Source organism: Ranitomeya variabilis, chromosome 3 (genome assembly GCF_051348905.1).
Source record: "Ranitomeya variabilis isolate aRanVar5 chromosome 3, aRanVar5.hap1, whole genome shotgun sequence".
NCBI classification, from domain to species: domain Eukaryota; kingdom Metazoa; phylum Chordata; class Amphibia; order Anura; family Dendrobatidae; genus Ranitomeya; species Ranitomeya variabilis.
Genome location: NC_135234.1, coordinates 616,016,869 through 616,305,226, shown reverse-complemented (window position 1 = coordinate 616,305,226; position 288,358 = coordinate 616,016,869). Strand labels below are relative to the sequence as shown.

Sequence of the window (288,358 nt, the reverse complement as noted above, 5' to 3'; positions counted from 1 at the left end):
CTACCGTGATACCGTCCGGTAGGTGGAACTTTCCTTTGTGATATGACGCAGCACAGCCGTCATTCTTACCCCCTTGGCGCCGTGCGCCGCCTCCTCAGCGTTGTTTGAATCAGTCCCGGAGCCTGCGCTGTTAGGTTAGCCCTTGGCCATGCACACATTTTGCGCTGCCCGTCTTCTGACATCATTTGGTGTCAGGCTGGCTGCGCCTGTGCGGCCGCGCTGGCCGAGAGCCCGCCTCGTACTGTCTTCTGATTTAATCCCACTGGGGGCCTGAGATCCATGGACATGCGCAGTGCATATCTGAACCTCCACCTCTCACTCATCTCCCTACGGCTTCTTCTGACTGTGCGGTGTCACGGCTGTGGCATGCTATTAGGGACCAGCTGACACCGCACAGTTTGAATAAGCCGTAGGGAGATGAGTGAGAGGTGGAGGTTCAGATATGCACTGCGCATGTCCATGGATCTCTGGCCCCCAGTGGAATTAAATCAGAAGACAGTACGAGGCGGGCTCTCGGCCAGCGCGGCCGCACAGGCGCAGCCAGCCTGACACCAAATGATGCCAGAAGACGGGCAGCGCTAAGTGTGCCTGGCCACGGGATAACATAACAGCGCAGGCTCCGGGACGGAATCAAACAACGCTGAGGAGCCGGGGCGCGGCGCCGGGGGGGTAGGAATGACGGCTGTGCTGCGTCATATTACGAAGGAAAGTCCCACCTCCGGGATGGTTTTACGGTATCAGTGGACACATTTTATAAGTGTTAAGTTCTGCGTGTTCAAGGAGCTAAACCAAAATAGCTACCTTTTCCTTGTGCAGCATTACTGCTGCACAAGGTGGCTCTTTCAGTAACAAACGCCTTGGGGGGGGGGGACAGATTCCCTTACATTTCAGTTGTTGTGTCAGCGTGGCGGTCGCATGACACATTGCCGGCTACACAGCTGGGGATCAGCTGACGTTACTGAAACCCAATAACACTGGGTCGTATGTTTTGACTGTGCAGACGGCACTTCTGAGCCTCAACTGGCGGTGTTGGAGCCCAGGAATTTAAGTTCAGGTGGTAGAAAGATGAACACAACAGGAGACCTGGATAACGTATACAGTGACCTAATTATTTAATCAGGAGGAGGAGTGGCAAATTCCTGCGAGATCCAGGCCTTGTTCATTTTCAGGAAAGTAAGCCGGTCAACGTTATCGGAGGATAGTCGCATGCGACGGTCAGTTAGTACACCACCTGCAGCACTAAAGACACGTTCCGATAATACACTGGCCGCAGGGCAAGACAGCACCTCCAATGCATACTGGCTTAGCTCTGGCCATGTATCCAGCTTTGAGACCCAAAACTTGAAAGGGGGAAGAGCCGTCTGGGAGTACAGCAAGAGGGCAAGACATGTAGTCTGTCACCATCTGACGGAACCGTTGCCTCCTGCTGACTGGAGCCATCTGTGATGGTGTAGACTTTTGTGGGGGGCACAGAAAACTGTGCCACAGTTGGGCCATACTGGTCTTGCCTTGGGCAGAGGCACTGCTTCTGCTCCCTCTTTGTGCAGAGCCTCCACCACTGCCTGGACGCACTGAGCTGCTTTGGAATGCACTAGCAGCACTTCTCTCAGTTGGAATGGAGAAGATGATGGAATTGACCAGTGTGTCTTGGTACTCCCGCATTTTTCGCTCCCGGTTCAACGGTGTGATGAGGCTTTCTACGTTGTCCCGGTAGCGAGGATCGAGGAGGGTGAACACCCAATAATCAGACATGTTGAGAATGTGGGCGATGCGGCGGTCGTTTCTCAGGCACTGCAGCATGTAATCCACCATGTGCTGCAGACTGCCAACTGCCCAAGAAACGCTGTCCCCTGCTGGAGGCGTGATCTCTGCCTGCTCGTCATCACCCCACCCTCGCTGTACACACTGAGTACTGGACAATTCGGTAACTCCCTCCTCTGGTCGGATGTCTTCCTCCTCCATTGACTCCTCCTCATCCTCCTCACAAACTGTCCCCTGCCTACGCGTTTGTGAGGAACCACGTGGCGCTGACTGTCCAGAAGATGATGGAAATGGTGAATCCTCATCCTCCACCTCTTCCACAACATCATCCCTTAGCGCTTGCAGTGATTTTTCAAGCAGGCAGATAAGGGGACAGTCATGCTGACTAGTGCATCATCTGCACTCGCTATCCGCGTGGAATAATCAAAGGGACGCAAAACCTGGCAGACGTCATTCATAGTGGCCCACTCTGTGGTTGTGAAGTCTGTACGGCGCTGACTGCGACTTCTTTGCGCCTGAAGCAGCTGGTACTCCATTACAGCTTGCTGCTGCTCACACAACCGCTCCAACATATGTAACGTGGAATTCCACCTGGTAGGTAGGTCACATATGATGCGATGTTCCGGCAGGCGGTGTCGGCGCTGCAGAGCCGCAATGCGCGCTTTTGCCGTGCTGGAACGCCGCAAGTGAGCACACTCTAGGCGGACCTTGTGCAGCAGTGCATCAAGATCCGGATAGTCCCTAAAAAAAAAAGCTCTGCACGACCAAATTGAGCACATGTGCCAGACATGGGATGTGAGTGAGGTTGCCGAGGCCCAGAGCTGCCACCAGATTTCGGCCATTATCACACACTACCATGCCTGGCTGGAGATTCGCTGGCACAAACCACACATCGCTCTCCTGCTTGATGGCATTCCAGAGCTCCTGCGCTGTGTGGCTACGATTCCCCAAAAAAATTAATTTCAAGACGGCCTGTTGACGTTTGGCCACGGCTGTGCTCATGTCGGTCGTAACAGGTACACGTTCATCACGGGTCCATGTGGAGGTGGACTGTGACGGCTCCTGCAGCGATGATTCTGAGGAACTGGTGTAAGAGGAGGAGTCAATGCGTACAGAATGGATTCCTGCAATCCTTGGAGTGGGCAGGACACGTCCTGCGCCACTCGCACGGTCTGTACCCGGCTCAACGACATTAACCCAATGGGCAGTGAGGGAAAGGTATTGCCCCTGTCCATGTTGACTGGTCCACGCATCGGTGGTGAGGTGGACCTTGCTACTGACGGCGTTCAGTAGCGCGTGTTTTATGTGTCCCTCCACATGCTTGTGCAGGGCAGGGACGGCTTGCCTGCTGAAGTAAAAGCGGCTGGGCACATTGTACTGTGGGACTGCCAATGACATCAAGTCACGGAAGCTGTCAGTCTCCACCAGCCTGAATGACAGCATTTCCAGTGAAAGAAGTTTGGCAATGCCTGCAGTCAGAGCCTGTGCTCGTGGGTGGTTTGACGAGAAAGGCCGCCTTTTCTCCCATGCCTGTACTACCGATGGCTGTAGACTGGGCTGGGAGTGTGTGGATGACTGGGAAAGTGGTGCTGCGGGTGGAATTACAGCGGGTCTCTTGACAACAGGGCCAGAGGTTCTTCCACGGCGATCCTGGGAGGAAGCCGAACCAGCTACGTGTGAGCTAGAGGAAGAGGCAACACGAGCTGAAGAGGTGGTAGCTGCCGCTGTTGGTTGGCCTAGCTCTTCAGTGTGTTTTTCTAACTCCGCCGGGTGCCTGTTGCGCACATGTTTCCACATGTTGGAGGTATTGAGGTTGCTGACATTTCGACCTCTTTTGACTTTTTGATGACACACCTTGCATCTGACATAGCAAATGTCATCTGCAACTGTGTCAAAAAAGGACCAGGCACTGCAAGTCTTGGGAGCGCCCTTTTTGGCTTTTGGAAGAGACATGCTCCTAACGGGTGCCAAAGCGGAGGCTGCAGGATCCGCAGTCTTCCCCCTCCCTCTCCCTCTTTGGGCCGTACGGGGAATCTCTTCCTCAGAGCTGCTCCCACCACCTTCCTGTCCCTCACGCCAAGATGGGTCAAGGACCTCATCATCTACACTACCCTCTGCCCCCAACTGCTCCTCCTGGGTAGTCTCAGCAGCAGAGCACGCACCAGTAAGTGGCACCTGAGTGTCATCATCAGCTGATGCGGCCTGCGATGTGGTGACCGGAGCCACTGGCCCACCCACCTCTTCAGAGGAAGAGAGAAAAAGCTGTTGGGCATCACTGCACCCTGCCTCTTCTTCCATTTCTCCAATGCTGCTTGGCTGGCCCCCTGTTTCCAAGCCAAGAGATTCAGAGAACAGAAGTAGAGATGGCTCCTGTCCTGGGCTCTCTGTCTGCCTGGGCAATTTGGCAGGTGGTGAAGAGACAGATGGCTGCTCTCCAGTGCTCTGTGTCTGAGAGGATGTGGCACTAATTGAAGTTGATGCATTAGCTGCCATCCATCCGACAACGGCTTCAATTTGTTCTTCACGCAGCAGCGGTGTACGGCGCTCTGACACAAAGCTGCGCATGAACGACTGTTGCCTGGTGAATGTGGGTGCTGATGAGTCACCGGTGCCCGCAGCAGGCACAGAATCCCCACGTCCCCTCCCTGCTCCGCGCCCACGCCCACGCCCACGTGCCTTACTCACTGCCTTCTTCATCTTGGTTGACTGATAAAGATAAGCAGAAAAGTACTAACGGCTTTGTGTGCTTATTCCTGAGCAACTCCTCCTAACAGGTATAAGAAACACTAATTTTCTAAAGTGTGGACTAGACTTTAATATGAGCTAATGTGGCCTACACAAATGTAAAGTGGTGTAACTGGTGTGTTTGGTGAACTTTATTATTTATTTATTTTTGGGGGGCTGAACTGACAACGGATAGAGCTGCAGTCACATGGAGACCGTGCAGACAGACGTAAACGGCGCTGCAAGGCCCAAAAACCCTCCTCTACGTTATCCTATGTAGTGTTTTTCCACAAGTTAGCTGGAGACGGGTGGAAAGACACTAATAGGAATTTTTTGAAAAAATGTGCAGCAGCCTGCACTACTTAAAACAAAATGAAAATTGATTTGGCGGTATGACGCAGTGAACAACCCTGAGCTGGAGACAACCAGGCTATGGCTGCTCACAGACTACAGGGCGAGCTGCAGTCACACGGAGACCGTGCAGACAGCCGTAAACGGCGCTGCAAGGCCCAAAAACACTCCTCTACGTTATCCTATGTAGTGTTTTTCCACAAATTAGCTGGAGACGGGTGGAAAGACACTAATAGGAATTTTTTGAAAAAATGTGCAGCAGCCTGCACTACTTAAAACAAAATGAAAATTGATTTGGCGGTATGACGCAGTGAACAACCCTGAGCTGGAGACAACCAGGCTACGGCTGCTCACAGACTACAGGGCGAGCTGCAGTCACACGGAGACCGTGCAGACAGCCGTAAACGGCGCTGCAAGGCCCAAAAACCCTCCTCTACGTTATCCTATGTAGTGTTTTTCCACAAATTAGCTGGAGACGGGTGGAAAGACACTAATAGGATTTTTTTGAATAAATTAGCAGCAGACTACACTACTTGAAAAAAAAAAAAAAAAGAACAGTATGAGGCAATGAACCACCCTCCCTGAACTGAATACAACCAGCTATGGATGGCCTATGGCTGCACTCAGACTAGAGAGTGGGCTGCACTCACACACACACACACACAGACCTTGCAGATCGCTGTGAAAACAGCGCTACAAGGCAAAAGCAAGGTGAATAGTAGGTGAACACAGCAGTTGCTAAATTAGCCTTTGGAAAGCACAAAGAAGCAAATCGCTATCTCTAAACTGTCCCTCAGTCAGCAAACAGCGTCCTGTCACTAACTGAATTCACAGCAGAGTGATCGCAAAATGGCGCCAGCGACTTTTAAACTGCATCATGACATCATTTCAGCAGCCAATCACAGCCTTGCCAGTAGTTTCATGCCCTCCATGCTAAACAGGATGTGCCCACACTTGGAATCATTCTCATTGGCTGAATTTCTGCATTTTGAATCTTGGAACTTCCGATTCCGGTATCCGATACGCGGCAAGTATCGGAATCCCGGTATCGGAATTCCGATACCGCAAGTATCGGCCGATACCCGATACTTGCGGTATCGGAATGCTCAACACTACTTACAACCTGTAATGACCACACGGCCACCTCAACACCATCGGAGCTACTGCAACCCCCAATTTACTGTCTCCTTCCCCATAATCCTGTAGAATGTAAGCCCGCAAGGGCAGGGTCCTCTTCCCTCTGTACCAGTCTGTCACTGTTAGTTTGTTTACTGTTAGTGATATTTGTATTTTGATGTAACCTCTTCTCATGTACAGCACCATGGAATTAATGGTGCTATATAAATAAATAACAATAATAAAGATTATAGACTATGAGCTCACGTGGGCAGGGTCCCCTCTCCTCCTGTACCAGTCAGTGATTTGTATTGTTCATGATTATTGTACTTGTTTTTACTATGTGTGCTACTTTTCACATGCAAAGCACCATGGAATAAATGATGCTATAATAATAAATAATGATAATAATATATACACATCACAACAAATAGTGTGTTATATATATACGTAGAGAGAGAGATATGTATTATATGTACATTGTTGTGAGCACTTTCATACAAACCAACAGCTGAAATTATTGTATGAATTTAGCAGGTAATATAACTGCAAGCTGATGTCTGTAATGCACTGAGAATTAATGGCGCTATGTAAGAGTAAAATAAAAGAGAAATAGTGGTAGCTAGAGACCGAGTACCGAGGGACCAAATTTGTGCACCTGTAGCAGGCCAGTTTTGTTTTTTATTTCAAGCCAACAAAATTGCACACAAACCAAGTTCTACAGTATATATGACAATAGTCAATTTTTTGAACAATATATTTTGTGAACTGTACCAGGCCAAGTGGGTTTTAAAAATTTGAACCCACCATAATTTTACACAAAGCTCATTAAAATGTGTGGATAATTAATTGAATCCATTTTAGTTTTACATACCACTATAATGTAACAAGAACTGTGTTAAACTGCATGGATGAATAACTGAATCATAAAAAATAGTGGAACTTTTTTTGGAGTTTTATATACCACCAAAATTTAACACAAAGCACATAATACTGTATGGATGAGTAATTGAATCCCAACAACATTTTCAATGCTTTTTTGGAGTGTTATGTACAACCCTAATGTAAGAGAACGCACCTAAAACTCTATGTATGACTATTTGAATAGAGACAATTTTTTCAATGCTTTTTTGGAGTCTTATGTGCCACCAAAATGTAACAGAGAGCACTTAATATTCAATGGATGACTAATTGAATATGGACAAACTTTTCAAAGCTTTTTTGGAGTCTTATATACCACTGAAATGTCACAGAAAGCAACTCATACTCTATGGATGAGTAATTGAATACAGACAAATTTGTCAACACTTTTTTGAAGTCTTATATACCACCGAAATGTAACAGAAAGCACCTACTACTCTATGGATGACTAATTGAATCCATGTCAATTTTTCAATGCTTTTTTTAGTGTTTTAAATACAACCCTAATGTCATAGAAAGCACCTACAACTCTATGAATGACTAATTAAATAAACACACATTTTTCAACACTTTTTTGGAGCATTATTTATATAACAGAGAACATTAACATCTAATACTCTATGAATTACTAATTGAATACAAAAAAAAATTTCAACGCTGTTTTGAAGCCTTATATACAACTGATATTTAACAGAAATCAATTGTGGAACTTTTTGTTAGTTTGATATACCATCAAAATTTAACACAAAGCATGTAGTACTGTATGGATGAGTAATTGAATCCAGACAAATTTTTCAATGCATTTTTGTAGTGTTATATACTACCCTAATGTCAGAGAATGTACACATTTTTCAACACTTGTGTTTAGTCTTATATACCACCAAAATTTAACAGAAAGCACATAATACCGTATGGATGACTATTTGAATCCAGACAAATGTTTCACTTCTTATTTGGAGTGGTATATATCATCGAAAATTTAACACACAGCACGTAATACTGTATGGATTAGTAGTTGAATCCAGACAAATTTTTATATGCTTTTTTGGAGTGTTAAATACCACCTAAATGTCACAGAAAGCACCTAATACTCTATGAATGACTAATTGAATAGAGACACATTTTTCACCACTTTTTTGGAGTGTTATACAGTATACCACCAAAATTTAGCATAAAGCATGTAATACTGTATGTTATATACCACCGAAATGTCTCAGAAAGCAGCAAATACTCTAAGGATGGCTAACTGAAGGCAGACTAATTTTTCAATGCTTTTTTGAGTCTTATATACCACCAAAATGTCACAGAAAACATCAAACACTCTATGGATGAGAAATTGAATACAGACAAAGTTTTAAATGCTTTTTTGGAGTCTTATATAGCACTAAAATGTAACAGAAAGTACCTAATGCTCTATGGATGACTAAGCGAATCCAAACAAGTATTTCAACACTTTTCTGTAGTGTTGTATACCCCCAAAACATCACAGAAAGCACTTAAATGATGGATGACTAATTGAATCCAGACCTTTTTTTAAGCTTTTTTGGAGTCTTATATACTATATAACTCTGTGCGGTTTTATCTCCTAGACCAGTGTTCCCCCAACTCCAGTCCTCAAGAACCACCAACAGGTCGTGTTTTCAGGATTTCCTTAGTATGGCCCAGGTGATGGAATTGTTGCCTGTCTAGATGATGAAATTCTCACCTTTGCAATAATATGGAAATCCTGAAAACATGAACCATTGGTAGCTCTTGAGGACCAAACTTGGGGAACACTGTCCTAGACAAATTAGCTTCAGCAGAGCCTGTTGCAGCTTTGCTAAGGCAGTGGTGCAAAGCTTCCAGCTCCATCTGATGAAGATAATGTGCTCGGAGATAACATATCAGAGATGGAGAATGAGGAGGAGCAGGAGGGGTGCAGGAACTGATGTATGAGGAGGAAACCTTGATAGAAGTAGGACCAGCAATCTTTAGCATCAGGAGCACATGTGCCGTGCCAGAATGGGACTCAACTCCAGCATCCACAATTTTCACCCTGTGTGCCTTTAGGGAAATGTAGCGTCCCCAGACACAAACGCGTGTCAGTTGTTAAGTGGACAATCCCAGTAACCGCATTTGTGAGGGCACAGGTGATGTTCCTAGACATGTGTTGGTACAAGACAGGGACACCACACTGGGAGTATAAGTGGCAACTGGGGATCGAGTACCGTGGGAAAGACTTTTAGTGCTGCTCTTAACATGGCATAGGTTGCAAATTACCATTTTTTTTGTTTTAGAACTCTCTTTAAAAAACTCCAAGACTGGGGAACACCTAACTCTTTGATGGATAAATACAGGAATGTCTTTACTCTGCGGAATAGTTGCCCGCCTTCTCCCTCTGGTCACCCCACTGCCTCTTCCTGCCTGTTTTGGTGCTGCTGATCCCTCCCCCTCAGTGCTGCTGGCCTTGCTCTGCATGCCAGATTCCCAGGTTGGGTCAGTGACTTTGATATCCCCCACCTTGTCTTCCACTACCGCACCCTGGTCCTCCTGACTTTGTGACTTAACAACAACTTGACTTATTGACAACTGTGTTTCATCATTATATTTCTCCTTAGACAAAATTTGCCGTTCCTCACCATCATTTTCTTGTGGCCGTGGCTTCTCTAAGTTTTGTACATCAGTAAACAGTATGTAAAATGGGTGGTACTGCCAAGCATGCTGGAAGCAATATATGCTATCCAACCGACCACCTGTTTGCACTGCTCTGGCTTCAAAAGCGGTGTACCGTGCCTCCCTGCAAAATGAGACAGGAACCTATGTGTTGTAGATGGGCATGTTTCTTGTACTCCAGCAACAGGCATAGTCACACCTGCCACACGTCCTCGGCGTCTGCTTGCACCATCATCAGAACTTCCACTTCCCTGTCCCTTACCGCATGCCTTATGCATTTTCTAATTTCTAGGTCTCTTGAAACCAAAGTCAAAGCATTTTTTTGATCGGTTAATACCACCGTTATGTACCAAAAATCACGTAATATTCTTTGGATGAGTATCTGAATCCAGAAAAATTTTTCAACGCTTTTTTGGACTGTTATATAACACCAAAATGTACCACAGAGAACGTAACAGTTTATGGAGGCGTAATTGAATACAGAAACATTTTTCAATGTTTTTTGGACTGTTATATAAAACTGAAATGTACCACACAACACATAATAGTATATGGATGAGTAATTGAATCAAGAAAAATGTTTCAATGCTTTTTTGTGTGTTATATGGCACTGAAATGTGCAACATAACAAGTAATAGTATATGGATGAGTAACTGAATATAGAAAAATGTTTCAACTCTTTTTTGTACTGTTATATAAATCCAAAACACTTAATATTATATGGATGAGCAATTGAATACAGAAAAATGTTTCAAAGCTTTTTTGGAATTTTGTATAACACTGAAATGTAGCACAGAGCACGTAATCGTGTATGGATGAGTAATTGAATACAGAAAAATGTTTCAACGCTATTTTGGAATGTTATATGCCACTGTAATGTACCACAGAGAAAGTAATAGTATATGGATCAGTAATTGAATACAGAAAAATGTTTCAATGCTTTTTGGGAATGTTCTATAACACCGATATGTACCACAGACCATGTAATAACATACAGATGAGTAATTGAATCCTTAAAACTGTTTCAAAGCTTTTTTGGGAGTGTAACAAACACACCAAAATGTATCACAAAGTACCTGATACTCTATGAATAACAATATAGAAAAATTTTTAACCCCCCAAAAATGTAATCAACTGAGTTATTCCTTCCAAACACCATACTGAGGACTAGGGGGCACTCATTAAGAACGGAAGAAAGGCAATTCCTGCAGCTAAATAGGAAAGGATTCTTTACAGTTAAAGCAGTCAGACTGTGGATTCACTACCACAAGAGGTAGTAATGGCAGACACAATAACAGCTTTTAAAAAAGGGCTGGACAATTTCCTTGATACACATAACATTGCGGGTTAGAGTTAAATTAGTGACAAAATGTACAATTGGTGGAGAAAGGTTGAACTTGATGGACCTATGTCTTTTTTCAATCTATGTAACTATGTAACTGCCACAGCTATATATTTAGCAATGGACTGCAGAGCCTTAATATATGCCTAGAGACTGCATTCAGCTACTCTCCCTGTTCCTGCAACTCTCTCTCCCTTCCTAGATTTAATGCAGATTTGCATTTATTTGCATGATACAAACAAATTAGCCCTTACAAAGACTGTTAGTATGATGGTTCAGCATCAGTATCAACACTACAGGACTCTGATTCGTTAAACTCTGCAAACACATGTCTGGACAAGCACTCTCTCCATCCAATAACAACTGTCACGGAGCTGTTCAGAGTGCTGATCCTGGCGGTGCCTGTCCTTTTATATCCCCTGATGATGTCACAGCCAGCCAATCACAGTAATGCCACTACCAAGATGGCTCTGGCATTACAGTGACTCACAGTCAATCGTTGCATGCTTATTGGTTGGGTAACAGGTGCCAAACATGCGGGGCGGGGATTCTAGTTTGAAATTGAGCATCGGCAATTGCTGGTCAAATGCCAAGCACATCTGAGCACCCAGATACTTGAGTGATAACCGAGTATCACCGAGCACGTTCGCTCTTCTGAACTTTGCATATAATTCAGGTACATAGGAAAAATCATGTGTAGCATAAAAAAGTAAAGCATACATGAAAACTGACCTAGTTTGCCCTAGATTGTCCTCTACTCGGAATTAATCAAATTGCTCTGGTTAAATGGCCATGCTCCATTTTTGTAATTGGCTTTTCTGAAATAAAAGTAATAGTAATGGAGGAATTGGAACACAGCACTCTGCAAATTACAGATTGCACATTTGTCAGGAAAGTGCCAATTCTGACATATCATCAGAATCCTTGGCAGGTTAAGTAAAAGGCATGCAGTCACTTAAAGTAATCCTATTAATAAAATAAGAGGTTATATAATTCAATGTTATAGCCAACACGGTGTATGAACAGTGTTTGTTGTAAAAGTGTATCTGTTTTAAAGTATAAAATAACAGAGTATAGCAGAAAATCACAGCACTGCTAATTCATCCAACACATCACAACTTGCGATCGTACAAGTTTTATCCTATTGCACAAAAATGATAGATATGGGAGGGAACCTTTTCTGCATTGAACACTACATACCGTATATGCTCGAATATAAGCCCACCCGAGTAAAAGGCGAGGTACCTGATTTTGCCACGAAAAACTGGGTAAACTTATTGTCTCGAGTATAAGCCAGGTATGCATTGTCCCCTCATCTCTATCCAGGTGTGCATGGTTCCTCAACCCCATCCTTGTATGCATGGCTCTCTGGTCCCTGTATTTGTATGCATGGCTCCCCGGTCCCTGTTCTTGTAAGCATGGCTCCCCGGTCCCTGTCCTTGTATGCATGGCTCCCCATCACTGTCCTTCTATGCATGACTCCTTATTCCCAACCTTGTATGCATGGCTCACCGGTCCCCGTCCTTGTATGCATGGCTCCCTGTCACTGTCCTTGTATGCATGGCTCCTTATACCCTATCCTTTTATGCTTGGTTTCCATAAAAAACACTTACCTACATACCTTCCTGCATGCCCTCGCAGCATCTTGTTCGTTCTGGTGCCAGCAGCACTCCTGCAGAGCGATTATGTGACCCCACTCTTTAAGGTAATGAATATTCATTCCACGCCTTTGGGAGAGGAGAGGCGTGCATATTCATTACCTTAATGAGTGGGGCCACGTGATCGCTCTGCAGGAAGTGCTACTGTTGCCGGGACAAAGGAGATGTAGCAAGGGCGTGCAGGAAGGTATGTAGGGTGTGTGCCACTGTGCTGGAAGCCGGAGGCTGCGGCTCTCCCTCTGCATGCTATAAGAGAAATGAATATTAATTTCTCTTTAGCAGCAGGACAGGCTTTAGCCACAGCCACCAGCTCCTGCCGCTGTGACCTGCCGCACCTCTGCTCCCCGCTGCTTTCTGGGACAATTGACTCGTGTATAAGTTGAGGGGGGCGTTTTCAGCACAAAAAAGTATATACGGTAGGTTAAACCAGATACAGGCATTTAATTTAGACCTTCTTTTCTTACAATGGATATGAAAAGGCTGCAGTGCACACCCATTAAAATGGTAGGGTTTTTTGCTATAAAAAATCACACCAAGAAGAATAATTTCAGAACTTTTTCTACCTTTAACCCCTTCATGAAATCTCCCGTATATGTACAGTGCAAGCCGGAAGCTGGTGTATGGAGCAATGTGTATGTAAACCTGGCAGGAGATGGCTGTGTATTATAGCCAGGACCTGCCATTAACCTCCCTGTGGCCTGTCTTTGAAGACGACTGTGATTTTTACTATATGCAGCAATGCTGTAGTCGCTGTATATAGCACAAGCAATTAGAAAATTATATCAAGTCATCTAAGGGGTCTAACAATAACAGTGAAAAGTAAAAGTCCAAATCCCCCCTTTTCCACCAATGAAAGTAAAGATATTAATAGGTAAAGAAAAAAACATATGTTGTATCGCCGTGTTCAGAAAAGTCTAAGGCCGCCGTCACACTAGCGAGTTTTACGGATGTAAGAGCGCATAAAATACGTCTGTAAAACACGCCTAACAAACGGCCCAATTATTCCCAATGGGTCAGGTCCTATCAGCTGTATATAACGCATTCGTAATATACGCCTTTCTATGGCCTACAAAATCGCAGCATGCTGCGTTTGTCAGCGTATTGCGCAAAAAATACGCCAATGAAAGTCTATGGGGGCGAGAAAAATACGGATTCCACACGGACCAGCAGTGTGACTTGCGAGAAATACGCAGCGGTGTTAGTGAAAAGCCGGTAATTCAATTGCCGGCTTTTCATTTCTCCTTCCCCAACCCGACAGGATATGAGACATGGTTTACATACAGTAAACCATCTCATATCCCCCTTTTTTTTGCATATTCCACACTACTAATGTTAGTAGAGTGTATGTGAAAAATTTGGGTGCTGTAGCTTGTAAAATAAAGGGTTAAATCGCGGAAAAAATTGGCGTGGGCTCCCGCGCAATTTTCTCCGCCAGAGTGGTAAAGCCAGTGACTGAGGGCAGATATTAATAGCCAGGAGAGGGTCCATGATTATTGGCCCCCCCTGGCTACAAACATCTGCCACCAGCCACCCCAGAAAAGGCACATCTGGAAGATGCGCCTATTCTGGCACTTGGCCAATCTCTTCCCACTCCCGTGTAGCGGTGGGATATGGGGTAATGAAGGGTTAATGTCACCTTGCTATTGTAAGGTGACATTAAGCCAGATTAATAATGGAGAGGCGTCAATTATGTCACCTATCCATTATTAATCCAATTGTCTGAAAGGGTTAAAAAACACACACACACACGTTATTAAAAAGTATTTTAATGAAATAAACAAACAGGTTGTTTTAGTATTTTATTGCTCTCTCAATCCATCCGGAAGACCCTCGCTTGGCAAAATAATAAACCAACAATATACATACCGTCTGATGAACTGTCAGGTCCCACGAAGTAAATCCATCTGAAGGGGTTAAATAATTTTACAGCCAGGAGCTGCGCTAAAGCACTGCTCGTGGCTGTAAAAACCCCGGGTGCTGAAAGGAAAGCTGGGTGATCTGTACTTACATTGAGTTGCGGTGAGGCGCCCTCTGGTGGATGTTCTCATGAACTGCAGCCTTGGAAAAGTTCCCACGCTCGAGTTCATATGAGTTCATCCATACTGTATATATGTATATATACTGTATATATGTTTTTCTGAACATTTGAGCACATAAATCCATTAGATGTCGGTTTTGCAAGCCTGCGAGAAAATATCGCAGTACGGATGCCATACGGATTACATATGGAGGATGCCATGCGCAAAATACGCTGACACACCCTGCCTACGGATGACATACGGACCACTATTTTGGGAACATTTCTCCGTATTTCGGCCGTAAAAAACGGACCGTATTGTCTTACGCTGAGTGTGACGCCGGCCTAATTTATAAAAAAAACCGATTAACACCGGAATTCCACAAAAAACGCTGTAACAAGCTATCAAAAAGTAACATCTATTCCAAAATGTTATTAATAGAAAAGTTGTCTCGCCCCACAAAAAATAAGCTGTAACACAGCTCCATTGGTTGAAAAATGTATGTTTATTTTTTATTACTGGGTTTGTAATGGGGGTGTAATAGACACCTCTCCAATACTAACCCCAGGGCTTGATGCCAGCTATAATTTTTGACCATTTACAGCTGATATCCTCCTCTACTACCATTACCCCGATTGCCATTGCACCAGGACAATCGGGATGAGCGAGGCAAAGCACAAGAATTTACACATGCAGTGTGATGTGATGCGCCTCTTCTGGGATGGCTGAGAGCTGGCATTTTTAGGCTGGGAAAGGCCAAATAACCATGGACTTTTCCCAGCTTGATAATATCAGCTCAGAACTGTCTGTTTTATCTTTGCTGGCTATAAAAAATAGGAGGGACTTCACATCATTGTTATCATTTATTTACTTATGTATTAATTCTGTAAACACATAAACCACTAATTATATATTTCACGGATATCTATCTCTCTACTCCATACCTATTGTGACAAAGTCACTGACAAAGTACTGCAGGGGAGATATGTTTCAATGAGGCTGTTAGCTTCAGTCATTTGAAACCTGGAAGTTTGCTTCAGCAAAGTGCTGAGAGGGGTTAATCAGCCATTTTAATTGCTAGGCTTTTAAGTGAACAGCTGAAGAGCAGGTGGAAGGTTGTTCACTATATCTCCTCCCCAGGGTGTGGTTCAGAAAGTAAATAGTCAGTCTTCTGAGTCATTTGGTGTTCAGTGAGCCTGGAGATGGCAGGTGAGTGAGGCTAAGCAAGGCTCTTGACCGGAGCAGAGGCGGCATTAAAGTGCAGAGGAGGCAGATAAGTGCATAGTTAAATACAAAATCATAGTTTAACACAAGAGCATAGTTTGGTGTTTTCCTTACTAGCTTTCCATTTTGTATTGTTTATCCCCATTTAGTATGTGCTCCATGGACAATGCTACCAGGTGTGATTCTTGTGAGATGTATGCATGCCTTGATGCTGTTTGAGGGTGAATATATCTGCACTTGATGTCAGCATGTTACATGTTTGGAAGCCCAGATAATGGATCTAAATGTGCAGCTTGCAACTCTCAGGAGCATTGCAGTCCTGGATAGAAGTTTAGAGATAACAGCATGCACTATCTGGTGTTAGGTGCCAGGATTCTCCTGCTGCGCCAGATGAATCTCAGGCTTTGTCTACCTCTGTGGTCTCCCATGCAGGCTCAGCCACTGCAGGTGCTGCTCAGCAAAGACATCGGTCCCAGCATCTAGCTCAGGCTAGATGGTTGGTCACTGCAGACTCTCCAGCCAAGTCCTTTGTAACCCATCATATACAGGAGCAGCCTGGTACTCTGGAGTCTAAGTCCAGAAATTACCTTACTGAGCATGTCCGTGATGTGGCAGATCCAGATTGGTCCACAGGCGATGTCTCGGCCGAATGGGCATGAGTGTTTGGGGTGGAGCCTTTTGTATATCAGATCCCCAATGATGCCCGGGGCACGCTAGTGTCATTTTATGAATGGCTATGTGAGTGGAGTCTCTACCACTCTGTCCGCAAGTGTTGTGTGTCTGTCTAGCTTGGGACTGTACACGTAGGCAGGCAGCTAGCATCAGTGGGTGCAATTAGCCATTGGCTTAGCATCTGGTTCCTACATGTGTGCGGTTAGCACAGGAAAGTTCCAGAGCCAGCACAACCCTAGTCAGGGTATTAATCTATGTGCATCTGTTCTGTTTCTGTGTGGGAGTGACAGCTCAGTTGCAGAGCATCTCTTTAGTTTCTGTGTGCGAGTGACACAGCTCAGTTGCAGAGCATCTCTTTTGTTTCGGTGTGAGAGAGACATAGTTCAGTTGTAGAGCAGCTCTTTCGTTTCTGTGTGCGAGTGACAGCTCAGTTACAGAGCAGCTCTTTCGTTTCTGTGTGCAAGTGAAAAGGTTCAGTTGCAGTGCGAGTCCAGTCCATGTGCTTGTCCTGTGATGTTTAACTGGACATAGCACTCCGTACTCATTAGTACTGTTCCTCTCTGTGGAGTAACAGAGCTTGGAACTCAACCTCCTGTTCACACTGAATGGCGGCAACTCTGTATGTACAAGTAATCATTTGCCGTGTGTTCCGTCATTGCTCACTAGCAGCAGTTCAACATCTCTGCACAGTGGACCCCGGGTTGCAATTGCACTTTATCATTTATTTTATTTAGTGCAGTCTGTCAACCCTAACAGTACACTAGCACCAGGGTCTGGCTAGCAATGGTGGACGAGCAGCGTTTACAGCAATACATCCAGCAGCTGGAGGGTAGATTGTCCACACTCGAGCGGGCGACCTCAGCTGTAGATCTATCCGCAGTAGCGGCACAGGCAGCCAGCGAAGCCATTACTAGGTTTTCTGCTGAGACTCCTGCTCCGTCTCTTTCACGTCTTCCACTCCCTGATAAGTTCTCGGGGAACAGTAAGGCTTGCATCATGCATCAGTGCTTGATTCAGCTGGGGCTACTGGCCTCACGTTTCCCCTCAGAGTGAGCTAAGGTGGGATTTGCGGTATCCCTGTTGATGGATAGAGCATTAGAGTGGGCTACACCGCTGTGGGAACATTGTGACCCAGTGGTTCAGAGCGCCTTTTGCTTTTGGAGCACCCTGAAGCAGGTCTTTCTGGGACCTCAAGTTACCCATGATGCTGCACTCCAACTCTTGGCGTTGACCCAGGGCTCTTCCATGGCCAGCCAGTTTGCTGTCCGATTCCATACTTTAGCCTCCGAGTTGGAGTGGTCAGATAAAGTCTTGATACCCATATTTTGGAGGAGCCTTGCTGATCATGGAAAGGATGCTCTGGCCACTAGGGAGATTCCAGCTACTCTGGAGGACTTAATATCAGTCTTGGCTCGCATTGACCTTCGGTACGCTGAATGAAGGTTGGAGCGAGCCCAGAGTAGACCAAGGATTCGGTTAGCTCCAAACTTTACCAATCCTTTGCAATCTCTGACCCAAACTAGCCAGCTGGTGGAGCCCATGGAGGTCTCTCGGGCGGAGTCAAAACCCCGTTTTGCATGATCTCAATTGACATGCTATGTTTGTAGGCAGGTCATTATGCCAATAAATGCTCCAGACATCAGAGAAACGACCGCGTCTAGTGGCTATCGGAGGAGGTTCACTAGACACGGTATATCTATCCTCCAAATTAACATTTAAGGTGTCCCTGTCATACGGGTCGACTATTCTCTCCACTGAGCATAGTCATCTGTATGGATGAGTAATTGAATCCAGACAAATTTTTCAATGCATTTTTGTAGTGTTATATACTACCCTAATGTCAGAGAATGTACACATTTTTCAACACTTGTGTTTAGTCTTATATACCACCAAAATTTAACAGAAAGCACATAATACCGTATGGATGACTATTTGAATCCAGACAAATGTTTCACTTCTTATTTGGAGTGGTATATATCATTGAAAATTTAACACACAGCACGTAATACTGTATGGATTAGTAGTTGAATCCAGACAAATTTTTATATGCTTTTTTGGAGTGTTAAATACCACCTAAATGTCACAGAAAGCACCTAATACTCTATGAATGACTAATTGAATAGAGACACATTTTTCACCACTTTTTTGGAGTGTTATACAGTATACCACCAAAATTTAGCATAAAGCATGTAATACTGTATGTTATATACCACCGAAATGTCTCAGAAAGCAGCAAATACTCTAAGGATGGCTAACTGAAGGCAGACTAATTTTTCAATGCTTTTTTGAGTCTTATATACCACCAAAATGTCACAGAAAACATCAAACATTCTATGGATGAGAAATTGAATACAGACAAAGTTTTAAATGCTTTTTTGGAGTCTTATATAGCACTAAAATGTAACAGAAAGTACCTAATGCTCTATGGATGACTAAGCGAATCCAAACAAGTATTTCAACACTTTTCTGTAGTGTTGTATACCCCCAAAACATCACAGAAAGCACTTAAATGATGGATGACTAATTGAATCCAGACCTTTTTTTAAGCTTTTTTGGAGTCTTATATACTATATAACTCTGTGCGGTTTTATCTCCTAGACCAGTGTTCCCCCAACTCCAGTCCTCAAGAACCACCAACAGGTCGTGTTTTCAGGATTTCCTTAGTATGGCCCAGGTGATGGAATTGTTGCCTGTCTAGATGATGAAATTCTCACCTTTGCAATAATATGGAAATCCTGAAAACATGAACCATTGGTAGCTCTTGAGGACCAAACTTGGGGAACACTGTCCTAGACAAATTAGCTTCAGCAGAGCCTGTTGCAGCTTTGCTAAGGCAGTGGTGCAAAGCTTCCAGCTCCATCTGATGTGGATAATGTGCTCGGAGATAACATATCAGAGATGGAGAATGAGGAGGAGCAGGAGGGGTGCAGGAACTGATGTATGAGGAGGAAACCTTGATAGAAGTAGGACCAGCAATCTTTAGCATCAGGAGCACATGTGCCGTGCCAGAATGGGACTCAACTCCAGCATCCACAATTTTCACCCTGTGTGCCTTTAGGGAAATGTAGCGTCCCCAGACACAAACGCGTGTCAGTTGTTAAGTGGACAATCCCAGTAACCGCATTTGTGAGGGCACAGGTGATGTTCCTAGACATGTGTTGGTACAAGACAGGGACACCACACTGGGAGTATAAGTGGCAACTGGGGATCGAGTACCGTGGGAAAGACTTTTAGTGCTGCTCTTAACATGGCATAGGTTGCAAATTACCATTTTTTTTGTTTTAGAACTCTCTTTAAAAAACTCCAAGACTGGGGAACACCTAACTCTTTGATGGATAAATACAGGAATGTCTTTACTCTGCGGAATAGTTGCCCGCCTTCTCCCTCTGGTCACCCCACTGCCTCTTCCTGCCTGTTTTGGTGCTGCTGATCCCTCCCCCTCAGTGCTGCTGGCCTTGCCCAGGTTGGGTCAGTGACTTTGATATCCCCCACCTTGTCTTCCACTACCGCACCCTGGTCCTCCTGACTTTGTGACTTAACAACAACTTGACTTATTGACAACTGTGTTTCATCATTATATTTCTCCTTAGACAAAATTTGCCGTTCCTCACCATCATTTTCTTGTGGCTGTGGCTTCTCTAAGTTTTGTACATCAGTAAACAGTATGTAAAATGGGTGGTACTGCCAAGCATGCTGGAAGCAATATATGCTATCCAACCGACCACCTGTTTGCACTGCTCTGGCTTCAAAAGCGGTGTACCGTGCCTCCCTGCAAAATGAGACAGGAACCTATGTGTTGTAGATGGGCATGTTTCTTGTACTCCAGCAACAGGCATAGTCACACCTGCCACACGTCCTCGGCGTCTGCTTGCACCATCATCAGAACTTCCACTTCCCTGTCCCTTACCGCATGCCTTATGCATTTTCTAATTTCTAGGTCTCTTGAAACCAAAGTCAAAGCATTTTTTTGATCGGTTAATACCACCGTTATGTACCAAAAATCACGTAATATTCTTTGGATGAGTATCTGAATCCAGAAAAATTTTTCAACGCTTTTTTGGACTGTTATATAACACCAAAATGTACCACAGAGAACGTAACAGTTTATGGAGGCGTAATTGAATACAGAAACATTTTTCAATGTTTTTTGGACTGTTATATAAAACTGAAATGTACCACACAACACATAATAGTATATGGATGAGTAATTGAATCAAGAAAAATGTTTCAATGCTTTTTTGTGTGTTATATGGCACTGAAATGTGCAACATAACAAGTAATAGTATATGGATGAGTAACTGAATATAGAAAAATGTTTCAACTCTTTTTTGTACTGTTATATAAATCCAAAACACTTAATATTATATGGATGAGCAATTGAATACAGAAAAATGTTTCAAAGCTTTTTTGGAATTTTGTATAACACTGAAATGTAGCACAGAGCACGTAATCGTGTATGGATGAGTAATTGAATACAGAAAAATGTTTCAACGCTATTTTGGAATGTTATATGCCACTGTAATGTACCACAGAGAAAGTAATAGTATATGGATCAGTAATTGAATACAGAAAAATGTTTCAATGCTTTTTGGGAATGTTCTATAACACCGATATGTACCACAGACCATGTAATAACATACAGATGAGTAATTGAATCCTTAAAACTGTTTCAAAGCTTTTTTGGGAGTGTAACAAACACACCAAAATGTATCACAAAGTACCTGATACTCTATGAATAACAATATAGAAAAATTTTTAACCCCCCAAAAATGTAATCAACTGAGTTATTCCTTCCAAACACCATACTGAGGACTAGGGGGCACTCATTAAGAACGGAAGAAAGGCAATTCCTGCAGCTAAATAGGAAAGGATTCTTTACAGTTAAAGCAGTCAGACTGTGGATTCACTACCACAAGAGGTAGTAATGGCAGACACAATAACAGCTTTTAAAAAAGGGCTGGACAATTTCCTTGATACACATAACATTGCGGGTTAGAGTTAAATTAGTGACAAAATGTACAATTGGTGGAGAAAGGTTGAACTTGATGGACCTATGTCTTTTTTCAATCTATGTAACTATGTAACTATGGTTAAATGGCCATGCTCCATTTTTGTAATTGGCTTTTCTGAAATAAAAGTAATAGTAATGGAGGAATTGGAACACAGCACTCTGCAAATTACAGATTGCACATTTGTCAGGAAAGTGCCAATTCTGACATATCATCAGAATCCTTGGCAGGTTAAGTAAAAGGCATGCAGTCACTTAAAGTAATCCTATTAATAAAATAAGAGGTTATATAATTCAATGTTATAGCCAACACGGTGTATGAACAGTGTTTGTTGTAAAAGTGTATCTGTTTTAAAGTATAAAATAACAGAGTATAGCAGAAAATCACAGCACTGCTAATTCATCCAACACATCACAACTTGCGATCGTACAAGTTTTATCCTATTGCACAAAAATGATAGATATGGGAGGGAACCTTTTCTGCATTGAACACTACATACCGTATATGCTCGAATATAAGCCCACCCGAGTAAAAGGCGAGGTACCTGATTTTGCCACGAAAAACTGGGTAAACTTATTGTCTCGAGTATAAGCCAGGTATGCATTGTCCCCTCATCTCTATCCAGGTGTGCATGGTTCCTCAACCCCATCCTTGTATGCATGGCTCTCTGGTCCCTGTATTTGTATGCATGGCTCCCCGGTCCCTGTTCTTGTAAGCATGGCTCCCCGGTCCCTGTCCTTGTATGCATGGCTCCCCATCACTGTCCTTCTATGCATGACTCCTTATTCCCAACCTTGTATGCATGGCTCACCGGTCCCCGTCCTTGTATGCATGGCTCCCTGTCACTGTCCTTGTATGCATGGCTCCTTATCCCCTATCCTTTTATGCTTGGTTTCCATAAAAAACACTTACCTACATACCTTCCTGCATGCCCTCGCAGCATCTTGTTCGTTCTGGCGCCAGCAGCACTCCTGCAGAGCGATTATGTGACCCCACTCTTTAAGGTAATGAATATTCATTCCACGCCTTTGGGAGAGGAGAGGCGTGCATATTCATTACCTTAATGAGTGGGGCCACGTGATCGCTCTGCAGGAAGTGCTACTGTTGCCGGGACAAAGGAGATGTAGCAAGGGCGTGCAGGAAGGTATGTAGGGTGTGTGCCACTGTGCTGGAAGCCGGAGGCTGCGGCTCTCCCTCTGCATGCTATAAGAGAAATGAATATTAATTTCTCTTTAGCAGCAGGACAGGCTTTAGCCACAGCCACCAGCTCCTGCCGCTGTGACCTGCCGCACCTCTGCTCCCCGCTGCTTTCTGGGACAATTGACTCGTGTATAAGTTGAGGGGGGCGTTTTCAGCACAAAAAAGTATATACGGTAGGTTAAACCAGATACAGGCATTTAATTTAGACCTTCTTTTCTTACAATGGATATGAAAAGGCTGCAGTGCACACCCATTAAAATGGTAGGGTTTTTTGCTATAAAAAATCACACCAAGAAGAATAATTTCAGAACTTTTTCTACCTTTAACCCCTTCATGAAATCTCCCGTATATGTACAGTGCAAGCCGGAAGCTGGTGTATGGAGCAATGTGTATGTAAACCTGGCAGGAGATGGCTGTGTATTATAGCCAGGACCTGCCATTAACCTCCCTGTGGCCTGTCTTTGAAGACGACTGTGATTTTTACTATATGCAGCAATGCTGTAGTCGCTGTATATAGCACAAGCAATTAGAAAATTATATCAAGTCATCTAAGGGGTCTAACAATAACAGTGAAAAGTAAAAGTCCAAATCCCCCCTTTTCCACCAATGAAAGTAAAGATATTAATAGGTAAAGAAAAAAACATATGTTGTATCGCCGTGTTCAGAAAAGTCTAAGGCCGCCGTCACACTAGCGAGTTTTACGGACGTAAGAGCGCATAAAATACGTCTGTAAAACACGCCTAACAAACGGCCCAATTATTCCCAATGGGTCAGGTCCTATCAGCCGTATATAACGCATTCGTAATATACGCCTTTCTATGGCCTACAAAATCGCAGCATGCTGCGTTTGTCAGCGTATTGCGCAAAAAATACGCCAATGAAAGTCTATGGGGGCGAGAAAAATACGGATTCCACACGGACCAGCAGTGTGACTTGCGAGAAATACGCAGCGGTGTTAGTGAAAAGCCGGTAATTCAATTGCCGGCTTTTCATTTCTCCTTCCCCAACCCGACAGGATATGAGACATGGTTTACATACAGTAAACCATCTCATATCCCCCTTTTTTTTGCATATTCCACACTACTAATGTTAGTAGAGTGTATGTGAAAAATTTGGGTGCTGTAGCTTGTAAAATAAAGGGTTAAATCGCGGAAAAAATTGGCGTGGGCTCCCGTGCAATTTTCTCCGCCAGAGTGGTAAAGCCAGTGACTGAGGGCAGATATTAATAGCCAGGAGAGGGTCCATGATTATTGGCCCCCCCTGGCTACAAACATCTGCCACCAGCCACCCCAGAAAAGGCACATCTGGAAGATGCGCCTATTCTGGCACTTGGCCAATCTCTTCCCACTCCCGTGTAGCGGTGGGATATGGGGTAATGAAGGGTTAATGTCACCTTGCTATTGTAAGGTGACATTAAGCCAGATTAATAATGGAGAGGCGTCAATTATGTCACCTATCCATTATTAATCCAATTGTCTGAAAGGGTTAAAAAACACACACACACACGTTATTAAAAAGTATTTTAATGAAATAAACAAACAGGTTGTTTTAGTATTTTATTGCTCTCTCAATCCATCCGGAAGACCCTCGCTTGGCAAAATAATAAACCAACAATATACATACCGTCTGATGAACTGTCAGGTCCCACGAAGTAAATCCATCTGAAGGGGTTAAATAATTTTACAGCCAGGAGCTGCGCTAAAGCACTGCTCGTGGCTGTAAAAACCCCGGGTGCTGAAAGGAAAGCTGGGTGATCTGTACTTACATTGAGTTGCGGTGAGGCACCCTCTGGTGGATGTTCTCATGAACTGCAGCCTTGGAAAAGTTCCCACGCTCGAGTTCATATGAGTTCATCCATACTGTATATATGTATATATACTGTATATATGTTTTTCTGAACATTTGAGCACATAAATCCATTAGATGTCGGTTTTGCAAGCCTGCGAGAAAATATCGCAGTACGGATGCCATACGGATTACATATGGAGGATGCCATGCGCAAAATACGCTGACACACCCTGCCTACGGATGACATACGGACCACTATTTTGGGAACATTTCTCCGTATTTCGGCCGTAAAAAACGGACCGTATTGTCTTACGCTGAGTGTGACGCCGGCCTAATTTATAAAAAAAACCGATTAACACCGGAATTCCACAAAAAACGCTGTAACAAGCTATCAAAAAGTAACATCTATTCCAAAATGTTATTAATAGAAAAGTTGTCTCGCCCCACAAAAAATAAGCTGTAACACAGCTCCATTGGTTGAAAAATGTATGTTTATTTTTTATTACTGGGTTTGTAATGGGGGTGTAATAGACACCTCTCCAATACTAACCCCAGGGCTTGATGCCAGCTATAATTTTTGACCATTTACAGCTGATATCCTCCTCTACTACCATTACCCCGATTGCCATTGCACCAGGACAATCGGGATGAGCGAGGCAAAGCACAAGAATTTACACATGCAGTGTGATGTGATGCGCCTCTTCTGGGATGGCTGAGAGCTGGCATTTTTAGGCTGGGAAAGGCCAAATAACCATGGACTTTTCCCAGCTTGATAATATCAGCTCAGAACTGTCTGTTTTATCTTTGCTGGCTATAAAAAATAGGAGGGACTTCACATCATTGTTATCATTTATTTACTTATGTATTAATTCTGTAAACACATAAACCACTAATTATATATTTCACGGATATCTATCTCTCTACTCCATACCTATTGTGACAAAGTCACTGACAAAGTACTGCAGGGGAGATATGTTTCAATAAGGCTGTTAGCTTCAGTCATTTGAAACCTGGAAGTTTGCTTCAGCAAAGTGCTGAGAGGGGTTAATCAGCCATTTTAATTGCTAGGCTTTTAAGTGAACAGCTGAAGAGCAGGTGGAAGGTTGTTCACTATATCTCCTCCCCAGGGTGTGGTTCAGAAAGTAAATAGTCAGTCTTCTGAGTCATTTGGTGTTCAGTGAGCCTGGAGATGGCAGGTGAGTGAGGCTAAGCAAGGCTCTTGACCGGAGCAGAGGCGGCATTAAAGTGCAGAGGAGGCAGATAAGTGCATAGTTAAATACAAAATCATAGTTTAACACAAGAGCATAGTTTGGTGTTTTCCTTACTAGCTTTCCATTTTGTATTGTTTATCCCCATTTAGTATGTGCTCCATGGACAATGCTACCAGGTGTGATTCTTGTGAGATGTATGCATGCCTTGATGCTGTTTGAGGGTGAATATATCTGCACTTGATGTCAGCATGTTACATGTTTGGAAGCCCAGATAATGGATCTAAATGTGCAGCTTGCAACTCTCAGGAGCATTGCAGTCCTGGATAGAAGTTTAGAGATAACAGCATGCACTAGCTGGTGTTAGGTGCCAGGATTCTCCTGCTGCGCCAGATGAATCTCAGGCTTTGTCTACCTCTGTGGTCTCCCATGCAGGCTCAGCCACTGCAGGTGCTGCTCAGCAAAGACATCGGTCCCAGCATCTAGCTCAGGCTAGATGGTTGGTCACTGCAGACTCTCCAGCCAAGTCCTTTGTAACCCATCATATACAGGAGCAGCCTGGTACTCTGGAGTCTAAGTCCAGAAATTACCTTACTGAGCATGTCCGTGATGTGGCAGATCCAGATTGGTCCACAGGCGATGTCTCGGCCGAATGGGCATGAGTGTTTGGGGTGGAGCCTTTTGTATATCAGATCCCCAATGATGCCCGGGGCACGCTAGTGTCATTTTATGAATGGCTATGTGAGTGGAGTCTCTACCACTCTGTCCGCAAGTGTTGTGTGTCTGTCTAGCTTGGGACTGTACACGTAGGCAGGCAGCTAGCATCAGTGGGTGCAATTAGCCTTTGGCTTAGCATCTGGTTCCTACATGTGTGCGGTTAGCACAGGAAAGTTCCAGAGCCAGCACAACCCTAGTCAGGGTATTAATCTATGTGCATCTGTTCCGTTTCTGTGTGGGAGTGACAGCTCAGTTGCAGAGCATCTCTTTAGTTTCTGTGTGCGAGTGACACAGCTCAGTTGCAGAGCATCTCTTTTGTTTCGGTGTGAGAGAGACACAGTTCAGTTGTAGAGCAGCTCTTTCGTTTCTGTGTGCGAGTGACAGCTCAGTTACAGAGCAGCTCTTTCGTTTCTGTGTGCAAGTGAAAAGGTTCAGTTGCAGTGCGAGTCCAGTCCATGTGCTTGTCCTGTGATGTTTAACTGGACATAGCACTCCTTACTCATTAGTACTGTTCCTCTCTGTGGAGTAACAGAGCTTTGAACTCAACCTCCTGTTCACACTGAATGGCGGCAACTCTGTATGTACAAGTAATCATTTGCCGTGTGTTCCGTCATTGCTCACTAGCAGCAGTTCAACATCTCTGCACAGTGGACCCCGGGTTGCAATTGCACTTTATCATTTATTTTATTTAGTGCAGTCTGTCAACCCTAACAGTACACTAGCACCAGGGTCTGGCTAGCAATGGTGGACGAGCAGCGTTTACAGCAATACATCCAGCAGCTGGAGGGTAGATTGTCCACACTCGAGCGGGCGACCTCAGCTGTAGATCTATCCGCAGTAGCGGCACAGGCAGCCAGCGAAGCCATTACTAGGTTTTCTGCTGAGACTCCTGCTCCGTCTCTTTCACGTCTTCCACTCCCTGATAAGTTCTCGGGGAACAGTAAGGCTTGCATCATGCATCAGTGCTTGATTCAGCTGGGGCTACTGGCCTCACGTTTCCCCTCAGAGTGAGCTAAGGTGGGATTTGCGGTATCCCTGTTGATGGATAGAGCATTAGAGTGGGCTACACCGCTGTGGGAACATTGTGACCCAGTGGTTCAGAGCGCCTTTTGCTTTTGGGGCACCCTGAAGCAGGTCTTTCTGGGACCTCAAGTTACCCATGATGCTGCACTCCAACTCTTGGCGTTGACCCAGGGCTCTTCCATGGCCAGCTAACATAGAAAAAAACTCAGAAAAAATACATACCAAGTGATAAAGCCTTCCTAATACCCTGTCTGATGACAAATGCACACTTAGCAGGATGCAGCAGGCCTCCACTGATAAAGGCTAGGTGCGGCACGAGTGCAAACTACTTGATAAAAACAACCACCCCTATCCTCCAAACATTGCAGGGGTTGGCTGCCTAGTAGAAAAAATGCACATTGATATGACTCACATAGGACGCCAGTCACACTGATAGGTGTGGTGCACAGTGTCTGGTATGCAACCTATTAATGACGCCCCTTGTATTAACAGGCGGGCTGCCCAGCACTATAATATGCAGCACACGGTGACAGACGCCCCCCCAAAAAAACCTAACCAACATAAAAAGGCCTGGCCACATCCTGCAAAAAAGGATATGATATAGTGCAAAAAAATGTATGCATATGATAAACACATACACTATATGAGGTATTGGTTTATTATTTTGGCCAAAACAAAGTAAGCCCGCACCCCAACGTCAAGGGTCCCCATAATAATGCGGGTCCTACCACTAATATCATAAAACAGCTAACATAGAAAAAAACTCAGAAAAAATACATACCAAGTGATAAAGCCTTCCTAATACCCTGTCTGATGACAAATGCACACTTAGCAGGATGCAGCAGGCCTCCACTGATAAAGGCTAGGTGCGGCACGAGTGCAAACTACTTGATAAAAACAACCACCCCTATCCTCCAAACATTGCAGGGGTTGGCTGCCTAGTAGAAAAAAAATGCACATTGATATGACTCACATAGGACGCCAGTCACACTGATAGGTGTGGTGCACAGTGTCTGGTATGCAACCTATTAATGACGCCCCTTGTATTAACAGGCGGGCTGCCCAGCACTATAATATGCAGCACACGGTGACAGACGCCCCCCCAAAAAAACCTAACCAACATAAAAAGGCCTGGCCACATCCTGCAAAAAAGGATTAATAGGTTGCATACCAGACACTGTGCACCACACCTATCAGTGTGACTGGCGTCCTATGTGAGTCATATCAATGTGCATTTTTTCTACTAGGCAGCCAACCCCTGCAATGTTTGGAGGATAGGGGTGGTTGTTTTTGTCAAGTAGTTTGCACTCGTGCCGCACCTAGCCTTTATCAGTGGAGGCCTGCTGCATCCTGCTAAGTGTGCATTTGTCATCAGACAGGGTATTAGGAAGGCTTTATCACTTGGTATGTATATTTTCTCTTCCATGGCCAGCCAGTTTGCTGTCCGATTCCATACTTTAGCCTCCGAGTTGGAGTGGTCAGATAAAGTCTTGATACCCATATTTTGGAGGAGCCTTGCTGATCATGGAAAGGATGCTCTGGCCACTAGGGAGATTCCAGCTACTCTGGAGGACTTAATATCAGTCTTGGCTCGCATTGACCTTCGGTACGCTGAATGAAGGTTGGAGCGAGCCCAGAGTAGACCAAGGATTCGGTTAGCTCCAAACTTTACCAATCCTTTGCAATCTCTGACCCAAACTAGCCAGCTGGTGGAGCCCATGGAGGTCTCTCGGGCGGAGTCAAAACCCCGTTTTGCATGATCTCAATTGACATGCTATGTTTGTAGGCAGGTCATTATGCCAATAAATGCTCCAGACATCAGAGAAACGACCGCGTCTAGTGGCTATCGGAGGAGGTTCACTAGACACGGTATATCTATCCTCCAAATTAACATTTAAGGTGTCCCTGTCATACGGGTCGACTATTCTCTCCACTGAGGCTTGTGTGGATTCCAGGGTGGAGGGTAATTTTTTTGCCATCCACCTTGCACAATGGCATGCAATTCCTTTAGTTATGCTCCCAAAGCCAGTCACCATCCGGGTGGTTAATGGCTCAGTCCTTCCAACCCAAATCACCCATCAGACAATACCTCTTACCCTAATGATGGCTCCCAATCATCAGGAGATCATCTCCCTGTTAGTCATCCCAAAGGGCATTGATGAGGTACTTTTGGGCATATTACGGTTGCACCACCATTCACCTCATATCAATTGGGCAACTGAGAGAATAATGAGATGGAGTAGCTCGTACGAGGGACAATGTTTGAGGGATCAGGTTCAGATTGGGTCATCTGAGGTCATGGCTGATCTAACTCCTCTACCTAGGCACTATTGGCAATATGCAGACGTGATCTCTAATAAAGCCGCAGAGACTTTACCCCCTCATCACCCCTATGATTGACCTACTGACCTCATTCCTCTGGCAGAGCCCCCTCCTGGGCGTGTGTACCCTTTGTCACTCCCAGAGACTGCAGAGACTGAGGCAATGTCTGTATACATCAGAGAGAAATTGGTAAGGGGGTTTATTAGGAAGTCTGTGTCCTCTGCTGGGGACGGTTTCTTCTTTTTGTGCAGAAGAAGAAAAGAGAGTTACATCCCTGCATAGATTATAGGGGTCTGAATGCCATTACCATTAAAAACAAAATATCCTTTGCCTCTACGCTGTGTTCCAAATTATTATGCAAATAATATTTCCTCATATTTTCTCTAAATTACCTATCTGAATGGCAGTCATTGTTATTTTCCAGTCATCTACTATTCTAGTATAATTGCAATGTTTTGAAACAAACTGCCTATGAAAACAGTATCTTTTAAAAAAAAATAAACACTCAAAATGCATGTTCCAAATTATTATGCACAGCAGAGTTTTCAACCTTTTTTTTATTATTTTGAACAAAAAAATGGTCAATTGTGAAGTTATAAGCATTATCAGCTTATTACAAAATGCAATCAAACAGTTTTCAAGTGAAAACTTTATTCTAGGTGATGTTACATTTGCACATAGGACCCCTTGTTCGAAAGAAGCTTCTGAACTCTCTCGTCCATTGAATTTGTCAGTTTTTGGATGGTTTCTGCTTCAATTGTGTTGCATGTGGACAGAATACCCTCCCAGACCTGTTGCTTAGATCTGAACTGCCTCCCGCCATCATAGACACTCCTTTTGATGATGCTCCAGAGGTTCTCAATGGGGTTGAGGTCAGGGGAAGATGGTGGCCACACCATAAGTTTGTCCTCTTTTATGCCCATAGCAGCCAGAGATGCAGATGTGTTTTTTGCAGCATGAGACGGTGCATTATCATGCATGAAAATGATCTTGCTGCGGAAAGCACAGTTCTTCCTCTTGAACCATGGCAGGAAGTGATTATGGAGTTCATCTTTACCCCTTCAGGGATCATAAAGGGGCCGACAATCTCTCTCCCCATGATTCCAGCCCAAAACATTACTCCACCAACTCCTTGTTGGCGCTTTAGCCGTGTTTTCATGGGGTGTCCATCAACCAGCCATCCTCCACTCCATCCATCTGGACCATCGAGCATTGCACGGCACTTATCGGTGAACAAAACAGTTTGGAAGTCAGTCTTCATGTATCGTTTGGCCCACTGGATCCGTTTCTGCTTGTGTGCAGTGGATAGAGGTGGTCGACAGGATGGCTTACGCACAACTGCAAACCTCTGAAGGACCCTGCATCTTGTTGTTCTGGGGACGTTGGAGGCACCAGCAGCTTCAAAAACTTGTCTGCTGCTATGACAAGGCATTTTTGCAGCTGCTCTTTAAACCTTATGCAATTGCCTGTTGGAAAGAGTCCTCAATTTTTCCTTATCAGCACGCACACGTGTGTGCTGGGGATCAGCTACATACTTCTTGATTGTGCAATGATCACGATGAAGTGTCTTGGCAATGTTGATTGTAGTCATGCCTTGACCTAAATACTCCACAATTTGTTGCTTCTCAGCAGCCGACACATCCTTTTTCTTTCCCATTTTGGCAAAAAATGTAGGCTGCTTAATAATGTGGAACAGCCTTCTTAAGTAGTCTTGCCTTTATTTGGACACACCTGCCAAACTAATTTGCACAGGTATCTGCAATTGCTTTCAGTGATATAAAGAGCCCTGACACACATCACCATAAATGAGTTTAAATCACAAACAAAAAATTTCTAACTTTATCACTCCTAAACTCTTTGTGCATAATAATTTGGAACACAGTGTAATCTCTGAGCTCTTTGATATGTTGCGGGTGGCCAGGATATTTATGAAGTTAGACTTGAGTGGGGGCTTGCAACCCTATTCATATACATGAAGGAGATAAATGGAAAACCACCTTTAATAACCGGGATGGCCATTATGAGTACTTAGTTATGCCATTCGGCCTGTATAATGGTCCCATAATCTTCCAGGACTTAGTAAACAACATTTTTCAGGAGATGTTGCTTTCGTCTGTGATGGTATATCTGGATGACATCCTCATCTGTTCCCCACATGTTGACACTCACGGTAAGGATGTTTTTAAGGTTTTTGAGCTCCTTCACGCTAATTTCCTTTTTGCCAAGTTAGAGAAATGCGTGTTTGAGCAAGAGTCCTTGCCATTTCTGGGATACATCATTTTGGACAAGGGGTTACCTATGGACCCTGCTAAACTGGAGGCGGCGCTAAACTGGCAGAAACCGCTTTCCCTTAAAGCGGTGCAGCGCTTTTTGGGATTCATTAATTATTACTGACAGTTTATCCCTCACTTCTCCACTCTACCAGCTCCTTTGGTAGTCCTCACCAAGAAGGGAGCTAACCTAAAGCAGTGGTCCAAGGAGATCACCAGTGCCTTTGTCTCCCTAAAGTCTCACTTTGCTAGGGCAATGGTTCTGCATTGAACAGATGTGGATAAGCCCTTCATTTTAGAGGTGGATGCCTCTTCCGTTGGTGCTGGAGCTGTTCTTTACTAAAAGGACGCTCAAGATCGAAAGCATCCTTGCTTCTTCTTTTCCAAGACCTTCTTACCAGCAGAGAGGAATTATTCCATAGGAGACAGGGAGTTGTTGGCAATGAAATTGGCCTTGTCAGAGTGAAGATATCTCTTGGAGGGAGCTGGGCATTGGTTTAAGGTATTTACGGACCATAAAAACCTTAAATAATCTTCAAACTGCACAACGTCTGAATTCTCTTCAGGCCAGGTGGTCCTTATTTTTCTCCCAATACAATTTTTCCATCCATTTTTTGTTCGGGGAGAAGAATTTACACTCTGATGTCCTTTCCTGTTCTGTAGTCTCATCCGAGGATGGGGACGAACCATGTCTGATAGTCGAACCACGTCTGATAGTCCCTTTGGAGAGACTATGAATGGTGGCACTGGTGTCTCTAGAGCAGGTACCTCTGGGCAGAACTTATGTGCCACCTAATCTGTAGCCAGAGGTTCACTCGTGGGCACACACCTCTAAGTTGGGTGGTCATTTTGGCATAAAAAGGACCACCGAACGTCTATGCTATGCAGGATGGATCCCAGGCTTTATCTGCCTCTGTGGTCTCCCATTCGGGCTTGGCCATTGCGGTTGCTGCTCAGCAAAGACATCGGTCCCAGCATCTAGCTCAGGCTCATGGTATACAGTTGGTTATTGCAAGATCTCCAGCCAAGTCCTTTGTAACCAGTGATATACAGGAGCAGCCTGGTACTCTGGATCCTAAGTCCAGAAATCACCTTACTGAGCATGTCCTTGATGTGGCAGCACCTGATTGACCCGTGGCCGATATTTCGGCCGACTGGGTGTAAGTGTTTGGGGTGGAGCCTTTTGTATAAAAGAGTATAAAAGATCTCCAATAGTGCCCACGGGCACGCTAGTGTCATTTTATGAATGGCTATGTGAGTGGAGTCTCTACCACTCTGTCCGCAAGTGCTGTGTGTCTGTCTAGCTTGGGACTGTACACATAGGCAGGCAGCTAGTGTCAGTGGGGGCAATTAGCTGTTGGCTTAGCATCTGGATCCTACATGTGTGCGGTTAGCACAGTAGAGTTCTTGTTCTAGAGCAAGCACAACCCTAGTAAGGTTATTAATCTCTGTGTATCTGTTCCGTTTCTGTGCGCGAGTGACACAGCTCAGTTGCAGAAGATCTCTTTCATTTCTGTGTGTGTGTGACACAGCTCACTTGTAGAGCAGCTCTTTTGTTTCTGTGTGCGAGTGACAACGCTCAGCTGCAGAGCAGCTCTTTCATTTCTGTGTGTGAGTGACACGGTTCAGTTGCAGTGCGAGTTCAGTCCATGTGCTTGTCCTGTGATGTTTAACTGAACATAACACTCCATACTTGTTAGTACTGTTCTTCTCTGTGGAGTAACAGAGCCTGGAACGCAACCTCCTGTTCACACTGAGTGGTGGCAACTAGGGTTGAGCGACCTTTACATTTATAGGATCGGGTCGGGTTTCACGAAACGCGACTTTTTCAAAAGTCAGGTCCAGTGAAATCGGCCGATCCTATAAAAAAGTCGGGGTCGGGGTCGGCCGAAACTCGAAACCCAATGCAGTGCATTGGGTTTCCAATGGTTCCCAGGGTCTGAAGGAGCGGAAAATCTCCTTCAGGCCCTGGGATCCATATTTAAGTGTAAAATAAAGAATTAAAATAAAAAATATCGCCATACTTACCATCTGATGCGCCCTGGTACTAAGCGGGAACCTTCCTTCCTTAGAATCAGCCTTCCAGGACCTTGCGGTGACGTCGCGGTGACGTCGCGGCTTGTGATTGGTCGCGCGGCCGCCCATGTGACCGCTCACGCGACCAATCAAAAGCCGCGACGTCACCGTGACGTCACCGAAGGTCCTGGAAGGGCTGATTCTTAGGAAGGAAGGCTGCCGGAAAGAAGCCGAGGGTGAGTATATTCCTATTAGGTATATACTCACCCTCGGACGTGCCCTGCTTCTTTCCGGCAGCCTTCCTTCCTAAGAATCAGCCCTTCCAGGACCTTCGGTGACGTCACGGTGACGTCGCGGCTTTTGATTGGTCGCGCGAGCGGTCACATGGGCGGCCGCGCGACCAATCACAAGCCGCGACGTCACCGCGACATCACCGCAAGGTCCTGGAAGGCTGATTCTAAGGAAGGAAGGTTCCCGCTTAGTACCAGGGTGCATCAGATGGTAAGTATGGCGATATTTTTTTATTTTAATTCTTTATTTTACACTTAAATCTGAATTCCGGTACCAATTCCCGATATCTTAAACATATCGGGAATCGGTATCGCAATTCCGATTCCAGATTCAGAAGATCGCCGACTTCATGGCCGACCCCACACAGGGGTCGGGTCGGGTTTCATGAAACCCGACTTTGCCAAAAGTCGGCGACTTCTGAAAATTGCCGACCCGTTTCGCTCAACCCTAGTGGCAACTCCTTGTGTACAAGTAATCGTTTACCATGTGTTCCATCATTGCTCACTAGCAGCAACTCAACATCTCTGCACAGTGGACCCCATGTTGCGATTGCACGTTATCATTTATTTTATTTAGTGCAATCCACCAACCCTAACAGCTGGGGCCAGTGATATGGAGGAGGGTGGTGGTGGGGAAGATCAGGACTGAGAAGTAGGTAGCTAGATACCAGTTAGAAGAAGGGGTAGGGGGAAAAAGTGCCAGGGAGCCCTGTCCTGATCTTTCACAATCTAGAAAATTTGTCTGTTTGGCTGATATTGGGACTACAGCAGGAAGCTGCTCCTTGCAACCAGGTAAATGAATGCTGTAGGAAGGAGGAAAATAGGATTGCAGCAAAGGCAAGACAAATCTTGGTGTTAGGGGACTCTACAATTAGGAGTACAGACAGGGTCATCTGACGCCAAGACCATAAACGCGAACAGTGTGTTGTCTGCTCAGGTTCGACATATTGTGGATTGGATAGACAGATTGCTGGATGGGGCTGGGAAAAACCCAGCCATCATGATACGCATTGGTACCATTGACAAAATTAGGCGGGAGATGGAAGGTCCTTAACTCCTTCCCAATGTTGGGCAAAATAATATGCCCACGTCGGACTCCCTCCCTTTGATGTGTGCTCCAACAATGAGCCAACATCTTTCCCGACACATGTCAGTTGTTTTGGACAGCTGACATGGGCCTCTAACAGCCGCAGGTGCAATGGCGATCCACCCACGGCTGTTAACCTGTTAAATGCCCTGTCAATCTCTGACAGCGGCATTTAACTCATGCTCCCGGGAAATGAGAAGGAAATCCCGCCCATCGGTGACCCCATCACGTGATTGCGGGTCACCAATGGGTTGGCATGACAACCAGAGGTCTCTAGCAGACCTCTATGGTTGTCATAGCCGGATTGCTATGAGCGCTGCCTGGTGGTCGGTACTCATAACAAGTGAGCAATTCTGCCACACACAGGCGATCTGTATGTAACAGAGCTGATCTGAATCTTCTAGTCTCACATGGATTAAATACATTAATATTACATATTTTTAACTTGGAATTAGTGAGCACATTAAATCCCTTTCCCTTTCACTTCAATGTCTGGTCTAACATATTATATGTGTATTTATTTTGTACTTACATACTGTATTTTTCTATTTAGTTTCTGTACATTGACTCTTTTACAACCCTGGAGTCCTTCCTTGTTGAGCACGCCTTGTAACCTGTGTTACGGCGGCTTTTTCTTAGCCCCGACCATGTATTCCATAGCCAGTGTGGATATCTGGCCGAAGAATTCCTACTTTCGGATAAAAAGAGAAAGAGACAAAGAACTATGAATTAATATTATTATTATTATTATTATTTTTTTTTTTCTATTATTATTTTATTTTATTGTTTTTCTTATGGATAATTATTTATTATATTTGTATGAATTTTCTTATGTATATTTATATATACACATGTTTTCGAGTACTATATTTACATTTATTTCACATATATCTATATTTTTCACACCAGTTGTATATACTTATTGTCATAATCACATTTTTACATATTATGTGATCAATATTCACTGCCACATTTCCTTTCATTATTATTCTTTCATAATTTAGCAATTTTCTTATTTTCTCTATTGTACAGTCATATCATTCACTATTGCCCCCCTTTTCTTTTTATCCCTTATTATACTTACACACATCCACACATATACATACACACATCCACATCAACATCCACTTCACTATTTATTTCATTCACCTAATTCAAGCTATTTCTTTGTCCTCTCTGTATGACGCCATATACTGCAACACTGACCAAGTTTTTATCATAAACACAAGGACCTTTGTCTTTTCTTCTTTTTCACTTTCATCTTCCAGGACCTTTCATCACATGTCTCCCCTCCACCAAAGACAGCAGGCCAGGTGGAGCGCACAATGACATTGTGTTCCGGGAGTCTCTGCCTGCCGGCTTCACGTCCCTTGGTGCCGCATCAACTGATGCTGGCAGGCTGGCGGCGAGAGACTCCATGGTAACCTCCAATGGCGGTGTGCGTCGCTCCACACTCGCTCCCGTTCTCATTGGCCGCTCCTTCCATAAATACCTCCCCACCTCTGGATTACGCCACCCCCCTGACGAAGGCAGATGCTGAAACGCGCGTCGGGGCAGGGCGCATCCAGGGGACATTTCGCACATCAGTAACAGGTAACTATTATGCGGTCTTATTTGGAACTTATTATAAGACTTTAGCATACAATTGTGTTCATCTTTGATTATGTAATGGCAGCTTTGGCCATTAACAGATCAGCACTAGCACTTTACTGATCTATCTACTCATACATATGAATATATCTGTTACTATTTGGGCTGTGGTATTAACATATATGCATAATTATTTGGCAATATGAATTTGCCATTTGATCAAATATTTCATACAATTATTATGCATTACCACATCATTTTGTAATTAATTTTGATGTCTCCTGGCACTGTGCCCCTTTTTTTTTGGGGGGGGGATTTTTTTGTTTTCTTTTTTTTGGGGGGTATTTAGTTCCCCCTCTACCCCATGTCGTTGCATATCCTTAACCCCTTTACCCCCAAGGGTGGTTTGCACGTTAATGACCGGGCCAATTTTTACAATTCTGACCACTGTCCCTTTATGAGGTTATAACTCTGGATCACTTCAATGGATCCTGATGATTCTGACACTGTTTTCTCAGGAGATATTGTACTTCATGACAGTGGTAAAAATTCTTTGATATTACCTGCATTTATTTGTGAAAAAAATGGAAATTTGGCGAAAATTTAGCAATTTTCCAAATTTGAATTTTTATGCCCTTAAATCACAGAGATATATCACACAAAATACTTAATAAGTAACATTTCCCACATGTCTACTTTACATCAGCACAATTTTGGAAACAATTTTTTTTTTGTTAGAGAGTTATAAGGGTTAAAACTTGACCAGCGATTTCTCATTATTACAACACCATTTTTTTTAGGGACCACATCACATTTGAAGTCACTTTGAGGGGTCTATATGATAGAAAATACCCAAGTATGACACCATTCTAAAAACTGCACCCCTCAAGGTGCTCAAAACCACATTCAAGAAGTTTATTAACCCTTCAGGTGTTTCACAGGAATTTTTGGAATGTTTAACAAAAAATGAACATTTAACTTTTCTTCACAAAAAATTTATTCAGCTCCAATGTGTTTTATTTTACCAAGGGTTACAGGAGAAATTGGACCCCAAAAGTTGTTGTGCAATTCGTCCTCAGTTCGCCGATACCCCATATGTGGGGGTAAACCACTGTTTGGGCGCATGGCAGATCTCGGAAGGGAAGGAGCGTCATTTGACTTTTCAATGCAAAATTGACTGGAATTGAGATAGGACGCCTTGTCGCATTTGGAGAGCCCCTGATGTGCCTAAACATTGAAACCCCCAAAATTGACACCATTTTGGAAAGTAGACCCCCTAAGGAACTTATCTAGATGTGTGGTGAGCACTTTGACCCACCAAGTGCTTCACAGAAGTTTATAATGTAGAGCCGTAAAAATAAAAAATCATATTTTTTAACAAAAATTATTTTTTCGCCCCAAATTTTTTATTTTCCCAAGGGTAACAGAAGAAATTGGACCACAACAGTTGTTGTGCAATTTGTCCTGAGTACGCCGATACCCCATATGTGGGGGTAAACCACTGTTTGGGTGCATGGCAGAGCTCGGAAGGGAAGGAGCACCGTTTGACTTTTAAATGCAAAATTGGCTGGAATTGAGATTGGACGCCATGTCGTGTTTGGAAAGCCCCTGATGTGCCTAAACAGTGGAAACCCCCCAATTCTACCTGAAACCCTAACCCAAACACACCCCTAACCCTAATCCCAACCCTAACCATAAACCTAACAACACCCCTAACCCAAACATGCCCCTAACCCTAATCCCAACCAAACCCTTAACCCCAATACACCCATAACCCTAATCCCAACCCTAACCACACCCCTAACTCCAACACACCCCTAACCCTAATCCCAATCATAACCCTAACCACACCCCTAACCCTGACACACCCCTAACCCTAATCCCAACCGTAAATGTAATCCAAACCCTATCCCTAATTTAAGCCCCATCCCTAACTTTAGCCCCAACCCTAACCCTAACTTTAGCCCCAACCCTAACTCTAACTTTAACCCTAACCCTAACTTTAGCCCCAACCCTAACCCTAACTTTAGCCCCAACCCTAACCGTAACTTTAACCCCAAACAAAACCCTAACTTTAGCCCTAACCCCAACCCTAACCCTAATGGGAAAATCAAAATAAATACTTTTTTTATTTTATTATTTTTCCCTAACTAAGAGGGTGATGAAGGGGGGTTTGATTTACTATTTATAGTGGGTTTTTTAGCGGATTTTTATGACTGGCAGCTGTCACACACTAAAAGATGCTTTTTATTGCAAAAAATAGTTTTTGCGTCTCCACATTTTGAGAGCTATATTTTTTCCATATTTTGGTCCACAGAATCATGTGAAGTTTTGTTTTTCGCAGGACGAGTTGATGTTTTTATGGTACCATTTTCGGGCACGTGACATTTTTTGATCGCTTTTATTCTGATTTTTGTGAGGCAGAATGACCAAAAACCAGCAATTCATGAATTTCTTTTTTTTTGGGGGGGGGCGTTTATAGCTTTCCACGTTTGGTAAAATTGATAAAGCAGTTTTATTTTTCGGGTCAGTACAATTACAGCGATACCTCATTGATATCATTTTTTTATGCTTTGGCGCTTTTATACGATAAAAATTATTTTACATAAAAAATAATTAATTTTGCATCTCTTTATTCTGTGAACTATAACTTTTTATTTTTTCTCTGATGATGTTGTCTGGTGGCTCGTTTTTTGCTCGTGTTATTCCACATTTTGTTCGGTGGTATGATAATAAAGCGTTGTTTTTTGCCTCGTTTTTTTTTTACGGTGTTCACTGAAGTGGTTAACTAGTGGGAGAGTTTTATAGGTCAGGTCATTACGGATGCGGTGATACTAAATATGTGTACTTTTATTAGTTTTTTTATTATTTAGATAAAGAAATGTATTTATTTTAACAATAGATATATTTTTTCTTTGTTTAGGATTTTTTTTACACATGTAAATATTTTTTTTTTTACTCTAGAACATTGCCCTAGGGGGTGCATGACTGTATAGTGTCTGATCACTGATCTGACACTTTGCAGTGCACTGTGTCAGATCAGCGATCTGACAGGCACTGCAGGGAGGCTTGCCGGCAAGTCACCTCCCTGCAGGACCTGGAAGGCCCCCTGTGACCATTTTGGACCGGGGCCTGCAGGGAGGAGGAGGTAAGAGACCCTCGGAGCAATGCGATCACATCACGTTGCTCTGAGGGTCTCAGGGAAGCACTCAGGGAGCCCCCTCCCTGTGCGATGCTTTTCTATGCCACCGAAACACTGCGATCATGATCCGGGGGTTAATGTGCCAGGAGCGGTCCATGACATATTTACACCAAAACGGTATCAATAAAAACATCAGCTTGGTACACAAAAAATAAGCCCTCACCCAGCCCCAAATTATGAAAAATGGAGATGCTAGAGATCTCGGAAAATGGCGCCTATTTTTTTTTTATCAAAGTTTGAAATTTTTTTTTAACACTTAAACAGGAATGAACCTAGACATGTTTGATGTCAATGAACTCTTAAAAAAAACCTGTGGAATTGCACTTGTTTTGCAATTTCATTGCACATTTTCCAGTACACGATATGTTAAAACCAATGATGTCGTCCAAAAGTACAACTTGTTCCCCAAAAAAACAAGCCCTCACCATATTTTTTCCATATTTTGGTCCACAGAATCATGTGAAGTTTTGTTTTTCGCAGGACGAGTTGATGTTTTTATGGTACCATTTTCGGGCACGTGACATTTTTTGATCGCTTTTTATTCTGATTTTTGTGAGGCAGAATGACCAAAAACCAGCAATTCATGAATTTCTTTTTTTTTTGGGGGGGGCGTTTATAGCTTTCCACGTTTGGTAAAATTGATAAAGCAGTTTTATTTTTCGGGTCAGTACAATTACAGCGATACCTCATTGATATCATTTTTTTATGCTTTGGCGCTTTTATACGATAAAAATTATTTTACATAAAAAATAATTAATTTTGCATCTCTTTATTCTGTGAACTATAACTTTTTATTTTTTCTCTGATGATGTTGTCTGGTGGCTCGTTTTTTGCTCTCGTGTTATTCCACATTTTGTTCGGTGGTATGATAATAAAGCGTTGTTTTTTGCCTCGTTTTTTTTACGGTGTTCACTGAAGTGGTTAACTAGTGGGAGAGTTTTATAGGTCAGGTCATTACGGATGCGGTGATACTAAATATGTGTACTTTTATTAGTTTTTTTATTATTTAGATAAAGAAATGTATTTATTTTAACAATAGATATATTTTTTCTTTGTTTAGGATTTTTTTTACACATGTAAATATTTTTTTTTTTACTCTAGAACATTGCCCTAGGGGGTGCATGACTGTATAGTGTCTGATCACTGATCTGACACTTTGCAGTGCACTGTGTCAGATCAGCGATCTGACAGGCACTGCAGGGAGGCTTGCCGGCAAGTCACCTCCCTGCAGGACCTGGAAGGCCCCCTGTGACCATTTTGGACTGGGGCCTGCAGGGAGGAGGAGGTAAGAGACCCTCGGAGCAACGCGATCACATCACGTTGCTCTGAGGGTCTCAGGGAAGCACTCAGGGAGCCCCCTCCCTGTGCGATGCTTTTCTATGCCACCGAAACACTGCGATCATGATCCGGGGGTTAATGTGCCAGGAGCGGTCCATGACATATTTACACCAAAACGGTATCAATAAAAACATCAGCTTGGTACACAAAAAATAAGCCCTCACCCAGCCCCAAATTATGAAAAATGGAGATGCTAGAGATCTCATAAAATGGCGCCTATTTTTTTTTTATCAAAGTTTGAAATTTTTTTTTAACACTTAAACAGGAATGAACCTAGACATGTTTGATGTCAATGAACTCTTAAAAAAAACCTGTGGAATTGCACTTGTTTTGCAATTTCATTGCACATTTTCCAGTACACGATATGTTAAAACCAATGATGTCGTCCAAAAGTACAACTTGTTCCCCAAAAAAACAAGCCCTCACCATTTTGACCAAAAAAAAAAAAGTTAAGGCTCTGGGAAGAAGGGAAGCAAAAAAAGAAAACGCAAAAGCAGAAAATGGCCCAGGGGTTAAGCGGTTAAAAATGATTACAGGGAACTAGAAGAGAAGCTGAAGGCCAGGACCTCCAAGGTGGTGTTTTCCGAATTACTGCTGGTGCCATGAGTGCCACTAGAAAGACAGTGGGAGCTTAGGGAGATAAATAAGTGTTTTAAAAATTGATGCAGGAAGGAAGGGTTTGGGTTCATGGAGAACTGTACCGACTTCTTTGTCGACTACACGCTCTATGGTAGAGATGGGCTGCACCTCAATGGGGAGGAGCTTTTAAATTAGGATCTGGGTGGCGGGAGAGTGGCTGTACCAAAAAGGGATAGATTAGAAACACACAGAACACCCAAAACTATCCCCAAAAATATATGATGTGTATATATATATATATATATATATATATATATATATATATATATATGTTTTTTTGTAAAAATTATATCACTTTATATGGTTAAATCAAACAAGGGGATGTCAAGGTGTGCTGTGAGGGATTAGTGGGATCCACTATAGAATTATGGGTTAAACTAAAGCAAATATAGAACATGAATGCCACCAAAAAGCGTACAGGCTAAAATAGGGTTTAAAAATATGCCTTTAGTCTATAGAACTATGCAAAATAGCAAAAAATATTAAAGTGAAAAATGTGCATACAATATTACAACAGCATACGATAGACAGTTGTCAAATAAAGTGCAACACAGTGTTCAGTGTAAAGGAATCATTATCCCAGGCCATCCAATGACCAAAACATATATAAAAATATAAATTCACATATATAAACATCAAGTGCAAATATTTCTCATAGTGGTATAGTATACCAGAGGGGCATGTTGAATAAAATATATAAAGATAAAAATTACCAGAAGACAAAAAAGTTGTGCAATGATAATAAGGTTTTTACCTCAGCGATGTATATATATATATATATATATATATATATATATATATATATATATATAGGATATATTAAAAGGGTATGTCTAATAAGGTGTTTTCACCAGATATGGTGTAGTGATAGTGCCGCGATATATATATATATACACTCACCGGCCACTTTATTAGGTACACCATGCTAGTAACGGGTTGGACCCCCTTTTGCCTTCAGAACTGCCTCAATTCTTCGTGGCATAGATTCAACAAGGTGCTGGAAGCATTCCTCAGAGATTTTGGTCCATATTGACATGATGGCATCACACAGTTGCCGCAGATTTGTCGGCTGCACATCCCAAAGATGCTCCATACAAGGCAGGATGGATCCATGCTTTCATGTTGTTTACGCCAAATTCTGACCCTACCATCCGAATGTCGCAGCAGAAATCGAGACTCATCAGACCAAGCAACGTTTTTCCAATCTTCTACTGTCCAATTTCGATGAGCTTGTACAAATTGTAGCCTCAGTTTCCTGTTCTTAGCTGAAAGGAGTGGTACCCGGTGTGGTCTTCTGCTGCTGTAGCCCATCTGCCTCAAAGTTCGACGCACTGTGCGTTCAGAGATGCTCTTAGGCCTACCTTGGTTGTAACGGGTGGCGATTTGAGTCACTGTTGCCTTTCTATCAGCTCGAACCAGTCTGCCCATTCTCCTCTGACCTCTGGCATCAACAAGGCATTTCCGCCCACAGAACTGCCGCTCACTGGATTTTTTTTCTTTTTCGGACCATTCTCTGTAAACCCTAGAGATGGTTGTGCGTGAAAATCCCAGTAGATCAGCAGTTTCTGAAATACTCAGACCAGCCCTTCTGGCACCAACAACCATGCCACGTTCAAAGGCACTCAAATCACCTTTCTTCCCCATACTGATGCTCGGTTTGAACTGCAGGAGATTGTCTTGACCATGTCTACATGCCTAAATGCACTGAGTTGCCGCCATGTGATTGGCTGATTAGAAATTAAGTGTTAACAAGAAGTTGGACAGGTGTACCTAATAAAGTGGCCAGTGAGTGTATATATATATATATATATATATATATATATATATATATATATATATATATATACATATGTGGAATTTGTACCTGAGATATATGCTGGGTCCCGTGTCTGTGCACCCCGACGTACGTTTCGGAGAGTTTTAATTCTATTACTATATTTGTTATGCCTACTCAGCTCCATACTTCCCTTGCATATTCCAGACCAGCCAAATCCTCATTGACCACTACTGTCTCACTCTCTTTATCTACTCTATCTCTTTTTAGGGGTTAAACTAAAGCAAATACAGAACATGAAACCACCAAAAAGCGTACAGGCTAAAATAGGGTTTAAAAATATGCCTTTATTCTATAGAAGTGGCAAATGGTTACACAATGTTAAAAATACAAAAGTGCGCAAGACTGGACTAAAAAAACCATAAATTATACAATTATGGTCATTAGCAACAACTTCAGAGAAAACGATATAGAAATAAATATATATTTTATATTATCCAGCCATGCCAACTGTGCAAAATAGCAAAAAATAATACAGTGAAAAATGTGCATACAATATTACAACAGCATACGATAGACAGTTGTCAAATAAAGTGCAACACAGTGTTCAGTGTAAAGGAATCATTATCCCAGGCCATCCAATGACCAAAACATATATAAAAATATAAATTCACATATATAAACGTCAAGTGCAAAAATTTCTCATAGTGGTATAGTATACCAGAGGGGCATGTTGAATAAAATATATAGATAAAAATCACCAGAAGATAAAAAAAGTTGTGCAATGATAATAAGGTTTTTATCTCAGAGGTATGTATATATATATATATATATATATATATATATATATACCGTATATATATATATGTATATAGGATATACTAAAACGGTATGTCTACTAAGGTGTTATCACCAGATACGGTTTAGTGATAGTGCCGTGATATATATATATATATATATATATATATATATATATATATAAATATGTGGAAGTTGTACCTGAGATATATGCTGGGTCCCGTGCCTGTGCACCCCGATGTACGTTTCGGAGAGTTTTCCTTCCTCAGGAAAGCTGAATTCATGAAGAAAAAGTTACTTTATTCACATACTTTAACATGGAGGGTACAAACTTCAGCATATACCATATGGGTGTGAATCTTAACGCATTTCTGAAGACTAAGCTCCCTTAATCATGACATGGTTAAGGGAGCTTAGTCTCCAGAAACGCGCTGGGATTCACACCCATATGGTATGTGCTGGAGTTTGTACCCTCCATGTTAAAGTTTGTGAAAAAAGAAAGTTTTTCTTCATGGATTCGGTGGTGCTGGGATCTTTCTTCTTTTGAATAATTCACTGCACACTACTTTGAATGATGCAAACAATTTATTTATTCTTATCACGTGCTGTACAGTATATGTATATGCACAGAAATAAAAGGTGCGCGAAGATAGGCGGCATAGATTGCTTTAATTAATGTTTCGACCTTTCCTGTATTTTTTCATAATGTTGATGTCAAAGAATGAAAATCCATTGTGAGTGTCAATATACCTACAAACATATATACTGTACATTATTTACAATTTACCATAGAGCAAGGTTGAAGCGGTAATTAAGCGGCATTATTCATAGACAATGCTCTCATGTACCCCCAGTAGTCTCAGATACGGTTACCGTGGCCGGCTATTTAAACATTGTGACAAATCCCATGCCAGACGCACAAGACGAAGGAGCAGGAGATCGCTCACTGGACTGAGGTAATAAACCTACTAAGGCTCACATGATGACTTGACTAGCCCATGGTCCGCATACCATAGAGGACTCATAGCCCTTCCACTATTCTACAATGGACACAACTGTACTTTTACTACTGTACCTTTTCTTGTAGTCATTTTCCTCCTGGTTATTTTCCTTTTACTTCCTTTGGCTGTCATGACCATATTCAGATGTGTATCTATTTCTGGCACCCAGGGCAAGAATTCAGTTTGGCGCCCCCCCCTCTTCCCCCCCTCCGAGGACATATGCGATTTGCACACTCAGTCATGTGCCTACGAGCTCCTCTCCCTAATGCTCTCAATGTTCAGTGAAAAACTAAGAGAAGCAGAAGAGAAGCTCGTTATCACAGGACCATAAGTATGAAAGTCGCATAAGAGTGAAGTGTCCATGTGACGACGATTGGAACCTGCAGAGCTGAATCCTGACATCGCAGCTTCTGAATTCTCACAACTAATGCACTGCACACTTTTAGGATTCTCCCTTTGCTGATGGACAGTCATGTCAGCCCAAGTATGTAATTTATATACTTCTGACCACATTCCAACTAGACGTGCCCATCCTCACTCAGTTCATTTTCATTGACTGAGACCACACATGTCTAGTCAGCGGGACACTGTCGCGAACACGCCACCGCCGGGATCAGCCGAATGATTCACTGACCACCACCATCTTTGTACAGGAGGATGCATGCGCAGTTTTAATGTGACCGCCGCTATCTGTCTGCACAAAAATAGCGGCAGTCTGATTTACTGCACCTGCGCAAATTCCACGCAGGCGCAGTGAATCATTCGGCTGATCCTGGTGGCAGATGCTTGACATGTCTACAGGCAGAGGAAGCCAGTCACATTAAAAGGGTTTTCCCATGATCAAAAGTTCATTTTAAAAATTGTCTGTGTCTGACTGTGTAGCAGCATACCGCATCTCCTGGGCAGGGGAGGAAGCAAAAGGCAATACTGACTTTACAGCAGGGGATCACAGAGGATTTCTTTTGTCAAGTAAAATATTTCACTGACTGTTTTTAAACAATATTTTACCTCACAAAATTTATCCTCTGCGATCTCCTGCTGTAATGTCAGTATTGTCTTTTGCTTTCTCCCCTGCCCAGGAGCCGTGGTATGTTCTGTACATGGTCAGAAACAGACAATTTTTAAAATGAACTTTCGTTTGTAGGAAAACCCCTTTAAAAAGCAAATATCAACGCCAACATGGCTCCTCCTAAAAAGTACACCAATGACAATGAAAGGAAAGCAGCAAAGGCACAACCTCAAAGACAACAATGGACTAATGAGCCTCTTGAAGAGCCACAGCATCGCTTGGACAAAAACAATACATATAAGCGTAGGCGTCAAGCACATGAGTCCCCTGATGCAATCGTAATTAGATTATCACAGGATGCTATTATGCAACAACAGCACCGCAAACAGAAATCTGTAGTCTTAACAGCAATACCATGCTCACAAGATGATCCATTGGAAACAGCACACCACACCGCCGAGTCTACACCTTCAAAGTGTATGAGATTAACTAAGAAGGCATTTTCCCAATGCAAGCTACTTCAGGAACAAAGTCCATTGGCCACAGCAAGAACACTGTCACATGATGCAGAGGCCCAGTGATATTGGCGTGGGATTTAAACACCGCTTCACTGATTGGTCGCGCCCAGCCGGCCGCAACCAATCAGTGACAGACACAGTCCGGCTGTGAATTGGCGTGGGATTTTTAACCACGCTTCGCTGATTGGTCGCGCCCGGCCATCCTCGACCAATCAACGATATTGGTGCGGGATTTAAACATCGCTTCGCTGATTGGTTACGCCCGGCCGGCCGCGACCATTCAGCGATATTGGCGCGGTATTTAAACACCGCTTCGCTGGTTGGTTGCGCCCGGCCGGCCACGACCAATCAACGATATTGGCATGGGATTTAAACATCGCTTCGCTGATTGGTCGCGCCCGGCCATGACCAATCAGCGATATTGGCGCGGGATTTAAACATCGCTTCACTGATTGCTGACGCCTGGCCGTGGCCAATCAGCAACAGGCGCAGTCCGGCCACGAATTGGCACGGGATTTGAACCACGCTTCGCTAATTGGTCACGCCCTTATTGTTTATTGAAATACTACAGTCATGTGATGAACGCCACTAAAACAGGCAAGTAGAGCCACTTACTGACAGTGAGTATTATCATGGTTCCACCCCTCAGGGTGTCTGGGATGCAGTTACTGACAGCTCGGCTGTCCAATCTGGTATAGGGCATGCTGAGCTGTCAGTGTGTTCATTATTCCACTTAATGGCCATGCTTCTTAACTAAGCTGAGTTTCCCAGAACACTGACGAAGCTGCATCCTGCAGCGATACGCGTGGGGCTCTCCCCACACTACTTGGGTCCCGGGACCATTCCCTTTCTGACTCTATGACGGCTGACGCCACGCACTGGACTGCCTGATATGGTGATGTTCTTTTTTCACATTCAGCCTTTTGGCCCACTTTCCTGACATAGGTCTGCCCTTTTTCCTTCCATTTTGATGGCATATGTCGGCAGGTGAACCCTAAACGCTCCCTACACTACTCCAACAGGCGTATCTCTCTGCCGCAGTGGTAGCTTTGCCTTTCCATAGGAGCTGTTTCTGGTATAAAACTCCACTTTTTTTTTCTTTTTGAGGGATTTATGCTTATTCCCTTGCTGCAATTTAGCTAGCATTAGCCCCTTTACTTATATAGGGGCACTCCCGCACTATATGGTACTCTGGGGACGCCCAGAGTTTATCTGCTGCCTTGCTCTGTGTACATAAGCTATTATGTACACAAGCCATTGTTCGTGCATATGTGTGGTGCTATTTGTGATACATCATTGTACCCTAGGTTGTCCTTCTATATATTTCATGATAGTACCAATAGTGGGTTGGTGGTGTGATTTACGATATTCTATTGTACCTTAAGCTGTCTCTATATATTGACTTATTATAGGACCAGTGGTGTGTTGGTTGTATTTTAATATATGTTTTTACTTGTGTTTTCTGTCTTCCCTAATAAAAATTTTGTATTTTTGGTATTTAATTGTATTTTGGGAGTGCGCCCTATATGCATAATCTCTTTTCTTGTTTGTCTGATATATGCTGCAGCTATGCATTGAGTTGCACCCCTCACTATACTTACCCTATAGGTTGTGATTGGCTCCTTGCCCATTGGTAGTGCTCCCTAGCTTTCCCCCTTTTTTCCCAGAACACTGCCAGACGTACTTTCATCTTGTGAGGTTTATGCTTTGTGCTCTCTGTGCCTTGAGTTCTATATGTTTGATCTGTTGCCTGACCTTAGACTTTGTTCTAACTACCAGCCTGTTTAACCACTTCAATTCTGATTCGTTACCCTCCCAATACTTTGACCTCGGAACGTTACCTGACTACGCTTTTGTCTCTTCCTTCTGTTTATGACGTACCCTCCTGGCTTCTGACCTTGGACTCATTGATCACTCTGACTCACAGCTTGGCCGTGAGAAGTGACTAGCGCCGCATTACGTCTGGCCCCCACATTTTTCTTTTTCGCCAGTATGGATCCTGTTCACACGCTTTGTGACTAGGTGGAGAATTTGATGCAGATGACTCAGGATCTGGCAAAGGATTGCCAGAATCTGGAGTCATTGCAATATCAGTTGCAGGGTCAGATAAATAATTTGATGAAGACCTCCCATAGTACTTCACTGCTGGCAGTGGCTGTGACGTCAGTACCCTCTGATGTGCAGTTGGTCTCCCGAACCTGTCATATCCCTCCCTGATAAATTTTCAGGAGAGAAAGACCAGTTTAGGGTATTCAGGGAGAGCTGTAAGCTATTTTTGCCCTGCGCACCTGGTCGTCAGGGGAGGAGTTCAAGCGGGTGGGAATAATCATATCCCTACTGTGAGGGGGTCCTCCGACCTCTTCATTTTCTTTATCCTCACAAGCTCCAGAACGGTTTTTCATTGATGCCTTTTTTGACAGTTTAGGTCTGATCTATGATGAACCCTACAGAATCCAAGTTGTGGAGGCTAAGATAACGATCCTGGCAAAGGGGGGTCGCACAGCTGAGGACTAATGTACTGAGTTCCGGCAGTGGTCCACCATAGTTCTATGGAACGATGCTGCTCTCAGGTGCCAGTTCCAAAGAGGCTTTTCCAAGACATTCAAGGATGCTCTGGTTCTCCATGATGTCCCTTGTTCTCTGATTGAGGCCATGACTCAGGCCATATGAATGGACCACAGAATCTGTGAGAGATGTGCTGAACTGCAGGCTGCCTGTTATACTTCCCCGGAGCATGTCCATTTACCCGAGGTTAGAGTTGCCAGTCTTCGTGTTGCGGAGAAAAGACAGAGACAAGATCTCGGACTCTATACTGTGGTTTCTCTGGACATTTTGTTAAGAATTGCCCAACTCGTCCTCAAGCCACCAAACCATCGGGAGAATGTCTGAGTCTGGGTGATGACTGAGGAGGTCACCCAGACTCTCAGATAACTTTTTATGCCTCTGATAAAGTACTGATTAATACAATGATTTCCTTCGAAACACCTTCAGGTGTTATAAATTTTGGCATTCATTGACTGTGGGTCTGCTTCAATCTTCATTGATTCAGGACTGGTTCTGAAGTTAGGGTTAGGGGCAGTTAGTTTAGAATGACCCAGTCAAATCATTGCCCTCGACAAGACACCGTTAGCCCACAATTTGGTCAAGAGAGCAACAGTGGATTTCACTCTCCAAGTGGGAGTACTGCACTCTGAATCCATCTCCTGTTTTGTGTTGGATAATTTACCTACTGGATTGGTACTGGGGTTTCCAAAGTTGCAGACTCACAATCCAGTTTTTGATTGGGGTCTGAAGGAGACGGAAATGGAGTCCCAACTGTTCCAAGAAATGTATAAAAATGTACAAATATGTTCAGCTAGTCTGGAGGGTCTTCCGGGGTGCCTGAAGGACTTCGAAGATGTGTTCTCGGAAAAAGAGGCAGATATACTACCTCCCCATTGTCCCTATGATTGTGCTATTGACTTTATTCCTTGCGCCAAATTGCCAAAAACTCACCTAACGAGAGCTAACAGAAGGGTCATATCCGACCTTCCTCCTCCCCTGTAGCTGCTGGATTTTGTTTTATTAAAAAGAAAGAAGGGGGTCTCCATCCTTGCCTTGATTTCAGAGAACTAAACAAGATCATGGTTAAAAATACCTACCCACCTCCACTCATCCCCGACCTATATAATCAGCTTCCGGGAGCCAGGGTGTTTTCTAAACTTGATCATGGAAGGGCTTACAATTTGATACGCATCCGGAAGGGTGATGAGTGAAAAACAGCATTTTTAATGTATGAGGGTCTATTTGAAAACCTTGTAATCGCTTTTGGATTATTTAATGCACCTGCTGTGTTTCAAAATTTTTATGAATGATATTTTCTCTGATTGCATTGGAAGATTTGTTGTAATATACCTCGATGACATCCTAATTTTCTCTCCAGACTTGGAAACTCACCAGAAACATGTCCATGTGGAAAACTGAAGGAAAACTCTCTGTTTGCTAAATTAGAGAAATGTGTTTTTTCTGTTCAGGAAATCTTTCTTGGGGTTTATCTTGTCAGTAGAAGTGTTTAGGATGGACCCTGGGAAGGTGCATGACATAATTGATTGGGCTCAACCTCGTGATCTTAAGGCTTTGCAGCTTTTTCTGGGATTTGCTAACTATTATAGAAAATTTATCAAGGGGTTTTCACAAATTGCTAAATCACTTACTGACCTTACACGTAAGGGGTGCAAATCTCAAGGTTTGGTCGCCAGGTGCTATCAGGGCTTTTGAAAGATTAAAAGAGTGTTTTATGTCCGCACCCATTCTGATCCAACCTGATCTCCATGAACCGTTCATTGTGGAGGTGGATGCTTTGGAGATCGGAGTGGGGGCAGTCTTATTGTAGAGGCCCAAAACTCTGACTAACCTGCACCCATGTGCTTTTCTTTCTATCAAATTTTCACCGGCAGAGAGAAATTATGATGTTTGGATTCTGGAGTTACTTGCTGTCAAGGCCATGAGAAGTCACTAGCGTCACAAGTATATTATTAAGATTGGGCAAGCTACAGTGCTTTATTTTATAATTAAAGGGGTTGTCCAGGTTTGTGATGAAAATCTAAAGTTTTTATGAACCACCACGAGTACAGAAATATATCACTAGAACCACCAGTAGTGCAGAAATACCATACAAACTCGTGTATAAGCCGAGTTTTTCAGCAGATGTTTTTGTGCAGAAAATGCCCCCCTTGGCTCATACATGAGTCATTGTCCCAGAAGATGGTGGGGGAGGGAGAGCGAAGGAGCAGCAGGTGACAGGAGGCAGAAGCCTGCTGCTGCGGCTAAAGCCTGTGCCCGCATCTAAAAAGAAATGAATATTCACTGTACTTGCAGTGAACATTCATTTCTCTTATAGGGCACGCACAGTGTCAGCAGCAGTCACTGGCTTCCAAGCAGCTGCTGGGCTATTCAGGGTGCCCGCTCATTAAGGTAATGAATATTCACCTCTCTCTCTTCTATAGGCATGGTGAGAGGTGAATATTCATTACCTTAATGAGCGGGGACACATGATCGCTCGGCAGTAGGAGCTGCTGGCACCAGAACGAGATGCTGCGAGGGCACACAGGGAAGGTAAATATGATTTTTAAATGCTTTTCTCATGGGGGCCATACATACGAAGTTGAGGATGAAGAACTATGCAGACAAGGATGGGAATAAGGAGCCACGCAGACAAGGATGGGAATAAGGAGCCATGCATACAAGGATGGGATTACGGAGCCATGCACACAAGGATGGGAATATGGAGCCAATCAGACAAGGATGGGAATAAGTAGTCATGCAGACAAGAATGGGGATAAGGAGTCATGCAGACAAGGATAGGGATGAGGAGCCATGTAGACAAGGATGGGAATAAGGAGTCATGCAGACAGGGATGGGAATACGGAGCCATGCAGAGAAGGATGGGAATATGGAGCCATGCATACAAGGATGGGACTAAGGAGCCATGCAGACAAGGATGGGAATACAGAGCCATGCATACAAGGATGGGGATAAGAAGCCATGCAGACAAGGATGGGAATAAGGAGCCATGCATACAAGGATGGGTATAAGGAGCCATGCAGACAACGATGGAAATACAGAGCCATGCATACAAGGATGGGGATAAGGAGCCATGCATACAATGATGGGGATGAGGAACCATGCATACCAGGATGGGGAGGGGATGAGGAACCATGTTTACCAGAATAAGGATTAGGGGACAATGCAAACACAGCTTATACTCGAGTCAATAAGTTTTCCTAGTTTTTTTAGGCAAAATTATGTGCCTTGGCTTATACTCGGGTCGGCTTATACACAAGTATATACGGTACATAACCAGAACCACCATCAGTACAGAAACATATAAATAAAACCACCATCTGTACAGGAATACAGCACCAGATTCTCAGTCAGTATATAAATATATCACCAGAAAAACATCAATACATGAATACATCAATAGAACCATCATCAGTAAATAAATGCAGCACCAGAACCACCATCAGTACATGAATACATCATGAACCTTAGTACATAGATCAATTGTAAGGTCAGATCAGCCCCACATATACTAGCTTGGATTGCCACATCAGGTGACCCGATGACAGCTCCCTGCTGGCAGCGAAAATGCCCCGCCTGTCCTCTAGATATGTCCCTTCTTTAACTTGTCCATTGCCATTGCCTCTTTTTCTTTTACCATACATTTTTACAACACTGTAAATCTGTCAATCTTTTCAACTGTAATTATCCCCCATCCCTTGCCAAAAAGGACATAACAATAAATGCTAGGTAGGTAAAAATCCAGAAAGCCAAATGCGAAAGCAGAACATAAAACTGCAAATTCAGTGTCACAAGACAAATGTCACCATGTAGCCGATGCCTTAACAATATCGACATCACAGCTCCCCCTGCTCCACCTATCTTTACAATGAACTTTGCACATGCTGATTAGATGCTTTAATACAAAAGGTATGGTCTGAATCAGTCTTCTACTGCTAATGTGTATGTGGATTTTCGCAAAGACCAAGAATGATGATTCGATAATTGTGCCAATGTCCAGAGTGAACATTGCAAAATTTCTATTTTCTTTTAATAGAGATCATATTAAAAATATTTTTAAAAAAATACCAAATTTTGAAAAAAACACATTAATTTTCAACCCTTTTATTAGTAGTAAGCAGCATTACATTTAGATGACAGAAAAAGCAAACAAGGTGAACTAACAAGATGACAAAGATACTTTGGAAATTGTATTAGAATATTGTAGTTTTCATTTTTTTCTCATCTTTAAGCTTTAGTGGATATTTATTGATTAACTGTAATATGGATCATTCCTGTAAATGTCACAATTGATATTTACTATTCAGCATTTATTGTTCTGAAAAGAGCTAATTACCTATTAGTGTCTGCATTGCTTGCAAATATATACAGCCATTCTCTTTTAATACTTTACTTTTAATATGTGTTTGCCAATTGTCGTTAGTGTGTCTCCTCATACTATACAATGGTAATAAAGAACTTAGATTAACAAGCCCACAGCAGAAAAATGATCCCCCCACTTCTAGCTGATTACATTGCAATGTCCAAATTTCTACATTATGTAAATGGCTCCCTTCCATTCTGCTCAGAACACTATCAAATAAAATACTACAGTATTGATTTTCAGTGCAGGGGTGTAAAACTCGGCTGGGTATATTAGCCGCATATAGAAAAAAAAATTATTTGGGGGGCAGCATTCTTTGAAAGACAAAGTGACATGATACTAATTTATTTCTATACACCTTTTGAACATTTTTGCCGTGTTTATTTTTTTTAGAGCTTGGGTATTTATGGAGGTGATAACTAGTGTTGAGCATTCCGATGCTGCAAGTATCGGGTATCGGCCGATACTTGCTGTATCGGAATTCCGATACCGGGATTCCGATACTCTTGTGGTATCGGGTATCGGGTATCGGAACAACATTTTATTTTAATTCTCTCTTTTACACATTTTAACATTGTTAAAATGTGTAAAAGAGAGAATTAAAATAAAAAATATCGCTATACTCACCTGTCCGACGCAGCCGGGACCTCAGCGCAGGAACCGGCAGCGTTGTTTGTTTAAAATTCCCGCTTTTACATGGTTACGCGAACTCCCGGCTTGTGATTGGTCAGGGCGCCCATGTTGCCGGGCCGCGGACCAATCACAGCAAGCCGTGACGAAAATACGTCACGGCTTGCTGTGATTGGTCCGCGTCCCGGCAACATGGCCGCCATTAACCAATCACAAGCCGTGACGTCACGGGAGGCTGGACTTGCGCGCTTTTGAAAAAGCGCGCGTGTCCAGCCTCCAGTGACGTCCCGGCTTATGATTGGTTGCGCCGCGATCAACCAATCACAAGCCGGGAGGCTGGACACGCGCGCAATTTTAAAATGCGCGCTTGTCCTGCCTCCCGTGACGTCACGGCTTGTGATTGGTTAATGGCGGCCATGTTGCCGGGCCGCGGACCAATCACAGCAAGCCGTGACGTATTTTCGTCACGGCTTGCTGTGATTGGTCCGCGTCCCGGCAACATGGCGCCGTGACCAATCATAAGCCGGGACGTCACTGGAGGCTGGACACGCGCGCTTTTTCAAAAGCGCGCAAGTCCAGCCTCCCGTGACGTCACGGCTTGTGATTGGTTAATGGCGGCCATGTTGCCGGGACGCGGACCAATCACAGCAAGCCGTGACGTATTTTCGTCACGGCTTGCTGTGATTGGTCCGCGGCCCGGCAACATGGGCGCCCTGACCAATCACAAGCCGGGAGTTCGCGTAACCATGTAAAAGCGGGAATTTTAAACAAACAACGCTGCCGGTTCCTGCGCTGAGGTCCCGGCTGCGTCGGAGAGGTAAAGTATAGCGATATTTTTTATTTTAATTCTTTCTTTTACACATTTATATGGTTCCCAGGGCCTGAAGGAGAGTTTCCTCTCCTTCAGACCCTGGGAACCATCAGGAATACCGTCCGATACTTGAGTCCCATTGACTTGTATTGGTATCGGGTATCGGTATCGGATTGGATCCGATACTTTGCCGGTATCGGCCGATACTTTCCGATACCGATACTTTCAAGTATCGGACGGTATCGCTCAACACTAGTGATAACAAATGTGCACTCATATTGTAGTTATGTCCCTAAAATGTAGTTAAGTCCCTATATCCAGGTCCCCATATTGTAGTTATGTCCCCATATTGTTGTTATGTCCCCATATCCAGCTCCCCATATTGTGGTTATGTCCCCATCCATGTCCTCATATTGTAGTTATGTCTCCATATTGTAGTTATGTTCCCAATTAGGTCACCATATTATAGATATGTCTCCATCCAGATCCCCATATTATAGTTATATCCCCATCCAGGTACTCATATTGTAGTCATGTCCTCATATCCAGGTCCCCATATTGTAGTTCTGTCCACATATTGTAGTTATGTCCCCATCCAGGTCCCCATATTATAATCATGTCCCCATCCAGGTCCTCATATGGTAGCTATGTCCCTAGGTTGTAGTGGAGGAAAATAGAAAAAAAGTGAAGCAAAAAATGTGGTCAATTCTGTACTAATATCCCCTATCTTGGTAAATATATGTCCCCAATCTAGGTATACATTGCCCCCTCATCCCTATACTGGTATTCATTGCCCCCTCAGCCCTATCCTGGTATGCATGGCGCCCATCCCCATCCTGGTATGCATTGCCCTCTCATCCCTATCCTGGTGTGCATGACCCCCTTCCCATCCTGGTATGCATGGCCCTCTCATCCCCATCCTGGAGTGCATGGTCCCTCTTACCTATCCTGGTAAACATGGCCCCCTCATGCCCATCCTGGTATGCATGGTCCTCTCATCCCTATCCTGGTATGCATGACCCCCTCCTGATCCTGGTATGCATGGCCCTCTCATCCCCATCCTGGTATGCATGGTCTCCTCATCCCCATCCTGGTATACATTTTCCCCTCATCCCCATTCTGATACGCATGGTCCCCTCATCCTTATCCTACTATGCATGACCCCCTCATCCCTATTCTGGCATGCATGGCCCCCTCACCCCTATCGTGGTATGCTTAGCCTCCTCATCCCTATCGTGGTATGCATGGCCCCCTCATCCTTATTCTGGTATGCATGGTCCCTTCATCTTTATCCTGGTATGCATGGCACCCATCCCCATCCTGGTATGCATGGCTCCATCATCCCTATCCTGGTATGCATGGCCCCCTTATCCCTATCCTGGTATTCATGGCCTCCTCATCTCTATGCTGGTATGCATGGCCCCCTCATCCCTATCCTGGTATGCATGGCCCCCATTCCCATCCTGGTATGCATGGCTCCATCATCCCCATCCTGGTATGCATGGTCCCTTCATCTCTATCCTGGTATGCATGGCCCCCATCCCCATCCTGGTATGCATGGCTCCATCATCCCTATCCTGGTATTCATGGCTTCCTCATCTCTATGCTGGTATGCATGGCCCCCTCATCCCTATCCTGGTATGCATGGCCCCCTCATCTCCATCCTGGTATGCATGGCCTCATCAGAAAAATATTAAAAAAAAACATAAACCATTCTACTTATCTTCCCTGTGCTCCCTCGCAGCATATTGTTCTGATGCCAGCAGCTGATTTATGCTTGTAAGCAGTGCATGGCAGTGATGTCATGCGCTGCTTACAAACAGGGAACAGCTGCTGGAATACTCACTGCTCCCCACGCTGGGACTATAGGAGTGGAGAGCAGTGAATATTCATTGATCTTTAATAGCGGGCACAGTAGCCGGCTTCCTGTGGCTGGGTGATCACATGTGCTTGCTACTTAAGGGAATGAATATTCACAGCGCTCCACTCCCATGGGCATGGAGAGCAGTGAATATTCGTTCTCTTTAGAAGCAGACACACGTGATTGCCCGACAGCTGCAGGAAGCCGGCAGCTGCGCTTATTATGCCCGCTATTAAAGATAAATGAATATTCACTGCTTTCCACTCCCATCAGCATGGAGAGTGGTGAATATTCATTTCTCTTTAGCAGAGGGCACACAGGATAGCCGCAGCAGCTGCTTCCTGTGTCCCGCAGCTGTGCCGGTGCTGCTCCCCTACCTCCCCACCACAGCAGGTACATTATTTAAATTGAATGTGCGTCTAAGGACTCAGATTCAGCTGACATGAAAAGCTGCCGTGGGATCACCAAGGGGTCTACAATGCCTGCGGGTGGCATGAAGCAGCCTCAGAGGCCGCATGTAGCCCGCACGCCACGTGTTTGAGATTCTGCTTTAGTGTACACTCACCGGCCACTTTATTAGGTACACCATGCTAGTAACGGGTTGGACCCCCTTTTGCCTTCAGAACTGCCTCAATTCTTCGTGGCATAGATTCAACAAGGTGCTGGAAGCATTCCTCAGAGATTTTGGTCCATATTGACATGATGGCATCACACAGTTGCCGCAGATTTGTCGGCTGCACATCCCAAAGATGCTCCATACAAGGCAGGATGGATCCATGCTTTCATGTTGTTTACGCCAAATTCTGACCCTACCATCCGAATGTCGCAGCAGAAATCGAGACTCATCAGACCAAGCAACGTTTTTCCAATCTTCTACTGTCCAATTTCGATGAGCTTGTACAAATTGTAGCCTCAGTTTCCTGTTCTTAGCTGAAAGGAGTGGTACCCGGTGTGGTCTTCTGCTGCTGTAGCCCATCTGCCTCAAAGTTCGACGCACTGTGCGTTCAGAGATGCTCTTAGGCCTACCTTGGTTGTAACGGGTGGCGATTTGAGTCACTGTTGCCTTTCTATCAGCTCGAACCAGTCTGCCCATTCTCCTCTGACCTCTGGCATCAACAAGGCATTTCCGCCCACAGAACTGCCGCTCACTGGATTTTTTTTCTTTTTCGGACCATTCTCTGTAAACCCTAGAGATGGTTGTGCGTGAAAATCCCAGTAGATCAGCAGTTTCTGAAATACTCAGACCAGCCCTTCTGGCACCAACAACCATGCCACGTTCAAAGGCACTCAAATCACCTTTCTTCCCCATACTGATGCTCGGTTTGAACTGCAGGAGATTGTCTTGACCATGTCTACATGCCTAAATGCACTGAGTTGCCGCCATGTGATTGGCTGATTAGAAATTAAGTGTTAACAAGAAGTTGGACAGGTGTACCTAATAAAGTGGCCGGTGAGTGTATATTACACTTGATCAGGCTTCCAGGGAATCTGTCAACAGGTTTATGCTATGTAATCTGAGAGAAGCATAATATAGGAAAAAAGAGTCTGATTCAAACTATGTATCACTTACTCAACTTCTTGGTATAGTTTTGATAGAATTCCTGTTTTATCTGCTATAGATGTATCAGTGGTCAGAACTCTGAGCTGTGTATAACTCCACCCACACCCCTGATTGACATTGTCAGCAAGCTGCCAGTCAGTAGTAGGACCAGGGTGACACAGATTAGCCTGAGGGCTGTGCATGTGGGAACTTGTCAGACAGTAATAATCTCCTGCTGAAAAAACACTGTGTTGAAAGTACAGCACACAGCCTAATAAGTGACACATCCCTGGAATCAGAATCGCATGCCCTATGTTATGCTGCTCTCAGATTAAATACCACAATCCTGCTGACAGATTCCATTTAAGTCTCCTAGGGCTTTAAAAAAAATAAGTGTCAAAAACTGTTAAAAAATGAAAATAGACAAAACAATACCAAAATATCTGATCAGTCCCTAGAAAGAAAAAATGATAAAAAAACACTACATTGGGTATCTTTGCACCAGTGAAAGTCCAAACTTACAGCACCACTCCAGCATTTCTTTTTTTCAGCTCATGCTTCCAAATTATTATGCAAATGAAATTTTTCTCGGATTTTCCTAAATATTCGGTGCAAATGACAGTCAGTCTAATAAAAGTCATCACCCGTTACAGTATGCATCGAATTTTATTGAAGAAACCTCCCAATGATCTACTATATAATTGTCTAAGGGTCACTTCCGTCTGTCCTTCTGTCTGTCTTTCTGTCACGGGTATTCATTGATTGCGGCCTCTGTCTGTCACGGAATCCAAGTCGCTGATTGGTCTCGTCAGCTGCCTGTCATGGCTGCTGCGACCAATCAGCGATGGCCACAGTCCGATTAGTCCCTCCCTACTCCCCTGCAGTCAGTGCCCATACTCCCCGCAGTCACCGCTCACACAGGGTTAATGCCAGCGGTAACGGACCGCGTTATGCCGCGGGTAACTCACTCCGTTACCGCCGCTATTAACCCTGTGTGACCAAGTTTTTACTATTGATGCTGCCTATGCAGCGTCAATAGTAAAAACATCTAATGTTAAAAATAATTAAAAAATAAAAAATCATTATATACTCACCTTCCGCCGCCTTTCCTGCTCCTCGCGACGCTCCGGTGACCGCTCCATGCAAGCGGCAGGTTCCGGTGGCAAGGATGGTCTGTGAGAAGGACTTGCCATGATGTCACGGTCATGTGACCGCGACATCATCACAGGTCCTGCGCGCCTGTGCGAGAAGGACCTGCCATGACGTCATGGTCATGTGACCGCGACACGGTAATGTGACCGCGACGTCATCACAGGTCCTGCGCGCCTGCGCCAGAAGGAGGCGACAGGACTACAAGGGGCCCTCGGAAGGTGAGTATATGTTTATTTTTTATTTTTTAACCTGTGACATACGTGGCTGGGCAATATACTACGTAGCTGGGCAATATACTACGTAGCTGGGCAATATACTACGTGACTGGCCAATATACTACATGGCTGGGCAATATACTCTGTGGCTCTGTGCTGTATACTACGTCGCTGTGCAATATACTACGTGGCTCTGTGCTGTATACTACGTCACTGGGCAATATACTACGTGGCTGGGAAATATACTACGCCACTGGGCAATATACTACGTAACTTGGCAATATACTACGTGGGCTGGGCAATATACTACGTGGGCTGGGCAATATACTACGTGGGCTGGGCAATATACTACGTGGGCTGTGCAATATACTACATGGACATGCATAGTCTAGAATACCCAATACGTTAGAATCGGGCCACCATCTAGTAACAGTATAATCTCCAAAATGAATAAAAACTCAAAATGCACTGTTCCAAATTATTAGGCACAGTAAAAGTTCTAAATATTTGATATGTTTTAAAGAACTGAAAGTGCTCATTTGTGGAATTTGCAGCATTAGGAGGTCACATTCACTGAACAAAAAAAGCTATTTAATTCCAAAACATCCTAACAGGCCAAGTTACATGTTAACATAGGAACCCTTCATTGATATCATCTTCACAATTCTTACATCCATTGAATTTGTGAGTTTTTGGAGAGTTTCTGCTTGTATTTCTTTGCATGAAGTCAGAATAGCCTCCCAGAGCTGCTGTTTTGATGTGAACTGCCTCCCACCCTCATAGATCTTTTGCTTGATAATACTCCAAAGGTTCTCTATAGGGTTGAGGACAGGGGAAGATGGCGGCCACACTATGAGTTTATCTCCTTTCATGCCCATAAAAGCCAATGACTCAGAGGTATTCTTTGCAGCATGAGATGGTGCATTGTCATGCATGAAGATGATTTTTCTCCTGAAGGCACGTTTCTGCTTTTTAGACCATGGAAGAAAGTAGTCAGTCAGAAATTCTATATACTTTGCAGAGGTCATTTTCACACCTTCAGGAACCTTAAAGGGCCCTACCAGCTGTTTCCCCATGATTCTGGCCCAAAACATGACTCCTCCACCTCCTTGCTGACGTCGCAGCCTTGTTGGGACGTGTTGGCAATACACCAACCATTAAAGGATCCTACACCTTGAGGTTCGAGGAACTCCAGAGGCACCAGCAGTTTCAAAGCTTCAAATATCTGTTTGCTGGTTTGTAATGGCTTTTTAGCAGCTGCTCTCTTAATCCAATGAACTTGCCTGGCAGAAACCTTCCTCATTCTGCCTTTATCAGCACGAACACGTCTGTGCTCAGAATTCGCCACAAATCTCTTAACAGTACGATGGTCACGCTTACGTTTTCGGGAAATATCTATTGTTTTCATCCCTTGACCAAGGCATTGCACTATTTTATGCTTTTCGGCAGCAGAGAGATCCTTTTTCTTTCCCATGTTACTTGAAACCTGTGGCCTGCTTAATAATGTGGAACATCATTTTTAATCCTAGAACGCATACCTGGGGCCTCGCAGGCCTGCCAGGTTACTTGTTTTCTATTTTCTGTAAAAGTACTTTAGTTTGAGTTTTGAAAATCTAGGTAATCCTCAGGTATATAGTTGTTAGTAATTTCCAGTTATTCATATATTTTTATGTTACAGACATTTCGGTATAACAACCTTTTTTTGGGACTACCCCATATTAACGCACCAGGGGCCTTTTAGGCCTGTACTAGGTTTACATGTGATACACAGATTTGCTTATCAAGGCAAATTACGGAGGCAATGATCCGATGTGGAATACGCTTTCTGGAACATCCAGAGCAAAGAGAAAAAAAAAGAAAGCACTGCTATATTTGTCCAGCAAAGAAGGAAAGAAAATCGGAGCGTTTCTGTTCTACTTGTGGACAAAATGTATGCAAGGAACATTCAGCCGAAAAAATAATATGCGAGAATTGTCGGGGGAATATGTAAAGTTACAAATAAATATTCCTGCACCAAGTTTGCTACAACCAAAAAAATGTTTTCATAAAAAAAATTGCATATAGAATGCCTATATTTGGCGTGCCCGTTTACTTACTTTTTTGTTGTTTTATGCACATAATTATGTTTTGAAATATACACATCTTAGGCTGTGTTCCCAGTAGCGCTGGGGTTCGCCAAAAGGGGATCCATAATGGATCTGACCTCCTGGTAACTTTAGGATTCCGCCAGCCTTAGCTGGGGTCAGCGCTAGTTGGAATGCATCCTTACCTTGCAATTGTAAAATAAATTTTGAAAAGTATTTTTATTTGAGTTATTCCATGATAATTGTAAACAGGCCTAAAAGGCCCCAGGTGCGTGAATGTGTGGATTTCTATGGGTATGCGTTCTAGGGTTTTAAGTAGGTTTCCTTTAATTAGAATAACCTGGAAAACTAATTATCACGTGTTTAAGATTGATTTCAGTGACCATTGAGCCCTGAAACACAATACCATCCATGAGTTTATTTGAAAAACAAAACAATTAAATCTTTATGACACTTAAATCCAATTTGCATAATAATTTGAAACACGGTGTAAGTTCCCTTCCCCCAGTCATATACTCACCCTTCGGTGTCTTCACTATTTTTCATCAACGCTCCAGTCATGCGGTGCCATCTTGTCACAGTAGCTCTCAATACAAGTCTATGAGAGCCAGAACAAGGCTTTCATAGACGTGTATTGAAAAGTGACATCCGCGCTTCTCCATGAAACACTAGAGCTGCAAGCAGGTCACTTTGCGCAGGAGACCGATGGGAGCTGCGTCTAAAACAGATGAAAAGACCGGAAGGTGTGTATCAGACGGGACAGGGGACTAAGATTTGAAGCACCATTTCAGTGGTGCAATAAAAAAAATGCTGGAGTGTTGCTTTAAATATGATAGCATTATTTGGTGGGCACAATGAACACCGTACAAAAAATAGAAAGAAAAATGCCAAAATTGCTGTTTTTCAGTAATCTTAACTTCCATACAGCTAAATAAAATAAAGTCTTGTAAACTTCATATGTACCCCAAAATGGTACAACTAAAAAAACTAGATCAGGCCTATGCCTTACGAAACAGACCCCCCCAAGTAAGGAAGTAATTCTTAGAGCACATTCTGCAACAGACTCCTCCACTGACTTTGGTTGCGTAGCCACGAACAAAAACATCCAGATTATCAACCTCTCTGACAGAGAGATTGACATCGAGGAGGTGGCTGTTTTGAAAAAAGGCCTTTCGTTTGTCCCTAATAGTGACTTTGATCTTTTCAGAACCGTAAAAGATCTTAATCTCTTTTTACGGAAAGTGAGGTGGAAAAAATACTTCCACAAGCAGGAATCCCGTACCTGCTCTGAACTTGGCATTCCGGTAGACATGCTAGCTGATGTGAGACTACTACATAGTATTGGAGAGAGTGACCCTAATTCACAAGGTGTGGGTCCCTTTACTCAGTTAAAAGAAAAAAGTCATAAGATGCCTCCTCCAACTGGTGACCTCTCAGCTATTGATGTGTTTTCCAATCTTGTTACATCAGATTTGATAAGTTTGTCTCAATCACGCATTCAGTGCAAGTTTAACTGCACTAAGAAAGAGATGGAAGCAATTAATCGTCTGGAAAGTGATGAATCCGTTGTCATAAAGCCCTCGGATAAGGGCGGCAACGTGGTCATCCTAGACTCAACTCACTACCAGCAGATGTGTGAACTTATCCTCTCTGATAGGACCTCCTATGAGATCCTTCCACGCGATCCAAGTATTGAATATCGAGAGGAACTTCGCCTCTTATTGCAGGAAGGACTAGAAAATGGTGTCATAAGTAAGACCGAATTCAGCTTTATTCTCCCTGATCATCCTGTCATGGCCACTTTTTACTGTCTCCCTAAGGTACATAAGGGCCTACTTCCTTTAAAAGGTAGGCCCATTGTATCGGGGGTTGGCAGTTTGTGTCAAAATGCTGGCATCTACTTGGATCGCGTACTGAGCCCCTTTGTGTTGGCTTTGCAATCCTTTGTAAAGGATACTCCCGATTTGCTTCGTCGCCTGGAGGGCATAACTATTGAACCGGATGCGTATTTGGCAAGCATAGACGTGGAGGCCCTTTACTCCTCCATTCCTCATGACAAAGGCTTGGAGGCAGTGAATTTCTTTCTACAAACGAGAGGATGCCAATTTCGCGAACACAATCAGTTCATCTTGAAACTCCTGAGGTTTTGTCTAACACACAACGTCTTTACCTTTAACCGCAGGATCCACCACCAGCTGAGGGGGACGGCCATGGGCAGCCCCTGCGCCCCGGCCTACGCCAACCTCTTCCTCGGCTGGTGGGAGGAGACCGTAGTTTGGAGTGATGATTCTGATTTCTCTATGTACCGTGTCCCGGAAATCTGGACACGGTACATAGATGATGTGTTTCTAGTTTGGACCGGTTCCATTAAGGACTTTGGTAGTTTTGTGGATAGACTCAACCACAACAATATTGGTCTTTTTTTTACATCCGTTATTGAATCTTCATCCTTACCTTTTTTGGATATCTGTATCACTAAGGGGGAGGATGGGAATCTGGCCACTAGTAACTACAAAAAGCCTACAGCTACAAATGCTTTACTACATTGGAACAGCCATCACCCGGAACATCTAAAGAGGGGGATCCCTAAGGGACAGTACCTTAGAGTCCGTAGAAACTGCTCAGACGATGCTACTTTTGAGGCCCACGCAAGGGAACTGAGGAATAATTTCCAGGATAGGGGCTATCCATCCACAACTCTGAAAAAAGCATATTATGAGGCCAAGAGTAGAGATAGAACCACACTTTTGAACCCCACTAAGAAAACACAAGAGAATGACGTGGTACGGTTTATTACCACTTTTGATAATGGTGCCACATATGTTAGAGAGATTATCAAAAAGCATTGGCCCATCTTACAAATGGACTCTGAGATCTCTAACTACCTGAGTGACACCCCGGCCATTACCTACAGAAAAGCCCGCTCACTAAATGATAGACTGGTTCACAGTCACTTTGTCAGCCCCACTAATGAGACCTGGCTTAGAAGCAATGTTACGGGCTGTCATAAATGTGGCCATTGTGTCGCCTGCCAATTTATCGGGACTGGCACCAATTTTGTGAGTAATGTCACGGGCAAAAGTTATAAGATCAACCAGTTTATGAACTGTAGCACAAAGGGTGTGATCTATAAGGTATCTTGTGTATGTGGCATTGAATATGTAGGGAAGACCATTAGGGAGTTTAAGAAAAGAGTTTTGGAACATGTCGGTGATGTGGAACATGGGAGAGACACCCCCATCTCCCGGCATGTAAATGCCATGCATAATGGCCAGGTCAAATCTCTGAAGTTTATGGCCATTGATAAGGTTACTAAACCAATACGGGGAGGTAACTGGGACCAATTTCTATTACAAAGGGAGGCCAAGTGGATCTTCTACTTGAATACAGTGAGTCCACATGGCCTGAATGACCAAATTAATTACAGCTGCTTCATTTGAAGTTCCCCCCATTGTTTTTGTTTTCAGCCTGTCTCTCGGTATTTCATAGTCAGTAAGAAACTATCTTTTTATGCCTAAGTCCTTGTTGTCCACCCAATTTTGTCATGGATTATTGTCATGATTAACAATCTTTTTTTATATTTTACACCACTTAACTCTATGCGGCATTATAAAAAGTTGTTATAACCATTGCAAAAACGGGGTTTTTATGCCTATGTTAGCTTTTTGGTTCTTATTGCTCCTTAATGGGCACATCTCAATTCATGTCTGCCAACAGCGCCATATACAAATAACTACAGCATTATTGGCCGCTTAGTAACGCTCACGTTCAGGTGTGAGCGCTCTGGATAGGAAGTAGGAGCGTTGTCATTGTTTTCACCGTTATGGTGGGTTCGCTATTAGGGGACATTGTCCGGTCTGTTGGAGGCATGTAGGGCAGTAAGTGCCCGATACCCTCCGTCCACATGTCCTCTATTATTATGTGTATCCAACCGCTTAAGTGTTATCGCTCCTCTTTGTTGCTGATCAGCAGCGCTGCAGGTAAACAGCCTAGCGTCTGCGGTCTCTTAGCAACATCTACTTCCGGTGCTAGTGCACCTTACAGGAAATGCCGTCGGCGCCATTTTCCTTTTAGTGCGGCGGCCCCGGGCTTTGGGAACGCCGTATACTACCGGAAATATGTGGGACAGCATTTCCCAGTGCACTCTCGGCGGTCGACGTATGACGGCACTGGCGTGGTGCAGATACGAACCACGTGTACGGACCATTTGATGAAAAGTTTGGCAGCATGGATTATAACAGGAGGTTTGTCCCTGATGTTGCTATGGTTTCTCACAGCTGCTTATTGTTTAAGTGGGGGGAAGTGATCATGATTGTTCCACCCCCTTTTTTTGGTATTTAAGTACCAGCCCTAGGTCTTTGCCACTCTCTGCAAGTTAGCATAGAGGGTGGCAGGACTGCGTGTCCCTCCTTTCTAGTGTACAGGCACTTTTCTCCATGCACAAGCAAGTCCCCTGAAGAAACAGCTTGAAGGAAACGCGTCGGGACGTATCATTTATAGGGAGAGTGCAGGGCATTTTATGCAGGGGTAGCTGTGGACTGCCCTTGTAAGGGCGGGAGCTCTGGGGTTAGTGTACTGATAGCCCCATAGGGATTGATATAGGGATTGTCGTCCCTTCCTCCGGACTATTCCTGGACTAGAGTCGGTCCGGTGCTCCCTAGCCTGCACCTAGGAACGGGTGAGATTGTTCCTTTTACTATATGCATTTAGCCACCAGTGGCACTGGTTATGTTGTATGTGCCTGCTACTGGCAATGTATTGTTTTTACATGCAACTAGGTATATCATGATGCCGCAAGTTATTTACTTATTCTCTTGCAGCTCTTTTACAGGATATATCTTAGTGTTATCTTGATTTGTCTTAAAGTATTTATACAGATTTATCAATTAATCCTGTTATGGGATAACTGGTCTTTGTGGTTATCATACCAATTGCTAAAGACCCCTGTCCCATTTTTATCCACTTGGGTGTTTGGTTTTGGTTGTTTTGTGGTTCCAGTTAATAAAAGTTACGTTTTATTTCTTCCACAATTATTTCTCCACTTTTTGCTTTGTTATACAACTAAAAAAACATGGCTTCTGACACATTTTTTGACAGAAAAATATGAGCTAATAAAGTAGTTATGGGCCCCAAATTTGAAAAACTTAAACAAAATGTTAGTAATGTAGGCAAAGTTTTTTATTCATTGCAAGCTTTAAAACATAAAAAACTATATGAATTTGGTATTTTTGTAAGGAGGAAGACCAAGCTGCGGGTACCTGTGCAATGTTGGGTCCGGAACTGTCGAGGCTGCGTCTAGTGTTGCTGGGGGGAAAGAATGGGGAACCGGAGAGGCCCCATGACCTGGTGTGAAGGGGCATGGCGAGACCGGGGGGAACAGGAGGAAATGCGGGAAAAGTCAGAAAGTTCCTGTCAGCAGAGAGGAAAGGCAGAGGTACGTGTGCAGCTAAGCACCAGCAGGGATTACGTGAGGGCCCCCAAGAGTCAGTGAGCGCGCCGAGTGTCGGGCGCTCAGCTAAAAGGTGTGCGGAGTCTGCATTGAGAAGCGAGTGCCAGGTGCAGGACCATTAGTTGTGTTCCCCCTTTGACAGGCGTGCAGCGGAGCACGCACCGGACAGAGACTTCTACGGCACATCTCACCTCAGCTTCACAGATTAATGGACAAGGGGCTCAACGGGCAAAACCGGTGACCGACCGTTGCCACCAGAAGCTAGATCAGGTGTTGGCGGGTTACGCCTGAAGACACAACGCCAGCCATTGCCGGTATTTCTGCTTTCATCGGACTATGTACAATTGACGAACAGAGAATTCATGATAAGTGAAGTTTAATAATAAGACTTGTGTTATACCATAATTCCACTGTTAATTATCTGTTACCTCCCTGCGAGGAGTTCATTATTGTTACAAATTAAATCGCATTGTTGTTAATCCTTGTTCTGCATTCCCTGCGTTACTGCATCCCTGTATCTGCTTACATTTTCATAATCAGGCTGACACACAAAATATAGTTTACTGGCTAAATTAAATAGCAGGCATATGAGTCTGACAGCAGCTGTTAACCATTTAAATTCCGCTGTCTGTTAGTGACATTTAAGTCTAGGGTCACATGGCCACAGAGGTGTATTCTAGCACCCGGGACAAGAATTCAATTTGGCACCACCTCCTCCCCACGCCCATATGCCATTTACATGCAGCGCCCCAGAGACCTGGTCGTTGCAGTAACATCGCTCCGCTGCTAAGGGGAGGGATGGTACGTCTGATGGCACTGAAGGAGTTCACCTGACCAGGTATCACAGACAGCAATACACTTCACAGTCTGGCCTCCAGGGGGAGCTAAGGGTGCTATGTATTAGGCCACTCCTCACAGTCTGGTAAAACTGGGGGTTAGATAGGAAGTTAGACAGAAAGCTGACTGGGTTGGAACCAGGCAACATCATGCGGCAGAGGGTGTTGCAGGGGAAGATTCAGGGGGGTCCCTGTCAGGGGTGGGATCCTGACAGAGGCCTAGCGAACAGAAAGAACGTTACGGGACCGCGCCTGCACTTCATTGCAGCGGTACCCCAAGAAAGGACAAGAAGCGAGGTTTATTGTGAAGAGTGAGAAACGAGATCAACGCAGCAAGGAGAAAACACCAATAGGAGTCGTGCTGTAAGATCGAGGCAACATCCTACTGAGGCGCGTAGCCGGTGGCCGGAAACGCCGGGGAAGTACTGGCTCCAAGCCTTACTTCAAACCAACGGCAGGACAGTCAGTTATAGGTGGGCTGTCTCACCTAAATCACCTAAGCAGACATAGGGGGCAACAGTGGGAGAGGGGCGACTCTAGGGTCCCGGAAGAACTCCAGGCCTACCCGTCATACGGGTGCGTCCTAGCCATATCATCTGGGGGACGGAGAAGAACATCAGAATCAGTTGTGAGGGAACATCAGAAACAGACACAACAGTTGTGAGGACTATCCCGTGGTGCTCAGCAGGGAAGGACTACAACACACAAGCGCTAGAAGGAAGGCACAGATTTCCACCTGCAAAGGGAACTCTGGAGGTGCCATCGGACCGGCCGGTCTCAGACAGCCATGTTAACCATACTCTGGACTGAGGATCCTGAAGCCTTCAGTAAAGAGGTAAAGAGACTGCAACCGTGTCCTCGTTATTCATCGCACCCTGCACCACACATCATCACTCTCAACTTTTACTGGACGCCCCTTAACAGGGTCACGGACCGGGTCTAGCCACCGTGACAATCCCAGAACCGAGACAAAGAGGCCTGGTACCGGGTACCCCTCGGCCCTGCGACAGAGGGGGCGCTCCAACTTGGCGTCACGAACAGGATCTACTTAACCCTGAAGAATCAGGTCATGTGTGCCTTGGAACTGTGATTTATTGTGCTTGGACTGTGACTTATTACAAAGACTGTGGATTGCCACTTGCCACCAGAAGTCCCCGCCAAAACCGCCGCCATTACAGCGCTGAGGAGAGCGCAGGAGAAGAAGAAGGGCGTGGAGTGGGCGTAGACAAGCTGGGGAGCGTGAAAGACAATGGCCGCCGAGTCTAAGTATTTCTGTATCCTGAGAATGTGTCCGTCAGCAGCTGAGGTCCGCCTCCTTATTCTCTTCGGAGGGCGGAGACCATGGAGACGGGGCCGCCCACGAAAGAGAGAGCGGGAAAAGGACGAGGAAGAAGCGAACCACGTGGAGGACGCCATGGCGAGCTGCCCGGAACCGGAGCGTGGGGTCGGAGCAGAGGACTCCCCCAGCTACCCGGAGGGACACCGTGACCGGGCCTCCACCGCTGATACTGACTTCCTGCAGGCCGGAGTGGATGAGCTCAGCGACCAACTCCGGCGGACGCAGCTGAGCACTGAGGCCGGGTGGAAGAAGACCTTCATCGGGAGCCTCACCAGACGTCTGTCGGCAGCCTCGTCTGGTCCGGAGCAAGAAAGAAATCCCAGCGCTCCGAAGCCAGAAAGCAAGGCCCTGTCGGAAAGCGAGATGCTGCAAACGGAGATGACAACGCTGCAGCGCAAGGCCCTGCAACCAGCGTTCCAGATCCCAGCGGAGACGGAGCATATCGGCACCGGAGGGACCGCATCTGAAGCAGGTATGAAGAACGACCCTGCCTCGCCAGCAGAGGACCTGCTGATAGGCCCCGTCACGGTGCCCCCTCTCCCTGGGACCTATAGACTCCGGCGCCTTACATCCTGGGATCGGGCCACGGGTATGGAGCACTTTTTAAAGGCCCCGATCTCGCCGATCACCTTGCCGAGCAAGGTCTATGCGGAGCTACGGCCGCCAGAGCAAGAGTAAACCTCGATGCCATGGATATGTAAATAGTTAACTGTTTGTTTCCCTGCTTTTTGCTGCTTTAAACCCGACTAGGGTTACTCTTAAAGGGATCCCTTCGTTTACCCGGGATCCCTATTGCTTTTATTTTTGCTTTCATTTTCCTTTTTGCTCCCTGTTCACCCATGTTATAAAGACTACCGAATCATGGACGGTGAATGATTCACAAACTGTTTTGTAAATAGTTCGCACCTTATTAAAGGTGCCCCCTACTGGTTTTACAAGAACAAGAACTCTTTGCAAAGAAATTGTTCCTGGAGACAGTACAGGAGTTTCTGCTGCAAACGAACTCGCAATTTGAGAAATTGCACTACCTCAAAGAAACTTGAGCCCCTCTTAAAGGGAATGTTCACATGTTGCACTTAAGAATAGTGTTGCTTTAAGATAGTTAAATAGTAATGATGTCTACATAAAAGAGTATGTAGTTATTTAAATGTTTGATAATGTTGTTAGAGATTGAGGACAAGGAAGTGAACCCGTACGGGGTTAGATGGTGAGTCCTCCTAGGAGCCATACAGAGATGGCTCAGTGATCTGAAAGAAGGTTGATAAGTTCTATACTGTGTATAGCAGAAGAAAGGCAGTAGGTCCAGACGAGGAACTAGGCGGTCCTGCAAAGGAGTGAGAGGCAGTAGGCCTGGGCAAATAGACAGGCGGTCCTGTGAATGTAAAGTTGGAAAATGAAGGAAAGTTGATTAGCATTATAGTGTTTTATAAGTAATTCTTTAGTGGGTTCAGCTTATACGCCCTTAAAGAAAAAGTTAGTCTTATAGTAAGCCTTTAGTGGATTCAGCTCATACGTCCTTGGAGGCAAAGTTAAATTATTGTTCAGAATTTGCACTTAGTAGAATACCCGGTTGGGTAATAGAGGTTATTTATAGACTGTTATTTAAAATATTTGACCATGTTTTGTTTGTAACGTTTAAGTGTCCTCACCTCCCATAAAGGGAAGCTTTGTTCAAGTTTACTTGTTTCTGCATTTCAAAATTGTATGTCTTTTTGCTAACATGCATTGTTGTTTTCTTCCCAGTCCGGGAGTACTGGGTTTAACCGGGGGGGAGTGCAGCGCCCCAGAGACCTGGTCATTGCAGTAACATCGCTCCGCCGCTAAGGGGAGGGATGGTACGTCTGATGGCACTGAAGGATTTCACCTGACCAGGTATCACAGACACCAATACACTTCACAGTTTGGCCTCCAGGGGGAGCTAAGGGTGCTATGTATTAGGCCACTCCTCACAGTCTGGTAAAACTGGGGGTTAGATAGGAAGTTAGACAGAAAGCTGACTGGGTTGGAACCAGGCAACATCCTGTGGCAGAGGGTGTTGCAGGGGAAGATTCAGGGGGGTCCCTGTCAGGGGTGGGATCCTGACAGAGGCCTAGCGAACAGAAAGAACGTTACGGGACCGCGCCTGCACTTCATAGCGGCGGTACCCCAAGAAAGGACAAGAAGCGAGGTTTATTGTGAAGAGTGAGAAACGAGATCAACGCAACAAGGAGAAAACACCAGTAGGAGTCGAGCTGTAAGATCGAGGCAACATCCTACTGAGGCGCGTAGCCGGTGGCCGGAAACGCCGGGGAAGTACTGGCTCCAAGCCTTACTTCAAACCAACGGCAGGACAGTCAGTTATAGGCGGGCTGTCTCACCTAAATCACCTAAGCAGACATAGGGGGCAACAGTGGGAGAGGGGCGACTCTAGGGTCCCGGAAGAACTCCAGGCCTACCCGTCATACGGGTCCGTCCTAGCCATATCATCTGGGGGACGGAGAAGAACATTAGAATCAGTTGTGAGGGAACATCAGAAACAGACACAACAGTTGTGAGGACTATCCCGTGGTGCTCAGCAGGGAAGGACTACAACACACAAGCGCTAGAAGGAAGGCACAGATTTCCACCTGCAAAGGGAACTCTGGAGGTGCCATCGGACCGGCCAGTCTCAGACAGCCATGTTAACGGTACTCTGGACTGAGGATCCTGAAGCCTTCAGGAAAGAGGTAAAGAGACTGCAACCCTGTGTCCTCGTTATTCATGGCACCCAGCACCACACATCATCACTTTCAACTTTTACTGGACGCCCCTTAGCAGGGTCACGGACCGGGTCTAGCCACCGTTAGTGTTGAGCGATACCTTCCGATATCGGAAAGTATCGGTATCAGAAAGTATCGGCCGATACCGGCAAAATATCGGATCTTGCCGATACCGATACCCGATACCAATGCAAGTCAATGGGACGAAAATATCGGAATTAAAATAAACCCTTTCTTTCCTTGTAGGTTCATTCTACATGAAGGAAAACAGCTAAGAATAATGTAGGATGTATTGGGGGAGGTGGCGGAGACAGAAAAGGCATAGAGGATTAGCCCAATCACATAGAATACCAGGAATTTTAATTTTTTTTTTAATACGTTCGGAGTTACAAAGATATTGACTATGTTAAGTTTTTTTTTATTTTGTCAGATATTGATGTTTCACTACTTCCACGCTCTTCACCCTCTTTTTTACTTCTCCCACACTTTCTTCTTCATCATCATCAGCATCTTTGACATCAACTTCTACTTCACCTTATTCATCTTCTTCTTCATCTTCTACCTATTATTTTTTTTGTTACATTGTTCATATTCTTTTTATTTAACTATTATTCTTCTTCATATTCAACTTCATCATCATATTCTTATTTGTGATAGGCATTCCCGTAGTTGTTATCTATAAAAGTTGGAAGATTACACCTTCCGTTCTGCCTGTCACAAAAGAGTTACATTTGTCCGCGTTCAGTTTGGCCTGCAGCATCAGGCTTTATCCAGGGGCACCACGAGGAGGAACGGACTCACCCCCATACACTGCTTAGTCTTCTTCTGCTTATAATTTAGATAATATCTTTTGCTCTGATATTTAGTGTTATGCTTAATGTTCTTCTGCTCTTTGTTCTGCAGCCTCTTGTTCTTCTGCTTCTCGGTCTTCCATGTCGTCGTCTCCAGGGTCGTCGTCTCCGGGGTCGTCGACGTCGTCATCGGGGTGGTCTTCAGGGTCATCGTCTCCAGGGTCGTCGTCATCTCAGTGGTTGTCGTCTCTGGTGTCGTCGTCATCTTAGGGGTGGTCTTCCGGGTCGTCATCTTTAGGGTCTTGAACTTGGAAATGTAGCAGAAGGTACAAGAAGGCTGAGAAAATGCCGAGAACCAGCTGATGGAACTGGAACTCGGATGGCTACCCGAAGGTCCAAGAGCCAATGGAACTACCGAGGACCAGCTGACGTTACTGGAACCCGGTAACGAAGCAGGAGGTACCCGTGCCAGAAGGCATTACCAAGGACCACCTGACGTTGGTGGAACTTGGATACCCAGAAGGAGGCACCTAAGCCAAAGGCTCTGTCTGGAACCAGCTGACGGTACTGGAACCAGGATGGGGAGCAGAAGGTACAAGAGCAAAAGACACTGCCGAGAACCAGCTGATGGTACTGGAACCCGGATGGGTAGCCGAAGGTCCAAGAGCCAATGGATCTACCGAGGACCAGCTGACATTACCTGGAACCCGGTTACTAAGCAGGAGGTACCCGTGCCAGAAAGCACTACCAAGGACCACCTGACGTTGGTGGAACTCGGATACCCAGAAGGAGGCACATAAGCCAAAGGCTCTGCCTGGAACCAGCTGACGGTACTGGAACAAGGATGGGGAGCAGAAGGTACAAGAGCAAAAGACACTGCCGAGAACCAGCTGACGGTACTGGAACCCAGATGGGTAGCCGAAGGTCCAAGAGCCAATGGAACTACCGAGGACCAGCTGACGTTACTGGAACCCGGTTACTAAGCAGGAGGTACCCATGCCTGAAAGCACTACCAAGGACCACCTGACGTTGGTGGAACTCGGATACCCAGAAGGAGGCACCTAAGCCAAAGGCTCTGCCCGGAACCAGCTGACGGTACTGGAACCAAGATGGGGACCTATTCAAGCTTGTTTTCTTAGAGCCCCAACTAGTGGTGTTGGAGGAAAGGGTCAGCAGGGGGAGCAGAGTGTAGGCCGAAGCCTGCACTGGAGGCATTTGGAAGTCTTTTGTGTCTGCGTGGCATTTGCAGGACACGATGCCGGCTACACAGCAGGGGAACAGCTGGCGTTGCTGAACCCCACTGATACATTGGCTGGTGTTTTTCTCTGTGCAGCCAGCACTTCCGGGCACCAACTGGCGGTGTTAGAGCCCAGGGTCTGCATGAGGAGCAGAGTGTAGGCCGAAGCCTAATTTAACCAATTTTAAAGGTAACCTTTAACCCCCCCTCAGGTGTTACAAACTAGAAGAGCCACAGCTTGGGCAGCAGTAATGCTGCACAAGTCAAAGGTTGCTCTTTTAATTTTGCTACTTGCACACGCTGAAAGAAACACGTATAACATTTAGCCCCTTATACAGTCAAACTGTCTTGGAGGCGGGAGTTTCCTTCTTAATGAGATGCAGCACAGCTGTCAAAAATCCCACCTTGGTGCTGGGCGCAGCCTCCTGAGCGGCGTTATTTGCTGTACAGGAGTCTGTGCTGTCGTGTTTTCCCTTGGCCTTGCGCTGTTAGCGCTGCCCGTCTTCGGACATCATTTCATGTTGGCCGCTGCGTTTCACGATGACCATGAATCCCAGCCCCGCAGTGTCTTTTCATTAATTCATACTGCGGGGCTGGGATTCATGGCCTTGCGCAGTACATATGTTCGCCTCTCACACTCGTGTCCTTACACCTGCTTCAGACTGTGCTGCGTCAGCTGATCCCTTATTGCATGCCACGGCCATGAAGCCGTACAGTCTGAGGAAGGCGGAAGGAGATGAGTGACAGCCAGGCGAACATATGCACTGCTCATGCCCATCAATCACACCCTCGCAGTCAAAATAAATAAGACACCAAGGGGCGTTGTGTCGGGCAGGGCGGCCGCAGAGGCGCAGCCAGCCAACCAATGATGTCAGAAGACAGGCAGCACTACCAAGGGGGTTGCTGCGTGTCATTACAAAGGAAAGTCAGACCTCAGGGACGGTTTCATGGTCTCAGGAGACACATTTTATACGTGTTGAGTTCGACGTGTGCAAGGACAATAACTGAATGAGCCACCTTGTACAAATGCAGCATTACTGTTGTACAAGGTGGCTGTTATACATACAAACGCCTGGGGGGGGACAGGTTCCCTTCAATTTCAGTTCTTGTGTCTGCGTGGCTTTTGCAGGACACATTGCCGGCTACACAGCAGGGGAAAAGCTGGCGTTGCTGAACCCCAGTGAAACATTGGTGGTGTTTTTCTCTGTGCAGCTAGCACTTCCAGGCACCAACTGGCAGTGTTAGAGCCCAGGGTCAGCAGGAGGAGCAGAGGGAGCAGAGTGTAGGCCGAAGCCTGCACTGGCGGCAGCTTTGTGTCTGCGTGGCTTTTGCAGGACACTTTGCCGGCTACACAGCAGGGGAAAAGCTGGCGTTGCTGAACCCCAGTGAAACATTGGCGGGTGTTTTTCTATGTGCAGCTAGCACTTCCGGGCACCAACTGGCAGTGTTAGAGCCCAGGGTCAGCAGGAGGAGCAGAGTGTAGGCCGAAGCCTGCACTGGCGGCAGCTTTGTGTCTGCGTGGCTTTTGCAGGACTCGTTGCTGGCTACACAGCAGGGGAAAAGCTGACGTTGCTGAACCCCAGTGAAACATTGGCGGGTGTTTTTCTCTGTGCAGCCAGCACTTCCGGGCGCCAACTGGCGGTGTTAGAGCCCAGGGTCTGCATGAGGAGCAGAGTGTAGGCCGAAGCCTAATTGAACCAATTTTAAAGGTAACCTTTAACCCCCCCTCAGGTGTTACAAACTAGAAGAGCCACAGCTTGGGCAGCAGTAATGCTGCACAAGTCAAAGGTTGCTCTTTAAATTTAGCTCCATGCACACGCTGAAAGAAACACGTATAACATTTAGCCCCTTATACAGTCAAAGTCTCTTGGAGGCGGGAGTTTCCTTCTTAATGAGACGCAGCACAGCTGTCAAAAATCCCACCTTGGTGCTGGGCGCAGCCTCCTGAGCGGCGTTATTTGCTGAACAGGAGTCTGCGCTGTGGTGTTATCCCTTGGACTTGCGCTGTTAGTGCTGCCCGTCTTCGGACATCATTTCATGTTGGCCGCTGCTTTTCGCGATGACCATGAATCCCAGCCCCGCAGTGTCTTTTCATTAATTCACACTGCGGGGCTGGGATTCATGGCCTTGCGCAGTACATATGTTCGCCTCTCACACTCGTGTCCTTACACCTGTTTCAGACTGTGCGGCGTCAGCTGATCCCTTATCGCATGCCACGGCCATGAAGCCGCACAGTATGAAGAAGGCGGAAGGAGATGAGGGACAGGCGAAGATATGCACTGCTCATGCCCGTCAATCACACCCTCGCAGTCAAAATAAATAAGACACCGAGGGGCATTGTGTCGGGCAGGGAGGCCGCAGAGGCGCAGCCAGCCAACCAATGATGTCAGAAGACAGGCAGCGCTACCAAGGGGGCTGCTGCGTGTCATTACAAAGGAAAGTCACACCTCAGGGACGGTTTAATGGTCTCAGAGGACACATTTTAGACGTGTTGAGTTCGACGTGTGCAAGGAGAGTAACTGAATGAGCCACCTTGTACAAATGCAGCATGACAGCTGTACAAGGTGGCTGTTATACATACAAACACCTGGGGGGGGGACAGGTTCCCTTCAATTTCAGTTCTTGTGTCTGCGTGGCGATTGCAGGACATGATGCCGGCTACACAGCAGGGGAACAGCTGGCGTTGCTGAACCCCACTGACACATTGGCTGGTGTTTTTCTCTGTGCAGCTAGCACTTCAGGGAGCCAAATAGCGGTGTTAGAGCCCAGGGTCAGCAGAAGGAGCAGATAGGAGGTATTGCAGCACACACAGCAGGGGAGCAGCTGACGTTACTGAACCCAAATAACACGGCATCAAGTGTTAACTGTGCATCCAGCACTTCCGGGCACCAACTGGCGGTGTTAGAGCCCAGGGACAGCAGGAGGAGAGGGAGCAGGGTGTAGGCAGAAGCCTGCACTGGAGGCAGTTTTAGGTCTCTTGTGTCTGCGTGGCGTTTGCAGGACACGATGCCGGCCACAGAGCAGGGGAACAGCTGGCATTGCTGAACCCCACTGACACATTGGCTGGTGTTTTTCTCTGTGCAGCTAGCACTTCCGGGCGCCAACTGGCGGTGTTAGAGCCTGGGGTCAGCAGGAGGAGCAGAATGTAGGCCGAAGCCTGCACTGGAGCAAGTTGAAAGGGAACCTTTAACCCCCACCCCAGGCGTTTGTTGCTGAAAGAGCCATCTTGTACAGCACTAATGATGCCAAAGGAAAAGGTGGCTCTTTTAATTATGCTCCTTTCAAAGGCTGAACTAGACACTTATGAAATGTGTCCCCTCACACCGTTAAACCGTCCCGGAGATGGGACTTTCCTTTGTAATGTGATGCAGCCCAGCCGTCATTCCTACCCCCTTGGCGCCGTTTGCCGCCTCCTCAGCGTTGTTTGATTCTGTCACGGAGCCTGCGCTGTTATGTTATCCCTTGGCCAGGCACACTTAGCACTGCCCATCTTCTGACATCATTTGGAGTCAGGCTGGCTGCGCCTGTGCGGCCGCGCTGGCCGAGATCACGCCTCGCAGTTTTGTCTAATGTAATCCCACCGCGGGCCTGGGATCCGTGGCCATGCGCAATGCATATCCTCGCCTCTCACTCCCCTCCCTCCGGCTTCTTCAGACTGTGCGGTGTCACGGCCCTGGCATGCTATTAGGGATCAGCTGACGGCGCACAGTCTGAAGAAGGTGGAGGGAGATGAGTGAGAGGTGGAGGTGAAGATATGCACTGCGCATGCCCATGGATCCCAGGCCCGCAGTGTGATTAAATCAGAAGACACTGCGAGGCGGGATCTCGTCCAGCGCGGCTGCACAGGCGCAGCCAGCCTGACACCAAATGATGTCAGAAGATGTCCAAGGGATAACATAACAGCGCAGGCTCCGGGACAGAATCAAACAATGCTGAGGAGGCGGCAAACGGCGCCAAGGGGGTAGGAATGATGTCTGGGCTGCATCACATTACAAAGGAAAGTCCCACCTCTGGGATGGTTAAACGGTGTGAGGAGACACATTTCATAAGTGTGTAGTTCAGCCTTTGAAAGGAGCATAAATTAAAAGAGCCACCTTTTACTTCTGCAGCATTACTGCTGCACAAGGTGGCTCTTTCAGTAACAAACGCCTGGGGGGGTGGGGGTGGGCAGGTTCCCTTAAATTTCAGTTGTGCCAGCGTGGCGGTCGCATGACACGTTGCCGGATACACAGCAGGGGAGCAGCTGACGTTACTGAACCCCAATAACAGAGGAGTGACTGTTGACTGTGCGGACAGCACTTCCAGGCACCAACTAGCGGTGTTAGAGCCCAGGGACAGCAGGAGGAGCAGATAGGAGGTATTGCAGCACACACAGAAGGGGAGCAGCTGACGTTACTGAACCCCAATAACAGGAGCGACTGTTGACTGTGCAGACAGCACTTCCAGGCACCAACTAGCCATGTTGGAGCCCAGGGACAGCAGGAGGAGCAGATAGGAGGTATTGCAGCACACACAGCAGGGGAGCAGCTGACGTTACTAAACCCCAATAACAGAGGAGCGACTGTTGACTGTGCGGACAGCACTTCCAGGCACCAACTAGCGGTGTTAGAATACCCGGTTGGGTAATAGAGGTTATTTATAGACTGTTATTTAAAATATTTGACCATGTTTTGTTTGTAACGTTTAAGTGTCCTCACCTCCCATAAAGGGAAGCTTTGTTCAAGTTTACTTGTTTCTGCATTTCAAAATTGTATGTCTTTTTGCTAACATGCATTGTTGTTTTCTTCCCAGTCCGGGAGTACTGGGTTTAACCGGGGGGGAGTGCAGCGCCCCAGAGACCTGGTCATTGCAGTAACATCGCTCCGCCGCTAAGGGGAGGGATGGTACGTCTGATGGCACTGAAGGATTTCACCTGACCAGGTATCACAGACACCAATACACTTCACAGTTTGGCCTCCAGGGGGAGCTAAGGGTGCTATGTATTAGGCCACTCCTCACAGTCTGGTAAAACTGAGGGTTAGATAGGAAGTTAGACAGAAAGCTGACTGGGTTGGAACCAGGCAACATCCTGTGGCAGAGGGTGTTGCAGGGGAAGATTCAGGGGGGTCCCTGTCAGGGGTGGGATCCTGACAGAGGCCTAGCGAACAGAAAGAACGTTACGGGACCGCGCCTGCACTTCATAGCGGCGGTACCCCAAGAAAGGACAAGAAGCGAGGTTTATTATGAAGAGTGAGAAACGAGATCAACGCAACAAGGAGAAAACACCAGTAGGAGTCGAGCTGTAAGATCGAGGCAACATCCTACTGAGGCGCGTAGCCGGTGGCCGGAAACGCCGGGGAAGTACTGGCTCCAAGCCTTACTTCAAACCAACGGCAGGACAGTCAGTTATAGGCGGGCTGTCTCACCTAAATCACCTAAGCAGACATAGGGGGCAACAGTGGGAGAGGGGCGACTCTAGGGTCCCGGAAGAACTCCAGGCCTACCCATCATACGGGTCCATCCTAGCCATATCATCTGGGGGACAGAGAAGAACATTAGAATCAGTTGTGAGGGAACATCAGAAACAGACACAACAGTTGTGAGGACTATCCCGTGGTGCTCAGCAGGGAAGGACTACAACACACAAGCGCTAGAAGGAAGGCACAGATTTCCACCTGCAAAGGGAACTCTGGAGGTGCCATCGGACCGGCCAGTCTCAGACAGCCATGTTAACCGTACTCTGGACTGAGGATCCTGAAGCCTTCAGGAAAGAGGTAAAGAGACTGCAACCCTGTGTCCTCGTTATTCATGGCACCCAGCACCACACATCATCACTTTCAACTTTTACTGGACGCCCCTTAGCAGGGTCACGGACCGGGTCTAGCCACCGTTAGTGTTGAGCGATACCTTCCGATATCGGAAAGTATCGGTATCAGAAAGTATCGGCCGATACCGGCAAAATATCGGATCTTACCGATACCCGATACCAATGCAAGTCAATGGGACGAAAATATCGGAATTAAAATAAACCCTTTCTTTCCTTATAGGTTCATTCTACATAAAGGAAAACAGCTAAGAATAATGTAGGATGTATTGGGGGAGGTGGCGGAGACAGAAAAGGCATAGAGGATTAGCCCAATCACATAGAATACCAGGAATTTTAATTTTTTTTTTTAATACGTTCGGAGTTACAAAGATATTGACTATGTTAAGTTTTTTTTTATTTTGTCAGATATTGATGTTTCACTACTTCCACGCTCTTCACCCTCTTTTTTACTTCTCCCACACTTTCTTCTTCATCATCATCAGCATCTTTGACATCAACTTCTTCTTCACCTTATTCATCTTCTTCATCTTCTATCTATTATTTTTTTTGTTACATTGTTCATATTCTTTTTATTTAAAGGGAACCTGTCACCACGTTTTTGGAAGATGGGATAAAAATAGCGTTAAATAGGGGCAGAGGTGGGCGTTACATTAGTGTGTTTGTTATGCGTTTATTACCCACCTAAGTTGCCGAAATACCTTTGCAAAGTCTCCGTTTTCGCCTGTCAATCAGGCTGGTCTGGTCAAAAGGGCGTTGTCTTCCCCCAGATTTTGCGTAGTTTTCCGTTGGTGGCGTAGTGGTGTGCACATGCCCAAGGTCCCGAATCCTCTGCCAGGGGATTTAAAAGAGCGCGCTGTTCGTTTTCATTGGTGATCGGTGGGCGCGGCCATCTTCCTTTGGCCGCGCGTGCGCAGAAGCGGCGCTCTGCTGGCCGCGGCTTCAGGAAAATGGCCGCCGCGATATCCATCTGCGCACGCGCGGCATCCCGCGGCCATTTTCCTGAAGCCGCGGCCAGCAGAGCGCCGCTTCTGCGCACGCGCGGCCAAAGGAAGATGGCTGCGCCCACCGATCACCAATGAAAACGAACAGCGCGCTCTTTTAAATCCCATGGCAGAGGATTCAGGACTTTGGGCATGCGCACACCACTACGCCACCAACGGAAAACTACGCAAAATCTGGGGGAAGACAAGACGCCCTTTTGACCAGACCAGCCTGATTGACAGGCGAAAACGGAGACTTTGCAAAGGTATTTCGGCAACTTAGGTGGGTAATAAACGCATAACAAACACACTAATGTAATGCCCACCTCTGCCCCTATTTAACGCTATTTTTATCCCATCTTCCAAAAACGTGGTGACAGGTTCCCTTTAACTATTAGGCCATGTGCACACGTTAAGTATTTTTCGCGTTTTTTTTCGTGTTTTTTCGCTATAAAAACGTGATAAAAACGCGAAAAAAACGCTAACATATGCCTCCTATTATTTTAAGTGTATTCCGCATTTTTTGTGCAAATGTAGCCTTTTTTTCCGCGAAAAAATCGCATCGCGGAAAAAAAAGCAACATGTTCATTAAAATGCGGAATTGCAGGGGATTCCGCACACCTAGGGGTCCATTGATCTGCTTACTTCCCGCACGGGGCTGTGCACACCATGCGGGAAGTAAGCAGATAATGTGCGGTTGGTACCCAGGGTGGAGGAGAGGAGACTCTCCTCCATGGACTGGGCACCATATAAGTGGTCAAAAAATAAGAATTAAAATAAAAAACAGTCCTATACTCACCCTCGATGTCTTCCCGCCTCCACTGCACGCTGTCGCTTCGGTTCCTGTAGCTGATGTGCGGTGAAGGACCTTGCCGATGACGTCACTGTCCTGTGATTGGTCGTGAGCTGTCATGTGACCGCTCACGTGACCGTGACGTCACGGAAGGTCCTGTGCGCACAGACCAGCTATAGAAAGAGGAACGGACGCCGCTGAGGAGATGTCTGGGTGAGTATAAGCATTTTTTTATTTTTTTTATTATTTTTAAACATTCTATCTTTTACTATTGATGCTGCATAGGCTGCATCTATAGTAAAAAGTTGGTCACACTTGTCAAACGCTATATGATGCTACAGATCGCTTGGAAAACTTTAGCATTCTGCAAGCTAATTACGCTTGCAGAATGCTAAAAAAACGCGAAAAAAACGGAAAAAAAACGCAAAAAAAAAATGCGGATTTCTTGCAGAAAATTTCCGGTTTTCTTCAGGAAATTTCTGCAAGAAATCCGCAACGTGTGCACATACCCTTATTCTTCTTCATATTCAACTTCATCATCATATTCTTATTTGAGACAGGCATTCCCGTAGTTGTTATCTATAAAAGTTGGAAGATTACACCTTCCGTTCTGCCTGTCACAAAAGAGTTACATTTGTCCGCGTTCAGTTTGGCCTGCAGCATCAGGCTTTATCCAGGGGCACCACGAGGAGGAACGGACTCACCCCCATACACTGCTTAGTCTTCTTCTGCTTATAATTTAGATAATATCTTTTGCTCTGATATTTAGTGTTATGCTTAATGTTCTTCTGCTCTTTGTTCTGCAGCCTCTTGTTCTTCTGCTTCTCGGTCTTCCATGTCGTCGTCTCCAGGGTCGTCGTCTCCGGGGTCGTCGACGTCGTCATCGGGGTGGTCTTCAGGGTCATTGTTTCCAGGGTCATCGTCATCTCAGTGGTTGTCGTCTCTGGTGTCGTCGTCATCTTAGGGGTGGTCTTCCGGGTCGTCATCTTTAGGGTCTTGAACTTGGAAATGTAGCAGAAGGTACAAGAAGGCTGAGAAAATGCCGAGAACCAGCTGATGGAACTGGAACTCGGATGGCTACCCGAAGGTCCAAGAGCCAATGGAACTACCGAGGACCAGCTGACGTTACTGGAACCCGGTAACGAAGCAGGAGGTACCCGTGCCAGAAGGCATTACCAAGGACCACCTGACGTTGGTGGAACTTGGATACCCAGAAGGAGGCACCTAAGCCAAAGGCTCTGCCTGGAACCAGCTGACGGTACTGGAACCAGGATGGGGAGCAGAAGGTACAAGAGCAAAAGACACTGCCGAGAACCAGCTGATGGTACTGGAACCCGGATGGGTAGCCGAAGGTCCAAGAGCCAATGGAACTACCGAGGACCAGCTGACATTACCTGGAACCCGGTTACTAAGCAGGAGGTACCCGTGCCAGAAAGCACTACCAAGGACCACCTGACGTTGGTGGAACTCAGATACCCAGAAGGAGGCACCTAAGCCAAAGGCTCTGCCTGGAACCAGCTGACGGTACTGGAACCAGGATGGGGAGCAGAAGGTACAAGAGCAAAAGACACTGCCGAGAACCAGCTGACGGTACTGGAACCCAGATGGGTAGCCGAAGGTCCAAGAGCCAATGGAACTACCGAGGACCAGCTGACGTTACTGGAACCCGGTTACTAAGCAGGAGGTACCCGTGCCTGAAAGCACTACCAAGGACCACCTGACGTTGGTGGAACTCGGATACCCAGAAGGAGGCACCTAAGCCAAAGGCTCTGCCCGGAACCAGCTGACGGTACTGGAACCAGGATGGGGACCTATTCAAGCTTGTTTTCTTAGAGCCCCAACTAGTGGTGTTGGAGGAAAGGGTCAGCAGGGGGAGCAGAGTGTAGGCCGAAGCCTGCACTGGAGGCATTTGGAAGTCTTTTGTGTCTGCGTGGCATTTGCAGGACACGATGCCGGCTACACAGCAGGGGAACAGCTGGCGTTGCTGAACCCCACTGATACATTGGCTGGTGTTTTTCTCTGTGCAGCCAGCACTTCCGGGCACCAACTGGCGGTGTTAGAGCCCAGGGTCTGCATGAGGAGCAGAGTGTAGGCCGAAGCCTAATTTAACCAATTTTAAAGGTAACCTTTAACCCCCCTCAGGTGTTACAAACTAGAAGAGCCACAGCTTGGGCAGCAGTAATGCTGCACAAGTCAAAGGTTGCTCTTTTAATTTTGCTACTTGCACACGCTGAAAGAAACACGTATAACATTTAGCCCCTTATACAGTCAAACTGTCTTGGAGGCGGGAGTTTCCTTCTTAATGAGATGCAGCACAGCTGTCAAAAATCCCACCTTGGTGCTGGGCGCAGCCTCCTGAGCGGCGTTATTTGCTGTACAGGAGTCTGCGCTGTCGTGTTTTCCCTTGGCCTTGCGCTGTTAGCACTGCCCGTCTTCGGACATCATTTCATGTTGGCCGCTGCGTTTCGCGATGACCATGAATCCCAGCCCCGCAGTGTCTTTTCATTAATTCACACTGCGGGGCTGGGATTCATGGCCTTGCGCAGTACATATGTTCGCCTCTCACACTTGTGTCCTTACACCTGCTTCAGACTGTGCTGCGTCAGCTGATCCCTTATTGCATGCCACGGCCATGAAGCCGTACAGTCTGAGGAAGGCGGAAGGAGATGAGTGACAGCCAGGCGAACATATGCACTGCTCATGCCCATCAATCACACCCTCGCAGTCAAAATAAATAAGACACCGAGGGGCGTTGTGTCGGGCAGTGTGGCCGCAGAGGCGCAGCCAGCCAACCAATGATGTCAGAAGACAGGCAGCACTACCAAGGGGGTTTCTGCGTGTCATTACAAAGGAAAGTCAGACCTCAGGGACGGTTTCATGGTCTCAGGAGACGCATTTTATACGTGTTGAGTTCGACGTGTGCAAGGACAATAACTGAATGAGCCACCTTGTACAAATGCAGCATTACTGTTGTACAAGGTGGCTGTTATACAGACAAACGCCTGGGGGGGGGACAGGTTCCCTTCAATTTCAGTTCTTGTGTCTGCGTGGCTTTTGCAGGACACATTGCCGGCTACACAGCAGGGGAAAAGCTGGCGTTGCTGAACCCCAGTGAAACATTGGTGGTGTTTTTCTCTGTGCAGCTAGCACTTCCGGGCACCAACTGGCAGTGTTAGAGCCCAGGGTCAGCAGGAGGAGCAGAGGGAGCAGAGTGTAGGCCGAAGCCTGCACTGGCGGCAGCTTTGTGTCTGCGTGGCTTTTGCAGGACACTTTGCCGGCTACACAGCTGGGGAAAAGCTGGCGTTGCTGAACCTGTTATGACCCCAATGGCAGAGGGTCTCAAAAGTAAATACCAAGTCTGCAAACACAAAAAACCAGCTCATAGGGCAGTGGTAACTGGGCTGACCATATATCTAATCCTAGCACCACAAATAGCAGCAGCCGGGGAACGTGCCTACGTTGGTTCTAGACGTCTCGCGCCAGCCGGAGAACTAACTAACCCTAGAAGGGAAAAGATAGACCTTTCTTGCCTCCAGAGAAAAGACCCCAAAAGTTGGATACAAGCCCCCAACAAATAATAACGGGGAGGTAAGGAGAAAAGACAAACGTAAGAATGAACTAGATATTTAGCAAAGAGAGGCCCACTGACTAATAGCAGAATATAGTAAGATGACTTATATGGTCAGCAAAAACCCTATCAAAATTTCCACGCTGGATATTCAAGAACCCCCGAACCGTCTAATGGCCCGGGGGGAGAACACCAGCCCCCTAGAGGTTCCAGCAAAATCAGGAATCACATTTAGTACAAGCTGGGCAAAAAATAAGAGCAAGCAAATAACCAAAAAACAAGGAAGCAGGACTTAGCTTAATTTTGCAAGATCCAAGACCAGCAGACAGGAGCAAACAGAAAGGAACTGATTACAACGATGCCAGGCACTGGACTGAGAAACCAGGAAGTTTATATAGCAACACCCCTGGACTAACGACCCAGGTGGGTGCCAAACTGAGGAAAGACAATCGCAGAGTCATATCACTAGTGACCACAAGAGGGAGCCAAAAAAGTCTAATTCACAACATGAACCCCAGTGAAACATTGGCGGGTGTTTTTCTCTGTGCAGCTAGCACTTCCAGGCACCAACTGGCAGTGTTAGAGCCCAGGGTCAGCAGGAGGAGCAGAGGGAGCAGAGTGTAGGCCGAAGCCTGCACTGGCGGCAGCTTTGTGTCTGCGTGGCTTTTGCAGGACACGTTGCTGGCTACACAGCAGGGGAAAAGCTGGCGTTGCTGAACCCCAGTGAAACATTGGCGGGTGTTTTTCTCTGTGCAGCCAGCACTTCCGGGCGCCAACTGGCGGTGTTAGAGCCCAGGGTCTGCATGAGGAGCAGAGTGTAGGCCGAAGCCTAATTGAACCAATTTTAAAGGTAACCTTTAACCCCCCCCCCCTCAGGTGTTACAAACTAGAAGAACCACCTTGTGCAGCAGTAATGCTGCACAAGTCAAAGGTTGCTCTTTTAATTTTGCTCCTTGCACACGCTGAAACACGTATAACATTTAGCCCCTTATACAGTCAAACTGTCTTGGAGTCGGGAGTTCCCTTCGTAATGAGACGCAGCACAGCTGTCAAAAATCCCACCTTGGTGCTGGGCGCAGCCTCCTGAGCGGCGTTATTTGCTGTACAGGAGTCTGCGCTGTCGTGTTATCCCTTGGACATGCGCTGTTAGCTCTGCCCGGCTTCTGACATCATTTCATGTCGGCCGGTGCGGTTCGCGATGCCCATGAATCCCAGCCCCGCAGTGTCTTTTAGTAAATCACACTGCGGGGCTGGGATTCATGGCCTTGCGCAGTCAATATGTTTGCCTCTCACACTCGTGTCCTTACACCTGCTTCAGACTGTGCGGCACCAGCTGATCCCTTATCGCATGCCACGGCCATGAAGCCGCACAGTATGAAGAAGGCGGAAGGAGATGAGGGACAGGCGAAGATATGCACTGCTCATGCCCGTCAATCACACCCTCGCAGTCAAAATAAATAAGACACCGAGGGGCATTGTGTCGGGCAGGGAGGCCGCAGAGGCGCAGCCAGCCAACCAATGATGTCAGAAGACGGGCAGCACTACCAAGGGGGCTGCTGCGTGTCATTACAAAGGAAAGTCACACCTCAGGGACGGTTTAATGGTCTCAGAGGACACATTTTAGACGTGTTGAGTTCGACGTGTGCAAGGAGAGTAACTGAATGAGCCACCTTGTACAAATGCAGCATGACAGCTGTACAAGGTGGCTGTTATACATACAAACACCTGGGGGGGGGCAGGTTCCCTTCAATTTCAGTTCTTGTGTCTGCGTGGCGATTGCAGGACACGATGCCGGCTACACAGCAGGGGAACAGCTGGCGTTGCTGAACCCCACTGACACATTGGCTGGTGTTTTTCTCTGTGCAGCTAGCACTTCAGGGCGCCAAATAGCGGTGTTAGAGCCCAGGGTCAGCAGAAGGAGCAGATAGGAGGTATTGCAGGACACACAGCAGGGGAGCAGCTGACGTTACTGAACCCCAATAACACGGCAGCAAGTGTTAACTGTGCATCCAGCACTTCCAGGCACCAACTGGCGGTGTTAGAGCCCAGGGACAGCAGGAGGAGAGGGAGCAGGGTGTAGGCAGAAGACTGCACTGGAGGCAGTTTTAGGTCTGTTGTGTCTGCATGGCGTTTGCAGGACACGATGCCGGCCACACAGCAGGGGAACAGCTGGCATTGCTGAACCCCACTGACACATTGGCTGGTGTTTTTCTCTGTGCAGCTAGCACTTCCGGGCGCCAACTGGCGGTGTTAGAGCCTGGGGTCAGCAGGAGGAGCAGAGTGTAGGCCGAAGCCTGCACTGGAGCAAGTTGAAAGGGAACCTTTAACCCCCACCCCAGGCGTTTGTTGCTGAAAGAGCCATCTTGTACAGCACTAATGATGCCAAAGGAAAAGGTGGCTCTTTTAATTATGCTCCTTTCAAAGGCTGAACTATACACTTATGAAATGTGTCCCCTCACACCGTTAAACCGTCCCGGAGATGGGACTTTCCTTTGTAATGTGATGCAGCCCAGCCGTCATTCCTACCCCCTTGGCGCCGTTTGCCGCCTCCTCAGCGTTGTTTGATTCTGTCCCGGAGCCTGCGCTGTTATGTTATCCCTTGGCCAGGCACACTTAGCGCTGCCCATCTTCTGACATCATTTGGAGTCAGGCTGGCTGCGCCTGTGCGGCCACGCTGGCCGAGATCACGCCTCGCAGTTTTGTCTAATGTAATCCCACCGCGGGCCTGGGATCCGTGGCCATGCGCAATGCATATCCTCGCCTCTCACTCCCCTCCCTCTGGCTTCTTCAGACTTGCGGTGTCACGGCCCTGGCATGCTATTAGGGCTCAGCCGACGGCGCACAGTCTGAAGAAGGTGGAGGGAGATGAGTGAGAGGTGGAGGTGAAGATATGCACTGCGCATGCCCATGGATCCCAGGCCCGCAGTGTGATTAAATCAGAAGACACTGCGAGGCGGGATCTCGTCCAGCACGGCTGCACAGGCGCAGCCAGCCTGACACCAAATGATGTCAGAAGATGTCCAAGGAATAACATAACAGCGCAGGCTCCGGGACAGAATCAAACAACGCTGAGGAGGCGGCAAACGGCGCCAAGGGGGTAGGAATGATGTCTGGGCTGCATCACATGTGGATAGCACAGCAGCCTTGCAGCGCTGGAGTCCTGGGTTCAAGCCCCACTAAGGACAACATCTGCAAAGAGTTTGTATGTTCTCTCCGTGTTTGCGTGGGTTTCCTCCGGGTACTCCGGTTTCCTCCCACATTCCAAAGACATACTGATAGGGAATTTAGATTGTGAGCCCCAACGGAGACAGCGATGATAATGTGTGCAAACTGTAAAGCGCTGCGGAATATGTTAGCGCTATATAAAAATAAAGATTATTATTATTATTATTACATTACAAAGGAAAGTCCCACCTCTGGGATGGTTAAACGGTGTGAGGAGACACATTTCATAAGTGTGTAGTTCAGCCTTTGAAAGGAGCATAAATTAAAAGAGCCACCTTTTACTTCTGCAGCATTACTGCTGCACAAGGTGGCTCTTTCAGTAACAAACGCCTGGGGGGGTGGGGGTGGGCAGGTTCCATTAAATTTCAGTTGTGCCAGCGTGGCGGTCGCATGACACGTTGCCGGATACACAGCAGGGGAGCAGCTGACGTTACTGAACCCCAATAACAGAGGAGCGACTGTTGACTGTGCGGACAGCACTTCCAGGCACCAACTAGCGGTGTTAGAGCCCAGGGACAGCAGGAGGAGCAGATAGGAGGTATTGCAGCACACACAGCAGGGGAGCAGCTAACGTTACTGAACCCCAATAACAGAGGAGCGACTGTTGACTGTGCGGACAGCACTTCCAGGCACCAACTAGCGGTGTTAGAGCCCAGGGACAGCAGGAGGAGCAGATAGGAGGTATTGCAGCACACACAGCAGGGGAGCAGCTGACGTTACTGAACCCCAATAACAGAGGAGCGACTGTTGACTGTGCGGACAGCACTTCCAGGCACCAACTAGCGGTGTTAGAGCCCAGGGACAGCAGGAGGAGCAGATAGGAGGTATTGCAGCACACACAGCAGGGGAGCAGCTGACGTTACTGAACCCCAATAACAGAGGAGCGACTGTTGACTGTGCGGACAGCACTTCCAGGCACCAACTAGTGGTGTTAGAGCCCAGGGACAGCAGGAGGAGCAGATAAGAGGCATTGCAGCACACACAGCAGGGGAGCAGCTAACGTTACTGAACCCCAATAACAGAGGAGCGACTGTTGACTGTGCGGACAGCACTTCCAGGCACCAACTAGCGGTGTTAGAGCCCAGGGACAGCAGGAGGAGCAGATAGGAGGTATTGCAGCACACACAGCAGGGGAGCAGCTGACGTTACTGAACCCCAATAACAGAGGAGCGACTGTTGACTGTGCGGACAGCACTTTCAGGCACCAACTAGCGGTGTTAGAGCCCAGGGACAGCAGGAGGAGCAGATAGGAGGTATTGCAGCACACACAGCAGGGGAGCAGCTGACGTTACTGAACCCCAATAACAGAGGAGCGACTGTTGACTGTGCAGACAGCACTTCCAGGCACCAACTAGCGGTGTTAGAGCCCAGGGACAGTAGGAGGAGCAGATAGGAGGTATTGCAGCACACACAGCAGGGGAGCAGCTGACGTTACTGAACCCCAATAACAGAGGAGCGACTGTTGACTGTGCAGACAGCACTTCCAGGCACCAACTAGCGGTGTTAGAGCCCAGGGACAGTAGGAGGAGCAGATAGGAGGTATTGCAGCACACACAGCAGGGGAGCAGCTGACGTTACTGAACCCCAATAACAGAGGAGCGACTATTGACTGTGCGGACAGCACTTCCAGGCACCAACTAGCGGTGTTAGAGCCCAGGGACAGCAGGAGGAGCAGATAGGAGGCATTGCAGCACACACAGCAGGGGAGCAGCTGACGTTACTGAACCCCAATAACAGAGGAGCGACTGTTGACTGTGCGGACAGCACTTCCAGGCACCAACTAGCCGTGTTAGAGCCCAGGGACAGCAGGAGGAGCAGATAGGAGGTATTGCAGCACACACAGCAGGGGAGCAGCTGACGTTACTGAACCCCAATAACAGAGGAGCGACTGTTGACTGTGCGGACAGCACTTCCAGGCACCAACTAGCCGTGTTAAAGCCCAGGGACAGCAGGAGGAGCATATAGGAGGTATTGCAGCACACACAGCACACACAGCTGACGTTACTGAACCCCAATAACAGAGGAGCGACTGTTGACTGTGTGGACAGCACTTCCAGGCACCAACTAGCGGTGTTGGAGCCCAGGGACAGCAGAAGGTGCAGAGGAACACCGTTTAGGCCGAAGCCTGATTGGAGCAAGTCAAAAGGGAACCTTTAACCCCCCCAAAAGGCGTTTGTAGCTGAAAGAGCCAGCTTTTGCATCACAAAGGATGCCAAAGGAAAAGGTGGCTCTTTTCATTATGCTCCTTGCAAACACAGAACTAAACACTTTTAAAGTGTGTCCACTGACACCGTAAAACCATCCCGGAGGTGGGACTTTCCTTTGTAATGTGACGCAGCCCAGCCTTCATTCCTACCCCCTTGGTGCCATGCGCCGCCTCCTCAGCGTTGTTTGATTCCGTCCCAGAGCCTGTGCTGTTATGTTATCCCTTGGCCAGGCGCACTTTGCGGTGCCCTTCTTCTGACATCATTTGGTGTCAGGCTGGCTGCGCCTGTGCGGCCGCGCTGGCCGAGATCACGCCTCGCAGTGTCATCTAATGTAATCCCACCGCGGGCCTACTATCCATGGCCATGCGCAGTGCATATCCTCGCCTCTCACTCCCCTCCCTCCGGCTTCTTCAGACTGTGCGGTGTCATGGCCGTGGCATGCTATTAGGGATCAGCTGACGGCGCACAGTCTGAAGAAGGTGGAGGGAGATGAGTGAGAGGCGGAGGTGAAGATATGCACTGTGCATGCCCATGGATCCCAGGCCCGCAGTGTGATTAAATCAGAAGACACTGCGAGGCGGGATCTCATCCAGCGCGGCTGCACAGGCGCAGCCAGCCTGACACCAAATGATGTCAGAAGATGGGCACCACAAAGTGTGCCTGGCCAAGGGATAACATAACAGCGCTGGCTCCGGGACAGAATTAAACAATGCAGAGGAGGCGGCGCACGTCGCCAAGGGGGTAGGAATGACGGGTGTGCTGTGTCACATTACAAAGGAAAGTCCCACCTCTGGGATGGTTTTACGGTATCAGTGGACACACTTTAAAAGTGTTAAGTTCTGCGTGTGCAAGGAGCTAAACAAAAATAGTAACCTTTTCCTTGTGCAGCATAACTGCGGCACAAGGTGGCTATTTCAGTAACAAACGCCTGGGGGGGACAGGTTCCCTTACATTTCAGTTGTTGTGTCAGCGTGGCGGTCGCAGGACACATTGCCAGCTACACAGCTGGGGATCAGCTGACGTTACTGACACCCAATAACACTGGGTCGTATGTTTTGACTGTGCAGACGGCACTTCTGAGCCTCAACTGGCGGTGTTGGAGCCCAGGAATTACAGTTCAGGTGGTAGAAAGATGAACACAACAGGAGACCTGAATACTGTAGACAGTCACCCAATTATTTAATCAGGAAGAGGAGTGGCAAATTCCTGTGAGATCCAGGCCTGGTTCATTTTCAGGAAAGTAAGCCGGTCAACGTTATCGGAGGATAGTCGCATGCGACGGTCAGTTAATACACCACCTGCAGCACTAAAGACGCGTTCCGATAATACACTAGCCGCAGGGCAAGCCAGCACCTCCAATGCATACTGGCTTAGCTCTGGCCATGTATCCAGCTTAGAGACCCAAAACTTGAAAGGGGAAGAGCCGTCTGGGAGTACAGCAAGAGGGCAAGACATGTAGTCTGTCACCATCTGACGGAACCATTGCCTCCTGCTGACTGGAGCCGTCTGTGATGGTGTAGATATTTGTGGCGGGCACACAAATCTGTGCCACAGTTGGGCCATACTGGTCTTGCCTTGGGCAGAGGCACTGCTTCTGCTCCCTCTTTGTGCAGAGCCTCCTCCACTGCCTGGATGCAATGAGCTGCTTTGTAAAGCACTAGCAGCACTTCTCTCAGTTGGACTGGAGAAGATGATGGAATTCACCAGTGTGTCTTGGTACTCCCGCATTTTACGCTCCCGGTTCAACGGTGTGATGAGGCTTTGTACGTTGTCCCGGTAGCGAGGATCGAGGAGGGTGAACACCCAATAATCAGACATGTTGAGAATGTGGGCGATGTGGCGGTCGTTTCTCAGGCACTGCAGCATGTAATCAACCATGTGCTACAGACTGCCAACTGGCCAAGAAACGCTGTCCCGTGCTTGAGGCGTGATCTCTGCCCGCTCGTCATCACCCCACCCTCGCTGTACACACTGACTACTGGACTATTGTGTAACTCCCTCCTCTGGACGGATGTCTTCCTCCTCCATTGACTCCTCCTCATCCTCCTCACAAAGTGTCCCCTGCCTACGCATTTGTGAGGAACCACGTGGCGATGACTGTCCAGAAGATTATGGAAATGGTGAATCCTCATCTTCCACCTCTTCCACAACATCATCCCTTAGCGCTTGCAGTGATTTTTCAAGCAGGCAGATAAGGGGGACAGTCATGCTGACTAGTGCATCATCTGCACTCGCCATCTGCGTGGAATAATCGAAGGGACGCAAAACCTGGCAGACGTCCTTCATAGTGGCCCACTCTGTGGTTGTGAAGTCTGAACGGCGTGGAGTGCGACTTCTTTGCGCCTGATGCAGCTGGTACTCCATTACTGCTTGCTGCTGCTCACACAACCGCTCCAACATATGTAATGTGGAATTCCACCTGGTAGGTCACATATGATGCAATGTTCCGGAAGGCGGAATCGGCGCTGCAGAGCCGCAATGCGCGATTTTGCCGTGCTGGAACGCCGCAAGTGAGCACACTCTAGGTGGACCTTGTGCAGCAGTGCATCAAGATCCGGATAGTCCCTCAAAAAACTCTGCACGACCAAGTTGAGCACATGCGCCAGACATGGGATGTGAGTGAGGTTGCCGAGGCCCAGAGCTGCCACCAGATTTCGGCCATTATCACACACTACTAGTGTTGAGCGATACCGTCCGATACTTGAAAGTATCGGTATCGGAAAGTATCGGCCGATACCGGCAAAGTATCGGATCTAATCCGATACCGATACCCGATACCAATACAAGTCAATGGGACTCAAGTATCGGACGGTATCCCTGATGGTTCCCAGGGTCTGAAGGAGAGGAAACTCTCCTTCAGGCCCTGGGAACCATATTAATGTGTAAAATAAAGAATTAAAATAAAAAATATTGCTATACTCACCTCTCCGACGCAGCCTGGACCTCACCGAGGGAACCGGCAGCGTTCTTTGCTTAAAATGCGCGCTTTTCCTTCCTTCCGTGATGTCATGGCTTCTGATTGGTCGCGTGCCGCCCATGTGGCTGCGACGCGACCAATCACAGCAAGCCGTGACGTAATTTTCAGGTCCTTCTAGGCATTCAGTATTTTAAAATTACGTTCCGGCTTTGTGATTGGTCGCATCGCGGTCACATGGGCGACGCGACCAATCACAAGCCGTGACGTCACAGGAGGCAGGAGACGCGCGCATTTTTAAAATTACGTCACGGCTTGTGATTGGTTGCGTGCCGCCCATGTGACCGCGACGCGACCAATCACAGCAAGCCGTGACGTAATTTCAGGTCCTGATGCCTATTTCTGCATTCAGGACCTGAAATTACGTCACGGCTTGCTGTGATTGGTCGCGTCGCGGTCACATGGGCGGCACGCAACCAATCACAAGCCGCAACGTAATTTTAAAAATGCGCGCGTTTCCTGCCTCCCGTGACGTCACGGCTTGTGATTGGTCGCGTCGCCCATGTGACCGCGACGCGACCAATCACAAAGCCGGAACGTAATTTTAAAATACTGAATGCCTAGAAGGACCTGAAAATTACGTCACGGCTTGCTGTGATTGGTCGCGTCGCGGCCACATGGGCGGCACGCGACCAATCAGAAGCCGTGACGTCACGGAAGGAAGGAAAAGCGCGCATTTTAAGCAAAGAACGCTGCCGGTTCCCTCGGTGAGGTCCAAGCTGCGTCGGGGAGGTGAGTATAGCAATATTTTTTATTTTAATTCTTTATTTTACACATTAATGTTGTATTTTACACATTAATGTTGTTTCGATACCGATACCCGATACCACAAAAGTATCGGATCTCGGTATCCGAATTCCGATACAGCAAATATCGGCCGATACCCGATACTTGCGGTATCGGAATGCTCAACACTACACACTACCAAGCCTGGCTGGAGATTCGCTGCCACAAACCACACATCGCTCTCCTGCTTGATGGCATTCCAGAGCTCCTGTGCTGTGTGGCTTCGATTCCCCAAAGAAATTAATTTCAAGACGGCCTGTTGACGTTTGGCCACGGCTGTGCTCATGTCGGTCGTAACAGGTAAACTTTCACAGGTCCATGTGGAGGTGGACTGTGACGGCTCCTGCAGCGATGATTCTGAGGAACTTGTGTAAGTGGAGGAGTCAATGCGAACAGACTGGATTCCTGCAATCCTTGGAGTGGGCAGGACACGTCCTGCGCCACTCGCACGATCTGTACCCGGCTCAACAACATTAACCCAATGGGCAGTGAGGGAAAGGTATCGCCCCTGTCCATGGTGACTGGTCCACGCATCGGTGGTGAGGTGGACCTTGCTACTGACGGCGTTCAGTAGCGCGTGTTTTATGTGTCCCTCCACATGCTTGTGCAGGGCAGGGACGGCTTGCCTGCTGAAATAAAAGCGTCTGGGCACATTGTACTGTGGGACTGCCAATGACATCAAGTCACGGAAGCTGTCAGTCTCCACCAGCCTGAATGACAGCATTTCCAGTGACAGAAGTTTGGCAATGCCTGCAGTCAGAGCCTGTGCTCGTGGGTGGTTTGCCGAGAAAGGCCGCCTTTTCTAACATGCCTGTACTACCGATGGCTGTAGACTGGGCTGGGAGTGTGAGGATGACTGGGAACGTGGTGCTGCGGGTGGAATTACAGTGGGTCTCTGGACAACAGTGCCAGAGGTTCTTCCATGGCGATCCTGGGAGGAAGCCGAACCAGCTGTGTGTGAGCTGGAGGAAGAGGCAACACGAGATGAAGAGGTGGTAGCTGCCGCTGTTGGTTGGCCTAGCTCTTCAGTGTGTTTTTGTAACTCCGCCGCGTGCCTGGTCCGCACATGTTTCCACATGTTGGAAGCATTGAGGTTGCTGACATTTCTCCCTCTTTTGACTTTGTGATGACACACCTTGCATTTGACATAGCAAATGTCATCTGCAACTGTGTCAAAAAAGGACAAGGCACTGCAAGTCTTGGGAGCGCCCTTTTCGGCTTTTGGAAGAGACATGCTCCTAACTGGTGCCAAAGTGGAGGCTACAGGATCCGCAGTCTTCCCCCTCCCTCTCCCTCTTTGGCCCATTCGGGGAATCTCTTCCTCAGAGCTGCTCCCACCACCTTCCTGTCCCTCACGCCACGATGGGTCAAGGACCTCATCATCTACACTACCCTCTGCTACCAACTGCTCCTCCTGGGTAGTCTCAGCAGCAGAGCACGCACCAGAAAGTGGCACCTGAGTGTCATCAGCGGATGTGTTCTGCTGTGTGGTGACCGGAGGCACTGGCCCACCTGCCTCTTCAGACTCAGAGAGAAAAAGCTGTTGGGCATCACTGCACACTGCCTCTTCTTCCATTTCTCCAATGCTGCTTGGCTGGCCCCCTGTTTCCAAGCCAAGAGATTCAGAGAACAGAAGTAGAGACGGCTCCTGTCCTGGGCTCTCTGTCTGCCTGGGCAATTTGGCAGGTGGTGAAGAGACAGATGGGTGCTCTCCAGTGCTCTGTGTCTGAGAGGATATGGCACTAATTGAAGTCGATGCGTTAGCTGCCATCCATCCGACAACGGCTTCAGTTTGGTCTTCACGCAGCAGCGGTGTACGGCGCTCTCCGACAAAGCTGCGCATGAAGGACTGTTCCCTGCTGAAGCTGGGTGATGGTGAGTCACCGGTGCCCGCAGCAGGCACAGAATCCCCACGTCCTCTCCCTGCTCCACGCCCATGCCCACGTGCCTTACTCCCTGCCTTCTTCATCTTGGTTGACTGATAAAGATAAGCAGAAAAGTACTAACGGCTTAGTGTGCTTATTCCTGAACAGCTCCTAACAGGTATAAGAAACACTAATTTTCTAAAGTGTGGACTAGACTTTAATATGAGCTAATGTGGCCTACCCAACTGTAAAGTGGTGTGTTTGGTGAACTTTATTATTTTTTTATATTTTGGGGGCTGAACTGACAACAGGGAGAGCTGCACTCACACGGAGACCGTGCAGACAGCCGTAAACGACGCTGCAAGGCCCCAAAAACCTCCTCTACGTTATCCTATGTAGTGTTTTTCCACAATTTAGCTGGATACGGGTGGAAAGCCACTAATAGGAATTATTTGAAAAAATGTGCAGCGGGCTGCACTATTTGCAAAAAGGGACAATGGAATGGATAGAACTGTACGAGTCAGTGAACCACCCTGAGCTGGATACAACCGGCTGTGGCTGCACACAGACTACAGGGCGAGCTGCACTCACGCGGAGACCGTGCAGACAGCCGTAAACGGCGCTGCAAGGCCCCAAAAACCTCCTCTACGTTATCCTATGTAGTGTTTTTCCACAATTTAGCTGGATACGGGTGGAAAGCCACTAATAGGAATTATTTGAAAAAATGTGCAGTGGGCTGCACTATTTGCAAAAAAGGACAATGGAATGGATAGAACTGTATGAGTCAGTGAACCACCCTGAGCTGGATACAACCGGCTGTGGCTGCACACAGACTACAGGGCGAGCTGCACTCACACGGAGACCGTGCAGACAGCCGTAAACGGCGCTGCAAGGCCCAAAAAAACTACTCTAGGTTATCCTATGTAGTCTTTTTCCACAATTTAGCTGGATACAGGTGGAAAGTCACTAATAGGAATTATTTGAAAAAAATGTGCAGCAGTCTGCACTACTTGCAAAAAAGGACAATGGAATGGATAGAACACTATGAGGCAGTGAGCCACCCTGACCTGAATACAACCAGCTATGGCTGCACACAGACTAGAGAGTGGGCTGCACTCACACACACACAAAGAGACCTTGCAGATCGCTGTGAAAACAGTGCTGCAAGGCAAAAGCAAAGTGAACACACAGCGGTTGCTAAATTAGCCTGGGAAAAGCACAAAGAAGCAAATCGCTATCTCAACTGGCCCTCAGTCAGAACACAGCGTCCTGTCACTAACTGAATTCACAGCAGAGTGAGCGCAAAATGGCGCCAGCGACTTTTAAACTGCAGCATGACATCATTCCAGCAGCCAATCACAGCCTTGCCAGTAGTTTCATGCCCACCATGCTGAACAGGATGTGCCCACACTTGTAGTCAGTCCTCATTGGCTGAATTCGTGCATTTTGAATTGAGAACTTCAGATTCCGGTATCCGATATGCGGCAAGTATCGGATCTCGGTATCGGAATTCCGATACCGCAAATATCGGCCGATACCCGATACTTGCGGTATCGGAATGCTCAACACTACACACAGTGCGTTCGCTGGGACTGTTCAGAAGTCTGCAGGCACATAGACCTGACAACCCCTTTAACATGTATAGTACTGAGCAAACAGCGTCATACTTGCATATTATTTCCACAACACACATGTGAAATAGGAGGACATTTATTAGGACTTATGTAGCAATCAAGCACTGTGCCAGTCCTCATATTAAAGCTGGAGCACATTTAGGATATTTATTGATTACTTTCTGCTGTCTGTCCTTTCTTGTCTGGATCCTGCCCAGTTATGATGAGCAATGTATTGCTGCCGACATGCAGATCAGCAGTGCGCCTGCTGCGGTTACAAGACCCCTCTCCCCTCCTGGTGACTCTCACTTCTGTGTTCATGCATTAATCACTTTTCATGCCAGGACTATTTTTAGCTGCACAACTGTACATTAGATGTTGCTATGCTCCCTGCATATTATTCCAGTGCCCTTGCCTGAGCTTGGGCGGCATCTTCCCCAGCACCAGAGGCTGGCAGGTCATCATGAAGATCACCCCAGGGGCACTCTATGCAAATCTTACTTGCCAGCTACTATAGAAATCCCATCCTGCACATTAATAGCAGCACAACAGCTGCCTGGAAGGAGCTGGAAACCACAGCTGATCTGCTCTTTAACTTTCAATGACTTCTTTATGGGTGATTTCTTTTTCTCCTACTGATGCTAAAGAGAGCTGAGAGAGTGAAGTGAGTCAATTAATAAATTAAGACATTAAGCAATCAATGTTTGCAGGCGTGTGTGTTACGCTGGGCAGGCGAGTCTGTAATGGGAAGATTAATGCGATGCGCTGATGTATGGTAATGTGCTCTAGTACATTCCCCAGCACTACCTCTATTCATCGGGGGCTTCAGTGGGGGGAGGCAGCTGTCATTGGCTGCCTCCACTCCTCAAGGATACATTCTGCTCTCCCCATTGGTCGGCACAGTGCTGCAAGATTCTAAGCATCTTATTTTGATGATAAATATGAAGGCATGCTAGGCAGCGCAGGAGTGTGGGGCTGACACAAGGCGACCTCCTCTCCAGGACTGACAGGCTCCTCTGCAGCCAGAGCCCTGAGCGAGGCAGGGGCAAGAGGCAGAAAGTTGTTGTGATGCTTTTCTTCACTCAGTGCTTTGGGGCAGTGTTAGATCTCATTCACCTAAGGTTTCAGCATTATCAGGCAAAGAGAGTCTTCTCCTCCGCTGGACAACTGGTCTGTGTGGTCCCCCCGAGCCAGCACTCAAAGGTGAGCGTCCCCCGGAGCCCGGCCACTGCACGTGCATGTTCCCCCTGCTCCATCCTTCCCCCTGCTCGGCTGCTCTCCTGTGCAGTATGGAAGAAGTGGCTTATCACAGCAGTCATCATAGGAGTCATCATCTGCATGTAAACTACAACTGCGGGTAATGGGCTGGAATCTGGGACAGAGAAGGGTCCATTGCCGGTACAGAAGCCCCTCTGCTGACCGCTGCTGACCGGGCACACGTTACACGGGGGGCAGGGGGTCTGACACACCACAGGGGGGGATACAGCAGGTTGTTCCCGAGTCTCAAAAGAAGTTTACAGCTCCTGGTCCTAGTGATACACGGTGTGTAGATACAGTGCTGGTATTACCTGTGCAGGCAGCCACAGTGTCAGCCATCGCCACACTCCCAGGCTCCACTGGTAGGAAAGGCACTATTGGACTGGTACCATGTTATTATACTGGTACTCTATTATTATACTTTCACTATGTTGTTATACTGTTACTATACTATTGTACTGGTAACATATTATTGTACTGGTGCCATATTATTATACTGTTACTATTTTTTTATACTGTCACCATATTATTGTACTGTTACTATACTATTGTACTGATACCATAAAATTGTACTGGTACCATATTATTGTACTGTTACTATACTATTCTACTGGTACCATATTATTCTACTGTTGCCATACTATTACAATTACAATATTATTGTACTGTCACCATATTATTATACTGTCACCATATTATTGTACTGTTACTATACAATGTACCATAGCTGTGAACCCAGGCAGAAAGTAGAAGGGAGAGTCGTTACCAGCGCTGTCCATGGCTGGTGGTGCTGAAGCAGAACAGATCAGTGTGAAGTATAGTAGCTGGAGAAATAACCCAACTTCCTCTGGTCTAACATCTGTCTATTGATCTATCTATTGGTTTATATGTCCGTTTGTTTATCTATCAGTCCACTATCTATCTATCTATCTATCTATCTATCTATCTATCTATCTCCTATCTATCCATCTATATGTCTATCTATCTATATGTCTGTTTGTTTATCTATCTGTATCTCTATCTATCTATATTTCTATCTATCTATCTATCTATCTATCTATCTATCTATCTATCTGTCTGTCTGTCTGTCTATCTGTCTGTCTGTCTATCTATCTATATATCTATTGGTCTGTCTATGTACGTGTCGGTCTGATATGTATCTGACATCTATCCATGTATTTATCTGTCTATTTGTGTCTATCTTATGTATTTAGCTATCTATCTTGAACTTGGACTTTCAGTCATTAGAGAGGTTCTAAGAGTCAAACTGTGTCTCCCTGTGTAATTCAGGTCCATGTGAGTGGGGATGAGGGACACATTAGAGTAATGTAACTATGGGCCAGGTATGACTATTACTATGTATGTATGCCGTGCAGTGTAATATAGTGCAGCACATATTCTGTATTAAACATTTGCCATGGACTGACTTTGTATTAGTCTGTATAATGTTTGTATTAACCCTTTTTGCCAAGTTGCTTATTAACGTTAAAGTGTCAGGTAATGGTATCTGACTGCGCTACATTATACAGATATAAACAAGTCATGTCATGCTTCTCACTGTTCACTGGTAGGGATGGAATCAGCAACTGTTTTGATTCTCTATATGGGTATTATCAGTGGTGAAGCCGTGGCAGAAATCTGTATCAGCAACTTAGCTGCTATATATATCTGATTGTGTAGCTTAGTAAGCACGCCAGTGTGTGGGAAGCAGGTAGCGATGTAAACAAAGAGATGTGGGATGAAGAAATGGGCTACAATCCGTCAATAACAAAGCTGCGCTGACAGGTCCTTTTTGTTCGGGGCCTTGACACAGTCTATTAGATGGGATTTTCTAGAATTAAAAGCTTTCAATTGCTTGATGTTCTCATGCACCATATCTTAATTATGTAATTGTGCCCATTGCTAAATCTCTTTCCGCTAAATGAATCTGCATGAGCTTAAAACACTACCATAGCCATTTAATCATCCAACTCTCAATCTTATGTTCATTCCATAGAACGGACTTGTATAGTGATTCTTCTACATTTCTAACTATGTGATTGTAAGAGCATCCATGGCAACTGATGAGATGTTATCTTTGCTCATTCTGGTCTAATAGGTTAAAATAAAGGAAATTTTCTGAGACACTTTCGTCCTTAAGGTATTTCCATACATACCAGGAACTTTGGTCAATGAAAACTTGACCTATGGACAGTGCACGTCGTCAAGCGAGGCAGCTCTGTCAACAATTGCTCTACAAAGGCTTGTGTGCATTCAGTCACTTGTTATTTCTGCTAAAGGTTGTTCATGCTTCACGTTCCTTGATCCCAACATAAGATCTAAGCTGTTACAGGCAGATCATTTATATAATGTATTTTGTATCTAAGCTAACGGAATGAGCTAAGCTTGAGCTAAAAAGTTAAAAGCTCTGAGATTTGTCAGGTATGTGTAGTGCTAATTCATGCTTTATCCATGAACAGAACACATAGATAAATGTTGTTGAGGGCTCTCGGTCTCTCAGACTGCGAATCTCTAAGCTATTTCCATAGACATATGATTTGCTTACTAACTACACACACAACATCTTTTCAACTATTTTGCTATTGCTCCATTGCATCTAAAATATAAAATAAAGCAATTTAAAGGGGTATTGCTGTCTCTAACATCCTATCCCAATATTTAAGAAGTGTAATAATAATAATAATATTAGCAAATACCTCCAATTAGAAATGTATAGTTCTTCTGATTTGCTATGTCACTTACCCCATGTACAGGGCATCGCAGAAGCTTAGATTTCCATGGTAATGACCACTAACAGCTAACTAACTGTAACTATTTCAGTGATATCTAAGATAGTGCAATGCCCTGCACATAGGGTAAATGACATAGCGAATCAGAAGAACTATACCCATTTCTAATTGGAGGTATTTGCTAATATTATCATTGCACATATGACATGTTGGTATAGGATCTTGTAGACGGGAATACCCCTTTAACTAACAGTCTTCATTGTTTCCCATAGATTCATAGTCACAAGCTGCAATGTTTCCTTACAATTGTTGAAAGAAAAGAAAATGTTGCAGGTATTCAATAGGTTTAGAAACCTTTTCTTTCAGATGCTATAGGAAACTTATCCCACATGTATCTCCAGTTTAATGAAAAGTTAGATTCAAAAGTCGAGCTCCTGGTATTTTAACTATGCATTATGTATCATGAACTTTTCGAGAGTAAACATATATTAGATTATGAAAAAATAAAACAAAAAGTTATAAATGAAAAGGCTACAGGGGTTAAAGACGTTTATCCATTATTATAATATACTGGTTACACGATTAGCACTTGTTTCCCTCCCAAACTGTACAGCGCTCCTATTTTCAAAATGTCTGCTGATGGAGGAGCGTATGACCAGACCTGCCCATCTCTCTCCTCCTATAGAAACATACTGAACACGGGAGGAGGCTGATGGACTCTAGTCACTTGCTCCTCTAGTAGCAGCCAAAGTGAGAACAAGCGGGGAGAACCTGTAATACTTAGGTATTGTCACAAAGCAGTAAAGCCAACATATTTATTAACATAAAGAAAATGTGGACATACCTCTTACACCTCAACAGTCTTTACATATTTACTTTTTATTGCATTTTTTTAATAATATACATTAGATATTTTTTACTCATGCAGGAAACATAGATTGCCTATTATTCACTATACACCGCTTTTGTAGACATAAGAGCATTAAAAGGAGTAATTCACAACTCGGACAGCCCCATCTTAAATACTACACTTCCCAATGTAAAATAAAGACGCCTTATACTCACCTCCCGCCCTGGCGCCATTTCAGTGATGTTGGAGGTGGGTCTCCCAGGGCTTGTGTGACATTGCTATGCCACACAAGCCCTGCAGCCAATCAGCCGCCACGGTTGAGGTGCTGCGCTCACACTTTCTTCAGAAGTCTTTGAGATGAACCTTAGATATCTAAAGAAGTGAGAGTGCAGTGGCCCATTAGCAACTGCTGATTGGCTGCAGCGCTTATGTGGCATACCTGTGTCATGGGAGCCCCAGGAAACCCGCCGCTGATACTACTGGAACAGCGCCGGTGCGGGAGGTGAGTATAATGTGGGTTTTTTACATTGTAGATGTAGAATTTATGAAGGGTTTATAAGCGTGTAGAACCCCTTTAAAGCAACCCTCCAGGTCACAGTAAAAACTTCATAGTTATTAAATATCTGGTGCTTGGTTAGTGCCTTCTCTTGTTATTTAGTAAAAATGGCTTCCAGCTTTTAAAACTGCTCTATACACATCACGGTTTGATGGTCTGAGAGCTGCCCCCCATCGCTTAAAAAAACGCGCCAAGAGCAGGAAGGAGCGAGATGTAAGGAATGTTCATGTTTTGAACATTTTTTTGTGAAAACTTTCCACATCAAACTATTCACAGAAAAGTCAATACCAAGTTGTGTGGATTTTGCCATTGATCTCCTTTTGGACTTCAGCAGGTTCTTTAAAAAAATAAAGCTGACACTCACCTTTGCTGCTGATTTCTGTTACAATATGTCAACCCAGATGGAGGTTATTCACTAGGACTGGCATGTAAACCCTGCAGGCTAGTACATAAGAAATTGGCATCTGAAGTGTTTTTCATCTTTTCTTATAGTTTAACTTTTTAGAAGTCTGGTGTTGTGGATTTTGCTGTGGATTGTCATGTGTTCTGTAAAATTGGCTTCCTCATTAATATCATTGTGGGTGTTCCTAAAATAAATCAAGAGTGCCTAGGAAATAAGCTTCCACTATGTCTAGCCGTAATATTCACCAGATTTATTACTGGTGAGTATCAGTTTTTATGTGCAAGATTCTGGAGTAAAATATGCCCCTCAAGAGATACAATAGTCAGCCGAGTCTCACATGTGCCAAAGAGGCGTTAAATCTAGCAAACCGCGCACCACTATGATAAATGTTGTTCATCTAATGACTGTTTCCTTTAAGTTTAATCAACCTGGATGCTAAACAACAATTATATATGTGCCACAATGTGCATAGAGTAACGTCAGAACTTGAAGCCAACAGTTATTTCACAGAAATGAAAAAGGAACTAGGTAGCATAGGAACAAGCACCAATAAACATTAAAAAGAGGGATTTGATACATTATAACTACGGATTTACTGTGAAGTGTGAGCTGGAGAACACTTCACCCCAAGGCGATTTTCCGTTTTTGCGTGAGGGCTTGTTTTTTGCGGGACAAGTTGTACTTTTATACGACACCATTGGTTTTACCATGTCGTGTACTAGAAAACAATAAAAAAAATTCCAAGTGCGGTGAAATTGCAAAAAAAGTGCAATCCCACACTTGTTTTTGCTTTGGCTTTTTTGCTAGGTTCACTAAATGCTAAAACTGACCTGCCATTATGATTCTCCAGGTCATTACGAGTTCATAGACACTAAAAATGTCTAGGTTCTTCTTTATTTAAGTGGTTAAAAAATATTCCAAACTTTGTTAAAAAAATAATAAAACAATTTCACCACTTTCAAATTCCCGTAGCGTCTCCATTTTTCGTGATCTGGGGTCGGGTGTGGGCTTATTTTTGCATGACAAGCTGACATTTTTAATGATCCCATTTTGGTACAGCTATGTTCTTTTGATCGCCCATTATTGCATTTTAATGCAATGTTGCAGTGACCAAAAAAAAACGTAATTCTGGCGTTTTGACTTTTTTTCTCACTACGCCGTTTAGTGATCAGGTTAATCCTTTTTTTATTGATAGATCGGGCGATTCTGAATGCAGTGATATCAAATATGTGTAGGTTTTGAATTTATGTTTATTGTTTTATTTTGAATGGGGCGAAAGGGGGGTGATTTGAACTTTTATATATTTTTTATTTTTTTTTATATTTTGAAAAACTTTTTTTTAACTTTTGGAATGCTTCAATATTCTCCATAGGAGACTAGAAGCTGCCATAGCCCAATCGGGTCTGCTACATAGAGGCAGTGATCAGATCACCTCTCTCTCTCTCTATATATATATATATATATATATATAGCAGATTTACTCACTTGCTATAAGCGCCGACCTCTGGGTAGCGCTCACAGCAAGCCGGCACTGACAGCCATAGAGGTCTCCAGGAGACCTCCAGTTGTCATTCCAACACACCAGTGACCCGCGATCACATGACAGGGGTCACCGGTGTGCGTATTTCTGGCTCGATTGCCGAAAGTGCATGTTAAATGCCACTGTCAGAATTTGACAGCGGTATTTAACTGGTTAATAGCCGGGGGTGGATCGCGATTCCACCCATGTCTAATGCAGGCAGATGCGTCTTTTGCAGGCACATATCAGCTGTTCAAAACAGCTGACATGTCCCCGGAATGATGTGGGCTCACCGCCAGAGCCCACATCAAAGGGAGGGAGTCCGACATCGGCGTAAATGTGCGCCCGATGTCAGAAAGGGGTTAAGTGGTGAAAAAAAAATCCAAATTATTTTTCGAGATCCATAGCGACTCTATTTTTGGGGATCTGGGACTGGGTGAAGGCTTATTTTTTGGGAGCCAAGTTGACATTTGTATTGATACTATTTTAGGGTAGATAGGATGTTTAGGTTGCCAGTTATTGCATTTTAATGCAATGTTGCAGCGGCCAAAAAAAGGTAATTTTAGAGTTTAGATTTTTTTTTCTTGCTACAGATCGGATTGATTTACTTTATATTTTGATAGATCAGACAGTTCTGAATGCAGAATATGTCTATTTTTTTTATTTAATTGTTTTGTTTTAAAAGGGGTGATTTGAACTTTTGTGTCTTTTTATTTTTTAAAAAAACATTTTTTTTTACTTGCTTCAATAGTATTCTTAGAGACCTGAAGTGGTGATCTTCCAATTGCCTGTGCTATACATGGCAGAAAAAGAAGCACATTTTTCTGCTGAGATATATAAGTTGCCTATGTTCATGTGTACTATTGATTTATGAAAAACAAAAATTAAAGCAACAGTTACACTTTAAATTGAAATGTCCTTATCATTCCTTCACTTTGCTATCTGCCTCCTTTTTTTTCTCTTTTTACCTTCATGTTTAATGATGCTTTGAGAACCCCCATTGCATGCTGGTATACTCAAATGATCTGTCATCAGAAGTTGCTCGCTGCCACAGTCTCTGCCCCCTCCCTGAAGAGAAGCATTTTTTAGTGATGCTCATTGCTACAGCTGGGCTATTACCTGCTCTATTGAGCATGCGTTAGTTGTCAGTTCCGAAGTATGTTCAGTAGGATCTTGCTGCTATAAAATATGCATAGTGACAGTGTGCTCCCTCGCTAGCTCTCATGAAAAGTGATGTCAGTTACAGCACTGGTCTCTGCTTTTCCTGCACACTGGGTTTTCACTTTACAAGGCGCACTGACAGTGCACTCACTTGCTGGTTCGACATTTCTCATCAAAGAAGGCGAGCGAGTGCACTGTCACTGTGCATATTGCATAGTGATAAGATCCTACTGAGCATACGTATTGACAGCCGACACATTATCAATAAGGTAGGGACTAGCCCAGCCCCTGAAACGGATGTGGGGCCAGAGGCTTCTGCAGTGACTGCAGCCTCTGCCCACTGATGACAATTTGATCAACCCTGCATGTACTGAGGATTCTCAAATGAAGCATCATCAGCAGGAAGAAGGTAAAAAATAATAAAACAGATAGTGTCGTGAGGAAACGATATAGACTTTTTAATTGAAGTATTTTAAAAAAGAGATTATATGACATTAAATAGACAGATATTTAAGATTAAAGTAAATGTTAGTTTCGGACCACTCAATGAAGTGCTCTTCGTCCACTGGATAGATCTGTATCACACATACTTCCTGCTTTTCCCACCCCTTGTCTAACCATCAAACATAATAAAGTAATGTATTAACACTTCTTAGATACTTATGAGACAGTTTTCCCTATATCCGTAGTTAATAATGTAAATTCCTCTTAATAATAAAATGGATTGCCTAAAAACTGTCAACTGTTGGACCTAACGGCAAGGCTGCATTGTGGGCAGATCATGATAAAATAACCTCATTGATTTCTTTGACTGTGAAAAAAGTGCCTTGAATATCATCGATCTAGAGTTCAATAGTTTCACATAAAGAGCATTTTAGATAAGTCATTGAATATTTAATATAATTCCTGGATAGTCCTGTGGATTGTCTATTGGCTTTAGGTTAGATATCAGAGTGTCATTATTAATGGGGTGTATTGTGAAGAGAGACTAGTTACAGGCGATGCACCACAAGCCGCTGGTCTGCATACATAGTAGATCATTTAGTAAGGTATATTGGAGTGTGGCCATGTAGTATAGAAAGTACAATGCTCGCACTAGATAAAGGTAAAGGCTGCAGAAAGAGGGAGATTTTGATAACACATTTAGAATACTGCATTTAATATTGGAGAAGGGTGGTGGCATAGGCATAAAACATTAGAAAACTTTGGAAATATTTTGTATAGGCTGCAGGAAAAAAAGGAAAGGTAAAAGGGGACACAACAGAGCAAGAACAAGGGAGTACAATTTGACGTTGTGGGTCAGAATTCACATTTAGGAGGGAATATCAAAAGCAACATAAGAAAATGTTATTTTACTACTTAAAGTGAATCTGTCAGCAGGCCTTTGGTATGTTATCTGAGATTAGCATGATGTAGGGGTTGAGACACCGAATCCAGCAATGTGTCACTTAATAGGCTGTGTATTGCTGTTTCAGTAAAATTAGTGTGTTTATCAGTAAGAGATTATCAATACAAGACTAGGTGTCTAGTGCCTCCTAGTCAACTGCTCTGTGTAGCTACACCCCCACCACTGACTAGCAGCTTCCTGTCATTGTAAAGTGTATGCAGGAAGCTGCCAATCAGTGGTGTGGGCGGGGTTATACAGGGCTCAGCATTCTAAGCTCTGCGAGAGCTGCAGCAGATAAAACAAGACTAGTAAGTGACACATCACTGGAATCAGAAACTCAGCTCCTACATCATAATGCTCTCAAATTATTTGACAAAAATCTGGTGACAGATTTTCTTTAAAAGTAAGTGAAGTGCAATATCTTGTGATAAGCATATCTTTTGTAGCATAAAAATAAAATAATGCAGGCAATAAATACAACAATAATAATAAGAAGAAAGGCAGTCTAGATGGGCCAGGTGGTCTTTTTCTGCTGTCTATGTTTCTATGCAGCAACTATTTGGAAGCAGAGAACTACTTCATCAGTCTTTCCAGATATTAGTTGTTATAAAAGTTAATTACACTTTATTAGCATGCTGCACAAATTTATTATAGGCACACCAAACATTTTTTAAATCACCTATAATTTAGTTAAGTAAAATGCGCAGCAGGAATACAATCACAAGATATTCCAAGGCGGAAGACATTATTGTATGCATTACTTTAAAACATAGCTTAATTCTACAGAGCAGACCCTAATGCATTTCTGTCAGGGGGACGTATGTGAGTGAGCTAATGGCATGCAGTGAATGGTATAAAATGTCAAGGTTCTGTCACAGAGTGCTCGCATTAATCGAATGCTGATGCTTTTATCTTGTATGGTCCTTACCATTCATTATATTGTATGATAAAATAATGTACATTAGTTGGAGATATTCCATATAGTTAACAACTTTCTGGCCTTGAAAGATAAGAGGCTGAGGCACTGAAGGTGTTAAGAAGACATTATCAGTCTATAGAGAGCGACTAGATATGAATTGTATGGCTTAGGGTACTTTCACACTAAACGATTTACCAACGATCACGACCAGCGATACGACCTGGCCGTGATCGTTGGTAAGTGATTGTGTGGTCGCTGGGGAGCTGTCACACAGTCAGCTCTCCAGCGACCAACGATGCCGAAGTCCCCGGGTAACCAGGGTAAACATCGGGTTACTAAGCGCAGGGCCGGTGTAAAATGTAAAAAAAACAAACAGTACATACTCACATTCTGGTGTCTGTCCCCCGGCGTTCTGCTTCTCTGCACTGTCTGCGCCAGCCGGAAAGCACAGCGGTGACGTCACCGCGTCACCGCTGTGCTCGCTTTCCGGCCGGCCGGCGCTCACAGTGCAGAGAAGCAGAACGCCGGGGGACAGACACCGGAATGTGAGTATGTACTGTTTGGTTTTTTTTACGTTTACGCTGGTAACCACGGTAAACATCGGGTTACTAAGCGCGGCCCTGCGCTTAGTAACTCGATGTTTACCCTGGTTACAAGCGAACACATCGCTGGATCGCTGTCACACACAACGATCCAGCGATGACAGCGGGAGATCCAGCGACGAAAGAAAGTTCCAAACGATCTTCTACGACGTACGATTCTCAGCAGGATCCCTGATCGCTGCTGCGTGTCAGACACTGCGATATCGTATGGATAACGCTGGAACATCACGGATCGTACCGTCGTAGCGATCAAAGTGCCAATGTGTGACAGTACCTTAAGTCTAAACCCGTCCAATAGTACAAGCGTAAAACTGGCACTTCATATCAAGAAATCACATAAAGTTGGACTAACACTGCCAAGCTGCCAAAGGAAGAGATCCAGAGAATAAAATCTAAATATTTTAATAATACTTTTAAAATAACAAAGAATTTGTATAGATAAAATTGAAAAGTAGAAAACAAGAATGTCCTAACTAGGAGGGACACTGGGCTGCAAAACAAAACGCCACTAAATAGTATAAAGCTGCTGCAGTAGCAGAAAGTCTGTACACCCAGTAAAATGGCAAACCTGAAAACATATTTATAGTGCATATAGTGCTCAAAATGTAAAGGCTTTACTAGTACAAATAAGGTATAAGGGTATATGGCAGAGACCAAAAGTCTTTATATCCTGTCTAGTGACATTTTATAAATGCAAATATACCTCCACAGTACCTGTAATACATATGATACAAAGGCTACAATAGCGCACTATTCCAAAGAATGAAAATAACGCATATTACCGGAGCAGTGAAATGAGCTGCAGACCCAGGGAAATTACGAACGTCCCTCCTCACCCCGACGCACGTTTCACATTGGCCTCTTTCGGGGGCGTTAAATTTATATGATGAATTGTATGGCGTAGGCCATAAGCTTCTAAACAGGTATATGCATTCTAAATATGATTACTTGTAAATTTCTCCAAAAATTATTTTTGTTTTCTGTATGAAATGCAATTCTTAGATGTGCTGACCCTGAACTTTTAACAGCCTGCTTAGACAACATGACCACATTCTATGTTCACAGAGCGATTGTTAATGATTGTTCTGTGCGCATAGGATATGATGTTATCAGCAGCACCTCACCTGATTACACAGGACAACGAGCAAGCTTAAAAATCATTGGGTCCAATGAACAAGCCTTTGCACTTGCAACAGGTGTATGTTGGCACGTTTAGAAGGATCAATAGCATGGAATGAGCAATGCTATGATCTCTCTTTCACTGATTATTGGCCTCTCTAAATTTGCCTAAAACGTGGCAACATATATGACCAAGAACAATGGCTAGAAATAAAACATATAGGCCCCGATTCATGAGGACAGGTGTGAACAACGCCGTGTTGGAGTCAAATTTTTCTGATTCCTTAGGAGGCGCCCATGTCTCAATGAATTCAGTGCATCTGAGAAGTTGTATACGACTCCGTGAGCCTTGCCATAAATATTACTCAAGTTGGCATAGGATGCACCATAAGAAAGTCATATATGAGCTTGCGTCTGTATTTTTGCACGTCCCTATCCGTGAGTGCCACTCCTGTTGTGGACTTCCAACTTTGGTACATTTTTTAAGGATTGAAGGAAAACGGCACATCCACAAATCTCACTAAAAAGGGTTGCTTTTTACTGATTATCCATAACAAATAGAAAAAAGATTAAAAGCCAAATGGCATGGACTGAAAATTCACTGACGCATTTTTGCCGTCTAAGCACTTCTTATTCGTAGTCCATGAATGAAGGCGCCGAGGTGCCAGAAATGCATCACTGAATGTTTCAGACCAGGCCATGTAGATTTTTATCTATTTTCTATTTCTTATGAATAAGCAATTAAGAAATAACCTTTTTAATGAGATTTAATGAGATTAAAAAAAAGCATCATGTAAGGTACACCAAAGAACATTATAGATCAAATGAGCTGATGCGTTACGCCCCAGTTACACTCCAGTCGCATCCTTTTTGGCAGAGCCGGGCGAAACTGTTCAGTCTCAACTGTATAGCGGCCGTGCAAAGTTTTGTGAAATGTCATTAAAAACACGTTTGTATACATTCATATGTGACAATTGGGGGTTAGATTAGCTTTCAGCAATGGCATCTTCTTCCATAGATGGCTGGAATCATAAGCATTTTTAACTACAACAGAGGATTGTCATAATACACAGAAAAACAGTTTACATCATAGCATAAAAAAAATATCTTCAAACCTCTGGTTGATAACTCCTTCCTCGCCATTCTCAAAGGTCTGAGACTACTGCCTCAAAGCACAACAAAGGACAGAATTAGGCTGCCATCACACTATCAGTATTTGGTCAGTATTTTACCTCAGTATTTGTAAGCCAAAACCAGGAGTGGAACAATTAGAAGAAAAGTATAACAGAAACATATGCACCACTTCTGCATTTATCACCCACTCCTGGTTTTGGCTTACAAATACTGATGTAAAACACTGACGAAATACTGATAGTGTGACGCCGGCCTAAACAATACCGTTTAACTTTTTGTAAATGTAAACTTAGATTTGACATTCTTAAAATGCACCAGATTTACCTTAGTGGATCATATTGATTGATACATTTGTGTAGTCATTCTCCTCGACAATGTCCATACCATTCTTCAAGGTAGAAATTCTCAAAGCCAACAGTCTGAACAGTCGGCATTTCCCCAGACTGAGAGAATTTAGATGAAAATGATACAATTTTTTTTTGTTTTCTTCAAGGTTTAGGTTTAACCCCTTTACCCCAAGGGTGGTTTGCACGTTAAAGGGACTCTGTCACCTGAATTTGGAGGGAACAATTTTCAGCCATAGGGGCGGGGTTTTCGGGTGTTTGATTCAGGCTGGGGTCACACATGCGAGTTTTACGGACGTAAGAGCGCAGAAACTACGTCCGTAAAACTCGCATTACATACGGCACAATTATTCTCAATGGGGCTGCTCCTATTAGCCGTATATTACGGTTCAGTATTATACGGCTTTCTACGGCCGTACAAAATCGCAGCATGCTGCGTTTGTCAGCGTACTGCGCAAATAACACGCCAATGAAAGTCTATGGGGGCGCGAAAAATACGGATTCCACACGGACCTGCAGTGTGACTTGCGAGAAATACGCAGCGCTGTTAGTGAAAAGTCGGTAATTCAATTGCCGGCTTTTCATTTCTCCTGCACAAACCCGACATGATATGAGACATGGTTTTCATACAGTAAACCATCTCATATCCCCTTTTTTGTTGCATATTCCACACTACTAATGTTAGTAGTGTGTATGTGCAAAATTTCAGCGCTGTAGCTGCTGAAATAAAGGGTTAAATGGCGGAAAAAATTGGCGTGGGCTCCCGCGCAATTTTCTCCGCCAGAATGGTAAAGCCAGTGACTGAGGGCAGATATTAATAGCCAGGAGAGGGTCCATGGTTATTGGCCCCCCCGTGGCTAAAAACATCTGCCCCCAGCCACCCCAGAAAAGGCACATCTGGAAGATGCGCCAATTCTGGCACTTGGCCACTCTCTTCCCACTCCCTGTAGCGGTGGGATATGGGGTAATGAAGGGTTAATGCCACCTTGCTATTGTATGGTGACATTAAGCCAGATTAATAATGGAGAGGCGTCAATTATGACACCTATCCATTATTAATCCAATTGTAGGAAAGGGTTAAAAAACACACACACACATGATTACAAAGTAGTTTAATGAAATAAACACAGCGGTTGTTGTAATAATTTATTGTTCTCCCATTCCATTTCCAGGACCTCGCTTGGCAACATAATAAACGCACAAGATACATACCTTCTGCTGTCAGATCTCGTCCCACGAAGTAATCCATCTGAAGGGGTTAACTAATATTACAGGCAGGAGCCCTGCAAATGCAGCTGTGCTCCCTGCCTGTAATCCCCAGCGAATGAATGAAATGTAGGTCATTGACCTACATTTCCTTCAGTCGCGGTGATGCGCCCCTGCTGGATGTTCTCATGAACTGCAGCCTGGGAACTTTTTCCCACGCTCCAGGTCATATGAGGACATCCACCAGGGGGCGCATCACCGCGACTGAAGGAAATGTAGGTCAATGACCTACATTTCATTCATTCCCCGGGGATTACAAGCACGGAGCACAGCTGCATTTGCAGGGCTCCTGCCTGTAATATTAGTTAACCCCTTCAGATGGATTACTTCGTGGGACGAGATCTGACAGCAGAAGGTATGTATCTTGTGCGTTTATTATGTTGCCAAGCGAGGTCCTGGAAATGGAATGGGAGAACAATAAATTATTACAACAACCGCTGTGTTTATTTCATTAAACTACTTTGTAATCATGTGTGTGTGTGTTTTTTAACCCTTTCCTACAATTGGATTAATAATGGATAGGTGTCATAATTGACGCCTCTCCATTATTAATCTGGCTTAATGTCACCTTACAATAGCAAGGTGGCATTAACCCTTCATTACCCCATATCCCACCGCTACAGGGAGTGGGAAGAGAGTGGCCAAGTGCCAGAATTGGCGCATCTTCCAGATGTGCCTTTTCTGGGGTGGCTGGGGGCAGATGTTTTTAGCCACGGGGGGGCCAATAACCATGGACCCTCTCCTGGCTATTAGTATCTGCCCTCAGTCACTGGCTTTACCACTCTGGCGGAGAAAAGTGCGCGGGAGCCCACGCCAATTTTTTCCGCCATTTAACCCTTTATTTCAGCAGCTACAGCGCTGAAATTTTGCACATACACACTACTAACATTAGTAGTGTGGAATATGCAACAAAAAAGGGGATATGAGATGGTTTACTGTATGAAAACCATGTCTCATATCCTGTCGGGTTTGTGCAGGAGAAATGAAAAGCCGGCAATTGAATTACCGGCTGTTCACAGATATCGCGCTGAATGAAATCTAAATACAGAATATATATATATGTGTCTCAATGACATATATATATATATATACTGTATATATGTTTTCCCTAACATTTGAGCACATAAATCCATTAGATGTCGGTTTTGCAAGCCTGCGCGAAAATCTCGCAGTACGGATGCCATACGGATTACATACGGAGGATGCCATGCGCAAAATACGCTGAAACACCCTGACTACGGATCAATATTTTGGGGACATTTCTCCGTATTACGGCCGTAGTACGGACGTATAATACGTGGCGTATTGTCTTACGCCATGTGTGACCCCAGCCTCACACTTTCCTTACCCGCTGGCTGCATGCTGGCTGCAATATTGGATTGAAGATTGCCTTGTGCAGGCATGTACTACGGAGGACAGAGAATAAACTTCAATCCAATATTGCAGCCAGCATTCAGCCAGTGGGTAAGGAAAGGGTGAATCAAACACCCGAAAACCCCGCCCCTATGGCTGAAAATTGTTCCCTCCAAATTCAGGTGACAGAGTCCCTTTAATGACCAGGCCAATTTTTACAATTCTGACCACTGTCCTTTTATGAGGTTATAACTCTGGAATGCTTTTATGGATCCCGGTGATTCTGACACTGTTTTCTCGTGACATATTGTACTTCATGATAGTGGTAAAATTTCTTTGATATTACCTGCGTTTATTTGTGAAAAAAAAGGAAATTTGGCGAAAAACTTGAAAATTTTGCAATTTTCCAAATTTGGAATTTTTATGCCCTTAAATCACAGAGATATGTCACACAAAATACTTAATAAGTAACATTTCCCACATGTCTACTTTACATCAGCACAATTTTGGAGCCAAAATGTTTTTTTGTTAGGGAGTTATAAGGGTTAAAAGTCGACCAGCAATTTCTCATTTTTACAACACCATTTTTTTTAGGGACCACATGACATTTGAAGTCATTTTGAGGGGTCTATATGATAGAAAATACCCAAGTGTGACACCATTCTAAAAACTGCACCACTCAAGGTGCTCAAAACCACATTCAAGAAGTTTATTAACCCTTCAGGTGTTTCACAGGAATTTTTGGAATGTTTAAAAAAAAAATGAACATTTAACTTTTTTTTCACAAAAAATTTACTTCAGCTCCAATTTGTTTTATTTTACCAAGGGTAACAGGAGAAATTGGACCCCAAAAGTTGCTGTACAGTTTGTCCTGAGTACGTCGATACCCCATATGTGGGGTTAAACCACTGTTTGGGCGCATGGCAGAGCTCGGAAGGGAAGGAGCACCATTTGACTTTTTCAATGCAAACTTGACTGGAATTGAGATGGGATGCATGTTGCATTTGGAAAGCCCCTGATGTGCTAAAACATTGAAACCCCCCACAAGTGACACCATTTTGGAAACTAGACCCCCAAGGAACTTATCTAGATGTGTGGGGAGCATTTTGACCCACCAAGTGCTTCACAGAAGTTTATAATGCAGAGCCGCAAAAATAAAAAATCATATTTTTTCACAAAAATGATCTTTTCGCCCCCAATTTGTTATTGCCACAGTGGCCTCCCCGTAATGCCCTGCAGTTATGACATCTAGCGGGTTTTCATATCTTCTGCAGTGGGGGTCATTACCTGGGCCCCCAGAAATCAGAGGTTCCCAGTGGAGCACAGTTTGTACAGCAGCTGCTTTCATTCTCCAGAGTCACTGGGTAAGGCCACGTTCATGTGATCAGTATTTGTAAGTCAAAACCAAAAGTGGGTGATAAATACAGATGTGGTGACATGTTTCTGTTAGACTGGGTTCACACTGCGATATGGGCATCCGTTAGATGGACTACGTTACACCGCGGCATAAACGCAGTGTAGCGTAGTCCGTTAAGGCAGCCATTAATTCCTATGTCGGACGCATCGCTAGCACACGCCCACAATGGGCGTGCGCTAGGGATGTGCCGTCATTGAGTGACGGACCCTGAGGCGCGGGCTGCATCATTTCCGGGTCCGTCACTGCTAGCGCAGATAGAGCTAGCAGATGCTATATCTGCGCTAGCGTGCTGCCATACTGGCACTTGCATTTACGTTACCGTATGTGTTGAATGGGCTGCTGTAAATGCAATGTGAACCCAGCCTTATACTTTTCCTCTGATTGTTCCTCTCCTGACTTTGGCTACAAATACTGATGTAAAATACTGACCATATATTGATTGCTTTAACGTGGCCTAAGCCTTTCTCTCTCTACTGTAGAATATAAGTTCTTATGGAAAGCAGAATTCTCTGTCTACACTCTCCCCCACATGTATTTTCCAATCAAGCTTTCCAGTATTGAGATTTGTGTAAATGTATTTGTCGTAAATCACATTTTTTGGCAAAATTTGGCAAAGTGATCGAATTCAAGTTTCAAAAATTCACTCATCTGTACTCTATTATTTGTTGAAATGGACAACAAGGTCATATATTTTTTCAAACATTTCCCCTTAAGTTTACATGAAAAAATTGTTATGTATACCAAATATACAGAATATTGTTTAAAAGGACTGCCAGTAAAAGAGCAAATGACACTACAAATGCAAAAATTAGCAGCAATGATATTAGGCTGTTGGTTACCTTGTAGCCATTAGGAATACATTGAGAAAATGTTAGATTATAATGTGTTTAACTTTAAATGATTCTTTTATACATTTGAAAACACAACATTCTCCTCTAATATTATTTAGCAGATTCTTCTGATATTGATCCAGTCTTTACTGGGACACCACGTCAGATAATTTAGTTTCCATTTCTCACTATCCCCAATCATTATAGTGCTGGTATTATGGGTTTTCTTCTCACTTCCTATAACATGCAGAATGTCAGTCTCACTGATGTCATCATTTCACTTATTGATGTTCTATTCTAGTTGGGACTTCTTATATCATAACATAAGAAATGGAGGAAACCTACAGGACATTCCAGTATGATGTACTGTTTAGTGCAATGCAGTAATTGCTAAGCAATATCTCATCAGGGTTTGCCGATATACAGCTAGTCCTTTTTTTATTAGAAGACAGCAATCTATATTATTTATACCAATTATAATAATATCTAATATTATCAGTAAAGGTGTTATCTATTAAAAAGGCCAAGGTAGGTAATGCTTGAAAATACAAAAATAATCATTGTTTAAAGAGGACCTGTCACCAGTTCTTGCTCCTACTTTATTCTTGCTACTCCCCTAAGTATTTAGCTTATTGGTTTTAGTTTTTTATTCTAATCTGCCATATGGTTCCAGGGATATGGACCTTATTATTTAGATTAAAATTTTATCGTTTTTACAAGGGGGAGTTGCTACAGGATTCTCTGGGGACATGACTTTCGGCTGCTCTTTAAAATTACCCTGTGAGCCACACTCCCTTGATAATTACCATATAACTTTAAAACAAATAAAAAAGGCCCATATTTCTGGAGCTGTAAGACAGATTTAGTAAAATAAAAGGAATGCTTAGGGGAGAATTAGGAATAAATTAAGAGTAAAAACTGGTCACTTTTGAAGTCCATACAGAACATCCTTTGCCTTTCCTCGGCTCCTCTGAGGTCTCTCTTGACAGGGTTGAGGTGCTCACATTGCATCCACAACACATGACTTCAACAGCAAACTAGTTGCTTGAAAGGGGTTATCTGGGACTTAATTTATTTCTTATTTGGGACTAAGCACTTATCCGCAGGTGGTTTTAAACTACCTGCCTGTTCTGCCCTGCGATGATCTCTCCTGGCTCAGAGTGATCACGGACCGCTCATGGTGGCAATTCCTGTGATTTCATGTCAACAGTCCTGTGATGTCATGTCAACAGAGTAGTTCCTTCCCTTCTGCTCTGCTCTGTTGACAGGGCATCACTGCTGGTGTCGTGATAGAAATGCCAAGGTAAATAGGACATCACTGCTGCATTCCTGATGCAGGAGATGCAAAGGGAAAGTAATGCATTTTTGGTATTTCCAAACATTACCTATTGGACATGTGACCCATTTTCATTAAAATATGAACTGACACAAAAATAGTCCATCTATATTAGAAAACTGAGTATAACTGGAAAGTTGCAAAAAAAAGTGACTTTTGGCATTTTTACAGCAGTCATGGCCAGCTTCGGCAACACTTTGAAAACCACTCCTGAAAAATTCATCATCAAGCATTGTAAATGGGGACATAAATGTACGCCAGCACCTGCCTAATATACATTTGTGTCAGTGCTGCATGACAGTTGAAAGATGTGACAAAGATATTAAAGAGGCACACATTTCTTATAGGGAATCTGTCACCAGGTTTTTGCTACCTCATCTGAGAGCTGCATAAGGTAGGCAAAGAGAACCTGAATCCAATGATGTGTCACTTAGTTTACTGGGTGCTGCAGTTCTGACACAATCCAAGCAATGCTGCAGAGCTGAGAAAGCTGACCCCGCCCACACCAAGCTCTCAGTGTACATAGTTATAGACAGTAAGCAGCTTATCACAGGAGGAGGTGGACTAGCATGCCCGCGCTTCTGCGTTCCAGCAATGATAATCTCCTGCTGCTAAACCAATCATTGCAAGTAAATAAAACCACAAAGCTTGATAACAGGTATCTCTGAAACCCCTACAGCATGCTGTCTTCAGCTTACAAAGAAAAAACCTGCTGACAGATTCCCTTTAATGAATTTTACTCTAGTTCTCCCTTCATTAAGACTCATGTACAAAATACCAGTCTTAATAAATTATATAAGTATATATTAAGTTTTTCCATATACTGGGTTTTATATATTTACAAAGTTCAAATTGGATGTCCATGTGCTAATCACTATGAACCTACAGAAGTGCTGTACTGCTGTTTGCTCTTCTTTGGTACCATATTACAGAAATCTGCTTGACAAAATCTCTAAATGTATGCTTCAATGTATAAATAAATTATAGATTTTGCAAACAGTAATTATAAAACAAATTATAAGAATATTCTAAGCAAGATGAAATGTTATACAGTCTGAAGACTGTATACATGCTGTCATCTGATATATGCTGCCCAAACCGTGGGCAGCATGTACCAGCCACTGACTGTAGAATCCCAACAAAGTATGTTTGTGTCTGAAACGCTGCATTGTTTCAGAGAACAACACACTTTTAATAGCCACCAAGGACAGCCAGGCACGTATAGGCAGAGACATGTCAGAGTAATTATAATCAACAGATAAGATAAACACAAGTGTGTTGATACATGACCTGTAATGCAGTCCAAAGCCCCAACGCGCGTTTCATGTTTGCTTCTTCCTGGGGGATGTGTCTGTGACTTATAAGTACTCTGCATGTGGTTTGCATTCTAAGGCCACATTCACACTATCAGTATTCGGTCAGTATTTCACATCAGTATTTGTAAGCCAAAATCAGGAGTGGAACAATCAGAGGAAAAGTATAATAAACACACGTCACCACTTCTGCATTTATCATCCACTCCTGGTTTTGGCTTACAAATACTGAGGTAAAATACTGACCAAATACTGATAGTGTGAATGTGGCCTTACTCATATCCCAATACATCTTGCTGCTACAATTACTCATGCACTTTATTAGCAGTCTGTAGTAACAGGCACTGCAGCACACATTGGTGTACTTTAAAATCTAATATGCACTATGCTATATATATTTAATTATGCACTAAGCACTTTTTAGGAATACTAACTAATGTATTCACCTTTTTATGTGTATTTATATAGGGTTGGTCATTTATATGGATACAGCTGGGTGGGCCATTTATAAAGTTGCATTCAAAAATGGCCGCCATGGTCACCACCCACCTTGAAAAGTTTCCCCCCTCCCATATACTAATGTGCCACAAACAGGAAGTTGATATCACCAACCATTCCCATTTTATTTAGGTGTATCCATATAAATGGCCCACCCTGTATATATGAAAGAATCCACTGTATAAAAAACCTGTCATGTGGAGAGACATATTTGCTACTAGCCTGTCTGAGTATCATAGTGTTTACAGCATTTACCATGTATATTTAATGTGTGATAAATCTCTTCTATATATGTATATTAAAACACTATGATACTTTGATTTAATGATACAAGGACTTCATGCAATAGGGTAACATTGACCTATAATAAGCAGCATATTTTGCACATGTACCTCCGTTAATCATTATTTTATGTGATTATTTAATAAAGATGTATATTTTCTTTTCAATACTTGGTATATACTTCCCATTATTTGTAGGATTATATCACATTAAAAGGAACCTGTGGCCAGGTTTGGCTGATACGAGTTACGGCCACTGTCCTTCAGGGCTTATCTACAGCATTCTATATTGCTGTATATATGTCATGTCGGACGCTATTCACACTAGGGCGTCCGACAGACAGCGGTAATTCCACATTCGTCCACTATACGCTCAGTGGCGCCGGCTAGATTTTTATCCAGGTTGCCCAGGGTTAATCTAGCTGGTACTCGGGTTGGAGGCTGGGTCATGCCCACGGCCTTTAAATAGTATTGCTGGACTTTGGGCGTCACCGATTATAGCTTGTGCCTCGTGCCTAGTGATTCCGGTCTGGAGTGGTGGTCTTGGAGAAGAAATATCGTATCTGGTGGTGTATTATCCTTTGTTATATTTCTCCTTCCTATATTTGTATTTGTTTTGCCCTGGGCACATTATTGTGTTTTCCTGTGTGTCTGCGGCGTGGTGCGTTTTTTTAGTTTTCCCTGTCTGTGCTTTCTGTGGGGGTTGGTGTGTGGTCTATTCACTGGGTGGCGGGTGGTGGTTTCAGCATAGGGCTGAAACAGGAGTCAGGGCCAGGCCTGGTGGCCCAGACAAGCACACCATCAGTGTAAATTCTGGGAGAGGGACAGACAGGGTTTTCCCTATTCTGAGGGATATTGCAGGGGCCCAGATAACCAGCCTTAGCCTACCTAGTCTCCCCGTGACAATATAAGCCCCAACCTGATCTGGAAGAGAAGAAAAATAACTTTTATTGCGGGGCGGTCAGTCCTTGGGGTGTTGCTCTTCTTGGCCCGGCGCCTCCCATCTTGTGATGCCGCCCTCCTACTTGGTTCATGTGGGTGATGCGTCCCTGCATCATTCACACAGTCTGCTCAGCATTGCGCTCCTGCGCAAGCATATGTATCTGCCTTGTTGAGGGCAGAGGAAAATCCTGCAGTGTGGAGGCGCTGGGCCTCTGACCTTTCCCGGAGCCGGCACACTGCAGTTCTTTTCTCTGCCCTCAACAGGGCAGATAAGTACGGCTGCACAGGAGCGCAATGCCAGGCAGACTGTGTGGATGATGCAGGGACGCGTCAACCACACGAACCAAGAAGGAGAACGGCATCACAAGAAGATGGGAGGCGCTGGACCAAGAAGAGCAACACCCATCTGACCAGACCATTCTGCAGGTGAGTATAATAAAAGTTATTTTTCTTCTCTTCCAGGTCTGGTTGGGGTCTTATATACAGCAATATAGAATGCTGTGTATCAGCCCTGAAAGGCAGTGGCCGTAACTCGTATCGGCCAAACCTGCTGACAGGTTCCCTTTAAAATACATTCTCTCTGTGTATACTTTCGTCTACATGGCACCTTCAGGTACTTGGGGGCTATAACAATTGTACTAGGGGTCATGTCTGGAGCGTTGTCACATCATGGGATGCCTCTATGGTACGTTTGCCCTTAGTAACAACAATAGATCGCTCGTAGGGACAATCAGAGAGCGAGCAGTGATCATTTGCTTGATTACGGCTAATTGCATCTTTTATGCTGAACTAAAAATGATTGTTGGTCAGTAGTACATTTCCCTGTGCAAAACAAAGATGTGCTGCTGAAAATCATGTAAAGTAGTAAACCCTTATGATAATTGCAACATGTTAATGTTATAAAATGAGCCCCAATGTGCTGCAGCTGTTATAGTGGCAATTGGTGCTTACTGTGGGCAAATTATCTATTTTTGAAGAACCCACACCAAGCTTTAATGCCTGACAATTCTCCTTCTTCAATGCAGTTCAAGGCTCATGCACATGGCTGCCTTATGGCTCTTTTCCATATGGAGGTATTACATCATCTGGAGAAATATCTGCGGCATGCTTTATTGGGCTTTCTTTGTATGAAGACATTCCCCTTAGAAGTAATGCATCAATCTATATGGCATCCAGCAGAGCCTGTACAGCACAAAATAGACAACACGTAGCTTGGTATTACAGAGCTGTGCAGCTTCAATGTGCTGCCTCATAGGCTTTGTGCGAGAGGCCAACCTTGTGCATGAGCTCTTATAAGTGATCATGCAATACTATTTTAAAGGGTTATTCCACTTTCATAGATGAGTGATGTTAGTGCTTGGAAAAAAAGGCACTTTTGCAATTTTTCTGTACAGGGTGGGCCATTTATATGGATACACCTAAATAAAATGGGAATGGTTGGTGATATCAACTTCCTGTTTGTGGCACATTAGTATATGGGAGGGGGAAAACTTTTCAAGATGGGTGGTGACCATGGTGGCCATTTAGTAGTCGGCCATTTTGGATCCTAATGGCCCCCTGTATATTAAATTTTGCATCTGTTCTTAAAATAATAACACTTTTCTTTTGTTTATCATTTACTGCCTAGGAGACTGACCACCGCTGCTATCTAACTTGTAAGCAATGCACTGAACTGGCTAGGATTAGAAGATTACAATGTGCGAGCCCAGCCAGCTTCAAATTTGAGTTTACAAGTTCAATAGAAAAGAGCTTGTAAGCACTGTGCAAGTTCAGCTACTGCTGCTAGACATCAGTGGTAGTCGTCACTTAGGCGATGAGCTGTCACTAAGTGGTAATATCTCAGTAATATCTCAATAAAGGCTAGAAATGTGATTAATAAATTGCATAGGTGCTTGGTTTAACAAGCAATATTAGACAATACCCAACTATGAAGGCGGGAATAACCCTTTAAGACACAAATACATTACAAAGTACACGAGTGTTAAAAAGAAACCACATCCTAATACATCATGGTGTCACCTACATGAAGACCTAGGGAGTATCTATCTTGAGGCATCTTATTAAAGGGTTTGTCCATCTAAAACTAATGCTGTCATTCATACTAGTGGTCACATGACTGCCCGGCCCCACCACAAAGAATCCTCACAATGTGCACTTGTGTAGTTTTGGACCAGATGATCACTTTAAGGCCGGGGTCACACATGCGTGTTTTACGTACGTAAGAGCGCAAAAACTACGTCCGTAAAACTCGCATTACATACGGCAAAATTATTCTCAATGGGGCTGCTCCTATTAGCCGTATATTACGGTTCAGTATTATACGGCTTTCTACGGCCGTACAAAATCGCAGCATGCTGCGTTTGTCAGCGTATTGCGCAAATAATACGCCAATGAAAGTCTATGGTGGCGAGAAAAATACGGATTCCACATGGACCAGCAGTGTGACTTGCGAGAAATACGCAGCGGTGTTAGTGAAAAGTCGGTAATTCAATTGCCGGCTTTGCATTTCTCCTTCACAAACCCGACATGATATGAGACATGGTTTACATACAGTAAACCATCTCATATCCCCTTTTTTTTGCATATTCCACACTACTAATGTTAGTAGTGTGTATGTGCAAAATTTCAGCGCTGTAGCTGCTGAAATAAAGGGTTAAATGGCGGAAAAAATTGGCGTGGGCTCCCGCGCAATTTTCTCCACCAGAGTGGTAAAGCCAGTGTCTGAGGGCAGATATTAATAGCCAGGAGAGGGTCCATGGTTATTGGCCCCCCCTGGCTAAAAACATCTGCCCCCAGCCACCCCAGAAAAGGCACATCTGGAAGATGCGCCTATTCTGGCACTTGGCCACTCTCTTCCCACTCCCTGTAGAGGTGGGCTATGGGGTAATGAAGGGTTAATGCCACCTTGCTATTGGAAGGTGACATTAAGCCAGATTAATAATGGAGAGGCGTCAATTATGACACCTATCCATTATTAATCCAATTGTTGGAAAGGGTTAAAAAACACACACACACACACACATGATTTAAAAGTAGTTTAATGAAATAAACACAGCGGTTGTTGTAATAATTTATTGTTCTCTCAATCCATCAGGAACACCCTCGCTTGGAAAAATAATAAACGCACAAGATACATACCTTCTGGTGAACCGTCTCATCCCACGAAGTAATCCATCTGAAGGGGTTAACTAATATTACAGGCACGAGCTGCGATAAACCACTCGCTCGTGCCTGTAATCCCCCGGGTGCTGAAAGGAAAGCAGGATCTGTACTTACATTGAGTCGCGGTGAGGCGCCCTCTGGTGGATGTTCTCATGAACTGCAGCCTGGGAACTTTTTCCCACGCTCCAGGTCATATGAGGACATCCACCAGGGGGCGCATCACCGCGACTGAAGGAAATGTAGGTCAATGACCTACATTTCATTCATTCGCCGGGGAATTACAAGCACGAGCAATGCTGCATTTAGCAGGGCTCGTGCCTGTAATATTAGTTAACCCCTTCAGATGGATTACTTCGTGGGACGAGACGGTTCACCAGAAGGTATGTATCTTGTGCGTTTATTATTTTTCCAAGCGAGGGTGTTCCTGATGGATTGAGAGAACAATAAATTATTACAACAACCGCTGTGTTTATTTCATTAAACTACTTTTAAATCGTGTGTGTGTGTTTTTTAACCCTTTCCAACAATTGGATTAATAATGGATAGGTGTCATAATTGACGCCTCTCCATTATTAATCTGGCTTAATGTCACCTTCCAATAGCAAGGTGGCATTAACCCTTCATTACCCCATAGCCCACCGCTACAGGGAGTGGGAAGAGAGTGGCTAAGTGCCAGAATAGGCGCATCTTCCAGATGTGCCTTTTCTGGGGTGGCTGGGGGCAGATGTTTTTAGCCACGGGGGGCCAATAACCATGGACCCTCTCCTGGCTATTAATATCTGCCCTCAGTCACTGGCTTTACCATTCTGGCGGAGAAAATTGCGCGGGAGCCCACGCCAATTTTTTCCGCCATTTAACCCTTTATTTCAGCAGCTACAGCGCTGAAATTTTGCACATACACACTACTAACATTAGTAGTGTGGAATATGCAAAAAAAAAGGGGATATGAGATGGTTTACTGTATGTAAACCATGTCTCATATCCTGTCGGGTTTGTGCAGGAGAAATGAAAAGCCGGCAATTGAATTACCGGCTGTTCACAGATATCGCGCTGAATGAAATCTAAATACAGAATATATATATATGTGTCTCAATGACATATATATATATATATATATATATATATATATATATATATATATATATATACCGTATATATGTTTTCCCGAACATTTGAGCACATAAATCCATTAGATGTCGGTTTTGCAAGCCTGCGCGAAAATCTCGCAGTACGGATGCCATACGGATTACAAACGGAGGATGCCATGCGCAAAATACGCTGACACACCCTGACTACGGATCAATATTTTGGGAACATTTCTCCATATTACGGCCGTAGTACGGACGTATAATACGTGGCGTATTGTTTTACGCCATGTGTGACTCCAGCCTAATGTTGCAGGAGCACATAATTGGCCTTTATGGAAAAACCCTGTGGCCCTTTCTCTAAAGTTCGGCTTCATAAGTTACATGAGCTGCAGTGCATGGATGATCTGACCTCACAAATCAAAGTTTTGGCATTATTAGTTCATATTCCAAGACCAAGACTCTACTGAGTATAAAACAATATTAGCACAATGACATCCACTTGTTAGATGGGCCTTCTTTCCTTCCTTCCTTCCTTCCCCTTGTTTTCCTCTCTTCCTTCCTCCTTACCTTATATAACTGATATTTTTCACCTATACTCATGTTCGAAATTCTTAAAGAATTAAGAAAAGGAAATCTCAGTAAGGGTGTGACAACATACCACGTGTGTTAATGGGAATTATATGCAAAGTGCTACATGAAGGAAGCACCGTGCGGCTGCCCTATGTATTCCCAGCATTGTCCTACTACTTATTAGAGCGTGTTGTATAGTGAGTATATAAAGGAAATCAGCTCATTAAATTGAAATATGTTCTTCTCTCCATTAGTGGGCAGCTACCTCTGTATTAGTAATATATTATTTATTAGGCGCTGTACACTAGAGAACTGCTCCATGAGAGATGTTTGTGTCACTCTTTGCCTTGGTAATAAGGAAGGTGTGCGTGTAGTGCCTCAGGTGCTGCTTGATATACTGCCTCCTATGACTGCAGAGATTGTGATTAAATTGCTTTTTTATGTTTGTCATGTTTACTCATATGTGATATTCATTAGGAAGCGTTATTACATCTCATCCTGTGCTGCATTGTGCTACTGTCACAGTACATGGAGAAAAGAAAGAGAACCTTGTAAATCCGTCTCTTCACATCCAGCATCCTCAAACGACTGTTTCTCTCTGATACATTACAATCTATAATGGAGCTCCAGGCCTAGACTGATTGAATATATTAAGTCTTACTGTACCGTTCTGGCCTAAAGACACAGAACACTGCATGGGGTAAGGCGAGTAATAGGCTAATAATGAGCTAAAGCGAACAAGTTTTCAGGGCAACAAAGTAAAAAACAACTCAAGTTCCTCCTTTCTATAGCGTTTACGCATGGAATTTACCTATATGAAGAGCTAAATAAAATAAAATGTCATGACATTACAGAACACAATGTACGCATATTCTAAAAAAATTGAAGAATTCCTAAATAAGCAACTCAAAATATATATATATATATATATATATATATATATATATATATATATATATATATATATATGATCTTATTTATTTTTTCTATTTTTTCTTAAAATGGTAAATATGTATTGTGATGAGTGATCAAGCCTTAACTAATTTCCTAAAATATACATACGCCTGGCCATTGAGCAAGGCCACGCACAAGTAATCAGAATGTGTCAGGAAGTATATCTAATATATAAAGCTGAATCTGTGTGTATGTCCAGGATTAGAAGTAAAGGTATCAGGTGCACTACTATCACGACATGATATAATTGCACATGTATCTAATGAACACTAAAGCAGGGTGCTACCACATGCATGGAATTTATAATATCAGACAAAAAAAGAGGAAGCCAATGCATAAATATGTGCACACCTGCTGCCAAAATATGAAAAATACAATATTTATTTGTTTATATGGACACCCAAAAACACACAAGAATAGAACCAATTAAAAACAGCAAAAATACACCCTTCCCCACATGGAAATATAAAGTGCAATGCCCTCTGTATACATCCACATAAGAACTATAATGAACAAGAGGATAACCCAATTAGTGCTGTAATACACGAATACATAGGCATATATCCCCTAAATAGTGAGACCAATATACTTTGAAATATAAATGACCAATTTCCTGATCCTGAATCCAAAGACCAAATAAGAGCGTCCCCAAATTTGTCTGAGGAAATGGCCACAGTACATGTAAATGTGGGGAATGTTCCAATAAACTAAAGCCCTCCTCGAATCAGGCAAAGAGTGCAAAATTGCCCCCAGAGAATGCCAAGCATATGGGGTCTATCAATAATGAAAACCAACAGTTCATGAAAGAGTGAAATAAGTACCAAAGTACAAATAAATCTGCCCCAGGTAAAGGCAATTTATGAACCACAGCAACTCATGATGGAGTAAACCTGCTAGTATGCGGGATAAAGCTGCAAAAGTTCCGGCTCCAGAGTCAGAGCTAAGGAGAAATAAGAGTAGAGAAAGTAAAGAGTAGTACTGTGGCCATTTCCTCAGACAAATTTGGGGACGCCCTTATTTGGTCTTTGGATTCAGGATCAGGAAATTGGTCATTTATATTTCAAAGTATATTGGTCTCACTATTTAGGGGATATATGCCTATGTATTCGTGTATTACAGCACTAATTGGGTTATCCTCTTGTTCATTATAGTTCTTATGTGGATCTATACAGAGGGCATTGCACTTTATATTTCCATGTGGGGAAGGGTGTATTTTTGCTGTTTTTAATTGGTTTTATTCTTGTGTGTTTTTGGGTGTCCATATAAACAAATAAAAATTGTATTTTTCATATTTTGGCAGCAGGTGTGCACATATTTATGCATTGGCTTCCTCTTTTTTTGCCTGTATGTCCAGGATTGGCATCTGCACCGTCGCAGCTACAGTCACACGTCTGGACCCTGAGAGTGTCATAGGCTATGTTGTGAGGCGAAATTTTAACCCCGCGCGTTCCAATTCACCAAACAATTTTGCCCCTATCTACATAATGGGGAAAAAGTGAAAGGAAAAGTGTTGGAAGCAAATTGACAGCTGCCAGATGTGAACAAGGGGGACTTAAAGAATGACAGCGATGGTGCCAAAGAGTATATACTGTACAGTTGCTAAGGTGGGGCCCCGACATGGGATACTCACCACATACAGGGATATGAACACACACACAAAATGCGCCACACACTACCACGTGCTTGAACACGTATATCACCCTCAGCACACATTTCACCACACATACACCAACCTTGCCACATAAAAGTCGAAACACAAAAGTCGCCGCTCAAAACTCGCCACGCGCAAAACTTGCCATATGCAAAACTATGCACAAAAGTTGCAATACATGCAAAAGTTGCCTCACACAAAACTTGCACATACTCAAAACGCACCACACAAAACTCGCCACGTGCAAAACTCACCATGCGCAAAACTTGCTGCACACAACTTGCTACACTAACCTGTCACATGCAACGCGACACACAAAAAGTTGAAACACGCATGTCGCCAAACAAAACTCATCTCACAAAAGTCGCTACATGCATGTCGCCACATGCAACTCAACACACACAACTTGACACATGAAACTCGCCCTAAAACACATACAAGTCTGGTATTATCCTTCAAAAATAAAAATCTGATTAATAAGCAGACAAACTACAAGAGCAACAACTGTACCATATAGGAAATACGGCAGCTGTCAGTCACATGACCTGTCTATTATGTGTATGTGTGAGCTAATATATACTGCCAGGGGGGAGGGCTTCCTGTTGGTTGGGGATTTATCAGGTTGCCAATTTAGCTTATAAATACTGAGGTAAAAATACTGAACAAATAATGTGTGAACGAGGTCTAATACAGGAGGAGATGACACACAGATATATACTATATACAGGAGGAGATGACACACAGGTATATACTATATACGGGGTAGATGACACACACATATATACTATATACAGGGTAGATGACACAGGTATATACTATATACAGGAGGAGATGACATACAGGTATATGCTATATACAGGAGGAGATGACACACACATATATACTATATACAGGGGAGATGACACACAGGTATATACTATATACAGGAGGAGATGACACACTGGTATATACTATATAAAGGGGAGATGACATACAGGTACATACTATATACAGGGGAGATGACACACAGGTATATACTTTATACAGGGGAGATGACACACAGGTATATACTATATACAGGGGAGATGACACATAGGTATATTCTATATACAGGGGAGATGACACACAGGTATATACTATATACAGGGGAGATGACACACAGGTATATTCTATATACAGGAGGAAATGACACACAGGTATATACTATACTAGCTATTGAACCCGTTCTACGCCCGGGTGGTGAGCATTTATATTGGTATATGGTCACCATCCTGTCATGTGCTGCTCCATCCTGCGTCCCCATCCTGTCATGTGCTGCTCCATCCTGCGTCCCCATCCTGTCATGTGCTCCTCCATCCTGCGCCCCCATCCTGTCATGTGCTGCTCAATCCTTCGTCCCCATCCTGTCATGTGCTCCCATCCTGCGCCCCCATCCTGTCATATGCTGCTCCATCCTACACCCCCATCCTGTCATGTGTGTGCCCCCATCCTGTCATGTGCTGCTCCCATCCTGCGCCCCATCCTGTCATGTGCTCCCATCCTGCACCCCCATCCTGTCATGTGCTGCTCCCATCGTGCGCAATCATTCTGTCATGTGCTGCTCCCATCCCGCGCCCCCATTCTGCCTGTTCCTGTTTCCATTCTGCCATATGTTGCTCCCATCTTTCTCTCTCCGGCTCTACTGCCCGAGTGCGGCTGTGCTGAGTGCGGGCGGCTGTGCTGAGTGCGGGCGGCTGTGCTGAGTGCGGGCGGCTGTGCTGAGTGCGGGCGGCTGTGCTGAGTGCGGGCGGCTGTGCGTGGCTCTGCTGAGTGCGGGCGGCTGTGCGTGGCTCTGCTGACTGCGGGCGGCTGTGCGTGGCTCTGCTGACTGCGGGCGGCTGTGCGTGGCTCTGCTGACTGCGGGCGGCTGTGCGTGGCTCTGCTGAGTGCGGGCGGCTGTGCGTGGCTCTGCTGAGTGCGGGCGGCTGTGCGTGGCTCTGCTGAGTGCGGGCGGCTGTGCGTGGCTCTGCTGAGTGCGGGCGGCTGTGCGTGGCTCTGCTGAGTGCGGGCGGCTGTGCGTGGCTCTGCTGAGTGCGGGCGGCTGTGCGTGGCTCTGCTGAGTGCGGGCGGCTGTGCGTGGCTCTGCTGAGTGCGGGCGGCTGTGCGTGGCTCTGCTGAGTGCGGGCGGCTGTGCGTGGCTCTGCTGAGTGCGGGCGGCTGTGCGTGGCTCTGCTGAGTGCGGGCGGCTGTGCGTGGCTCTGCTGAGTGCGGGCGGCTGTGCGTGGCTCTGCTGAGTGCGGGCGGCTGTGCGTGGCTCTGCTGAGTGCGGGCGGCTGTGCGTGGCTCTGCTGAGTGCGGGCGGCTGTGCGTGGCTCTGCTGAGTGCGGGCGGCTGTGCGTGGCTCTGCTGAGTGCGGGCGGCTGTGCGTGGCTCTGCTGAGTGCGGGCGGCTGTGCGTGGCTCTGCTGAGTGCGGGCGGCTGTGCGTGGCTCTGCTGAGTGCGGGCGGCTGTGCGTGGCTCTGCTGAGTGCGGGCGGCTGTGCGTGGCTCTGCTGAGTGCGGGCGGCTGTGCGTGGCTCTGCTGAGTGCGGGCGGCTGTGCGTGGCTCTGCTGAGTGCGGGCGGCTGTGCGTGGCTCTGCTGAGTGCGGGCGGCTGTGCGTGGCTCTGCTGAGTGCGGGGGCGGCTGTGCGTGGCTCTGCTGACTGCGGGGGCGGCTGTGCGTGGCTCTGCTGAGTGCGGGGGCGGCTGTGCGTGGCTCTGCTGAGTGCGGGGGCGGCTGTGCGTGGCTCTGCTGACTGCGGGGGCGGCTGTGCGTGGCTCTGCTGACTGCGGGCGGCTGTGCGTGGCTCTGCTGACTGCGGGCGGCTGTGCGTGGCTCTGCTGACTGCGGGCGGCTGTGCGTGGCTCTGCTGACTGCGGGCGGCTGTGCGTGGCTCTGCTGACTGCGGGCGGCTGTGCGTGGCTCTGCTGACTGCGGGCGGCTGTGCGTGGCTCTGCTGACTGCGGGCGGCTGTGCGTGGCTCTGCTGACTGCGGGCGGCTGTGCGTGGCTCTGCTGACTGCGGGCGGCTGTGCGTGGCTCTGCTGACTGCGGGCGGCTGTGCGTGGCTCTGCTGACTGCGGGCGGCTGTGCGTGGCTCTGCTGACTGCGGGCGGCTGTGCGTGGCTCTGCTGACTGCGGGCGGCTGTGCGTGGCTCTGCTGACTGCGGGCGGCTGTGCGTGGCTCTGCTGACTGCGGGCGGCTGTGCGTGGCTCTGCTGACTGCGGGCGGCTGTGCGTGGCTCTGCTGACTGCGGGCGGCTGTGCGTGGCTCTGCTGACTGCGGGCGGCTGTGCGTGGCTCTGCTGACTGCGGGCGGCTGTGCGTGGCTCTGCTGACTGCGGGCGGCTGTGCGTGGCTCTGCTGACTGCGGGCGGCTGTGCGTGGCTCTGCTGACTGCGGGCGGCTGTGCGTGGCTCTGCTGACTGCGGGCGGCTGTGCGTGGCTCTGCTGACTGCGGGCGGCTGTGCGTGGCTCTGCTGACTGCGGGCGGCTGTGCGTGGCTCTGCTGACTGCGGGCGGCTGTGCGTGGCTCTGCTGACTGCGGGCGGCTGTGCGTGGCTCTGCTGACTGCGGGCGGCTGTGCGTGGCTCTGCTGACTGCGGGCGGCTGTGCGTGGCTCTGCTGACTGCGGGCGGCTGTGCGTGGCTCTGCTGACTGCGGGCGGCTGTGCGTGGCTCTGCTGACTGCGGGGGGCTGTGCGTGGCTCTGCTGACTGCGGGGGGCTGTGCGTGGCTCTGCTGACTGCGGGGGGCTGTGCGTGGCTCTGCTGACTGCGGGGGGGCTGTGCGTGGCTCTGCTGACTGCGGGCGGCTGTGCGTGGCTCTGCTGACTGCGGGCGGCTGTGCGTGGCTGTGCTGGGGGCCTGAGCAGGCGGGGACACCGGCGCGCTGTGGGGGTCAGGTGCCGGGGTCGCCGCTAGCTCAGGCCCCCGGCACTTGCTATATTTACCTGTCCTCCCGTTCCACTGCTGCGCGCCGGTCTGTCTTCCGGGTCCTGTCCTCTGGCTGTGACTGTTCAGTCAGAGGGCGGCGCGCATTAAGCGCGTCATCGTGCCCTCTGAACTGAACGTCTCAGGCAGAGGATGTGGAGGACGGAGGCTCGCGCAGCGGTGGAACGGAGGACAGGTAAATATACTCACCCTCCTGGCTCCGTGGCTCGTCCCCGCTTCTCCGTTGGAGATCGCGGTGTGCGTTCAGTGCTTACGCATACCGCGATCTCCTGGGAGCGTCACTCTGTGGGGTCCAGACTGCGCCGGCGCTTGCGCTTGCGCAGTCTATAAAGGCTTCGGACAGAGTGACGCTCCCAGCGTTATATTATAGATACAGAAGATGACATACAGGTACATACTATATACAGGAGGAGATGACATACAGGTACATACTATATACAGGGGAGATGACACACAGATATATACTACAGTGGGGCAAAAAAGTATTTAGTCAGTCAGCAATAGTGCAAGTTCCACCACTTAAAAAGATGAGAGGCGTCTGTAATTTACATCATAGGTAGACCTCAACTATGGGAGACAAACTGATACAAAAAAATCCAGAAAATCACATTGTCTGTTTTTTTATCATTTTATTTGCATATTATGGTGGAAAATAAGTATTTGGTCAGAAACAAAATTTCATCTCAATACTTTGTAATATATCCTTTGTTGGCAATGACAGAGGTCAAACGTTTTCTGTAAGTCTTCACAAGGTTGCCACACACTGTTGTTGGTATGTTGGCCCATTCCTCCATGCAGATCTCCTCTAGAGCAGTGATGTTTTTGGCTTTTCGCGTGGCAACACGGACTTTCAACTCCCTCCAAAGGTTTTCTATAGGGTTGAGATCTGGAGACCTTGAAATGCTTCTTACGAAGCCACTCCTTCGTTGCCCTGGCGGTGTGCTTTGGATCATTGTCATGTTGAAAGACCCAGCCACGTTTCATCTTCAATGCCCTTGCTGATGGAAGGAGGTTTGCACTCAAAATCTCACGATACATGGCCCTCATGTACCCGGATCAGTCGTCCTGGCCCCTTTGCAGAGAAACAGCCCCAAAGCATGATGTTTCCACCACCATGCTTTACAGTAGGTATGGTGTTGTATGGATGCAACTCAGTATTCTTTTTCCTCCAAACACGACAAGTTGTGTTTCTACCAAACAGTTCCAGTTTGGTTTCATCAGACCATAGGACATTCTCCCAAAACTCCTCTGGATCATCCAAATGCTCTCTAGCAAACTTCAGATGGGCCCGGACATGTACTGGCTTAAGCAGTGGGACACGTCTGGCACTGCAGGATCTGAGTCCATGGTGGCGTAGTGTGTTACTTATGGTAGGCCTTGTTACATTGGTCCCAGCTCTCTGCAGTTCATTCACTAGGTCCCCCCGCGTGGTTCTGGGATTTTTGCTCACTGTTCTTGTGATCATTCTGACCCCACGGGGTGGGATTTTGCGTGGAGCCCCAGATCGAGGGAGATTATCAGTGGTCTTGAATGTCTTCCATTTTCTAATTATTGCTCCCACTGTTGATTTCTTCACTCCAAGCTGGTTGGCTATTGCAGATTCAGTCTTCCCAGCCTGGTGCAGGGCTACAATTTTGTTTCTGGTGTCCTTTGACAGCTCTTTGGTCTTCACCATAGTGGAGTTTGGAGTCAGACTGTTTGAGGGTGTGCACAGGTGTCTTTTTATACTGATAACAAGTTTAAACAGGTGCCATTACTACAGGTAATGAGTGGAGGAAAGAGGAGACTCTTAAAGAAGAAGTTACAGGTCTGTGAGAGCCAGAAATCTTGATTGTTTGTTTCTGACCAAATACTTATTTTCCACCATAATATGCAAATAAAATAATAAAAAAACAGAAAATGTGATTTTCTGGATTTTTTTTTCTCAGTTTGTCTCCCATAGTTGAGGTCTACCTATGATGTAAATTACAAACGCCTCTCATCTTTTTAAGTGGTGGAACTTGCACTATTGCTGACTGACTAAATACTTTTTTGCCCCACTGTATATACAGGAGGAGATGACACACATGTATATACTATACACAGGAGGAGATGACACACAGGCATATATTATATACAGGGGAGATTACACACGTATATACTATATACAGGAGGAGATGACACACAGATATATACTATATACAGGAGCAGATGACACACAGGTATTTACTATATACAGGAGGAGATGAGACAGGTATATACTATGTACAGGAGGAGATGACATACAGGTGCATACTATATACAGGAGGAGATGACACACAGGCATATACTATATACAGGAGCAGATGACACACAGGTATATACTATATACAGGAGGAGATGACATACAGGTATATACTATAAAGGAGATGACATACAGGTATATACTATATATAGGAGGAGATGACATACAGGTATATCGTATATACAGAAGAGATGACATACAGGTATATACTATATACAGGAGGAGATTACACATAGGTATATACAATATACAGGAGGAGATGACATACAGCAGGTATATACTATTAACAGGGGAGATGACATACAGGTATATACTATATACAGAAGATGACATACAGGTGTATACTATATATAAGGGAGATGACAAACATGTATATACTGAGGGGAAAATGAGAGGTGTGAGGTGAAAATGAGGGGTGTGAGGTGAAAATGAAAAGGTGTGAGTGCAAAATGAGAGGAGTGAGGGAAAATAGTGGAGTGATCGGAAAATGACAGATGTGAGGTTGAAATGACAAGAGTTAGGGGGGAATTAGAGGAGTGAGGGGGAAAATATGAGGAGTGAGGGGGAAAAAGAGAGGTGTAAGGGAGAAAATGAGAGATGTGAGGGGGAAAATGAGAGGCGTGATGGGAAAATAAGAGAAGTGAGGTGCTATAACAAACCACTGATATTTACTATGCCCAGGCAACACCGGGCTCTTCAGCTAGTATATCATATACTTGCAGTCATATGACTACTCGGTCCTGCCATCAGCACCACAGAATCCTTACAGTGTGCACTGCGCGCAAAATGAGGGTTCACAAGTCTGCAATCACACAGAGTGACTACAGACCTTTGTCATAAATCTGGACAACCGCTTCAATGTATTTTATTTTATTTTTTTCTCTTTCCCTCCCCTACGTTTATTATGATTTGGGGTCTGGACAGATCTCAGAGCATGGTAAACATGTTTGTATGACAATCAGGGCTCTTTCAATTCAGACCAAATTTTATTCAGGTTAAACTGAATCTGCTGGCAGAATTTCGAGTGATTCTCTCATATCTACATTCTGTATTTACCGTATATACAGTACTTGTCAAAAGTTTGTGTATACCCAATTAGAAAAAGGATAACTATGGCATAATTAGAATGTGCATATTGTAGATTCAACAAACAGGAAAAACAGCAGCGCCTAAACTGTAAAGATTAACATGGGGGAGCAGAGGCACTATAAGCTGCAGACAGATTATGGATTTTGTGTAATAAAATCAAAACTGAAGGAAGAAGGTGATTAAATAGTGATTTATTGTGCTAATAAACTTAGAAAAAGACAATTGTCAATTTTTGTAGCAAAAAAAATGTTGTGGACTGTAGCAGATGTAATCCCTTAAAACTTAGCTTTTAATATAGTAATAATTTTAATAAAACCCTGACCCAAAGCAAACCTAGGTTTAATACCATAAAAATACAATACCACACATTAGGTCACCTGTTAAATTACTGTACTATGACCTACTGTTCTCGCCTGCCTTACTGTGGAGGTTGGCACCCTAAGAGACGATTTTTTGGCGCCCCCACTCAACGCAGGCTGTCCCTTTCTTCCCTACAATGTCCCTCCAGATGTAGGTGGGAAAACAATATAGCGGAGAACAGTGGTGAAGTAAAATAGGATATTACAAAATATATGCAAAAAATAGGAGAATTTTAACAGGTGCCTCCAAATGCTACATTAATGATCCAGCACATAGCTAAACATCAATAGAGTATGGATATTCAGTCCAGCCAACAGCCGTATTTGTCCCATGTCAATGATGAACATTCAATGTCACATATACAGTACCAAGGGACCAGCCCTAAAGGATCAGAATATACCAATATATAATATAAAATATGACTTAGCGTGTGCTGGTATTGCCCCGACGCGTTTCCCCGTTAGCACGGTTCATCAGGAGGGGATAATGTTGTCTTCAGTGCCACCGGATGCCATATAGATAAATAGCATAAGCCGGCGGTAAAGTGTGCGAGCATATATAGCTACCATTGAATCCACGCGCCGTAATAGGCCCCGCCCACACACAGATATATCGGAACTCCTTCCGGGTCAAGTCAGCGTTTCATACCCCAGTTTTAAATAAAATGTCGATACCACCAGGGTAACATTACTTAATCATGCGATGCCGTATTTAAATAGGTACCTAATATTATTATTCTTATTCATACGTTCTCCATCGCCTATTCCCGATGTTTTACTTCTGGGTTATGGTGTGTCCAGGTACGCATAAGATATTACCGCTCATGCGCAGTCTTGATTTTAATGACACGCAGCTATCACACAGCTTGCGTATCATAAGGAGTCTGCGCAGTGCCACCTGAAGGAAACAACACCGCCGCGGTATACTCCATTTTCTATTGCTCATGCGCACTCCTAATAGATATGACACGCATACCTAATATAGCGTGCGTGTCACAGGGAGTATGCGCCATGCCAATAGATGTACGTACCCTTTCTCTGCCGTTATACCACTGATCCACCACTGATTAGACTAGTACATTGTTGCAGATTGCATAAGGCAAAAGAGAAACGACTGTAAACATATGCACACAGAAAATTAAGGATGTGTTATCAATTCCTAAGTGGTTAGATATATGGTCGCAGAAAAACTGCCTTAATGATATTAAAACTGGGAAAATCAGACGCCCTTAGATAAACTGTACAGCTGATATTCATGCAATAATATAAAGATAATTACCCCTATAATCGGGAACATGCACATGCATGCATTCATAGGGATATGGGACTATTCCGGAACAATACTTCAATTACAAATAACCCTAAGTGTGACAAGGACGGACAAACAAATAATCCAACAGATGTTATTAAATAAACCAGGTATATGACAAACAGATGTTATTAAATGAAACAGGTATATGACAAACATTCATTGAGCCCCTTTGGGGACAGTGATTGCAATCTGTATATCCACTCTGTCTCTCTCCTCAGTATGATCTTGTCTAGATCACCCCCTCTGATCTTTGGTTTAACCAATTCAATCATACTGAATGAGATTTCACGGAGATTCCCACCGTGGCAGTTGTTTATATGTCGAGCCACTGGGGTATCCCGTTTGTGCCTGATATCCCCCAGGTGCTCGCCAACCCTAACCCTGAGTTCCCTCAGGGTTTTGCCTATGTAGTCCAACGGACAGGTACAGGTCGCCTTATAGACTACACCAGTGGACTTGCAATTTCCAAAGTCTCTCAGGTAGAAGACCTTCCCATTTGAAGCACTCGTAAAGGTCTTCCCTTGGGTCATCACATCACATCTGGCACAATTGCCGCATCTAAAGAACCCCAGTGGTTTCCTGTCCAACCACGTTCCTGGTTTAGACGGTCTCTGGTATAGGCTATGTACCAAACGGTCACCTATTGATCTACCCCTCCTATATGTTACACTTGGTTTCGAGGGTAGGTGCTTCCTTAGTCCGGGGTCAGCCAAAAGAATCCCTCAGTGGGAATCTCCGTGAAATCTCATTCAGTATGATTGAATTGGTTAAACCAAAAATCAGAGGGGGTGATCTAGACAAGATCATACTGAGGAGAGAGACAGAGTGGATATACAGATTGCAATCACTGTCCCCAAAGGGGCTCAATGAATGTTTGTCATATACCTGTTTCATTTAATAACATCTGTTTGTCATATACCTGGTTTATTTAATAACATCTGTTGGATTATTTGTTTGTCCGTCCTTGTCACACTTAGGGTTATTTGTAATTGAAGTATTGTTCCGGAATAGTCCCATATCCCTATGAATGCATGCATGTGCATGTTCCCGATTATAGGGGTAATTATCTTTATATTATTGCATGAATATCAGCTGTACAGTTTATCTAAGGGCGTCTGATTTTCCCAGTTTTAATATCATTAAGGCAGTTTTTCTGCGACCATATATCTAACCACTTAGGAATTGATAACACATCCTTAATTTTCTGTGTGCATATGTTTACAGTCGTTTCTCTTTTGCCTTATGCAATCTGCAACAATGTACTAGTATAATCAGTGGTGGATCAGTGGTATAACGGCAGAGAAAGGGTACGTACATCTATTGGCATGGCGCATACTCCCTGTGACACGCACGCTATATTAGGTATGCGTGTCATATCTATTAGGAGTGCGCATGAGCAATAGAAAATGGAGTATACCGCGGCGGTGTTGTTTCCTTCAGGTGGCACTGCGCAGACTCCTTATGATACGCAAGCTGTGAGATAGCTGCGTGTCATTAAAATCAAGACTGCGCATGAGCGGTAATATCTTATGCGTACCTGGACACACCATAACCCGGAAGTAAAACATCGGGAATAGGCGATGGAGAACGTATGAATAAGAATAATAATATTAGGTACCTATTTAAATACGGCATCGCATGATTAAGTAATGTTACACTGGTGGTATCGACATTTTATTTAAAACTGGGGTATGAAACGCTGACTTGACCCGGAAGGAGTTCCGATATATCTGTGTGTGGGCGGGGCCTATTACGGCGCGTGGATTCAATGGTAGCTATATATGCTCGCACACTTTACCGCCGGCTCATGCTATTTATCTATATTGCATCTGGTGGCACTGAAGACCACATTATCCCCTCCTGATGAACCGTGCTAACGGGGAAACGCGTCGGGGCAATACCAGCACACGCTAAGTTATATTTTATATTATATATTGGTATATTCTGATCCTTTAGGGCTGGTCCCTTGGTACTGTATATGTGACATTGAATGTTCATCATTGACATGGGACAAATACGGCTGTTGGCTGGACTGAATATCCATACTCTATTGATGTTTAGCTATGTGCTGGATCATTAATGTAGCATTTGGAGGCACCTGTTAAAATTCTCCTATTTTTTGCATACATTTTGTAATATCCTATTTTACTTCACCACTGTTCTCCGCTATATTGTTTTCCCACCTACATCTGGAGGGACATTGTAGGGAAGAAAGGGACAGCCTGCGTTGAGTGGGGGCGCCAAAAAATCGTCTCTTAGGGTGCCAACCTCCACAGCAAGGCAGGTGAGAACAGTAGGTCATAGTACAGTAATTTAACAGGTGACCTAATGTGTGGTATTGTATTTTTATGGTATTAAACCTAGGTTTGCTTTGGGTCAGGGTTTTATTAAAATTATTACTATATTAAAAGCTAAGTTTTAAGGGATTACATGTGCACAATGGACTTCTGATTAGTCCTAAATTCATTCTTATAATTTTCTCGATTTGTGGACTGTAGCAGGCCAATAGATGTTTAAAAATGTTAAACCACGGCTGTTTCACACAAAACATGTTAAACTGTATGGATGACAACAGAGTCAATTCCTCCTTTGCCACCCCCCTAAAAAGGGGTCATCTGCAACAGCTGTATATTTAGCAACGGACAGCAAAGCCCTAAGCCGTGCCTAGAAGCTATATTCACCACTCTCCCTGCTCCAGCTGTCTCCAGGCTAAATGCAGAATGTATCGCATAGAAACAGCAAAGCACAAGATTAGCCCTAAGAAAGACTTTTAAGCTGCGTACCCATGATCAGGAATAATAGCATTTTGGGAGCAACACATTTTCGCTGCTTCCAAAATGCTGTTCTCTAAATTATCAAGATGGCTACAGCATTACAGTGACTAGCAGACAATCCCCATATATTTGTTGGCTGTGAAAGAAGCGTCAAACATGGGGGGGCGGGGATTCGAGCATTCAATCCGAGCAGCAGCCAATGCTCAACGAGTGCCCAGCACATCCAAGCACCAAGATACTCGAGTGATATCCAAGTATCACGCAAGTTCGCTCAGAGTCATCACTAATCATTTCATCATCAACTGGTCTAACTGTTCACAATAACAGACATTTTTCCCAGGGTTGCCCAAAGTTTTACATGCCACTGTAGAAAGATAGATAGAGCACTGTGCAAAAAATGCTCTCAGTTAACAAAATAAAAGGTGAATGAACAAACGGTGAAAACAGCATCAGAGCATTAATTCTTCAAGGTACACTTGCACACAATTTTTGGAAGAACTCGCTACGGAAGTTGGATTTTGGAGAAATAACCTCAGATATTCTGTGTATGAGACGTGCACAAATCCTTCTGCTTCTTCAGGGCTTCCTGGGGGACATATCAAACAAATGGCAGCTTCACACAGTGCTGTCTTAACACTCAGACAAAGGGGTGTGTCCAGCTGGGCCTTAAGAGGCCTATTGAAATTGTGTCACTGAGACAGGCCAGGTAACTTGTAAAACCCGACACCATGCACAATAAAGGGTGACTGCCAAAGAGGAAGGGAGTGTATCCCGACTCAGCCAACACTGGTGTGTAACAATCAGCGAATGACAGCCTTCCTATTATAACTGTGCCTACAGAGATAACTGTCAATCACTATAACCAGCTCTTGATTAGTAAGCCAAGTAAGCCGAGAGTAAGCAGTTGTTTAACTGAATGAAAAATAGACAGTATACTGAGTCCTTTCCCTTAAACGTATTGTATATATCGTTCTATTCAATTTCTCATGCTTTATAAAAAAATTTCTAAATGCTGAAAATTTTTCTAAGCTGCCAGGCATATTTGCATCTATGAAATGTCTACCTATATATATATATATATATATATATATATATATATATACACTCACCGGCCACTTTATTAGGTACACCATGCTAGTAACGGGTTGGACCCCCTTTTGCCTTCAGAACTGCCTCAATTCTTCGTGGCATAGATTCAACAAGGTGCTGGAAGCATTCCTCAGAGATTTTGGTCCATATTGACATGATGGCATCACACAGTTGCCGCAGATTTGTCGGCTGCACATCCCAAAGATGCTCCATACAAGGCAGGATGGATCCATGCTTTCATGTTGTTTACGCCGAATTCTGACCCTACCATCCGAATGTCGCAGCAGAAATCGAGACTCATCAGACCAAGCAATGTTTTTCCAATCTTCTACTGTCCAATTTCGATGAGCTTGTACAAATTGTAGCCTCAGTTTCCTGTTCTTAGCTGAAAGGAGTGGTACCCGGTGTGGTCTTCTGCTGCTGTAGCCCATCTGCCTCAAAGTTCGATGCACTGTGCGTTCAGAGATGCTCTTAGGCCTACCTTGGTTGTAACGGGTGGCGATTTGAGTCACTGTTGCCTTTCTATCAGCTCGAACCAGTCTGCCCATTCTCCTCTGACCTCTGGCATCAACAAGGCATTTCCGCCCACAGAACTGCCGCTCACTGGATTTTTTTTCTTTTTCGGACCATTCTCTGTAAACCCTAGAGATGGTTGTGCGTGAAAATCCCAGTAGATCAGCAGTTTCTGAAATACTCAGACCAGCCCTTCTGGCACCAACAACCATGCCACGTTCAAAGGCACTCAAATCATCTTTCTTCCCCATACTGATGCTCGGTTTGAACTGCAGGAGATTGTCTTGACCATGTCTACATGCCTAAATGCACTGAGTTGCCGCCATGTGATTGGCTGATTAGAAATTAAGTGTTAACAAGAAGTTGGACAGGTGTACCTAATAAAGTGGCCGGTGAGTGTATATATATATATATATATATATATATATATATATATACAGAGAGAGAGATAAGATGAGTGCTCTTTTGTCCGTAAATGCTTGGTCATGTAAGGCAATGTTTCTAAACCATTATCCGTCTCCAAAATGAAGGATAACTCATTTAGACATGTGTCATGTTACAGCAGTCCACTATAGGCTGGCTGAACTAACTTACAGTGAGTAAATTGTTAAAGAGACTCTGTCACCCCCTCCAGCCGTTAGAAACTAAAAGAGCCACCTTGTGCAGCAGTAATGCTGCATTCTGACAAGGTGGCTCTTTTTGTTATTGGTGCAGTCAAAGCAGAAATAAAGCGGTTTATAATTTTGCAAAAATACCTTGTCTTCAGTCCTGGAGGCAGGTCTTTCCCCCCTGCTGCACACGCCACACTGCCGTCACTCAAGGCTTCTTCGGCGCCGGGCGCCGCCCCCTCCGCGCTGTTTTCAAATCAAATCCGGCGCCTGCGCTGTTTTGTTCTGCCTGGGGCAGGCGCAGTGAGTGCTGCCTGTCTGACCTCAGATGCAGTCTCGCAGACTGCGCCTGTGCGACCACCCAGCTTGTGAATCCCAGCCCCGCAGTGTGTTATGCATTATGCACAGTGTGGGGCTGGGATTCCTGGGCATGCGCACTGCGTGTGTCAGCCACTCACCCAGGTCCCCCGCCTTACAGCGTGTGTATCTTCAGTTGATCGAGACTGCATCTGAGTTCAGACGGGCAGCGCTCACTGCTCCTGCCCCAGGCAGAACAAAACAGTGCAGGCGCCGGATTTGAAAACAGCACGGAGGGGGCGTTGCCCGGCGACGAAGAAGCCTTGAGTGACAGCAGTGTGGTGTGTGCAGCAGGGGGGGTTAAGACCTGCCTCCAGGGCTAAAGACAGGTATTTTTGCAAAATTATAAAACGCTTTATTTCTGCTTTGACTGCACTAATAACTAAAAGAGCCACCTTGTCAGAATGCAGCATTACTGCTGCACAAGGTGGCTCTTTTAGTTTCTAATGGCTGGAGGGGGTGACAGAGTCCCTTTAAATTGTTAAATAGAATACTGCTCATATAGTAAAGCTAACCATGAATATTAAATTATTAGACTGGTTCTTCCCAAAGTTTTTTGGGGAAGATATATAGATAAAAAATTAAGAGACCACTGCAAAATTTTCAATTTCTCAGATTTTTCCTTTCATAGGTTTATTTTTGAGTAAAATATAATTTGTTCTTTTAGTCAATAAACTTCTGACAACATGTCTCCGAATTTCCAAGGAATATATTTTTTTTTTTCTAAAAAGGAGAAATGGTCAAAATTCCAAACACCCCAGTGCTTTCAGACCTAAAATAATGCAAAGAAAATAAGTTCATAATCATTTAGAAACAACAATACTAATGTTTTAGCTCATTAAGAGTTGAGAAATCAATATGTTGTGGAATAACCATGATTTTTAATCACAGCTTTCATGCGTCTTGGCATGCTTTCCACCAGTCTTTCACACTGCTCCTGGCACAAAAATGTAAGCAGTTCTTTGTTTGATGGCTTGTGACTATCCATCATCCTCTTGATTACATTTCAAAGGTTTTCAATGGGGTTCAGGTCTAGAGATTGGGCTGTCCATGACAGGGTTTTGATGTGGTGGTCTCTTAAGTTTTGCCAGAGCTGTATTGTACTAGTGCTTTTATATTATTATGTTTAACTAAGCTTTTACAAATGTTATTTACTAATATTGATTGTTAAAAAATGAATGTTTTGGAATATTAAGAACTTCTTTAAGAATTTGTAAATGAGATTTTCATTATCATAATGGTTAAGACCACAAAAAAGTTAACAACTCTATTGTTAAGGTCTCCATTGCGTAGTCTTATCCAACTGTTATCTGGGGGCTCGGCTGACAGTTTAATGGGAGCCTCCCAATTCTCCCCCAGCAGATGAGGTCTGCATAGAAAAGGGTCTGGCATGTCATATTTTGGACTGTAGATTCTTTTGATTTTGGTGAAATAAGATGTAACCAGAAGAGTATGTCAGCGGCTCTTTAATAGAGAACTCTGGAGCGCTTGGCTGAATTGTTTGTCTAACAGCTATCTATTGTGTATGGAGAATAGGGTTGAGCGACTTTCATTTTTTTAAAATCGAGTAGGGTTTTGGGAAACCCGATTTTGTCCAGAGTCGAGTCGAGTGCAGTCGGCCGATTATCGCTAAAAGTCGGGGATCGACCGAAACACGAAACCCAATGCAAGTCAATGGGGAAGCATAGTCGGCAGTGAGTGGAGGCCAGGAAAACACCTACAGTGCCCATTTTAATGCCAAAAACATCCATTCTTGTTTCTGAAGCTTGCCAATCTTAATTAACTGTATAATAATAGTTGGGCATAGGGAATTGGGGGAAAGTTGTGGGGGGAGTAGGGCTGGCTCAAGTTTTTCGTGGGCCCAGGAAATGCGGACTACGTCACGGCGGTGTTGCAGGGAAAGGTAAGTATTTAAAAGTTGCAAGTGCTGTGATCCTGAGCAAGCAGGGGGGGGGGGCCCACTCGTTCGCATTGCCACTGGCACAGGGCCCCTCAAAGTACGGCGGTGTGTTTGCATGGCGGGGGCGCCTCCCACCAGCAGCGACACTTTTGCGTACTCTGAGGGGCCCTGTGCCAGTGACGTCGCCAACGAGTATGCCCCCCCACCTGATGAAGGAACCTGCACTTTCATCTGCACCTTCCTCTTTGTCCCTGTGTAAGGTGGTATAACATGCGGGAAGGGGAACCTTACTTTCAGCAGGGACAGATTCTGGCTGTGTAGAGTACAAGGGGAATGTAGTGGTCTAGGTCAATGTACCAGCAGACTCATTTAGCAGTGGCTGGGCAATGGGCAGGATGAGGAGGAAACAGATATAGGGCCAAAGAATAAAGTAGGCTACATGCAGTTCAAAATTGGTAACAGGACTAAACAGGCGGCATTGCTTTGTTCAGTGGAGTAGCAAACCCAAGAGCAGCAGACACTGTTTCAAGGGCCTAACCACACTAGTAGGCCAAATGCAGTTTAATATCTGATAGTATAGGGCGAAAGCCAGAATGTGGAAGCTCAGCTTTGTTCAGTTGAGGACAACACCAGGGAGGGGCAGACACCTTTAGTAGGCCGGAAAAGCCTATTGCATTTTTTAAAATGGTAATTTGGAGCAGAAGGTTGAAGCTCAGCTTTATTTAGTTGAGGGCAACACCAGGCAGGGGCACACAGACAGACACCTTTAGTAGGCCGGAAAAGCCTATTGCATTTTTCAAAATGGTAATTTGGAGCAGAAGGTTGAAGCTCAGCTTTATTTAGTTGAGGGCAACACCAGGGAGGGGCAGAAGCCGTTAGTAGGCCCTAACCACCATTTTTTTTTTTAAAACCACATAATGAGAGCCGGAAGGTTGAAGCTCAGCTTTATTTAGTTGAGGACAACACCAGGGAGGGGCACACAGACAGACACCTTTTGTAGGCCTGAAAAGCCTATTGCATTTTTCAAAATGGTAATTTGGAGCAGAAGGTTGAAGCTCAGCTTTATTTAGTTGAGGGCAACACCAGGGAGGGGCAGAAGCCGTTAGTAGGCCCTAACCACCATTTTTTTTTTTAAAACCACATAATGAGAGCCGGAAGGTTGAAGCTCAGCTTTATTTAGTTGAGGACAACACCAGGGAGGGGCACACAGACAGACACCTTTAGTAGGCCTGAAAAGCCTATTGCATTTTTCAAAATGGTAATTTGGAGCAGAAGGTTGAAGCTCAGCTTTATTTAGTTGAGGGCAACACCAGGGAGGGGCAGAAGCCGTTAGTAGGCCCTAACCACCATTTTTTTTTTTAAAACCACATAATGAGAGCCGGAAGGTTGAAGCTCAGCTTTATTTAGTTGAGGACAACACCAGGGAGGGGCAGAAGCCGTTAGTAGGCCCTAACCACCATTTTTTTTTTTAAAACCACATAATGAGAGCCGGAAGGTTGAAGCTCAGCTTTATTTAGTTGAGGACAACACCAGGGAGGGGCAGAAGCCGTTAGTAGGCCCTAACCACCATTTTTTTTTTTAAAACGACATAATGAGAGCCGGAAGGTTGAAGCTCAGCTTTATTTAGTTGAGGACAACACCAGGGAGGGGCACACAGACAGACACCTTTTGTAGGCCTGAAAAGCCTATTGCATTTTTCAAAATGGTAATTTGGAGCAGAAGGTTGAAGCTCAGCTTTATTTAGTTGAGGGCAACACCAGGGAGGGGCAGAAGCCGTTAGTAGGCCCTAACCACCATTTTTTTTTTTAAAACCACATAATGAGAGCCGGAAGGTTGAAGCTCAGCTTTATTTAGTTGAGGACAACACCAGGGAGGGGCACACAGACAGACACCTTTAGTAGGCCTGAAAAGCCTATTGCATTTTTCAAAATGGTAATTTGGAGCAGAAGGTTGAAGCTCAGCTTTATTTAGTTGAGGGCAACACCAGGGAGGGGCAGAAGCCGTTAGTAGGCCCTAACCACCATTTTTTTTTTTAAAACCACATAATGAGAGCCGGAAGGTTGAAGCTCAGCTTTATTTAGTTGAGGACAACACCAGGGAGGGGCAGAAGCCGTTAGTAGGCCCTAACCACCATTTTTTTTTTTAAAACCACATAATGAGAGCCGGAAGGTTGAAGCTCAGCTTTATTTAGTTGAGGACAACACCAGGGAGGGGCAGAAGCCGTTAGTAGGCCCTAACCACCATTTTTTTTTTTAAAACCACATAATGAGAGCCGGAAGGTTGAAGCTCAGCTTTATTTAGTTGAGGACAACACCAGGGAGGGGCACACAGACAGACACCTTTAGTAGGCCTGAAAAGCCTATTGCATTTTTCAAAATGGTAATTTGGAGCAGAAGGTTGAAGCTCAGCTTTATTTAGTTGAGGGCAACACCAGGGAGGGGCAGAAGCCGTTAGTAGGCCCTAACCACCATTTTTTTTTTTAAAACCACATAATGAGAGCCGGAAGGTTGAAGCTCAGCTTTATTTAGTTGAGGACAACACCAGGGAGGGGCAGAAGCCGTTAGTAGGCCCTAACCACCATTTTTTTTTTTAAAACCACATAATGAGAGCCGGAAGGTTGAAGCTCAGCTTTATTTAGTTGAGGACAACACCAGGGAGGGGCAGAAGCCGTTAGTAGGCCCTAACCACCATTTTTTTTTTTAAAACCACATAATGAGAGCCGGAAGGTTGAAGCTCAGCTTTATTTAGTTGAGGGCAACACCAGGGAGGGGCAGAAGCCGTTAGTAGGCCCTAACCACCATTTTTTTTTTTAAAACCACATAATGAGAGCCGGAAGGTTGAAGCTCAGCTTTATTTAGTTGAGGGCAACACCAGGGAGGGGCAGAAGCCGTTAGTAGGCCCTAACCAAAGTTGAAGGCCAAATGCAGTTTAATTTCTGATACTATAGGCCGAAAGCCAGAAGGTGGAAGTTCCGATTTAGACAGTGGAGGACAATTTGAATTAGGGACTGCAGACAGACTTAGTAGGCTGTCCCCTGTGGACCATGCATCCACCACATTAACCCATTGCGCCGTAATGGACACGTAATCTTCCGTGGCCATGCCTACAGGTCCATGCGTCTGTTGTCAGGTGCACCTTTGTACTCACAGATTGCCAGAGTGCATGGACAATGCGGTCTTCTACATGCTGGTGGAGGGTTGGGATGGCTTTTCTCGCAAAAGAAGTGTCGACTGGTTAGCTTGTAGCGTGGTACAGCGTAGTCCATCATGGCCTTATTAATAGTAAATAAAATATATAACTAGGCTCTATGAACTTTTAAATAGGTTCCAGGGGTACACGGGCAGCATTGGTGTGGTCAGTGGAGGAGTATTGCAAGTAGGGGCTGCAGACAGGCTATCAAAGGCCTAAAATAACAAACAGTAGGCAGTCATGGCAGTTTTACATCGGTTACATGGATACACAGGCAGGCACTCCAGGCAGCATTGTGGTCAGTGGAGGAGTATTGCAAGTAGGGGCCGCAGACAGGCTATCAAAGGCCTAAAATAACAAACAATAGGCTCATGGCAGTTTTACAGCGGTTACATGGATACACGGGCAGGCAGCTTGGTGGTCAGTGGAGGAGTATTTAAAGTAGGGACCGCAGACAGGCTTCAAAGGCCTAACATAAGAAAATGGGCTGGCTGTAGGCACTTTATAATTGGTTCCAGGGGTACACGGGCAGCAGTGGTCTGGTCAGTGGAGGAGTATTTAAAGTAGGGACCGCAGACAGGCTATCAAAGGCCTAACATAACAAACAATAGGCTCATGGCAGTTTCACAGCGGTTACATGGATACACGGGCAGGCAGCTTGGTGGTGGTGAGTGGAGGAGTATTTAAAGTAGGGACCGCAGACAGGCTTCAAAGGCCTAACATAAGAAAATGGGCTGGCTGTAGGCACTTTATAATTGGTTCCAGGGGTACACGGGCAGCAGTGGTCTGGTCAGTGGAGGAGTATTTAAAGTAGGGACCGCAGACAGGCTATCAAAGGCCTAACATAACAAACAATAGGCTCATGGCAGTTTCACAGCGGTTACATGGATACACGGGCAGGCAGCTTGGTGGTCAGTGGAGGAGTATTTAAAGTAGGGACCGCAGACAGGCTATCAAAGGCCTAAAATAACAAACAATAGGCTCATGGCAGTTTTACAGCGGTTACATGGATACACGGGCAGGCAGCTTGGTGGTCAGTGGAGGAGTATTGCAAGTTGGGGCCGCAGACAGGCTATCAAAGGCCTAAAATAACAAACAATAGGCTCATGGCAGTTTTACAGCGGTTACATGGATACACGGGCAGGCAGCTTGGTGGTCAGTGGAGGAGTATTTAAAGTAGGGACCGCAGACAGGCTATCAAAGGCCTAAAATAACAAACAATAGGCTCATGGCAGTTTTACAGCGGTTACATGGATACACGGGCAGGCAGCTTGGTGGTCAGTGGAGGAGTATTTAAAGTAGGGACCGCAGACAGGCTATCAAAGGCCTAACATAACAAACAATAGGCTCATGGCAGTTTCACAGCGGTTACATGGATACACGGGCAGGCAGCTTGGTGGTGGTGAGTGGAGGAGTATTTAAAGTAGGGACCGCAGACAGGCTTCAAAGGCCTAACATAAGAAAATGGGCTGGCTGTAGGCACTTTATAATTGGTTCCAGGGGTACACGGGCAGCAGTGGTCTGGTCAGTGGAGGAGTATTTAAAGTAGGGACCGCAGACAGGCTATCAAAGGCCTAACATAACAAACAATAGGCTCATGGCAGTTTCACAGCGGTTACATGGATACACGGGCAGGCAGCTTGGTGGTCAGTGGAGGAGTATTTAAAGTAGGGACCGCAGACAGGCTATCAAAGGCCTAAAATAACAAACAATAGGCTCATGGCAGTTTTACAGCGGTTACATGGATACACGGGCAGGCAGCTTGGTGGTCAGTGGAGGAGTATTGCAAGTTGGGGCCGCAGACAGGCTATCAAAGGCCTAAAATAACAAACAATAGGCTCATGGCAGTTTCACAGCGGTTACATGGATACACGGGCAGGCAGCTTGGTGGTGGTGAGTGGAGGAGTATTTAAAGTAGGGACCGCAGACAGGCTTCAAAGGCCTAACATAAGAAAATGGGCTGGCTGTAGGCACTTTATAATTGGTTCCAGGGGTACACGGGCAGCAGTGGTCTGGTCAGTGGAGGAGTATTTAAAGTAGGGACCGCAGACAGGCTATCAAAGGCCTAACATAACAAACAATAGGCTCATGGCAGTTTCACAGCGGTTACATGGATACACGGGCAGGCAGCTTGGTGGTCAGTGGAGGAGTATTTAAAGTAGGGACCGCAGACAGGCTATCAAAGGCCTAAAATAACAAACAATAGGCTCATGGCAGTTTTACAGCGGTTACATGGATACACGGGCAGGCAGCTTGGTGGTCAGTGGAGGAGTATTGCAAGTTGGGGCCGCAGACAGGCTATCAAAGGCCTAAAATAACAAACAATAGGCTCATGGCAGTTTTACAGCGGTTACATGGATACACGGGCAGGCAGCTTGGTGGTCAGTGGAGGAGTATTTAAAGTAGGGACCGCAGACAGGCTATCAAAGGCCTAAAATAACAAACAATAGGCTCATGGCAGTTTTACAGCGGTTACATGGATACACGGGCAGGCAGCTTGGTGGTCAGTGGAGGAGTATTTAAAGTAGGGACCGCAGACAGGCTTCAAAGGCCTAACATAAGAAAATGGGCTGGCTGTAGGCACTTTATAATTGGTTCCAGGGGTACACGGGCAGCAGTGGTCTGGTCAGTGGAGGAGTATTTAAAGTAGGGACCGCAGACAGGCTATCAAAGGCCTAACATAACAAACAATAGGCTCATGGCAGTTTCACAGCGGTTACATGGATACACGGGCAGGCAGCTTGGTGGTGGTGAGTGGAGGAGTATTTAAAGTAGGGACCGCAGACAGGCTTCAAAGGCCTAACATAAGAAAATGGGCTGGCTGTAGGCACTTTATAATTGGTTCCAGGGGTACACGGGCAGCAGTGGTCTGGTCAGTGGAGGAGTATTTAAAGTAGGGACCGCAGACAGGCTATCAAAGGCCTAACATAACAAACAATAGGCTCATGGCAGTTTCACAGCGGTTACATGGATACACGGGCAGGCAGCTTGGTGGTCAGTGGAGGAGTATTTAAAGTAGGGACCGCAGACAGGCTATCAAAGGCCTAAAATAACAAACAATAGGCTCATGGCAGTTTTACAGCGGTTACATGGATACACGGGCAGGCAGCTTGGTGGTCAGTGGAGGAGTATTGCAAGTTGGGGCCGCAGACAGGCTATCAAAGGCCTAAAATAACAAACAATAGGCTCATGGCAGTTTTACAGCGGTTACATGGATACACGGGCAGGCAGCTTGGTGGTCAGTGGAGGAGTATTTAAAGTAGGGACCGCAGACAGGCTATCAAAGGCCTAAAATAACAAACAATAGGCTCATGGCAGTTTTACAGCGGTTACATGGATACACGGGCAGGCAGCTTGGTGGTCAGTGGAGGAGTATTTAAAGTAGGGACCGCAGACAGGCTTCAAAGGCCTAACATAAGAAAATGGGCTGGCTGTAGGCACTTTATAATTGGTTCCAGGGGTACACGGGCAGCAGTGGTCTGGTCAGTGGAGGAGTATTTAAAGTAGGGACCGCAGACAGGCTATCAAAGGCCTAACATAACAAACAATAGGCTCATGGCAGTTTCACAGCGGTTACATGGATACACGGGCAGGCAGCTTGGTGGTGGTGAGTGGAGGAGTATTTAAAGTAGGGACCGCAGACAGGCTTCAAAGGCCTAACATAAGAAAATGGGCTGGCTGTAGGCACTTTATAATTGGTTCCAGGGGTACACGGGCAGCAGTGGTCTGGTCAGTGGAGGAGTATTTAAAGTAGGGACCGCAGACAGGCTATCAAAGGCCTAACATAACAAACAATAGGCTCATGGCAGTTTCACAGCGGTTACATGGATACACGGGCAGGCAGCTTGGTGGTCAGTGGAGGAGTATTTAAAGTAGGGACCGCAGACAGGCTATCAAAGGCCTAAAATAACAAACAATAGGCTCATGGCAGTTTTACAGCGGTTACATGGATACACGGGCAGGCAGCTTGGTGGTCAGTGGAGGAGTATTGCAAGTAGGGGCCGCAGACAGGCTATCAAAGGCCTAAAATAACAAACAATAGGCTCATGGCAGTTTTACAGCGGTTACATGGATACACAGGCAGCTTGGTGGTGAGTGGAGGAGTAGTGCAAGGAGTGTCTGTCCCAGTACTCCCAAAATATAAATAGATGTTAATGTCTCGCAAAACAACCAAAACAAAAAAAAAAGGTGGCATACTTAGGTACAGGGGTGGGCTCATCTACTGAGTTTCTGACATAGTAATTTGGCAGTAACTATTTAATGGTGCCAATATAGGACACAGACACAGACTACTTTAAGTTGCATCATAGATGTCTACAAATTTGTATTGTCAGTGCCAGACATTGAATGATGTCAGCGAATAGACTAAAGATTGGTGGAGCTGTGCGACATAATTTTGCACGTGGTAGAGCACATTTTGAGCTGGGGTAGGGGGGAACTCTCTTGAGGCCGGCGGGACCGCCCCAGGGCCCCTCATGTTACAACGGTGTGTCTGACGTTGGGTGCGCACCACCACCGCCAGAGACACTACATTGTACTATGAGGGACCCAGTAGCAATGCCGTCAACCAAAAGCGAGCACACCCACCACTTCAGACAAACAGCAGTCTCACGGGTGCTTGCGCCAAGTCGCGATACCACGGCCCCGTGTGGGGAGTTTTGCCATTTAGGGAGGTGTAAACATGTCGTATGCTGTACAATCAGCTGCAGCAAATTAGACATTAGAAAAGTAATTCACAGGCAAGAGCTTTTCATAGGAAAGCTAGGTGTCGGCCGGGCAAGGTGGGGCAAAAGATTTCGAAATCCAGTTGTGGTTCATTTTAATGAATGTTAGATCGTCAACATTTTGGGTAGCCAGACGAGTCCTTTTTTCGGTTAATATTGAACCTGCAGCACTGAATACTCTTTCTGATAGGACACTTGCTGCCGGGCAAGCAAGCTCCTGCAATGCATATTCTGCCAATTCTGGCCAGGTGTCTAATTTGGAGGCCCAGTAATCAAATGGGAATGACGGTTGAGGGAGAACATCGATAAGGGATGAAAAATAGTTAGTAACCATACTGGACAAATGTTGTCTCCTGTCACTTTCAATTGATGCAGCAGTACCTGTCCTGTCTGCGGTCATAGCAAAATCACTCCACAACCTGGTCAGAAAACCCCTCTGTCCAACGCCACTTCTGATGTGTGCACCCCTAACACTCCTAGTCTGCTGCCCCCTGGAGCTCGTGTGAGAACGATCACGTGCGCTGTGTGCTGGGAATGCCTGAAGCAAACGGTCAACAAGAGTTGATTGTTTGGTTGCTAATATTAGTTCCAAGTTCTCATGTGGCATAATATTTTGCAATTTGCCTTTATAGCGTGGATCAAGGAGGCAGGCCAACCAGTAATCGTCATCGTTCATCATTTTCGTAATGCGTGTGTCCCTTTTTAGGATACGTAAGGCATAATCCGCCATGTGGGCCAAAGTTCCAGTTGTCAAATCTCCGGTTGTGATTGGTTGAGGGGCAGTTGCAGGCAAATCTACGTCACTTGTGTCCCTCAAAAAACCAGAACCCGGCCGTGACACGCAACCAAATTCCTGTGCCCCCGGGAAAGGTTCGGCATTAAAAATATACTCATCCCCATCATCCTCCTCGTCCTCCACCTCCTCTTCGCCCGCTACCTCGTCCTGTACACTGCCCTGACCAGACAATGGCTGACTGTCATCAAGGCTTTCCTCTTCCTCTGGTGCAGACGCCTGCTCCTTTATGTGCGTCAAACTTTGCATCAGCAGACGCATTAGGGGGATGCTCATGCTTATTACGGCGTTGTCTGCACTAACCAGCCGTGTGCATTCCTCAAAGCACTGAAGGACTTGACACATGTCTTGTATCTTAGACCACTGCACACCTGACAACTCCATGTCTGCCATCCTACTGCCTGCCCGTGTATCCTCCCACAAATAAATAACAGCACGCCTCTGTTCGCACAGTCTCTGAAGCATGTGCAGTGTTGAGTTCCACCTTGTTGCAACGTCTATGATTAGGCGATGCTGGGGAAGGTTCAAAGACCGCTGATAGGTCTGCATACGGCTGGCGTGTACAGGCGAACGTCGGATATGTGAGCAAAGTGCACGCACTTTGAGGAGCAGGTCGGAGAACCCAGGATAAGTTTTCAATAAGCACTGCACCACCAGGTTTAAGGTGTGAGCCAGGCAAGGAATGTGTTTCAGTTGGGAAAGGGAGATGGCAGCCATGAAATTCCTTCCGTTATCACTCACTACCTTGCCTGCCTCAAGATCTACTGTGCCCAGCCACGACTGCGTTTCTTGTTGCAAGAACTCGGACAGAACTTCCGCGGTGTGTCTATTGTCGCCCAAGCACTTCATAGCCAATACAGCCTGCTGACGCTTGGCAGTAGCTGGCCCATAATGGGACAACTGGTGTGCAACAGTGTCATCTGCCGATGGAGTGGTTGGCAGACTGCGTTCTGTGGAAGAGCTGTAGCTTCTGCAGGAGGACGAGGAGGAGGAGGAGGAGGGGGTGCGAACGCCTACAGCCAACTGTTTCCTAGACCGTGGGCTAGGCACAACTGTCCCTAAATTGATGTCGCCTGTGGACCCTGCATCCACCACATTCACCCAGTGTGCCGTGATGGACACATAACGTCCCTGGCCATGCCTACTGGTCCATGCATCTGTAGTCAGGTGCACCTTTGTACTCACAGATTGCCTGAGTGCATGGACGATGCGCTGTTTAACATGCTGGTGCAGGGCTGGGATGGCTTTTCTGGAAAAAAAGTGTCGACTGGGTAGCTCGTATCGTGGTTCAGCGTACTCCATCAGGGCTTTGAAAGCTTCGCTTTCAACTAACCGGTAGGGCATCATCTCTAACGAGATTAGTCTAGCTATGTGGGCGTTAAAACCCTGTGTACGCGGATGCGAGGATAAGTACTTCCTTTTTCTAACCAGAGTCTCATGTAGGGTGAGCTGGACTGGAGAGCTGGAGATCGTGGAACTTTCGGGTGTGCCGGTGTACATGGCAGACTGAGAGACGGTTGGAGACGGTATTGTTTCCGCCGGTGCCCTAGATGCAATATTTCCTCCTACAAAACTGGTGATTCCCTGACCCTGACTGCTTTTGGCTGGCAAAGAAACCTGCACAGATACTGCCGGTGGTGCGGAAAATGGTGGCCTTACAGTGACGGAAGGGATGTTGCGTTGCTGACTAGCTTCATTGGCCGAGGGTGCTACAACCTTGAGGGACGTTTGGTAGTTAGTCCAGGCTTGAAAATGCATGGTGGTTAAGTGTCTATGCATGCAACTAGTATTTAGACTTTTCAGTTTCTGACCTCTGCTTAAGCTAGTTGAACATTTTTGACAGATGACTTTGCGCTGATCAGTTGGATGTTGTTTAAAAAAATGCCAGACTGCACTCTTCCTAGACTCGGATCCCTTTTCAGGGATTGCAGACTGAGCTTTAACCGGATGGCAACGCTGTGCTCCAACAGGTTTTGGCTTTGACACGCGTTTTGGTCCAGATACGGGCCCGGCAGATGGAACCTGTTGCGATGTTGATGCCTGCTGCGGCCCCTCCTCCACCTCCGCTTCTGAACTACTGCCGCCTGCACCCTGTTCCCCCAATGGCTGCCAATCGGGGTCAATAACTGGGTCATCTATTACCTCCTCTTCGAGCTCGTGTGCAACTTCGTCTGTGTCACTGTGTCGGTCGGTGGTATAGCGTTCGTGGCGGGGCAACATAGTCTCATCAGGGTCTGATTGTGGATCTGTACCCTGAGAGGGCAATGTGGTGGTCTGAGTCAAAGGAGCAGCATAGTACTCTGGCTGTGGCTGTGCATCAGTGCACTCCATGTCAGAATATACTTGTAATGGGCATGGCCTGTTAAATGTTTCACTTTCTAAGCCAGGGACGGTATGTGTAAAGAGCTCCATGGAGTGACCCGTTGTGTCGCCTGCTGCATCCTTCTCTCTTGTTGTAGTTTTTGCTGAGGAGGACAAGGAAGCGACTTGTCCCTGACCGTGAACATCCACAAGCGACGCGCTGCTTTTACATTTACCAGTTTCGGAAGAGGAGGCAAAAGAGCTAGAGGCTGAGTCTGCAATGTAAGCCAAAACTTGCTGTTGCTGCTCCGCCTTTAAAAGCGGTTTTCCTACTCCCAGAAAAGAGAGCGTTCGAGGCCTTGTGTAGCCTGACGACGAAACTGGCTCCACAGCTCCAGACTTAGGTGGAATATTTTTATCCCCACGACCACCTGATGCTCCACTACCACTACCATCATTACCAGCTGACAATGAACGCCCACGACGACCTCTTGCACCAGACTTCCTCATTGTTTTAAAATCTTAACCAAAGTAACTTTATTTGTTGCTGTCAAACAACTTACACGGTGAGCTATAACTTCAGTATGATTTCAATATCCCTTAACAGGTTGGTGAGACCACAAGGAAAATCAGGCACAATGTTACACACTCTGTTTTCTGTGGCACAAAATCACAGAGATGACACACACGCAGGACTGTCACTCAAGCACTAATGTCAATATTAATCTCCCACCTAATTTATTTTTTTTTTTTTCTCAGGGAGACTTTAGAAACCAAATAATATTAAAAAAAAAAAATAAATAGGCTTTCTATGGCCCACTGAATGAAAGGGAGAGAGGTGGCACACCCAGGAGTCAAGACTGGCACACAAGCTGAAAGGGCAATATTACTCTCCCACTGTTTTTTTATGTATTTTTTGTTTTTTCAGGGAGACTTTAGAAACCCAATAATATTTAAAAAAAAAAATAAATAGGCTTTCTATGGCCCACTGAATGAGAGGGAGAGAGGTGGCACACCCAGGAGTCAAGACTGGCACACAAGCTGAAAGGGCAATATTATTCTCCCACTGTTTTTTTAGGTTTTTTTTTTTTTTTCAGGGAGAATTAGAAACCAAATAATATTAAAAAAAAAAAATAAATAGGCTTTCTATGGCCCACTGAATGAGAGGGAGAGAGGTGGCACACCCAGGAGTCAAGACTGGCACACAAGCTGAAAGGGCAATATTACTCTCCCACTGTTTTTTTAGGGTTTTTTTTTTTTTTCAGGGAGACTTTAGAAACCAAATAATATTAAAAAAAAAAAAAAAATAGGCTTGCTATAGCCCACTGAATGAGAGATAGCACACACAGCAGTGGCACACAAGCCCTGACTGAGGCCAATATTTTTCTCCCACTGATTGATGTAGTGTTTTTGTGTTGAGGTAGAATTTAGAACACAAATCACGGAAAAAATAAATAGGCTTTCTATGGCCCACTGAATGAAAGGGAGAGAGGTGGCACACCCAGGAGTCAAGACTGGCACACAAGCTGAAAGGGCAATATTACTCTCCCACTGTTTTTTTATGTATTTTTTGTTTTTTCAGGGAGACTTTAGAAACCCAATAATATTTTAAAAAAAAAATAAATAGGCTTTCTATGGCCCACTGAATGAGAGGGAGAGAGGTGGCACACCCAGGAGTCAAGACTGGCACACAAGCTGAAAGGGCAATATTACTCTCCCACTGTTTTTTTAGGTTTTTTTTTTTTTTCAGGGAGACTTTAGAAACCAAATAATATTAAAAAAAAAAAAAAAAATAGGCTTGCTATAGCCCACTGAATGAGAGATAGCACACACAGCAGTGGCACACAAGCCCTGACTGAGGCCAATATTTTTCTCCCACTGATTGATGTAGTGTTTTTGTGTTGAGGTAGATTTTAGAACACAAATCACGGAAAAAATAAATAGGCTTTCTATGGCCCACTCAGTGAGAGATGGCACACACAGGGATGGCACTGTAGCAGAAATGCCAATCTTAATCTCCCACAAAAAAAAAACAAAAAAAAAAAAAAAAAACTGTCCTACAATTACTATCTCCCTGCAGTAATGTAAGCCAGGTATGGCAGGCAGCAATAGGAGTGGACTGATGCACAAATTAAATAAAAAGTGTGGACAAACAAAAAAGATAGCTGTGCAGAAAGGAAGGAACAAGAGGATATGTGCTTTGAAAAAAGCAGTTGGTTTCCACAGTGGCGTACACACAGCAATACAGCTATCACGGAGCCTTCTAGGGCAGCCCAATGAGCTACAGCGCTGAGGGGAAAAAAAAAAAAAAATAGCTTCCACAGTCCCTGCACACCGAAGGTGGTGTTGGACAGTGGAAATCGCTGCAGCACAAGCGGTTTGGTGGTTAGTGGACCCTGCCTAACGCTCTCCCTGCTTCTGACGAAGCGGCAGCAACCTGTCCCTAAGCTCAGATCAGCAGCAGTAAGATGGCGGTCGGCGGGAACGCCCCTTTATAGCCCCTGTGACGCCGCAGACAGCAAGCCAATCACTGCAATGCCCTTCTCTAAGATGGTGGGGACCAGGATCTATGTCATCACGCTGCCCACACTCTGCGTTCACCTTCATTGGCTGAGAAATGGCGCTTTTCGCGTCATTGAAACGCGACTTTGGCGCGAAAGTCGCGTACCGCATGGCCGACAAGCACAGGGGTCGGATCGGGTTTCATGAGACGCCGACTTAGCCAAAAGTCGGCGACTTTTGAAAATGATCGACCCGTTTCGCTCAACCCTAATGGAGAACTTACATTTATAGGAAAATAAAGAATCCACCATTGATAGTAGGTGATAGGAACCTGCTCACCACCCTCGCTTGTGCACAGTTACGTCTGCCAATGTCAGAGAGTATGCCCACAACGCTGTTTCAAATAAAAGCACAAATAGACATAGATAAGAGCAAAGTTGTCAGAAACTACTGATCTTTTGTGCATGATGGTGTTACATGCTCCTTTTGTTCTCAGGATGGGTAAGCCATCATGAGAGGTGACTGTCAGCATCAAACTCCCTGTCTACCTACTGAATCTCTTGTACATTTGGAGGAACTGAGCATGCATGTGTATGTGGGCATCAGATAGAATAGCTGCCTGTTGAGTGAGCATGTAGTTGATAGCAATCTTACAGTGTATGAACACCTTAAGTTAATCTGCAGAGCAACAAGGCTCTAATTATTTGATAATGACACCTTTTAAAAAAATATTAAAATGTGAGATTTTGGCTAACTGAAAAGATAGTTATGAATAGCAAGTTTTCAAGACTATTCCAATATCTGCAAGCAAAGAGACCTGAATAGTCTCGAAAACTTGCTATTTATTGCCATCTTTTTAGTTAGCCATTGAAAGGTATCAACCACTGAGGACTCTAAGATTTTGTTATTTTTTCTATCTACTGGATAACACAATATAAAGATATATTTTCAACATTTTTTTTAAAGGGATTGGTTATATTAATACTGTATTTATTATAATTCTGATCAGAAAGATATGCATTTAATCTTCACATGTATTAGTGTAGGTTTACCATTGGTAAACCTATATTACAGTCAGAGAATAAAATGCAAAGCTAATCAACAGAACAATAGGAAGGACAATTGCTACAATGATGTTCCAGGGTTAGCCATGGGCAGCTAACAATTAAAATATACATAGAATGTGTCAGTTCCAGTTTATCTCTGTCTAAATGAATGCTATTAGTGTAAATGCATCTGCAAAGAAGGATCAATATCCATAGTCTTTATCATCCATCATGGATACAGTCCTGTAATAAGCTGTCCTTAATTAGTCCTTAATTCTTAAGTCTCTGTTCAGTGTAATTAGAAAGTTTAAGAGCACCTCAACAAATCTGTGATTCAGTGCTGTAGACGCCAAGTATATATCAAGGAGTGATCAATGCTTAACGATCTATTGTTTAGTCAATGTTCTAGATTGCTAGAGTAGTAGTGGTACACCATCGCGATCAGAACTTCTAGCTTGAATCATGTTCCTCAGCCTGAGCCTTATAAATATGGTGCTGGGAATATGTTTACGTGCATGACAACTGTACTATGACATAGATTGTGGAAGGCAAGACTGCATAGATGTATGTGGCAGTAATCTTCAAATATGTTCAGTCTGATCTTAAGGTGTCATTGGGAGGATTACACATTATGCTCCTGGTACAGTATGTCCACCCTTGGTTGATCCAGGAGTGACAAAAGTGTAAAGAATGAGACTTCTCATCCTTTTGATCCACTTCTGTGTTATGGAGTAGATCAAATGAAAACTAAGTTTGTAATATAAGGAGAGCTGAAACAGTGAATATGATCCTAACGATTGTCAAATAAATCGAACTGAATCTAGCAAAGGAATCAGAATTCTGGCTCTACCACAAATATTGGGACATTTTTCCCCGATGACTTTGATAAATCGAGAGCATTGCCTAGGTTAGATCGATCATAAATGCTTGCATGCTGCGGCTTTCCTCCTTTTCCTCCTTGTACAGGAAGTGACGAGAGTGAAGAATTGTCAGTGTCATCATGTAAGACACATGAAGTACCAATAGATCACACTAAAAAAGCTTTGCTTTTTTTTCTCCGTTATGACACTGCCTTCTTACGATTGGTCAATGTCATACAGAGGAAAAAGTAAACGCCACCAGAGGAAATTCTATGTTGGTTGAAGTGGAAATTTGCACATATCTTCAAAAAGCCATATTACTGCCATTCTGAAAAGAAAAAATAATAATCAGCCCCTCTTCCACATTTTACTGATGTATGCAGTTTAAAATAAAAAAATTGTGAAAGGTTCTTTTTAAATAGGCTGTGCCATATCCAACATTTGTTGTAAAAATGTAAAGTACAAGTAAAGATAGGACATTTTTAAAGGCTAGATCGAATAAAAATTGAGGATAAATACAGCATGGGGGGCATGAATGTGGGAAGATATTTTTGAAATAGAACAAGTAGGAAATTATTTGTATTGACAAATATCATTAATTCGGCATGTGCAGAATTATGAAAACACATTATTATTTTGGAAATAACCCTTTAACCCACAGGTGAAAACTGCATACCTCCCATCTGTGTCATTTTTTCACAGGATTGTCTAATAAAATGAACCTGATTTGCCCAAAAAGTCAAGGCTTCAAGGAGGCAGATCAAAGGCAAGGTTTAATTATATCCCATGTGTTGTAATCCACCTATTGGAATGTATGAGGCTGGAATCCCAAGGGAAAACAAATCATTTTCCCTCAGGTTTATTTACTGCATGAAGCACAAGCTTTACTGTATTTCAATTGGTAGGAAATCCATTGAGGAACATAATAAAAATGTAAACAAAGTAAATATATAAATATATTAATTCTAATATAATCTCATTTCTGTATATCACCAAGCAACACTACAACACTTTCTTCAGAGTAGTAGTGGCTGTCAAGCACGCTCACCTTCCTGGTTCCCTTATCCGTCTTCTGCTTACTAAGTGACCTGGAACCAGTTTTCAGTTGACTCAAGGCTTCCACAATTGCTGAGAATGATTGCCTTCACTGGCAGATGGCATATCATCTATTACTGTGCAGCATATTGCATCGAATTTCTTACATTTATTGCTTTTGATGACTTAGGGCCAGATTTATCTGATGCGTTAAATTTCTTTGACAAATTTCTTGCCTGTTTGCATATCATCATAAATATATGCAGAATGGCTTTTTTTCCGGCAATAAAACATACATGTTAAAGGCAAAGCTGAAAGTTGAAGGAAACCACAAACTACTTTTCTACGGTCACAAGTAATGTGTGTATAGCAATAGAATAACATGTAAATTTAGAAATAAATATAAAAATAGGAATCCAATAATGATAACTTTCTTAGCGGTGAACTAGGCCATGGTCGATGTCATGATGAACACAGATATAAATATGTTTATGTGTCACAACATAAAGGCGGCTACAGATGCTAAATTCATTGTCAGCAATAAGTAACAGATGGTGCCACACTCGTCTCCATAATGTGTGACATTTATTGTACATACTGTTATACTTCACATAGACTATCAGCTGGTCTCAGATTAAACATCGAAAATTAATAGTCATAATTTCTTGTTTGTTGGGGACAATTTTTTGTACAATGAATGGCTATGAGTCAAAAGTTATTTACCTCACGAAGAACTAGAATAGTATTGAACTCTTTTGTCTGGGGAATAGTATATGTATGAGAGGCCAAGGGGAATTAGGAATTATGCATTAGACCATAAGGCTGTGTGCACACGTTGCGGATTTTTCACATTTTGTCGCTATAAAAATGCATAAAAAAACCGCATACATATGCATCCCATCATTTAGAATGCATTCCACAATTTGTGCACATGTTGTGTTTTTTTCCGCGAAAAAAAACGCATCGCGGTAAAAAACGCTGCATGTTCATTAATTTTGCTGATTTTTTGCAGGTTTCCCACTATATTATTGCATTGGGAAATCTCCGGAAAAAAACCGCAAACAATCTGCAAAAAAAACACAAGAAATACGCGAAAAAAAGCAAAAAAAATGCATGGGGATTTCTTGCAGAAAATGTCCGGTTTTGCTCAGGAAATTTCTGCAAGAAATCCTGACATGTGCACATAGCACAATTTGGTTCTGCACAACCTTCATGTGATGCACAGCTGTAAAGAGGAAATCTACTGAGTTTTCCTTTAAGCTAAGTTCACACTGGGCGTTTTTGCTGCGTTTTGCACATGCACATTATGTGTGCATGAGATTTCTGAAATCTCATAGACATAGCTGGTACTGTCAAATGCAACTGAAAATTATCATAAAAAAGCATAAAAAACTGCAGCAAAAACTCCCAGTATGAATTTAGCCTCACAGTGAAATAATAAGCATATCAGGCATAGGCTTAAAGAACACACTTTTGGCTTGTCTGCTGAATGGAGGTCTATAACATATTTTGACCAGACCCTTAGACACACCCCAAGCCGCACCCATGTACCATTTGTTTCTATCTTGGCATAGAGGGGCATTCAGTAGATGTCCAAGGTTGCAGGGAGTAGACCCAAATCTGGAATGGTCTACTGTATCAGGACTGTTAGGACTACAGATGAGGAGATCAATTCATAGGACTCTGGTCCAGCATCCAGGTCAGAGGTACCTGGCGGCTAGATGGGAGGTCTGCAAATCTCTTGTGTTCCAGCATCAAGGGCACAGCTTTTGATTAGCCAGGGTTTGTGCCATGTCATATGTGCAACATTCTCATCTGGAACCTATTGGTTTGTTTTTTGATCATTCATGCATAATTGTTGCATCGTTGTTGTAAGCCTGAGCGCAGGGCTCTCACTACTGTAACTGTGGAGCTATGTGTTACTTTGTGATATCTTTATTGATATACATGTCCTCACTTAATTGTAAACTGCTGCGGAATATGTTGGTGTTATATAAATAAAATTATTATTATTCATATGCCATCTGTGTATTTGGTGTTTGTAAGGCCATGTTCACACATTGCATAAATTTTGTGTTTTTTGTTTTCTGCAGGTGTCCATCAAATTTCCCCCAAACAATCTTTTCTGGTTATTGAATTTTTTTATTTTCCCCTTATTTGATCCTTTTTTGGTGCAGATTTGAATAATCATTTGTAATGCAGTTTTTATAGTAAAGAAAAGCTTTGCTTCTGTACTTAAAAAAGTAACTGCAGTCTACTAGTCTACTACATGCATTAAAGTGACATTTTGTAATCATTTTAATTACATTTTTTTTGTAATTTTATAGGAAGAAAATAAAATCTGACTTTACATTTCCTCTACAATACAACTACATAGAGATACACTACTATGTATTTCTATGTATCAGTATAATCTGCCTGAGTTCAGAGTCTGAGATGCAGCTTCAAGTATAGATAATCTTCCCATTATAGTCAGTGTATCCTGTGGATTATAGTTTTAGCTGCTGTCTGCAATGGTGAACGTTGGGGGTTCGATTCTGAGTGAAACCAAATCTCAAGAAGAGAAGACAAAATTACATTTTTGTAATTGGTCTCTTGGTAATTGGTAGTGTTATAATAAGAAAAAACATCTGACTTTTATCTTCCCTCTAGAATACAGGGACATAGAAAAGCACTGCTATGTTGGTTCAGAGCCTGCAAAGCAGCTTCAAGTATAGAAAATCCTCTCGTTCCTCTCGTTCCTCTCGTTCCTCTCGTTCCTCTCGTTCCTCTCGTTCCTCTCGTTCCTCTCGTTCCTGTCAATGCAGGCTGGGGCTAATATCTTTAGCTGCTGTCTGCAATGCTAGAGGCTGTGGGTTTGATATCCAAGGAGACCAGATCACAAGAAAAGAAGAGATTTACTTATATAATTAATGTGTGTGGAGAGCAGAGATTCCCACCGTGCCCCCTGGGTATGAAAAGCTGTAGAGCAGAGAGTGAGCAGAAATTGGGACAAGTACCTAACCTAACGGGACTGCCCCTTCAAATCAGGATAGTCCTGCTGAATTCAGGATGGCTAAGAGCTATGAATAAACTAATAGCGTAATTTGTTTAATCCCAGATCAGTTGCATCCCTTTACTACGAGTTATTTTGTCACGTGAGCTTCAGTTAGTCTATCAGTCAAGAGCTTGCGCTTATGTGTGGGCAAAAGCGAAAGGAGGATTTACTGTGAACTACAGTCTGCAATCATCAAATCCCTCCTTGCACCCAGCTCATTATTCCTCTGCATACCCTCATGTAAATAAATGTATTATTTAAAACTTCTATAAGTGCAGCGATATAGCAGGTGATGGCGTACCATTATTATCCGCAGAGTGATAGAACCCTCCTGAGTGGGACTGCCTGTCTATTATATCTATACATAATGTGAGAAGATTCATCATTCATAAATAAAGATTATTAGGGTTTGTTTCCATTAGCGAGAAACACGTTCGGGTCTCGCATGTGGGAACCAAGCTCTGGCGCCGACACTTTAGAGCGGAGCATGCGGCTCCATGTGTTGCTATGCGGCCGCACACTCCGCTCCCAAGTGCCGGCACCAGAGCTTGGTTTCCACATGCGAGACACGGACGTGTTTCTCGCAAATGGAAAGAAGCCCTTATTATTTATTATTATCATTGTATCCTAGAAGATTCAGGGTCATACTGTCTTTGTGACTCCTGTTTGTAACAGCTGACAGTGAGGAATCTAACACAAGCAAAAGGCAGGGGACATCGGCTGAATCTGCATATAGGTCACACAAAACTGACCGGCCTATGATTTGGTGTTTTGCACCTTGCATTGAAAACTTTCAAAAAAATTGATAGATCATTTAGAGAAGAAGCAGTCATTTGAAATGATCCCATAAATACCAGCAAAATCACTGAGAATTTCATTGGTATGAAATGCACTGTACTCACAAAATAAAGCCCATGCAAAGTGCATATTAATCACTCTGACTATTGAGGTAGTGAGTGACTGTAGAAGAAAAGAACGAATGACAACTCTTGTATTAAGTGAATCATCCAATTGATGGATGTCTCATCTGAATGAGCTACATTTATAATTTATATTTGCCTTACACTAAGCAAAGTAAACAAAAGGCTGAGCGATTAATGCATAACGCACATGAGAAGAATATTGTCATCCCATGATTTCTAACACAGCAGGCAACTCTAAATCAAGTGAGAAATATCAATACAACCACTGCAGTCCCAATTGAAAGTGTAAGCTCATTTGTAAAGTAAAGATTTACTGCATGCTGTTTATTCAGAAACAAATTGCATTGGATATTCCTGCTGATGGTAGTGGGAGGCTTTATGCACATAATAAGTAACTGTAATAACATCATCTATTAATGAAATATACCTGCAGTCATCCATGAACGTGACTTAGTGGGCAAAGAGATAAATGTATGGCATAACTAAAGATTACCAAAAATTATAGGAGGAAAATTCATATGAAATATCTATTAATCTGTGTGTTTTTCTGTTTACCCAGTTTTGCAGAATACTGTAATGCTAGTCACGATTCAAGGACTAGCCATGAGGTAGAGTGGTCAAGAGGTCCAAAGTCAAAAGCCAGGAAGGTACGTCAAAGCGTCAAAGATAGAGGAATAAGACAAACACATAGTCAGGGGCAAAGTCCAGGGTCTGGTAACTAAAGTCAGAATATGTCAAAGGCAAAAGGGGTTGTATAAACAGGTAGTTGAAAGGCAAATCCAAGGTCCGTCAACAAAAGATCAGAGTATCAAAATACAGAGCATGCACACCACTAAGCTGAAGCTACAAATGGCAATGATATGACATTGCAAGCTAGTTAAATAGCCAGACAATTATCTGGAAAACAAAAAACACATGGGGGAAACCCAAACACAACACTGCAAATAGTCCAGAAAAAGAAGGAAAAAATGGAGCGCACTTACCCCTGTTGAAGAAGTTTCACTTTATTGGAACATGTTTAAAAACAGATTGCAGGGAGGGATGGAAACAGCTCCGGACAACGGCCGTTTCGTGCGTACAAGCACTTCAACGGGTCCTAGAGACTAGTGGATCTCAAACGAATTTTATAGACCCAACTAGGTTGCCTACTCCTCCTACCACCTGTGACATATGGTGTGGAGGGCAGGCAATCAGTCAGAACACCAACAATACTGTGCTTAAAAACAACAAAATATACAAGTTAAAAACAAACTCGAAGCACAACTTATAGAATAGAAGTCAAAACATGCGGAAATTCATAATTTTACAAAAAAACTGACATGTCTACTTTGTCATTTAGACCAATAGGTCCCGCAGCGTCTGTACACAAGATCCATCTGGCTTCCCTGCGCAGAAGGAGGCGGTGGAGATCACCGCCTCCCTCTGGAAGGGAAACCCGTTCAAGACCGGCAAAGCGCAATGCATGAGCGTCTCCTGCATGGTAGGTGCGAACATGGCTTATCAATCTCAAAGCCCCCTTACCTGTCTTTACCGAATTAAAATGTTCCCTAATCCGAACGAAGAGGGGCCTAATGGTTTTTCCAATATAGAAATTTCTGCAGGAACAAAACAAAACATAAACCACATGAGTGGTTCTACAGGAGATGAAGTCGCGTACAAAATGCTGTATATGACCGACTCTAACACTATTCCCGGTATGGTGAAAGGAACAGAAGTTGCAACCTCCACATTTAAAGTTCCCTTTGGGGATACACTCTGTCAGCCAATTGCTTTTGTTTGATACAAAACGATTACGAACAACACTGTCTCTGATGTTTCTGCTCCGGCGGGCAGCAAAAAGAGGACCTCTATCTACTATATTTTGCAAATCTCTATCTTGTCGCAGAATATGCCAGTTTTTACGGATAGCGGCTCTAATTTGATTGTCCAGGGGGCCGTATTTAAAACTGAAAATAAATCTTTTTTCTTGTTTTTTTTGGGGGGATGTGGATACCTCTGTTTTAGCCGCCCTATCAAAAGCACTATTAAGAACACCCAGTGGTACTTGCAGACGGTGGGTACCGCGATGGGTACCCCCGTCGCATGTACCCTGGCGAACCTCTTCCTTGCCAGGTTTGAGGAGGAGTATATTTATTCCTCAAAAAACCCGTTCCTCAAGCATATCAAGCTATATGCTAGATATGTTGATGACATGTTCGTGGTGTGGGACGGACACCAGGATGTATTCATGGAATTTGTGAACTACCTGGGGACATCCAACACCATGAACATGTGTTTTACCTCGCAATTTGGGGGTTCCAGTCTTGTGTTCTTGGATGTAAAACTACAAATCATGGAGAACAGTATTGCCACAGAGGTATACCGTAAACCTACGGCATCGAATGCGTTGTTACACTACAATAGTGCCCATCCGCCATATATCAAGCGGTCCCTCCCCTATAGCCAATTTCTTAGGGTGAAAAGAATAAACAGCAACCCGGAGGTATTTGTCAAACAGTCAGCTGATCTAAAAGACAGATTCATGAAACGAGGTTATCCCCCCGCTGTTCTTAATAGTGCTTTTGATAGGGCGGCTAAAACAGAGGTATCCACATCCCCCCAAAAAAAACAAGAAAAAAGATTTATTTTCAGTTTTAAATACGGCCCCCTGGACAATCAAATTAGAGCCGCTATCCGTAAAAACTGGCATATTCTGCGACAAGATAGAGATTTGCAAAATATAGTAGATAGAGGTCCTCTTTTTGCTGCCCGCCGGAGCAGAAACATCAGAGACAGTGATGTTCGTAATCGTTTTGTATCAAACAAAAGCAATTGGCTGACAGAGTGTATCCCCAAAGGGAACTTTAAATGTGGAGGTTGCAACTTCTGTTCCTTTCACCATACCGGGAATAGTGTTAGAGTCGGTCATATACAGCATTTTGTACGCGACTTCATCTCCTGTAGAACCACTCATGTGGTTTATGTTTTGTTTTGTTCCTGCAGAAATTTCTATATTGGAAAAACCATTAGGCCCCTCTTCGTTCGGATTAGGGAACATTTTAATTCGGTAAAGACAGGTAAGGGGGCTTTGAGATTGATAAGCCATGTTCGCACCTACCATGCAGGAGACGCTCATGCATTGCGCTTTGCCGGTCTTGAACGGGTTTCCCTTCCAGAGGGAGGCGGTGATCTCCACCGCCTCCTTCTGCGCAGGGAAGCCAGATGGATCTTGTGTACAGACGCTGCGGGACCTATTGGTCTAAATGACAAAGTAGACATGTCAGTTTTTTTGTAAAATTATGAATTTCCGCATGTTTTGACTTCTATTCTATAAGTTGTGCTTCGAGTTTGTTTTTAACTTGTATATTTTGTTGTTTTTAAGCACAGTATTGTTGGTGTTCTGACTGATTGCCTGCCCTCCACACCATATGTCACAGGTGGTAGGAGGAGTAGGCAACCTAGTTGGGTCTATAAAATTCGTTTGAGATCCACTAGTCTCTAGGACCCGTTGAAGTGCTTGTACGCACGAAACGGCCGTTGTCCGGAGCTGTTTCCATCCCTCCCTGCAATCTGTTTTTAAACATGTTCCAATAAAGTGAAACTTCTTCAACAGGGGTAAGTGCGCTCCATTTTTTCCTTCTTTTTCTGGACTATTTGCATACTTGTTGGATGTCGCACCCCCAAGTTGATACAGGATACATATAGCTACCTTAACCCGCAGAGTGTGAAGTGGTTAACAATATATATGGATTGTGTTCAGTTGGCAGTGCGGATTTGTGTTTTTTTCTTTTTTGGACTTTATCAAACACAACACTGACAACCCAACACGCCCCTGCTATCCATAGGTTGGCTGAGATGTCAATGACAGCCTGGCGCGCTCCTGCTATCCATAGGGTAGCTGAGCTGTCACTGACAGTGCCCCTAGGACACAGCTAGTGGTTGAATCATGACAAATACACAATTATTGTATCTTTACATAGTGCGTGTATTGTCATGTCATAGTCAATATGAAACAACAAATGGGTTTACCTATCTCCATACAACATTGTAAGCTGTTTAAGAGCAGTCAGTTTTCGGCAAGGTTGGATTAGTTCTTTTAACTCTAGTCTTCTAAATTCTAAGTGTTTTCTATGCTTGGACAGCACAAAAAGTGCACTCTAACTGATGTGGATTTGGCTATTACAACAGTGCACAGAATATATATGTGATATGTATGGGTAAAATTAGGCTAGGTTATGCTCGTATTGCAGAGTTTAAATCAGAGTCATATTCAGAAATGGTTTGTTGAAAGAAGCCTTGAAGGGCAATTCATTAAAGCTTTTATGCCAGAAAACTAGCGTAAAATGCTTTGAAATGGTGCCAAATGTTTGAGCAGTGCTGAGTTGCACAAAAACTAACTTTTGTCACACCATTTTAAAGTAGTTTCACCAAAATGGGTGTAGCTGGGTAAAATCTGGGGCAAGACAGGACATGGCTATGCTCTCCTGTCAAATTCTGCAAAAGGACCTGCATTTTTATTACATCAGAAATGTTACTGCAGTAGCATTTCTGGTAAGGCATACATCACTGTGAAGATGCGCCTAAATCATTAAGTTGTGCGCACCTCTTAATGAATTTGGTATATCACACTCCAACTAACCTTTTATTATGAATGACATATGAATTGCCAGTTTAACCCCTTCATGACCTTGGGATTTTCCATTTTTCCGTGTTCGTTTTTCGCTCTCCTCCTTCCAAGAGCCATAACTTTTTTATTTTTCTGTTAATATGGCCATGTGAGGGCTTATTTTTTGCGGGATGAGTTGTACTTTTGAATGACATCATTGGTTTTACCATGTTGTGTACTAAAAATCAGGAAAAAAATTCCAAGTGCGGTGAAATTGCAAGAAAAGTGCAATCCCACACTTGTTTTTTGTTTGGATTTTTTGCTAGGTTCACTAAATGCTAAAACTGACCCACCATTATGACTCTCCAGGTCATTACGAGTTCCTAGACACCTAACATGACTAGGTTATTTTTTTATCTAAATGGTGAAACAAAAATTCCAAACTTTGCTAAAAACCCCCCAAATATTGTGCCATTTTTCGATACCCGTAGCGTCTCCATTTTTCATGATCTGGGGTCATGTGAGGGCTTATTTTTTGCATGCCGAGCTGGCGTTTTTAATGATACCATATCAGTGCAGATACGTTCTTTTGATCGCCCGTTATTGCATTTTAATGCAATGTCGCGGCGACCAAAAAAATGTAATTCTCGCGTTTCGAATTTTTTTCTCGCTACGCCGTTTAGCGATCAGGTTAATCCTTTTTTTATTGATAGATCAGGCGATTCTGAATGCGGCGATACCAAATATGTGTAGGTTTGAATTTTTTTATTGATTTATTTTGAATGGGGCGAAAGGAGGGTGATTTAAACTTTTATTTTTTTTTATTTTTTTCACATTTTTTTTTTTTAACTTTTGCCATGCTTAAATAGCCTAGGCTAGAAGGCTATTCTAGGCTAGAAGCTGGCACAATGCGATCGCCTCTGCTACATAGCAGTGATCATCAGATTGCTGCTATGCAGCAGAAATGCAGGTGTGCTGTGAGCGCCGACCACAGGTTGGCACTCACAGCTACCGGGGATCAGTAACCTCTATGTAGGACCTCTATGGTTACACTGCAAAAGCATCGCTGACCCCCGATCATGTGACGGGGGTCGGCGATGCGCTCATTTCCGTCCGCCCGTTCGGAAGCGCCGGTTAAATGCCGCTGTCTGCGTTTGACAGCGGCATTTAACTAGTTAATAGCGGCGGGTGAATTGCGATTTCACCTGCCGCTATTGCGGGCACATGTCAGCTGTTCAAAACAGCTGACATGTCCCAGCTTTTATGCAGGCTCACCGCCGGAGCCCTGCATCAAAGCGGGGTTCTGACCTTGGACGTACTATCCCGTCCGAGGTCAGAAAGGGGTTAATGATTTGGCCTTTTGGTGTTTTACTGAGAGAAGATAGATTGTTTGACTATTTGGTACTCTCTAGTGATGGATGAGCACTAAAATGATCGGGTGCTCGTTGCTCGGGTCGAGCAGACTGGTATACTCGGGTACTCGGTCAGAACAACAAGCCCAATGTAAGTCTATGGGAGACCTGAGTATTTTTACCGCGATCCCCCCGGGGTCCTTTTAAGGTCTAAAAACGTCTGAAAATGATGGAAACACTGCTCAAATGACACAGGGAAATCATGGGGATCGCCCCTGGAAGCATTCCTGACTCCTAGTTCACAGCTTTAATCTTTTTTTATGAGATTCATGCCATTTTTCCTGGTGCCACAAAAAACACATGAAAACGAAACCAAAATGGGTTTTGCTTGGAAATATGTCAAGGTACATCCTTTGCAGGTTAATGACTTGCCTGTAAGGCCAAATATTTAACCCCAGACCGAAAATTTCCTCTCCCACTTAGGCTTAGTTCAGACGCAGCGTTTTTGAAGCGTTTTTCAACTTTAACATTGCTTTCAAACACTACAAATGCATTCACTGGGAAATGTCATTGTAACATTTAACAACCCTAGCTGGCCATGTGGTGTGTAACACATAAGCCGGTCCATCTTGTTTCATTTATGAAGGAGGGACTCTTAAACTCACAGAGCCTATTTTTACTGGTGCATCAGGCGGCATCAATCTTCTTAAAGGGCCATTATTAAACTGTGGGTCTCCTAAACTGTTGTAGCCTTCACTGTGAGTGGATGGGCTGCCAAGAATTACTACGTACCACAATACCCCTGTCATAACATGTCCAGGGGGGACTCCTGAAAAATGTTGCATTGAATGCAAGGCCTGCCCTGCTACCAATTCATATACCCCCCTTACGCCTTGAAACCCACATACTGTATGGACCCATGAAAATCCACTTCACTATATGCATTTTATGCTCCATACTCCCTTGTTTTATACATTGGCAGGAAGGCGAGCCCTGCTGCATAGTCATATGCACCCCATTAGGTCTTGGAACCCACATACTGGATGGGCCCATGAAAATCTACTTCACAATATGCATTTTGTGCTCCATACTCATTTGTTTTATACATTGGCAGGAAGGCAAGCCCTGCTGCATAGTCATTTGCACCCCATTAGGTCTTGGAACCCACATACTGGATGGGCCCATGAAAATCCACTTCACAATATGCATTTTGTGCTCCATACTCCTTTGTTTTATACATTGGCAGGAAGGCGAGCCCTGCTGCATAGTCATATGCACCCCATTAGGACTTGGAACCCACATACTGGATGGGCCCAGGAAAATCCACTTCACAATATGCATTTTGTGCTCCATACTCCTTTGTTTTATACATTGGCAGGAAGGCGAGCCCTGCTGCATAGTCATATGCACCCCATTAGGCCTTGGAATGCACATACTGGATGGGTCCAGGAAAATTCACTCGTATTTTTTAATGGTATGATGGTTTCCTCTTTGCACAATTATTTACAGGAGAATTTGGCAATTTTATTTGACATTTTTTTAACACTAAGGTTCAGATTCGGCTTTAAAAAAGGCTAATACTTGCAATACAAGGCAATTTTATTGCAAAATACAAAATTCAAGGAAGAGTATGATTGAATAGTGTGAGTGCATACACTTTTGTATGTGTTAACATACACAGGTTAATAAGTACATATAAGGATTAAATAAATATAGTGATTACGTATATATGAAGATTAACTACATACAGTATAATTAGATCATCACCAAGAGGCTTTTGAACATCATCCATCTGGAATATCAGAGAAGCAACACCAAGACAGAGAACCCCTGGGAGATTACCTATACTGCATGGGCGTATCCAATTATGCAGGTATCAGCACAGTGTACATGTACAGGTACCCCAGTTTGGGCATGTGTCTTAGTCATGTTTCTCTGGTCTTATATGGTGAATAACGCTATGTAGTAACTTTAGTTTCACCCACACCTTCAAGTGGCCACTTTTAAAGGTTGGATGAAACTGAGATATCATGGAGTCATCAGACGAGGGGCCATAAACCGCTAGAAAATAAAAGCCACAAGGATTTAGATCAAACCACCACTGGCATAGTTTCAGTAAACCTTAATGTTTTACAATGACAAACAGCAAACATATAGAGGCTTAGAACTGTTTGTGAAGTGAATAAACAAACATCAAGATTGTGTCACTATGAGCATTGTCTGTCACATCTCTAAATGTTTTACAAGAAATGCAGCTATGTGATTGTCTGAATGCATTTTGTATACAGTATTTCAATCTTGTTTACAAATCGCCATTTGTATATTCTCCATTTGTACATTAGAGGCAGACAAAGTTAAGGCTTGCAAGGAGAGAAACTAATATAGTGGACAAAGCTATATTTGTAATGAACTACTGAGGCAAAGTAACAGCATTGCTTTATCAAATTTATATGAAGTGTGTCCAATGTTAGCAACCAGGCAACACAAAAAGAAGCTTTTCAAGTGAGCTCTTTAAGGTTCACAAAGGTTATGAAGTGTTTGCCAACAAGGCTGTGGTTTCACCAATGGGGAGTACCTTTTGTAACAGAACTGGCCTATAACAGTACAAAGCACGTTCACCCTGGTGATCTAGTGGCAGATACAGGACACATTGCAGGAGACCGAGTTAAGAAGTAGGCCCAAAGTAATGTCATGCCCAATTCCCCAATGTGTTGTCCTTTTTGGACTTAAAAATATAGTGCCATCACAGCCCACTTGCCCAAAATTCACTGGCCTATAACAGTACAGACCACGTTCACCCTGGTGATCTAGTGGCAGTTAAACAAGAGACATTGCAGGAGACAGAGTTAAGAAGTAGGCCCAATGGAATGCCATGCCCAATTCCCTAATGTGGGTCCTTTTTTGACTGATTAAAATAGTGCCCCCTAGCCCTAAATGCACCGTACAGACCACGTCCACCCTGGTGATCTACTGGCAGAAACTGGACAGATTGCAGGAGACCGAGTTAAGAAGTAGGCCTAATGTAATTTCATGCCCAATTCCCCAATGTAAAATCCTTTTTTTAAAAAAATAAAAGAGTGACATGACAGCCCTCTTGGCCAAAATGCACCATACAGAGCACGTTGACCCTGGTGATCTACTGGCAGGTACAGGACAGATCGAAGGAGACCGAGTTAAGAACTAGGCCCAAAGAAATGTCATGCCCAATTCCCCAATGTAAAATCCATTTAAAAAAAAATAAGAGTGGCATGACAGCCCCCTTGGCCAAAATGCACCGTACAGAGCACGTTGACCCTGGTGATCTAGTGGCAGGTACAGGACAGATTACAGGAGACAGAGTTAAAAAGTAGTCCCAAAGAAATGTCATGCCCAATTCCCCAATGTAAAATCCTTTTTTAAAAAATAAAAGAGTGGCATGACAGCTCCCTTGGCCAAAATGCACCGTACAGAGCACGTTCACCCTGGTGATCTAGTGGCAGGTACAGGACAGATTGCAGGAGACCGAGTTAAGAAATAGGCCCAAAGAAATATCATGCCCAATTCCCCAATGTGGTGTCCTTTTTGGACTTAAAAATATAGTGCCATCACAGCCCACTTGCCCAAAATTCACTAGCCTATAACAGTGCTGAGCACGTGCACTCTGGTCATCTAGTGGCAGTTAAAGGACACATTGCAGGAGACAGACTTAAGAAGTAGGCCCAATGTAATGTAATGCCCAATTCCCCAATGTGAGGTCCTGCTTTTACAAAATGAAATAGTGCCTTCACAGCCCCGTGCCCCAAAATCACCGGCCTATAACAGTACAGAGCACATTCACTCTGGTCATCTAGTGGTTCTGGATGATGAGGATGAAGATAAGGAGGAGGAGAACAACAAACAGACCAAATGTGGAAACGTATACCCATGTGTGGTTGTGAAGATGTGCATGAGAATACACCTCAACAGAGAGAATGTATTTGAGGTTATGTTTTGCTGTTTTCACTTGGTGGTGTACAGAAGTCTTTCCCAATACAGGCCTTGTTCATTTTTATAAGAGTCAGCCTGTCAGCATTTTCAGTTGACAGGCGGATGCGCTTATCTGTTATAATTCCACCAGGGGCACTAAAAACCCGCTCTGACAGAACGCTAGCAGCAGGGCAGGCCAGGACCTCCAAGGCATAGAGAGCCAGTTCATGCCACGTGTCCAGCTTGGTTACCCAATAATTAAAAGGCACAGAGGAATCACGGAGGACATTTGTATGATCTGCAAGGTACTCCCTCACCATCTTCCCAAACATTGCACTTCTTGTAACAGCACCCCTTGCCTCCCACGATGGGAGGGTCTGAGAAAACTGTCCCAGAACTTGGCCATTGTTCCCCTGCCTGAGCTGGATTATACTTCTGTCTCTCTCGCTTGGAGTCCTTGGTTGTACAACAAACTCTGATGTCTGCTGCCAGCATTCTCACATGGGAATTTTCAAAGTAATTCCGTCACAAGGGCCCTGTGGTACTGCAACATTGTAGTACACCTCTCTGCCTCAGGCAGAAGAGATTGAAAGTTCTCCTTGTAGCGTGGGTCTAGAAGTGTCACCAACCAGTAATGAGTGTCACCCAAAATTTTGATAATCTGAGGGTCAAGTGAAATGCAGCGCAACATAAAGTCAGCCATCCATGCTAGGCTGCTAACAGACAAGACTTCCGTGTCCTCACCAACAGGATGACTGACCATGCTGTCCTCCTCCTCCTCCTCCCTGTCCTCAGGCCATCACCACTGAACAGAAGCTAATACCGTATTGTTTGTAGTACCGTCTATAGCGCATAAAAGTAGCTCCTGTTCTTCCTCCTCCTCCTCATTACCTACCAATCCACGCTGAGAAGACATGAGGCTGGGCTGAGTGTAATTCCCCTGTATGTTTCCTTGCTCCATGTCCTCGTGCTCTGCCTGCAATGCATCCTCTTTGATTGTGAGCAGAGAGTTTTTCAGAATGCTGAGAAGCGGGATGGTGATGCTAATTATGATGTAATCACCGCTCACCATCTTGGTGCAGTCCTCAAAGTTTTGGAGGATGTTACATATGTTTGACATCCATGTCCACTCCTGAGGTCTTATGTGTGGAGTCTGACCTGAAATTCGACTGCCTTGTTGATGTTGGTAGTCAACAACGGCCTTCTTCTGCTCACAAATCCTTTCCAACATATGCAGCGTAGAGTTCCAGCGCGTGGGGAAATCACACAACAGTCGGTGAGCTGGAAGCTGAAAACGCTGCTGAAGCACGGCAAGGGCAGCTGATACTGTAGCTGACTGTCTAAAATGGGCAGACAGACGACATACTTTCACTAGCAGATCCGGCAGCTCCTGGTAGCTTTCCAGAAAACGTTGAACCATGAGGTGAAGCACATGGGCCAGGCAAGGTACCTGTGTGAGCTCACCTTGCCTCAGAGCTGCCACCAGGTTCTGGCCATTGTCACACATGACCATGCCTGGCTGCAGGTTCAGCAGTGTCATCCAAACATCTGACTGCTCTTTCAGCGCTGTTCACATCTCTTCTGCATTGTGCGGTTTGTCACCTATGCAGATTAGCTTCAGCACAGCCTGTTGCCACTTGGCTGAGGCAGTGCTGCAATGCTTCCAGCTTCTGACTGATGTGTTGATTTCAGAGATGGAGGATGAAGAGGAGGAGGAAGTGCAGGAGCTGTAGACCGTGGGGGCAACCCTGATTGACGTAGGGCCAGCAATCCTCGGCATGGGGAGGATGTGTCCATCCCAAGGTCCGACTGGGTTCTGGCTTCCACTATGTTAACCCAGTATGCTGTCATTGAGATGTACTGTCCCTGCCCACAAGCACTTGTCCACGTGTCTGTGATTAGCTCAAAAACGGAGGAACATGAGAGCAATCAGGTATAATAAAAGTAGAAAATTTATTGACACAAACTCCACATAAGTTAGATACTACATTATAACAATAAATCACAAAATTAGATGCAGGAGAAAACACCATGAAGGGGAAAGTACTCCACTATTTGTACCTGGCCACTTTAGTGCAAAAAAAGACGCATTAAATAAAGTGCACGTGCAGTAACAAGATTGCACATAAGCAGCAATTCTGTTCACCCTATAGTCACTGTCACAAACATTGTATCAACAATTGAATGGCATGGGGAGTCAATTGCTTACCAGGGACAAAGGTTCTGGAGTCCTAGACCGGGTGTGGGTGCCCCGACGCGCGTTTCGCAGGTAGAAAACCCCGCTTTCTCAAGGGGAGTGTGGGTATTACACAACCAGGACCTTATATGATCCTTTGAACTGGCACATGGTGTAGTGCCGGCCAATCGTATGGGGAATAGCGGCGCATGCGCACCGTCCGCCCAGGCTCCCAGCAGATGGAGCAGGGCGGCATCATCGTCACGTGTGAGCGGGGAGGAGGAGCAGTCCCCGCTCGTACGGACAAGGAAAAAGATGCGCCGCTGCATAGCAGGGAGCCGGGACCGCAGCGCGCATGCGCACCCCCACTGTATCACCAATGAATCATATGTGCACAGAGAGCAGGGGTGCCACGCACACAATCTTAGTAGCACAAGGGACAGCATGCTTGTAACTAAACACAACAATAAACACACTGGCGCTACTGTAAAATAAACCCACGTGCTGCAGGTATTTAGGCAGATCCGTGCATAAGCTGCCAAAGAAACAAATAATCAACTTGAAATATTAAATACCGCGCTACGAGGGGGTAAGAACTAATTTGGCTACAACTTCAGATTGGTTCCCAATACACCTTAACGACACTCACTTAACACAGTGTAATAAATGGTTAATCCCAATACCCAAGCAATCGTAGGTTGCCTTTACTCATAACTATGATCGAAGCAAATCGCAGTGATGTGCACTGATTTTAGCTAAGATAAGCAGAACATAAAACACATACCGCGGTGGTGCTGTTTTTAGCTTTGAGTTGAAATGCAGTTCCAGCTGCACGCGGTGCTCCTCACTACATGGGCCAGGGTCTGCTCGTGTGGGTGGTCCTCTCGGTGGTGGTCGACCAGGTGAGCACACCCGATAACAGTGGTTCAGCCGGGGGGCCGGATACTAATAAACAGTACAGAGCCAGGACTCCGGCCGGGACGGTTCCTGGCTCTGTACTGTACTGTACTAATGCATCTGTTGGAATAACCACATGTGGAGGAGCGTGATTTAAGGTCAGCAGCCTGAATTTCAAATTTGGCATCGGATGAGCAAATCCGCCTCATCCTTAGGAACTGCCCGACCGGGACGGCTCTAATTGTGGATGGATTATGAGCAGAGGACGCGTAAATCAGAGCATTAACAGATGTTGGTCTACGGTACACATCCGTCTGGATGCGACCGGTATGGTCGACCTCAAAAGTAACATCCAGAAAGTTCACTGTTTTAACATCATATGTATATGTTAGATGGATGTTTAAAGAGTTCCGATTCAGCGTCCCCATGAATTCCCCGAGCTGCTGCACTGTCCCATCCCACAAGAAAAAAACATCATCTATATAACGGTGCCAGCACAGCACATGGGAGGAATCACCCAGGAAGAGATATGCATACGAGGGCACACAGGCCGCACCCATGGCTGTGCCGTGCTTCTGTAAATAAAACTGATCTTTAACCCCTTAGTGACAGAGCCAATTTGGTACTTCATGACCGAGCCAATTTTTACAATTCTGACCAGTGTCACTTTAAGAGGTTATAACTCTGGAACGCTTTATCGGATCCCGCTGATTCTGAGATTCTTTTTTTTGTGACATATTGTACTTCAAGTTAGTGGTAACATTTCTTCGATATTACTTGCGATTATTTATGAAAAAAATGGAAATATGACGAAAATTTTTAAAATTTTGCAATTTTCAAACTTTGTATTTTTATGCCCTTAAATCAGAGAGATATGTCACAAAAAATAGTTCATAAATAACATTTCCCACATGTCTACTTTACATCAGCACAATTTTGGAAACAATTTCTTTTTTTGTTAGGGAGTTATAAGGGATAAAAGTTGACCAGCAATTTCTCATTTTTACAACACCATGTTTTTTTTAGGGACCACATCACCTTTGAAGTTATTTTGAGGGGTCTATATGATAGAAAATAACCAAGTGTGACACCATTCTAAAAACTGCACCCCTCAAGCTGCTCAAAACCACATTCAAGAAGTTTATTAACGTACTTCACAGGAACTGAAACAATGTGGAAGAAAAAAATGAACATTTAACTTTTGTTTGCAAACATTTTACTTCAGAACCATTTTTTTTAATTTTCACAAGTGTAAAAACAGAAATTTAACCACAAATTTTGTTGTGCAATTTTTCCTGAGTATGCCAATACCCCATATGTGGAGGTAAACCACTGTTTGGGTGCACTGCAGAGCTTGGAAGTGAAGGAGCACCGTTTGACTGTTTCAATGCAGAATTGGCTGGAATTGAGATCGGACGCCATGTCGCGTTTGGAGAGCCCCTAATGTGCCTAAACAGTGGAAACCCCCCACAAGTGACACCATTTTGGAAACTAGACCCCTTAAGGAACTTATCTAGATGTGTGGTGAGCACTTTGATCCCCCAAGTGCTTCACAGAAGTTTATAACGTAGAGCCGTGAAAATAAAAAATCGCATTTTTTCTACAAAAATGATATTTTTGCCCCCAAATTTTTATTTTCACAAGGGTAACATGAGAAATTAGACCACAAAAGATGTTGTGCAATTTCTCCTGAGTACGTCGATACCCCATATGTGGGGGTAAACCACTGTTTGGGCGCACCGCAGAGCTTGGAAGAAGAGTGTCGTTTTACTTTTTCAATGTAGAATTGGCTGGAATTGAGATCGGACACCATGTCACGTTTGGAGAGCCGCTGATGTGCCTAAACAGTGGAGACCCCCCACAAATGACACCATTTTGGAAACTAGACCCCTTAAGGAACTTATCTAGATGTGTGGTGAGCACTTTAAACCCTCAGGTGCTTCACAGAAGTTTATAACGTAGAGCCGTGAAAATAAAAAAATCGCATTTTTTCTGCAAAAATGATTTTTTGCCTCCAAATTTTTATTTTACCAAGGGTAACAGGAGAAAATGGACCCCAGAAGTTGTTGTACAATTTGTCTTGAGTAAGCCGACACCCCATATGTGGGGGTAAACCACTGTTTGGGCGCATGGCTGAGCTCGGAAGCAAAGGAGTGCCATTTGACTTTTCAATGCAAAATTGACTGGAATTGAGATCGGACACCATGTCGCGTTTGGAGAGCCCCTGATGTGCCTAAACAGTAGAAACCCCCCAAAAGTGACCCCATTTTGGAAACTAGACCCCCCAAGGAATTTATCTAGATGTGTAGTGAGCACTTTGAATTCCCTAGTGCATCACAGAAGTTTATAATGCAGAGTCGTAAAAATAAAAAATATATTTTTTTTAACAATAAAGATTTTTTAGCCCCCAAGTTTTTATTTTCACAAGGGTAACAAGAGAAATTGGACCCTAAAAGTTGTTCTCAATTTGTCCTGAGTATGCTGGTACCCCATATGTGGGGGTAAACCACTGTTTGGGCACACGGCAGAGCTCGGAAGAGAAGGAGCGCCATTTTGGAATGCAGACTTTGATAGAATTGTCTGCGGGCATTATGTTGCGTTTGCAGACCCCTAATGTACCTAAACAGTAGAAACCCCCAAGTGACCCCATTTTAGAAAATAGACCCCCCAAGGAACTTATCTAGATATGTGGTGAGAACTTTGAATGCCCAAGTGCTTCACAGAAGTTTATAATGCAGAATAGTGAAAATAAAAAATATTTTTTTCCCACAAAAAAGATTTTTTTAGCCCCCAAATTTTTATTTTCACAAGGGTAACAAGAGAAATTGGACCACAAAAGTTGTTGTCCAATTTGTCCTGAGTATGCTGGTACCCAATATGTGGGGGTAAACCACTGTTTGGGCGCACGGCAGAGCTCGAAAGGGAAGGAGCGCCATTTTGAAATGCAGGCTTTGATAGAATGGTCTGCGGGCGTTATGTTGCGTTTGCAGAGCCACTGATGTACCTAAACAGTAGAAACCCCCCACAAGTGACCACATTTTGAAAACTAGACCCCCAAAGGAACTTATCTAGATATGTGGTGAGAACTTTGAATGCCCAAGTGCTTCACAGAAGTTTATAATGCAGAGTAGTGAAAATAGAAAATATTTTGTTTTTCCACAAAAAAGATTTTTAGCCCCCAAGTTTTTATTTTCACAAGGGTAACAAGAGAAATTGGATGCCAATATTTGTTCTCCAATTTGTCCTGAGTATGCTGGTACCCCATATGTGGGGGTAAACCACTGTTTTGGCACACGGCAGAGCTCGGAAGAGAAGGAGCGCCATTTTGGAATTCAGACTTTGATAGAATTGTCTGTGGGTGTTATGTTGTGTTTGCAGAGCCCCTGATGTACCTAAACAGTAGAAACCCCCCACAAGTGACCAAATTTTGGAAACTAGACCCCCTAAGGAACTTATCTAGATATGTGGTGAGAACTTTGAATGCTCAAGTGCTTCACAGAAGTTTATAATGCAGAGTAGCAAAAATTAAAAAATATTTTTTTTCCCACAAAAAAGATTTTTAGCCCCCAAGTTTTTATTTTCACAAGGGTAACAGGAGAAATTGGACCACAAAAGTTGTTGTCCAATTTATCCCGAGTACGCTGATGCCCCATATGTGGGGGTAAACCACTGTTTGGGCGCACGGCAAAGCTCAGAAGGGAGGGAGCACCATTTGACTTTTTTAGCGCAAAATTGGCTGTCGTGTTTGGAGACCCCCTGATGTACCTAAACAGTGGAAACCCCCAAATTATAACTCCAACCCTAACTCCAACACACCCCTAACCCTAATCTCAACCCGATCCATAATCCTAATCACAACCCTAACGATAATCACAACCCTAACCCCAAAACAGCCCTAATCTCAACCCTAACCATAACCCTAATCAAAACCCTAAATCCAACACACCCCTAACCCTAATCCCAACCCTAATCCCAACCCTAACCCTAATCCCAACCCTAATCCCAAACGTAACCCTAATCCCAAAAGTAACCTAATCCCAACCCTAATCCAAACCCTAACCCTAATCCCAACTCTAACCCTAACTTTAGCCCCAACCCTAACCCTAACTTTAGCCCCAACCCTAACCATAACTTTAGCCCCGTCGTCACAAAAAAAGTTCAATGTAACCTTTTTTTTGTATGTCGCGTCCGCCATTTCTGCGCATGCGTGGCCGTAACTCTGCCCCCTCCTCCCCAGGACATAGACTGGGCAGCGGATGCGTTGAAAAACTGCATCCGCTGCCCACGTTGTGCACAATTTTCACAACGTGCGTCGGTACGTCGGGCCGACGCATTGCGACCGCCCCGTACCGACGCAAGTGTGAAAGAAGCCTAAGGCTACTTTCACACTAGCGTCGTACTCAGCCCATCGCAGTGTGTCGGGCCGACGTACCGACGCTAGCGTTGTAAGCGCCGCACAACGGGTGCAGCGGATGCTGTTTTTTCAACGCATCCGCTGCCCCATTGTGAGGTGCGGGGAGGCGGGGGCGGAGTTCCAGCCGCGCATGCGCGGTCGGAAATGGCGGACACGTCGCACAAAAAAGTTACATGTAGCTTTTTTTGTGCCGACGGTCCGCCAAAGCACGACGCATCCGTCGCACGACGGATGCGACGTGTGGCAATCCGTCGCAATGCGTCGCTAATGCAAGCCAATGGAGAAAAAACGCATACTGCAAGCACTTTTGCAGGATGCGTTTTTTCTCCAACGACGCATTGCGACGGAAGCCAAAAAACGCTAGTGTGAAAGTAGCCTAACCCTAACCCTAACCCTAGCCCTAACCCTAACCCTAAATTTAGCCCCAACCCTAACCCTAACCCTAGCCCTAACCCTAACTCTAGCCCTAACCCTAACCCTAGCCCTAACCCTAACCCTAAATTTAGCCCCAACCCTAACCCTAACCCTAGCCCTAACCCTAACCCTAACCCTAGCCCTAACCCTAACCCTAATTTTAGCCCCAACTCGTCTCTCCTGCCGGCCGGCAGATGGCAGCAGATGGCGGGCGCAGTGGGCATGCGCCTGCCATGAGGAAAAAGCCGGCCGGCAGGAGGAGACAGAAGAGGACCCAGGGACACCGGGTGAGTATGATAGGGTCCCCGAATCCCCCTATTTCTCTGTCCTCTGATGTGCGATCACATCAGAGAACAGAGAATTACAGATCGCTTTTTTTTTTTTTTTTTTTGCGGTCGCCGGTAAACTGTTAATTACCGGCGATCGCAAAACAGGGGTCGGTGCAAACCGACCCCGATCATGTTCTTTGGGGTCTTGGCTACCCCCGGCAGCCGAGACCCCAAAGATCTTCCGGGTGCCGGGCGGCGGGCGCACTGCGCATGCGCCCGCCATTCTTTCCCGGAAAAAAGATGGCGGCGCCCATGGGGAGCCACGAGGAGCACCGGGGGAGATAGGTGAGTATTGGGGGGCTATCGGGGGCCATCGGGGACCCTATTTCTCTGTCCTCCGATGTGCGATCACATCAGAGGACAGAGAAATTAAATGGCAAATCGCGTTTTTTTTTTTTTGTTGCGACCGCCGGTAAACGGTTAATTACCGGCGATCGCAACTCGGGGGTCGGTAAAAACCCCCCAAATCAAGTTCTCTGGAGTCTCGGCTACCCTCAGCAACCGAGACCCCAGAGAAAATCCGACTCTGGGGGGCGCTATTCACTTTTTCCACAGCGCCGTTAATTAACGGCGCTGTGGTTTAAGTACCCTTAGCGGCCGCCGTTAAAAGGCGTATCGGCGGTCGTTAAGGGGTTAAAAACAAAAAAATTGTGGGTAAGGACGTAGTGCAGCAGCTCGAAGATGAGCTCACACAAAGGGCCGGCCCAGTCGGAATCGCCCAGGAAGAGGTGGACAGCCTCGATGCCATGATGATGATCAATACATGTGTACAGGCTTTCTACATCCGCCATCACTAGTAGTGTGTCATGGTCCACAAGAATGCCATCAACCCTAGCCAGGGCATCCGTAGTGTCACGTACATATGATGGAAGGGTTTCCACTAAAGGTTTTAAATAGAAGTCTATGAATTGGCATATGGGATCGCACAAACTGCCAATCCCTGACACTATGGGATGCCCGGGAGGGTCGAGGGCATTCTTGTGGATCTTGGGCAATAAATAGAAGGTTGCGACCTTAGGAGATTTGACCGTCAATCCTTCCAGAATTTGTTTGGTAATTAAATCATCATCAAGAGCCCTAATTAAGATTTTCTGAAGATCACAAGAAAATGATGTTTAATGAACATGAATGAAGTCTAAGATAGGTATCACGATCCCTCAGTTGACGGAACGCTTCGTGTTCATATTTATCCTGGGGCCAGGTATCTGTGGTTAGGTGGACTTTCCCAGTAACAGCATTGTTGAGGGCATGGGTAATGTTGTGGAACACATGCTGGTGTAATGCCGGTACGGCACACTGGGAGAAATAGTGGCGTCTTGGGACCGAGTACCTTGGGACAGCTGCCACCATCAGGTTGCGGAAAGATTCCGTCTCAACAAGCCTAAAAGGCAGCATTTCTAGTGCAAGCAGAAGAGAAATATTAGAATTGAGGACTGTGGCCTGTGGAGCGTTGGCTGGGTATTTCCGCTTGCTTTCCAAAGACTGGGTTATAGACAACTGAGCGCTGTGCTGGGACAAGGACGTGGACGTGCTTGCTGATGGTGCTGCTTGACTGTGGGCCACAACAGGTGCAGGGCTAGAGGCATCTTCACATGCATGGTGTATTGGGGACTGGCTTTTACGCAAAACAGTGGAAGAAGCAGTGGTGTGACCAGCAGGCAGTGGTACTGGAGCCTGGGGTTCGGCCCACAAAGTCAGGTGCTTTGCTTGCATGTGCCTGATCATGCTGGTGGTGGTCAGGCTGGTTGTTTTGCTACCCCTGCAGGTGCTGCAAATGGCCTGTTTGGGGTTATCGGCAGAGTCTTTAAAAAATAGCCAGACTCAAAAAGATCTCACAGGTGGAATGGCATCTTCACTCATGTTGGTGTTACGGGGAATGGATGCACACCTTCTGTCTATGGCCACCAAAGAGAAAAACCTTCAAAATAGTATCAAGGCATCATTTCTTCTATGTACACTTACAAACAGTTTTTGAAGGAACTCAGCAGGGAGCTTGTTCAAAACATTTTTGAAAACTAATAACAAATCTTCTGTGAATGTAGGCTAGTACAAATCCAGATCTCAACATCTAATCTAAACAGACTTAATGTTGAAATTGGGCTCTGTGGTGACAATTTCTTCACTTCCAGGACTCCTTGTTCTTTATGCTGAATATATTTCTTAGTGAAATTGGCTGTATATTTGGGGTCTGAGAAACTAAAAAGATTTGGTGCAAATGTGTAGTTTGTTGCTTGACAAGGGGTTATCTACTTGTAGACTGAGCTAAATGAATGTTAGAAACTGTTTTGAGGTGATAATTATACTTTTTTCTACTTTGATTACTACTACCACCTACAGAAAATATTGGTGCTATGTGGTGATAATACATACTGGTATAGTAATATAAATAGCAGTGTTGTACCCACAGCGCCATAGTATATCTTGAAGCAAATCAAACCTGACAATAGTGAGGATTTCCAAAATATAACTTTACTTTCAATGCAAATTAACGAATGAAGCAGCAGTATAGGTTTCCATATTTTCTATCTTCTTCACTCTTCTTTCCTTTTCGCGGTATAGACTGGGAAAAATTACACGCAAATCAAAAATGACATCTAACAGGTGGAATAGGAAGGGCGGTTTTATGATGGAGATCCTTTCAGCATTATTTATTAGAACTTAGATGGAATTGTGTCATTGCCTTTTTACAATCTGACAGTTCAATATTCCCCTCTGGAACCTAAATCCTATCTGCCGTTCCATGAGATGGGTGAAGATTGAACAATGGTGATTGAATTAGTTTAAAAGCATAACTGTTCATAAATATGATTGCATTGTCATTCTGAAATGAATGTTTCTCTCAAGTTGCAGTGAATCTGGTTTATGCAATCACCAAAGACTATCCACAAACATTATTAGCACTTAGGTAAACCCAAAGACATCTCTGATTTAGTCAGTGATGGATATCCTAACATTTATAGCACTAGTTACACTTCCTTTCATTTCAGTCCTATTTTTGTAATTTGATTTTCCTTCATATTGAAGAAGGAAACAAGGTTAGGTTAACATGCGCACAGTTTTTGCAATTTGTATAATCCAGATGTATGTACAATATCTCAGCTGCATGTTGTTTCAGTAAAATAAATGACATTACTGGGAGTAGTTGCGGTATTACATTAGGATTTATTAATCCCATCTGTGGCTATCCTGGAGCTAATGACTGGACATGCGTGAGTGCAATCACAATAATCTTTTGTTTACTCTTTAGACAAATTCACTTGGAAATCTACCAGACACGACCTGTAAGGGGCACTTAAGGACACTGCTCAGATCTTGTTAGGAAAGCGTGTTAAACTAATAGGAAAAAATGGAAAACAATTACATGGATGGATTTCCTGATTGCTGCTTGAAATATACATGCCTTCATAATGTAAACTACAGTATTGCAATATATAGAATCTGTAAACATGGCTGCAATAATACATATATCTTTGTGAGGGCTTCCAACAGAAATTACACCATGTGGGCGGCAGCAGGGTTTCTGTGGGTCCCGGGTGAAAGAGTCTCAGTGATCCCCTTTAAAAAATACCAAATTTCATGATGCACAGACACAGCAGAAAAACATACAGTAGATATAGTACAATGTCAAAGATTTCACTTCTTGCATTACATGAGGCCTCAAGAAATAGCATCAATTATTATTATTATTATTATTTATTGTTATAGCGCCATTTATTCCATGGCGCTTTACAAGTGAGGAGGGGTATACATAATAAAAACAAAAATAAAAACAAGTACAATAATCTTAAACAATACAAGTCATAACTGGTACAGGAGGAGAGAGGACCCTGCCCGCGAAGGCTCACAATCTACAAATTGATTTTTAGCCCCAGTTCAAAAAACATAACCTCTAGAAATATTACCACAACAGATAATGAATAAGAGAAATCAAAGCAAAATAGATATTTAGCCTAGATTACCCTAATAAATGCCTAATAGTTGTGCCTGCCTTGCTGCAGAGGTTGGCACCCTATCTTGAACGCAAAGTGGCACCCCGCTCACCGACGACTCTCCCTTAATCATCCTAGCAACAAAACCACATATATCACATGATAATTAATCATGTATAGATCAAGAAGGGCTAAGCATAACCACTAACCAGATACAGTTAAAATCCATACTTTATTAAGATAAATATAAAACAGAATGAATTACAGCTGAAATACCTCCCAATTATTATGGACAAGACCAATTTATTTGGCAGGGAATCATTCAAGAGATGGAGGAGTGTCAATGCCTGCTGCAAGAACTCTCGTCCGTGGAATGGCGAACTAAAGGAGAGGGGGAGTATAAGGAGGAAGACCGGGCTGCGGGTACCTGTAAGGGTACATTCACACTGAAGACATCAAAACTATGAATTAACACATGTGGAATTATATACTTAACAAAAAGTGTGAAACAACTGAAATTATGTCTTATATTCTAGGTTCTTCAAAGTAGCTACCTTTTGCTTTGATGACTGCTTTGCGCACTCTTGGCATTCTCTTGATGAGCTTCAAGAGGTAGTCACCGGGAATGGTCTTCCAGCAATCTTGAAGGAGTTCCCAGAGATGCATAGCACTTGTTGGCCCTTTTTCCTTCACTCTGCGGTCCAGCTCACCCCAAATCATCTCGATTGGGCTCAGGTCTGGTGACTGTGGAGACAAGGTCATCTGGCGTAGCACCCCATCACTCTCCTTCTTGGTCAAATAGCCCTTACACAGCCTGGAGGTGTGTTTGGAGTCATTGTCCTGTTGAAAAATAAATGATGGTCCAACTAAATGCAAACCGGATGAAATAGCATGCTGCTGCAAGATGCTGTGGTAGCCATGCTGGTTCAGTATGCCTTCAATTTTGAATAAATCCCCAACAGTGTCACCAGCAAAGCACCCCCACACCATCACACCTCCTCCTCCATGCTTTATGGTGGGAACCAGGCATGTAGAGTCCATCCGTTCACCTTTTCTGCGTCGCACAAAGACATGGTGGTTGGAACCAAAGATCTCAAATTTGGACTCATCAGACCAAAGCACAGATTTCCACTGGTCTAATGTCCATTCCTTGTGTTCTTTAGCCCAAACAAGTCTCTTCTGCTTGTTGCCTGTCCTTAGCAGTGGTTTCCTAGCAGCTATTTTACCACCGCGACCGGTCACGTGACCACGACGTCATCGAAGGTCCTTTGCTCAATGCGTCCTTAGGAACGGAGGCCGCCGCTTGCACCGCTGAGAGCCGCGGGCCGTCGGAGGGTAAGTATATCCCATATTTTTTATTTTTATTCTTTTTTTACATGAAAATGGATCCCAGGGCCTGAAGGAGAGTCTCCTCTCCTCCAGATCCTGGGAACCATACAGGACCGCTCCCTGCACACGCTGTACCCGGCGTATAAGACGACCCCCGACTTTTGAGATGATTTTCAGGGGTTAAAAAGTCGTCTTATACGCCCAAAAATATGGTATATAATTCCACATGTGTTAATTCATAGTTTTGATGCCTTCAGTGTGAATGTACAGTTTTCATAGTCATGAAAATACAGAAAAATCTTTAAATGAGAAGGTGTGTCCAAACTTTTGGTCTGTACTGTATATATATATATATATATATATATATATATATATATTTACTAGACTGTGGCCCGATTCTAATGCATCGGGTATTCTAGAATATGCATGTCCCCGTAGTATATGGACAATGATGATTCCAGAATTCGCGGCAGACTGTGCCCGTCGCTGATTGGTCAAGGCAGCCTTTATGACATCATCGTCACCATGGCAACCATTATGACATCTACGTCGATACTGTGCCCGTCGCTGATTGGTCGAGGCAACCTTTATGACATCATCGTCGCCATGCTGTGCCCGTCGCTGATTAGTTGAGGCCTGGCGGCCTCGACCAATCAGAGACGCGGGATTTCCAGGACAGACAGACAGACAGACAGACAGAAAAACCCTTAGACAATTATATATATAGATATAGCACAAAGTGGCTGCAAGGTCTGAGAATGGAACACAGTAATCTGCTAGAACAAGATCCATTCACCAGGAGAAATCCGGGAGCATGTCAAGAACATGAAGAGCTGAGCAGCACCTGACTCAGGCACGTTCCACACCTACTGGTAAAACAGATGAACCTGGCAAAACAGATGAACCAGTGTGGACCACCACCTAGCTTGGCTAACACAAGGAAGAACATTGCCGATCATGAAGGATTCTCACAATGGAAAAATTCCATCCAACTACTGCCCAATAAGCTATATTACATCAAAAAGGAAACTCCTGTCAGGCATCATAGCTGTTAGGTGTCGAGTTCCCGCCTCTGCACAGGGGGAATCTCGAGCCATCTCCACTGCGGTCTCCCATCCTTCTCCAGCCGCAGTGGAGTCTGCTCAGCAGAAACGTCGGTTCCAGCGTCTGACTCAGGCAGATACTCTGCGCCAGCAAGTAGTGGAAATTGTAAATATGAACATCTGTGCAACTCCCAGACCCACTTACTGGACAATGTCAGTTGAAAATGTATAAGGTGTCTGAACTATAGTATTGTGGATAAATCACTATCATGAAGGTGCTGAGGAGGACCTGGTTGCATGTGTCCTCTTATCCTGTAGCTAAAGAATGCTTCTTGTATGGCATAATGGTGAGGAGGGGAGTGTGTGGCCATGGGATGAGTCCTGATAGAACAAGTGGTGTGGTAGGGGACATGTGTCTCTTGTCAGCAAGTGCGGACAGCTGCGTCACCAGTGGGATGGGTGGTTCATGATGACGACCTTCTGGCCATTTGATCTGAAGGTGGAGACATGGTGATGCGTACAGTATGTCATGTAATCTCGCATCATAGGGTGATGGGGTTAAATTGATGTACGCGTCATTGGAAGGTCGGACAGTCACGTCATTCGAGGGTGGGGTTGTTGTGACATGACAGGTAACCCTCAATGTGATGTGCCAATTCCCATTCCTAGTGTGTGAGAGTCTAAAAGGACTCAAAGGTAATAGAAGTAGATAGACAAGCACAGTGGCTAGTAGACAAAGGGAGAGAGAGACTGTAGAGATGGAGTAAAGGTAATGGACACAGAACCCAAAAAGGGGTAAGAGAGAAATAATAAGATAATGTGCAAGAAAAGTAGAGGAATAGAAAAGAAAGGTGGTTTTAATAATACCAATATTAGAATTTTTGCTTCGGAGGCAACGTGCTCTACCAATTCTGTTGATAAGGAGAAAAAAGTCATGTTAATATAATATCATGTTAACAAATTGTCTATATTCCATTACAGTATAGAAATATCTCTCAATACAGAAAAAATATTGCTTTGGGCAAAATATGTGCAAAGTCATCTTGTGTGATTGGGAATTCATAGTGCAACCTGAACAATAGAATTGATACAATGAATGAATGAATGAATGAATGAAGGCTCGAGATCATGAAGTACCAAAAAGTTGATAAAATACATTATAAAAATCTTGAAGTGTCATACTCCCTATTTAAGCCCTTCGGTTTTAGGGTCTGGAGAGAATTGATCCAAAAGGCCTCCCACCTTTTTAATTGTTTTGTGGTCTTGGCCCTTTCTAAGAATGGGGACATGTTCCAGGACCTGGAAGTTGAGTTGGGCTATGGTATGATTGTGATTCTTAAAGTGGAATGGCAGTGGTAAATATTTTTTTTTTTGTATCTGATATTCAATTTGTGCTGCGAAATTCTACTGCGGATGGGTCATGTTGTCTCTCCTATAAAGATTAGAACGCAAAGACATTTAATCACATATACAACATAAGTAGAATCACATGTGAAAAAACCTTTACAGTATGTGAAACCCTTATCCTGTGTGCAGATGGAAAGTTTTGTTACCTTTCAGAATGTTACTGCACTACACACACTGTAGGCAAGGGAAAGTGCCCTTCTTTAGGGTTTTCAGGAATGTTTAGCAAGGTAACCTATTACTCAGGCTCTCATCTGACCTAACTAACTTGTCCTGTACATTTTTGGCTCATCTAAGGCAAAAGAGGAAGGTGTTTTGTAACTCTCTCACAGTGGGAAAGCTTCTGCTTAGAATGGACTAATGTTGACCTATGGATCTGTGAATGTGATACACACTGGGATGGTAAGTATGTACCAAAGGCAACCTCTTTGTTGCCCTGTTGATGTCATGATATGTTTGTGCCAGCTTCTGTGAGTAGTTGTGATGGGTAGCCAGATTGTGGCAACTTATTCTGCATTTTATCCAGTCTAGTGGATCTGGTCTTTATGTCTGTCACTATTTTCTCCACCTGACGAAAGTGAGAAGAAGGAATGAATTAGCCTTGGAGTGACAAATGGAGAAGTGTATGAGGCTGTTGCTGTCAGTGTCCTTTGTGTAGAGGTCAGCTGATAAAAGGCTGTTCATGTCTTTGAGGATCATGGTGTCACGGAAACTGATGTTATGATGATGATAGTGAGCAGTAAATTGCAGGTTTGGCCAGATGTTATTAAGGCAGGTATCAAATAAAGGGATATTTGTGGATGCATTCAGCGCTGCTAGATGAACTTGAAACATATAATCCGGCATAATAAGTGAAAAGGTAGTGGTTTATTCCATGCATGTCGAAGTCCAAAATTACTTTTTCCTCAGAATTGACCACATCTAGCAGCATGGAAACCATCCACAAATATCCCTTTATTTTATACTAGCTGAAGAGCCTGGCGTTGCCTGGGCATAGTAAATATCTGTGGTTAGTTATAGCACCTCACTTCTCTTATTTTCCCATCACTAGTGTTGAGTAGGGTTGAGCGAAACGGGTCGATCATTTTCAAAAGTCGCCGACTTTTGGCTAAGTCGGCGTCTCATGAAACCCGATCCGACCCCTGTGCTTGTCGGCCATGCGGTACGCGACTTTCGCGCCAAAGTCGCGTTTCAATGACGCGAAAAGCGCCATTTCTCAGCCAATGAAGGTGAACGCAGAGTGTGGGCAGCGTGATGACATAGATCCTGGTCCCCACCATCTTAGAGAAGGGCATTGCAGTGATTGGCTTGCTGTCTGCGGCGTCACAGGGGCTATAAAGGGGCGTTCCCGCCGACCGCCATCTTACTGCTGCTGATCTGAGCTTAGGGACAGGTTGCTGCCGCTTCGTCAGAAGCAGGGAGAGCGTTAGGCAGGGTCCACTAACCACCAAACCGCTTGTGCTGCAGCGATTTCCACTGTCCAACACCACCTTCGGTGTGCAGGGACTGTGGAAGCTATTTTTTTTTTTTTTCCCCTCAGCGCTGTAGCTCATTGGGCTGCCCTAGAAGGCTCCGTGATAGCTGTATTGCTGTGTGTACGCCACTGTGGAAACCAACTGCTTTTTTCAAAGCACATATCCTCTTGTTCCTTCCTTTCTGCACAGCTATCTTTTTTGTTTGTCCACACTTTTTATTTAATTTGTGCATCAGTCCACTCCTATTGCTGCCTGCCATACCTGGCTTAGATTACTGCAGGGAGATAGTAATTGTAGGACAGTCCCTGTTTTTTTTTTGTTTTTTTTGTGGGAGATTAAGATTGGCATTTCTGCTACAGTGCCATCCCTGTGTGTGCCATCTCTCACTGAGTGGGCCATAGAAAGCCTATTTATTTTTTCCGTGATTTGTGTTCTAAATTCTACCTCAACACAAAAACACTACATCAATCAGTGGGAGAAAAATATTGGCCTCAGTCAGGGCTTGTGTGCCACTGCTGTGTGTGCTATCTCTCATTCAGTGGGCTATAGAAAGCCTATTTATTTATTTATTTTTTTTAATATTATTTGGTTTCTAAAGTCTCCCTGAAAAAAAAAAAAATACCTAATAAAACAGTGGGAGAGTAATATTGCCCTTTCAGCTTGTGTGCCAGTCTTGACTCCTGGGTGTGCCACCTCTCTCTAATTGTGGGCCATAGAAAGCCTATTTATTTTTTCCGTGATTTGTGTTCTAAATTCTACCTCAACACAAAAACACTACATCAATCAGTGGGAGAAAAATATTGGCCTCAGTCAGGGCTTGTGTGCCACTGCTGTGTGTGCTATCTCTCATTCAGTGGGCTATAGAAAGCCTATTTTTTTTTTTTTTTTTTTAATATTATTTGGTTTCTAAAGTCTCCCTGAAAAAAAAAAAAAACCTAAAAAAACAGTGGGAGAGTAATATTGCCCTTTCAGCTTGTGTGCCAGTCTTGACTCCTGGGTGTGCCACCTCTCTCCCTCTCATTCAGTGGGCCATAGAAAGCCTATTTATTTATTTTTTTAAATATTATTGGGTTTCTAAAGTCTCCCTTAAAAAACAAAAAATACATAAAAAAACAGTGGGAGAGTAATATTGCCCTTTCAGCTTGTGTGCCAGGCTTGACTCCTGGGTGTGCCACCTCTCTCCCTCTCATTCAGTGGGCCATAGAAAGCCTATTTATTTTTTTTTTAAAATATTATTGGGTTTCTAAAGTCTCCCTTAAAAAACAAAAAATACATAAAAAAACAGTGGGAGAGTAATATTGCCCTTTCAGCTTGTGTGCCAGTCTTGACTCCTGGGTGTGCCACCTCTCTCCCTCTCATTCAGTGGGCCATAGAAAGCCTATTTATTTATTTTTTTAAATATTATTGGGTTTCTAAAGTCTCCCTTAAAAAACAAAAAATACATAAAAAAACAGTGGGAGAGTAATATTGCCCTTTCAGCTTGTGTGCCAGTCTTGACTCCTGGGTGTGCCACCTCTCTCTCTCATTCAGTGGGCCATAGAAAGACTATTTTTTTTTTTGTTTTTTTTAATATTATTTGGTTTCTAAAGTCTCCCTGAAAAAAAAAAAAAAAACATAAAAAAACAGTGGGAGAGTAATATTGCCCTTTCAGCTTGTGTGCCAGTCTTGACTCCTGGGTGTGCCACCTCTCTCCCTCTCATTCAGTGGGCCATAGAAAGCCTATTTATTTTTTTTTAAAATATTATTGGGTTTCTAAAGTCTCCCTTAAAAAACAAAAAATACATTAAAAAACAGTGGGAGAGTAATATTGCCCTTTCAGCTTGTGTGCCAGGCTTGACTCCTGGGTGTGCCACCTCTCTCCCTCTCATTCAGTGGGCCATAGAAAGCCTATTTATTTTTTTTTTTAAATATTATTGGGTTTCTAAAGTCTCCCTTAAAAAACAAAAAATACATAAAAAAACAGTGGGAGAGTAATATTGCCCTTTCAGCTTGTGTGCCAGTCTTGACTCCTGGGTGTGCCACCTCTCTCTCATTCAGTGGGCCATAGAAAGCATTTTTTTTTTTTTTCCTTGATTTGTGTTCTAAAATCTACCTCAACACAAAAACACTACATCAATCAGTGGGAGAAAAATATTGGCCTCAGTCAGGGCTTGTGTGCCACTGCTGTGTGTGCTATCTCTCATTCAGTGGGCTATAGAAAGCCTATTTATTTATTTATTTTTTTTCTTATTATTTGGTTTCTAAAGTCTCCCTGAAAAAAATAAATAAATAAATAAAAAAACAGTGGGAGAGTAATATTGCCCTTTCAGCTTGTGTGCCAGTCTTGACTCCTGGGTGTGCCACCTCTCTCTCTCATTCAGTGGGCTATAGAAAGCCTTTTTTTTTTTTTTTTTTTTTTAATATTATTTGGTTTCTAAAGTCTCCCTGAAATAAAAAAAAACTTAAAAAAACAGTGGGAGAGTAATATTGCCCTTTCAGCTTGTGCGCCAGTCTTGACTCCTGGGTGTGCCACCTCTCTCTCTCTAATTGTGGGCCATAGAAAGCCTTTTTTTTTTTTTTTTTTTTTTAATATTATTTGGTTTCTAAAGTCTCCCTGAGAAAAAAAAATAAATAAATTAGGTGGGAGATTAATATTGACATTAGTGCTTGAGTGACAGTCCTGCGTGTGTGTCATCTCTGTGATTTTGTGCCACAGAAAACAGAGTGTGTAACATTGTGCCTGATTTTCCTTGTGGTCTCACCAACCTGTTAAGGGATATTGAAATCATACTGAAGTTATAGCTCACCGTGTAAGTTGTTTGACAGCAACAAATAAAGTTACTTTGGTTAAGATTTTAAAACAATGAGGAAGTCTGGTGCAAGAGGTCGTCGTGGGCGTTCATTGTCAGCTGGTAATGATGGTAGTGGTAGTGGAGCATCAGGTGGTCGTGGGGATAAAAATATTCCACCTAAGTCTGGAGCTGTGGAGCCAGTTTCGTCGTCAGGCTACACAAGGCCTCGAACGCTCTCTTTTCTGGGAGTAGGAAAACCGCTTTTAAAGGCGGAGCAGCAACAGCAAGTTTTGGCTTACATTGCAGACTCAGCCTCTAGCTCTTTTGCCTCCTCTTCCGAAACTGGTAAATGTAAAAGCAGCGTGTCGCTTGTGGATGTTCACGGTCAGGGACAAGTCGCTTCCTTGTCCTCCTCAGCAAAAACTACAACAAGAGAGAAGGATGCAGCAGGCGACACAACGGGTCACTCCATGGAGCTCTTTACACATACCGTCCCTGGCTTAGAAAGTGAAACATTTAACAGGCCATGCCCATTACAAGTATATTCTGACATGGAGTGCACTGATGCACAGCCACAGCCAGAGTACTATGCTGCTCCTTTGACTCAGACCACCACATTGCCCTCTCAGGGTACAGATCCACAATCAGACCCTGATGAGACTATGTTGCCCCGCCACGAACGCTATACCACCGACCGACACAGTGACACAGACGAAGTTGCACACGAGCTCGAAGAGGAGGTAATAGATGACCCAGTTATTGACCCCGATTGGCAGCCATTGGGGGAACAGGGTGCAGGCGGCAGTAGTTCAGAAGCGGAGGTGGAGGAGGGGCCGCAGCAGGCATCAACATCGCAACAGGTTCCATCTGCCGGGCCCGTATCTGGCCCAAAACGCGTGTCAAAGCCAAAACCTGTTGGAGCACAGCGTTGCCATCCGGTTAAAGCTCAGTCTGCAATCCCTGAAAAGGGATCCGAGTCTAGGAAGAGTGCAGTCTGGCATTTTTTTAAACAACATCCAACTGATCAGCGCAAAGTCATCTGTCAAAAATGTTCAACTAGCTTAAGCAGAGGTCAGAATCTGAAAAGTCTAAATACTAGTTGCATGCATAGACACTTAACCACCATGCATTATCAAGCCTGGACTAACTACCAAACGTCCCTCAAGGTTGTAGCACCCTCGGCCAATGAAGCTAGTCAGCAACGCAACATCCCTTCCGTCACTGTAAGGCCACCATTTTCCGCACCACCGGCAGTATCTGTGCAGGTTTCTTTGCCAGCCAAAAGCAGTCAGGGTCAGGGAATCACCAGTTTTGTAGGAGGAAATATTGCATCTAGGGCACCGGCGGAAACAATACCGTCTCCAACCGTCTCTCAGTCTGCCATGTACACCGGCACACCCGAAAGTTCCACGATCTCCAGCTCTCCAGTCCAGCTCACCCTACATGAGACTCTGGTTAGAAAAAGGAAGTACTTATCCTCGCATCCGCGTACACAGTGTTTTAACGCCCACATAGCTAGACTAATCTCGTTAGAGATGATGCCCTACCGGTTAGTTGAAAGCGAAGCTTTCAAAGCCCTGATGGAGTACGCTGAACCACGATACGAGCTACCCAGTCGACACTTTTTTTCCAGAAAAGCCATCCCAGCCCTGCACCAGCATGTTAAACAGCGCATCGTCCATGCACTCAGGCAATCTGTGAGTACAAAGGTGCACCTGACTACAGATGCATGGACCAGTAGGCATGGCCAGGGACGTTATGTGTCCATCACGGCACACTGGGTGAATGTGGTGGATGCAGGGTCCACAGGCGACATCAATTTAGGGACAGTTGTGCCTAGCCCACGGTCTAGGAAACAGTTGGCTGTAGGCGTTCGCACCCCCTCCTCCTCCTCCTCCTCCTCGTCCTCCTGCAGAAGCTACAGCTCTTCCACAGAACGCAGTCTGCCAACCACTCCATCGGCAGATGACACTGTTGCACACCAGTTGTCCCATTATGGGCCAGCTACTGCCAAGCGTCAGCAGGCTGTATTGGCTATGAAGTGCTTGGGCGACAACAGACACACCGCGGAAGTTCTGTCCGAGTTCTTGCAACAAGAAACGCAGTCGTGGCTGGGCACAGTAGATCTTGAGGCAGGCAAGGTAGTGAGTGATAACGGAAGGAATTTCATGGCTGCCATCTCCCTTTCCCAACTGAAACACATTCCTTGCCTGGCTCACACCTTAAACCTGGTGGTGCAGTGCTTATTGAAAACTTATCCTGGGTTCTCCGACCTGCTCCTCAAAGTGCGTGCACTTTGCTCACATATCCGACGTTCACCTGTACACGCCAGCCGTATGCAGACCTATCAGCGGTCTTTGAACCTTCCCCAGCATCGCCTAATCATAGACGTTGCAACAAGGTGGAACTCAACACTGCACATGCTTCAGAGACTGTGCGAACAGAGGCGTGCTGTTATTTATTTGTGGGAGGATACACGGGCAGGCAGTAGGATGGCAGACATGGAGTTGTCAGGTGTGCAGTGGTCTAAGATACAAGACATGTGTCAAGTCCTTCAGTGTTTTGAGGAATGCACACGGCTGGTTAGTGCAGACAACGCCGTAATAAGCATGAGCATCCCCCTAATGCGTCTGCTGATGCAAAGTTTGACGCACATAAAGGAGCAGGCGTCTGCACCAGAGGAAGAGGAAAGCCTTGATGACAGTCAGCCATTGTCTGGTCAGGGCAGTGTACAGGACGAGGTAGCGGGCGAAGAGGAGGTGGAGGACGAGGAGGATGATGGGGATGAGTATATTTTTAATGCCGAACCTTTCCCGGGGGCACAGGAAATTGGTTGCGTGTCACGGCCGGGTTCTGGTTTTTTGAGGGACACAAGTGACGTAGATTTGCCTGCAACTGCCCCTCAACCAATCACAACCGGAGATTTGACAACTGGAACTTTGGCCCACATGGCGGATTATGCCTTACGTATCCTAAAAAGGGACACACGCATTACGAAAATGATGAACGATGACGATTACTGGTTGGCCTGCCTCCTTGATCCACGCTATAAAGGCAAATTGCAAAATATTATGCCACATGAGAACTTGGAACTAATATTAGCAACCAAACAATCAACTCTTGTTGACCGTTTGCTTCAGGCATTCCCAGCACACAGCGCACGTGATCGTTCTCACACGAGCTCCAGGGGGCAGCAGACTAGGAGTGTTAGGGGTGCACACATCAGAAGTGGCGTTGGACAGAGGGGTTTTCTGACCAGGTTGTGGAGTGATTTTGCTATGACCGCAGACAGGACAGGTACTGCTGCATCAATTGAAAGTGACAGGAGACAACATTTGTCCAGTATGGTTACTAACTATTTTTCATCCCTTATCGATGTTCTCCCTCAACCGTCATTCCCATTTGATTACTGGGCCTCCAAATTAGACACCTGGCCAGAATTGGCAGAATATGCATTGCAGGAGCTTGCTTGCCCGGCAGCAAGTGTCCTATCAGAAAGAGTATTCAGTGCTGCAGGTTCAATATTAACCGAAAAAAGGACTCGTCTGGCTACCCAAAATGTTGACGATCTAACATTCATTAAAATGAACCACAACTGGATTTCGAAATCTTTTGCCCCACCTTGCCCGGCCGACACCTAGCTTTCCTATGAAAGGCTCTTGCCTGTGAATTACTTTTCTAATGTCTAATTTGCTGCAGCTGATTGTACAGCATACGACATGTTTACACCTCCCTAAATGGCCAAACTCCCCACACGGGGCCGTGGTATCGCGACTTGGCGCAAGCACCCGTGAGACTGCTGTTTGTCTGAAGAGGTGGGTGTGCTCGCTTTTGGTTGACGGCATTGCTACTGGGTCCCTCATAGTACAATGTAGTGTCTCTGGCGGTGGTGGTGCGCACCCAACGTCAGACACACCGTTGTAACATGAGGGGCCCTGGGGCGGTCCCGCCGGCCTCTAGAGAGTTCCCCCCTACCCCAGCTCAAAATGTGCTCTACCACATGCAAAATTATGTCGCACAGCTCCACCAATCTTTAGTCTATTCGCTGACATCATTCAATGTCTGGCACTGACAATACAAATTTGTAGACATCTATGATGCAACTTAAAGTAGTCTGTGTCTGTGTCCTATATTGGCACCATTAAATAGTTACTGCCAAATTACTATGTCAGAAACTCAGCAGATGAGCCCACCCCTGTACCTAAGTATGCCACCTTTTTTTTTGTTTTGGTTGTTTTGCGAGACATTAACATCTATTTATATTTTGGGAGTACTGGGACAGACACTCCTTGCACTACTCCTCCACTCACCACCAAGCTGCCCGTGTATCCATGTAACCGCTGTAAAACTGCCATGAGCCTATTGTTTGTTATTTTAGGCCTTTGAAGCCTGTCTGCGGTCCCTCCTTCCACTTGTCCTCCACTGACCAGACCACTGCTGCCCGTGTACCCCTGGAACCAATTATAAAGTGCCTACAGCCAGCCCATTTTTTTATGTTAGGCCTTTGAAGCCTGTCTGCGGTCCCTCCTTCCACTAGTCCTCCACTGACCAGACCACTGCTGCCCGTGTACCCCTGGAACCAATTATAAAGTGCCTACAGCCAGCCCATTTTTTTATGTTAGGCCTTTGAAGCCTGTCTGCGGTCCCTCCTTCCACTAGTCCTCCACTGACCAGACCACTGCTGCCCGTGTACCCCTGGAACCAATTATAAAGTGCCTACAGCCAGCCCATTTTTTTATGTTAGGCCTTTGAAGCCTGTCTGCGGTCCCTCCTTCCACTAGTCCTCCACTGACCAGACCACTGCTGCCCGTGTACCCCTGGAACCAATTATAAAGTGCCTACAGCCAGCCCATTTTTTTATGTTAGGCCTTTGAAGCCTGTCTGCGGTCCCTCCTTCCACTAGTCCTCCACTGACCAGACCACTGCTGCCCGTGTACCCCTGGAACCAATTATAAAGTGCCTACAGCCAGCCCATTTTTTTATGTTAGGCCTTTGAAGCCTGTCTGCGGTCCCTCCTTCCACTAGTCCTCCACTGACCAGACCACTGCTGCCCGTGTACCCCTGGAACCAATTATAAAGTGCCTACAGCCAGCCCATTTTTTTATGTTAGGCCTTTGAAGCCTGTCTGCGGTCCCTCCTTCCACTAGTCCTCCACTGGCCAGACCACTGCTGCCCGTGTACCCCTGGAACCAATTATAAAGTGCCTACAGCCAGCCCATTTTTTTATGTTAGGCCTTTGAAGCCTGTCTGCGGTCCCTCCTTCCACTAGTCCTCCACTGACCAGACCACTGCTGCCCGTGTACCCCTGGAACCAATTATAAAGTGCCTACAGCCAGCCCATTTTTTTATGTTAGGCCTTTGAAGCCTGTCTGCGGTCCCTCCTTCCACTAGTCCTCCACTGACCAGACCACTGCTGCCCGTGTACCCCTGGAACCAATTATAAAGTGCCTACAGCCAGCCCATTTTTTTATGTTAGGCCTTTGAAGCCTGTCTGCGGTCCCTCCTTCCACTAGTCCTCCACTGGCCAGACCACTGCTGCCCGTGTACCCCTGGAACCAATTATAAAGTGCCTACAGCCAGCCCATTTTTTTATGTTAGGCCTTTGAAGCCTGTCTGCGGTCCCTCCTTCCACTAGTCCTCCACTGACCAGACCACTGCTGCCCGTGTACCCCTGGAACCAATTATAAAGTGCCTACAGCCAGCCCATTTTTTTATGTTAGGCCTTTGAAGCCTGTCTGCGGTCCCTCCTTCCACTAGTCCTCCACTGACCAGACCACTGCTGCCCGTGTACCCCTGGAACCAATTATAAAGTGCCTACAGCCAGCCCATTTTTTTATGTTAGGCCTTTGAAGCCTGTCTGCGGCCCCTACTTGCAATACTCCTCCACTGACCACAATGCTGCCTGGAGTGCCTGCCTGTGTATCCATGTAACCGATGTAAAACTGCCATGACTGCCTACTGTTTGTTATTTTAGGCCTTTGATAGCCTGTCTGCGGCCCCTACTTGCAATACTCCTCCACTGACCACAATGCTGCCTGGAGTGCCTGCCTGTGTATCCATGTAACCGATGTAAAACTGCCATGACTGCCTACTGTTTGTTATTTTAGGCCTTTGATAGCCTGTCTGCGGCCCCTACTTGCAATACTCCTCCACTGACCACAATGCTGCCTGGAGTGCCTGCCTGTGTATCCATGTAACCGATGTAAAACTGCCATGACTGCCTACTGTTTGTTATTTTAGGCCTTTGATAGCCTGTCTGCGGCCCCTACTTGCAATACTCCTCCACTGACCACAATGCTGCCTGGAGTGCCTGCCTGTGTATCCATGTAACCGATGTAAAACTGCCATGACTGCCTACTGTTTGTTATTTTAGGCCTTTGATAGCCTGTCTGCGGCCCCTACTTGCAATACTCCTCCACTGACCACAATGCTGCCTGGAGTGCCTGCCTGTGTATCCATGTAACCGATGTAAAACTGCCATGACTGCCTACTGTTTGTTATTTTAGGCCTTTGATAGCCTGTCTGCAGCCCCTACTTGCAATACTCCTCCACTGACCACACCAATGCTGCCCGTGTACCCCTGGAACCTATTTAAAAGTTCATAGAGCCTAGTTATATATTTTATTTACTATTAATAAGGCCATGATGGACTACGCTGTACCACGCTACAAGCTAACCAGTCGACACTTCTTTTGCGAGAAAAGCCATCCCAACCCTCCACCAGCATGTAGAAGACCGCATTGTCCATGCACTCTGGCAATCTGTGAGTACAATGGTGCACCTGACAACAGACGCATGGACCTGTAGGCATGGCCACGGAAGATTACGTGTCCATTACGGCGCAATGGGTTAATGTGGTGGATGCATGGTCCACAGGGGACAGCCTACTAAGTCTGTCTGCAGTCCCTAATTCAAATTGTCCTCCACTGTCTAAATCGGAGCTTCCACCTTCTGGCTTTCGGCCTATAGTATCAGAAATTAAACTGCATTTGGCCTTCAACTTTGGTTAGGGCCTACTAACGGCTTCTGCCCCTCCCTGGTGTTGCCCTCAACTAAATAAAGCTGAGCTTCAACCTTCTGCTCCAAATTACCATTTTAAAAAATGCAATAGGCTTTTCCGGCCTACTAAAGGTGTCTGTCTGTGTGCCCCTGCCTGGTGTTGTCCTCAACTAAATAAAGCTGAGCTTCAACCTTCTGCTCCAAATTACCATTTTAAAAAATGCAATAGGCTTTTCCGGCCTACTAAAGGTGTCTGTCTGTGTGCCCCTGCCTGGTGTTGTCCTCAACTAAATAAAGCTGAGCTTCAACCTTCTGCTCCAAATTACCATTTTAAAAAATGCAATAGGCTTTTCCGGCCTACTAAAGGTGTCTGTCTGTGTGCCCCTGCCTGGTGTTGTCCTCAACTAAATAAAGCTGAGCTTCAACCTTCTGCTCCAAATTACCATTTTAAAAAATGCAATAGGCTTTTCCGGCCTACTAAAGGTGTCTGTCTGTGTGCCCCTGCCTGGTGTTGTCCTCAACTAAATAAAGCTGAGCTTCAACCTTCCGGCTCTCATTAAGTGGTTTTAAAAAAAAAAAATGGTGGTTAGGGCCTACTAACGGCTTCTGCCCCTCCCTGGTGTTGCCCTCAACTAAATAAAGCTGAGCTTCAACCTTCTGCTCCAAATTACCATTTTAAAAAATGCAATAGGCTTTTCCGGCCTACTAAAGGTGTCTGTCTGTGTGCCCCTGCCTGGTGTTGCCCTCAACTAAATAAAGCTGAGCTTCAACCTTCTGCTCCAAATTACCATTTTAAAAAATGCAATAGGCTTTTCCGGCCTACTAAAGGTGTCTGTCTGTGTGCCCCTGCCTGGTGTTGTCCTCAACTAAATAAAGCTGAGCTTCAACCTTCTGCTCCAAATTACCATTTTAAAAAATGCAATAGGCTTTTCCGGCCTACTAAAGGTGTCTGTCTGTGTGCCCCTGCCTGGTGTTGCCCTCAACTAAATAAAGCTGAGCTTCAACCTTCTGCTCCAAATTACCATTTTAAAAAATGCAATAGGCTTTTCCGGCCTACTAAAGGTGTCTGTCTGTGTGCCCCTGCCTGGTGTTGTCCTCAACTAAATAAAGCTGAGCTTCAACCTTCTGCTCCAAATTACCATTTTAAAAAATGCAATAGGCTTTTCCGGCCTACTAAAGGTGTCTGTCTGTGTGCCCCTGCCTGGTGTTGTCCTCAACTAAATAAAGCTGAGCTTCAACCTTCTGCTCCAAATTACCATTTTAAAAAATGCATTAGGCTTTTCCGGCCTACTAAAGGTGTCTGTCTGTGTGCCCCTGCCTGGTGTTGTCCTCAACTAAATAAAGCTGAGCTTCAACCTTCCGGCTCTCATTAAGTGGTTTTAAAAAAAAAAAATGGTGGTTAGGGCCTACTAACGGCTTCTGCCCCTCCCTGGTGTTGCCCTCAACTAAATAAAGCTGAGCTTCAACCTTCTGCTCCAAATTACCATTTTAAAAAATGCAATAGGCTTTTCCGGCCTACTAAAGGTGTCTGTCTGTGTGCCCCTGCCTGGTGTTGCCCTCAACTAAATAAAGCTGAGCTTCAACCTTCTGCTCCAAATTACCATTTTAAAAAATGCAATAGGCTTTTCCGGCCTACTAAAGGTGTCTGTCTGTGTGCCCCTGCCTGGTGTTGTCCTCAACTAAATAAAGCTGAGCTTCAACCTTCTGCTCCAAATTACCATTTTAAAAAATGCAATAGGCTTTTCCGGCCTACTAAAGGTGTCTGTCTGTGTGCCCCTGCCTGGTGTTGCCCTCAACTAAATAAAGCTGAGCTTCAACCTTCTGCTCCAAATTACCATTTTAAAAAATGCAATAGGCTTTTCCGGCCTACTAAAGGTGTCTGTCTGTGTGCCCCTGCCTGGTGTTGCCCTCAACTAAATAAAGCTGAGCTTCAACCTTCTGCTCCAAATTACCATTTTAAAAAATGCAATAGGCTTTTCCGGCCTACTAAAGGTGTCTGTCTGTGTGCCCCTGCCTGGTGTTGTCCTCAACTAAATAAAGCTGAGCTTCAACCTTCCGGCTCTCATTAAGTGGTTTTAAAAAAAAAAAAAGGTGGTTAGGGCCTACTAACGGCTTCTGCCCCTCCCTGGTGTTGCCCTCAACTAAATAAAGCTGAGCTTCAACCTTCTGCTCCAAATTACCATTTTAAAAAATGCAATAGGCTTTTCCGGCCTACTAAAGGTGTCTGTCTGTGTGCCCCTGCCTGGTGTTGCCCTCAACTAAATAAAGCTGAGCTTCAACCTTCTGCTCCAAATTACCATTTTAAAAAATGCCATAGGCTTTTCCGGCCTACTAAAGGTGTCTGTCTGTGTGCCCCTGCCTGGTGTTGTCCTCAACTAAATAAAGCTGAGCTTCAACCTTCTGCTCCAAATTACCATTTTAAAAAATGCAATAGGCTTTTCCGGCCTACTAAAGGTGTCTGTCTGTGTGCCCCTGCCTGGTGTTGTCCTCAACTAAATAAAGCTGAGCTTCAACCTTCTGCTCCAAATTACCATTTTAAAAAATGCAATAGGCTTTTCCGGCCTACTAAAGGTGTCTGTCTGTGTGCCCCTGCCTGGTGTTGTCCTCAACTAAATAAAGCTGAGCTTCAACCTTCTGCTCCAAATTACCATTTTAAAAAATGCAATAGGCTTTTCCGGCCTACTAAAGGTGTCTGTCTGTGTGCCCCTGCCTGGTGTTGTCCTCAACTAAATAAAGCTGAGCTTCAACCTTCCGGCTCTCATTAAGTGGTTTAAAAAAAAGAAAATGGTGGTTAGGGCCTACTAACGGCTTCTGCCCCTCCCTGGTGTTGCCCTCAACTAAATAAAGCTGAGCTTCAACCTTCTGCTCCAAATTACCATTTTAAAAAATGCAATAGGCTTTTCCGGCCTACTAAAGGTGTCTGTCTGTGTGCCCCTGCTTGGTGTTGCCCTCAACTAAATAAAGCTGAGCTTCAACCTTCTGCTCCAAATTACCATTTTAAAAAATGCAATAGGCTTTTCCGGCCTACTAAAGGTGTCTGCCCCTCCCTGGTGTTGTCCTCAACTGAACAAAGCTGAGCTTCCACATTCTGGCTTTCGCCCTATACTATCAGATATTGAACTGCATTTGGCCTACTAGTGTGGTTAGGCCCTTGAAACAGTGTCTGCTGCTCTTGGGTTTGCTACTCCACTGAACAAAGCAATGCCGCCTGTTTAGTCCTGTTACCAATTTTGAACTGCATGTAGCCTACTTTATTCTTTGGCCCTATATCTGTTTCCTCCTCATCCTGCCCATTGCCCAGCCACTGCTAAATGAGTCTGCTGGTACATTGACCTAGAACACTACATTCCCCTTGTACTCTACACAGCCAGAATCTGACCCTGCTGAAAGTAAGGTTCCCCTTCCCGCATGTTATACCACCTTACACAGGGACAAAGAGGAAGGTGCAGATGAAAGTGCAGGTTCCTTCATCAGGTGGGGGGGCATACTCGTTGGCGACGTCACTGGCACAGGGCCCCTCAGAGTACGCAAAAGTGTCGCTGCTGGTGGGAGGCGCCCCCGCCATGCAAACACACCGCCGTACTTTGAGGGGCCCTGTGCCAGTGGCAATGCGAACGAGTGGGCCCCCCCCTGCTTGCTCAGGATCACAGCACTTGCAACGTTGAAATACTTACCTTTCCCTGCAACACCGCCGTGACGTAGTCCGCATTTCCTGGGCCCACGAAAAACTTGAGCCAGCCCTACTCCCCCCACAACTTTCCCCCAATTCCCTATGCCCAACTATTATTATACAGTTAATTAAGATTGGCAAGCTTCAGAAACAAGAATGGATGTTTTTGGCATTAAAATGGGCACTGTAGGTGTTTTCCTGGCCTCCACTCACTGCCGACTATGCTTCCCCATTGACTTGCATTGGGTTTCGTGTTTCGGTCGATCCCCGACTTTTAGCGATAATCGGCCGACTGCACTCGACTCGACTCTGGACAAAATCGGGTTTCCCAAAACCCTACTCGATCTTAAAAAAATGAAAGTCGCTCAACCCTAGTGTTGAGCATTCCGATACCGCAAGTATCGGGTATCGGCCGATACTTGCGGGTATCGGAATTCCGATACCGAGATCCGATACTTTTGTGGTATCGGGTATCGGTATCGAAACAACATTAATGTGTAAAATAAAGAATTAAAATAAAAAATATTGCTATACTCACCTCTCCGACGCAGCCTGGACCTCCCCTATGGAACCGGCAGCGTTCTTTGCTTAAAATGCGCGCGTTTCCTGCCTCCCGTGACGTCACGGCTTGTGATTGGTTGCGTGCCGCCCATGTGACCGCGACGCGACCAATCACAGCAAGCCGTGACGTAATTTTCAGGTCCTGAATGCAGAATTAGGCATTCAGGACCTGAAATTACGTCACGGCTTGCTGTGATTGGTTGCGTGCCGCCCATGTGACCGCGACGTGACCAATCACAGCAAGCCGTGACGTAATTTCAGGCCCTGAATGCCTAATTCTGCATTCAGGACCTGAAAATTACGTCACGGCTTGCTGTGATTGGTCACGTCGCGGTCACATGGGCGGCACGCAACCAACCGTGACGTAATTTTAAAATGCGCGCGTTTCCTGCCTCCCGTGACGTCACGGCCTGTGATTGGTCGCGTCGCCCATGTGACCGCGACGCGACCAATCACAAGCTGGAACGTAATTTTAAAATCCTGAATGCCTAGAATTAGGCATTCCGGACCTGAAAATTACGTCACGGCTTGCTGTGATTGGTCGCGTCGCGGCCACATGGGCGGCACGCGACCAATCACAAGCCGTGACGTCACGGAAGGAAGTAAACGGCCGCATTTTAAGCAAAGAACGCTGCCGGTTCCCTCGGTGAGGTCCAGGCTGCGTCGGAGAGGTGAGTATAGCAATATTTTTTATTTTAATTCTTTCTTTTACACATTAATATGGATCCCAGGGCCTGAAGGAGAGTTTCCTCTCCTTCAGACCCTGGGAACCATCAGGGATACCGTCCGATACTTGAGTCCCATTGACTTGTATTGGTATCGGGTATCGGTATCGGATTAGATCCGATACTTTGCCGGTATCGGCCGACACTTTCCGATACCGATACTTTCAAGTATCGGACGGTATTGCTCAACACTACCCATCACGCCTCTCATTTTCCCCATCACATCTTTCATTTTCCCCCTCACATCTCTCATTTTCTCCCTCACACCTCTCATTTTCCCCCTCACTCCTCTTATTTTCCCCCTCACTCCTCTCATTCCCCCCCTAACACTTGTCATTTCGACCTCACATTTGTCATTTTCCGATCACTCCACTATTTTCCCTCACTCCTCTCATTTTGCACTCACACCTTTTCATTTTCACCTCACACCTCTCATTTTCACCTCAGTATATACATGTTTGTCATGTCCCTTATATATAGTATACACCTGTATGTCATCTCCTGTATATAGTATATACCTGTATGTCATCTCCCCTGTATATAGTATATACCTGCTGTATGTCATCTCCTCCTATATATAGTATATACCTGTATGTAATCTCCTCCTGTATATAGTATATACCTGTGTGTCATCTCACCTATATATAGTATATATCTGTGTGTCATCTCCTGTATATACTATATACCTGTAGGTAATCTCCTCCTGTATGTAGTATGTACCTGTATGTCATCTCCTCTATATAGTATATACCTGTGTGTCATCTCTCCTGTATATAGTATATATCTGTGTGTCATCTCCTCCTGTATATAGTATATACCTGTGTGTCATCTCCCCTGTAAATAGTATATACCTGTGTGTCATCTCCTCCTGTATATAGTATATATCTGTATGTCATCTCCTCCTGTATTAGACCTCGTTCACACGTTATTTTGTCAGTATTTTTAGCTCAGTATTTGTAAGCTAAATTGGCAGCCTGATAAATCCCCAGCCAACAGTAAGCCCACCCCCTGGCAGTATATATTAGCTCACACATACACATAATAAACTGGTCATGTGACTGACAGCTACCGGATTCCTATATGGTACATTTGTTGCTCTTGTAGTTTGTCTGCTTATTAATCAGATTTTTATTTTTGAAGGATAATACCAGACTTGTGTGTGTTTTAGGGCGAGTTTCGTGTGTCAAGTTGTGTGTGTTGAGTTGCGTGTGGCAACATGCATGTAGCGACTTTTGTGAGATGAGTCTTGTGTGGCGACATGCGTGTAGCAATTTTTTGTGTGTCGAGTTGCATGTGACAGGTTAGTGTAGCAAGTTGTGTGCAGCAAGTTTTGCGCATGGCGAGCTTTGCGCGTGGCGAGTTTTATGTGTGGTGCCTTTTGAGTATGTGCAAGTTTCGTGTGAGGCAACTTTTGCATGTGTTGCAACTTTTGTGCATGTGGCAATTTTTCCGCGTGTGCTAGTTTTGCGTGTGGCGAGTTTTCCATGAGGTGAGTTTTGCACGTGTGGCGAGTTTTGCATGTGGAGAGTTTTGCGCGTGGCGAGTTTTGAGCGGCGACTTTTGTGTTTCGACTTTTATGTGGCGAGGTTGGTGTATGTGTGGTGAAATGTGCGCTGAGGGTGGTATATGTGTTCGAGCACGTGGTAGTGTGTGGCGCATTTTGTGTGTGTGTTCATATCCCCGTGGTGGTGTGGTGATTATCCCATGTCGGGGCCCCACCTTAGCAACTGTACAGTATATACTCTTTGGCGCCATCGCTCTCATTCTTTAAGTCCCCCTTGTTCACATCTGGCAGCTGTTAATTTGCCTCCAACACTTTTCCTTTCATTTTTTCCCCATCATGTAGATAGGGGCAAAATTGTTTGGTGAATTGGAAAGCGCGGGGTTAAAATTGCACCTCACAACATAGCCTATGATGCTCTCGGGGTCCAGACGTGTGACTGTGCAAAATTTTGTGGCTGTAGCTGCGACGGTTCAGATGCCAATCCCGGACATACACACATACACACACACATTCAGCTTTATATATTAGATATCTAATGGTCACTGACTGACCCGTGAATCTGCTGCAGCTGAAGCTCACATTCTATGCCTTTTCTATGGATACATCAGGTCAGTTTAATCTAAGTAAAATTTTACTGTGTATATCAAAAAAGACCCTATTTGCACTGATTTCTTCTACAGTCCCTTGATTAAGGTAGGTATAAAAGAATAAAAGGGTATATTGTGGTCTGTCCCAGAAAAGGAATTTGTCATCTATATATCATTTCCAAATCATGGCATGAGTGACAAAAAGATGGTTTGTAAAGATAAATTGTTCCTCATTAGATGACTTTTAACTGTTAGCATATGAAAGAGCTACATTAGACCCCCATGGCTGTACTCTGTATTTGCAGATGAAATGTGTCTTGAAATAGAAAAAAAAATTATTGTAGAACTGTAAGAATCTGTTTTGTTTGTGCCCATCCGCCATCTTGTGGTTTTCTGGCAGCTGGTCTTTTTCCTCTAGTGCTGGGTTGTCTTAGGCCAGGTGATTGTATCACCCTTTATTACCCAGCACCTGCCTCCCATTCCTTGCTGAACAACGGTGTTAATCCTCTAGAGTTCTGGCTAGGTGCTTTGAAAGCTTTCTGTGTTTGATATTGTGCAGTTCTGGGATCTCTGGTTCTGCCATCTTTAGCTTCTGTTTTCAGTTGGTTTCTGCAGCCGACTGTGTTTTCTATTAGGAGATGACCTGTTTTTATACCCAGTTCTTAGATCTTTCAGGGACCTCCTTCCTCCTATCTATAGGTTATTGCTGAGATTAACCTAGGATCGTCGGTGGGTCTATTCGCAAGGAATCCATCGTAGGGTATCAGCCTAGTCTCAGTGCAGGGTCAATTTTCCCCCTTCTATCCTAGTTCTGTGTTGCAGTTCTGTAACAAGATCCTATGTGAGCTGGTCCATGCACATACTTTTAGCGTCCTTGGTGAAATTAGTCTAGTTAAGCATATCACCTACTGCTTGGTGCCCTTTGGAATGTGTTATGGAGGTATACAATCTACACATGTCCCAGGTGACAAGTAAACTAGATCTAGAAAGTGGGCCTAGTGCATGTACATGGCATAAAAAGCCATTTGTATCCAGTAAAAAGTAACAAGTATTTTTGACCAGAGGTGTAAGAGTGTGTTCTAAGAGTATTGCGAGTGGGGAGATGACAGAATCAGTAGAGGAAACTATGGGCCTACCTGGTGGTTTATGTAGTTTCTTGTGGATTTTTGGAACAATGTAAACCACCTGAATGATAAGATTGTCTTTAGTGAGAAAGTCACTGATTTTCTGATCTATGGTTTTCCTGACAGCATAGGACTTATTTTCTTGACAGTCAAATTTTTTTGTGTCAAGTAGTTGCCATGGTCTATTTTCAGTTTCAGCCTTAAATAAAAAGTGTGCATCACAAGATGTGGTCAGAAAGGGGTTTCCGATGAGAACATAGTGAAAATGCATGTGTGTGATCTTGTTATAATGTGGGTTCTATTAGTTCTGGTATCATGTGCTCCAATTTTAGAGGATCATGGGAAGCTATGAAAGATCCTTTTGATTAGCTTTAAGAAAGAGAATAATAGAGTCTGACAGATTCCATTGACTTATAATAGCTTTGGCCAGTTTCCTTTTTTGACAGTGAAGAACAGTGTGATGGGCTACTCTACCAGTAAGCATGAATGGAAATCTGATGGATCAGAATCATGAAGCTAGTGTAAACTGAGCCTTAAAGATCTAAAAATTACTTTACTCACAAGATGTGTGCAGTCCTATAGTTATTGTTTAATAAAATAATTGGTTTTCTAAGTGACCCCTGTTCTCTCAATAGGGACCTCTCGTGGATTTTGAAAGGCTTAAAAAATATCACAAGCTCAGTGTCAGTATACTTAAGATTAATTCACTATAACTGAAAGTGATTGTTCTCATAAATCATAGTTTGCTTTTAGGCTCAGACAAAGGCTCAGTTTTATTGATATTTATGCTTGGGGTAGAACAAAATCAATTGTGCACATAATAAAATGCTTCCAGTAAAATGAATGATATTTTAACACTCCATTCTGAATGTAACGAAGAAGAAAGTACACTAAGCAATTCTGAATCTGTATTTTAACCATGCCAGAAATGCAAAATTGACTAATTTAAATTACAGAGAATTCTGAGCTGAAGGGGGACAATGATACACTGTCAACAGTTTCATTTTTCAAAGAGCAGCGCAACATTCAAAAAGCACTCATTAATTCAGTGCCAGTTATATAGTATTTCAATTTGCTTGGAATTAAAATCTTGAAAAGAGTATTTTTGTGGAATTAAAGAATGTCAAATGAAATGAAAATGCTGTTCAGCATAAAGTTCACAAAGTTGCAAGAGACTGCAGAATATTTTATCTTATTTTCAAATTAGAAAAAGATTCAATCTCTTTTGCTATCCGTTCTCAAGTCTTTTCTTCTAAGTATACTACACATAGCTGCTGGGCTAACTTCTGTGCTTGTAAATACTTCCAGGATGCTATGATGTTGGGTAGTTAAGAAGCTGTGCAGTAAGAGGGCTAGGCACTGTTTCAGCTAAACTAGGCAATCCTACACACTTCCATATAAATAGTGCTATAGCACTCAGAGCACTGGGGTACTTAAGACAGTTGATGAGCATATGATATTGATGACCTATATTTAGAAAAGGTATTCAGTGTTAGAGATGAGTGAACCATTCAAGGTTTGGCTCGGTTTGGATGTGTCAAACATATCTGAACTCCACTGAATTCAATTGGAGGCAAAACTAAATGCATAGACAATTCCTTCAGGGGGGGGCAAAAAGCTTCCAAGACAACTGAAATTAGGGGCAGACACCTAAAAATGTGGCATCAATTGACCCACAGAAGAAATTTGATAATGGCACAGCAACAGTCAGCCAGGGGCCATGCATGAGGTATCGGGGTCTGGGTCAATATTCACAGCTTTTAATTTAAGTTTAAATTAAGACGAGGTGGGTGAGGGACCAGTGTAAGCCTGCTGTGCTGGGAGCCCTGATACCTCATGCAACATCTCAAGCTGCTTTTTTGCTTAGTCAAACTCAGGTGGCACAAATATCAGCTTGGTAGACCACCGATGTTAGAAAAACTAAAGGATAGCAACACAGGAAGTTGACTGATCAATTCACCCACAGTCGAAATTTTAGAATGGCACAGCAGCAGTCTGTCTTGAGCCATGCATGAGGTATCATGGTCTGGGAAAGTATTTAAAGATTTGAATTGAAGTTTCAATTATGACATGGACATGGTGGGTAAGGGACTGGTGTAAGCCTTCTCTGCTGGGAGCACTGATATCTCAAGCAACAGCTTAATTATTTTTTTACCAGTCACAGTCAGGTGGCACAAATATCAGTTTCAAAAAGTACTATTAGAATAAAAATGTAAGACTAGTAACACAGGTAGTTGACTGATCCATTAACCCACAGTAGAACATTTTTTAATGGCACAGAAGCAGTCAGCCATGGGCCATGCATGAAGTATAAGGGTCTGGGCCAGCATTTACAGCTTTGAAATTCGGTTGAAATTAAGAGATGGTCGAGGGACTAGTGTAGGCCTGCTGTGCTGGGAGCCCTGCCAAATTCCTGCAACAGTAGACTAAGATTCGCCGCACACCCTTAGTGGAATATCTTTCAGAAATGAACAATTTATTCAATATGCACAAAATCAATCAGATAACATATGTACACTAGAAAAATAATATGCAACACAGATTACTAATGTTTCGACTCCTCCCAGGTCTTACTTATAGGTCGCTGAATCCAGGTGTAGTGTGGGAGCAGAACTCACAAGTGGACATACCTTCTGTTTTTGACCAATCACAGATATATATCACATATTTCTCAAGCCACCATACCATCCCCGCCTGCACCTCACTCACAGAACAGCAGTTTGTCATGATCACCCTACTCCATCCTCTGTCAGCACAGCAGCCAGCCCTTGTTCACGCACTTGTGGTCATGTAAAAGATTTTTTCCTCCTACACATGGCAAAGCTAAGAGCTTGAACTTCACCATCTTTAATCCATTAATAATAATAATCTTGATATACATAGTGCAAACATATTCTGCGGTGTTTTACAAGTCAGCAGTACATATAAAACAGTCATAAGTTACAAGGTGAACCACATTCCAATAAAACAAAAATAAGGTTACAATGTACAATGAGGTAGGGCGACACAAAATACAGGTTCTTATTTACAATGATGGTCCAGCCATCTTGAGGAAATGGGGGTAGATAAAGGCTGCCTGAGATAGTCACCAGGCAATATTTGTAGTGCTTTTGGTTGCAGTGAAGTTTGTTGGCAAATTATGTTCAGAGAAGTAGAGAATGGGGTATAAATAAAAAGCACTTTGATTAGGGAACGTGATAGACCACCCTAAACAGATGTGTCTTTAGGGAACACCTAAAACTGTATAAGTTGTGGTTAGTCCTAATTTCTTGGGGTACAGAAGGGAAGAGGTGAGTTATCTAGGTAGGAGCTTGAGTTCGATAAAATCCAGATCAAGGGTGTTACCGTCTTTGTGTCAAAGAGTTTGAAAGTTATGAGAAGCCAAGAAAAGTGATTAGAAATAGAAACTGGATCCTGTAGTACAACCCTGTGCTGTTGTGCTCGAATTAAAACAGGGTGGGATATTTGCTGCTTGTAAGGTAATGATAATCTGTTGCATTTAATTCTGTTTTTCTTGTTTCTGTACCTATAATACTTTCAATAAAAAGAGAATTGAAAAGAAAAGAAATAGAAACTGGGATTCAGTTGGGGGGGTGGGGCTGTGTATGGGGATGTGGAAGTCTCCCAGGATAAGGGTTGGCAATTCTGAGGACATTAAGTGCGGCACCCAGGCAGAAAAGTGGTCAAGGAAGTCGGTAAGTGACCATGGCGGACAGTATATGACCGGTACTCTGAGTGAGAGGGAATGGAAGAGCCTGATGGTGTGAACCTCAAAAGAAAAATGGCATCCAATTGGCATGTATTTATTTTAAAAATAAAAGAATTGGTGGTGACAGTGAGTAGTGTGGGGTTTTAGAGTTAGCAGTGATCGTACAGTGGTATACACACATATTCCATGTACTGCATTCCAGAGGTGTATATGCCATAAGGCTCACTGTTTGTTTTCGATAACTAATTATTAACAACAGCCTGCTGCTCCCTCAGTTGATCATTGCCTAATTGTGTAATTGTCTGCAAGATAGGGGCCAGCAGAGAGATGTTCGCTTCAAAGATCACAGCAGGTAGTTCTGTGTGACTCCCAGGCTGTGATCTCTGTGATAATTATTATTATTATTATTATTTATTGTTATAGCGCCATTTATTCCATGGCGCTTTACAAGTGAGGAGGGGTATACATAATAAAAACAAGTACAATAATCTTGAACAATACAAGTCATAACTGGTACAGTAGGAGAGAGGACCCTGCCCGCGAAGGCTCACAATCTACAAGGGATGGGTGAGAATACAGTAGGTGAGGATAGAGCTGATCGTGCAGCGGTTGGTTGATCGGTGGTTACTGCAGGTTGTAGGCTTGTCGGAAGAGGTAGGTCTTCAGATTCTTTTTGAAGGTTTCGATGGTGGGCGAGAGTCTGATGTGTTGTGGTAGAGGGTTCCAGAGTAGGGGTGATACGCGAGAGAAATCTTGTATACGATTGTGGGAAGAGGAGATAAGAGGGGAGTAGAGAAGGAGATCTTGTGAGGATCGGAGGTTGCGTGTAGGAAAGTACCGGGAGACGAGGTCACAGATGTATGGAGGAGACAGGTTGTGGATGGCTTTGTACGTCATGGTTAGGGTTTTGTACTGGAGTCTCTGGGCAATGGGGAGCCAGTGAAGGGATTGACAGAGGGGAGAGGCCGGAGAATAGCGGGGGGACAGGAGGATTAGTCGGGCAGCAGAGTTTAGAATAGATTGGAGGGGTGAGAGAGTGTTTGAGGGGAGGCCACAGAGCAGGAGGTTGCAGTAGTCATAATGGGATGAAATCTTTGACAAATTTGTTGAGCAATCCAATCTGTTGGCCACGGAAATGCTGCCTTTCCACTTGGTGGATACAGACGGTTTTCGAAAGCTGATGACCATCACCCTTTCCCTGAAAAAAATCTATGTCTGCCAGGGTGCATTTCACCACTGACACCCGGATGAGCAAACATGGGCAGGGGCGTTACATCTCGTTGACTGGGCACTGGGTCACTCTGGTAGCTGTTGGGATAGGTGGGAAAGGGGCTACTCTACAACGCTTGCAGGGCGCTTGGGGATGAAGAACTTAACCACTAGACACCATAAGATGGAGAACTAAACTCCTAGACAACAAGGGTTGGAGAACTAAACTACTAAACACCTAGTTTCGGAGAACTAAACCACTACACACCAGGGGATGGAGAACTAAACCATTACTCACCAGGGGATGTAGAACTAAACCACTACACACCATGGCATGGTGAACTAAAACCGTAGACACCAAGGTGTCACTAGACAATAAATCTTGGATTCCCCAAGGCTTGCGGGACAAACCTCTGTATCTAATACTTCCTCCACTGCTTCTGGCTCCTCCACCTCCTCTAGGGCCTCCACCTGCATGCTTAGCCTCTCCGTTAATGAGACACACTTTCCAACAGTGCAGAGAGTATCCCCCTCACCTCCGTACTGCTCAGCCAGGGATAAACCGCAATCAGGCAGTGTTTTAATTAATATGCCTTGGAGATTGCAGTCACACAGCTCAAGAGTTGTGGACAGCTATCCAGGCCAAGTTTGAGCAATGGCTTTCTCCATTGAACCTGGAGTAAGGGAAGGCCATGTGTGATAATGGTGCGAACCTGGTGGCAGACCTAAGCAGGGCAATCTCACACACGAGCCTTGCTTGGCTGATGGCCTCAACCTGGTGGTAAAGCAATTTCTATGCCACTATCCCAGCCTGGATGCGCTGCTGCAGAAAGCACAGTCACTTTGTGCTTATTTCTGTGTCCACACCCCGCGTTTCATCGACTTGCATCGCTACAGAGTTCTTTCAGGCTACCATGTAACTGGTTTATAGGCACTGTGCTGACATGGTGGAATTCCACTCTGCACATGTTGCAGCGACTGTGGCAGCAGCGATAACCTCTGATAAAGCATGACACTTTGAATAGTCTGGCTCAATGCAGTATGAACATGTAGCAAACATCTGTGCGGAAAGGGCCCAGATGAAGGACCTCTGTACCCTTCTGCACAGTTTCAGAATGACTACAAAGTTGGTTAGCACTGACATTCTGGTCATCTACATGCTGGAGCACACCTTGAATAGTCTGTGTGAGAAAGTGGTGGTCCCATAGGAAAAGGAGGACGCAGAGGATGATGCGGGAGTGATAGTTCTGTACTTCTGATTGATGAGTGGGGGGATGTGTTTTATGAGGGGAGGGGAGTGGGTGGGTAGAGATCATGGGATCGGCAGAATGTAATTTTTTTAGTTTTTTGTATTAACTTAATGTGTGTATATTGAGCAGCCAATCAGGACTCAGAAACCATCCACAATGTCCACAAGGGCTTCTGTCATTGGCTCTCGAAGTCACATGTCCCTCTCCATGTAAAAAGTGGACATGTTGTTTTGCTGGCCCCATTTTCTCTAACAATGCAGAGTACAAGTCTGAGACATAGTGATCGACTGGAGATGGTGCAGGAGTATCTCGAGCTCAACATCATTGCTATCAGGGATTTGTACCCTTTTGCATTTTGGTCTTCAAAAATGGAAGAGTGACCTGAGCTCACCTGTCACACCTTGGAGGTTTTATCATGTCCAGCAGCCAGCCTTTTCTCAGAATGTGTTTTCAGCCTGAATTTGGTAGGGCTGTCAGACCACCAGGCCTACACCAGTTACTGATCAATGTTTAAGCTATAAATGCTGTTCCAATCCCTGTCCCAAGCCATGTCCAAGCTAAAATGTGGCCTGCTGGCTGAACTACACAATTTGCATAACGGATTTATTATACTGAAATGTAGCCAGCTTTTTGTAGCACGCTATTAGTTCAAACAATTTAAATTCAGAAATGTGACTCCTGTCTGGAGAAAATATAGTAGCACTAGATATTTATGTAATGAAATATGGCCTTGTTTCAGGAACACGGTAATAGCACAAAAAATTCATATTTTCACCAGCACGTACAAGCACCTTTTGCACTTTATGGATGAGCAATAATGCATTTAATTGTACATCTACTATGTGTTCCCTTAGCAGAATCTGCCCAGCGTGTCTTAAATATGTGAAAATTCTTGGCATCTATGCATTCAAGTACAATTGTACATTAGATTTTTTACCACCAAAATATATATTTAGATACCTTGGACCTCACATATGATGAATTTACAGTTTTTCTGATACTCCCTTTCTCCAAGCCACTGTGAGTTATATTGGACTGTTGTGACATATAAAGATACATATGCATTCTCTATATTATCATTTTGTGCTAACTTCCTGTTTGTGCTGTCACATATTTTGTGTCTTCGTCATTCTCCTGATACTGGTTACTGTCTTTTTCAAGTTATCTTTAAATGATTATTACAATTTTTAAATATGTTCAATAAAATGTATACTATTTTGCAAGAAGTTTTATACTTTTTTGTGGTACATAGACTCCAATCTGTCTTCTGACATTATCCACATTGTGCTGGGAACTTCCCCTATGGACTATGGTCCTTACTCATGGTTCTGGCATATTTGGTACAAATGTGGACTTCTGACTTGCCCAAAATATTATCAGCCCAAAATATTTTTCTGCAAAAATGTGCACTTCTTTAATATATACAGCATTAGCTCAAAGAATTTATATTTTCAAATGTGGACTCCCGCCTTGCCCAAAATATTAACAGCCCAAAATATTTTTCTGAAGAAATGTGGACTTGTTGGAGGACCATGGTATTAGTACAAAGAATTTATATTTTTAAATGTGGACTCACAGACAAAGCAAAAGCATGAGCACAAAATTATTAGATACTGAAATGTCCCTTGCTTTCTGGAGCACGATATTAGAACTAACAATTTAGATTTTCAAGTGTGAACTCATGGATGGAGAAAAAATATGAACACAAAATTAGTGCTAAAATGCCCCCTGCTTTCTGGAGCACACTATTAGAACAAACAATTTAGATTCTCCCTTGTGGACTCCTGGCTTAAGCACAGTATTAGTATCACAAAAGAATTATATCCTGAAATGTGCCCAGGTGTCACACACAATGCGCAAAAATGATCTGCTGGAAGGTTGATTTCACAGCCACACAGGATCCTATGCATACCCCCGGCAGCCGAGACCCCAGAGAAAATTTGACTCTGGGGGGCACTATACACTTTTTCCACAGCGCCGTTAATTAATGGCGCTGTGGTTTAAGTACCCTTAACTTCCGCCGTTAAAAGGCATATCAGCGGTCGCTAAGGGGTTAAACATGTCCCCCCCATCTCCCCGCTAATCATACAGCACCACTATCCTAGTCAAAGTCATAACAAAATCATTAGTGGAAATGCGATGATTTAACGAACTGTGACCGAATTTTGCCAACTTTAAGAAAAAATGAAACTGAACACAAATCCAAATGTGCTACGTTCGTGCCGAATTTGAAATTGAACGTTTTCCAAACTAGTTCGCTCATCTCTAATCAGTATCAGATCTGTGAGGGTCCAAGACTCAGCACCCCCTCTAATCAGCTGGTATTAGCTTTGGTGGCAGCCGAATGTGAACAAGAGTTGAATTCAATGTACAGCCGCAGATGGACACAGTAGATCAGATCCTTTTTAAATTTTTGTAGTATATTGATGAGCTTCAATAGAGTACCAAAGTGGAGTTAAAGGGGCCTTCAGCAGGGCCCTGGCTGCTATGGTAACCCCTTGGTACCCAGCCGGTGGCTGCTGTTATTGATTTAGTAATTAAACAGCAGCGATCACAACTAGCACTGATTGCTGATTTTACAGGCAAATGTTACCCATGTACTATAGCTGGCATCTGCCATGTATAAAGCTAGCACAAATCCTGAGCCTAGTCCATACATGTGCACCTTGACCTTTTTGTATATTTATGGCAAGGTACATAAAGGGGTTAATAGTATTAGTCTACACATATACAGTAAGTCAAAGTGACCATTTGTGCCTCCTTACCATAGGCTTTAAAGGGACTCTGTCAGCACAAAATGACTGTTCAAACTAAGCACTGCCACGTGGTGCTTCATTACAGGCCAGTCCTTTATATAAACCTTCCCATTTGCTTGTTTTCCCTCAATCTCCACCCCACTGTCTCCGAATGACGGAAGATAGAGGGAGAAACCCTGTGAATCACCAACTCCTGTACTTGGTTTGAACAGTCATAATGTGCTGATGGAGTCCCATTAAGGCTCGTGGTACTACAACCTGTGCGTCCGCTGTAGTCATGCCCATGTCCTTGACTAAGCTTTGACCCTGTAGAGCCGCTATTTAACAGCAGGCCAGCAGCAGGAAATATCATTTTACATCACTTTGCTCCTTCTTCCAGTTCTTTTCCAGCCAAATGAGAAGTTCCTGCAATGGATTACTTTAGTGGGAAAATACTTTAGTTATATTTGCTATACTGACATCTTTATTTTTAACTCTGTTGTAATATTATGATTAATATGAAAAGCTGCCTTTCGTTGCAGTTGACTCTTCATTACCCCTATACTTGCTGCTGTTTCAGTAATGATTCTGAGAAAGATTTTAGATTTTGCACTGCTGACTCTGATATTTTTGTTCTGCACCATCAATTCATCCTGCATCACATCTCTTCACTGGCAGCGTGGAACGAGCCGAACCGAGAATTGTCCATCTGTGAGCAGAGTGACAGCTCTATGGGTAAGTATACCCTGACTGTAACAAGGAAAGTGACAGAAATATAAGCCAAATGTCTTATGTATATTATGATTGAAGAGAGAATAGAAAGAAAGACTCAATGGACTTGTATTTATTTAATTTTTTTATAGCACTTTAGACAAATACAGTAAAATAGCTCCTTGAGTCTGTGCCTTTAATATTTTTTTAGATGTAACGATTAGTAAACATTTTTACCAGGTTTGTCACTTGCGTTAAGTTTTGTCATTTTGCAGTTTATCAAATGTTGTAGAAAATGTGAAAATTTCTCTATGGCCGATTTAAAGCCTACATAATGCTCTGTCCTATTATAATATATGACATAACCCTACTATATAATTCAGTGCAGTTCAATAAGGGCATCTTTTTAGGCATGGAGCAGAGACTTACAGTAAGTACTTTGCTGGTGTGCACTCTGCAGACGACCTCAATGGTGCAAAATATCATACATTTAGGCATGTTTTTTCTCTGTTTGACCTTCAGACAGCATTGCTATCTTATATCATTTAATCATGCAGTGTTTACAGTGTTCTGTTCGCAGTCCCTATTATAAAAGGTGGTTTCAGGTTTAAAGTTACAAGATAAAGGTAAAGGTAGAAAACATAGTTGTGGTAGTGACTGTTAATGGTGCATGAAATTGTGATGTAGTAATTGAGTGATTCCTGCTTAGTCCATTTGTTTGTCTTTATAGCTTACACAATAGCGTATCTTTACACAAGATAGATTTTAATATATATTTTGAACAGTTGTAGAAATGCTTAAAAAAGGGAACCTATAGCTGGCCATACACATGTATTATTCGGCTGACGATCATCTCAGCCAGTTTTCCCACACCCAGGAGCACTCACTTGGCCTACATTGAAATCGAACATGTGCAATCGACATCTCTCCCAATAATCAGTTGGTTGACATCCCCGCACACATTAGACTGTCCACCGAACCTGTAGATATTGACTGCTGTGGCTGACGTTAATCTAATGTGTCTGGGGGCCTTTAGTTCAAGAGTACTTTGGTGCTTATCTCCAAAAATACACTGCATTTGTACACAAATTGCAACTATATGGCCAACTGGACAAGTTCAGGTCACTACTCTGCTCAAGAAGTTACATGTTGTTCCCAGGGGCTTGTGGGTATCCATAAACACTGGCTATGGTTATTATTTCAGATTCTGCATGATACTTTATCGATTCACGGCCAGTGAGCTTAGTGTGCCAAAGCAGCTGTACATATAAGTCCATCATAAGTTTAGTGTGAAGCGTTAGGTTTTCTCTATCTTCTATTTAGAGCCAACCTGTATAACCTACAGTATACCTGTTATGTGGAAGTGATTTGGTATAATTTCTTTATCCTTTTAGTGCCTTCTCATGAAAATATCCACTATAAAATTTCAGCAACACTGTAATAAAACTGAATTGTTTACCATACGGCTTTGCCATATATGTATCCCCAAATAAATCCCCTACTTTAGCATCTGTTCATCTGCCTACCCTAGAGTGGATTCTGGTGGCAAGTCAACCAAATTCACTTAGAGGTCTGGGGTCGAAATTAAATCAGGGTTCTTGTCTGAATTACCATAATTTAGGGGATTTGCAGCAAACTGTGCAGTCATTGTGAGAAGTAGTCATGGCAATGTGGGCCAGGAAGAGAGGAAAAGCAAAGTGAACAACTTCGATAAGAAAAGATTTTACTTCTCCATTGTTGACATTTTCTTACATAATCTTGAAAGTTGTGATTCCTTTACACTCATTGATCATACTTCCTGACCCCCTTCACTGTTACCTGCATATAACTTGGGAAGTTGTGTTGCTTTAGGCTGAGCTTCGCACTTACTGATTTCAGGCCCATTGCCTTAGGCTGAGGCATGTACATATTAACAGCTGTATGGTTGTAGAGACTTCAGTAGGTGATAATTTACAAATGAAAAATATAAATGAGATTTTCAATTCATTTTATAATTGAAACTAAAAGCTTGCATATTTGATATCCTATAATAATGATATAATGATATAATAATATAGTAGTTCTTTTAATAAATTTGTGTGCGTGTTTTCCTTGTGTGCTTGCTTTATACAACACAACTTTAATTCTAAGTATAACACTGCCTGTAATGAATTATATTCCTGGTAAAAACTGGTTCTCTGCATTACATTAGCCGTCTTCAGATTAATCACTGCGGATACCATTCCTTCTGACTGCGCTAAAATTCATAAAGATGACACACAGCCTCCTCATAAATTGGCTCCGGTGTCAGCACTATAACATCTTTTAATTTTTGGTGTTAAGAAAACAAATGGGGTGACCCCTGCGTGATGCATAATAAGTATCACGGGTCAGTAATCATTCATGTGCCAGGAGGAACAGAAATGAGTTTCAATAACAAGCAGAAACTTTAAATCATTTTAATTTCTGTGCTAAACTAAAGACAGCCGGTGAAAAATGTGAGTTGCCCAGCAAACAGAACTGAAGTAATAGCTACATATCACAGGAATACATATTCTTCATGTTTTGTAACCAAAGCTAAAAATGAATCAAAATCATATTTATTCATCTTTTTGCTACTGAAAAGCTAGAAATGCCACTCTACACATCCTATAAGACAAGCTTCCTTCAATATATTTACTTATTATAGGTGAGGGAGTGGGGCAAGGAGCAGTTGTCCTGGGCAATGAATTCTATAGGGTCACAACATTTTGGGCTCTCCCCACAACCAATAGCAGTGTACTTGGTGCCCTTTCAGCAACAACAGCTTTATTCGGAGTAAGTCTAGGCCAACTTCACTACTTATGCAGAGCGCAACAGTAGAGATGACTTTGGACTTTGTTATCAGCTCTGCCAGTGACTAAGATGACAAACCACTCAGTGTGATCATTAGGTTGAGTATTTTGAAATCTTGGTTACTGCCTATGCAAAGCAGTTGAGATGGCATTATCATGCCGCTGCCCTCTGCATAGGCAGTGACCAAGATTACAAAGCACCCAGTATAATCTCTACACCGCAAAGACTTACTCCGAGGAACTAGCAGATTCTCGCTGTATCCTTAAGTTATGAAACTAGTAAACAACACAGTCACTCTGTTTAATAGCATATTACAGGAAAAAGTGCATTGAATTCAGCATATTCTGCTATATGGTCTTCATCTCAACTGCTGTGCTCTTCATAGGCATTAGTAGCAGGGGCGTAACTACCGCGGTCGCAGGGGTCGCAATTGCGACGGGGCCCGCAGTGCTTAGGGGCCCACCCAGTCCAGCAGACTGGGCGGGCTCCTAAGAACTCTAAGCTACAAAATGGGCCGCTGGCCCTTTAAATAATTCTTCCTTACAGGCCCTGCTGCGCGTGCACTCGCGATCACGGGTGGGACTGCACTTGACCCGCAGCAGAGCCCCTCCACCGCAGAGAGCCGCACACCACTACTATAGCTGCCAGTGCTCTGTGCGCACAGGACCTGTGATGAGGTCACAGGAGGGGAGGAGTTGGAGTCACATGATCAAGGGCTTCCGTGTAGTGCAGGACAGTAGTGCAGTGCTGTTTGTCATCATGCTGGAGGAGGGTAAGCTTTTGTGTGAGGTCAGGAGGGGTTTGGGTGGATGTAGCAGAGCAGTGTGTGTATGAGGTGTACAGAGCGGAGCCGGGTGTGTATGAGGTGTACGGAGCAGAGCTGGGTGTGCATGAGGTGTACGGAGCGGAGCTGGGTGTGCATGAGGTGTACGGAGCGGAGCCGGGTGTGTATGAGGTGTACGGAGCGGAGCCGGGTGTGCACGAGGTGTACGGAGCGGAGCCGGGTGTGTATGAGGTGTACGGAGCGGAGCCGGGTGTGCACGAGGTGTACGGAGCGGAGCCGGGTGTGTATGAGGTGTACGGAGCGGAGCCGGGTGTGCACGAGGTGTACGGAGCGGAGCCGGGTGTGCACGAGGTGTACGGAGCGGAGCCGGGTGTGCACGAGGTGTACGGAGCGGAGCCGGGTGTGCACGAGGTGTACGGAGCGGAGCCGGGTGTGCACGAGGTGTACGGAGCGGAGCCGGGTGTGCACGAGGTGTACGGAGCGGAGCCGGGTGTGCACGAGGTGTACGGAGCAGAGCCGGGTGTGCACGAGGTGTACGGAGCGGAGCCGGGTGTGCACGAGGTGTACGGAGCGGAGCCGGGTGTGCACGAGGTGTACGGAGCGGAGCCGGGTGTGCACGAGGTGTACGGAGCGGAGCCGGGTGTGCACGAGGTGTACGGAGCGGAGCCGGGTGTGCACGAGGTGTACGGAGCGGAGCCGGGTGTGCACGAGGTGTACGGAGCGGAGCCGGGGGTGTACGGAGCGGAGTCGGGTGTGTACGAGGTGTCGCATCTCTGCTTCAGGAAAATGGCCGCCGCGATCTCCATCTGGGCACGCGCGGCATCCTGCGGCCATTTTCCTGAAGCCGCGGCCAGCAGAGCGCCGCTTCTGCGCACGCGCGGCCAAAGGAAGATGGCCGCCCCACCGATCACCAATGAAATGTCGCACATCACGCTATTTTCACTCCCCTGTGCAGTGGATTCGGGACCTTGGGCACGCGCACACCACTACGCCACCAACGGAAAACTAAGCAAGATCTGGGGGAAGACACCACGCCCATCTGACCAGACCAGCCTGATTGACAGGCGAAAACGACTACTTTGGTAACGTATTTCGGCAGCATAGGTGGGGAATCGGGGTCCACAAAATACACTATTGCAATGCACAGCTCAGGCCCTATTTAACAGTATTTTTATCTCATACGGAAAAAACGGGGTGACAGGTTCCCTTTAAGAGAAAGCCAAAATAACCCCGGGACAGAAGGCGAGAGCAGGGGGGAGGTGCGGGACAGAGCCGCTTTAGGCTAGTTTCACACTAGCGTTAACTGCAATACGTCGCAAATGCGTCGTTTTGCCGAAAATACGCATCCAGCAAAAGTTCTTGCTGGATACGTTTTTTCGTCATAGACTAACATTAGCGACGCATTTGCGACGCATTGCCAAACGTTGCGTCCGTTTTGCGACGCTTGGGCGTGTGGTAGCGGACCGTCGGGAGAAAAAAACCTTACATGTAACGTTTTTTGCTCCCGACGGTCCACTTTTTCCGACCGCGCATGCGCGGCCGGAACTCCGCCCCCACCTCCCCGCACTTCCCCGCACCTCACAATGGGGCAGCGGATGCGTGGGAAAAATGCATCCACTGCCCCCGTTGTGCGGCGGAGACCACACTAGCGTCGGGAACGTCGGCCCGACGCACAGCGACGGGTTGTTCCCGCCGCTAGTGTGAAACTAGCCTTAGTCGCTAGTGTGAAACTAGCCTTAGTCAGGAGAAGCTGAGGAGCTGCAGCCGGTTTACATCAGCCACCCCTGTACCAGAGAGGAGATTGTGAGTTGTGTATATGAGCTGGTGTGTGTGTGTGTGTGGTATCTGTAGTGTGTGTGTGATAACTGTAGTATGTGTGTGATATCTGTAGTATGATGTGTGTGTGTGTGTGATATCTGTAGTGTGTGTATGATATCTGTAGTGTGTGTGTATGTGTGTGTGTGTGTGTGTGATATCTGTAGTGTGTGTGTGTGTGTGTTATCTGTAGTGTGTGTGTGTGTGATATCTGTAGTATGTCTGTTTGTGTGTGTGATAACTGTAGTGTGTGTGTGATAACTGTAGTATGTGTGTGATATCTGTAGTATGATGTGTGTGTGTGTGTGATATCTGTAGTGTGTGTATGATATCTGTAGTGTGTGTGTGTGTGTGTGTGATATCTGTAGTGTGTGTGTGTGTTATCTGTAGTGTGTGTGTGTGTGATATCTGTAGTATGATGTGTGTGTGTGTGATATCTGTAGTATGTCTGTTTGTGTGTGTGATATCTGTAGTGTGTGTGTGTGATAACTGTAGTATGTGTGTGATATCTGTAATATGATGTGTGTGTGATATCTGTAGTGTGTGTAATAACTGATGTGTGTGTGTGTGTGTGTGTGTGTGTGTGTGTGTGTGTGTGATATCTGTAGTATGATGTGTGTGTGTGATATCTGTAGTGTGTGTGTGATATCTGTAGTATGTGTGTGTGAGGCAGCGGCGTAACTACTACGGTCGCAGCTGCAAGCGGCTCTGGCAGGTCAGGGGGCCGTGAGTCCCCTTGAGCCTGTCTCCCTTATGCTTGTGTCCCCATGTGCCAGTCTCCCTTGCCCATTAGTCCCTGTGTGTCCCCATGTGCCTGTCTCCCTTGTCCCCTTATGCTTGTGTCCCTTGTCCCCGTGTGCCAGTCTGCCTTGCCCATTAGTCCCTGTGTGTCCCCTTGAGCCTGTCTCCCTTATGCTTGTGTCCCCGTGTGCCAGTCTCCCTTGCCCATTAGTCCCTGTGTGTCCCCATGTGCCTGTCTCCTATGTCCCCTTGTGCTTGTGTCAGTCTCCTTTGTCCCCTTGTGCTTGTGTCAGTCTCCTTTGCCCACTAGTCCCTGTGTGTCAGTCTCCCTTTCCCACTTGTCCCTGTGTGTCCCCTTGTGCTTGTATCCCTTGTCCCCTTGTGTCAGTCTCTTGCTCACTAGTCCCTATGTGTCCCCTTGTGCCTGTCTCCCTTGTCCCCTTGTGCTTGTCCCTTGTCCCCGTGTGTCAGTCTCCATTGCCCACTAGTCCCCTTGTATCAGTCTCCCTTGCCCACTATTCCCCGTGTGTCAGTCTCCCTTGCCCACTAGTCCGTGTCCCCGTGTGCCAGTCTCTCTTGTCCACTAGTCCCCGTGTGCCCTTTGTGTCAGTCTCCCTTGCCCACTTGTGTCAGTCTCCCTTGCCCACTAGACCCCTTGTATCCTTCTCCCCTGCCTCCTAGCCCCCATGTGTCCCCTAGTGCCTGTCTTCCTTGCCCCCTTGTTCCCTCTCCTCTGCCCCCTCGTCACCATTTGCTCGTGTCTTTGTCACTGCCCCTGTATGGAGGGGCTGCATTATACTATGAGGGGGGCTGCATTGTATTCTATGGGGCTTACATTGAATTTTATGGTGGGGGGGGCCCCATTTGGAAGTTCGCACCGGGGCCCATAACTTTGTAGTTACGCCACTGATTAGTAGAGATACTATAATTCAGACTGCACAGCTTTTACTGAATAAAATCGAAGATCGAAGACTTGACAATATTGAATGGGGCAGTGGACACTTCTCAGGGCACACTGGAGTAAGCACTGGCACTATACTCAATCAGGGGGAATAAAATCAGGCCTCACTGAGTATTCATGTGCAAAATTATCGATTTACATCAGCTATCCTAATGGAAGCAGAGTGGTCCCACTGATAATTATGGGCTTCATTTTGTGTCTGTTATTAGAACTGAAAAAAAGTGCTGCATGGAGAACGTTTTCTTCCTTTTTTCCATTCTAAAAACTAGTACAAATAACAATCAATGGGGTCCTTTGTTTCCATTTGTATAACTGATACAAATAGATACTTTTGCACATCAATTCCATTTCTTGCTCTAAACAGAACAGACCGATTGTGAAATTAGCCTTTCTTTAATTACATCAATACTTTCTTAAAATACAGTACAATATACAGTCATGACGAGAGTTGAGCGACTTTTACTTTTTTCGGATCGAGTTGGGTTTCGCGAAACCCGACTTTGTCAAAAGTCAGGTCGGGTGAAATCGGCCAATTATTGCGAAAAGTCGGGGGCCGACTGAAACATGAAACCCAATGCAAGTCGATGGGGAATCAAAGTCGGCAGTGAGTGGAGGACAGGAAAACACCTACAGTGCCCATTTTAATGCCAAAAACATCAATTCTTACTACTTAAGCTTGTCAATCTTAATTTACTTTATAATAATAGTTAGGCATTGAAAACTGGGGGTCATTTGGCTAAAGTTGTGGGGGGGGGGTAGGGCTGGCTCAAGATTTTCGTGGGCCCAGGAAACGCGGAATACGTCACGGCGGTGGAGCAGGGAGAGGTAAATATTTCAACTTTGCAAGTGCTGTGATCCTGAGCAAGCAGGGGGGGCCCACTCATTGGCACTGGCACATGGCCCCTCATAGTACGAATGTGGTAACAGGACTAAACAGGCGGCATTGCTTTGTTCAGTGGAGGAACACTATAATGAGTGGCATACACAGTTAGTAGGCCCAAATAATAAAGTAGGCTAAATGCAGTTCAAATGTGGTAACAGGACTAAACAGGCGGCATTGCTTTGTTCAGTGGAGGAAAACTATAATGAGTGGCAGACACAGTTAGTAGGCCCAAATAATAAAGTGGGCTAAATGTCTGCCCAAAAATTGTTCATAAATAAACAGGTGGCATAGCTAGGTACAGGGGTGGGCTCCTCTGCTGAGTAGCAGACAGTGGGAGTAGGCACAAAGTATTAACTGGTCTAAATGGAGGCCAGGGTCCCTGTATATTTTAGCTAACATCTATCATTTCAACAAATTTGTATTGGCAGTGCCATTGAAGGATTTAACAGCACAGACTACACAGTGGTGGAGCAGGGAGAGGTAAGTATTGCAGGTGGTAGAGCACTGTTCGAGCTGGGAGGAACACTCTCTCATGGGCGGCGGTACTGGCACAGGGCCCCTCACATTACGACGGTGTGCCTGACGTTGGTTGTGCACCACCACCATCAGAGACACTTCATTGTACTATGAGGGACCCTGTGCCAGTGCCATCGCCCAAGAGTGGGCCCAGCCACCTGTCCAGGCAAACGGCATTCGCACGGGTGCTTGCGCCAGGGGGTGACCACGGCCCTGTGGGGGGAGTCAGCCCATTTAGGGAGGTATAAAAATGGCCTATGGTGGACATTCAGCAGCTGCAAATGGAGGAATTGGAGAAGTCAGTAAGAGGAGGCCAAAAGCAAGACATTTTTCAGGCAAGCTACGTGACAGCAGGGGAAGGTGGGGCAAAATAATTTGAAATCCATGATTGGTTCATTTTAATGAAGGTTAGATCATCAACATTTTGGGTAGCCAGACTGTGCATAAAACAACACAATGTAAGTGGCAGAAAGTGGCTGGCTGATATACGACAAACTAACAGGACTGAAGTATATCCACTTTGTGAGAATTTGAATCTCACTTTTTTGGGGGAAGACTGAACCAAAACTCAGGCCCAGTGTATATAACAACGCAATCTAAGTGACAGAAAGTGGCTGGCTGACATACGACAAATGAACAGGACTGAAGTATATCCACTTTGTGAGAATTTGGATCTCACTTTTTTTTTTGGAGACTGAACCAAAACTCAGGCCCAGTGTATAAAACAACACAATGTAAGTGGCAGAAAGTGGCTGGAAGATATGTGAAAAAATACCAGGACTGTAGTACAATTTCAATCTCCCTACAATGATCTCAGGACAAGTATGGCAGCAATAAAAAGGACTGCTGCACACAAAAGTGTGGATAAATATACAAGATAACTGTGCAGAAAGGAGCAACAAGATTTTTGCTTTTAAAAAAGCAGTTGGTTTGCACAGCAGCGTGCAAACAGCAATGCAGCTATCAGGGAGCCTTATAAGGCAGCCTAATAAGCTACAGAGCTGATGCACAAAAATCTAGCCTCCACTGTCCCTGCAAAAAAAAGGGTGGTGTTGGACAGTGGAAATCGCTACAGCACAAGCAGTTTTGGGGTTAATCTTCCCTCCCTAACTATATCCCTTCTGATGAAGCTGCAGCAACCTCTCCCTATGCTAAGATCGGCAGAAGTAACATGGCGGTCGGCGTGCATGCCCCTTTATAACCCCTGTGATGCCGCAGAGAGCAAGCCAATCACTGTCATGCCCTTCTCTAAGAGGGTGGGGACCGAGACCTATGTCATCACGCTGCCCACACTCTGCGTCCTCCTTCATTGGCTGAAAAATGGCGCTGAAAGCGTCATACGAAACGCGACTTTTGCGCGCAGATCGGCGACCTCATGGCCGATCCCACACTAGGATCGGGTCGGGTTTCATTAAACCCGCCTTTGCCGAAAGTCGGCGATTTTTGAATTTGTCCGATCCGTTTCGCTCAACCCTAGTCATGACCAAAAGTGTTGTCACTTGTCCTTGAAATTATTCCCTAAGATTCAGTATTTCTACAAACAAATTATTACACATCTTTTGTTATATACATGTATATTTCCTTTGAGTGTATTCGAACAACACAAAAAAAGAAAAAAAAAAGGCAAATTGGACATCATTTCACACAAACCCCAAAAATGGGTCAGAAAAATTGTTGGCACCCTCAACTTAATATTTGGTTACATATACTTTGGAATAAATAACTGTAATCAATCACTTCCTATAACCATTACCAAGCTTCTTACACCTCCCAATTGGAATTTTGGATCACTCTTCTGTTGCAAATTGCTCCAGGTCTCTCATGTTTGTAGAGTGCCTTTTACCAACGGCAATTTTAAGATCTATCCACAAGTGTTCAATGGGATTTTGATCCAGACTCATTGCTGGCTACTTGAGAACTCTTCGGTGCTTTGCTTCCTTCCATTTCTCAGGGCTTCTTGAAGTATATTTGAGGTCATTGTCCTTACCTAGGAGGCAAACCTAGCTTTCTGAGCACTACATTGCGAACAAAAATCCTTTGGTAATCTTCAGATTTCATAATGCCTAGCACACAGTAAAGGCACCCAGTGCCAGAGGCAGCAAAACAACCCCAAAACATCTTTGAACTTCCACCATATTTGACTGTTGGTACGGAGTTCTTTTCTTTGTAACACTCATTCCATTTTCGGTAAACAGTAGAATTATGTGTTTTATCAAAAAGTTCTGTCTTAGTCTCATCTGTCCAGAAGATGCTTTCCCAGAAGAATTTTGGCTTACGTACATTTTGGCAAACTGCAGTCTGGTGTTTTTATGTCTCTTTGTCAGCAGTGGGGTCTTTATGGTTCTCCTGCTATAGCGTTTCATTTCATTCAAATGTCAATGGATTGTTTGTGCTGACACTGATGCACCCAGAGCCTGCAGGACAGCTTGAATTTCTTGACTGTCCTGTGTTGCAAACTTTCATCAATATTTGTCTAACATCTGCTTCCAGGGAGATTAGCTACAGTGCCATGGTTTGCAAACTTCTTGATTTTGTTGCTCACTGTGAACAATCTAGTATCAAGATTTCTGAAGATTGACTTGTAACCTTAAGATTGTTGATATTTTTCCAGCAATTTTGGTTCTCAAGTCCTCAGTTCTCTTCTCTTTCTGCTCTCCATGCTTAATGTGACACACAGATATACAATGCAAAGATTAAGTCAACTTATCCCTTTTTATCTGGTTTCAGGTGTGATTTTCACATTGCCCACACCTGTTACTTGTCACAGGTGAGTTTGAACGCGCATCACATGAAACAAAGTTGTTTACCCACAAAGTGGCAACAATTTTGTCCTGCCTACTTTTGGTGTTTTGTGTGAAATGATGTCAAATTTGCCATTTTTTCTCAGTTTTTTGTGTTGTTCCAATACACCAAAAGGAAATATAGATGTGTATACTAAAACATGTGTATTTGCAACATATTCTGGAGAAAAAAATTTCATTTTCTGGAACAATTTCAAGGGTGTCAACACTTCCAGCCATGACTAGTATGTGCTTGATGAGTAAAGGATTTTATACTAGACAGGTGTGGATGGGACTCAGGGAGTGTTAAGGCTATTTTACATGTTGCTTTTTTGTTGTGTTTTCTTTTCCACAGCCTTTTGTTTTTGCTGCTGTTTTTCAGGATCGCAAAAATTTAGCTTTGCTTCCACCTTGCAAGTATAAAGAAAGCAAGTTGTTATTAGGATACCAATACAAGACCATAAAATATTTTTGGAAAAAAGGGCAAATTATTAAAATTATTTAGAGGAAAAAGTTTTTATGTCTGAAAAATTAGTGACTATTCTGAACAAAAAAGCTGAATTAATGTACGAAGTGCAGCCATGAACAAAGGTTACATGAGTTTATGAAAAAATACACAATTTGAAACATAAAACAGTGGGGGGGGGGGGGCGAGTTGAATTGGCCTGACATTGTGTACCTTATACATTGGTAGGGTATTGAATCGGTAGGACATTGTTCACGTTAAAGTCTTGTGCACACGACTGTAAAGATCGGATGAGTACTATTCGTTATTTTGATAGCACTCATTTTACTGTAATCCTAAGAAGTTGGAGAAGGTGGAGAAACTTTTTTTTTCTCCTTGTCAGATTACACTATGATCAAACTCTGATCAGAGTTTGATTAGCATGATCAGACTGATATAGGACTGATATGTGCATGCCTTTTCCAACCAAGGTGCGTTGCCCTGGCTAAAAAAGAGCTGATTTTTCATAAAAGGGATGTAGCTTAATGTGTTGCACAATGTGACAAAAATTGCATCAAAATTGTGGCACACATTTCTGGAACAAAATAGGCAGACTAATAGGTGGTGTAAACTTAAACTAGAAAGTCTTAAAATTAGACAGATTTCTCAAACCGTACGAACCACTAAAATACCTTTGACAGATTTTAAGACTATCTAGTCTAAGTTTACATTGTGAAAGAATTGAACAGTTTTGATAAATGTTATATTTTCAATTATAATCTCCTAATGTATTTATATTAGTAAAAAGCAGATCTATATGCCATCTGCTCAATTACTTATCTATCCGGATATGTTTGTATTACTTAAATTTGCAACTCATTATTATAAATACATAAAAAGTGAGAACAATGTAATAAAATTGTCCATGGCAATTTAATACTTGGTGCAAGCTGTGATAAATAGCAGTGTCCCTCATCAAATATTCAAAGCTATCTTTCCATGCCATTTGTCAAATATTCTTAAATTAAGCCTCAGAATTACTCAACATAATTAAAAGTATTCCTGTGATCCTGGTGTTAGCAAATCTCTCACACAGTGGCTTCATTTTGATAACTTAATTTCTGATGTGGATACTAAGGCTTTGCCAAAGAGATTTGCTTCATCCAGATTTTACAAAACCCCATTAGCATATGCAGTGAAGATAGTAAGTGAGACATGAATGCAAAGATTAAAAGGATTTGAATATCTTGTCTTTGAATATATAGCAGGGAATTGTATAAATAATTGGCGGGAGTTTAGGTTTACATCTGGAACTTAAGGCTTCTCGGGATGAAACGTGGCCCATTCTTATGAGTTATGCAACTGTTGGCAAAGGATCCTGTAGCGATAAGAACTTTGTGCAAATGATTCATTTTGCAGCCTGGTATAATTTATAACTGAACCTGGCATAAATGTGATCTCTCTCAGCATGATTTCATTTTATATGACATTCTTTTAGATGGGACTTTTATATTTCGGAATTGCAACCTACTGTTGGATTTTACATTAAATATGAGAGCTAATTCCTAAACTATCATGGCATTAATATCACAATGGATGAAGGAAAATTAGCTATTATGTGCCAGTTAGTAATGGAAAGATGGTTAGGTGGGGTAGGTGGCCACCTGGGGCCCCATAAAAAAGAGGAGCAATATCTGGATAAGAGAAAAATAACTGCGCTTTCATCCTATATGTAGTACAGTACACTCATAAATAACATGCATATTCAGAAGAGCCAAATGTGCAATTTTCCGTATGTACAATACTGTTTTCAAAAAAAGATAATCCACTGTGGTCACCAAAGGTCTGCTTCCTTTTCAACAGCACAAATACTCACATGTGAAAGTGCTTTAGGGCATTACTAAAAATATTAATTTGAACACATAAAAATAAAAGTATCTAAGATTTTACATAAAATAGATCCTCAAATTCTATTTCAGTAGCTTAACCCCTTCACAATATTTGACGTGCCCATGTGTTTTAGTTGTGAAGGGGTTTCTGACCTTTGACGTATGGGTACGTCATGGCAATTGTGCGGGGCACAGGAGCTGTGCCTGCATGATCACTGCTGGGAGCTTGGTTTAAGTTTAGTGATGAGCCACCTCCCTAGTGTTCGGGTTCGGTTCGGTTCGTCGAACAGGGACGTGTTCGACGAACTGTTCGTCGAACGTTCGACGAACACCGTCAAACCCCATTGAAACCAATGGCAGGTAAATACAAACACATACAAACACATGGAAAACACATAGAAAACACCTTAAAAGGTGCACAAAAGCTGACAAACTGCTCAGAAGACACAACAAACACATGGAAAAGTCACAACTACATATAGTCATGCGAAAAGAAAAGAGGTGGAGGAGTAAAAGGAGGAGGAGACACAGATATAGGCATGTCATCCCCTTCTAAAATCAAGAAAGGCTGGAGTAAAAATCTAAACTCACTCTACCAACACCCAGACGTCTTGACAAAAAAAATAAAAAAAATAATATCTTTAGGTAGAATGGCGGTGGGTCCATTCAGAACACTTTCCTTAGAAGAAGTAGTGATACCCCCGTTGGGAGTTGTGCTTAAGACTAATCCACCATTTGTCATATCCAAGGGGCAGGTCAGTAAACGACAACATCGACGCGGAACCAAGTACAGTACTATATACTGTACTTCCTTTGATGAGGCAATCAGGCGGGTCAAGAAGTTGGTGAGGGGCATCCTAATGGCCAAAACAGACATTGATGGGGCGTTCCAGTTACTACCTGGGCCTCCGAATAGTGTCCTCCCATTGGGCTGCTTCTGTGAAGGAGCATACTACATAGATCGCTGTTTGCCCATGGGGTGCTCCATATCCTGCTCACTATTTGAGGCGTTTAGTTGCTTCCTCGAATGTGTCGTCATGGACGTTTGTAAGGCGGCACATATTATCCATTACCTCGACGACTTCTTATGCCTGGGCCCAAAAGATTTGCCACAGTGTGAAAACACGCGGTAGTCCACCTGTGAGAAGGAGAGAGCTGGAGGGAGAGTGGACACCCCAAAGCTGAGGGGTTAGATTGAGAAAGAAGACGGTGTAGCTTGCTTCATGGGTGGGGTACTCTGCTGAGTAGAAGAAATTGCTACTAGGCCCAAAAGGATTTTCTGGGCCAGATGCCGTTACAAAATAGTAGTTAGGTAAACAGGCGGTGTAGCTTGCTTCATGGGTGGGGTACGCTGCTGAGTAGCACTAAATTCTACTAGGCCCAAAAGGATTTCCTGGCCCAGATGCCATTAAAAATAGTACTTAGCTAAACCGGCAGTGTAGCTTGCTTCATGGGTGGGGTACGCTGCTGAGTAGCACCAAATTCTACTAGGCCCAAATGGATTTCCTGGGCCAGATGTCGTTAAAAATAGTACTTAGGTAAACAGGCGGTGTAGCTTGCTTCATGGGTGGGGTACGCTGCTGAGTAGCACTAAATTCTACTAGGCCCAAAAGGATTACCAGGGCCGAATGGCGATACAAAAGAGTAGTTAGGTAAACAGGCGGTGTAGCTTGCTTCATGGGTGGAGCACGCTGCTGAGTAGCACTAAATTCTACTAGGCCCAAAAGGATTTCCTGGGCCAGATGCCGTTAAAAAATAGAAGTTAGGTAAACAGGCGCTGTAGCTTGCTTCATGGGTGTGTGTACTGTGCTGAGTAGCACAAAATGCTATTAGGTACAAAACGATTTCCTGGGCTAGATGCAGTTAAAAATTAGTAATTAGATCAACAGGCGGTGTAGCTTGCTTCATGCGTGAAGTACGCTGCTGAGTAGCACCAAATTCTACTAGGCCCAAAAGGATTTCCTGGGCCAGATGCCGTTAAAAATAGTAATTAGATAAACAGGTGGTGTAGCTTGCTTTATGGGTGGGGTACGCTGCTGAGTAGCACCAAATTCTACTAGGCCCAAAACGATTTCTCAGGCTAGATGCCGTTACAAAATAGTACTTAGGTAAACAGGCGGTGTAGCTTGCTTCATGGGTGAAGTACGCTGCTGAGTAGCACCAAATTCTACTAGGCCCAAATGGATTTCCTGGGCCAGATGCCATTACAAAATAGTACTTAGGTAAACAGGCAGTGGGTGGCTGGGCTACTCTGCTGACTAGCAGACACTGAAGCTTTGGAGCAGACCTCTGAATCCCAGGCCATAGTATGAGTAAACAACTCTGCAGACGACCCCACCCACCTGGAATTGACAATGGCAGCGTCATGTAAAACTCAGCAATAGGACTAAATAAAAAAGTCTCCATTTTTAAAAAAAATTCGGCCACAGACACCACTTCAAAGGCATCAATTTCGCCAGAGTTTATTAAAACGGTTGGTGAGGTGATTTTCAAAATTCATCAAGCTTTTAGTTTCCCCAAGATGACACAGGGGTAGAAAAGCCCTTGCAGATCCAGGATTTGTTCATCTTGATGAACGTTAGTCTGTCTACATTGTCACTGGACAGCTGCATGCGCTTATCTGTCAGCACACCACCAGCAGCGCTGAATACACGTTCAGAGAGAACGCTGGCTGCGGGGCACGACAAGATCTCCAAGGTGTGAGTGGCAAGCTCAGGCCATTTTTCAAGATTGGAAGCCCAAAATGAGCAAGGGTCCAGTTCCACAGTCATGGCATCGATGTTAACTTGGAGATACTCTTGTACCATCCTCTCTAGGCATTGGCTGTGCGTCAGACTTCTTGTCTCCTGTGGCCTTGCAAAGGATGGTCTAAAAAAATCTTGAAACAATTGGAAAAAATTGCTGTTACCACCAGATACAATGTTACTGTTATGGCTAGAGTGATGACTCGATAGTCCCACGGTTGGCAAGTTAGAACTCAGAGATTGACTATGTGCACCACTGGTGTTTTGTGGAAAAGCAGATGTTAAATTCTGTAACAGTCTCTGCTAATACTCCTCCATGTGTGAATCCCTTTCTATGGCAGGAATTATTTCACCAAATTTGCTTTTGTACCTGGGATCTAAGAGTGTGGCAACCCAGTAGTCGGCATTACTTCAGATTCTGACAATCCGAGGGTCATGTTGTAGGTAGTGCAGCAAGAAGGCATTCATGTGTCTTGCGCATCCAGGAGGACCAAGTCCTTGTTGTCTTGGTGGTGGCGAGAATCATGCTTCCTTTGTCTGCCCTCTCCCCCAACCTTGCACAACAGAAATATGATCAAGGTCTCCCTCATCTGATGAGTCTTCCATGCCCAGCGCTAGTTCGTCCTCCACTTCTTCCTTGCCTCCTGCACCTTCCTCAACAGTTTGGCTGCTACCATGCGCCCTCGGTAATCGCTATCCCCCAGCCTCCAATGCCATCTGCCTTGGTGCTGCCAACCTTCTTGACCTTGGAGATATGATCCCTTCCGCATACGACTCCTCCTGTTCCTCCTCCTCCTCCTCTTGTTCCACCACCTGACTCCAGACACTGTGTAAGGTGTGCTCCAGCATGTAAATCACCAGAAAGGTCATGCTGATAATGGCATAGTCAGCACTAAACTAGGGTTGAGCGACCTTTACATTTATAGGATCGGGTCGGGTTTCACGAAACGCGACTTTTTCAAAAGTCGGGTCGAGTGAAATCGGCCGATCCTATGAAAAAGTCGGGGTCGGGGTCGGCCGAAACTCGAAACCCAATGCAGTGCATTGGGTTTCCAATGGTTCCCAGGGTCTGAAGGAGCGGAAACTCTCCTTCAGGCCCTGGGATCCATATTTAAGTGTAAAATAAAGAATTAAAATAAAAAATATCGCCATACTTACTCTCTGATGCGCCCTGGTACTAAGCGGGAACCTTCCTTCCTTAGAATCAGCCTTCCAGGACCTTGCGGTGACGTCGCGGTGACGTCGTGGCTTGTGATTGGTCGCGTGGCCGCCCATGTGACCGCTCGCGAGACCAATCACAAGCCGCGACGTCACCATGACGTCACCGAAGGTCCTGGAAGGGCTGATTCTTAGGAAGGAAGGCTGCCGGAAAGAAGCCGAGGGTGAGTATATTCCTATTAGGTATATACTCACCCTCGCACGCGCCCTTCTTCTTTCCGGCAGCCTTCCTTCCTAAGAATCAGCCCTTCCAGGACCTTCGGTGACGTCACGGTGACGTCGCGGCTTGTGATTGGTCGCGCGAGCGGTCACATGGGCGGCCGCGCGACCAATCACAAGCCGCGACGTCACCGCGACGTCACCACAAGGTCCTGGAAGGCTGATTCTAAGGAAGGAAGGTTCCCGCTTAGTACCAGGGCGCATCAGAGGGTAAGTATAGCGATATTTTTTATTTTAATTCTTTATTTTACACTTAAATCTGAATTCCGATACCAATTCCCGATATCTTAAACATATCGGGAATCGGTATCGGAATTCCGATTCCAGATTCAGAAGATCGCCGACTTCATGGCCTACCCCACACAGGGGTCGGGTCGGGTTTCATGAAACCCGACTTTGCCAAAAGTCGGCGACTTCTGAAAATTGCCGACCCGTTTCGCTCAACCCTACACTAAACATCTTCGTTGCTATTTCAAAAATGTGCAGAAGGGTGCATAGGTCCCTGATCTGAGACCACTCCTGCAGTGTGATTTGCCCCACCTCTTGATCTCTTTGGCCCAGGCTATACGTCATAACGTATTGCACCAGGGCTCGTCGGTGCTGCCACAGTCGCTGCAACATGTGCAGAGTTGAATTCCACCGTGTGGGCACTTCGCATTTCAGCCGGTGAACTGGCAGGCCCAACGACTTCTGTAGAGATGCAAGTCGTCGAGCTGCAGGATGCGAACGGCGGAAGTGAGCACACAGCGACCGTGCCCTCTGCAGAAGCCCATCTAGTCCAGGATAGTGGGATAAAAATTGGTGGACAACCAGGTACAAAACATGAGCCATACAAGGCACATGTGTGACATTGCCCCGGCAAAGGGCCGCACCCAGGTTTGCAGCATTGTCGCACACAGCCTTCCCTGGCTGCAGGTTGAGTGGAGACAACAATTGATGGAACTCGGTCTCCAGAGCTGACCACAACTCCACAGCTGTGTGACTCATATTTTCCAGACATTTCAATGTAAACACTGCCTGATGCCGTTGAGCCCTGGTGACAGCATAGTGAGGAGGTGTGCAGGATTCCTTCTGCGCAGTTACAACGTGGGTGGCATTACCAGACAGGCTTTGGGTGCAGGTGGAGGACCGAGAGGAGGTTGAGGAGGCAGAAGCAGTGGAGGAACTTCCAGATGCAGAGGATCGACGAGCAACTCGTGGGGACGGCAAGACTTTGACAGCAGCCCCTTCTCCTGATGTTGCCGTAGTTACCCAGTGCCCAGTCACTGACATGTAACGCCCCTGTCCATGTCTACTCGTCCAAGTGTCTGTGGTGAAATGCACCCTGTCACACACAGAGTTTCTCAAGGAAGCGGTGATGTTGTGTGCGACATGCTGGTGTAGCGCAGGCACAGCTTTCTTTGAGAAGTAGTGGCGACTGGGCATCTGGCACTGGGGCACTGCGATGGACATAAGGTCTCGAAAGGCAGCATTTTGGTAGCCAACAGCTTGCAGATGGAGAAATTCAACCTCTTAGCTTTGTCATGGCTAGGAGGAAATGGTCTTTTACTTGTCCACATCTGAGTGACTGAGGGCTGGCTGCTGTGCTTAGACGGAGTTGAGTAGGGTGTACCTGGCAAACTGCTGGTCTGTGAGGAAGGTGCAGGTGGAGATGTTATGTTGCCTTGATCAAAATGTGGTGTCGATGTCGGAGAGCGCTCAGCACCAGCAGGTGTTTCCAATTGCAAATGTCCTGACGACCTGCCAATCACACTGTCTGTTGCGAGTAAAGAGGTGGAAGGTCTCCATCCAAAACCAAGTGCGACTGCTGTCCCCACAGTCACAGAGGATGAAGAGGACATGGTTGCACTTGATGGGGCAGACGGTGGTTGACCCGGCCCACTAGGCTGCATTGTAGCACAGTGAGCTTCCCACTGCAACTTATGCCTCATATCCATGTGACGGTTCATGCATGAAGTACTCAAGCTAGTGATTTTTTGGCCTCTACTGAGATTTTGTTGACAAATCTTACAGACAACATGAGTTGGGTCATCCTTTGCGATGTCAAAAAATGCCCAGGCTATGCAAGGCTTAGAGCCCGTGCGACCTGAAGAGCTACCATGACTTCTGGTCTGAGGCACAGTTGGGGTTGAAGATGCAGTTGTTGACGTGCTTCCAGTACTCCGTCTCTGTCCAGGAAGGCGCACCGTTACCTCGTCATCAGACTCATCACTAGCATCCTCCTCCACCTCCTCTGCTGACCTCATGGACTGGCGGACTGGGGGTTGACAGTAAGTGGGGTCTACAACCTCGTCATCATCATCCTGTGTGTTCTCACACCCATCATCCTCAGAGCCAACCTCTTCCTGCCCCGACCGAAAAGTCAAGTTTTCATTCCAATCAGGTATCTCAGTCTCATCATCATCTTCCATATTGTCTCCACGAACAGGAGTTACAGTTTGGGAACGAGGGTCTACATTATGCTCAGAACATTCTTCATCTGGGCCTGGATCCGACTCACAAAGATTCTGGGCATCAGTGCAGATCATTTCCTCATCTGAATTCACAGAAGCTCTGGAGCAGACCTCTGATTCCCAGGCTATAGTATGCGTAAACAGCTCTACAGACTCAACCATGTGTGTTACCCCATGCTCAGACGGACAGCTGGAGACTTGGGAGCTGTGAGGAAGCAAGTGCGATTGGGGTGACAACTCTGAAGACTGGAGTAGTTGTGATGTTGAAGTTGACATGGAGGAAAGCCCACTTGAACGAGCACTTGATATCCGTTCAAGCACCTGCTGTTTTTGTGCCTCATCTGGAATTTTTGGCGATGCTCGTAGCGATGGTCGTAAGAAAGGGATCATATCAGATTGTCTACGAAAAGAAGTAGACATCTTACTTTGGCTGGAAGATGGTCTTTCTTCTGCAGATGTTACTGTTGCTTTACCACCTACCCCATGGACACAACCTTTTTTTCCCTTTCCAACACGCCTATTCCCCTTTCCACCAGCAGCAGGCCTTTTGCCACTCATTTTGGTGTTTAACTAATTGGCAACTCTATATCTGTAGTTGTTGGCACAAAAAACAAAGGATGAAAACAGAGCAGAGCTGAATGGCCAAACTGTGGTACTAGGCCCAAAAGGGTTTAATGGGTTAGATACAGTAAAAATGTAGATACACAGGCGGTGTAGTTAGCTTCACAGGTGGGCTACTACACTGACGTGCAGACACTGCTCCTAGGCCCAAAACTATTAACTGGATTAGATGCAGTAGAAATTGACATACACAGGCGGTATAGTTTGTTTCACAGGCGGGCTACTCTGCTGACGTGCAGATACTGCTCCTAGGCCCAAAACCCCAAAACTATTAACTGGATTAGATGCAGTAAAAATTGAGATACACAGGCGGTATAGTTAGTTTCACAGGCGTGCTACTCTGCTGACGTGCAGACACTGCTCCTAGGCCCAAAACTATTAACTGGATTAGATGCAGTGAAAATTGAGATACGCAGGCGGTATAGTTAGTTTCACAGGCGGGCTACTCTGCTGATATGCAGACACTGTTCCTAGGCCCAAAACTATTAACTGGATTAGATGCAGTAAAAATTGAGATACACAGGCGGTATAGTTTGTTTCACAGGCGGGCTACTCTGCTGACGTGCAGACACTGCTCCTAGGCCCAAAACTGTTAACTGGATTAGATGCAGTAAAATAGAGATACACAGGTGCTGTAGTTAGTTTCACAGGCGGGCTACTCTGCTGACTTGCAGACACTGCTCCTAGGCCCAAAACCCCAAAACTGTTAACTGGATTAGATGCAGTAAAATAGAGATACACAGGCGGTGTAGTTAGTTTCACAGGCGGGCTACTCTGCTGACATGCAGACACTGCTCCTAGGCCCAAAACCCCTAAACTAATAACTGGATCAGATGCAGTAAAAATTTAGATACACAGGCGGGCTACTCTGCTGATGTGCAGACACTGCTACTAAGCCCAAAACCCAAAACGATTTACTGGGTTAGATGCAGTAAAAATTGAGATACACAGGCGGTGTAGCAAGCTTCACAGGCGGGCTACTCTTGTGACGTGCAGACACTGCTACTAAGCCCAAAACCCCAAAACGATTTCCTGGGTTAGATGCAGTAAAAATTGAGATAAACAGGTAAATAGGAGGTGTAGCTAGCTTCACAGGCGGGCTACTCTGCTGACGTGCAGACACTGCTACTAAGCCCAAAACCCCAAAACGATTTACAGGGTTAGATGCAGTAAAAATTGAGATACACAGGTGGTGTAGCTAGCTTCACAGGCGGGCTACTCTGCTGACGTGCAGACACTGCTACTAAGCCCAAAACCCAAAATGATTTCCTGGGTTAGATGCAGTAAAAATTGAGATACACAGGCGGTGTAGCTAGCTTCACAGGCGGGCTACTCTGCTGACGTGCAGACACTGCTACTAAGCCCAAAACCCCAAAACGATTTACTGGGTTAGATGCAGTAAAAATTGAGATACACAGGTGGTGTAGCTAGCTTCACAGGCGGGCTACTCAAATGACTATCAGACAATGCTACTAGCCCAAAAGGATTGGCTGAGCTAGATTACACCAAATGCTGTGACTAACACTTGCACAGCACTGGCTCAGACCTGCCTGGCAAACAGTGCTATGAACTGCTGTAACCTACCCTGAAAAGGGCTGATATTACAACTAGTCCCAACTCCTCCTGACTCCCTAAACCTATCTCTCTGACAATTTGCTCCAAAAAAACACTCTTAGTCTGTATAGCGCCCACAGCAGCAGTGGTGCCGTCTAACACTAAGCTGCAGCAGTGAGGAAATGGTGGCGACGGGGCAAATGGCTGGTTCTTATAGGGCAAGGACATGTGACATACACAGCCAATGACACATGCCCTTGCTTGTGCGCATCACATGCACATTGCTGTGTGTGTGCGCACTGCTGATAGGCTGAGAGACTGCACCGCCCCTCTGTAAATGCGGGAAAGAAAAAAAAATGGAGATCAGCATTATTTCAGCACATTTCAGTCCATTAACAATGATAAACAGTTTTAATGTGCAAATCAAGCTAGGCTTTTGGTGAACGAACAGTTATCGAACAGAAACTCGAACAGCCAAATTTTTTTTTTATTTTAATTATGTATTTTGAATTTTCACAATACAAACCAAGGAAAAAGGACACATGGACATAACACTCAAAAGGACCAGAAATATATAGTGATGAAACTGAGTATGCCAAGTTCGTAGGTTCGTACCGTAAGCTTCAGGGAATCCTGAGAGCGAGTTTATATATATCCATGTTAGCGAAAATTAGAAATCAGGTGGCAGTCCATGTATTACTAGAAAAAACCATTAAAGCAGATAACCGTATATATCTAGAGAAGTAAAACAATTCAGTCAAAAATTAGCCAAACACAACAAACATTAAACCGGGGGGGTGTTTAGCACAATATCCCCTAAATAAAACAACACGGTTGAGACATTAGAACAGTGTAAGTCAATGGAAGGCATGAAAAAATGATTTTAGGTAGTCAGGATCCTCATGAAGGCAATTATTAATTTGTTTGAGCTCGAGTCCATCACAGTGAAGCGAAGATGGTATATAAGGTCAAAATTACAAAAAAAAAAAAGTTATGGGAGGCTAGATAAAGTATTTTGCCAGGGTAGCTATGTTTGAAGGAACTTATCATGTGACTGCGAATTCCAAACTGGACAGCGAACAGCTGAATTTTAAGCAAATAGTTTGGGTTTGTCGAATGACTCAAACACCGCCCAAAACAGCTCGAATTTGAAATTGGCGAACAGTTTGACTCGAACACCACTCATCTCTACTTAAGTTATCACGGTTGCTGCCAGGAGTAATACAAATAAAACATTTTTTTTCTATAAAATAATTTTTTCTCCCAAAAATCAGAATAGAAAGTGATCAAAAACTGTTATGTGCCCGAAAATAGTACCAATGAAAACGACAACTCATACCGCAAGAAAACAAGCTCTCACATGACTCTGTCGCAGATACATAGAAAAATTATAGCTCTCAAAATATGGTCATGCAAAGTAATAAAAAGTGTCTTTTAGTATGTGACAACAGCCAAACAAAAAAAACTGTAAATCTGGTATTGCTGTAATTGCACCAACCCAACGAATAAAGTAGTCTAATCACTCATGAGAAACAGCATAAAAAATAAAATCAATTATTGACCTACTTTTGATTTGTTCATTCTGCCTCCCAAAGATGGCAAAAAATATATGGGGCTAAAGCAATATTTTTGTGGCAAAAATCTAATAATTTTTTCTTCACTGCAAAAATATATTGAAACACCTGTGGTGTCAATATGATTCCTATTCCATTAGATGAATTCTTTAGAGGTGTAGTTTGCAAAAAGGGTCACTTATGGGGGCTTCTGCTCTTCTGGCACCTCAGGGGCTCTTCTATTAGGTCATGGTACCCGTAAACCATAACAGTCAAATCTGCAATATGATATAGCACTCCTTCCCTTCTGAGCATACCTTTATGCCTGAAAAGTATTTCCCAATTACATGTGGATACTAATAATGATAGACTGACCGCCACTTCCAAACAAAAACTAGGTGCGTACAGATGTAAACTAAAAGTAGCCACCTCCATATGTAACCAACAAATAGAGTTTCACTCTGTAATGCCATAGCATGAAGCCATGAAATATATGGTATATTAATTGCATTACTGTCCTAGAAAATAGGAAAAATTGAGAATGGTTAGCGCATAAATTGGCCAATTCATATGTACCCTGCAGCCGTGATAAGGCGATTCTCGTTGCTGGGAAACTATCTAATGTGAATCCTCTCATAGGCTGAAGCCTGCATCTACAGTTGTGCTCGAAAGTTTAAATACCCCTGCAGAATTTTTGCTTTCTTGGACTTTTTTTGCTCACTCTTCTTGGCAAAAAGCCTCCAGTTCCTGTAAGTTCCTGGGCTGTCTAGCATGAACTGTGCGCTTGAGATCTCCCCAAAGTGGCTCATTGATATTGAGGTCAGGAGAATGTGATGGCCTCTAAAGAACCTTCACTTTGTTCTGCTGTTTCATGCAGCAAGTTGGACGTCACAAGTCTATACAAAGCTTTGCATTGCGCGCTTGTGACGTAACTTTTGACTTCTGACCAGTCCGAAGCTGTAGTCACAAGATGGTGCTGCAGGAGCGGAGTGGTGTAAAAAAAATGTGAGGACGCTGGAAGGTGAGTAAAAGAGTAGGGGCAGGGACCTTAGGTTTAAAGCACCACTCCAGCGTTGAAAACGGAAAATGCTGTAATGGTGCTTTAATAGTTTTGGACTCTTCTAAGACCATAAGCTACAGGACCCAGACTTAATATGCAATACACCATATACTATACCCTAGTCATATTGAACCAGCTATAACTCAGGAGGAAGGTCTCGAGCAGGGGATCATTCCCATGTTAGGGGAACATTCCCAAGACACATGTCCTAATAGGGCATATGAACAAGAGTTGTTCATTTATTATTATTATTATTATTATTATTATTATTATTATTATTTATTTATTTATAAAGCACCATTAATTCCATGGTGCTGTACATGAGAAAGGGGTTACAAACAGAGTTACAGATATCATTTACAGTAAACATGTTTACAGTGACAGACTGGTACAGAGGGGAGAGAGGACCCTTTCCTTGCGGACTTACATTCTATGGGATAGTGGGAAAGAGACAGAAGGTCAGAGGTGCTGCAGCTCTGGCGGTGGTGAGGCAGCTGCTCTGGCGATGGCGAGGTGGCAGAATGGTTATTGCAGGCTGTAGGCTTTCTTGAAGAGATGGGTTTTCAGGTTCCGTCTGAAGGATCCGAGGGTGGTGGATAGTCGGACGTGTTGAGGCATGGAATTCCAGAGGATGGGGGATATTTGGGAGAAATCTTGGAGGCGGTTGTGTGAGGAACGAATAAGCGTGGAGGAGAGTAGGAGGTTTTGGGAGGATCGGAGATTACGTGAGGGAAGGTATTGGGAAATTAGTTCAGAGATATAGGGAGGGGACAGGTTGTGGATGGCTTTGTAGATCAGTGTTAGTAGTTTGAACTGGATTCGTTGGGGAATTGGGAGCCAGTGGAGAAATTTGCAGAGGGGAGAAGCAGGGGAGTAGCGAGGAGAGAGGTGGATTAGCCGGGCAGCAGAGTTGAGGACAGATTGGAGTGGTGCAAGAGAGTTAGCGGGGAGGCCACAGAGGAGGGTGTTGCAGTAGTCGAGGCGGGAGATGATGAGGGCATGCACAAGAGTTTTGGTAGATTGTGGGCTGAGGAAGGGACAGATTCTGGCAATATTTTTGAGTTGGAGGCGACAGGAGGTGGCAAGAGTTTGGACGTGCGGTTTGAAGGACAGAGCAGAGTCGAGAGTTACCCCGAGGCAGCGGATTCCAGGTGCGGGAGAGAGCGTGATGCCATTTACCATAATAGATAGGTCAGGTAGGGGGGATACGTGAGATGGGGGAAAGATGATGAGTTCGGTTTTGTCTACATTGAGTTTTAGGAAGCGAGAGGTGAAGAAGGAGGATATGGCTGACAGACACTTCGGGATTCTGGACAGCAGAGAGGTGACATCTGGGCCAGAAAGGAAGATCTGAGTGTCGTCTGCATACAGGTGGTACTGGAAGCCATGGCACTTTATGAGTTGTCCTAGGCCAAGGGTATAGATGGAAAAAAGTAGGGGCCCTAGGACAGAGACTTGAGGGACTCCAACAGAGAGAGGGCGGGATGAGGAGGTGGTGTGGGCATGGGAAACACTAAATGTGCAGTCGAAAAGGTATGAGGCAATCCAGGACAGGGCAAGGTCCTTGATGCCAAGGGAAGAAAACATCTGTAGCAGTAGGCAGTGATTGACTGTGTCGAAAGCAGAGGACAGGTCAAGAAGGAGGAGGATGGAGAACTGTCTGTTAGCTTTGGCTGTGACTAAGTCATTAGTAATTTTGGTCAGAGCAGTTTCGGTGGAGTGGTGGGGGCGGAAGCCAGATTGGAGGTTGCCAAGGAGAGAGTTAGATGAGAGGTGGGAGGAAATTTGAGCATGGACATGCTGCTCAAGGAGTTTTGAAGCAAACGGGCGCAGTGATATGGGGCGGTAGCTGGGCATAGCAGTTGGGTCAAGGTTAGTTTTTTTGAGGATGGGTGTGATGGTGGCATGTTTGAAGGCAGAGGGGAAGGTACCAGAAGATAGCGATAGGTTGAAGAGATGGGTTAGGGCTGGCATGAGCATGTTAGTGAGGTTGGGGAGCAGGTGGGAGGGGATGGGGTCAAGTGCACAGGTGGTGAGGTGCGATTTTGAAAAGAGGCAAGTAAGCTCTCCTTCAGTGATGTTGGAGACTAGAGGGAGGTTATTAGGGAAGGGCAGAGGTCTGGTATATGGAGTGGTTGGGGTGTTGGAACAGTTAGGGTTTGCCTTGTTTGGTCGATCTTGTTTTTGAAGTAGGTGGCAAAGTCCTCGGAAGAGATGAGGGGAGTTGGAGGTGGCAGTGGTGGGCGGAGGAGGGAGGTAAATGTGCTGAATAGTTGTTTTGGGTTGTAGGATAGTGAAGATACAAGGTTAGTGAAATAGGTCTGTTTGGCGGAGGTGAGGGCTAATTTGAAGTCAAATGTAGCTTGTTTGAAGGCAGTGAAGTCGTCTGGCAGGCGTGTTTTCTTCCAACGCCGCTCCGCAACCCTGGATGCTTGTCGAAGTTTTTTTGTGAGATTGTTATGCCAAGGTTGCCTATTGGTTCGTCGCACTGTGCCATGCATGAGAGGGGCGACTGAGTCTATGGCTGATGTGAGGGTGGAGTTATAAAAAGCGGTGGCGCTGTCCGTGTCGTGCAGTGAAGATATGGAGGACAGAGGTAGTCAGGGGTTCATTTCTTTTTATTACTCATTTTTACAAATCTGTTTTAAGCATCATGCATCTTGATTAGTTACAATGAAAAAGATTAGTGAAATACAGTATAAGATCACAATTAGGGAATTATGTTTTATTTGTTTCGCATAAGAGAAGGATTGACTCTTTATGAAACCTCTCTTCCATTCAGTCTCTATGAAAAAAACTGCCTAAAAATCTTGAACTTGTTGACTTGATTCTTCTTACATAGATATATAATGTACCTTTTAAATATGTTTATTCTCAGTGATATTGGTTGGAGAAAAAAACTGATAAATATATCCACAAAAAGATATTGCATAGTGAATGTGAGCCAAACATCAGTCAGGCGTGGCTGTGAGGTTCTGTAATGTTGCTAATCTTGTTATCTACATTTGCTCCTCATATGCACTTATTGAAATAGTTTGCTGTTTCCACTGTAAGCAATATTAGATCTCATTAGCCCTTTTCTTCAGTTGGACACCACAGATAATGCTGCTGTTTACAAAATGCAAGCACGGTGTCATTCAGTGAAGCTGGACTTTTATTTTCCACTTGCTTAGCAGTGATTTATCACTTACAAACCGTCTAAAGATGCCATTTTATCCAGTTTATTTCTAATAGTTGAATCTTGAATGCTGACATTACATGGTGTGTGTCAAGCTTGCAGTTACTTTTCAAATTCCGTTATTTTTTAAGAGAAAAATAATACAGAATGCAGCACTATTTTTCTCTTCAAATAGACAGACATTTCAGTGGGGCCTACTGACTCCATAGTAAATCAGTAAGGTCTGCCAGACAACTCTTGTGTCCATCCCGTGACAGATCTGCAAATGCACTGTGGATTTCCTTTACACAGAGTTGGGGTTAGGGGCAGGCAAACTAGGCATTAGCCTAGGTCCTCCACTCCTCCAGGGGACCCAGTCAGTGACATACCGCTTTTAGCAGCACACAACATGGCCGCTGTGGGGCCCGTGAGTCAGAGGGAACTGGCTCCAATGCTGGCTCCAGCTCCCCACATCGTGCATTCAACTGTATCAGCATCAAAGATTCTCTATTGGGCTGTATTATGCTATATTTACTATATGGTGGTTGCATTATACTATATGTACTATATGTACATATGTATTTCATAGAATCATAGAATGTTAGAGTTTTAAGGGACCTCAAGGGTCATCGTGTCCAACCCCCTGCTCAATGCAGAATTCACTAAACCTTCTCAGACAGATGTCAGTCCAGCCTCTGTTTGATGACTTCCTTTGAAGGAGAACTCAGCACCTCTCATGGCAGCCTGTTCCACTCATTGATCACCCTCACGATCAAAAATTTTTTTTCAATATCTAAACAGTGTCTTCACTCTTTCAGTTTCATTCCATTGGTTCTCGTGTTTCCATGTGCAAATGAGAATAATGTTGATAGCTCTACACTGTGACAGCCCTTCAGATATTTGTAGACAGCTATTAAAACTCCTCTTAGCCTTCTTTTTTGCAAGCTAAACATTCCCAGATCCTTTAACTGTTGTTCATAGAAGATACTTTGCAGTCCGCTTAACATCCTGGTAGCTCTTCTCTGAACTTACTCCAGTTTTTTAATGTCTTTTTTAAAATGTGGAGCCCAGAACTGGACACAGTATTCCAGATGAGGCCTGACCAATGAGGAGTAGAGGGGGATAATTGTTTCAAGTGATCTAGACTCTATGCTTCTCTTAATACATCGCAGAACTGTGTTTACCTCTTTTGCAGCTGCATTACACTGTTGACTCATGTGCAGTCTGTGATCTATTAGTATACCCAAGTCTTTTTCACATGTGCTGTTGCTTTGTTCTATTCCTCACATTCTTCAGATGTAATTTTTGTTTTTTTTTGCCCAGATGTAGAATCTTGCATTTCTTCATGTTAAATACCATTTGATTAGTCGCTGCCCATTGTTCAAGCTTATCTAGATCCTTCTGAATCCCTTTTACTATATGGGGCTGCATTAAACTCTATCAAGGACTATGGGGGTGTATTATACTATATGTACTATATGGGGGCTGCATTATACCATATGTACTATATGAGGGTTGCATTATACTTTATGGGGTTGAATTATACTATATCAAGGCCTATGGGGAGTACATTATACTATATGTACTATATGGGGGCAGCATTACACTGCATTGAGTACTATGGGGAGCATTATACTGTATGGAGGACTATGGGGGGTGCATTATACAATATGGAGGCCTATGGGATGTTTTATACTATATTGAGGACTATAGGGAGTGTAGTATACTATATGGAGGACTGTGGGGTTCATTATACTGTATGGAGGACTATGGGGAGTGTATTATAGTTCATGGATGACTATAGAAAATGTATCATACCATATTGTAGACTATGAGGAGTGTATTATACTATATTATTATTATTAATATTATTATTATTATTATTTATATAGCACCATTGATTCCATGGTGCTGTACATGAGAATGGGTTACATATAAGTTACAGATATCACTTACAGTAAACAAACTAACATTGACAGACTGATACAGAGGGGCGAGGACCCTGCTCTTGTGGGCTTACATTCTACAGGATTATGTAGGCTTTCCTGAAGAGATGGGTTTTCAGGTTCCATCTGAAGGATCAGAATGTGGTTGATAGTTGGACGTGTTGGGGCAGAGAATTCCAGAGGATGGGTGATATTCTGGAGAAGTTTTGGAGGCGGTTGGATGAGGAGCGAATATGTGTGGAGGAGAGGAGGTCTTGGGAGGACCGGAGAATACATGAGGGAAGATATCGGAAGATTAGTTTAGAGATATATGGGGGGGACAGGTTATGGATGGCTTTGTAGGTCAGTATTAGTAATTTGGAAGTGGAATATGGGTGTGCATTATATTATATGGTGGACTATGGGGTGCATTATACTATGTGGAGGACTATGGGGCACATTATACTATATGGAGGATTGTGGGGTGTGCATTATACTATATGGAGGGCTATCGGGAGTGCATTATACTATATGGAGGACTATGGGCCTGAATTCAGTGCATATAAAAGCAACCAAAATGTTATTGCATGATGGTGCAATATGTGAGCATTTGGGGCCCCACTTTAAAATTTTGCCGAGGGCCCCAACCTGTGTTCATAACTATAAACATGATGCTGATGTGAACGTAGCCTAAGATGTTTTTCTTGATTCTTTTGATGAATCCTCAATTACCTCTTGGCACTTGTACTATTACTTAATGCAACTTTGGGAATCTTCATCCCTGTTTGTAAGTATCTCTTACTTATTGGGTTTACTAGAGTCCTGAAACCGTAGAAATAGCTCTTACCATAACTATTAATTATTACCTTACTGTGTTATCACTTTAAAAGGCAGGTAAAATACCACAATCGCATCTTTCAAAAATTCATTTGCATAGTAAAAATATGAAAAATAATTGTTTTTCAAACCTTTGTGTGTTCATGTTGTAACTGTCTTTTGCATCATTTCACCAAACAAGAATGAGGCAATTACTTTTTCACAACAGATCAATTATGAAACAAACCAGAATATTTATTAAATCTTGGATTCCTCAAAGTACCACCATTTTACTCTTATGACAGATTTACAAACACTTGGCATTCTCTCAAGCAGCTTTATCATGCAGTCCCCAGGAATGGCTTCCAAAAAACAGGTATGCCATGTTAAGTGTTCCTTTGTGGAATCACCAAACTTTAAAAAGTATTTACGACCATAAGGTGTGTTTTGCAGGTGGCAGTTTTGATATACAGGTAAAAACAGTGCTGAGCTCTATTCCAAAACTGTTTTAAAGCCAGAATATGGCAAGATCCACTCAAAAAGTAGAAATAAATGACCAGAAGGTCAGTCACTCCAGAAATGGAATGTTGAAGACATCCTCAAGTGCAGACATGGAAAGCATAAATCACAATTATGAAACGGTTTCTCATAAGGATCACAGTAGGAAAGGAAGGTCAACAATTACTCCTCCTGCAGAGGATAAGTTCATCAGAGCTAAGAGCCTCAGAAAATGCAAATTGCCAGCACCTCAAATAACAGTCCTCATAAATGATGCACAGACCGCAAATAGCAGACATATCTCAACATCAACTGACCAGAGTAGACCACAATAAGACCTTTACAACCTTGATGGCTGAACTGGTGCAAATAAATCACTACAGAGGATCACAAAGAAGAAGAAGGGACTTGTTAAAACCTGGTAACACAAGGACAGAAAGTTAAATTAGTGGAAATTTGTTTGTGTGAGTCAAAGTTTTAGATTATTATTATCAATCTTCATGTCTTTGTGAGACACAGAAATGGTGAGTGGATGGTTTCTACAATTATGGTGCACATTGGGATACATGGAAAAGGAGGTGTTATGGCATCGGGGTACTTTGCTGGTGATACTGTTGGTTATTTATTCAAAGGCACATTTACCAAGCATGGCTACCCCAGCATTCTGCAACAACATCCATCCTATCTGCTTTGCTCTTAGTGGCAACATCACTTATGTTGCAACAGGACAATAATCCAAAACACACTTCCAGGGTATATAAGGGTTACGTGATCAAGAAAGATATGGATGGATTAGTGCATTAGATGATATGGCCTCCATAATCACCCGACTTCACCTCAAATGAGATGGTTTGTGATGAGTTGGACCATAATGTGAAGGCAAAGCAGCCAACAAGTGATCAGCACCTATGGGAACTTCTTCAAGACTGTTGTAAAGCCATTCCAGGCAAAAGACTGATTTACCTACTTGAGAGAATGCCAAGGGTGCATAACGCTTTCACCAGAGCAATAGGGAGGTCTTTTCAGGAATCCAAGGTGTAATACATGTTCTTGTTCGTTTTATGTGTGTTATCCTCAGTGATGTGAGTCCAGACGCAAGCTCCATCTTGTATAATGCTGAAAGTGTTAATAGGGCATGGAAAGTGCCAGGTTTATGAGCAGTCAGATGGGTGGAACTGACTGCTCTGATATCCCCACCTTGGGGCTAGGTATGGTAGATATATTGAAATCCAGCTATAGCATTAGCTGTCTATGTGTGCAAGGTGAAAAGACTTTGCTTATGTGGCTCAGTCTCTGCTAGAGCTGAGTGAAGGACTGAGATTTAGATGGGGGGATCCCATCCTATATATGTACTGTTTATTTTCTGTTTTGGCTTTGTTATACCTTTTGTGCCCAGAATAGGCTGTTTTGTTTTTTTTAGCTGGACAATTTAAGGACATTTAACCCCTTAACGACTGTCAATGCGCCTTTTAACGGCGGCAACTAAGGGTACTTATGCCTCAGCGCCGCTTTTTAACAGCACTGAGAAATAAGTGTATAGCGCCCCCCAGAGCCAAAATAAAAAATATTAAATAAAAACCCCTTTTATCACCCCCTTAGGTAAAAATAATGAAATAAAAAAAATATTTATTTCTATTTTTCCATTAGGGTTACAGTTGGGCTAAAGTGAGTTGTGCTAAAGTTAGGGTTAGGGTTGGGCTAAAGCTAGGGTTAGGGTTTGGCTAGGTTTTGGGTTGGGCTAGGGTTAGGGTTGGGCTAAAGTTAGGGATGGGCTAGGGTTAGGATTGTTGTTATGGTTGGGATTATGGTTAGGGTTGGGATTAGGGCTAGGGGTGTGTTAGGGTTAGGTTTCAAAATAAAAAAAAACATTGGTTCCAAAGTAAATTTTTAGTGAAAAAGGTAAAATGTTAATTTTTTCATTCCACATTGCTTTAGCTCTCGTGAAGCATCTGTATGGTTAATAAACTTCTTGAATGTGGTTTTGTACACCTTGAGGGGTGCGAGTTTTTAGAATGGTGTCACTTTTGGGTATTTTCTGTTATATTGACCCCCGAAACTCACTTCAAATATGAGGTGATCCCTAAAAAAATGATTTTGTACATTTTGTTGGAAAAATGAGTAACTGCTGGTCAACTTTTAACCCTTAAAACCCTTGTGCTGATGTAAAGTAGACATGTGGGAAATGTTATTTATTAACTATTTTGTGTGACACAACTCTCTGATTTAAGGGTACAAAAATAAAAAAATTTAAAATTGCAAAATTTTCAACATTTTTGCAAATTTCTGTTTTTTTCATAAATAAACACAAGTTATATCAAATAAATTTTACCACTAACACGAAGTACAATATGTCACAAAAAAACTATCTCAGAATGAGTGGGATCCGTTGAAGCGTTTCAGAGCTATAACCTCATAAAGTGACAGGGTTCAGAATTGTAAAAATTGGCTTGGTCATTAAGTACCAAATTGGCTCTATCATTAAGGGGTCTATATACAGTTGTGCTTAAAAGTTTACATACCCCTGCAGAATTTTTGCTTTCTTGGCCTTTTTTCAGAGAATATGAATTATATCACCAAAACTTTTTCTCCACTCATAATTAGTGGTTGGGTGACGCCATTTATTGTCAAACTACTGTGTTTTCTTTTTTTTAAATCATAATGACAACCCAAAACATCCAAATGACCCTGATCAAAAGTTCACATACCCTGGTGATTTTGGCCTGATAACTTGTAAAGAAGTTGACACGAATGGGTTTGAATGGCTACTAAAGGTACTAATCATCTCCAACTGTAACCTGTTTACATGTAATCAGTGTGTGTGCATAAAAGCTGAGTGAGTTTCTGGGATCCAGACAGACTCTTGCATCTTTCATCCGGCCACTGAAGTTTCTGGATTGTGAGTCACGGGAAAAGCAAAAGAATTGTCAATGGATCTATGGGAAAAGGTAGTTTAACTGTATAAAACACGAAAGGGATACAAAAAGATATCCAAGGAATTGATAATGCCAGTCAGCAGCGTTCAAACTGTGATTAACAAATGGAAAATCAGGGGCTCTGTAAAAACAAAACCACGGTCAAGTAGACAAACAAAAATGTCATCCACAACTGCCAGGAAAATCGTTTGAGATGCAAAGAAAAACCCACTAACACCATCAGCAGCAAAACAGGACTCCCTGAAAACTAGCAGTGTGGCTGCTTCAAGATGCACAATAAGGAGGCAGTCGAAAAAAAAATAGCTGCTTGGTCGAGTCGCCAGAAGAAAGCCATTACTGCGCAAATGCCACAAAGTATCTCACCTACAATACTCAAACAAGCTACAAAACTTTTGGAACAAGGTAATTGGAGTGAATTTTTTTTTGCCACAACCATAAGCGTTACATTTGTAGAGAGGTCATTGTGAAAGAACACCATTCTTACTGTAAAGCACGGAGGTGGATCGCTGATGTTTTGGGGATGTGTGAGCTACAAAAGCTCAGGTCAAACTAGGTCAAAGTTGAAGGAAAGATGAATGCAGCACATTATCAGCAAATACCGGAGGCAAATTTGCAATCATCAGCTTGGATGCAGGACATGGGACGTACTTGGACATTCCAACATGACAATGATTCAAAAGACAAGACCAAGTCAACCTGTCATTGGCTGCAGCAGAACAAAATGAAGGTTCTGGAGTGGCCATCTCAATCTCCTGACTTCAATATCATTGAGCCACTCTTGGGAGATCTCAAGCACGCAGTTCATGCTATACAGCCCAGGACTCTACAGGAACTGGAGGCTTTTTGCCAAGAAGAGTGGGCAGCTTTACCATCTGAGAAAATAAAGAACCTGATCCACAACTACCACAAAATACGTCAATCTGTCATTGATAGTAGAGGAGAAAATACCGCACACTCAAAATTTGATATGATGCAAAAAGGTAAATGCCAAATTTATTAACACAAAAAAGAGGTCAACAATTGCCACTGTATTGGTTTTGTAGTAAGGAAACCCGTAGTAAGGAAACCCGACGTTTCGACCCTCCCGGGTCTTATTCATGGGGTTACTTCACTCTTTTGTTATTCATACATGGGAGTGGCAGTGTTGGTAGGCAAGAAAAAGGTCCTTTAAGGTCTAACCTTGTGAGACTAATAATCACTCCTATACAATAGGCCAGGGAGTCCTGTAAGGGGTAAGCTGCAGCAAGGTAGGGACACCTTAAAATGGGTCCGTGAGCAGCTCCTTTGTCATGTATAGAGGGGTCCTGTGTAGAATGAATAGCAGCCTGTAAGGCTGACCTGCTTTGTGAAGCGTCTGTGGAATAGCGGCGCATCCCGCGCCCAGCTGTGCAGTCCTGGAGAATACATATATATTTATGTATACACTGCTCAAAAAAATAAAGGGGGCACTTAAACAACAGAATATAACTCCAAGTAAATCAAACTTCTGTGAAATCAAACTGTCCACTTAGGAAGCAACACTGATTGACAATCAATTTCACATGCTGTTGTGCAAATGGAATAGACAACAGATGGAAATTATTGGCAATTATTAAGACACACTCAATAAAGGAGTGGTTCTGCAGGTGGGGACCACAGACCACATCTCAGTACCAATGCTTTCTGGCTGATGTTTTGGTCACTTTTGAATGTTGGTTGTGCTTTCACACTCGTGGTAGCATGAGACGGACTCTACAACCCACACAAGTGGCTCAGGTAGTCCAGCACATCCAGGATGGTACATCATTGCGAGCTGTGGCAAGAAGGTTTGCTGTGTCTGTCAGCGTAGTGTCCAGAGGCTGGAGGCGCTACCAGGAGACAGGCCAGTACACCAAGAGACGTGGAGGAGGCTGTAGGAGGGAAGCAACCCAGCAGCAGGACCGCTACCTCAGCCTTTGTGGAACAGGAGGAGCACTGCCAGAGCACTGCAAAATGACCTCCAGCAGGCCACAAATGTGTATGTGTCTGCACAAACGGTTAGAAACCAACTCCATGAGGATGTCCACAGATGGGGGTGGTGCTCACAGCCCAACACCGTGCAGGATGCTTGCCATTTGCCACAGAACACCAGGATTGGCAAATTCGCCACTGGCGCCCCGTGCTCTTCAGAGATGAAAGCAGGTTCACACTGAGCACATGTGACAGATGTCATAGACTCTGGAGACGCCGTGGAGAGCGATCTGCTGCCTGCAACATCCTTCAGCATAACCGGTTTGGCAGTAGGTCAGTAATGGTGTGGGGTGGCATTTCTTTGGAGGGCCGCACAGCACTCCATGTGCTCACCAGAGGTAGCCTGAATTGCCATTAGGTACCGAGGTGAGATCCTCAGACCCCTTGTGAAAACATATGCTGGTGCGGTTGGCCCTAGGTTCCTCCTAATGCCAGACCTCATGTGGCTGGAGTGTGTCAGTAGTTCCTGCAAGATGAAGGCATTGAAGCTATGGACTGGCCCGCCCGTTCCCCAGACCTGAATCCGATTGAACACATCTGGGACATCATGTCTCGCACCATCCACCAACGTCACGTTGTACCCCAGTTGACTGTCCAGGAGTTGGTGGATGCTTTAGTCCAGGTCTGGGAGGAGATCCCTCAGGAGACCATCCGCCGCCTCATCAGGAGCATGCCCACGTGTTGTAGGGAGGTCATACAGGCATCAGGAGGCCACACACACACAATAGAACATAATTTCCTTGTCTTGAGGCATTTCCACTGAAGTTGGACCAGCCTGTAATTTGATTTTCCACTTTGATTTTGAGTATCATTCCAAATCCAGACCTCCGTGGGATATTAGTTGTGATTTACGTTGATCATTTTTAGGTTTTATTTTTCTCAACACATTCCACTATGTAATGAATAAAGATCTGCAACTGAAATATTTAATTCAGTGATATCTAGGATGTGCTATTTTAGTGTTCCCTTTATTTATTTTTTGCAGATATATATATATATATATATATATATATACCGTATATACTCGAGTATAAGCCGAGATTTTCAGCCCAAATTTTTGGGCTGAAAGTGCCCCTCTCGGCTTATACTCGAGTCATGATCGGTGGTGGGGTCGGCGGGTGAGGACTGTCATATACTCACCTAGTTCCGGCGTTCCTGGCGCTCCCCCTGCCCGTCCCACGGTTTCCGGGTGCCGCAGCCTCTTCCCCTGAGCGGTCACGTGGGACCGCTCATTAGAGAAATGAATAGGCTGCTCCACCTCCCATAGGGGCGGAGCCGCCTATTCATTTCTCTAATGACGGTGCCGGTGACCGCTGATAGAGGAAGAGGCTGCGGCACCGAAGACCAGCTGTCCGGGGGAAGGAGCGGGATGCCGGGAGCAGGTAAGTATGACATTTTCACCTGTCCTCGTTCCACACGCCGGGCGTCGCGCCATCTTCCCGGCGTCTCTCTCTCCGCACTGACTGTGCAGGTCAGAGGGCGCGATGATGCATATAGTGTGCGCGCCGCCCTCTGCCTGATCAGTCAGTGCAGAGAGACGCCGGGACGGGACGCTGAAGAGCTGCAAGCAAGAGAGGTGAGTATGTGTTTGTTTTTTTTATTGCAGCAGCAGCAATGGCACAGATTTATGTGGAGTATCTATGGGGCAACGGTGCAGAGCACTATATGGCTCAGCTATGGGGCAACGGTGCAGAGCACTATATGGCACAGCTATGGGGCAACGGTGCAGAGCACTATATGGCACAGCTATGGGGCAACGGTGCAGAGCACTATATGGCACAGCTATGGGGCAACGGTGCAGAGCATTATATATATGGCACAGCTATGGGGCAACGGTACAGAGCATTATATATATGGCACAGCTATGGGGCAACGGTGTAGAGCATTATATATATGGCACAGCTATCTATGGGGCAACGGTGCAGAGCATTGTATATATGGCACAGCTATGGGGCAACGGTGCAGAGCATTATATATATGGCACAGCTATGGGGCAACGGTGCAGAGCATTATATATATGGCACAGCTATCTATGGGGCAACGGTGCAGAGCATTGTATATATGGCACAGCTATGGGGCAACGGTGCAGAGCATTATATATATGGCACAGCTATCTATGGGGCAACGGTGCAGAGCATTATATATGGTACAGCTTTATGTGGAGCATCTATGGGGCCATAATGAACGGTGCAGAGCATTATATGTGGCACAGCTTTATGTGGAGCATCTATGGGGCCATAATGAACGGTATGGAGCATCTATTTTTAATTTTGAAATTCACCGGTACCTGCTGCATTTTCCACCCTAGACTTATACTCGAGTCAATAAGTTTTCCCAGTTTTTTGTGGCAAAATTAGGGGGGTCGGCTTATACTCGGGTCGGCTTATACTCGAGTATATACGGTATATATATATATATATATATATATATATATATATATAAATATATATAAATATATAGATATATATAGTATGTACTATATATATATATATATATATATATATATATATATATATATATATATATATATATATATGTGTGTTTGGCAAATTATTACTCTTGGGCATGCTTTGCATGCAAATATTGAAGAGACCTCAATTGCAACAGTGAAGAAAACCCCTCCAGAGCATATACTGTGTGTGTTGTAGAAGCATTTTTTACTCACACTTTGGAGGTTACTGACATTCTCTGCAATACAGATGAAACACTTCATTTTTATTTATAAGTGACATATTCTCATATCATAGAGAAAGTTAATACTATAAAAAACAAATGGCTGCACTAACATCCAGACAAAAATGCTTTTTGTCAATTCAATTGCAATGAAAACTTGGAAAGCAAGTCTACACATCATCCTCGGTCATGAGACTGAGTGGGAAAGACTTTTCCATTAATTTGTTTTCAAGAACACAAGCTATCAGTGTAATGCCTCAAGGGCAGCAATACCATTTGGATATGAAATGTATCTGTTATGATTCTCATTTTTCCTCGGGGATCTGAACATGAGATTCTTGTATTCAAAGAACTGCTTTAATTTTCCTACATTAGACCACAATATAATTTTCTATTCTGCAAAAATGGAAAAATAGTAATTTGATATAACATGCTATTCGGGATAGCTACATACTAAATAAGCTGGTCAAGTTGAATAAGTCTAGCCATTTACATTTTTTAGAGGGTCAACAAATAATAGTATTAACACAATAATAGAAGTAATCTGTGATTTTCTTTTTATCAAATGTATTCTTGGCTGTAAACATTTCCTTTATCATTATATAGTTTTGTGAGAAAATATTTAGTATAACTTGTATCTTATACATTTAAATCTTTGCTCATTCTGAGACAAGAAGTCTAGTTGGTGTTCCTAATCAGTGATTGAGAGCTCTTTGGGTCAAGTAAGTGTTTAATCACTGGTATTCTGTAACGATGAGAAAAATGATTCAATAAACATGGTATTTGTGTAACATTTTTAGGAATTCACTGAACCTAGAGATTTGAAAAATGTGTGATTTGCTTTGTGCAAGTCAGCTAAAATCTCTGTCATAGATGACGTCAGCCAGAGATGGATCCCATGACCTCCGTCAGGCTTCCCCGTAATGACTTGCAGTGATCACATCATATGGTCTAGCAGAGACAATCAGGAAGAAGTATCACAGACTGTATACAAACAAAAGCAGGGAATTTAGCAGCCAATTTATGATGAATCTGGATATTTAAAGGATGTCACAGTTTAGAAAGAGATAAGAGACAAGGAGCGAATTCCATAAAGCAATGAAGAACACATGATTTTTCAACGATTTTTAAACATTGCAGCAAAAATATTGCAATTCTACAGCAAAAAAACCACAATGCAGCCGCAACATGCAAATGCAACTTAAAGAGCGCATGTTTGACAGCTCAGCAGTGAAGAGGATTAGTGTATGAGGAAAAGTGAACAGTGTCATACACATTTTTCAGGGCAATCAATGGTTTTGTAATTTTTCCAATTTAAAAGTGAATTCATAAGCCATGAATTTACTTTACTGGGAAAATTGGGCAAATCTAGCTAACTCAAACTTTATTTTTTGTATCATCCAGATCAGTACTTGACTTTTCTTTTTCCACTAGAAGGTGCCACACCTTTGTTGCAGGTGATGCAGGGCAGTGACAGCGTTGTTCCTGGTTGTTTTGGTGCTGTTCAGTCAGAGAGTTATGGGGTTAATCCAAGATCCTTTGTTTGAGCCATGGATTGGACTGCCTCCCATATAAACCCCTGTACCTCTGACTCTGCCAGCTAAAGTTCTTCTTTGGTTTTATCCCTGTGCTATCTGTTCCTGCTTGCTTGTTTGAATTCCTGTTGCCTCTCTGCAACTTGTTTCCTTACCAATCTTATGCCGTGACTGCCCTCTTGGTTCTGACCTGGCTACCTTGTCTTCTCTGGCATCTCGTTCACTCCCCCTGCCAATAGCCCTTCCAAGGAAGCAATCCAGTAGACCCCTTTGTAAGACCAGATCTCAATACAGAGATTAAAGAGCAAAAGTCAAGGTTCCTCTGGGAACAGCCAGAGTGGCTAGCACCGTCTGTCCGAGGTAGTCCTCCTATAGATCTTGTATCTCTATTATTCACTCTAGCATATATTTACACAATTAGAGAAATCAAAATCGGGCTGTATGAAGTTAATTTAATGCCAAGGAGAACTGAAAAAGAGAGGAGTACCCAACTCAAAAAGAGCTAATAATGCTTGATTGGTAGCTATATGGCAGCTGCTTTTTGTCTCATAGGTTTCAAACAGTGTAAGTTATTACATTAGTCATTTATTTTAAACAGTAAAGCAAAAGCTAAAGGGGCAATTGCATTTACAATGGATTTTTATGGATGGTCACTAGTACCAAGCACTAGAGTTAGGTATATAGCAACTATATTAGTGATACACTCCCGTAGTTATTTATGTGTTATATGCTTTCATGATAAATAAGTCTTACCTTCCCATCATTTGCTATTAGCTTCTCTGTTAAAGGTTAATGAATTATGCTAAAGCAATTACTAGATTTAATGGTTCAGTAAATGTAAATTTTGAATTATCTTCATTTTTCTGACAACTAATGTATTAATGTTAACATTTCCAATTCTAATTGTCATATTCACTTTAGAGGGTATTTCAAAATTGGCTCCCTAATAGAAACATTTATAGTCATAGAGAGCTTAAGTACCTTGACTCATGCTAAGGGTTTAGTAGAATGCAAAGAAAAGTTCATTATTTTTAATTAGTGTAATTGCTAATGTTGCATTAAGAGTTTGGTTAGTGGAAGTAATTACAGTAAGTATATTAGATGTGAGTACTGGCATTCATCTTGTGACATTATTAAAATTTCAGAGATGAAAATATCCCTGGTGGTTTGCAGGCACTACATTGTTTACCAAAGGATGTTAAATTAATCATATTGTCAATGCCCACCAAGCAGGCAAAGAATAATTATAAGTTACTCTTATCTAGGGAATGCATTGGAAACTCTTCCAGGCTGTGTGTGTTTATCTGTGCTTTTTAATAAAGTGTGAAATACGGTATTGTGGAAGAAGTCACTTTATTCTTTTTACTCTTTAATGGGAAGAATAAAGAATACTGAATTCGACACTCACATGCATGTAGAAAAGGGGTTTACTCAAGAAACTAAAAACTGGGGTTTTATTTGGAATAAATACATGATAATACAGGTGGACTGTTACAGTGGGAGTACGTTTTCAAGAAGCTCAAAAGTTACCTGGCACCCTCTATTGCTAGAATAATCTGTGTATATAAAAACAATGTTTATTCCATTATCCCTCCCGTGGCCTAAGCCACCAAGAATGCTACTACTCTGGTTTAGAAATAACGCTAGACTACGCAATGTATTTGAGCAGTGTATTGTGGTATTATTTAGGAATGTTATTACAGTATTATGTGAATTTTTAGGGGACAATTATTTGGATGCTGTATGGTTGCATTAAGCATCGTGTACGGTATATATGTCAGTATTACTTTGGCACTCTATACTGGTATAATGTGACCTGTATATGCAGTATTATGTCGACATGGTATAGGGGTTTTACTTAGATCTTTTATTGAGCTATTTTCAGGACACTGAATAGCAAGTCTATTTGAGCTTTGAATGACAATATTAGGTGGAAAATATATGGTAATATAATGTGAGCTATATATGATAATACCATATAGATACTGTATTATTTAGGCATTGTAGGGTGATAATAATTGGGCAAAAAATGGATGTATTATTTGGCATTGCATGGATCCTGTATTTTAATGTAAAAAACTGTCGAAAAGAACTAACCAACTTTGCTTGTTGCCCAGTGCCCCAATTTTATATTAATAAGAGAAGAGTGTGATATCCTTTATATCAGTCCTCTCATGATTCCCCATGGCAACTGCAGTGGGTGCGTTTGTGGTGCATACTGTGCATTCTGAACTAACAGCCAAAATTCGGAAGGAAACAGTTAAACAACATCTTAAAATAAATTTCAAGCCAAAAACAAAACTGTTTTAGCTAGAAATTATACCAACAAGCCTTTGCTCAAACATCTCCTATGTGCCTGTGAGATCGAAGGTTTGTTTTGTTGATGCAGCTTACCCATACCCAGTGCTGTGAGGGATATTGAGCATGGCAGCAGCGGCTACGTATCGTACCTATGTAGCCTGCAAGGTCTGTTCAGGGCATGGTAAAAATTTCAGATTGCTCTATTACTGAATGAACATTAAATTTCAACTCTGAAATTACAATAATTACATATATAATTAAGTTTGTAATTATAAGGAGATGCAAGTTAATTTGACTTGTTGATGCTTGGAATTGTAACCTGCATGCCAAAATACAGCATGTCAATGATAAAACAGCTGTAGTGCAGTTACCCTAGGTAAAACTAGGAATAAATAGGTGAAAAAAAAACACTGGAGCATCAAAGAAACAAACTAAAATCTGTACAAGAGCAAAGCAAAACTGGCACCGTAATAAATACCTGAAATGCACAAAGTGGCCGATTCATCAAAGTTTTTATGCCAAAAAAGTGTCATAAAGGATTTGAAAAGTTGCAAAATTTTTCCACAACGTGGACTTTTGGAATTTTCACATCACTTTGAACCAGCCAATATGGGCAGAGCTGAGGAGGAGCCAGCGTTTTCTATACGAAAAATGCTACTCTAGTTGGTGACTGAACTAGCATTTTTGGCACAGCACATGGAGGTGCATGCCACATTGTAGATGTGATTACATTCCGGAACCAACGAAATACATAATACATATTCCCAAAAGGGGGAGAAAGGGGAGGATCCTCTCAAAAATACCACATGAAATACATAAGAAACTTAAAGAGCTTTTTTTGACCCGTATTAATAATGTAAATATAGTACAAAGAGGGGTTTGCCTATAAGTAAATAATTTTAGACAGTATCTTGTAAAATTACAAAATATCTTTATTATCAGAAAAATTTCAAACAAACCACATATCAAGTGAAAAAACAATTTTGTCAAAAAACAGTTTAAGAAAGAACAAGCGGCCAGCAATGAGAACTACGGAAAGCAAAGATGGGCACATAACATGCGAACATATGGGGAGATCCCAGGCATGAAAAATAGGGACAATACTGCTCATTAATAAAGTGCATAATGCTCATCACATAAATCAATATCCAAATACATGTACTGAGGTATCACCACAATCTGCATAACAGGGCAGAAAAAAGATAATATTACACAATATCTGGCAAAAGAAGCCATGACCAAAGCACCAATGTCATATCATTAAGGCTAACAAATAACAACTTTAGTTAATAGTAAAGGTACATGGATCATCACAAAGTGATTTAAAATTGATCTTTGCTCCCAAGGTGGAGCTTACTCTTTGCCACATTTTTTTTTTTGCCTTCCTCTGGATCAACATGTTAGGGCATGTTAGGTTAGGCTATGGGTTGAACTAGATGGACTTAAAATCTTTCTTCAACCTTAATAACTATGTAACTATGTAACATATTTGACACTTCAACACAAAGATAGGAACCTCAATATCCAACCATTGTGGCTATGTACACGTGTTATTTCATAGTTACATAGTTACATAGTTACATAGTAAGGCCGAAAAAAGACATTTGTCCATCCAGTTCAGCCTATATTCCATCATAATAAATCCCCAGATCTACGTCCTAATAATTGTATGATACAATATTGTTCTGCTCCAGGAAGACATCCAGGCCTCTCTTGAACCCCTCAACTGAGTTCGCCATCACCACCTCCTCAGGCAAGCAATTCCAGATTCTCACTGCCCTAACAGTAAAGAATCCTCTTCTATTTTGGTGGAAAAACCTTCTCTCCTCCAGACGCAAAGAATGCCCCCTTGTGCCCGTCACCTTCCTTGGCATAAACAGATCCTCAGCGAGATATTTGTATTGTCCCCTTATATACTTATACATGGTTATTAGATCGCCCCTCAGTCGTCTTTTTTCTAGACTAAAATTTTCTAGATTTCCTGAAACAATGTGAAGTTAAGTCTGAAAAATCCACAGTGGCCAGTCTGAAAATTGTGAGATTTTTAACAAAAAATACAAATTGTCACATGTAAAGAAAAAATATGTTTAACGGAAAAACCTGATTTAAACAATAGGTAATTTTTGCATATATCAGGCTTATTTGCACATGGACCCATACAAGTCGATGGGGGCATTTACACATTGAGTTTTTTCCAGACCTGCTTTCTCAATCTTAAAAAAATTAATGCATGTCCCATTCTTGTGCAGGTTTGTGGATCAGACTCAGCTAACCTCCATTAAATTACATTTTTGTCACTTCCAATCATTGTATATCCATTTTGCATGAATCCATTGTTTACGGTGTCAAATTGATTATATTTATGCATATGCAGCCTTACACTGCTTATTGAGGAACACAATGTCACACTGAAGCAAAACACTGCAGCAGACAGAGTACTAACTTGTAGATAATGGACCTGGACTGAATGATTCTAACTTCTTGCTTCTTGTAAAAAATGGTTCTGTATCCTATGGCAAATTGGATGGGAATATTCAAGTATATTTCTTCTGATTATTTTCCTACAGATGTAGCAACATTTAATCTGACAAATAACCAACCATCTTGATAACTTGTAATAGATGGTTATCTCACTTCAAAGGATTAGATAACTTAAATGATTTGCAATTTTATCTAGTTAACAAAATTAAGACAAAGTATTTGTAAAAACAGGCAACTGCAAATTACCTCTTATTAAACATAATCTGCATTGTCAATACTGAAGAGGTTTTTAATTGTATTCTGCAGAGCTCATTGCTAGGTTACCACCACCCCTGCAGTCTATCAGAGGTGGCTGGTTACCTAGGTAAGGAGTGCACACTTGCACGCTCTTTTCTTTAGAGCTTGCAAGTGCTGCTATGAACAGCTCTGGATTCGACTAGCTTCAGTCCCTCTGAACACCTCCAATGTTGTAGAGGCAATGTTACCTCTGCTTACAGCATGGACCAGCAGTGGCAACATACCAATGGTTTGAGCTGCCAGTCTTCAAGTGAGCACCAACCCCAACAAGCAAGAAGCCCAGAGGCAGGGATGCAGTGATCTCCTGAAGATAGAAGATGATGAAATTTGTTTAACATTGCATTAGTTATTGACTGATGTTAAAGGGAACCTTTCACCCCCAAAATCGAAGCTGTGCTAAGCCCACCAGCATCAGGGGCTTATCTACAGCATTCTGGTCCCGGTTCGGTCCGATGGGTGTCACGGTCCGGTCTGGCGCCTCCTTTCTTCATCAGATGACGTCCTCTTGTCTTCACGCTGCGGCTCCGGCGCAGGCGTACTTTGTCTGCCCTGTTGAGGGCAGACAAAGTACACCTGCGCTGGAGCCGCAGCGTGAAGACAAGAAGAGGACGTCATCTGATGAAGATAGGAGGCCTCGAACCGGACCGTGATGCCTATCGTACCGGGACCGCCCCTGGGTGAGTATAAACTAACCTGTTTTTCTCATCTTTTAGGATACATTGGGGGCTTATCTACAGCATTAGAGAATGCTGTAGATAAGCCCCTGATGCTGGTGGGCTTAGCTCACCTTCGATTTTGGGGGTGACAGGTTCCCTTTAAATTACACTTTTTTATGCTGAGATATCTCAGTGGTGTGTTTTCTCTATTAAGGTAAAGTATTTCAACATATGTATTTCCTTTAGATTAGGATTCATTATTACCACTTTTTATTAAAAAAAATATAAAATATCCAAGAGACTAGACGACAAGAGAGTAGATGACCTAAACACACTGAGTAAAGTCTTACATGAGCATTGTACGTTGTTACTGGGTAATACTTGCGTGCTTTTGAATTAACTACTATGGATGTGGATCATTTGTTTCCCAAATAAATACAGATGCAACTAAAATAAAAAGTCTCCTCCAGCTTGACAAGTATTAGCAGGAACTTTATTACACCACATGAAGTTTACTGCACCCACTGCGTTCTCCAGGAGCTCGTGTTCATGTAGCCCCTGCCTTTCCCCATTTTACGCTATGCACTAATTATCATTTGTTTCCTGTTTTATGTCTGACTGCTTCTGCGCTCAGGGATTCCATAAATGTTGAGTGTTATTGCCTATTTTCTACAGTAATTTCTTTTTCTTTCAGAATGCTTCAAACAGATGCTCAGTCCCTGAAGCTTCCGCTCCACAAATCAGGCATCATCATTGCCATGAAACGGTCCACGACCCACAGCTGACTTCATGCTCTTGCCCTTTGTACGCCTGTAAATGGGAAGGTCACTTAGAGGTGGTCGTTGCTCATTTAACACAAACTCATACAATAAACATACTACATGGAACAGAAATTGTCTTTCTCGCTACTGACATGCACCTGCCAGCCCCGGTAGACTGGATAATTGCACATTCTTGTTTGGGCCATCACTTTTTGCTTGTGCTCAGAAAGCAAGAAAAATATGAGGGATATCCGCAATTTTTTGCTACGATGATGCTGATTGGCACACCAGCACAAGCTGAGAATTTCAACTATAAACTGGAGCTAAACAGGAATCGTCGAAGACTGACATGGGAATCCAGTCCCCGCTCAGTCTTAGACTGTGTTGACTCTATAATTACAGATGGTGATTGCCTTGTGCTTAATGCCTCAGCGGCTCAGCTCTTTGCAGATAATGGAAGTCTGGCCATTGGAATAGCAATAACTGCAAGCAAACTTTGTGCTACTCAACCTGAAATGTAATTTACCGGACATCTGTGTATGGAAATCCAAACTAATGGGCTTTTTACCCTCCCTTGGCTTTCTAGTGCTTGTACATATGAAAAGGTTGTTCGGAGAGAAATGTATAAGCAATATTGCTTTTCAATGTATTTAGATTTAGTTTCTGTGAAAACTTTTTGATTCATACAGAGCTATTGACAGTAGGATGCCATGTGAAGATATTTGTATGTTTCCATATGTACTGTATATTTCTGATGTCCATATAGGTTTACCTGGATTTATTGCTATAAATCTCAACACTGGTCTAAAGGTTTTTTTTTCGCTTAGACTTCCTCAATAGCATTCCATTTTTTATAACTCTTTCTTTATGTTCATTTGTATAATTGCTGTTAAGTCATATCAGTTTAGGAGAATGAAGGTTATACTACCCAATATTGTGTGAGAGGGCCAATCTATAATAAGGAAACTTATGGGCCATGCAATGTTAGCCTGTGAAATTAAATATGACCTCTCACCCAGCCAAAAGTCCTCCTACTTTCCACTGATGGGGGTCGAAAGGCCTAAACAGATGTATTGAAATTCTCTTTCAACTTTATATCCTAAGATAAGTCAAATGGCAAAGCCCTTTAAAAAGTGCACTTGTAGGATTGTATTCAAATGTTTCTTTATAAAATATTCAATAATGTCCATTACAGAAACATGAGAAAAGGGTGAGTCCCGAAACGTTGCTACAGCATAGGTAGCTTATACTTTCTTCAGAGTCTCTACAAACTTGTGGGATATGGAAACTTCCTTGGATATACACATGGGTGATTCTTTGTCTATACTATATGATGTCATTCTGCTGTAATGGACATTATTGCATATTTTATAAAATAATATTTTAATACAATCTTACAAGTGCACCACTTATCTATATGAAGTTTCATTATTTAGGCAGATGGAAAGAGCCTGATTAGAGCACCTTTTGCAAGATGAAACCCTGAAAAAGTATAAGACTCTTTAAATGGTCAGTATTGTTTTATGGATTGTTATTTCCAATAAATGACTAGAACCTACAGAGAACACCAGAGACCCTAATATCTTGCTCTGTGAAAAGGTTATTTGCTTATTAATAGTGTTGAGCGATACCGTCCGATACTTGAAAGTATCGGTATCGGAAAGTATCGGCCGATACCGGCAGAGTATCGGATCTAATCCGATACCGATACCCGATACCAATACAAGTCAATGGGACACCAAGTATCGGACGGTATCCTGTATGGTTCCCAGGGTCTGAAGGAGAGGAAACTCTCCTTCAGGCCCTGGGATCCATATCAATGTGTAAAAGAAAGAATTAAAATAAAAAATAGGGATATACTCACCCTCCGACGCAGCCTGGACTTTACCGCCGTAACCGGGAGCCGTTGTACCTAAGAATGCGCGCTTGAAGGGCCTTAGATGAGGTCACTGCGCTTTGATTGGTCCGTAGCGGTCGCGTGACCGCTACGCGACCAATCACAAAGCAGTGACGTCACCTAAGGTCTTTCAAGCGCTTGAAATACCTTAGAAGACGTCACTGCTTTGTGATTGGTCGTGTAGCGGTCACGCGACCGCTACGCGACCAATCAGAAGCTGCGGACGTCTTCTAAGGTATTTCAAGCGCTTGAAAGACCTTAGGTGACGTCACTGCTTTGTGATTGGTCGCGTAGCGGTCACGCGACCGCTACGGACCAATCAGAGCGCAGTGACCTCATCTAAGGCCCTTCAAGCGCGCATTCATAGGTACAACGGCTCCCGGTTACGGCGGTAAAGTCCAGGAGCCTCCGGAACGGTGAGTATATCCCTATTTTTTATTTTAATTCTTTATTTTACACATTGATATTAATCCCGATACCGATTCCCGATACCACAAAAGTATCGGATCTCGGTATCGGAATTCCGATACCCGCAAGTATCGGCCGATACCCGATACTTGCGGTATCGGAATGCTCAACACTACTTATTAACCAATATTATAATTGTCCTGATGAAATTGCGATTAATTTGTCATAATAATTTGGGATGTTACCTTGATAACTGCATTACAGTAGGAAACTCTATAATTCCTTTCTAAATGCCCTATCAGGTCAAATGGATGTCATAAGAGGTGCATCATTCTGATCCACCTCTATCAGAAATGTAGAGAAGATTTATAAGCAGTAGATCACGCAGTGTTAAAGATGCTGTCTTCAGACTATAGCAGTAAAATAGGGTCTAGACGACACATCCAAATAATTAAAGAATAGTGACATGTTAAATATAAAGCTGCAGATAACAGAGTGAAATATCATGATGAGTTGCGCCAAAGGATAAATTCAGCTCTAATTGTTTGTTTAATATCATCGTGGTTGTATTTATTTGCATTTAAAGACTTTACATTTATTATTATTATTATCCATATTTTTCACATCATTTTAGGAGGAAGACAGTTCTATAATTTAATGTCCTGTGATTTGATTCTGGTTTTCCTTGTTCTAATTTGTAAACCTTTGTCATATTAATTTTTCCATTTTCACGTTATTTTTCCCTTATTTCAAATCAATCTAATTGAACATAGGACATAAAGGTTTTTTGTCACCAACATATGTAGCATTCCTTATTGAAGACTAATGGGGAATTATGTAAATTGTGCCATAACTATCATAATTATGCAATACATTTTATGTGATATGTAAGGCTTGTTAGACAGTTTTCTCTTTCTTGGGCTGCATTTAAATGGCAGTATTTTGTGGTCCTTATGAACTCTGGATCTGCTACGGGTCTCCTGTCCAGAGTGCAGCAGCCTCCTAAGCATAAATGAGGCAGTTTAGTTTGGGTGAGAAAAACCCAGTGCAGATTGGGATATCATCGTCCACACACAGATTGTAAATGTTGGACTTGTGAAACTGTTCTTATGCCACAATAATTTATGCCAAAAAAAAGGCTCTAATTGTTAACAAACAAAAGGAATATTTGAAGGTGCCCCTTGGTCATTCTTTTTTTTTAGATTCTGTTCGAAACTGTTGTAAAATGTAAACTTAAAAATGTCTGAAACAGAAGAAAAATAGATGCATGCCATGAACTTCTCTTTGCAGCAGAATACTGTTTTATTTTGCTTATAAATGCTTAGTAAATGTTTTAATACGTTTGTCAATGATGCTATTTATAATTTTAGACCCTGACCCGAGATCTTGAATAATCGAATATTGATATGTATTGTTGTATACACACTGCTCCATACTGTCGGCAATGTCAATTATTTATACTGATCATTTATCTAATTAGTCATACAACATGAATGCATATCTGTACAGTAATGTTGGTAATATTACTTTGCTTATTGTCTGGATTTGGATCATGTAAATGTTGCTTATAACACCATATATTTAATTTTTAGTATTACATATAGTTTGAAAACATTAAGAAGACAAATCATATTGAAAAGAAAGAGAGCTAAGAGACAATAAATATTTGCATTTTGTATTTTGAGATGACTTCAGTGGTAATTGTCTGTCTGTCTGCATTATGACAAAGTAGAATACAAGATAAATGGTTCAGTTGCTTGTATGCAATGAAAATCTTGTATGCCAAAATCAGAAAGAGATGTAGAACCAAACAGTTAAAGGAAGCCTGTCATTAGATTCATGCTGTCTGAACCGCATGAGTGCATGATTGCAGCCATTTATTTTAATTATTACTGTTATTATTATTATTATTATTATTATTATTATATATTTTAGAGCACCATTCATTCTATGGTGCTGTACATGAGAAGGGGTTACATACAAGATACAAATATAAATTAAAGTTGTAGGAGTGGTGAAGAAGACAGTGCTTTATTCTCTAGCACTCCGAGTGGTTAAATGTATTTTACAAGTAATGTTTTTTATCTGAAAGCAAACCTCCTGGGGCTGCAGTATGGCCTAGAAAGGGTTAGCTATAATGGCCAGCCCAGATTGGGGAGGAGAACTAGAGGGTTAGTGTCAAGAACAGGAAGTGGAGTTCAATTGAGAAAGTATAGTGAAGTGATTACAGTGGAAAAAGTGCAGTTGGCTGCTAGGGACAACATGAGCCTATTACTTGGGGCAGTGGATTGCCATCTAACAAATCCCATGCAGACCTGTATCTCGGTCCTGGAACCTGAAGGTGAGCGTCAGGGACACGTCAAGCCTGTAGGACTGCAAGGAAACGTGGACACAGACTCTCTGAGGCGAAAGGTAATAGAATTCAGGTACACTGCCTTTGGTGGAGCGGAATTTCCTGTGTCAGTGGAGTCAGTAGGAAAAGAGATGGTCTACCCAGAACGAGTGTTAAGGCTGAAGTTGCATACAGTATCTGTGGGAAAGACTGCAACCTGTTGTGCCCTATCCCACATGCTTTACTGTAAATAACTGTAAAATGTTCAGTAAACATTCACCTCTTATGAAGCATTCGGTGTCCCCTGGATTGTGTGCTGCATTTCCAGAAAGTGGAAGCTTGGAACCAGTGGATGCCTAGAGCCCACAAGTAAGTGTGATGCACCCGCGCAAAGCAGCACATCATAACTGGGACACGACTACACCTCTCAGGCACCTTAAACAGTGAACAAACTAACAATAACAGACTAGTACAGAAAGAAGAAGGCCCTTTCTTGTGGGCTTACATTCTACAGGCTAATGGAAACGGAGACAGTAGATTATGGGGTGACGGAAGCTTCGGTGGTAGTGAGGTGGGTCATTGCAGGCTGTTAGCTTTGTTCAAGAGATGTTTTCAAGTTCAGTCTGAAAGTTCTGATTGTGGTGGCTAATCAGATGTGTTGCAGCACAAAATTCCAGAGGATTGGGGATACCTGGGAGAAGTCTAGGAGGTGATTGAGTGAGGAACATATGAATGTGGAGGAGAGTAGGAGGTCTTAGGAGGAGGAGGAATAGAGATTGTGTTTTGGAACATATTGGGAGATTAGTTTGGAAATATGCAGAGGGGAGAGATTATGGACAGCTTTATAGGTCACTGTTAGTACTTTGAACTAGATAAATTGGGGAATTGGAAGCCATCAAAGGGATTTCCAGAAGGGAGAAGCAGAGTAGTAGCAAGGAAAGAGGTGGATTAGTTAGGCAGCAAAGTTAATGACGGACTGCAGAAGCGTGAGAGTGTTAGAAGGGAGGACACAGGGGAGGATTTTGCAGTAGTCAAGACTGGTAATGATGAGGGAATGGACTAAAATTTTAGTAGATCCTAGGTTGAGGAAAGGATGGATTCTGGAAATATTTTTGAGTTGGAGATGACAGGAGGTAATAAGAGATTGGACGTGTGGTTTCAAGGACAGGGCAGAGTTGACAGTCACTCCGATGCAGCATTCTTCCAGTACCGTGGAAAGCATGGTATCATTAATTGTGATAGATAGAAGAGAATTAGGAGGATGGGAAGATAGATAGATAGATAGATTAGTGAGATGGAGGAAAGATGATGAGTTCAGTTTCATCCACATTTAGTTTTTAGGAAAGGAGAAGGAGAAGAAGGAGGATATGGCTACCAGAGAGGTAGATATGAGTGTCATCAGCATATAGATAGTAATGAAGCTATGGGACTTTATGAGCTGTACCAGGCCAAAGGTATAGATTGATTAGAGTATTAGTCCTAGGACACCAAGAGAGGACAAGATGATGAGGCTATGTGGGAGTTGAACACACTAAATGTGTGCTTAAAAAGGTATGAGATCCAGCAGAGGGTGAGGTCTTTGATGTCAAGGAAAGAGAGAATTTGTATGCAGAGGACAGATCTAAAAGGAGTATAGAGAATTGTCTCTGTCAGCGGCATTTAACTCATGCTTACCGGAAGCGTGTGGCTAATCCCACCCATCGGTGACCCCATCATATAATCACGTATCACCAATGGGTCAGCATGACAAAGAGAGGTCTGCAGCAGACCTCTATGATTGTCATTGGCAGACTGCTATGAGCGGCCGCCACGTGGTCGGCGCTCATAGCAAGTGAACATTTCTGCTATACACAGGTGATCTCATCATCGCCTGTGTGTAGCAGAGGCGATCAAAGTATTGCAGATTCTAGTCTCCCATGGAGACTATTGAAGCATACAAAAAGTAAAGAATATATTAAAAACGTTAAAAAAATCTAAAAGTTCAAATCACCCCCCTTCACCCCATTCAAAATAAAGCAGCAAAAAAAATCAAATATACACATATTTGGTATCGCTGAGTTCAGAATCGCCTGATTTAACTATATAAAAAAAAATTAACCCAATCAATAAATTGCATAATGAGAAAAACATTAAAAACGCCAGAATTACTTTTTTTTATCGCCGTTACATTGCAATAAAATACAATAACGGGAGATCAAAAGTTTGTATCTACACCAAAATGATATCAATAAAAGCATCAGATCCAAGTGCAAAAAAACTTCTCACCCAGCCCCAGATCAGGAAAAATGGAGACGCTACATTTATCACACACAAAAATTGTAAGGCTCATTTTGACTTTGTCAAAAGACATGTGTGAGACTCTCCAAATGTAAGGAGGAAGGTGCTGTGGTCAGATGAGACTAAAACTGAACTTTCTGGCCAACAAAGGTAAACACTCTGCCTGGCATCAAACCAACCCAGCCATCAGCCCAAGAACACCATCCCCACAGTGAAACATGATGGTGGCAGCATCATGCTGTGGGGATGTTTTTTGGCAGCTTTGACAAGAAAAAATGGATATTCTTGGGAAAAAACTGTTTCAGTCTGTCGGTGATTTGAGACTGGAACAGAGGACCAACTTCAAACAAGACAATGACACAAAGAATACTGCTAAGGCAACATTTGCGTAGCTTAAGGGGAAATGTGTAAATGTGGCCTAGTCAAAGCCCAGACCTTAATCCGATTGAAAATCTGTGTTCAGATTTTAAGATTGCTGTTTACCAGAGGAAACCATCTAACCCAGAGGCAAGATGTGGAAAGATCATATAGACTTATCAAAAACGACTTGAAATTGTAATTGCTGCAAAGGAGACTCTACAAATTTCTGACTTTAGGGGGTGAATAGTTATGCGCACTGAAGTTTTCATTTATTTTTCTATTTTGGCCTACTTGCTGTTTGCTTCACAATAAACAGAAAACCAAATGTTCACAGTTGTAGGCATGTTCTTTACAAAAACTGATGCAAACCCTCAAAAAAAAACAGTGAAATTCCAGGTTGTGAGTTAGCAAAACATGAAAAATGCCAAGGGGGTGAATACATTCACAAGCCACTGTATTACCGTCATGTAGTGGTATATTTTTGTCCTGCAAAACAGATAACTGATTACAACACAGCTTTAGATGGTGACATACAGCTGACGTTCTTTCTCATGGAGTCACTAACTCTTCCTGTCTTTTCCATCTGGCTCAGAGTGGCATGACAACTTCTTCCAGTTGTAACTCATTTGCAGAGATTACAATAAAGACACACCTGACTTCTCACATTTCTAGCACCATCCACATTTATTCCCAACTTGCACAAACTACTTACAGGTGCTTCTAACAAAATTACAGTATCATCAAAATGTTAATTTATTTCAGTTCATCAAAACAAAAAAGTGAGACTCATATATTATATAGATTTATTACAAACAGAGTGATCTATTTAAAGTGTTTATTTCTGTTAATGTTGATGATTATGGCTTACAGGCAATGAAAACCCAGAAGTCATTATCTCAGTAAATTAGAATACTTTATAACACCAGCTTGAAAAATGATTTTAAAATCCGAAATGTTGGCTTACTGAAATGTATGTTCAGTAAATGCACTCAATACTTGGTATTGCAAGCACCACACCTCAATTCAACTCCAGGCCTTTTATCTGCTTAATTGAGAATGGCATAACGAAGGGATTGCCCACACCTGTCCATGAAATAGCCTTGGAGTCAATTGTCCAATTACTTTTGGTCCCTTTAAAAACAGGGTGGCACATGTTAAGGAGCTGAAACTCCTAAACCCTTCATCCAATTTTAATGTGGATACCCTCAAATGAAAGCTGAAAGTCTGAACTTCAACTGCATCTGAATTGTTTTGTTTAAAATTCATTGTAATGTCTATAACCAAAATTTGAAAAATGTTGTCTCTGTCCAAATACATATGGACGTAACTGTATAGTAACTCTTCCCAGAGCCATCTTGGTCATCTTCCTTGTCCGTTCTGTGCTATTTGAAAAAGGTCCTTTAACTTCTGGAATGCTTTTTCCTTACCAGATGGGCTTTCCCTAGAGAACAACGACTATGACTCTTTGTATAGATCACCCCAAAAGCCTAAAGATTGGTGTCTTACAAAGAAAACAGAAAAGCGTTCTGACTAGGGTTGAGCGACTTTTACTTTTTCAGGATCGAGTCGGGTTTCGTGAAACCCGACTTTGTCAAAAGTCGGGTCGGGTGAAATCGGCCGATCATTGCGAAAAGTCGGGGGCCGACTGAAACACGAAACCCAATGCAAGTCAATGGGGAATAAAAGTTGGCAGTGAGTGGAGGACAGAAAAACACCTACAGAGCCCATTTTAATGTCAAAAATATCAATTATTGTTACTTAAGCTTGTCAATCTTAATTAACCTTATAATAATAGTTAGGTTTTGAAAATTGGGGGTCATTTGGTTAAAGTTGTGGGGGGGGGGAGGGCTGGCTCAATTTTTTCTTGGGCCCAGGAAATGTGGAATACGTCACGGCGGTGGAGCAGGGAGAGGTAAGTATTTCAACTTTGCAAGTGCTGTGATCCAGAGCAAGCAGGGGGGCCCACTCGTTCGCATTGGCACTGGCACAGGGCCCCTAAAAGTACGGCGTTGTGTTTGACGGTGGGGGCACCTCCCTCCGGCAGTGACACTTTTGCGTACTATTACGGGCCCTGTGACAGTGACGTTGCCAACGAGTATGCCCCCCCCACCTGATGAAGGAACCTGCACTTTCATATGCACCTTCCTCTTTGTCCCCGTGTAAGGTGGTATAGTATGCGGGAAGGGGGACCTGACTTTCAGCAGGGTCAGATTCTGGCTGTGTAGAGTGCAAGGGGAATGTAGTGGTCTGGGTCAATGTACCAGCAGACCCATCAAGCAGTGGCTGGGTAATAGGCAGGATGAGGAGGAAACACAGATATAGGCCCAAAATAAAAAAGGAGGCTAAAAGCAGAAAAAAATTGGTAACAGGAGTAAACAGGCAGCATTGCTTTGTTCAGTGGAGGACAACAACAAGCAGCAGCAGACACTGTTAGTAGGGCCCAACCAAACTAGTAGGGCAAATACAGTTTCAAATTCTAAATACAGGCCGAAAGCCTGTAGATTGAAACTCAGCTTTGTTTCTTTGAGGAAACCAAGAGGCAGCAGTAGACATCACTAGGCCCAGACCAAGAACCAGGCCAAATGCAGTTTCATATTGTTGATAGAGGCCGAAAGCCTGTAGATTGAAACTCAGCTTTGTTTCTTTGAGGAAACCAAGAGGCAGCAGCAGACGTCACTAGGCCCAAACCAAGAACCAGGCCAAATGCAGTTTCATATTGTTGATAGAGGCCGAAAGCCTGTAGATTGAAACTCAGCTTTGTTTCTTTGAGGAAACCAAGAGGCAGCAGCAGACGTCACTAGGCCCAAACCAAGAACCAGGCCAAATGCAGTTTCATATTGTTGATAGAGGCTGAAAGCCTGTAGATTGAAACTCAGCTTTGTTTCTTTGAGGAAACCAAGAGGCAGCAGCAGACGTCACTAGGCCCAAACCAAGAACCAGGCCAAATGCAGTTTCATATTGTTGATAGAGGCCGAAAGCCTGTAGATTGAAACTCAGCTTTGTTTCTTTGAGGAAACCAAGAGGCAGCAGCAGACGTCACTAGGCCCAAACCAAGAACCAGGCCAAATGCAGTTTCATATTGTTGATAGAGGCCGAAAGCCTGTAGATTGAAACTCAGCTTTGTTTCTTTGAGGAAACCAAGAGGCAGCAGCAGATGTCACTAGGCCCAAACCAAGAACCAGGCCAAATGCAGTTTCATATTGTTGATAGAGGCCGAAAGCCTGTAGATTGAAACTCAGCTTTGTTTCTTTGAGGAAACCAAGAGGCAGCAGCAGACGTCACTAGGCCCAAACCAAGAACCAGGCCAAATGCAGTTTCATATTGTTGATAGAGGCCAAAAGCCTGTATATTGAAACTCAGCTTTGTTTCTTTGAGGAAACCAAGGGGCAGCAGCAGACGTCACTAGGCCCAAACCAAGAACCAGTCCAAATGCAGTTTCATATTGTTGATAGAGGCCGAAAGCCTGTATATTCAAACTCAGCTTTGTTTAGTAGAGGTAGAGTGGGCGCAAAAAGTATAACCAAAAACTAATATATACAAATATCTTTATTGATTTAAAAAATATAAGACTTAAAAACGACACAACACCCAAACTCCTCTTGGTGGGAGTGGGTCAATATAAGACTGGCCCGATAGTACAAGGGCAATATATGGGAGCACGGCATTAGATTATAGGTTCTACGTGTCCCTAAAGTGCTCCCTGCCTGTCTGCGGAGGTTGGCACCCTCTTGGACGCAATGTGGCGCCCCCGCTCCTCGACGGCTCGCCCTAAAGAGCCCTATGTATCCCTCAAGTGATATAGAGATACCATACTCTGTAAATATCCTAAAAATACCACACAATAGGGCCCCAAAAATTAAATTATAAACAAATCGATGCCAGATAGAAATTCACCAAAATGTACAGCTGAGGGAGTTTTAGTTTAACCTCAGATTTTTTAGCTTGTGTGCTGAACCTACTCTAATAACTAAACGCCCTCAAAAATCCCTATTCAAGACCACCCTGCCTGCCAGCGGAGGTTGGCACCCTCTTGATCGCAAAGTGGCGCCCCCGCTCCTCGGTGGCTGTCCCTTCTTAGCCCTAGCCGAGTCCCTGTAGTTATAGGGATACTCTGAATGGGTGGTGCCTATGGGGCTACAGTAGTGAACCCCAAAGATAGTGTGATTAGCATATATCCCCCTACCATTAAAGCCCAAGCCAAAGCATTATAACGATATTCACAGCTATATAGGCTTAATTGCGGCACTATCATCAACACAGAAGGGAAAATATGATAGCCCCACTCCCCAAAAGTACAGAGATGCAGGTGTGTTTACAGTAGTATTTCAGCTTGAATAGGTATCATATCCAAAGGCAGATATTAACTTTTGCTATATATATATAGTATACTTTTATACAATTAAATACCCCATCCCAAAATCCACATAGGTATAGGTATATTGCAATTGTCATTCCAGCCTAAACAGATAACAGATGCTAAATCGTGTATTCAGATATTACTACATATATAGTACAGCCAAGTGCAGCTTGGAACCACTTTTATAAGTACATGATTGGTGAATAACCAACAAACAATTTAAAATCACTGATACACTTATCTGTGCTCAGTAGTTGCCTCTACGCGTTTCCCCCCCATGATGTGGTTCCTCAGGAGGCAAAATGGGAAAAAGACATTCCGTGTGCTTCAATCACATCAGAGATGCGTGCTGTGCCTGATTGCAGGTGCCAGGCAAACGGCACTTGCACGGGTGCTTGCGCCAAGTGGTGACCACGGTCCTGTGGGGGGAGTCAGCCCATTTAGGGAGGTATAAAAATGCAGCTGCAAATGGAGGAATTGGCAAAGTCAGTAACAGGAGGGCAAAAGCGAGTCATTTATCACCCAAGCTACGTGTCAGCAGGGGAGGGTGGGGCAAAAGAATTGGCAATCCATGATTGGTTCATTTTAATGAAGGTTAGATCATCTACATTTTGGGTAGCCAGGTGTGTCCTTTTTTCAGTCAGTATTGAACCAGCAGCACTGAAAACTCTTTCTGAAAGCACACTGGCAGCAGGGCAAGCGAGCTCCTGTAATTCATATTCTGCCAATTCGGGCCAGGTGTCTAGTTTAGATGCCCAGTAATCAAAGGGGAATGACCTCTGAGGGAGAACATCGATAAGGGATGAAAAATAGTTTGTAACCATACTGGACAAATGCTGTCTCCTGTCACTTTGAATAGATGCAGCAGTCCCTGTTGTGTCAGCGGTCATTGAAAAATCACTCCACAACCTTGTCAGAAAACCCCTCTGTCCAACGCCACTTCTGATTTCGGCACCTCTAGCACCTCTGTCATGTTGCCCCCGACGGCAAGTGTGAGGACCATCACCGCCTCTGTGTGCTGGGAATGCCTGAACCAAATGGTCTACAAGAGTTGCTTGTTTGGTAGCCAATATTTGCTCAAGGTTCTCATGTGGCATGATGTTTTGCATTTTCCCTTTATAGAGTGGATCCAGGAGGTAGGCCAACCAGTAATCGTCATCGGTCATCATTTTGACAAAGCGGGGGTCCCTTTTTAGAATACGCAAGGCATACTCAGCCATGTGGGCCAATGTTCCTGGTGTCAAATCACTGGTCCTGCTGGGTTGAGGAGCACTTTCTTGGAAATCCACATCACAAGTGTCCCGCAAGAAACCTGTACCTGACCTTGCAACGCCACCAGTTTCAAGTGGCCCCTGAGAAGCATCCTCCTCCCATACATAGTCATCCCCATCATCCTCCTCCTCATCCTCTTCAACCGCTACCTCGTCCTGGACAGTTCCCTGACCAGACAATGGCTGACTGTCATCAAGGATTCCCTCCTCCTCAGCTGCAGACGCCAGCTCCTTGATGTGCGTCAAACTTTGCATCAGCAGACGCATAAGTGGGATGCTCATGCTTATGATGGCGTCGTCTGCACTTGCCAGCCGTGTGCATTCCTTGAAACACTGAAGGACTTGACAGAGGTCTTGTAGCTTGGACCACTGCACACCAGACAACTCCATGTCTGCCATCCAACTGCCTGCCCGTGTATGCGTATCCTCCCACAAATACATGACAGCACGCCTCTGTTCACACAGCCTCTGAACCATGTGCAGTGTGGAGTTCCAACTTGTTGCAACGTCGATAATTAGGCGGTGCTGTGGAAGATTGAGCGATCGCTGATGGTTCAGCATACGGCTGGAGTGTACGGGCGACTGGCGGATGTGCGAGCAAAGTCTTCGCAACTTCAGGAGCAGGGCTGGTAACTCTGGATAATTTTTAACAAAGCACTGCACCACCAGGTTCAAAGTGTGAGCCAGGCAAGGTATGTGTTTGAGTTGTGAAAGGGCTATGGCAGCCATAAAATTCCTTCCATTATCACTGACTATCTTGCCTGCCTCAAGATGTACACTGCCCAGCCATGACTGAGTTTCTTGCTGCAAGAACTCGGCCAGAACTTCCGCGGTGTGTCTGTTGTCGCCCAAACACTTCATTTCAAACACGGCCTGCTGATGCTTCCCACTAGCTGTTCCGTAATGGGACACCTTGTGTGCAACACTGGCAGCTGCGGATGGAGTGGTCATGCGACAGCGCTCTGTGGATGAGCTTTCGCTTCTGGAGGAGGAGGAGGTGGGGTGGCGAACGTCTACAGCCAACTGTTTCCTAGATCGTGGGCTAGGCAGAACTGTCCCACTATTGCTGTCCCCTGTGGACCCTGCATCCACGACATTAACCCAGTGCGCCGTGATGGACACGTAACGTCCCTGGCCATGCCTACTGGTCCATGCATCTGTTGTGAGGTGCACCTTCCCACTGACAGACTGCCTCAGTGCATGGACAATGCGGTCTTTGACATGCTGGTGGAGGGCTGGGATGGCTTTTCTCGCAAAGAAGTGGCGACTGGGTAGGTCAAAGCGTTGTACTATGTAGGCCATCAGGGCTTTGAAAGCTTCGCTTTCAACCAACCGGTAGGGCATCATCTCTAACGAGATAAGTCTGGCAATGTGGGCGTTCAAACCCTGTGTACGCGGATGACAGGATGAGTACTTTCGTTTTCTAACAAGAGTCTCTTCTAGGGTGAGCTGGACTGGAGAGCTGCCTATGGTGGAACTAGCGGTGGTGGTTGTGGACATGGCAGATTGAGAGTGAGTTGGTGATGTTGGCCTACATACAGTGCTTCCTACCAATAACCTTCTGACTCCCTGACTGCTTTGGCCTAGCGACGATCCCTCCACATTTGCTGCTGGTGTCCTAACCGGTGGGCTTACAGTGAGGGAAGCAATGTTGCGGTGCTGACTACCTTCATTCAGACCTGGTGCACCAACGGTACGGGACATTAGGTAGTTAGTCCAGGCTTGCAAGTGCATGCTGTTTAAATGTCTACGCATGCACGTTGTATTTAAATTGTTAAGAATCTTCCCTCTGCTAAAGGTCTTTGAGCATTTTTTACAGATCACTTTTGACTGATCATTGGGATCTTGGTCAAAAAAATGCCACACTGCACTCTTCCTACTATGGAATTCCTTTTCAGGCAATGCACGCTGTGCAACTTTCACAGGATGGCCACGCTGTCCTAAAACTGGTTTTGTCAAACGTTTTCTGCCTGATACGGGCCTGCCAGATGACAGCTGTTGTGATGTAGATTGGTGCTGCTGTGGATAACCCTCCTCCGCATCTGAGCTACTGGCAGCGCCACCCTCTTCCCCCAATGGCTGCCAATCTGGGTCAACAACTGGGTCATCTATCACCTCCTCCTCCTCAATGTCATGTGCACCTTCCTCAGTGTCACCGTGTAAGGTGCTATAGCGTTCGGGACAGGGCACCATAGTCTCATCAGGGTCAGATTCTGGCTCAGCAAACTGCAAGGGCAATGTAGTGATCTGACTCAATGGAACAGCATCATAATCTAGCTGTGGCTGTGCATCAGTGCACTCCATGTCCGATTCTTCTAGTAATGGGCAGGGTACAATTTCCCTTTCTAACCCAGGCACGGTATGTGTAAAGAGCTCCATGGAGTAACCTGTTGTGTCGCCTGACGCATCCTTCACTTTTGGTTTGGGAGAAGGACACAAGAAAACGTCTTGTTCCTGACTGGGAGCATCCACTGACGACTGGCTGCTGTGACATTTTGAACTTTGGGAAGAGGAGGCCAAAGAGCTAGAGGCTGAGTCAGCAAGGAAAGCCAAAACTTTTTCCTGCTGCTCCGGCTTTAAAAGCTGTTTTCCTACTCCCAGGTAAGGGAGCCTTTGAGGCCTTGTGTAGCCAGACGATGACGCAGGCTCAACACCTCCAGCCTTAGGTGCTACTGTACTTTTGCCACTACCACCAGATGCAGCACCACCATCAGTACCAGGTGACAACCCCCGCCCACGGCCTCTTCCACCAGACTTCCTCATTTTTGGGGGGGAGACACAGAACCACAACTCTGGCCCTGTGGTATAACCGTAAACTATGAAAGTGGCAGAAAGTGGCTGCCTGATATATACGACACACTAGCAGTACAGCAGAATATACACTGTGTGCGAATCTTAATCTCCCTTTTTTTGGGGGGGAGACACAGAACCACAACTCTGGCCCAGTGGTATAACAGTAAACTATGAATGTGGCAGAAAGTGGCTGCCTGATATACACGACACACTAGCAGTACAGCAGAATATACACTGTGTGCGAATTTTAATCTCCCTTTTTTTGGGGGGAGACACAGAACCACAACTCTGGCCCAGTGGTATAACAGTAAACTATGAATGTGGCAGAAAGTGGCTGCCTGATATATACGACACACTAGCAGTACAGCAGAATATACACTGCGTGCGAATTTTAATCTCCCTTTTTTTTGGGGGGAGACACAGAACCACAACTCTGGCCCAGTGGTATAACAGTAAACTATGAATGTGGCAGAAAGTGGCTTCCTGATATATACGACACACTAGCAGTACAGCAGAATATACACTGTGTGCAAATTTTAATCTCCCTTTATTTGGGGGGAGACACAGAACCACAACTCTGGCCCAGTGGTATAACAGTAAACTATGAACGGGGGAGAAAGTGGCTGCCTGATATATACGACACACTAGCAGTACAGCAGAATATACACTGTGTGCGAATTTTAATCTCCCTTTATTTGGGGGGGAGACACAGAACCACTACTCTGGCCCAGTGGTATAACAGTAAACTATGAATGTGGCAGAAAGTGGCTGCCTGATATATACGACACACTAGCAGTACAGCAGAATATACACTGTGTGCGAATTTTAATCTCCCTTTTTTTTGGGGGGAGACACAGAACCACAACTCTGGCCCAGTGGTATAACAGTAAACTATGAATGTGGCAGAAAGTGGCTGCCTGATATATACGACACACTAGCAGTACAGCAGAATATACACTGTGTGCGAATTTTAATCTTTTTTTTGGGGGGGAGACAGGACTACAACTCTGGCACAGTGGTATAACAGTAAACTACGAATGTGGCAGAAAGTGGCTGCCTGATATATACGACACACTAGCAGTACAGCAGAATATACACTGTGTGCGAATTTTAATCTGCCTTTTTTTGGGGGGGAGACACAGAACCACAACTCTGGCCCAGTGGTATAACAGTAAACTATGAATGTGGCAGAAAGTGGCTGCCTGATATATACGACACACTAGCAGTACAGCAGAATATACAGTGTGCGAATTTTAATCTCCCTTTTTTTGGGGGGGAGACACAGAACCACAACTCTGGCCCAGTGGTATAACAGTAAACTATGAATGTGGCAGAAAGTGGCTGCCTGATATATACGACACACTAGCAGTACAGCAGAATATACACTGTGTGCGAATTTTAATCTCCCTTTTTTTGGGGGGGAGACACAGAACCACAACTCTGGCCCAGTGGTATAACAGTAAACTATGAATGTGGCAGAAAGTGGCTGCCTGATATATACGACACACTAGCAGTACAGCAGAATATACACTGTGTGCGAATTTTAATCTCCCTTTTTTTGGGGGGGAGACACAGAACCACAACTCTGGCCCAGTGGTATAACAGTAAACTATGAACGTGGCAGAAAGTGGCTGCCTGATATATACGACACACTAGCAGTACAGCAGAGTATACACTGTGTGCAAATTTTAATCTCCCTTTTTTTGGGGGGGAGTCACAGAACCACAACTCTGGCCCAGTGGTATAACAGTAAACTATGAACGTGGCAGAAAGTGGCTGCCTGATATATATGACACACTAGCAGTACAGCAGAATATACACTGTGTGCGAATTTTAATCTCCCTTTATTTGGGGGGGAGACACAGAACCACAACTCTGGCCCAGTGGTATAACAGTAAACTATGAATGTGGCAGAAAGTGGCTGCCTGATATATACGACACACTAGCAGTACAGCAGAATATACACTGTGTGCGAATTTTAATCTCCCTTTTTTTGGGGGGGAGACACAGAACCACAACTCTGGCCCAGTGGTATAACAGTAAACTATGAATGTGGCAGAAAGTGGCTGCCTGATATATACGACACACTAGCAGTACAGCAGAATATACACTGTGTGCGAATTTTAATCTTTTTTTTGGGGGGGAGACAGGACCACAACTCTGGCCCAGTGGTATAACAGTAAACTACAAATGTGGCAGAAAGTGGCTGCCTGATATATACGACACACTAGCAGTACAGCAGAATATACACTGTGTGCGAATTTTAATCTGCCTTTTTTTTGGGGGGAGACACAGAACCACAACTCTGGCCCAGTGGTATAACAGTAAACTACGAATGTGGCAGAAAGTGGCTGCCTGATATATACGACACACTAGCAGTACAGCAGAATATACAGTGTGCGAATTTTAATCTCCCTTTTTTTTGGGGGGAGACAGAGAACCACAACTCTGGCCCAGTGGTATAACAGTAAACTATGAATGTGGCAGAAAGTGGCTGCCTGATATATACGACACACTAGCAGTACAGCAGAATATACACTGTGTGCGAATTTTATTCTCCCTTCTTTTGGGGGGGAGACACAGAACCACAACTCTGGCCCAGTGGTATAACAGTAAACTATGAATGTGGCAGAAAGTGGCTGCCTGATATATACGACACACTAGCAGTACAGCAGAATATACACTGTGTGCGAATTTTAATCTCCCTTCTTTTTGGGGGGAGACACAGAACAACAACTCTGGCCCAGTGGTATAACAGTAAACTATGAATGTGGCAGAAAGTGGCTTCCTGATATATACGACACACTAGCAGTACAGCAGAATATACACTGTGTGCAATTTTTAATCTCCCTTTTTTGGGGGGGGAGACACAGAACCACAACTCTGGCCCAGTGGTATAACAGTAAACTATGAACGTGGCAGAAAGTGGCTGCCTGATATATACGACACACTAGCAGTACAGCAGAATATACACTGTGTGCGAATTTTAATCTCCCTTTATTTGGGGGGGAGACACAGAACCACAACTCTGGCCCAGTGGTATAACAGTAAACTATGAATGTGGCAGAAAGTGGCTGCCTGATATATACGACACACTAGCAGTACAGCAGAATATACACTGTGTGCGAATTTTAATCTTTTTTTTGGGGGGGAGACAGAACCACAACTCTGGCCCGGTGGTATAACAGTAAACTACGAATGTGGCAGAAAGTGGCTGCCTGATATATACGACACACTAGCAGTACAGCAGAATATACACTGTGTGCGAATTTTAATCTGCCTTTTTTTTGGGGGGGAGACACAGAACCACAACTCTGGCCCAGTGGTATAACAGTAAACTATGAATGTGGCAGAAAGTGGCTGCCTGATATATACGACACACTAGCAGTACAGCAGAATATACAGTGTGCGAATTTTAATCTCCCTTTTTTTGGGGGGGAGACACAGAACTACAATTCTGGCCCAGTGGTATAACAGTAAACTATGAATGTGGCAGAAAGTGGCTGCCTGATATATACGACACACTAGCAGTACAGCAGAATATACACTGTGTGCAAATTTTAATCTCCCTTTTTTTAGGGGGAGACACAGAACCACAACTCTGGCCCAGTGGTATAACAGTAAACTATGAATGTGGCAGAAAGTGGCTGCCTGATATATACGACACACTAGCAGTACAGCAGAATATACACTGTGTGCGAATTTTAATCTCCCTTTTTTTTGGGGGGGAGACACAGAACCACAATTCTGGCCCACTGGTATAACAGTAAACTATGAACGTGGCAGAAAGTGGCTGCCTGATATATACGACACACTAGCAGTACAGCAGAATATACACTGTGTGCGAATTTTAATCTCCCTTTTTTTGGGGGGGAGACACAGAACCACAACTCTGGCCCAGTGGTATAACAGTAAACTATGAATGTGGCAGAAAGTGGCTGCCTGATATATACGACACACTAGCAGTACAGCAGAATATACACTGTGCGAATTTTAATCTCCCTTTTTTTTGGGGGGAGACACAGAACCACAATTCTGGCCCACTGGTATAACAGTAAACTATGAACGTGGCAGAAAGTGGCTGCCTGATATATACGACACACTAGCAGTACAGCAGAATATACACTGTGTGCGAATTTTAATCTCTCTTTTTTTACGGGGGAGACACAGAACCACAACTCTGGCCCAGTGGTATAACAGTAAACTATGAATGTGGCAGAAAGTGGCTGCCTGATATATACGACACACTAGCAGTACAGCTGAATATACACTGTGTGCGAATTTTAATCTCCCTTTTTTTTGGGGGGAGACACAGAACCACAACTCTGGCCCAGTGGTATAACAGTAAACTATGAACGTGGCAGAAAGTGGCTGCCTGATATATACGACACACTAGCAGTACAGCAGAATATACACTGTGTGCAAATTTTATTCTCCCTTTTTTTGGGGGGGAGACACAGAACCACAACTCTGGCCCAGTGGTATAACAGTAAACTATGAATGTGGCAGAAAGTGGCTGCCTGATATATACGACACACTAGCAGTACAGCAGAATATACACTGTGCGAATTTTAATCTCCCTTTTTTTTGGGGGGAGACACAGAACCACAACTCTGTCCCAGTGGTATAACAGTAAACTATGAATGTGGCAGAAAGTGGCTGCCTGATATATACGACACACTAGCAGTACAGCTGAATATACACTGTGTGCGAATTTTAATCTCCCTTTTTTTGGGGGGGAGACACAGAACCACAACTCTTGCCCAGTGGTATAACAGTAAACTATGAACGTGGCAGAAAGTGGCTGCCTGATATAT

At 44.3% G+C, this 288,358-nt stretch overlaps 1 protein-coding gene across 1 annotated transcript; it reads left to right on the top strand.

The window, feature by feature from the left end:
* Nucleotides 1-97,026: 97,026 nt before the first annotated feature.
* On the top strand, nucleotides 97,027-269,589 carry SIAH3 (siah E3 ubiquitin protein ligase family member 3). The gene is made up of 4 exons (XM_077299235.1): nucleotides 97,027-97,060; nucleotides 99,785-99,866; nucleotides 166,487-166,574; nucleotides 267,780-269,589. The coding sequence occupies exons 1-4, from the start codon at nucleotides 97,027-97,029 to the stop codon at nucleotides 268,365-268,367; spliced, it is 792 nt and encodes a 263-aa protein (XP_077155350.1). The 3' UTR covers nucleotides 268,368-269,589.
* The last annotated feature ends 18,769 nt before the right edge of the window (nucleotides 269,590-288,358 follow it).

Coding starts and splice junctions, on each gene's coding strand:
- SIAH3 (XM_077299235.1), top strand. CDS start 97,027: ATGAAGGACTGTTCCCTGCTGAAGCTGGGTGATG. Junction 97,061..99,784: donor CCTGCTGAAGCTGGGTGATG/GTGAGTCACCGG, acceptor CATTCACCTAAG/GTTTCAGCATTATCAGGCAA. Junction 166,575..267,779: donor CAAAGTCAAAAGCCAGGAAG/GTACGTCAAAGC, acceptor TTTTTCTTTCAG/AATGCTTCAAACAGATGCTC.